Source organism: Saccopteryx leptura, chromosome 6 (genome assembly GCF_036850995.1).
Source record: "Saccopteryx leptura isolate mSacLep1 chromosome 6, mSacLep1_pri_phased_curated, whole genome shotgun sequence".
Classification (NCBI taxonomy): domain Eukaryota; kingdom Metazoa; phylum Chordata; class Mammalia; order Chiroptera; family Emballonuridae; genus Saccopteryx; species Saccopteryx leptura.
The window spans coordinates 42,310,263-42,598,620 of NC_089508.1; the positions used below are offsets into that span (position 1 = coordinate 42,310,263).

Here is a 288,358-nt window from a genome sequence, read left to right on the forward strand (position 1 = left end):
TCAGCAGTCTCAAAGAAGTCCATTTGAGACACTGAGATGAAGGGAACCAATGGCTGCTGGAGGTGTAAATGGAGGCCAACGTCTGCATTCAACCATTAGGGTGTGGAATTCATGGTCAGAGCCCAGTGGAGCCATTTGGCATTTAAGGTAGAGCTTTGTTTTGGAGAAAACAGACTGGCTATGGTTTGGAGACTGAATTAGAGGAAGGCAAACCAGTTAAAAGGCTAAGAGGAGGGTTGCCTGACCTTGGGTAGTGGCATTGAAGAATCAGAGAAAAAGACCTATTGGGAGCTATTATCAACAGGACTTGGTGATGTTTACCAGTTTCTCATTTGAAAAAATAAATATTTACAGAGATTTCCTTGAAGCATAGATAATGGGTGAGACTACAAACTTTGTTTTGGATTGGTTGAGAATGATAAGAGGACGTTGACTTGAAGTGCATTGTCAATATGATTGTACTCAACAGTGCTTCACCTGTGTGCCATCAGATTGTATGCCTTTGTGTCTTCCTGTGGATGTTGTTCAGGCTATTGTTTGGAACATTACATGGGATCCTCTTGAAGAACATCCTGAAAAAAATGTACTCAGCAGGGGCACACCAAATGACTTGTGCTACCCTTGACTGTTTTGAGGCTCTGACAAGTAGTGTTTGCAACCACGTTTCTTTTTTGGTTGGTGTCTGGGAAATCCCGTCAAATTATTGCTACTTCTACAAAGTGTATTAGCTCTGGTGGCGTTTATTGACCTCGTTCTGCTTCATTTGCTTGTTGCTATTTTTAAATTGACTTTCTTCCCACTTCTTTATTTGGTTATTATCATTTTAAATCATGCAATGTAGTGTCTTTATAAACCACTTCAATTTCTTTTTGAAATGAAATTGAGTTTAAATAAGTATGATAATATGAAAAGAACTTCTTGTATCTTTGTGCCAATTTGGAGGTTAATATTGGGGACATATTCTTATGTATTTAATTGTGAATATGAAATTTAGATTCAAGTTTTTGAAAATCTAAGGGTCTCCTTCACTTAAAAAGCAAAAACATGCATTTCTTGATTCTCTTTTCTCTGGATTGTATTTGGGGCACCACCACCTTCTGATTGAAGCTGGATACTAGTGTTTTCTGTGTTTGTAAGGAGTAACTCATCTTCACCAGTACTTCTATAATTTTTCATATTGGAGAATTTTTGAGTATTTGCAAAGATTCATTTAAAACTATAAATGTGGTTCTATTAGGTTACTGTTTTTTAAAGTCACAGAAATAACTCCCTCTCTCCTCTCTTTCAACAGTCAATCTCTGTATTATGTACTAGAAATATGGATTTAAAATATTTATTCATGTCCCAAAGAAACTAGAATCCTAATTTAGGGGGAGAGGGAGTCAACTGTATCTTCGAAGTATATAGTGTGATATGTGTCCCCACAGAGGGTAAACGCAGTGACTGCGTTGGTTGTGAACACAGCCCCGCTGAGGCAACTCACCGCATTTCCTTGTTCTGTGTCTCACTGTACCAATGTTATGTTATGCAGACCCGGTTTGGAATTACATGTCATGCTGCAGCTTCTACTCAGAGACAAAATTTTGTCATTGCAGGTAACTTTTAGTGCCAGATTTTGCTTAATAAAGTCACTTCCACATTGCTTCTGTTAACCTGTGATGGGAAGATTGTGTTGCTGATCTGGATTCAGGGAATTCTACCAAAGGATACAATCTACAGAAAGGACATTCCCATCTAGTCCCTGATAAATCTGCTTTACAACACCGGAATTGGTTTACTTTGGTGGATGTGGTAGAATTCAGAAATCGCAACTGTGTTTCGCAGCAACCCCTTCAAGAGGCAGAATCTGTTTTTCCACCCTTTGAATCCTTGAATCTGGGCTGGTCTTGTACCTTGCTTGGCCAAGGAAAGTATGGCAGAAGCAATATAGTGCCAGGTTTGAGTCTGAAACTCAAGAGACCTTGCAAACTTGACTCCCACTCTTAGGACTTTATGGCTGTTTTGATCAAGTCTGGGTCAGTCTGCTGGATGATGAGATATGTGGCCCAGTCATCCTTGTCTGCTCATGCACTAAATATGTGAAAGAGACCATCTTAGACCATTCAGTACCCAAATGATCTGTCTGCTGTCCACAGATGTATAAGTAAGCACCTCCAAGGTCAGCCAAGCCTAGATAGAGCAGTAGAACCACACAACTGAGCAGTAGGTCATGAAAAGTAAGGGATGGTTATTATTTTAAGGTAGATAGTAGGGGAACAATGTTGATGTTACTGCAGTTGTATGCAGATGCTAGTGGGCTGAAGAGCAGAGTAGAATAAAGAAAGGAAGGGAGTTAAAGGAAGAGGAAGAAGAGTAACATGCACTCACCACCTTCTGTATAATCAGTTGATTTTTTTTAACTTAATCAGTAAAGAAACAAGTAAACATGTCTCCTGAACATTATCATGGAAGATTACACATCAAGGAGGAGATTCAAACTTCCTAATTGTCCCAAAAGATTTGTCAAAATGTACCCATGTTATTTATGGCAGTGTATTTTAAAAATATCAACCATATAATATGAAAATATGTAATTTTATTTATTTACTCATAGCTAAAGAGAATACATGCCATTTGTTTATTTATTTTCAACCTCACTACCCAAAAGATGAAGGATAATGTCTCAACTCAACTGGATATCAAATCGGGCAAGTAACCAGGTCCCGATTATACCAGAAATATAAGTCATATAATCTCCAGAAAACAGACATCTCTTTGGGTTTCAATTTAATTTAACAAAGTCCTTGATGGGCATCCCTTCTGTCTGCTGAGCCCAGGGTTCAGCTAGGGGAAGATAGAAAGAAGAAGAAGAAGAAGAAGAAGAAGAAGAAGAAGAAGAAGAAGAAGAAGAAGAAGAAGAAGAAGAAGAAGAAGAAAAGTACATGATCTGATTGAGAAGGGTGAGGGGAGGAATGGAGACATTGGATAGATTTGATCTGATTGTTGTAAGGAGCAGTCAGAAAGCCATGCAAGAGAAGGTGGCATTGTACAGTGTTAGGGAAAGGATGATGTACTGAGAAAGGGAAGGGTTGTCACCAACTCATGGAGAGACCTTTGAACCATTGACTTAAGCTCTCTTGCCTCAGTTTCCCAGTTTGCACTGGGTAAGTTATTACCTTTCTGTTCCAGAGACAAGCCAACCTATCCTGAGTGAGTGCCTGTGCTTCACTCCTTCTTCAAAAAAAATTGGCCCCAGATCCTGATGAAAGGCTTTATTTATTACCATGATCCTTTCAGCCTTTTACATACTTTGATTGCCTGGTGTGCACCAGGCACTCTGGTAAGCATTGGTCACATGGTGGTGAACAAAATGCAGTCCCTGCCAGTGAAGAACTTAAGTATATAGTGTGGAAAAGACCATATGGTATGGAAAGAACTCTGTTGGGCTAAATACCTAGCCCCTCTAGAAAGGGGAGGGTGCTCAGAGAAGGCTTCCCAGGGGAGAATTCCCTTTAGAAATAACTGAAGGATGAGAAGAATTTGTTGGTTAGCAAACTGCCCTCCTTACATGGAAGGTAAGAAGAAACTGAAGAAAGAGGCAGAGAACCCCAGATTGGTAGGTGGCAGGTTTAATAAGCAAGGGAACTTTTTTACAAGGCTTGATTTGGGTGACCTCAGGTGAGTGGATCTTGGCACCTGCCCGTCAGAATCTTAAACCTTTATATGGAGAGGCCTTAACCTGGCTCAGTCACGGTTACCATCCAGATGGTCTCAACAACACTTTGCTCTTTCAAGACTGTGTTCTTGAAAATGGGTCCAGCTGTTGGAATGGTGGGCAGATCTGACATTCCAAACACAGGAACTTCTGATTACCCAGGGTCAGCACTCAGGTCCACCAGTGGTCACATCTTCTTGATGATTTCCTCCAACAGCCTTGTGACAACTATCCAAGCATGGATGATCTTATCACTTAGTTCCACTATATCAAGCCAAGTGCTACTTATGCCCAGATAACTGTGGACCTAGAGTACTTTATTAGCTTAAGAATTTGAAAATTTTAGGACTACTTTGAGATGTTACAAAACACTTATGTATTCGTTGTCATGGAATTTTGTTTTATTATTTATGCTAACAGAGAGAGCCAGAAGAATTAGAGACCTTTAGTCAGACTTCATCACACTCACTGGAAAGGAGATAATTGTAATCATGAAAGAGATTAATGTGCAGGTAGGCAGCTCTTTCCAACACATTGCACATAAAAACCTGGCCACACTGGAGAACAAAGAGCTAGCATAGGTTTTAGGGTGTGAGGTGTGTGTGTGTGTGTGTGTGTGTGTGTGTGTGTGTGTGTGTGTGTGTATTCTTATTAAGATTAGTAAAGCCATATTTCAGAAAGTTTATAAAATGAAAGGTTATTCATAATCCCATTAGTCTAACAATCACTTTTTGAATTTTGAATATCTTAATCTTTTTCTTAGCAATGCAAAGGCATGTTACTGAGCTGACTACCCTTTTGCATCAAAGTGGACTGATCTGACCAATTGCTCTGTCTTGTGGGGGAGAGGGTGCATACGTGACAGCTTTTCAGGGTAGTCTGTTCAGAATAAAATGGAGACGAGTTTGTACCCCAGCTCTGTTCTCCCATTATCATGTTTTCCCGCATTACTTTAGTCCCTTGCACGTTCAGGTTGCACATGCTTGATCCAACTAGATGAGATGCACTTTCGTGGCTCAGCATCAGCAGGGAAGCCTTGGGACAGGAGGCTGGGGGTGTGTGACATTGGCAGGAGGTGAGGTGGTCCATTTGAAGTCAGTGGGAAACTATGAAGAATTGTCCACTGCAAAGGTGAAACTAGACGAAGTAAATTAAAGCATCAAAGGTATTTGAGACAACCTTTTAGCTTCTCTCTTGAGAGATGTACTCTTTTTGGTAAGTTGGAAGCCTTCTCTAAATCATCTGGGAGCCAAAAAAAAAAAAAAAAAGACAAATATAAGACAAATATCCACTTCAGTAGTGATGGTCTGCATTATCTCACGGTATTTGAAGAGTGAGTTTTATTAAAGGGTATCACTGACACTGAAAATAATGATGAAAGAAAATCTTGTGAACATATTTCTTACAAATTAATAGTTCTTGAAGCTAAAGGCAAAGTCATTCTTGAGATTGCTTTTGGCAATAATTATACAAGAAGCAAATGTTTTGAATATATATTCTGGGCTCTCCGTCTTATTGATGTGTTTAAAATTTTCTGTCCTTTGACTTTTTTATACCACTCATAATGTTTCTTGCCAATAATTTATTTTGTCTTCAGTGTTGTTTATTGATAAATTGCTTTGGGAACTGCTGATTGTTAAATATTAGTAGTACCTCCTTGGAAAACAAAGGATAAAGAGAATAAGATTTGAAAATTAAATGTAGTGTGTATGAAAGAAATTCTAACCCAACTTTTTATTTTAATTCTTTAGTAACTTTACTTTTTATGTGTCAAAGTCATCTTGAATGTCGATGATCATCAAGCCAGAAGGTAAGAGAGAATTCCCAGTGGCATGTATTAGCTCTGGCCAGGAAAGGATAATTGTCTCTCCTTCAGGACTAGAATCAGTCACATTGCCCTCATATAACCACAAGGGGGCGGGAAGCGCCATCCTGTGGTCTGCCTAAACTGGGGGAGAAGCATTAATACAGATGATTGCCACAGCAGGTTTGGCATTTATAACAGGTAATGTTACAGAAGCCTACTATGATCGTATGCAGTAGGTTTGAGGTTGTGCGTGCATGGCATATTTATATAGATCTTTAAATTACAGAAAGTCTTATTTGCAAAATGAACATACAGCCAGTTTGAATGTATAACTAACTACCAACACAGCTGTTCAAAAAGGTTACAAAAGTCTGTATTAGCTTTATAGTACTGTAAATTTTTCTCTGAGTCCCCATCCCTCACAGGAATAGGACAAAATTCAATTTCAGTATTATTGGGACTTACTTGCTGCAAGGTTGTACAGTCAGGGGAGATCTTCGGTTCAACTCAAGCATCAGGGAGACCCTCTGATCTTTAAGTTTCTGGTCACTGCTGAGATGTGCACTAGTCAGGCCCACATTCTATGCCTCTGAGGCTGGTGGCTCTGCTGCCTCTGCGCCAACCATGGAGGCACCAGCACTCTGCTGAGGTTGGAAAGCCCAGGGCTAGTGGCTCATTCTCCCTCAGGGCACCACACTGTGATCATCTTGGGGACTCCACTTCCCTGGAACACTGTCATCAAGCAGGATCCACCTCTTTATCATGCCCAGAGACTATAAGCCTTTGTCCCATTCTCAGTTTAAAACAAACTCTCTATGTCCTCAGGTCTTCTCAAAGGATAGGAAGAACACTGACCCTAAGCTGCTTCTCTTTCCACAAAGCACCTAAATTCTGCAGCTCACCTGCTCCATCGGTCTGCCAGTGTGATTCCCAGATCTGCCTCACGTGAGTATTGCTATGGTTGAAAGATTAAAGAAGGCTTGTGAAAGCAATTACTACAGAGAGATTTCTAGTAATGTGAATAAAGTATTAATGTGAATTAACTTCAGTATTAAATAATGGTCAGGGCATGGGTGGAGTGGGTGAAGAAAATTAGTACTTATTGTGCACATACTATGTGCCAAGCCTTGATAAGATATTTTCATATGTTATCTTACCTAACCATCCCAGCAAGAAGAGAGGATGAGCTCATGCTTGGGGGTCAGCAAGCATGGAAAGAACTCACTCACTACTCAAAGGGTTAAGCAGAGAGGATGAGCCCATTTTATAGAGGAGAAAACTGAAGCTCAGAGAATTCTATGCATGCATAAAACAAAATAATATTAATAGGTAGCATTTACAATGCTTATTATATGTCAACAAGGGTTATAAACTCTCTATGAATATAAATTAATTTTTTGTATATGACAGAGAGAGAGAGAGAGAGATAGGGACATACAGACAGGAAGGGAGAGAGATGAGAAGCATTCTTCATTGCAGCATTTTAGTTGTTCATTGATTGCTTTCTCATATGTGCCTTGATGGGGAGGTGCTACAGTAGAGTGAGTGACCCCTTGCTCAAGCCAGTGACCATGGGGTTTTGTCAATGATCCTATGCTCAAGCCAAATACCTGTGCTCAAGCTGGATGAGCTCAAGCTCATGCCAGTGACCTTGGGGTCTCAAACCAGGGTCCTCTGTGTCCCAGTCCAGCTCTCTAACCACTGCACCACTGCCTGGTCAGGCTGAATATAAATTAATTTAATCTTCACAATCGCTTTATGAGGTAGGTATAATATCTACAATATTCTTATTTTACAGATGAGAAAACATTCATAGAAAGTTCAAGAGATTTATCCAAAGTCTCACAACTGGAAAATGATGAGATTTGACCCCAGGAAGACTGGCTCTCAAGTTTATGATCTAAGCCACTGTGTTATGTGACTGAGGGAGTGGGAGGAGGAGAGGAAAAGAGAGGAAGGGCGTTAGAGAGGGAGGCAGGCAGGAATGAAGAGAGAGAGAGAAAGAGAGAGACAGAGGTCATAGACCAATTTTAGAATTTAAGTGTGTTTGTTGAAATTAAGACTTTCTTGGAAGAAGCCCAATGCATTTCCAGAGTTGGGCCGGAGACACAGCACTCTCCTGAAGCCTGACACCTGAGGTCAATGGGGAGGAGATTCTGCCCTGACGTCTTAGATACTAAGTGCTGGGCTTCCAAACCTTTCCAGTCCTGCCATGAGCTGAAAAGTACATTAATAACAACACCTTCCACTGCCTAAGATTGGAATCAAAAGGCAGTGTCAGCATCCCAAATGCTGATTGCTTGGTGGTTAAATACTCAAAATAGCTTTCTTGAAAATGGTATATGAAGATCACTTTTTTTTTCTTCCAAGATGCCAGTGCTTATCACCTGGTTGGCTTTTAAACACAAACTGTGCACACTACATGGGGTTGACTCTTTGCAAATAGCACTGATGATTGTACAAGGCAAACTGGCCCTTCAGTGTTAAAGCTTAAACACTCATGACTCTCCAAGCAGCCAAGTTACTCTTAGCTCAAGGAAGAAGGTACACTATATTAGCTGCCCAGAGAAAAACATGATCAGATTCTCTTCTTTCAGCATCTTTCATTGGTAACTCTCAATAGGGGATTGAAAAGTGACTTGTTCCTGCCATGCAAAAAAACCTAATACCAGGATTTTCTTACCCCTAGATGCTAATCAAAGTAAGGAAGGTTAGATTGCATGGATCTTATTTTACTCACTCTTCCAAAGTCTAAAGGCTGATGTGATATATTAAAATTATTTTATGAAAGACTATATATCTTTGAGTAGAATTTATACCCAATGGTCATATTTATTTTCTAATGTTATTAATTGGTATAGTTATTTTAGCATCTCACACATAGACTGTAAGTGACTATCACATGAACTGTCTTACAAAGGATTTGACATTTTTTTTACAACACAAATAGCTAAATTCTGTATACTCAACTAGTATAAATACCTAATCTCATTAGAACAGATTATCAAAATAAATATGGTCCAGATATCAAAACACTCTTGGACTCATGGTCAGATGCCTTGTGTTTAATGCTTTAGAAATATTTCTGTAAAGTTGCATACAAATGAAATTTTTGTAAGTCAAATTATGATTTCTTGGAAAATTGATTTACTGTTAGACTTACTAGGGAAATTGGCTCTGTGAATCTGACTACTATGAGGAACCATTTTGTTAATCAAATAACTACCTTCAATCTTCACTTGTTTAATTATATCTTTCCTCATTTTTTCAGAATAGATTTGAGACACAGTGATAATTTACATTTTGTAAATTGAACTTTTTGTATTTGTTGAAATTGGTAGACTGAGCAAGCAAGCATATAAAAGTGTTTTAAAATATTGTCTCCTCAAAAAATTTCTATAATTTTCAGTGAAGTCTAAAATGAGAATTGAACTACTACCAGATAGATGTACTAAAGAGTGGTTATCAATAGCAGAAATTTACTTTACAAAGTATAATTGTAAAGTTTCTATTTCATTTTAAAAGACACTTTGTCCTAGTCTGACCAGGCAGTGGCGCAGTGGACAGAACGCTGACCTGGGACGCTGAGGACCCAGGTTTAAAACCCCAAGGTCGCTGGCTTGAGCACAGGCTCATCTGGCTTGAGTGCAGGCTCACCAGCTTGAGTGTGGGGTCTCTGGCTTGAGCGTGAAATCATAGACATGACCCCATGGTCACTGGCTTGAGCCCAAGGTTGCTGGTTTGAACAAGGGCTCACTGGCTCATCTGGAGCCCCCTGGTCAAGGCACATATAAGAAAGCAATCAATGAACAACGAAGGTGCCACAAGTTGATGCTTCTCATCTCTTTCTCTTCCTGTCTGTCTCCCCCTCTCTCTTTCTTGCTAAAAATAAAAATAAAAAGTTTGTCCTAGATTATAGCATCTGCTTGAACCTACTGTTTTAGTCACACTATTATAGATGATTACTAAGACATTTGTAAGTGCTTTGACATTTTAAAATTAATTTCTGGTTTGGTCTGTGAATTTTTATAATTTCTTTTAGAAACATAGACTCTTGTGGGTATAATATTTACAGTACTTAAACATATGTTGAATTTGCTATTTGTGTGAATGAGATCCAGTTAAATACATTTCCACCTACCTCTCTGGAAATTTCTGAAAGCAAAGCGAAACTAACAAGAAGACAACAACTTACCCAATAAGTATAATTTAGAATTTAGATACATTAATTATAGTAAGCTGTTATAAGCATTAATAACACGAAACCACTTGTCTTTAAAATCTGTGCATATTCACATTCCTGTTGAGTTTTTAAAATTTCTCTTATTGAATTTTTATATTAATATGACTACTGATTATTATGTTATTAATCACATTAGATGTAATATAGGCAAATTTGTTTTATAGAAACTAAATAAAAGGGACATCTTACATTAGTAGAATCAAGCCATTTTACCATATGCAATGAATACATTTTACATAAGGTTTGCCAAAGAAAGAAAAACAATAAAGTTTGCTGAAAATTGCTTCAGGTGGGGAGGACAGTGGAAATGTATAGGCATTATCTTCTCATTTTTGCTTTAAATGTTCAGCTTCCCACCACTCTACAGAGTAGCTTTTTCCTTTCATTTCATTTTGACCTTTTGCTTTCTCCCACCCTTCCATCTTTCCTAGCCCAGAAAGCAGGTGTGAGAGAAAATTGGTTTCTTTATGAACTTTCTACCAGGCACTATCATCTCAGATTCACCCCACTTTCAAGATCCTGTGCTAGGCTTTGTGCCTAGATGAAAACCCTCAACACTCTGTTAAAGTTAATACTGCATTCTAATATACTTAGACCTATTTTTTTAAAGTTCGCTTATTTCTTCCTTCTGAAGGACCTATACACTGTGGAAAAATGCTTGAAGGCAGAATGGTGTGACAGAGTCACTGAAGGTTTGGGAGGGGGCACTGAAGTCCACGTGTTTGTTTTTTTGTTTTTTTGTTTTTAATTTTTCCCTCTGCTAAACTTTAGAAATGTTGAAATCTGGCAGGGATGTCTTAAACTGGCTCTGGATAGAAGGAGGACATAATGATTTCTAGGCTGATGAGCTGACAACCCACCCCATGCCCTCACACACCTTTGAACTTCTGAGATGAAACTTTGAAAATTACTTTTCAAAAGGCTGTGACTACAAAGTATGAATACAGGAGTCATCCTAGCGCTCAATGCCTAGTCCTGTGGGTCTCTCGCCAAAGCAGTCACACGGGGGGGGTGGTGGGGGGTGGTGTGTACTTTTAACACAGCCTCAAGGACGTTCTAGACTCAGGTGGAAAGTCTTCAGACTGTAGTTAGAGGTTTCACCGGCTTAGATAATCACAGTTTGAAGGGCTTCCCCCTGATGCGTTTGACAATGAAGAAGAAAATCATTTCTCCTCAGGGCATTTGGAACGGCAACACAAACATGCTGTGCGCAGCTGCTCTCCCAAGCGTTTGATGTTTTCGTTGGGAGGATGGAGGGCCTGACCTGGACTGTCAGGCTTGGTGGCTTGATCGCTGAAGTCTTTGCGTCCATTATTACCCGGATAATCACTCCATGTACCACCTGCTGGGGCCTCATTTTTTTCCTTTCATTTCTTAAAAAAAGACTCTGTGTTCTAGGCAAGTTGCGAGAACTGATTAACGCCTGGGGGCGCTTGCACATCAGTCGACTCCAGGACCCCAAACGTAAACCAAGTCCTGGGGGCGCCCCCGAGGGGTCATCTCCCCGAACGACAGTGTGCACATCTCTCATTAACAGCCCTTAGTTCCTCTGGGCTCTCTCTCCCCCGCCCCCGCCCCCACCCCTCCTCCCTGAGGCCCTGCCCCCGCCTCATTTTCTCTTCTCCCACGCCCCCGGACCAAGCGTCCCTTCGGTCCAAGTGGGTGGGGGATGTCTACTCTTCGGAGAAGGGGTGCAAAAGGGTTAATGATGAGAGTCGGCGGCCAGGTGGGGCGCCCAAACCCGCCGCGGCGGCCGCGGTGGGCGTCGGAGGTGAGGGGGCGCTGTTCGGACAGCAGTGCGCCGGGTGGCGGGCGGGAGAGCTGCCAGGCTGACGGAGAGGCCGGCTCGAGTGGGGGCCGCTCCGCCGCCGCCGCCGCCGCCGCCGCTGTGATGCGGAGCCGGTGCTGCGCGGGGCGGTGGAGTCAGAGCCCGGGCGCGGGAGCACGAGCTGCATCAGCACCGGAGGCGGCGGCGGCGGCACCTGCACCAGCTCCCGGGCTCCGCGTTGCGCTCTCCGCCCCGCCGCGCCCGGGGTCGCCGCCCGGCACTCTCCATGGATGTCAAGGCGACCCCCAACGGGGTGGCCACCATCGAGGACCGGATCTTGCGAATCACCGGCTACTATGGCTATTACCCGGGTTATTCCAGCCAGAAAAGTAAGACGTCGCGGGGCTACCCTGTTTGAGGCGCCGGAGAGGGGTGGGATGCGGGAGGGAGCGCGGTCCGGACACCTGCAGCCTTTGCCACTGCCGCCAACGCCACGGTTCTAGCGGTGGGGACATAGGGCGAAAAGTGCGTGCGCTGTCCTCGGTGCTGAACCGTGAGAGAGGAACGGGGCCCCGGCCGCTTGCTCCGAGGAGTTTGGAAACAGTCGCAGCCTTCGGAGCGGAGGCGCAGAGGGCATCCGGTGAGCGCTGTAGACGGCCGTCAGCCTGCGCGCCCTGGCTCATCTACGAACGGAGGAGGCTACCATGGCTGTTTACTTATTGGAAAGTCAGCCCGTGGGGCTGCACTCCCCGAAAGCCCCTACTGGGTGCCAGGCTGCGGGCGGGGCGCTGGCGACACAGGCTGGCTAAGTCCCGGGGTGGGGCCAGCGGGGGCGTCCAGACTCGGGTCCGGGTGTCCGCTGGGGTCCGCCTGCTCCCTCCGGGCTGCGGAGATGTTGCCAAAGCGGGAATTACTCCTGTTAAAAAGGTCTTTGGGAGGTTCTCTAACCCGGGCATAGAAAGAACCTGCTTAGGTCTCCGAGTCCCGAGTCCCGAGTCCTGAGTCCTGAGCCCCAGACTCAGCTTGGAGCTCCGAGCCAGAGCCCCAGGCACACGACGAGGGGCGGGCTGATGGTGGAGGAGGCGCGACAAGGCCACCCGCTCGCGCTACCGCTGCACGTCGCGGCTTCCTCTGAGCCCCAGCAGGCTGTTCTGTTCCGTACCCTCTTTCTTCTGGCCAAGCGAAATCCTGTGGCGCGTTTGCGTTCACGGTTCCGGAGCAGTTTTGAGAGGAGGGCGATGGGGCGCTCTTTACTCTGGTCCTCTCCCCCAACACACGACACCCCTGTCTCTATTTACTGGGGTTCGTTCTGTCAAGCGGCCAAAGTGGAGCTTGTTGTTTTTTTTTTTTCTCTATTGGGGAAGTAAGTTGCAGTTTAATTCTCACTCCGGTAGGGTTTCACGTATCTATATCAATACATTTCTGTCGCAATGGATGGAGCTTAATTGATGTTTTTGCTGTTATTTTTAACCAGAGGTTTGGAAGCTCCTAGAAGCATTTCTGACTGGTATTTTTTTCTGTGACATTTGGGGGTGCAATCAACGTTACAGTTTCTCTGAAGCAGACAAACACTGACACATAACCAGAAAACACTTTTTTTTTTTTCTCGTGTAACTCTCTCCCCCACAATGCTTCATCTCTATTGAATAATAATTAGAGAGCTTTCTTCCCTGGACTGTCTTTACATAGATATTTTCTAGTTTAATATTTCATGTGGCTTCAGTTAAGGCCTATCGAATTTGTATGGTTTCTGTCTAGCTGTTTTTAAGATTAAAGGCTTTTATTATTCATTTTTTATACAAAAGTAATTATATAGTGTTAGAGTCTTCTGGAAAGAAAGTAACATACTGTGGAACAAGATTTGAAGACTTCGTACTACAGACTCAAAAGCTCTCTTTTCCCTCCGATATTGGTAAAGGGTTTCTTTGTTAACCTTAGACACTTAAGTGAAAGCACTTAGCATACATGTGAGGATTCCATGGATTTCACCTAGGAATATTTTAATCAGAAACTTTGTTTCCTAAGAGAATGTGGAAGCTGTTTGTAAAATTACAAGGCTCAGGATAGTATATTTTTATAACAATGGAACTTTGGTTAATAAAGAACAAACCCAAAAGAACACTGGAAAAGTGGCATTTTAAATAAAGATGTTTATATTATCTTTTCTTACTTGCTGACATAGGTGCACGTTTCATTTGCCATACAGTAACAAGACAAAAGGAGGGACGAACATTGGCCAAGACAGTAACGGAAGCTAAAAGGGATAAAGATGCATTTGGCATAGCTATTGTGGAGGCACTTACCTAACTTCAGACCACAGAGTTCAAACAGGGAAGGCAGACAAACTCGCAAGGACAGAGAATTACTTGATAGTCAAGTAACTTTCTGGGTTCTTGTGCTTTAAGAGGTAGGGAGAGATTGCCATTTTGCACAGTGAAAGACTAGGAGAGGAGAGCTGGAAGAGGGACAGGCAGCAAAGCACCAGGAAATAATCCTGCCCTTAATGAAGGCTTCAACTAGTAATTAAACAAATAAACACATTGAAGTAAACCAGTACAATATGGTCAATTGATCTAGCTGTTACATGAAATGAGCAACAGCTTGGGAGAAGTCTACAGGAATATATTTATGAAAACACTGAGGTAGGGACTATATAATATGTAAAGGCAAGGTGACTTTCCTGTTTTCCGATTGCTCATGGTATGAGGCGTTAAGGATGGGATGATCTCTTGATATTTAAGCTGTTTACCTTTTTAAAGGTAAGTGGGGACTCACCTGAGGGTATGCACCAATGATCAGTCTTGTGTTAGTGCACTCTGATGCCACCCCTGCCACTCAGGAAAATGAGTACCTTGTCCAGAACAAATTCTAGTAGTCAGGCTGATATAAATACATATATTTTATTCTGATACATATATATGGTACAGAGATAATTAAAGCATTTGTCTAGCCTGGAGTTACTTATGGTCTGCTAGGGGAAATAGATCTATTCATTCAACAGGTGTTAATTGAGCACCTCCTATGTGCCAGAAATATATCAGTGAACAATACAGATAAAAGAAGTTTCTTTTTTGGAGCTTAACTTCTAGTGGGAGGAGACAGATAAATAATAAAAAAAATAAATTATGCTAGTATATTTCAAGGCAGTAGCTGCTTTTTAAAATTTATTTATTTATTTATTTTTCTGAAGCTGGAAATGGGGAGAGATAGACTCCTGCATGCCCACCAGGGGGCGACGCTCTGCCCCTCCGGGGCATCGCTCTGTTGCGACCAGAGCCACTCTAGCGCCTGGGGCAGAGGCCAAGGAGCCATTCCCAGTGCCCGGGCCATCTTTGCTCCAATGGAGCCTCGGCTGCTGGAGGGGAAAAGAGAGACAGAGAGGAAGGAGAGGGGGAGGGGTGGAGAAGCAGATGGGTGCTTCTCCTGTGTGCCCTGGCCGGGAATCGAACCGGGGACTTCTGCACACCAGGCCGACGCTCTACCACTGAGCCAACCGGCCAGGGCAGTAGCTGCTTTTAAAAATTACAACAGGGTAAAAAAATTACAAAGGCTAAAAAATTTCTGAGGCAGGTAGTGATTGTGGCAATTTTAAATAAGGTGGTAAGATAGATCCTCACTGAGGAGGTCATAACTGAGCAAAGACCTGAAGGCTGTGAGAGGGTTAGCCACAAGGGCATCCAGGATGACATTTCAGGCAGAGGGACCAGCCAGTGCAAAGCTCCGAAGCGAAGTATACTTGGCATGCTAGAAAGAGTGCAAGGAGGCCTGCAGGGATGAAATACGTAAACAGTTGAGAAAGTGGTTGGAGATGAGCTCATAGTAGATACAAGGGCTCAGATAAAGTCGAGTCTTATGCCATTGTAAGTCGTTTGGGTTGTACTCTGAATGAAGTGAGGAGTCTTTGCAGGGTTTTGACAGAGGAGTGGTGTGATTTGACTTACCTTTCAACAGGATCAATTTGACTGCTCTATTGGGGCAGGGATGGAAGCAGAGAGACTAGTTAGTATGTTATTATTGTAGTTACCTGTGTGAAAGATGATGGTTTGAATCAGAGTGGTAGCACCAGAGGTGGTCAGATTCTGGACGTATTTGAAATTAAAGCCAATTGGGTTTCTTGATGGGTTGGATATAGCATCTGCAAGAAAGAGAGGAGTAAAAAGTGATCTAACGTTTTCTGATTGGACCAAGTTTGAGTTGCCAGTGGCTGAAGTGTGGAAAGCTTCAAGGTAGAGAAGTTTAGGGGGTCAGGGGATAAGGATAACATTTTGGAAAAAATAAATGTAATTGGAGATGTTAAATAAGCTTGGAGATGCCTAGTTGAAGATATAAAGTAGGGATTTTCCAGCATTTGGGTGTTATCTAAAGCCTAAGATTGATGAGATGTCCAAGAAGTGAATGTATGAATAAAGAGAAGAGGAGCCAGGACTGAACTGTGGGGTTCTCAGTACTCAGAAGTTGAGAGATTGAAGAGAAGAGGGGAAACCATTAAAAGATGCTAGAAAGAGCTCTCTGGGAGGTAGGAGGAAAACCAGGAGCAGTGATACCTTAAAAGCCAGAGAAGAGCTTCAGAGGGAAGGGGTTAGGTGAGTCCAGTGCTGCTGAAAAGTTAAGTAAAATGAAGACTGATAACTGACCATGAATATGGCAACAGAGTATCATTGGTGACCTTGACAATATCAAGTAAAGTAGCATAAAATGGATTAGAATGTGTTTAGAGAGAATTAGAGGAAAGAATTGGAAATGTGAGCATAGACAACTCTTCAAGGATTTTTATGCAAAGCGGAACAGAAGAAATGAGAATAGTTGTGTTTAAGTTTTTGGTTTTTTTTAAGATGTGAGAAGTAACAGCATGCTTGCATGCACATGAGAATGCTTCACTAGAGAAAGAAAAATTAGTGATTTTGGAGAGATAGGGTATCAAATTTAGTGCATATGAGAAGGAACATTGCTTTAGATAGGAGCATGGATATAGGGCAGAGTGTGTGGGTGCAGGCTCTGGAAGATGGATAATTGAGATGGTGGGAGTCTGCTGAGGTTTTCTTCTGGTTGCTTTAGCTTTCTTCAAATAGGAAGAGAGGTCATCCACTGAGTGAGGATTGGGAGGAGGTGGTAGGTTTGGAGAAGAGAGAAACTGTGAATAGTTAAATAGAAAGAGTGCATGAATTGGGGAAGCATAGTAAGCTTGCCTGGTTGCTTTAAAAAGCCTATTTAGAGTTCTTGGTCACAAATTTAAAGCGAAACCAGGCACATGGTTGTTGCATTCTTTGACACAGTGGAGACATGGAGCAAGTGAAGAGAAAGATTTAACTAGAGTTGCAGATTATCCAAAGGATATAGTAAAATAATAGCAGGAAAAAGTTGTGAAGGTATTCAATAAAAGTATTATTATAATGATTGACCATAGAATTAATTTAAAATTTTTTATGTATTAATTTTAGAAAGAGAGGAAGAGAGAGAGAGAGAAGAGAGAGAGAGAGAGAGAATGTGTATTTGTTATTTCAATTATTTATGCATTCATTGGTTGATTCTTGTATGTGCCCTGACTGAAGATCAAACCCCAACGCTGGCATATAGGGATGATGTTCTAACCAACTGAGCTACCTGTCCAGGGGTGACTGTAGAATTTAAAGCTGGTAAGTTGAGGAGAGAGGAAATCTAGATGATTGGGGAGAGTGAAAAACGGTAGGATCAATAGATTGGAAATGTCTGTGGGGTCAAAGGCTAATGGAAGTTAGCTGAAAGGTAAGGGGTGGTGGTAAAAAACATAAGAGGGTTATATACTATATGAAGTCATTTACATAATTCAAGTCAAAGGCTAAATCCATTTTTAGTATTCCATTATTTGTATTTTGGGGGTGAGCCTTCTTTCTGTGTTTATATAGGAGGCAGTATATTGATGGGTAGTGAACTAAAACCATAGTGGTTTAGAAATTGATTCTAGTCTTTAACCTGCCAGCAACTGGCTCTGACACCTGGGACACTTCTCTTTGTAGATATCAATTAGTTTCCTTGTTTGTAAAAAAGAGGGTAGGAGTCACTGTCTCAAAACAGCCATGCAGTAGGTCACTGTTGACAGCCTTCGAAACATCTCACCCTGTACAAAAGAAGCTCACTCAGTAAACTCGAATAATATGTTGCCTCTGCTCACTCCACCTTCTATCTCTGATAGTGGCCAGTTGCCTCTTTGTTCCATGTTGACCTTTTGCTTTTTCTATACCCCATAAGTGACCAGGTTCTGTGGTTGTTTTCTCTTGGCAGTTGCAAACGTAAGGCAAGACATTTCCCCCTTACCCTGATCCTATATCTGACCATTCCATGTCTAAAAGGAACTCTCATTTCTGGCTCCTCTGGTTCTCTGAATTCTCCAGTTGCCACAATGACTTAGCATTTCCCAAAGTTCTAGCCTCGGCGATCTTTTATTAGTCTTTACTTTTTGTTTTCCCTGAGTGGTTCATTCATTCCCATGGCTTCGCCATCTTCTATGTGTCTGTATTTCTAGATCCACTCTTTCTGAATCCATATTTCAAACTCCCTACCTGGATGTCCTCTAGGCATGTCACACATAAAACTAAATTCATCATCTTGTCCTTAAATGTACTTTTTCCTACTTATTATGTTTTTTAATTTCTAATATCTGTATCTAACCAATTGCCCAGAAACTGGCATTATCCTTAAACTCTCCCCTCTCCCCATACCTCATAACACTTAACATTCTATCTATCCCACTCCAAATATGGGCTTTCTATCCTTATTTTTACTGCCTTAGTTCTAGCCATCATATCTTTTGCCCAGCCTCAAATCCTTCTAATCCAGTATGCACACCTTAACATTTAATTCCCTTCAATGAAAATCTGCTTACCTCATTTTCTTGATCAATTGCATGAAATAAATCTTCCTTTTTCTGTGTAATAAAGCACGAACTCCTTAACATGCCACAATCTGAGCCCACCTTACATTGTTCTGTTTTAGTACAAATTTCCCCCCTAATTGCCAAAGTAATGCATGCTGAATGCAGAAAATCTGAAAGGCAGAGACACAAAGAGAGATTAAAACAAAATTATGTGTAATTTCATCACCCAGAGGTGATTAGTGTTAATATTTTGGTTAACACTACCCTTTGGCCTTTTTTTTTTATAACTGTATAAACACATGCAAATATTTTTTATTTCATATCAAACATTTCTCTCATTGGTCTATATATTTATAATAAGTTAAATTTAATATACGAATAGTCTTCTAAATATTTAAGCACCTTAATCATCTTAAATTGTTGGATTTTTTAGTCCAATTTTTCTTTTTTTAAATTTCACAGCCTACATGGCCTCCACAAACCTGGTCATAGTCTCAGTAAGCAGCTCCTTATTTTTATACCATGATAGTCCTCTTACTTTTCTGCTTCTCAGAACCTTTTTTTACACCTACGGATGGAGTGTCTTCCTCTCCTGTTTCCTTCCTCGCACCTTGGAAAGCTCCTATGTATCATGAAAGGCTGAATTTAAATGCACTGCCCTCTGTAAGACTACCTTGCTGGCCCAGGCTGGGCTGATCCTCCTGCTTCTGTAATACTGTGTACTCACCTAAGCTCTAGCATTTAACACATGTTCGGGACTGTTTACACCAGGCTGTCTCACCCACTGAGCAGGGGAGGGTAAAGACTTATCTCTGTTTATTGATTTTCCTCTTAGAAAAGTGACTAGTACATTCTGAGGGCTCAATAAAGTTTATTGTTCTAGTGAATGAGTAATTATAGTTGCCTCTTAAAAAATTGGAGTGTTAATTATTTTCACACAAAATAAAAAGAGTACATAATGGTAGTGTTTGGAAGAAAACAACAAAAAAAAAATTACTAGCCATGAATGAATTAAACAGATGTGCCTATTCAAAGAATGAGAATACATCAAATGGTATTTTATGATTACTTTACCTTTGTGGTTGTAACTTCCGCATTTGTGTCTTTCTTATTCTTTTCATAATATTTTCTGTTCGAGAATGAGGGAGAAGGCAATTAAAAATATACAGAGCAGTATAAAGTTACTAGAATTATAAGAAATAAAATGTGCCCTCCCCCCCTGAAGTGGTTACTATTGGTCTTCATGGTACAATATTAATATGACTCTTAAGCACCCTAACTAGAGTAAGTTATAAAAGTGTTTCTTAGTGGTAAAATGAATGCACCAAACATTTCTCTAAGTTCATATTCTGTTTATATCCTGATAATAAGCTCTATGCTTTTTGTATATATATGATAGGTAGTATTTTGTAAACAATTATAATTACCACGGGTATGTAGTATTGAGAAGTCTTTGTAACAGTGTTTTTAACTATGACATATAAGGGTTATGTTTATGCTGAATATTATTTTAGATGCTGTTAATGTTGGATAATATGGTAGCTTTTACAATGTTAATTTTGATGTGTATTTTGGTTAATTTCCTTCCAATCTTCCTACAGCATACAGGGTTTCACTTCTTGATTTATTGACAAATGTGAACTATAGTGTAGTCACAGTTCTGATATGTAGATAATTCTGTGCCCTGCTTCTTCTCCACTTAACATTTTAGGGTAAGCCTTTCTTATGTTTTTGCATTTATCTGCTTTGAGAGGTTGAAATTAGATTCTCCTTTCAAAAATCTTGGCTTAAAAATTTTGGGAAAGCCAGTTCTCAGTTATTTGACACTAAATACAAGAGAGAAACCTGGAGTGTTAGTGAGGGCCTGTTTAGTTTCTAGTCACAGGATTGCACTTGAACTGGCTTTAGTAACATGGAAGCCACTGGAAGGATCCTGGGGTCTCCCATGGGTTTTAGGCGCAGGCATAAAGATAAAGTAGGATAAGGTTGAGTAAGTTCCTGGAGGGCTGTGGTGGAAACGGGAAGCCCTCTTTCTCTGCCTCTCATCTCTTTTTCTGGCACATGGTCTCCATTCTTGTCTCTTGCTGCAGGCTGACTTTCTGTATTTTCTTGTGCAAATGGTTGAAAATAGCATCTGCCAGCAGTTCCCGTGTTTTGATGTCCTTTATTCAAGAGAGCAGGAAGATAGAGCAAGAATCTCTCACTTCTAAGTCAGGATTCCTGAGGAAAGGGACTTGGCTTAATTTGTGCCAAGTGCACACTCTTGATCTATTGACTGTGGTGGTTTTGGGCAAGGTCAAGTTAGCAATCATAGCTGCCAGAGGCTCTCTCCTGTAACCTATTGACTGTGGGGGAAGAGGAAATTTACATAGAAAAAAAGCAATTGGCTAGATGGGACAGTCAACTTAATAGCTGTTTGGTTCAGAGCTTTGCATAAAAAGTTTTTCATATCAGATTATAGGTTTCATTCAAGATTGATCTTCCCTTTCTTCTGATCCTGACAGCCCTCAGTGTATCTAAATAATATTTAGTGAAGTTATAGACACTACATTCCTACTAACTGAGAAAATCCAAATGTCTCTTTAGCGTATAAATCTCTAGGGAGTTCTGTTTAAAAATTCCCCGGCCAGTACTGTAGATTGCTTACTAAGTTTTATTGTCGTGCTACTGGTTACATCAAGTTTGGAAGAAATGTTTCTTTTTCTAGGTCAGATAGGGCAACATACCAGTTTCTTCAGACTATTGAGGATGACATTTAACACTGGTTTTTTAAAACGGGGATTGAAATTATACTGTTCTATAGTTTGTGATTTTCTCTATTTTGTCTTGGGCTAATGTTAAGATGGTACTAGTAAGGTGTCAATAATGGTTTTATGGTTTTGAAAACCAGATATACTAAGAATTATTTATCCTTTGAGAAGCTAAGATGCCTAACGGTGCTAGATCCTGTAGATTTTGGCTGCTGACATTTTGCTAAGCCCAAGGTCATGTGATCTTGGTGTCTTTCTCATATTTTTGTTTATTTCCATGTTTAATCATAAGAAAGATCCAGAATGAATGAAGTAGGAGCCATTTGGAGCACAATCTTCCCTGCTGGAGTTATGGTGGCAGGTGTTAAAGCATCCATACACATTTCTACTTCCCAGGGACTTTTTAAAGTGAACATATTAGAAGTTGAGAACTTTTAATTTCTTCTAAATTTTTGTAAAATACTGAGCACTTGAAATGGAACTTCTTATCTTGCCCTCTAGTCCTCATGCACATAGCACCCTTTGTAGTTATTTAAAAGCAATAATTGAATATAATTCCTTCTGGTTAATAACCTGAGTGACTTCCTGTGTCTCTTTGGAAAACTGCAAAACACTAAACCCAGCCTCCAAGGTCTAATATGGTTGGATTCTTCATGGGGCACACTCTTCCATGCTCTCATTCTGCTTTGCTCATACAAGCACGTGCTCCAGGCCCCTTCCTTCTTCTGGGCTGGTGAACAAGTTCCTCCCTCTTCCTGATGTTACCTGGCTGGTGCTTAGACATCTCTCAGGTCTCGTATTAAGTGCCACTGCCTCAGAGAGACCTTTCCAGCTCTACACTTCTCTCATCTCATGCACTTTTTTTTTTATAGCACTTATTACAACTGCAGTTACAATTTATGTTGCTTTGGGGGGCTGTTTAATGTCTTTCTTGCTCATTAGTCTCTTAGCTCCCTAAAAGAAGGAAGGGATCTGATTTGTTCAGCTCTATGTACCCATCACACAGAACAATGCCTATGCACTCTATAAATATCTGTTGCATGATTAAACCTTGTTAAAAATTAATTAGACTTAAAAAAATTTAATTTTATTTGGAATATTTTTAGACTTACAGAAAATCTGAAAAGATAATAGGGAGTTCCTGTATACCCCTCACCTGGTTTCTCCCATTATTATCACTTTACATTAGTGATGTACATTTGTCAGACCTAAAGACCCAATGCTGGTCCATTACCATTGATTAAAACCTAAGCTTTATTTGGATTTCACTAATTTTTCCATTAAGATTCTCTTTCCGTTCCAGGATCCCATCCAGGATTCTGCATTACACTTAGTTGTCATATCTCTTAAATAGGCTTTTAATGCATTTAATTTGAAAAGATAATTTTAATTCTATAGGAACTTCCTGCTCGATTTTTTTAGGGCTTGGATCAGATCACATTTGAAAATTTAACTGCTAGTTTTCAAGGTGACATTGGATTAAATTCATGTTTGAAATGACCTATGACTTAACATGGTAATTACATAGTATCTTAAAAGACTGTTCTACAGGATAAAGCAGTAGTTTTTAGCATTTCTGCTTTTTAACATTTTGGGTGAAATACTAATCTTTGAAAATGTAAATAAAGCTATAAAATTACCCCTCCTTCCTAAATGTATATATACATGAAACATTTTTATGCAGTTTATTTTATTACACTAGAAGTTTATGAATTCACAGGAACAGCCTATAGAAATAATAATTCCAACAAACTGCATCTATTTTATCTTATGAGAATGGCTGCAAAATGTAATGGCAATGCCTGAAAAAAATGGCAATAATTAAAATTTGTTAACTAAAATAAACATAAACTTAGTTTTAATCAAAAGTGAATTTTGGGCCCTGGCCGGTTGGCTCAGTGGTAGAGCATCGGCCTGGCATGCAGAAGTCCCGGGTTCGATTCCCGGCCAGGGCACACAGGAGAGGCGCCCATCTGGTTCTCCACCCCTCCCCCTCTCCTTCCTCTCTGTCTCTCTCTTTCCCTCCCACAGCTAAGGCTCCATTGGAGCAAAGATGGCCCGGGCGCTGGGGATGGCTCTGTGGCCTCTGCTTCAGGCGCTAAAGTGGCTCTGGTCGCAACATAGCGACTCCCAGGATGGGCAGAGCATCGCCCCCTGGTGGGCAGAGCGTCGCCCCTGGTGGGCGTGCCGGGTGGATCCCGGTCGGGCGCATGCGGGAGTCTGTCTGACTGTCTCTCCCCATTTCCAGCTTCAGAAAAATACAAAAAAAAAAAAAAAGTGAATTTTGTAAGAAAGCTTTTGCAATGTGGATTGAATAAGAAGCTGAAATTCTGGTGTGGTCTTAGGCATGGAAGTATGCTGCTCATCTTTGACATTCAGTTGACTTCAACTTGATTTAACTTTTAACACCTCCTAAAAACTTTACCTTTCAAGGATATGAGGTAGCAAAGTTAGAAATTCCATAATTTATTTTGCAGGTAAAGGGTGAATGTGTATTAAGAAACACCAGAATTCCCATGAACTCTTCAAGTTGAATTAAAGCCACATTATTTTATTTGTACTAAAGTCAATGATGTCATCTTTGAGGTGAGAGCTGTATCCTCCATCCTGTCTTTGTCAGCAGAGAAAGAATGATGAAATCATGTCTCAATATTAAGGTTATCTAAGCAGAATTAGCCTTCAAATATATCCTGCTGTGTATCCAGGTACCTCCAGAGTGTTTGTCTGTACAGACATTTTATGACACATTGTCATTCTGGATCCTTATTTTCCTGAGGAGCTGTGCTTTCATAAAAACTTGTGGTCTTCGCTGCGTGATAATAGTGACTTTAAAGTTTTCGGTGAAAAAATGTATCATGCTATATTATCTGTATAAATTAAGCAAAGTGAAGTATGAACTTCTTCTTACTGAGCTGACTGTTCTAAAGGTGGGTTTCCCTTTTCTCTCTGTAAGAATATAAAGCAAAATTCAGCTAAATAAATTTGAAGATCTAATTGGCTTTGCATTTTTTCAGCATATCATGAATCAGGCAACATCCATCTAGTAAATAGAAGGGCACTCCAAGAGGCTGTACAGAATAGAAGGTTTTTATAGGAAGAAGGGTGGGACAAAGAAACAAAAGAAAATAAGGGATTATGTTTTAGACCAAGACATCCTTTGGAGAGAGAACAGCAAGGGTTTTTTATCATTTAGATTATCTTTTCTTTCAATGGGGGATGGAGCAACCCCACATGACAGATTACTGGTGCTTGACGAGAACATTCCAGACTGAATATTAAGATTGCATTTCTGGGAGAGGTTGAAACTGCAATTAGATCAGGTATTAAATCTAGGTTTGGTATCATGGGCTTTTAGCATGAGTGATGCCATTTTGGGCCTGTAATTTTTCTCTTTTGCATCTCAAAGGTGATACAAATGTCTTCCTAAATATCTTTCAAAGATTTCCAGTCATGGTTTCTGGAAAGATATTAGCTTCCAGGAAATATAGGAGAGTGCCACGCTCTCTTCATTGGCTCTAATGAAATGGACTGTCAAGGCAATAAAAAAGGTTCCTTCTGGGATTGCTGATGATATTTTGGGTGCTACTACATGCTGGTATATAAAGCAGCAAGTTACACTGATGTGAAAAGCTGCTTTCATCACTAAAGCAGCACAACCTACTTTTCTCTCCACGTACAATTTGTTAAACATTGTAACCTTTCATACTTTCTAAAAGAAACTCACAGAGTAGGCATGCTCTGCAGATGACATTCATACACACAGAAAAGCAGGAGTTGGAAGCTGTGTGAGATTTACAGTTATTTGCTAACATAAAATAGCATAGTTGCTAAAATCTTCAATGTTTGCATCAAAATTATGGCAAATGAGTGTTTGGGGAAAAGAGTTTATTTTATAAAGGCACTGATTTCATTTTTATCTCTTGCTGCAGACCATGATCCAGTTTATCCTTTTCCAAAGCACACTGGTTCCCACAGTCTCTCTAGAATGAATTTGGCTGCAAGTAAAGGACACTCAACTTATATTGGCTTATGCATTGAGGAAATTTATTCTTTTAAATAGCAGGTAGCTGAGAGGTGGGGTGACCGACTTAAATGATTTATGCTATAATAAAGTGCCAGATTCTAATCTTTTTCCCCCGTGTTCTTCATTTCTTGGTTTGTGTGTTGTACTTTGTTGAATATTTTCTTGACTTTATTTTCAAATTCTTCTATTAAGTTCTTCCACTTAAAGTTTCATTTAAAATTGTAGTAGCTTTCTTGTTTCCTTAATATTTCTTTTAAAATTATGACATCTTAATTTTATTTTATGAATAGAGTAACTTCTTTTATTCCCTGAGGATATTACTGACATGCTTTTTTATTTTTATTTATTTTTATTTGTTTTTTGTATTTTTCTGAAATGAGAAGCGGGTAGGCAGAGAGACAGACTCCCACATGTGCCCGACCAGGATACATTTGGCATGTCCACCAGGGGGCGATGCTCTGCCCATCTGGGGTGGTTGCTTCGTTGCAACTGGAACCATTCTAGTGCCTGAGGCAGAGGCCATGGAGCCATCCTCAGCGCCTGGGCCAACTTTGCTCCAATGGAGTCTTGGCTGTGGGAGGTGAAGAGAGACAGAGAGAGAAAGGAAAGGGTGAAGGATGGAGAAGCAGATGAGCGCTTCTTCTGTGTGCGCTGGCCGGGAATTGAACCCGGGACATCCACAGTCTGGGCCAACACTCTATCTTTGAGCCAACTGGCCAGGGTCTGCTTTTTTATTTTGAATGGGCTGTTTCCTCCCAGTTACTTTTAGGAGTTTTAAAATTATTGTTAGCCAATATTCTTGGATGTTTTGTGATCTTTGTTTATCTGTTTATATCCTGGAGTATAGGACTCTAAAACTATTTGGAAGCGGTGAGACAGTTGAAGACGTCAAGAACTATGAAGGGTCTTACCCCGTTTTCAAGTTAGCCTGTTACAGTTTCATGGATGCTAGTAGAAGACATGAAATTCATGGGTCAGATACAAAGGACTTTATTATTCACAGTTAAGCAAGTAGCATGAGCTTCACACTCATAGGGGCTCCCTTTGCTCCTCAAGTTCCACAAGGACTTCCTCTCTATGTGAAAATTTTGAGTCACAGCTGAAGAATCCTGAGCTTAGAGAATCCCAGTTATTTATAATGGCCTACTACAAAACCAGCCAAGCTTTGCTCCAGACATGAGCAGAAAAACCTGCCTTCTATTCTACAGGGAGACATTATCTCTACCTTTCAAGCTGTATACTATACAGGGTCTTGAAAAAGTAGTCCAGGAAAAAGGCTCTCGGTTCCTACACGAGATGTTGAGAAATGGAAGAGAGATCTACAGAAACTTGTCAAACAGTTGGGCTGTTTCCTTGGGAACCTTCAATATCATTTTCTTAATATCTGGTCTTTGGGAACATAAAAAGCTTTTCTAATCTCTTGACTAGCTGCTAGCATTCTGGGAACCAAGTAGGAAAGAAGCCTGGGCATCTCAGTGAGCAGTGTGCATAGATTCACATGAGTCATTCATGATTTTGGTATGATTCCCCAATATTCAACCATGCCTAGTATTCCCGCAGACTCTCGTTTGAGTCTGTCCAGAGAATAAAGCTCTGGCTTTTGCCAGAGTGAAGGGAGGCAAGTCAGATGGTACACAGAGTGATGGTGGAGATTGAAAAGCCCTTTGCCCTCTTAAACAGGCTAAACCGATGATTTTAGCCCCATTGTCCTCCCTCTTATAGTGGTAGCTGGTAACTGTGGGAAATTCTGTTGTTGTAAATTGGACTAATGGCCATTTTCTGTACCCTTATAGTCTAGGTTTCAGTTTCCTTAGGCCTGACAAGTCTTTTACTACTTTCCAGCTTCTAAAATTTTGTTATTATCTTCTCTCCTGATTCTTGTGGATTAATGCCTTTAAAAACAAATTCAATAATAGTCATTTTAGCAGAATTTCCTGAATGAACAAATAAAGGTATGTGTATTCAATCAGCCATTTTTACCAGGAAGGAACATTGTACTTTTTATTTATATTTCTTGAAATCTTCCAGTGTAAACTGGATCTACTATACACCAAGGCAAATGCTTTATTTATAGTGGCAGAGGTCATTATCTTTATTTCTTCCCAGTGGGAAGCTATTTTAAATGTCCTAACATGGGGGCCAATAACATTGTGCATTATTCGTTTCTTGATCTGAATGCTCTTTTTGCAGATGTTTTTAGTTTATGAAAATACCAAGCAGTGAATTTAAGGTCTGCGTTCTTTTCTGTATGCATGTTATATTGCAATAAAAATTTTATTTTAAAAAGTGTACGTGACATGACTAGGTATTCCTAGCATCCAGTCAATTTACCCTTGATTTTAATAAAACATTGAATTGTAACTTGAAAATAGTTTTTTAACTTTTAAAGTAACATCAAATAAATAATTTCTTTTGTGTGTTCCCCGTTCACTAACCTCTAAATGCATCCCCTAATCCCTTACCGGTGTGAGAAAAGTGGTTTCTCAAATACTTTGCTGCATATTAGAAACTCCTGGGAGTTCTAAAAAAGTATCCTAAAGCCAAGACTGCATTCCATTCTAATTAAACAGAACCCAGAATCTCCAGGACTGAAACCCAGACTTCAGTACTTTTGAAAGCTCCCAGGAGCAGCCAATAAACGGCCAAGACTGTGAACACGAGTCTAGGGCAATGCTTCTCCAACTACCTGTGGTGAAGAAGCAGTTTCTCTTTTAAAACTTTTCACTCATTATGTATCAAAACTCGTACGAAATCAGTGAAAATGAACTGACAGAAAAAAGAATCCTACTCCTAAATATCACAGCAATGTCAACTTGCTATCAAGTTTTTTCCATGCTTACCCTCAATTTCTGTGTTTCTCTTGCCACAGACTGCTAACAGTTCATGGCCATTACCTGTCTGCAGAGCACCCTTTGATTAGCACCAATTACTTAAAACACTGGAATACTCTGTTTCCCAGCACAAGCTGAATACCTGGATCTTTTGTCTCTCTGGAGGCCAAGGGGGAGTTGGTCCTGGGCCCTGGCGTGTGTGTTCCCGCCATTTCCTACAGCCCCGCTGACATAGTGCATCCAGTCTGGTGATTTCTGGGCTCTGACAGCATGGGGTCAGAGCCCATAATAACTCAAGGCCTCGCTTGAGATTTTTCAAGTGTTGCTTCCCGTCAGCTATATCAATGTAGGAAATGCTCTTGACTACTAAAATCTTAGCATGGGATCTCATGTACATTTGTGGTGGATCTATTCTTTGAGCTGTATGTACAAGAGAATTTCAGAGAAAAATCCATTAAAGACTCTCAGGAACAGAGACAGATTAAGGTTGGTTGAGGCCCCGGGCACAGAAGAAAAAGTTGGGCCCCTGACATTAGAAAAAAGTGTAAAGTTGGGGTTTTGCGGGACCCTTCAGAAGTCAGGGCCCAGGGTGCGTGCCCGGTGCACCCGCTGTTAAATCTGCCTTTGCTCAGGAACAAAAAATCCACTTCACTCTTTGTGATTTTGTGCCTGAGGATAGAATACAATGAAAACTTCCCTGTTACTTGGGCTGGAAGCTCCAAGGAGATTGGTGTTTCACTCAGTTGCCTATGGGAGCTGCCTGTTGTGTTTGAGGGCTGAATGAGAGGAACTGAGCTGCTGTTATCCGCTGCCCCTCGACACTGGGCCCACGAGTGTGGAAACACAGAAGTTTACCCATGTGGAAGGAATCCCATTAGGTTAATGAAGCCTGGGATAGAGAGATTGGAATTGGTGGCACCTTTATCCTAGAGAGGAATGCGCGATGACTCAGATCGATTTTCTGATGAGGTCATCTCATCCCCTTCCCTTTGGGACATCATTTTGATTGTGATGTGATTGAATTCTGGTTGAAGCAAAAAAATTTTTTTTTCTCTCAGTACTGACTCACCTGTTTCAGAGAAGATGACACAACTCTGCTTATTAGAGAACCAAGGGCCACACCGCGTGTGATTCATTTCACTCTCAGTCTCTTCTGTGGTTTTTAATAAAGCTTAGGTTTTAGTGACCTTCTTACTTCTCGACTTCTGTTATGTTCTGATGATTTTCGCTGGAAATGTAGAATTTCAGAGCAGCTCCCCTAGGTATGCCTTAGGTCTGTCTCCCAGAGAGGAAACAAGGAGACAGAGGAGACACTCTGTGGCTCTGGACTTGAAACCTTTCTCAACTCAGATTTGGTTACTTGATAACAGATGTAAAGAGGAGGCTATTAACTTACTTGCTTATAGAGTTCTACATTCCTTAAAGTTTTACACTATGTGTAAAAACTCATGCATGTAAAACCCCTAGCACGTATAACATCTGGCACATGAAAGCTTAGTAAGGAAGAAAACCAGAAGTGGGAATCTCAGCATATGCTATGACTTAACTGGGAGTTAGTGATCCCATGGCTTTAATAGGAAATTGTACCCAAATATATACGATGTACAGCCATGGTGGGATCGTAACAAATGTAAGGCTGAAGTATGTGCTCAGTAATCTTTGAGGATTGAGTAAAGATGAAATGTTTATGAGACTCAAACACCGGGATCTTCATTTTATCATAAAACACACAGGATTCAGGCTGTGAATTCTGAATAATGCTGTTACTAGTTGTCTACTACTTGTATAGCATTATAATATAGCAAAAAGTACCAGTATTTTTACATGCTGTTAGGCAATAGCATATATGATTTCATAGAAACTCACAGCTTCTCTGAGAAGTGGGTATTATTATCACTATTTTAAAGATGAGCGAGTTGAGGCTCAAAGGGGTTACCTTGCCCAAGGGCACAGCTACCAGGTGTCATGGCTGGAATCCAAACCCAGAACTGCCTGCTTCCCAAACCCTTACTCTCCACTGAGAGAGTAACAAGAAGTCAAAACTGTGAAGTTCAGGTCCTCCAGTGATGCGGCTCCTCCACCTCCTCTGGAAGTTGAGGGAGAAGATATAGCTCCGCTTCATTTTCAGCAGTGCCCTCCATCGCAGTGAATGCACAGCTCTGGCCAAGGCTCAGCCTCAGCGTCTCAGCGGGGCCTCTCCCTCTCCTCCAAGTCTGAATTCTCCCGCCAGGGGAAGCTGTGGCTGAAGGCTCTTTTTAGAAAGGAGAGGAGAGGTTGAACAAGGTGGCCTTGAGAAGCAGGCTGTGTGTGTGTGTGTGTGTGTGTGTGTGTGTGTGTGTGTGTGTGTGTGTGTCAGAGAGAGAGAGAGAGAGATTGAGAGACAGAGAGAGTGACAGACCTTTTTGGAGGAATGAAGAAGAATGGGCAGTGAAGAGACAGGAAGAGACTGGCCCCCTCTTAAGCTCCACCTGGGCTCCAGATTTTATCTGGATACACGAGGGGCTATCTTTCTGGTGACACTGAGGAAGACTTGCTTCCCGAAGGGAGTTTTTCTTCCTGAGAAGGATTCTCTATTTCCTGCATCCATAGGTTCAAAAGAGATAAGTCTAATTAAGGGATATAAGGAATTTACCTCTTCCTGGGATGAAGTACAGATGTCTGTAGTTTTGAGTCCTTTGTACCGGGCATGGTATCTGATAACAGTATTTGTGAACTTTTAACCACACATCAGTCTTAGCTGTCAATACTTGCCCTAATATTTAATGATATTTCTCTAGTTATAACTTAAATCATTGGCATGTTGATACTGGTGTTGCTGTTGTCCTACTCAGAAAAAAAGTTCAATATTGCTCTAATACAGACTCTGTGGGTCTTATAATCTCATCCTTTATTATTTATATTACCGAGACTTCTACAAGATTTGATGCAGACCTCTATCAGTGGCCTTGAAAATGCAAGCATGGTTGTAGTGATGACGCATTCAAACTGAGATTTGAGCATCATTAGAGTCTCCCCATTGTAGGTAAACCATGCTTGCTTCCTACATTCTGTTTGAATGTCTTAAAATGGACCTTTCCAAGTTTCTCCACTGTGACATTAATAAGATCAGAGAGTTTTTTTTAAATGTTAAAGCAATCTTATTTGTGCTTAATGGGTACCCATGTACCTTTTAAGGAAAATTATTCCTACCTGTTTCTATCTTCAATAAGAATTGAACATAAAATTTCTGACTAGTTTACGGAAACCAAAAAACAAAAACTGAACTTAAGAGAAGCCAGCAGGAGGTCCCGACATCCTGCAGAGCTATGGAAGTTGTCTTGGAGTTTTAAGTCTATGCAGGAATATTGTATTCTAATTCTTTTGAGAATCTAACAAGTGAAGAGTGCAAATTCAGCTTTTAACTTTTTTTTTTTACACAGTTGAGAAAAATATTCTAAGTACATTAGGACAAAGTCCAAATGGGGAGAAACTGAGCTTCAAACCTTTTTCACTCCAGCCTTTTAGATCTTTCCTTAGTGCTCTGCTTTGGAGAGTTGCTGTTGGCATAGGAGAGATGGTCTTTTGTTTTCCACAACACCCAGAAACCAAAATCTCTCACCTTATTGAGCTGATTTAGGGGAGGGTGAGATCTGACTCTGCCCTCAGGCTGCTTGGCCAACTAGAAATAACAGACCCCCTTCCCTCAGCCGAGGACTGAAACGTTTAGACATTGACCCAAACGGCACCACCAGTGGAGGTCACACCTACTGTAGGGACGACAGTGGATAACAAGGTTCAGTGCAGGTACTGACGGGAAACTCATATACTCTTCTATTGTACAATTAGAGGAGAGTTGGGCAGGGTGTAGGGAAACCAAAAGGATTGGAAGCTTATGGCTGGTGAGCAATTCCTGAAACCTGGGGAAAGAGGGATGGCTCCGTGGAGAGGGCTGACGACAGCACCTGTGTTGCGTGGAGTGACCCTGTAACCTGTGTAACCTTTCAGGGAGGGAGCGGGAGTACAAATATCTTGATATCATTCTCCTCCCTCCCTCCCATCTCCTGCACGCAGGCGCTTTCCATCAGCTGAACAGCATGGGAGCCAAGGAACAGGGGTCTTATAGTTGGAGAGCAGGTAGCTCAGCCTCTGGGCCACAAAACAGGGAGAAGCAGCAAAGAGAGCATCTCCAGCTCTCCAGTGAGGGACATCTCCTTGTATTTTGCTCCTGTTAGGTTCAGCTGGCTAGACTATCCCCTCTGTTTTCGAATGTCCTCCTGGAGGAGACATTGCTAATTTCTCCATTTAACTACTGTGAACTCAGAGATGGGATATATGGAAATGTGAAAAAATAAGTGTTCTGTGGTTTTTACTTTTTTAATGACTAGTCTTCAGCCGTGTTAGTTATCATTTCTAGCTTGGTTATTTTTCTACCCTTTTTTACACTTTCAGAATAAACAATATATAATCCAACATTTCTGTCATAGAGAGAAATACTATAGAATATAGAATATCCTATTGTGAAGAATTTGCTATAACCAGAAAATAGATCATTATTATGCCAACATCTGAAATCAGTACAAAAATAACTTGGTATTTATAATATCTCTTTTATGTAATTTTTAAATATCAAGATACCTGACATTCAGTAGACAAAAACTTCTAATTACCTGATTTTTTAGTCTCATTTTTTATCCTTTTTGTTTTGGTAGAATCACATCCCAGAATTTTAAGATAAGAGGAGACATCTTGTGAAACACGATTACTACTTTTAGTGCTCTTTTTGACTCCTCCCCATCCTTGTAGATTTAGGAGCCCCTTAAAATCCCCACAGCTGGACTTAACCATTTTTCCTTCATCTGTAAATTTGCCTTTCACCATGGTCCCTCTTTAGGAGACTGGAGACTGGATGGAACTGAGAGGCAGTAGGCCAGTGGTTCCGGGTTCAGTGTCCTGTGAGTATTAGTCTGATATTGTGCCCATTCCAAGAATGCAGTCTTGCCTGTTTCTATTGGAGCCAACCTCTTCTATATCCCAGTGTGAGGGAGTGGATTTGGGTCTCTAATACCCCATTGCTTCAATCCTTATTATGTTGTTTTTCCTCGGACTCTAGAGACTGATGCTTTGCCTTAAACCTTGACCTCTGTGTTCTTATGGACAAGAGATCTGCCAGCAAACACAGCCCCTTTGCCTAATACCTACTACCTATTGCCAGATCTCTCACACTAAAACTGCTCACCATCTTGAGTCACCTTCCATCACTTAGAGGTCAAACTTCCCTGATCTCCTGCTCAGCTCTGCATTCCAATGGGCGTCCAGGTATTAGCCATACCTGTTCAGCTAGTCATTCATGTGCTCCTGTTAACTGATGATATGGTTTCTTATATATTTCCTTCTTTAAAACTTAGTAAAAAGTGGCCCTGGCCGGTTGGCTCAGCGGTAGAGCATCGGCCTGGTGTGCAGGGGACCCGGGTTCGATTCCCGGCCAGGGCACATAGGAGAAGCACCCATTTGCTTTTCCACCCTCCCCTCCTTCCTCTCTGTCTCTCTCTTCCCCTCCCACAGCCAAGGCTCCATTGGAGCAAAAGATGGCCTGGGGGCTGGGGATGGCTCCTTGGCCTCTGCCCCAGGTGCTAGAGTGGCTCTGGTCAAGGCAGAGCGACGCCCCAGAAGGGCAGAGCATCGCCCCCTGGTGGGCAGAGCGTCGCCCCTGGTGGGCGTGCCGGGTGGATCCTGGTCGGGTGCATGCGGGAGTCTATCTGACTGTCTCTCCCCGTTTCCAGCTTCAGAAAAATTTTAAAATATAAAAAAAAACCTTAGTAAAAAGTGATATTGCTAGACTATAGATGAGCTCCACTGCGGCCAGGAGCCCCTCTGTCTCTTGTTTATCAAGTCACCCCCAGTGCCTAAAATAACACAACTTTTTAAATTAAACAGATAAAGAATAAATGAAATAGTTGCTTAAATGAGAGATTCTTAAACTAAAGACATATGTTTTTTTCCAGAAGTATTTATAAAATTCTTTAACTACTCAGTGGCACTTGTTACCCTCCAGAGATTGAAATAATCACAGGCTTAAAATGTATAGTTAAGAAAGAAATACATGGCTTACACTTTTGAAAGCTTTCATTCTTTCAGGGCATTTGGGTATTTGGTAGCAGACTATCTATAAATATCAATACCAAATGACGCTCAGGTCATCTTCAATACTACATATAAGATTTCTCTTTGGGGATTAATAATAAGGTGATCTGATTAATAATAAGGTGACCTTCAGCTCCTGGAGATAAGTGAGGATGGGGGAGACTCAGGTTTTAAGAGCCTAAATCTGTGGGAGTCAAAGTCCAAGTCCATTTCTTCAAAGCCTCATTTAAGTGTCTTCATAATTATAGCTTATGCTTTTTATCCTTCCTTCAGAGAAACCTCATTTTCTGATAGCAAAATCTTTCCCTAATTAAGTAGCTGGGCAACAAATTTTGTTGTTCATGCTATTTCCAGCCGATTTGCAATAGTCTCTGTGACAAATGTCATCCACTGGAGCTTGAATAAATATACTGTTACTCTGGAGTGTGTGAGTATTGATTTATTCTGTATGTGACTGAGGACACAGCACTTGGCATTCAGATGGCCCCTGATCAGATAGATGTTCAGTGAACAAATGAGTATCATTAGTTTGGGGAGAAAATGTAGTGAAGTGGCTAAAAAGAACATTTATTTTGTTATCAGTGCCCTCTTGGGTGCGAGTTTTAGCTCTTTCATCTAGCTTTATGACTTTGGAAATGGGAACATTAAAAGCTCTTTCCTCTTTAGATTTTGCGAGAATTAAATCAAATAATATGTATAAAAATATTTAGCACAGTGTGTAGAGGCAGAGTAGGCAGTCAAAAAGAAAGGTAGCTATTAATGTTATTATCATTAGCATCATTATAAGATAACTAGTCTGGATTGCTCATAAGAGAGTAGAATAAGTGTGCGTGTATCGATTTCATTTAGATCTTAGGGAATAAATTTTGAGGCATGTTTTAAATTATTAAAAGTCTATCAAGTGCTGGCTGTGCATTGGTATCTCCTGTGAAATATTTGAAAGATACAGACATCTGGCTTCAGTTCAGGTCTTTGGGGCTGGCTCCAGGGCATACCCTTGGGAGGTCAGCTTAAGAACCCAACCCTTCTCCTTAAGAGCTCTGAGGATGCTAGACTGACAGCCCTGGCAGTCAGGAGCCACAATTGTCTTTTACATCTGGATAGTCCTGGACTGCCTTTGAACAAAGGAAACTTTCTAAGTCCCTATGTTCTTATCCGAGAATTGTTAGATAACTTATGGCTACCTATAAAATTTATAAGTAATAGGTGCTCAACAAGTAGTTACTGTCCTTTGTGTGTGTGTGTGTACATACCGCATCCTCAAAAGTGACCTCTTATTGGAGAAAGTCAGTGAGGGGACATGCTCACAGACTGACCTGCAGCAATTGGGCAATCAGAGGTTCCTCACTCCTTCCCTGTCCTTGAAATGCACTTCTGACCAGAGCCTTATCCAGAACACAGCCTTGAGACAGTAAGGTTTTATTGACACTGTCTGGACTGAATAAGTGACTGAACCCTGTTAAGGCTTCCATGTAAAGTTTGAAGATTTGACAGGTGGGTGCAGAGATCTACTCACCTTGTGGTCACACAAAACAAGCTTTGTAAGTAAATTCCTTTGTTTATGAAACCTGCCACCTACCAATCTGGAGTGGTCTGTGTCTTTCTCCAATCTCTTCTTGCTCTTTGTATTTGAGGGTGGTGCAATTTCCAATTTTACCCAGGAAGCTCCTGAGTTTGTAAACCAACACCCGTACTTATTTTTCTAGTTCTTTTATTCATGCTATTCTCTCACTCAAATTCTCTGTTCCAGCCAAACTGATTTACTTACTAATCCCTGAACTTGTCCTGTATTCTTCTGCCTTTCACTTAGCACCTATATATAACTCTATCTCCATAAAGTTTCCCCTGACTCATACAATGTAAAGTGACTCTTTAAAAGAATCCTCATGATATTAATTTTGGCAACTGGTCACGTGCTACTTGGGCCCTTTTTTCTATTTTTAGACTGAACAGTCAAGCCTTTTTATTATTTAACTCTCCTTGCTTTTATAGATATAACTTCTAGCTAGACTGCATTTTATTGTTTTTTCCTTTTTATTGAACTTATTGGGGTCACACTAGGTAACAAAATCATATAGGTTTCAAGTGCGCAATACATCATCTGTACACTGTGTTGTGTGTTCACCACCCCAAGTCAAGACTTAGCCCATCTCTATTGATCCCCTTATACCTTCCTCCACCTCTTCACACACCCCTTCTTCTGGTAATCACCATAGTGTTTTCCATGTCCATGAGCTTTCTCTCTTTTTTCTTTTTTGCTCAATTCCTCCATCGCGCTCCATCCCCCCACCCCCAACAGCTGTCAGCCTGCTATCTATGAGTCCATTTCTATTTTCTTGTTAGTTAATTTTGTTCATTACATTCTACATATGAGTGAAATCATATAGTACTTGTCTTTCTTTTTTTTTTTTTTTTTTGTATTTTTCTGAAGCTGGAAACGGGGAGAGACAGACAGACTCCCCCATGCGCCCGACCGGGATCCACCCGGCACGCCCACCAGGGGCGACGCTCTGCCCACCAGGGGGCGATGCTCTGCCCCTCCGGAGGGTCGCTCTGCTGCGACCAGAGCCACTCTAGCACCTGGGGCAGAGGCCAAGGAGCCATCCCCAGCGCCCGGGCCATCTTTGCTCCAATGGAGCCTTGGCTGTGGGAGGGGAAGAGAGAGACAGAGAGATATGTGCCCTGGCCGGGAATCGAACCCGGGTCCCCCACACGCCAGGCCGACGCTCTACCGCTGAGCCAACCGGCCAGGGCCGTACTTGTCTTTCTTTGACTGGCTTATTTCACTTAGCATAATGCTAAAAAAAAAAAATAGACTGCATTTTAAACAAGCATTTGACCACATAGCAAGAGTTCAGTGAAGATGTATTAATTTGGAAAAAAAGTGGTTTGACTTTATTTTCTTCTGATTCCTTTATTTTCTTGTATGGGTTTTTGATCAAGGGTTTTTTGTTGAAACTCTTAGACACATGTGTTGCTGGCCCCAAATGGAAGATAATTCAAGCACATAGTATGTTGAGGGAATAAGCTAGGTTTCAGAAACTGTAGGGGTGTAAGAGATAGAAGATGTTCTCCTTCTTTGCTTGCCTGCCTGCTGAATTCCTACTTGCTCCTCAAGCCTCACTTCTGTCCTCTTCACTCTTTCAGAACCTACCCACGGAGTTCAAGTTCTTCCTCCACCTGACTTCATAGAACCTCTATTATGGAACGTGGCTTTGTATCCCTTTGTTTATTCATTTACTTTTCCCATTGGCCTGTGAGTTGCCGAGGACATAGATTTTGGCTTAGTCATCTTGATATCACTGGCATTAAGCACAGTACCTTACCCATAGAAAGAGCTCATTAACTACTAAATCAGTAGTTAATTAGAGAAAACACCGGGGCTTATATTCAAGATGGAGAAATGGGACGTGGCAAAAAATAAATGAGTGAAAAGGTATAAATAAAAAGCATATAACACTTTTTTAATGAGTGATAAAAACAAGGAGCTGCATGAATTTAGAAAGAGGGTTTGAGGCAACTTTTGAAGAAACCTCGGACAAGGTAGAACTTGATGGAGGGGTCAGATTCGGCCTCATGTAGACTGAGGAGGTCATTCTCCGCAGAAAAAAATGGGCTAAGTCAGGAACAAGCAGGACATTCGTCAGGGCTTTGGGTTGCACGCAACAGAATCAACGCTAGCCAGTTTAAGTAAAAAGGGAATTTATTAAAGAATTTAGAGAGCTCACACAGTCTCTGCACTAGAGAGTCATGCTTAGATGCTAAGTAGCATTCCCATACCCTAATATTAAGGATTCTAGAGATAGGATTTTTCTGGCTTTTACCTTGGAAAGGTGGAAAAAATAATGAGTGAAATAATCAGGACCTAGGGTAGTACAGTATTAAACTATGTTGGACAGACATAAATGATTTGAAGCCCAGACATGTTCAGATGACGGTGACTAGGTCAGGTAACCTAAATTAGCAGAGAATTCTGGAAATATTAGGAAATGATTCTGGAAAGATCAGTGAGAGCCAGATCTGGAAGCTTCTGGAATAGTATACCCCAAGATGTGAATTTTCTCTGTGTGAAAGGAGAGCCACAAAAGATACTTGAATGTACGTGCATGAGGATGAGCGTGAGATATATTCTGGAAAATGTCATATTTTGGCATTTTTTGAAGGCTCGCTGATTTAGTCACAGGAAAGAGCACTCTTGAAGAAGGAGGATCTGGCACTTGGTGTTAAAGCCCCTTCGGGGGAAGATTGGCTTTGGAGAGGTGGAATTAGCTTGGATGACAGTGACGGTTCAAGAAATGATGGGGTGGAGTGTGAGTGCCACTTGGCTGTGAAATCGGTCACCTCATTGATTGCCTGGCTTGACCCAGCTGATCCAATTGACTAGCTGGATTTTCTTTCCTCTCCTACATTCAGGTGCACTTCCTCCCCCTGGAGCTGTGAGAATAGACCAAGGAAACCTTCTCCAATAGAGGAGGTCTATGCTTTGGTCAAGGGCATGCGAACATGTGTGTTCCTCTTCTAGGGCACTAGGAGAATTCTTCTACTAGAACCATACAAGCTCTCAAGAGGTAATGGAGTGAAATGAATAAGCAAAGGGACCCAGTAAGAGGCTGTCCTTTCCTCCTTGGTAGCTCCCTTCGGTTCTTGCTGTTGCTAGAACAATTCCCCCAGACTGAATTCTATCAAGCCCAGAATTCTTAGATGGTTCCCTATTCCCCATGGCAATCTCCCAAAGTGTGGGACAGATATCCCTGGTGAAATCACTTGGGACTAATTGTGGCTTGATACCAGCATAGGAAGGAGCCAAGGGTAACAGCAAGGTTTTAATGGTGGAATGATGGCATCTTTGACTGTCTAGGGAGGCTGCAAGGGGAAGATGTTCCTGGATAATCACTGCTAAATGAAGTTTAGCCATATTGAACTTGAGGTGTCCTCTAGGACTCCAAGATGTTGATAGCAGCAGAAACTGGGCAGGGCCATTTTTCTCCAGTCAATTTTTTAGTATTTCATAGAAAATTACGTGGGAGGACTAGTATATAATCTTTGTGCTCCCCTTTGTTTCCTGTCAGTCATATTTTGAGTATTATTTTGCTGACAGACAACAAGTCAGAGCAAAAAAAGGAGTGGGGTGAAATGCAAATTAGTCATTTGTTGCTTTTAGGAGTGTTGAGAAAGGCTGGGGCAATGGGCGAGTTAGAAACTGTTGGCTCATGTAAACTTTTCATTATTACTGAATTATAATTATACTCCCCATCTATTTGACCTGACATCAGATTGTACAGCGATAGCTGTAGTTAATGTGGCTTCACCATGGCTTGTGATCTGTGGGGGTTAACTGGAGATATCCTGCATGATCCGCCAAGACTTAATGGCCTTTTAAATAACTCGGTCTTTAAGGAAGAGCAACAATATGATTACAGCAACAGAAGGGGACTGGGGTGGGCCTTTACTCCAAACATGGATTGCCCCATGGTGGGGGGTGAATAACATTGGTTCTGTTTTTTAAGCTTCTGCAGCAAAGAAGCAGTGTTTGTATTGATCTGTTAACACTGCAACAAATCTAATTTGGTTCTTTGATAGGCAGCTCACTGTAGTAACATGCTGGATAAGAAGGATTTGATCTAATTTTAGTTGGAGTAAATACGATGCTGTCCTTCCATTGTATTTGGACTTTCTATTAATAGAACGATGGTTTAGTTATGCCATGTCTCAACTCATCTTCTTGCCTCCCCCTCCCCCCCTTTTCCTGACAGCACAGACCAGGGATTGGTTCTACTGAGATGTTTTTGCAATTGTCATCATTTTACTTTGTAGGCCAGGGGTGATGTTCTGTGGATTTGAGATTGCGGAATACATGATGACCATCTTGGGCCTCCTTCTGGGCACGGGCTTCAACGTTATTTGCGCTCTATAATTTATGACATTTTTATAGTTCACTGTTCAGCCTTGCACAAGGCAAGGGAATGAATCTGTAGAGGGAAAAGAAAAAAGGAAAATGAGCATATATCAATGTGCTGCAGTGAGGGGCAAAAATCTTGTAGTAGTTTGTTTTGTTTGAAACAGACGTCACTTTTCCGGACTCCTTTGTACTCAATTTTTACCCACTCAGTCTTTTTGGTGTTGACATTCTGTACTCTGAAAATTTAAGATGTCATGGTTGGTGACTTGTTCTTTGGTAAAGTGTTTCTTAAAATGTCAGTTGCTCTTGCCTTAGATGGATTTTGGAGTCTGCCTCTGATGTTATTTCAACGTATCAACTTTTAATGATAAATGTGTGTGTGTTTTATGTTTTACTTAAACCAGCACAAGATTTTGTAAATAGATTAAAATTCACTTAAACATATGAAAAGAGAGGGAACAAAAAGATTTTTATAGTAAAATTAAATACTTTTTCAAATTGAGTGTTTTGCTTGGTTTGTGTTCTTGTTTAATGTGCATTTTCATTATTTGGCATGAAGTGCTCATAAAGGTGATTTGTGAATACATGAAAAAATAATCAGAAATGCATCAGAGCTGTGCATACAATCTCCATGGTATATTTAAATGTACTCCACAGCTGCCCTAACGAGCAAATTTAGCATTTATCCAAATTGGAAAGCCGATAAGAGGTTAGCTGTGGGAATGGCTGGAGCCTGTCTATATATGAATTTTCATTTAATATAGATTGTTGCTCCAATGCATCCCAGTGGTGGTATGGATAGATTTATGCCTTTCAGGAGAGCATTTTTCAGTTTTTGGTATGCATTAGAACCAACTTAGGGGAGCCTTTTCACAATACAGATCTCTCAGGCCCTGAAACCCAGAAATTCTTAGTCAGTTGTTCTGGGACAGAGCCCAGGAGTCTGGGTTTTGATTCATCAGAATCACTCGGGGAGCTTTTACAATGCACTGGTGCCTAGGCTCCATCCCAGAACCCATGACTCAGATGCTCTGGAGGTACAAGGCTTGGGAAATCTGTTTTGATGTTCACAAAAGAATGAATGAAAAAAATCTTCACTTATCTAGCAGGGATGGTCCTTGACAAATGTTATTCAGGGATAGGGTTGAGGTACTTACGAAAGATCATGAGAGAAGATGAGAATTCTGTGTCTCCAGTGTGATTTCCATGAGATTGGATGGTAGGGATGATGATGATGATGATGATGATGATGATGATGATGATATACCCAACTGGCTGTAAGCTTTATATCAGTCTTGTGTCTGTTAGCTCTAAGTAGAGGATTTTTGTGCCTATACTTCTTTATGCTTTTGTGATTTTGTCTGCTTAATTAACATCACTCAAAAATACTTACTCTTGTGTTCTTAAAATATTTATCATTAACTAAATGAACAAATCCTCTAACAAATATGAGGACTTGGAAAGAATAAAATTCCACTGGGTCTGTGTTGTCTAGGCTAATAGAAACTAGCATCTGATATATTTCTTGATATTTTCTGAAGGATAAATGCCATAATATATGAAATGTCTTTATTGGTGTGCGTAATTTTATAGAATTTTTGTTGCATCCACAAAAACACTTGTTCTTACCTAATTCGAGTGTGCTGATCTCAAATCTGACATTAGTTTTTCTCTGTAAGCTACAGTTTTTTGCAATTCAAGATTTTAGGTTTTCATCTTATTGTAAAATTTTCAACATTTAGTTTAACATAATGAAGTAGAAAGTCTTCTTGGGCATCATCTTTGTGAAAATATAATAATTTATATAATGCAGTAAATACACTAATATACTAAAAGATATAATTGCATCAGAATTTGTCTACAATTTCAAAATAGAACATATTAAAACACATTTTAATCATAAAATTTGTGCAAAACTTATTTAAATTCTATTCAGGCAAAAATTTGTGTTTGTAGCTCTTGCATTTGTGTACCTGTTGAGGACAATCTCGTTTGATGCTCTAGCAATAGTCTGCTCATCACTAACAGCTCCAAGATTTTTGGGAAACTTATCAAGGTGACTGTTCAGGAAGTGAATCTTAACGCTCATGTTATACCCAATGTCGCGGAAAGCCAACAGCATCCTTTGAACCAGAAGTTCATAGTTTTCTGCTTTTCTGTTGCCAAGGAAGTTACAAAGGTAACTGCCACAAAAGACTGCCATGCTGCTTTCTCCTTCTTATTCATCTTCCTGGAAAATTCTTCATCATGTATGAGGGTTTGAATTTGAGGTCCATCGAATACACCTGCTTTTATCTTCTCAAAAGACAAGGCAGGAAAAGCAGAAATAGTATGTTGAAAGCATTCACTTTCTCTATTCAAAGCCTGAACAAACTGCTTCATTAAGCCAAGTTTGATGTGAAGTGGCAGAAAATGATCCTATCTTGATTAACTACAGGTTCATTGACAATATTTTGCATCCCTACTTCCAGAGCTTCACGTTTCAGCCACTCCTTCTGTGTCCAGTGTTTCTCCTGAGCTCGCCTGTCCCACAAACACAGAAAGCAAGGATACTTCGTGAAACCTCTCTGTTGTCCTAGCAGGAAATTTACCATTTTAAGATCCACACAAATGATCCAGTTATGCTCCTCATACTTCAGAAAGTCAAGGACAATTTTTATGTCATTATAATCTTCTCACAGATGGATTGAATAACCAATTGGAACTGCTGAAAATAGGCAATATATGCACGTGTCACAAATGATGAAATATCGCACCTTTGATATTGAACTGTGTAACAGCCACATATATAACAGAAGGTGTGAGGACTATTCTTACATTTACGCCTACTTGAAGAAGCCATGAATCAATCTTAAAACAAAATAAGAGGGTGTTTTTATCAGATAATAATTTTTACATTTAAAAACAACTATAATTATGTAAAGGTGATATTTATAAAACTATCAAAAATTATTAATTGCCTTGTGGTTATGTTCAAACCAATAGTCGTTGCCCTTTAACTCCAATTTAAAAACCATTGCATGCCATTAACTGTAACAAAAAGAAATTAAAATTGCATAAAAACTAGAGCATGCACCAAAAAACCGATTTCAGATTTGGAATCAGTGATGCAGAAAAATATAAAAACAGTTCTAAAACCTTATACAACAGAAAATGAAAAAAAAAATTGTTCCCCAGTGTTATCAATGGCCCTAATAGCATGTTTATCACCATCAGAGATGTATGGAGAATTTGAATCTCCTTTTCCTTCATCCCACTCATGAACAGAATAAGACCATGCAAAAACTGGAGCTGGTACAAGCATTGGGCTAAGAAGATCAGGACTGGAGTTCCAGAATTTTATCTGTCTATTTATTAGTTCTGTGACCGTGGACAAGCCATTTGACATTTCTGGTCTAATTTTCCTCCTGCATAAAATGATAATACTATGTCTGCAAGCAGGGGACAAGACTATTTAAACTCCTGAAGACCATTCCAGCTTCAAGTTCCTATACTGAGTCTGCAGAAGAAAGAGGAGAGACCAAGGCAAGTTCAAGTCCAGTTGGGTAGGCTGGTAGCGGGTGGGTTTCAGAGCTCAGGAAGACTATGGATCCCTCCCAGGATTGTCCTTCCAACACTGGCTGCATCTCCAATCTTGTTCTTGGTTGCTGTGGTTTTCCATGTCTCCTAGTCTGTAGACTCATGGATTTACTAAACAATGTGCGATAAAGCCTCAGTGGGACTTTCGTTTTTTGTCAGGGATTAAGGCAGTTTTACAGAATTATTTGCTGGTTTGGAGAGTTGCAGTCCTAAAAACATGCTCTTGTTAAGACATGGATATACATTTATGATGAGGAGGAATTTTAATGAAACAGTCATTACTATTTCTCCATTTCTCTAAAAAAAATAAATTCAATCGCAGTAGGGTTTTTCACTCAATTGCCTATTAGAATGCATTCCTCTGCCTGGGTAATTTAAAGAGATAGTTAATGTTTTGTTTTTTTGTGTGTGTTTTTTTCCTCCATTTTACAAAGATATTATTGGACCTACAAATATCTTCTGTTCTCTTGACAAAAAGAAACTTTAAGATTTTCACTCTTCAAATTAGTAAAGGGAAATGATAACATCATAATATCCCCACGTGCTGATTGAGAATTCCACAGAAAACAACCACATGAGATGGACTATTTACTGTGGTGTTTTGTGAAGCAGAGGTTGCTGCCATCCTGCAGATCTGCTTGTCTCTTACTAGCTGTCTGTGGGGTGAAACAGCTTTCCCCTCCAGACCTACCTTTGTCTGTCTCAACCCCCTCTGTGACCTGAGACTGAGCCATCTACCAGTGTCTTCGTCTGCTCGTCTCTGCGCAGGCTGTTATAACAAAGCACCAGAGACATCTACCTATTCTGGAGGCTGGGGCATCCCAGATCAAGGTGCCATCCATTTCCGTTTCTGGTGAACAACCTTCGTGGCTTGCAGACATTGCCTTCTTGCTGTGTCCTCACATGGTGGAAAGAGAGCACTCTGGTTTCTTCCTCCTCTTACAATGGCACTAATCCCATCATGGGACTCCACCTTCATGACATCAAAACCTGAGTACCTCTTCAAGGTCTCACCTTTTAATATCATCATGTTGAGGGTTAAGGCTTTAATGCATGGATTTGGGAAGACACAAACATTTAGTACATAGTAACCAGGTTCCACTGCCCTGCATGCTGGAGTGAGGCTATGCTGGTTTAAAGTAGACACTGGTAGACAGGGCTGGAGGAGAGGAAAGTCAGGGTGTCTTTCCGGTTCCTACCTGTTGGGCTGCCTCTATTGTTAGGCATCCTTTACTCTGTCCAGTGATTGGTCTTGTTCCATCTCCTTTCGCTTTAGACACAGGGGTGGTATAGCTCCTTTGTGCTGTCCTGCTACCCTCCTTCAAGTCTTGACCCTGCCCACTCTTTTGCAAACACTCATTTATTAAATGCTCCCCAACTCCGCATTGTAGAGCACAATCTAGTTCCTGATGGGACCCTGACTGATTCACTGTCTGAAGAGTTGATTACAAAAAATCACTTAAGAGCCTGCCTGTCACATCAGTACTCTGTTCATTGCACTTGATGTTATTACAATATTTCCTTCTTGATTTACTCAGGGGAAATGGCTACTGGAGTGATTTGGCTGAGAAGCCACAAACTTCTTTGATTCAAAAATACATCTTCCTCTATTTTCTTGTTTTAAAAATAACAGTCATTGCATGGTGGGAATGTGACAAGATGAACAGTTTGTATTTTCTGGCAAGATGATAAATTGCTATAAACTTGATGGAAAGAAATGTAGCAGTCTACAATAAGGGCCTTTGAAATATTTCACTTGCTGACCTAATAATTTTATTTCTAGCAACCCGACCCAAAGGAAGTCATTGAATTGCAACGATATGTACAAAAATAATCACAATAATATGATTATGTATAATAATTCATAATAATGCAAACAACTAAATGTTCAGCAATGTGAAAATGGTTTCATAAATTAAAGCATCTTTATATCACATACTATGCAGTCATTAAAATTAAGTTTATAAAGAATGTTATGTAACATGATTGAAAAATCACACTATAAAATTTTAAACACAAGGTGAACCCTTGTGTTTAAATATATATATATACAAATATATATATATACACATATATAGACAATCTATATATGGATGATTGTCTATGCTGTACACGTGAAACTATTACAAAATAATACTGAATGTAAACTGTATGTAAAATATTCTTCAGTGATTATTCATTGGGGAAGATTATGGATGACTTGAATCTTATTTTCTATACTCTATAATGATACATTCCTTTAGATTAAATATTGCTTTCTGTATTTAAGCACATACATTACTATAGATGAGAAAATATTTCTTTGACCTAATACTTTCAGAAAAACAAAGGATATAGAGAGTGTGACATAATCATGATGCAGAATCTTTGGAAGCAAAATGAAGGAGCTGAGAGACCAAGCCCAAGCCCTTGGGACCAGGGCAGGGCTCTAACCCTGCTGATGCTGTATTTCCTACCCCGGAGGCTACATTCTGGGGGAGGGTGGCTTTCCTAAACTTCTTTTTCTCCTTGCCAGGTGGACCTGGTTGTGTATTCTATTTGCCTATTTAATTTTTTCTTATTTTTAAAGAAGAAAATTTGGTCTGCTCTCACATCTACCTAATATGTTAGTTTTATTTTTGCTTCTCTTTAGGAAATACTTTTTTTTTCCTCATGACACACAGTCTTTTTCTCTTGCCAGGCATGGGTTTTAAAATATTCTTTCAGATCAAGTTATGGGAAATTGATTTTACTGCTCATTCTCTCTCAAAATTATGCAAACCCTGATCCGACCTCTTAGTGTTCTGTGTCCTGTAGATTTTCAGACGTGGAGTGAGAGCGCTGGATTGATGGGAGGTAGGGCTGTCCTTGTGGTGCGGCACACAGCTGGTGTGCCTGTGGCTCTCCTGTTAAGAGGAAGGTCTCAGTGGAGAGGAAAACAATGCACTATCCAGTTTTAGCACTCAATACTTTAGTAGATTTGTCATTGAAGGAATGAGCTCTTACTCTGGAAAGCAAAATGCCATGTCCAGAAGGAATGAGACACAGTTGACATTTAAGTGGAAAAGAAGAGAGAAGGACAGACTGCTGGGGTTACTCCCCCAAGCCTGGCATGAGGTCCCAGCCCTGGAGGTGACATCCAGGGAAGAAGCACCTGGAAAGGGAAATGGTGAGATGTTGAAGACAAATCCTGCCTTTTTTTATATATATATATATTGCCTAAGCATCTCCTGGTACCAGAACTCATGACCAATGAGCCACCTGAATTGGGTAATGTCTGGTTCAGTGAAAATGGCCCAAAATGGTGACAATCATCATAATAGTTTCCTTTTATGTAGCATTTGCTATGTGCTAGGCATTGTGCTGAGTATTTACTATGCACTGTATCTTTTCATCTTCTCAGCAATGCTATGAAGGAGATTTTATCATTCTTTTTTCTTAGGTGAGGAAACTGAGGCTCAGAGAAATAAAGAAACTTTCCCAAGCCGCATGGTTACTAAGTGGTTGAGCAGAGTTTTGAACGCAGAGTGTGTCCTCTGCTGACTATGAGATGGGCATCCCTAGTGGGGGTGTCCTGTGTTTAGTTCCCGCTCTGATAGCCACAGTGTGGCCTTCTGTAAGTAAGCATTGAACATCCTTAATTATCAGCTTCTTGTATTAGAATCCATAATTTTCATATCATTACATTGACTTAGATGTATTAGAGTTTGCAAAGTGCTTTCTAACAAATCTAATTTTATCCTCACACTAATTTTGAACATACCTGTTCTATAAACTTGCTTTATAATTAGGCCTATAAAAATATTTTACTTTATTGGCTTCTTAACTGAATTTTCAGTCACTTAACTCCGTAAGTATATTTTCAATTCCTTTTCATGCTAGAGTGTAAGTTTTCCCAGAGATATCTAGACTTTTTTAGGATTTCCATGACATAACATGAAATTGGGTTGTAACTCTCATATCTGGGGCTTATTGGAAGTCATTCTTGGCCTATAACAACAATTCTTCTTGCCCAAAACTAAGGAGGTCCAGACAAAAAACTTTCATTTTCTTTTCTTTTAAGGAAGAGGTGAGTTACTCCATTCTACAGATATAAAACTGTGATTTACATTTTGAATGATTTGACCAAAATCACAAAGCTGAAATCTTATGAATTTGGAACAAAGGGAAAATGCATAAAATATTACTATGGAAATATTTTGAGGCAATATTTACTAGGTTTTACTTCCACTGGTTTTTTTTTCTAGGCAGAAGAGAAAGTATTTAAAATTTTGTTGAAAAGTAGAAAACTACATGCCCTTTTCCTACTTTTCACAATTAATACTTTAGAAGAATTGACATTAATTTTGTCCTTGCTGATATACGCTCTTCTCCTTCCACTACAATTTGCATTTAATGGCCAGGTCACTCTTCTCTCTGTGTTCTTTCCATAAAGTCACTAAAACCCATTGATGCCACATTGCACAGCCTGTGATCCAACTTGCTTAGTCTGAAGAGTCTCAACATTTTTCTGTTCTATATTCACGTCATTCTCTGCAATACTAAAATTATGTATTTATTGCATGTTTGAAGGGATTGAAAATGTCAAAAACATACAAAACCAGTCCAACAGCCACTGCATGGCATTGCAGTGAGGAGTGGTCCCGCGGCGCTCCTAATGGCAGTCACTGGAGGGTGGCACCCTCCGTCTCTTGGCCATTCATGGTGCTGTGTTGAGGTTGAGCACAGTGCCAGGGCCACACTTTCCTGCTTTAGAGAAAAACTTCCCTCCGGTTCCAGAGTCACACCATCTTTGCTTGCTGCCCTTGCCTGCCCCCTTCATAGCTGCAAGCGTTAGACCTGCTTTATCTCGCCTTCCACAACTCTCTCGGCTTGGATTCTGTCATGAAGAGATGTTGCTTTCAATAACTTTCCTCAGTGGTAGCACAACTATATTTTTTACAATCATAAAATTTAGAGGCACTGAAAGCTAGTGGCTGCAGCACACCTGCTGAGAGTCACTTCCCCAGCGCACACCTCACCCATCCCCCCTGCAGGCTCTGGGCTCCTGCCATACAGCCTTTGCTCAGGGTAATCCCTACCTGGTTACCTCCTCCCTCTAAACTGCTAACTATGTCTCCAGATCTGGTCTAATATTTATTTCTGCCTGGAAGCTTTCCCAATGACTCCTGCCCTCCGTGGTCTCCTGTTCTGAACTTCTGCACCAATCTTTCTGTGTATTCCATTTGGTGCCCGCATGTCACAGGCTGTGTATGGCACCTTCCTGTTTCAACAAAATCGCATTGCCTTGAGGACCAGGCCCATGAGTTATATATATATTTTTTATCTATCATGGGGTTTGACCAACTGCTTTTGTGCATAACAGGTACCCAGAAATCTAAGTCTAACAACATTTCAAATCTATTTAAGATTTTATAGAGACTGAGCAGTGGTGGTTCAATGAATATAGGGTCTAGTCAGAAAACTGAGGTCCCCGGATTAAAACCCCAAGGTAGCCAGCTTGAATGTGGGCTCACTTGTTTGAGCACAAGATCATTGACATGATCTCAAGATTGCTGGCTAGATCCCAAAGGTCGCTGGCTTGAAGCCCAAGGTCACTGGCTTGAGCCCAAAGTTGCTGGCTTGAGCAAGGGTTCACTGGCTCAGCCTGAGCCCCCTGGTGAAGGCATGTATGAGAAGCAATCAATGAACAACTAAAGTGCTGCAACTAGGAATTGATGCTTCTCTCTCTCTGTCCTCCTTTTCTCTCCTCTCAAACCAATACAATTTTTTTAAAAAGGAAAAAGAAAGGTTATATAGAGATATTTCCCTATATGAGACATTACCAAGACAGCTGTTTAAAAACAACCAATTCTGTAATATAGCCAGAAAGTGTCCTGCGGGTGAGCTTGGGCTATGGGAAAGATTGTTGTTATGTAATATTATTCTCTTTTCAAAATGCACTGTGGAGCTCTGCTCAGCATTTTCTAAGATTGAATTACTGAATTCTACCCCACAGCACACCTAGTGCTGCCCAGAGAACTGCTGTTTTCTGGAAGAACAGCCCTATGACTGCTCCTCGGTTCTCTGGATTACCAGCAACAGGTGGAAGAGCTGTTTGGGGACAACATTGTGACATAATGGATTTCTTGTACATATTTAAGAATTTGGCAGAGAGTACAGGCTACTTAGATAGGATTTAAAAGAAAATTGCTTTTAAGGGCTTCGGGGGGATGTGTGGGAAGGATAGGTCTACTGTTGCCATAAAATGATAATCTTTAAAAATTTTAAATATGCCTATCACCTGCATTTTCTACTCCCCCACCCCCATTTTTCTATCCCATGAGAATTTGACCCGCGGTGTCTATTAAATTACCAAGTATTATCATCATTATTAGTTAGAATATATTCTTTCTGTTGGTGTTGAAATCTCTTGCTAAATAGGCTGTGCTCATATCTAGTGTGGTGGTTTCAGTCCTGGGTACAATATAATGCGCAGGGAGCATTAAAAATGTCTCTGCCCTTTCCCAGACCAATTAAATCCAAAGCTCTGGCTTTGGGTAGGGCATGGGTATTTTTTCTTTTTTAATGCCTTCACAAGACTCAAATGCACATCTCAGGTTGTGAACCACTGATCTAGGGGTCTGGCTGTGATCTTGGTGGGAGTTCGCTAGAAAGTGCTTGCTAGGTAGTGAGCAGCTATATTGATTTTTGCCTGACTTGGTAATTACTTCTGTATTTTGTTCTTTACAGAAGTTATATGAGAAGAAACTTGGGAAAAGAGATAATTAGCAGGGTTTGAGATTCATCCTAGAGCTGACCAGAACAAATAGAGATGTAGGTTATTAGCTGAAAGCCTAATGATGTCTTATGCTCAGGTTTATATTTTGTAAAAATCATTCATGCATTTAGAAAGATAGTCTATCTAAGTACCTGTTAAACAAATTGTTTATTTGCTGTTTTCTCAAAAAAATATAAATGGGAGAGGGAAGGGGCCGTCTTATAATTATAATCTAAATAAGGCAATTAACAAAAACTCACCAAAGTATGGACTTCTACTGAACCTTATTTTGGGGCATTCACATAGGACTTTCCCTCAATTACTGTCAGTGAACAACTGGGCACTACTTGCTGCAGAATTCTGTGCCCTATTGTCTTTTATTTTAATGAACACCTGGATAAATAGTTGATGATCATAGAAAATAACATCCTCAAGAGAAAAATTAGAAAACACTTTCTTATTACTGAATGTGTTCTAAAGCAGTGGTCCCCAACCCCCGGGCCGCGGACCAGTACGGGTCTGTGGGCCATTTGGTACTGGTCTGTAGAGAAAGAATAAATAACTTACATTATTTCCGTTTTATTTATATTTAAGTCTGAATGATGTTTTATTTTTAAAAAATGACCAGATTCCCTCTGTTACATCTGTCTAAGTCTCACTCTTGACGCTTGTCTCAGTCACATGATACATTTATCCGTCCCACCCTAAAGGCCAGTCCGTGAAAATATTTTCTGACATTAAACCGGTCCGTGGCTCAAAAAAGGTTGGGGACCACTGTTCTAAAGCTTATAGAATTATATTTTATTTCTTGGTGAATTGATTCTCTAAGAAGATATTTTATAGGGGTACCTAGGGAGTGTCAAGCCCCTCTGATAGCCACTTAAAGTCTCTTTTTAAAAATGCAATTAGTATCTAAACAGACCCAACTTATTCCATTTATTAATTATACTAGCACTGAAACCTGCCATTTCTTTTCATTTATTATTCACTCTACTTCCTCTGCTTTCTGTTCTCTCTCTTTTAATGAGGCCAAAAAATTATTTCTCATACATTTTTTTATTGTGATAGAATGAGTATACAAGATTATATATATTTAAGATATACAGCATTAGAGTTTGATATTTGTATACACCATATAATAATCACCACTATAAGTCTAGCTACCATTCATCACCATACAGCTGACCCCTTTCACCCACTTCTCCTCTGGTAACCACCAATATATTCTCTGTCTATAAGTGTATTTTAGTTTTGTTCATTTGTTTGATGATTCCTCATATGGATGAAGTCAGATGGTATTTTTCTTTCTCTGACTTACTTGACATAATACCTTCAAGTTCAGACTGTGTTGTTGCAAATGGCAATGTTTCTTTATTTATTCTTCTGTTGATGGACGTTTAGGTTGTTTCTATATCTTGGCTATGTAAATAATGATGCAATGAACATAGCAGTGCATGTATCTTTTCAATTTAGATTTTGTATTCTTTAGATAAATAACCAGAAAGGAATAGCTGAGTCATATGGTATTTTGCTTATTAATTTTTTTTATTTATTCATTTTAGAGAGGAAGGGGGAGAGCAGAAAGCACCAACTCCCATATGTGCCTTGACCAGACAAGTGCAGGGTTTTGAACCAGCAACCTCAGTGTTCCTAGGTCGACGCTTTATCCACTGCGCCACCAGAGGTCAGGCGCTTATTAATTTTTTAAAGAAAGCTACATACTGTTTCCCATAATGACCACTTCAGTTTACATTTCTACCATCAGTGAACGAGGGTTTTCTTTCCTAATACTTGCTGTTTCTTGTTTTTTTAATAATAACCATTCTGACAGGTGTGAGGTGGTATCTCATTGTGGTTTTGCTTTGCATTTCCTTGACATTGGACATTATTTCATGGCCCATTGATCATCTGTTTATCTTCTTTAGAAAAATGTCTATTTAGATCTTCTGCCTATTTTTTAATTGGGATTTTTGTTTTTATGTTGTTGTCTTGTGTGGGGTTTTTCTATATTTTGGGTGTTAACCCCTTATTGGATGTATGATTTACAAATTTCTTCTTCCATTCAACAGGTTGCATTTTAGTTTTGTTGATGGTCTCCTTCACAATGCAGAAACTTTTCAGTTCAATGCAGTCACATTTGTTTATTTTCACTTATGTTTCCCTTGCCTTTGGAGTCATATAAAAATAATGACTAAGACTGATGTCAAGGAGCTGCCTATGTGACCTCTGATTCACATCACCTGTCTGGCTCTCTCTCTTTCTCTGCTTTGAGGAAATTGAGGTGTAATCACACGCTTAATCTGAAAAGAGAACATAAAATGGGCTTCAGGGGGTGCCGGACATCCCTGGCACTGCTCTAGTGTGTTAAAACTTCTCAGATGGAAGATGCTCAGGAGCAGTGAAATAAACATGGCCCAAAACTCTGACACTCCTTCCATCAAATCATGGGTCTGTTGCCTTCCCCTCGAAACTGCATGGACTCTATGGCTGCATTGATAAAAGATAGCAAATGTGTGAAAGTGATGTTGGGCCAGTTTCCAGTCCTGGTCTTAAGAGATGGATAGCTTCTACTTCCTGGCTCAGGAGCCCTGGATTGCCAGGTAAGAAGTCTGATTGCCCTGTTGGAGGCACCACGTGGAGATACTCTGACATTACATAGAGGGCAAGAGGAGCCCAGCTGGGCTCAGCCTTCCGGCCTGTGAATGAAACTATCTTGAATCCTTCAGACCAGCCCAGCTGATTGCTGAATACCATTAAATGACCCCATTTGATGTCCATAGGGTAGAATTCCTAACCAAAAATGCTTGTTGTTTTGAGCTACAGAATTTTAGGGTAGGTATTGATGCAGTTATAGATAATTAGAACCCAGGGAGACCCCTTAGGCATTCAGGTCAATTGTCCTTAGGCAGAAGACTCAGGCACTTGACACAAGAACAATATCCATAAGAGATGTCTAGCTGGTCCATGACCCCTGCCCTAGGTTCTGTGTTTATTTGTTGGTACTTGAATTACTTATTTGTATAAGGTGGGGCAAAAGTAGGTTTACAGTTGTTCATATGGAGAATAATACAATAATTAATAAAGAATAATGTAAGAATAAACTGTTATGCAAACTCACAACTGTGAACCTACTTTTATTCCATTCTGTATTTGGAGCTAGAAACATGTTGACTTTTTTTTTTTTTAGCATAAAAGAGACAAAAAAAAAAAAAAAAGAAAAGAAAAAGAACTTTAAGAAACTGCTTGGCTTTTTAAATGAATGTAGAGAATAACCTAGTTTACTTAGTCTGCTTCCCATAGACCTGATATTGTCTACTAACTCCTTACACCAGTAGTCTAATCACTGATGTTGGTAATGCTGACCTTCCTTTTCTGTGCTTTGATTTTGAATCTTATTTTAGTTTTATGTGTTGCATAGGTGATAAGTGTGGGAGGACAATGAGGTAATTAATGGAAAAGTGCCAACAGTCATGGTTAAAGAATGGAAAGCTTATTTAATTGCAAAGGACACAAAAATTTTCCTCTAAGCAGGTAACCACACAAATCAGACAATGCAGCCTGCTCCTGGACAGAGAGGTGCGGGCCTTCCAGATCCCCAATTTTCCTTGGGGACTTCAGTATTAGAAAATGGTCATTTCACCCTGGGTTCAGTTAGGTTTTTGTCTCTTGTTTATGTCTTCTTGCCCAGGGCTAGGAGTAGGGTGGACGGAGTGAGGGGCCCCAGGGCACAACATTAGGCACTCACTCTGGGGGGGGCATGCAAATACAGAGTCAGTGTCAGAGCTCTGGCACCTCCTTAAATTTTATTTATTTATTTATTTATTTATTTATTTATTTATTTATTTATTTATTTATTTTTATATTTTTCTGAAGCCGGAAACAGGGAGAGACAGTCAGACAGACTCCCGCATGCGCCCGACCGGGATCCACCCGGCACGCCCACCAGGGGTGACGCTCTGCCCACCAGGGGCGACGCTCTGCCCCTCCGGGGCATCGCTCTGCCGCGACCAGAGCCACTTTAGCGCCTGGGGCAGAGGCCAAGGAGCCATCCCCAGCGCCCAGGCCATCTTTGCTCCAATGGAGCCTTGGCTGCGGGAGGGGAAGAGAGAGAAAGAGAGGAAGGAGGGGGGGGTGTGGAGAAGCAAATGGGCGCTTCTCCTATGTGCCCTGGCCGGGAATCGAACCCGGGACCTCCTTAAATTTTGCACCAGGACATCCCTCTCACCTCGCCAACATCAGCCCTTTTCCAGCCTCTTCCTACTGTCCTGGTTTCCTGTGTGACAGCCCCCTCACCAGGTTTACTGTCTGATGCAGAACAATTCTGGCATATTTCTGAGTGATAACTTGGGTACCAGGTGCAATGGAAGTGAAATTTCCAAGTACCCTTCAGTACTGAGAGCTAAACCAGGTTTTAGGCTTGCTGCAAGTCAATATCTGCACATTTATTTTCTAATATTGTAGTTGAGCAGAATATTTGGTATAGCCAACCTTTCCCAACCATGGCACAAGACAAGAATTGAGAATACTTGAGATGCTTGTGGTTGTCCACAGGTAAACTTTACTTGAATGGACAAGTTATTAAGAATTTCCCCTACTGAAAGCGGACAGAGGGAAAAGGGATGAGAGGATGGGATCAGAGAAGGGAACGAGATTGGTGAAATTATATATACATAACACAGTGTTATAGAGAGCAGAAAAGCAAATCCTGGAGGGAAAGGGGGAGGTCTTTGGGGGGTAGGAGGCAGGAGGATGTTGAGGGGAACACGGGAGTGGGGGGAATGTATACAGTGGGACACTTGAATCTATGTAAACACAATAAATTAAAATCAATAAAAAAAAGAAAAGAATTTCCCCGACTGAATTTGTTGCTCTGGGCCCTTATGGTTTTGCTTTAGTTTTAAAAAATGCCCTTATTACTTGCTGTTGTAGTTCATATGGTGCATGAATACCACCATTTTACCACTAGAAACATACAGGCTATCTAAAATTTGCTCTTTCCCAGTAGCAGACTAAGCTGTAAAGTGAATTTCTACACTTTTATAAATTATAATCACTGTTTGCTAAAAGAGCCACCTTTAGAGTCTGGAGTCTACTATAATTTTATGTGCTAGCACAAAACATCTGAAATCCAGAGAAGAAACTGAGTGTGTGACTTTGAAACTGTGACTGAAATAGCATTGTTGTAGCCATTGACTGGTGTCTGTAAGGAGCAAACCAGGTATGTAGGACTGATCAGGCAACAGTGCAATTATGAGTGAATAGTGTCCTAAAAATATGAAAAAATATATGAAGAATGCAATAGGATTAATAACATATAGTAACTAAAGGAAAATAAATGAAGTCACATTAAAAACACAGTGTTTTATAAGCTTTATGGGATAGCAAGATTTCTCTTTTTGTTGATACGCATTTCCAAGGCACTAGGTATATAAGAAATCCTAGTCCTTTCTCTACTGTAGATTTACATCTTTACCAGCTATTTTATTAATTTAAATTTGTGGGACTGATAATCTGTACAGAAGCCAGTACCATGAGACTTGACACTAAAAATAATATCCTCAGGGGCTCACTTACTTCATACTCTAAAATTCAAGGGGTTTTATATGTTACCAAAAAGGAAGTTTTCTCTTTCTATTCACACTCACTTGGCAAATACTTTCAAAGGGGAAAACCTATGAAGTAATTTAGGCTACTGTGTTACAGATACTCTGAAGAGAACAGTCAAGTTCAGAATAAAACATTAATTACTGAGATGTGGATAGCTGTTGAGTCACCTCTGATCTGGTGAGAAACACACCTTACATTGCTTATAACTTGTCTCCCCTATAGCTTGCTTTCTGTGCCATAAGGAATTAATGAACTCCAACTCTTACGTAAAGTGTACCATTTTTCTCTTACTTTCCTGCTGTCACAGTTTGCCCTCACTGCTGTCCTAAAAACTCTTCAGCCTACTCTTAATTATCTTAATTATTTAAAATGAAGGGCACAGATGATGTGAAGATGCATGTGATCATTAATAATATAAATACTAAGCATATATTGAAAGCAACACTGTGCTAGTCTTTTTTCTTTTATGATTTCTTGGTGTGTGTGTGTGGTGGGGTGGGGGCAATTATAGAAATCTTTTCTTGAGTATTTTATATTTCCTTCTAAATATTTTAAGTTTTGTTTTTCATAAGTAGGTATATAATATACCTGGAATGAACTTTGTGGATGATGTGATATAGATATCTGGGTTTGTTATTTTTTCCACATGGATAACCAGTTGTCTCAGTATATTCATTGAATTATTCATCTATATAGTCTCCAAGTGATTTGCAGTTCCACTCTTAGGTATCAGGTTTTCATATAGGCATGTGTCTATTTCTGAGTCCTTTATTCCATTGAACAATTTGCTGATCCCCTTACCAATACCACACAGTCTTAATCACTATAGGTTCATAAGAAACCTTGATATTCAGTAAGGTTAGTTCTCCTATCTTGTTCAACCTTGTTATTCTAGGCTTTTTGCTCTTCCATATATAGAATCAACTTATCAAATTTCATAAACAAACTTTGTTGGCATTTTTGTTGGAATTGCATTGATTCATGGACTAATTAAGAGATTCTCCATCCCCTTGAATATTATCTTTGTTTATTCATGTACCTTAAATTTCCTCATAATGTTTTTGTAATTTCCTCCACATAACATATCTTTCCATAACTCATTGTGAATAAAATCTTCTTTAAATTTTATTTTCTAATGCAATATAATTGGTATAAATGATGTTATTGATCTTAGAATGTGGATCATTTATTTCACAACTTGGCCAATCTTTTGATTAGTCCTTTATTTACAGATTTTCTCAGATTTTCTATACTGACAATCATATCATGTACAATAAAGGGCCATTTTATCTCTTCCTTTCCAATTCCTGTTTCTGTCAGTATTTTTCTTGACTTAATGTATTGACTAGGATGTCATCAGGCTATTAATTAGTTGTCTTAAAAGCAGGGATTGTTGTCCTGAACTTGAATTTAAAGGAGATGTTTCTAAAGTTTTACCATTGAACATGCTTGCCATCATATTTGCTTGCCATAGGCATTTAGTTAAAATCGTACAAGGTTATCAGCAAAATTGCTGCAATCCCATGAAAGGTGGAAAAGAGCAGGGCTATTTCAACAAGCTCCAGTCATAAATTTGCAACTGGGACTGAGGCTATGGTCAATGTTTATCATCACATTTCTCTTTAACAGATTCTAAAGTTCATTCATGCTTAGACAGTGTTTAAGCAGGTGTAAGTTGCTTGCCTGGTCAATGACCCAGATCTTTATACCTTAGAGATCTGAGCATTTGTCTACTTTTATTTTTATTTTTAATGCCTGTGGATCATAGTTGCTGAGATTTTTTTAAATTTAATACAATCACGGGCACAGAAATACCCCAGGAATTCCCTGATTTTTCTCTCCTTCACGCCTATTGCAGAGCATCAATCTTAGCTCTTTCTTTATCATAATCAGGGTCAATACATCCCACCTTGACAGTGATCCTTTCTTTGGTTACTAATCTACTGAAATGAGGAGCCCATGTAACTAACTGGCTGTCATAGCTTTGGGTCCACACTGCATCCTCTGGTAGAAGCTTCCCCCTCTCTGTGTATCAGAAGGTTTATAAGCAGATGCTGAGGTTGTAGAGAGAAGAAGCACACATTCAGCAAGTATGTCATTGAGAAGAATAGTGATGAAGCCCAACCCTACTTTCACCTGTTGGTTCCACACCCATGAATTCAAGTTATTTGTGACAAAGCAACTGATGGCCACTCCAGCCTTGATGCCAGGAAGATAATTATTTCTACCTCATCTCTGATGATTAAGTGCCATGATTTGGCCTCTGCCATTCTCAAATCCCAACACCAGAGATATAGTGGTGTTAAAGTCAAGAATCCAGTTCCATACATATCTCCTGCTATCAATTTTAACCTCCATAGGACACTCATTGCTTCCTGCTGAGTATGGTATGCCTCTCACCTGAGCATTCTACCTATGGGCCTTTTTGGAGAATACATTCAGGGGTAAAGATTCTCACTTAAATTCATGCTAATATTCTCACCTTCCAGGACTTTCTGACTCCAACCTCAGTACTTTGGTAGGAAAATTTCATATCTCTACCTCATTTACTGTACAGGTCATTGTCATGTTTATTCTTTAAGGGGCTATTCCAGATACATTTTTGGGCCAGTCTCAGGTGATTTTGTCAAAATATTAAGCTTCCAAATCATAAGAAGATGTTCATATAGCAATAATTTCTCCATCCCAGCTATATTTTCTGTCTCCAGTGTAAAACCTTGAAGAGCCATTCTCATGTATTTTTTCGTCCTCCAGGTTCTCACTCGCACACATTGGCAGGTTCCATAAACATGTGCCATTCCTACTGGATCAGGGACTTGACTTTATTTCTTTCCTAGAGCTGTGGTTCAATCTAATATGGAGGCAGTAAAGGCAAGTGAGAGAGCTCTTGAGTGGACAAGTTTTATCACGTGAAGCACCTGCCTTGGGTGAGGTCCTTGCTGATCTCCATGTCAGAGGTGACCTGTTCTCTTGAAAGAAGGAGGTGTTGCTTCTTCCCTTAGGCTGACACATCTTGGAAGCCTAGTGGCTCCATATAAAAAGACCTCGATAGGGAGGAGGGGAGGAAAGGGTGCAGTGTGGGCTCCAGCGGGGCCCCAGTTATATCTGTACTACAGATTGGTATTTGCTTTGGATCTTGACATGTAAAATGTCTAGCAAACATCCCACCACAGAGTCTATATTTAGGCAGTTTTAATAGGGTCGCATGGCTCCGCTGCGTTCCTATGGTCCCACCAGGGAATTCACATCAGTACTTAGCCAGGCCGAGTGCCATGGTTGCTCCCCTTGCGGGCGAATGGAACAGCAGACTTCTTTCTTCCTAAACATTCATTTCTGGGTCAAATTCACAACAACCTCAGATGCTTGACTTACTATTCTTTTAATTGGAGAACATTTACTGCAGACTGAACTCGCTGTCAGTTGCCCTTCACCTGTCTTGTGGAAGCCTCTGACAGTCACATCCCACAGCCCTATGTCTGACGAAGCTATAAGCTTCGTTTTTGTTTTGCAATGTTTGGTTTCCATAGTTCCCTCTTTCTGTGTTTCTTTTCATCACTTCTTTCAACCCCCTCCTTCTTTTATTTTAGGAAAATAAAGTACAAAAAGAACCATAAAGGTGCTTTAAAAGTTAAAGGGCTTTACAGCCTAAGGTGCCTACAGAACACTGTGTGTCTTCTGTGTCTAGGGTGGCCCTCGAAGGCGGAGAGGGGATGTGTGCTCAGTGCCTGCGAACACGCAGCCATTGCTCTAGGCCTCTTGGTGTGTATTTTATTTAGTTCTCAGAGTGACCTTGGAAGACTACTATTTCTTATACTTATTCTAAAGATGAGACAATTCGAGCTTTATGTAACTTGCTCCAAGTCACACAGCTGGTAAGTAGAGAATCTGAAAGTGACCACCTTCTGAAAACTTTGCTCCATCCACTCTAGTGTCCTCCACTTTCCCAGCTACAGTGCTCACTATGGTGGGGATTAAGAGAGAACTGTCTGACTCAAGTGATAAGTAATACACAATTGACTTTGGGAAAGCTGCTGCTTTGGTAGTAATTTCAAATCCCCAACTAAACTTCTCTGAGCCCTCTTTCCAGCTTAGCTCTGCCAGGGCCCCAGCGACCCACACTGCCCTCTACTCTGAAGTCAGGAGGTTTCTGGGAAATATCCGTTTTCTTTATTATCTCCAAAACTGGGATTTGGGACAGAAGTTTCCTTAATAAGTCAGTTTATCACCTGACAATATTAGAGTTGCCGAATACTGTGCAAATTTATGCAAAGCACCCATCTGCCTTAGAGGAGTTAAAAAGATGAAGCCACATCTTCCAGTAGAGTCTCAATGGTCACTTTCATTTTTAAACGGGGCGGGATGAGCCTCCTGAGACGTGTGCAGTTCAGAGGGCCTGGGCCCAAGCTGAGGCCTGGCCCTTTTGCACAGTGATCTCCGAAATGCAGCCTAGACTGTGAATAGACACCAACAAATGGCAAAGACAGGGCTGTTGGTTTTCAGTCGGAACAACCTTACAGCTATCAGGCATTCAGGAAGGATGGACTCGCATGAACCTGAGTGAAAGACATCAGGCTAAAATTGGGGACAGTCGATGGTGGTGGCAAGGGAAGATGTTGAGAGGCTCCCTGCCCTATAATCTACATCAACCTCCCTGAACTACTATAAACAAACAAATAAACAATTAGCATAGTGTTAAATTCATTCCACAAATATTTCTCAATTTTGCTATTCAAAGTGTGGCCATCTGAAGACCCTCAGCATCACCAGGGCACTTGGTAGGAAGCAGCCTCTCAGCCTAACCCCAGGCCCCTGAGTTGGAATCATGCCCAGGTAATTCTTATGCACCCCAAAGTTTGGGAAGCCCTGGTTTAGAGCATCTTCTCTGTCACAGTCACAGGCACTGGTGATAGTTAACAGTCGTCAATCAGATGAGGAAGCTCTCTGCTATCATGGAAAAGAGACACAATAGGGGTAAGGGTAGTGTGTGCAGAAGGACATAAAATAAGCAGGTTAAGTAGTTAGCAAGATACCAAATGAACAGGTGAAATGTTCTTATCTTGTGTTAAGGGTGAAGAGAAAAGTCTTTAGAACACTTTGGTATTTTTAATTGATCTAAATCCTATAATCTTAGTGAAAACTGAGAGTGATCACAACTTTAGCAAGAGTCTCCTAGCTTTCGCTTCCAACCAGATTGCTACCTCACGAATATGGAAGAATAGAAACGTAAACTGATGGAGCCCCCAACAGAGGTGGTCAAGAGAAAATGTAATTGTATGCTTAGAGGGAATGAAAGTGAAATAGCTGTTGACCTCCCAAATCAAGACATTTCTGTGTGTAGGAGATAATAAGCAAACCACATCAAGTGTAGACATGTTAAATAAGATGCCAGGAACCTAAAAACATACACTAACTAGAATGCTGGCTCATAAGGAAGGCCTTAATTTAACAGGGATAACAAGATTGTGAAGTTATGGCTGAGGTACCAAGATAAATAGAAAGTTCACTCCAAAAGAAATGTTAAATCGTATACAGAACTTAGAAAGGAAAGTCTGAAAACCACTTACACGATTCATTAAACCCCTCACTTCTGTGAAGGAAAAGCAAATTGAGCTTCAAAATTAAATTTTGTAAGGGGGATCTGTCTCACAAAAAGAGGAGGAAGTTGTGTTGTGATTCCAACCTAAACTAAGCGAGGGGAGGGAAGAAGTAAGGAGGTTCTCATCCCCTCATCTCAGAGCTGAGAAGGAGACGTCCACCAGATGTCCAGAGAGCTTAAAATGTGACCCTGTGGGTAAAGGGGCTTGGTAGACAGGTGACTATCACCCAGTGCCCTGTCCCCACTGAGATATCAGAGGAGCCAGAGAGATGGGACAGTAAGCTGCTGCACCCTCTGAATAATCACACCACCCTTGGATGGAATGTGGATCCCAGGGGCCAGATGTGGGACCAATGGCCTAGAAAAATTCTAACAGAATTCAGCCAGTGTGAGGAGATCATGGCAATGAAAAACTGGGAGGTGTGCACTGCTGGTGGCCAGGGGAGGAGCAGAGGGACAGAAGCTGAGGGTGCTGGGAATGGGCAGCCAAATGAAAGGCACTGATGAGTCAACAGGGTTGCCATCGGAGGGGCCCAGAAGGGAGTGTCCAGAGGACCCATAAAGATACATACAACAGAAAATGTCACTTTCAAATGTCCACCAACATTAGAAAGAGCAGCATTATTTTATTATAGCACTCATCAAGCAGGACACTTCCTGTCCTTTTACTTCTTTCCCTTCACACTTCCCTCCTGGGAAGAATACAGGTAAATAACAGTGAGTAGGCGAGGGAGGTAGAATGTATATAGAAGATATTGACCAGACCCTTCTCTGGTGAGATGAGGGAGAGCTGGAAGCTGGCTCAGAGTCAGGGAGGGGCATGTGGAAGGGAGAAGTCTCAACCGTGAATGACGATTGATCTGTTGATTACTATATCCAATTTAATGCTCTGAAATAGTAAACTGGGATTGTAATTGTGATTTAAAATGACAGAAAAAAATTTTTTTTAATCTAAGCATGACTATAAAAGTTAGGGTTAAGGGAAGGACCTGACCAGTTTTAAAGAGACAATGGGAAAAGGCAAGATTCTGTGATTGAACCCCAGGAGTCCTAAACCAGCAAGTTCCAGGGCAGTTAGCTTGAAGATGACTTGGTGTGATGCAACGTTGGGTTATTTTTGTCACATCTGGAAGCACATTTTCTATAGAATGACCACTCTGTAGGTAGGAGGAGAGTCATCACTGCTTAACAAGGAGTGGTCATTTTAAGGGATACAGGAAGGGACAATTTTCAAATACTATTAAGAGTTAAGCATTTGTGTTAATGTCTTTATCAGGATAAACTAACTGCTGTCATAAACTATCTCAAAATGAAAGTGAGTTAAGACAGTAAAAGGTTGTTTCTCACCTCACATCATACTCTGATGTTAGCTTTGTAGGGGGTGGGTTCTCTGCTCCGTAGTGGTTCAGGGACTGTGAAGTCACATGTATTCTATTCTGGGGCTTTAAGTTCCTCTAGGTCTTTCTGTTGGTTTCCTCCAGCCACAGACAGACAGAGAGGGTATTTAAGATCTTGGAAGTGGCCCAGATCACTTTCCTCACATTTTATTGGCCGGAGTTGGTCATGTGACCCCAGCTGACTGCAAGGGAGGCTGGGAAATGCAGAGTAACTGTATGACCAGGAGGTAAAGGAAAAATGGGGTGGGGAAACTTAGCCATGTCTCCTTTCATGCCTAATTTATGGAAAGGTTGGATAGCCCCTCACATCCTTGACTTCCAGATGCAGTCTCATTGCTCAGGGGAAGCTAACGTCGTGGAGCCAAGAACTGGAATTCACTTCTGGCTGACCACAAAATCATTGAAGGCAGGCTTTTGTGAAGAAGAAGGGGGTAGGGTAAGAATGTTCCCGGGAAGGACACTGAAGAACGTGGTAGGAAAAAATGTTATTATGTAAACTCAGTGGTTCAAGTCTATTCAGCCTCCGTAGATGTCGCAAAGGAGAAACAAAAAGAATGAAAGCACTCTTTTCCATCAGCATTTCTCCTTAAGTGGCTTAAAAATGAAGCCACTTAAAATGAATCTTTGCTTATTGACTTACCATCAACAGTTATTTCTGGCGTGAGAAAAAAAAATAGAATTTTCTGGAGTGCATTTTTATAAACCAATTGGTTATTACTCTTTGTATTTCATTTTCCTTTTAAAATTTAAAAGTTATTATCGACTGATTATTAACAGTTATTTCTTGGGCAAGATAATTAGAATTGTAAAGTATGAATTTTTGTTAATTAATTGGTTGTTACCGCTTTGCATTTCATTTTTACATTTATAATGTGAGACCATTGATTTCTTTTCACTGCCTTTGTTGTTATGGTCACTTTCTATATTTGAGGGGGGTCAGAGCTGACCTTGGAGCCAGGACATCTAGGACAGATCCCAATCTGCCCCTCACTGGCTGCCTGAGGTGGAGCAAATGTCTTGACCTCTCCATGCCTCAAATTTCCACCTAAAAATGCCAGCATTACAAGTACCTCTCCCTCATAAGATTATTGTAAGAATTCTATGAGTTAATATTTATAAAGCACTTAGACTGTTGGTTGGCATATACTAATTGCAATGTATGTTTTTGGTATTAATCTTTGACAAGTGGTACTTATTTTCCTTCCACACTGGTGAAGTAGTTTCTTTTTGGCATAATACTTTAAATTAAAACACAATGATCCTGTCTAACCGGTGGTGGCACAGTGGATAGAGCATTGACCCAGAATGCTGAGGTAGCCAGTTTGAAACCCGAGGTTGCCAACTTGAGTGTGGGGTTACCAGTTCGACCTGAGTCCAAGGTCACTAGTCCAGTCCCTGGTATGAGAAGCAATCAATGCCCAACTAAGTGGAGCAACAAGTTGATGCTTTCCTCTCTCTCTCTCCAACACACACACACACACACACACACACACACACACACACACACCTCAATCTTTTAGGAAGAGAAACATTAATAAATAAGAGCATGAGTCATAGAGTGCTATGGTCAGAATTGTGATGCTGGTAAGCAGATCATTCAAGTGTAAACTCACTGTCACATGTGATGATGAATGACTTTCTTATAATCAGGCTATAGACCTGGCTTGGAATTGTTGTAAATCAATAAGCAGTGAGTGAAAGCCCTTTTCTGAGAGTAAGTATAGTATTTTCCTATGGCATTATTGAACTATAACCAGCCTAAAACTTGTACTCAAAGACTCTTGATTTCTGAACAAGTTGAGTTATAAAAGTAAAAATGGGGACCAAATATCACCTGTTTAGTGCCAGAAAATGGAGGTGGTAAGGCAATGGCTTTGGTTCTACTAGTCATGTGGGTTGCTAACAAAGTCCTGAGATTGGCATCACTGCCCCACCACCCAGGTGGCACCAGGCTGGGGCTGAGTTCTCCCAGAGGAGGAAGCCTGCCCAGGGGAGACTCTGGGTTAACAGAGTGGAGAGAACACGTGTTGGCATGAACAGGCATCTCTTAGAGGAGGAAGGTGACTGAGGGAACACGTCCTTTCCTTTCACCCTGATTGTGGAGGCAGAAAAGCTGTTTCTCTCTGATAAACCCCCAAAATGTTAAGGTGCTAATTGTTTGGCCTCCTTTGTAATCTTATGAACTTATAGTGTCTGCACCACTCTCTCTAGTATTAATCGACCACCCGTGACCTCACTCACTGTCTGTTGTTATTCCATGGCTCCTGGTGAGGCTTCTGCTTCTCTACCCACAGACAACCAGGGGGAAGGTTAAGGTATTCTCTCTTTATAAGGAAGATAAAAATGTAGTGGAGCCTCATTTTTAAAAAATCAATTCACAGGTGATCTTAGTTGCTATGAAGTAACTGGTTTGTGTGTGTGTGTGTGTGTGTGTGTGTGTGTGTGTGTGTGTATAGATAGGAGGTAAGTTTTGCTGTTTCTTAGCCCTTACAGATCATAAGAAAAATTACACATTAAGGAAACTCCCAAAATTATTCCTGAGCCTTTCTAAAAATGCAGATAAATCCTTGATGTGGGACATAATAGTCTTTCATTATTAATTTTACAAAGTGCCAATAATCAATCTTCCATGCCTTTTAAAGATATGCTCATATTATTTATTATTTAATATATAAGACTATTGATTTCTAAATCATGTTTCTTGATTTTAACTGCACAAAATTATCAACTAGTAGAAGCAGTGTAATTTTCTGACCTGAAAACAGTAGCATAGAATTATTTATTAATGCTTTGTTCTGCTAAACTTATTATTACCAGGCAATGAAATAACATGTCATATTTCTGTAAATTGTTTAACAATAGTTATTAGTAGCAATTCCCCTCAAAAACAAGTGGAAAATAGTTCTAGTTTTTCAAATATTTGTTTTGGAAATGAAAACACTAAATATTGTTGTATGCAAAATTACTTTTGCAACATGGGAATTTTGATTTAAAAAAAGGAAACATTTTCTCTATTCAGCCCAGTGGTACCATATATTCTCAAGATTCTAATGACACACTCAGGAAACATTCATAACTCAGTAAGTATCTAACATAATATTTTACTTAGTGTGGCCTTAGAAAAATCACTTCACATTTCTATTTTCTACTTGTCTTTGAAGAAATAGAGATCATGATATTTTATTAAATAAATTATTTGAAGCTCATTGAAATGAAGATATGCTACCTTTTTATTCTTTTGAGATTTTATTATTTATAATTTATGAAATACAACTTTTGCCCGACCTGTGGTGGCACAGTGGATAAAGCATTGGCCTGGAATACTGAGGTTGCCTGTTGGAAAAACCCAGGGCCTGCCTGGTCAAGGCACATGCAAGAAGCAACTACTATGAGTTGATGCTTCCTGCTTCTATTCACCCCCTTTCTCTCTCTCACTGAAAAATCAATAAAATAAAAAAAGATTAACTTCAAAAAACAAAAAACAAAAGCTTTTGCATTAGTCCAGTCCATTATGTTGAAATAATTATAAATTTGGAGATATGGTTGGTGTGTCTTTGGGACATGATATTTTTATGTCTTTTGTCATGCCAAAATTTTCCTGATCTTGCAATAATAGGATGTCATTTTCATTCTTTTGTTTGTTTGTTTTGGGGGGATATTTTTTCTTCTTTTCCAAGTGAGAGCAGGGAAGATAAAGAGACAGACTCCTACATGCACCCTGACCAGGGTCCACCCAGCAACCCCATCTGGGGCCAGTGCTCTGCCCATCTGGGGCCATGAGGCAGAGGCTCCATGGAGCCATCCTCAGCAGCAGCTGGGGCCAATGTGCTAGAACCAATCAAGCCATGTCTGTGGGAGAGGGAGAGAGAGAGAGAGAGAGAGAGAGATAGAAAGGAGGGGGAGGAGAAGCAGATGATCGTTTCTCCTGTGTGCCGTTACCGAGTCAAACCTGGGACTTGCACATGTTGGGCCAACGCTCTACCACTGAGCCAAATGGTCATGGCTGGCATTTTAATTTTTAATAACCAGACTGTAAGGCACTGGCAACTCTTTTGTAGGGATTACTATTTCATTGTTCTGGTTAACATTAGGTTTTTAAAAATGCAGCTGTAATTTTAGCTGTGGGACCAAACATTTATGTTGTTGATAATTAACACAACTTCTGAAGATCAATAGAAATACATAAATTCTATTGTAATACTAATTTGCTTTTCCTCTTTTTTGGTAATATTGTGGTAGAAGACAGAACAAAGTATACCAAAAAGAAAACTACATTTTGAAAGACTAAAGTTACAATTTAGGAAAAGTAATTACATATTTTATTTGAGTAATGTATAGTCAATATGAAAACTAAGGATAATGCAGAAAAATATGAAAAAAATAAATTTAATCACAGAACTTCTTTATCACTCAAAGACAATGTGTTAACAATTCTATGAATAGTCCAAACCTTGTTTTCCAGAGCCCTTCCTTTTTACATTGTTGTGATATTACTGTAACACTACCTGGCTTATTTTTTCATTTAAATAACAGCATAATCAATTTTTAGAATACCACAACCTTTCCCCCCCCCCCATTGGCTACATAATCTATTATCAAGTAGTAAAATAATAGATATTTCATTTTTATAAGCATGATTGATACTCTGATATTCACTAAGCTTTGGGAGTTTATCCTTTCTTCCTAGTTTATTCTCTGATCCTCTCTGCTTAATCTGATAAACCAAACTAAGACATTGGTGGGTTTACTATAAAAGTCCTAAAGTTGGCTGAGTAGGATTCCTGATTTTAATAGACAGAGCAGCATAAACATCAGATGGCAACATGGTAAATATATGAGTTAATTATGGAATAGATATGTACACATTTTTCTATAAAGTTGATTTGTTCAGATTCAGTAGCTTCTGGGTCCTAAGCAAATGGAAAGATTGTCTCTTAAGAAGGTATGTGTTTCAGGCAACAAAAACTAAAATAATCAAAGGAGACTGTATGAAACCTAAGAAGAAAGGAAACAATCAATAAATTAAAAAGGCAACCCACACAATGGGAGCAAATATTCATAAAACACATGTTGATAAAAGATTAATATTAATATATAAAATATATGAAGAACTTACATGACTCAGTAGCAAAAAAAACTCCAAACAACCCAACTAAAACATGGGCAAGGAACCGGAATAGACATTTTTCTAAAAAAAGACATACAAATGGCCAACAGCTACATGAAAAGCTGTTCAAGTTCACTAATCATCAGGGAAATACAAGTCAAAGCCATAATGAGATATCACTTCACATCTGTTAGAATGGCTGTTATAGAAAAGGCAGGAGATCCAATGGCTGGTGAGGATGTGGAGAAAGGGGAGCTCATACACTGTTGATGGCACGTAAAGTGATACAGCCATTGCGGAAGTCAGAATAGCAGTTTCTCAAAAACTTTAAATAGAACTATTATATTATTCAGCAATCCTACTTCAGGGTATATATCCGAAGAAACTAAAATCAATATCTTGAAGAGATATTTAAACCCTCATGTATATTGTAGCATTATTCACAATAGCCAAGATATAGAAACAACTCAAGTGTCAATAGGTGAATGAATAAGGAGGGTGTGATATATATATATATATTATATATCAATATATATGTTGCTATATATATCAAATATTTCACTGTATATTTATGTACATAATACTATGTATATATTATAATACATATAACATTCCATTTTGTGTATGTATATGTACACACACACATATATACACATATTTGGGTATACTTGTATACACATACACATAATGGAAATTATTCAGCCATGAGAAAGAAAGAAATCCTGCCGTTTGTGACAGCATGGATGGACACTGAGGGCATTAAGTGAGATAAGTCAAAGAGAGAAGGACGAATACTGTGTGGGGCTCTTTTGGGATTCAGGATGCACGGGCAGGGACTGCATGTGGTTTATTTTCTCTACAACATTGACAGAAGCTCAGGAAGACAACCCAAAGGCACAAACACATCTTAAGTATCTGCCTATATAACTTTCAGTAATGTCCCACTGACCAAAGAATCACATGGTCAAGTGACAAGGTTAATGGTTGAGGTAGTACATTCCACACACTACCAGAATATGCCAACAACGTATAATACTACTACAGGGGAATGAGGAAATGAGACCAATACTTCTATTTGCCATACAGGATTTAACATGTTATGTCTGGGGCTTAGAAATTTTTTCTCTCTTCATTTCCATTTTTATAAGACAACTGGTCTTTTCTGTGCATTTTAAAATGTATTTCCATCATTCCTCCCCTTAAAAATAGCTTTACATAAGTTTTATTCACGTGGAATACTTCACAGCTACTCCCCTCAGAATGTTTGAGTTGGAAGGTACCTTAGAGGTTCAGTTCTATCATTTTGCAGATGAGAAAACTGCAGCCTAAAATGGTTCACTGACTGGCAGAAGAACACAGCTAGTCAGTAACAACATATTTTAATGTGCAAGGTGGGGGTCAGGACATTCTAAAGTTCCTTTCCTCTTTTGGCCCCTGTGTCCTATTTCATTTTATGCCAGTTCCCAGTGCCACTTCCCAGCAGGAGTCCCACTGGCCAGCCTACACTGGGGACACTAAGAGCAGAATAATAGACTACCTGCGCCAGAGGGGACGTGAGTGAAGCCAGCCGCCCAGCAGGCAGTGAGTGTCTGTCCTCTCCTCACATGCATGACAGAGCACAGGAGTGCTGGGCTCTGGATAAGAGCCACAGCTCCTCTGAATGCCAGGTTGACAGCCTCTTACTGAGCGTGCCTTTTGAAAACAGTTTCACGAATCCTGACAGTCTCTGGGAGGCTATAGATAGGTATATTGTGTAGAAATTTGGGCATGGTTCTGAAAGTCTTTCTATGCAGAAAAGAGTGATGGAATTAGGAAGTTTGAAGTGATTTGTCCACGTGTGAGTGCAAAAGAATGCGCTTCCATATTTTAACTCAACAGCAAGAGCCGTTAATATATCATTCATGTCACCTGCCATCTGAGATTCCCTGGGGAACTGAGTATTTCATCAACATCAGATAACATTTACTGAGCCGTGCAGTGTGTGCACGTGTCTTTGTGAGCCCTCAGCTTAATGCTTAGCTGCTTCATCGATTCCCTTCCGTCTGCCGTGGCCAGGAGCCGGCTGCATCTGCTTGTTTCATTCTGTACACATGGTGCTTTAGAATGATGCTGTTCAGTTACATCTGATAAGGGGTTCATATCCAAAATTTATCAAGAGCTCATACAACTCAACACCAAAAAGCAAACATTTCAATTAAAACTGAGCAGAAGACCTAAATAAACACTTCCCCAAGGAGAACATACAGATGGTGAATAGACATATGAAAAGATGTTTGTAGTTAATCATCAGAGAAATGCAAATTAAAACCACAATGAGATATTACCTCACACCTGTCAGAACGTCTATCATCAATAAGTCAACAAACAGTAAATACTGGAGAGGATGGAGAAAAGGGAACCCTTGTGCACTGATGGTGGGAATGCAGATTGGTGCAGCCACAGTAGAAAGCAGCATGGGGGCTTCTCAAAAAGTTAAAAATGGAACTGCAATATGACCTATGACCCAGTGATTTCACTTTTGGGAATATATTTGAAGAAACCCAAGAGACTGATTTGAAAAAAATATATGCATCCCATGTTTATTCACGGTGTTATTTACAATAACCAAGATAATGAAGCACCCCAAGTGCCATCGATAGACAAGTGGATAAAAAGTGGTGTGTATATATACTGCTCACAAAAATACGGGGATATTTCAAAGTGAATATGAAGTGATAAAATATCCCCTAATTTTTTGAGCAGTGTACATTGGAATATTACCTGGCCATAAAAAAATAATGAAATCTTGATATTTGTGTCAACATGGATGGACCTAAAGGGTATTATGCTCAGTGAAATAAATCAGAGAAAGACAAACACCATATGATTGCACTTATATATGACATCAAAGAACAAAATAAAGGAACAAAATAGAAACAGACTCATAGATACAGAGAAGAGACTGACAGTTTCCCGAGGGGAGGAGGTCGGGTGGCTGGGTGAAAAAGGTGAAGGGATTGGGAAGTACAGATTGGTAGTTACAGAATAGACACAAAGATGTGAAGTACAGCAAAGGAAATGTTGTCAGCAGTACTGTAATAACTATGTATGTAGTCAAGGGGAAACACTTTGTAAAGTATAAGATTGTTTAATCACTCTTCTGTATACCTGAAACTAATACAAAGTAATAGTGAATGTAAACTATGATTGAAAAATAAAAAAATAATAAAAGCAATGAATAAAAATGACACTATTTACTTCAAAATCAGAAAAAAAAATTTTTTTTGGAGGATAAACAAAAATTCAGTCTTGTTTTGCTATCTGAGAAGTTCCTTCTGTTACCTACTGTGTTCTTAATGCTTTTATGAGTTTTTCTACTATTTTCCATCAATGTTAATTTGAAACAGCTGTATGGATAGAAATGTGTTATCTTTATCTTACCTGATAATCCTTCTAATTGTTTCTAATTTTGACTGTAAAATGTTGTATAAAAGTTAAAATTCATAGTTCAGAATTAGCAGTAGTTTATTTTGCAGCTGAGGTGATCAACTGAAAGTTTGTGAACCTGATGAAAATAACAAGTAATGACTATTTATTAGAAATGACAACCTACAATATGAGAGTGGAGAGTTCTTACTCTGTAGAAATGAAAGTGAAATATTTTGATTATTAATTTTATGTTATTAATTTCATTGCAGAAATATTTTATACTATAACTTGTATATCCCTTTCATCCATTTAACTTTATATGGAAATCAACTTCATAGTTCCTGTGTTCCTTTATTAAAAAGATGAGATTTGGTTTTTTTCCATCTAGGGGCTTGGAATTCATTATATTTCTGGGTGATTTTTGTATAGCTCATATTTCTGACTGAATTTATCATCCTATCATCCTATCTCATGGCTGATTTGGGAATTTTTTTTATTATATTGAATCATCATGGGGCCAGATTAGTTAAATGATTTGAATGTGTTAAGTTGGCCAGAAATTCTGATGACTGCACTGTGGTCAGTTGGGTTGCTGAGAGCAAACATGGTGGCAGGCTCTCGAATCTTCTTTCCTTCCTTTACACACATGGGACCTCAGTGAATGCTTTCTAAATTAACGATGTCTTTGGGTTTCTTTTAGGCTTCTGAAGAGAAACTTGAGGGTTGAGCCCACACATGAAAGCTATAGACAAACCATAAATATTTCTTTGTCAATTTTTTTCTATGATCTGAATGAGAAAACTTGAGAACAATTTCCTTCTCTTGCTAAGTCACTTGTTCATGGCATTCCACTTCCTGACAGTGGACAGTGAGAAAGTGGCTCAAAGCATGTGCAGGACAGCATATTGCATAAGCTTTGGGTGTGTTCCTTTTTCTTCCCAGGTAGGTTTTCCTATTTCTGTGTGATTAGACACGGAGACACACAGGGATAGACAGGGATTTGAAAGGGATTAAAAAGCCAAAGATAACACATGCTGTCCAAGTGAAATTAAGTATGAGAACATACTGTGAAGCACAGATACATCTAGAAAAACACAATTTTGAAAACCTTGAACAATTTTATAAGGTGACAACCTTATAATTTTCAGGGAAACAGTGGGTAGCAGATTTTTATATACATGGAGCTAACCTTTAGCCTTCTTTCTCACGCTGATGGGAAATAGAGCCCTACTGGGTTCTGCACGTGGGTTCCTGCAGTATTTGTGCAGATCCATTACAGCTTCCTGGCATGCCTGGTCTGAAGTGAGTTGTGAGCTGGGAGGCATCTCTTCAGCCCCACTTACGGAAGGCAGAGGAATTTGGGACTGCACATTGTAAATTAGTTTCTGGACTTATTAAATGAAATGAAACTCTGGGTTTGAACATAAAGGGAGGCAAAGCAGGTAACGTGAGCTTCCCTGTCAGGTACGTTTACAATTAATAAGTGCATGGCCAGGAAAAAGAAATCTGACTTAGTATACTCAGAGATATTAAAACTAGGAGGAAAGTCATTAGACACACATGAGGTAAAACCATCCTTTCCAGAAGAATCCATCTGTGCTAGCAAAGCAGCCAGAGGCCATGAAATAACACCGGGATTGGTTGTGAGACTTGGAGGAACCTGGGAGGCATCCGCAGGGGAGAGAAAGCCTGATTTGAAATTTAAAATTGGCCAGTGGAGTTTTGAGCATGTGAAATTTTGAGCATGCCCATTTTTCACATCAAGAAATTGGAAGTGAAGAAATCTTACCCTCTGAATGTACAGGACAAAATAAAGAGATTTTAATATCAAACCATCCCATGGTTTAAATGCACCAAGAAACATGAAACAACCAGATCTCCAAAGCATGACTTACTGGATAATGCATTGCCCTGAAAGTTCCAAGCTTTTCCTAAATTACAGAACAGAACAGAATCTATATTTATTTCTGACCATGGAGAAAAGCACCGTGGCCTCAACAGTCCTTGCAAGACACATTGTGCATAAATCCCAGTTCTACTGGCTCTACCCCTGCACCAGTGATTACTCCTTCTCCCGCAGCTCAGGATGCTGGGAGAGTTCACAAGGAAGAGAGAGGCTCTGAAGCTGGAAAAATCACCCAAGAGATTAAGCCCTGTCCTTGCCCCCCTATTCTTCAGAATGTTTGATTTTATACTTTGTTTTTCTAACCTTGATCATTGTTTATGAGAAGGCCCTTATCACAATGATAACAACTAAACAGGCAATACAATATTTCTGCTTCTTAATTGCAAAAGCTAAACAAGCCATACTCAACATCCCCCACCCTCACCTCCACTGCCCTCAAAACTCTAGATGCTGCAAGTTGGCCAACACTCACATTGCACAGCAATCGAACAGACAGATGTCTTGCCATTTAGCCTTTGCTCTGCCACCACTTGTCAGATGGGAAGAGCCACCTGACCCCTGTGGTCACCCCTTTGAATTGCCCTCTGAAGTGCACTTCTGGGCCACTGATGAGAAGCCTTTTAATAGGCTGCTCACCTGGTAGTGCTGGCTTCCATTTCATTGTTCCAAATGGACCACCTGGGACCGCACTCTACTGTCTATAGAATTTATCTCTGGGTTGGTGGTTTTATAGTTTAATTTTTGTTGCTGTGGGTTTTGTTGTTGTTGCACTTTCTCTTCTAAATTCAGAACTGGGGCCCTTGACAAAGAAGGCAGATGGTGTTTTACAATGATTAATGCAAAGCATCAGTAAAATATTGAAAACACGGCTGCTCTTTTTTAAAAAAGGCTCACCCTCAAGCTATGGGAAATTGTGGTCACAATCCATTTAAAACTTGTATTACATCAATTTTGTAAAGAAAAGGGCAGAAAATTTATTTTTCTCTCTTTCAAAGCACTGTTATGGAATCTCTAAGTGGCTGTTGGCATTGTATCCAGTGTCCTTTGTCCACTTGTCCATCCTTTTCATAGGGACTCTGCAGTTGGGGGTGACACGGCCCTTCCAGCATGGACTTGGTTTTTCTGGTTGAATGCCTGACTTTGTGGTTCTGTGCAGCCTTTGTTCAGAGAGGAGCTTTCTTACTAGAATCCACAGTCACCTTCGACAATGAGAAAAGTGGGTTGCTGTTCACTAACTGTTAAAAGAAATAGGTAACGTGATGGCTATGCGACACTGCACTTGTGGCATTGTTTTAGGAAGTTTGGGCTGATGGCATCTGAGCAGATTCAGAACCCGACCTTGCATTTCTGGGGAGGGATGCTTCACATTCTGTCCTGTGCTGTCCTGTGCCGTGGCTGGGGCTCCATTTACTTGGAAGGGTCACCTTGTCTAAAGCGCTGCCTGGAATCAGAGTGGCCCTGGTGGCCCCTTGCTAATACTCCTCCCTACTTACCGGTAAGAACGGACCTGTATCAATACGGCCAGGAAGGCCCCTCCCCCACATTGTCCAGAGCGCTCTGGGCAAACAGACCTCAGCTCACCATTTAAGACCTTGGCTGACTATAATTCTCAAACTTTTAGAAACTGTTCTCAACTTCCTATCAAATACATTGGCACATATTTATTTATTTATTTTTATTTTTTGTATTTTTCTGAAGCTGGAAACGGGGAGAGACAGTCAGACAGACTCCCGCATGCACCCGACCGGGATCCACCCGGCACGCCCACCAGGGGGCGACGCTCTGCCCACCAGGAGGCATCGCTCTGTTGCGACCAGAGCCACTCTAGCGCCTGGGGCAGAGGCTAAGGAGCCATCCCCAGCACCCAGGCCATCTTTGCTCCAATGGAGCCTCGCTGCAGGAGGGGAAAAGAGAGACAGAAAGGAAGGAGAGGGGGAGGGGTGGAGAAGCAGATGGGTGCTTCTCCTGTGTGCCCTGGCCGGGAATTGAACCTGGGACTTCTGCACGCCAGGCTGACACTCTACCACTGAGCCAACCGGCCAGGGCCATTGGCACATATTTTTAACCCACATTAATTTAATAGTAGCTGTATGAAAGGATTTTGATGTTTCCTTTGGAAATTATTTGGCGATTCATTTAATTCATTGTTGAGAATGATTTCTTGGCATAATTGAGAAATTCTTGAAAAAATAAAAAGATAAGCTGACCAATTTATTATTTCCAAATGTATTGACATTTTAATGGGTATTAATTTTAACAATTAGTGGTATTTACACAATGCTACATTTCATAGACATTTAATGAAACACCAATTAATATTAATTTAGCAGTTTTCTTATTTTGGAGCCAATAAACTTTCCCTCAATTTTCAAACATTTTTATTGGCTTTTGAATTGCTTGCATCTGTGGTTCCCAATGCAGAACAGGCTTTGTGGGCGACAACCTCAGAGCCCAGGTCTGACTGACAGGACCCTGGAGGTGGGTGACCTTACCTCCCCTGTAAGGGCTGCTTTCTGAACTCCATCTCCTACCTCCGGTTTAACCCTTTTCTAGGACAGCTGACAACATGGATGTCGACTCCATTCCAGGGCATCTGCTCCCTCCTCCACACATGTGTCTTGCCCTTTAGCTTCCCAAGACATCAGATTACAGGAGGGCAACAGTCGTGCATTTCCTGTCGTTTTTCTGTCTTGACTAGGCCATATTTATTTATTTATTTATTTATTTATTTGTATTTTTCTGAAGCTGGAAACGGGGAGAGACAGACAGACTCCCGCATGCGCCTGACCGGGATCCGCCCCGCACACCCACCAGGGGGCGATGCTGTGCCCCTCCGGGGCGTCGCTCTGTTGTGACCAGAGGCACTCTAGCGCCTGGGGCAGAGGCCAAGGAGCCATCCCCAGCGCCCGGGCCATCTTTGCTCCAATGGAGCCTCGCTGCAGGAGGGAAAGAGAGAGACAGAGAGGAAGGAGGGGGGGAGGGGTTGAGAAGCAGATGGGCGCTTCTCCTGTGTGCCCTGGCCAGGAATCGAACCCGGGACTTCTGCACGCCAGGCCGACGCTCTACCACTGAGCCAACCAGCCAGGGTAGGCCATATTTAGAAAATAAGTGGTCCACTTGTAATCATAGTTTCACCACATCACAAACTCCCTGAGGTCAAGGATATATATAGCCAGTCATCAATGCCTGGAACAGTGCCCGGCACATAGTAGGCACTCAATAAATATGTGTTTTATGTTTGTACATGTTTAAATAATTGGATAATAAAAATAATTTAAAAGAGTGCCGAAAATTTCCAATCATTTTTTTCTTTAAAAGTGGCTTCAAGTTTGAGAGTCAATGCTTTACAGATAATATCTACAAAGCCATATGACTCCACTGGCCCGTGAGACAAACCTTTACATGGTTGTGCAGAACACTTAGCTCTTCCGAGTGGCAGCCTCAACCCCCTCCCCCGTTTTTAGAAAGGGGTCTTTGCAATACTCTTTCTTGCATAACTGAAGGTCCTTTGGCTTTCCTTGCTCTAAAACAAAGGTTCATCCATCTCAAAGAAAAATCAGATGTTTATACTTCCTTAAGGTGGCATAAAAATACTTGCAACTTAAATGGCACATTTCCCAGATTTTACCTGTTAGGGTTTTAAAAATTCTGGAGCTCCGTAGCAGCAGCCAGGGTCACTTTGATCAAAAGGCAATTCCTGAAGGGAGGGGAGAACTTATGTTAAGAAGGGCCTGGAAGATTTTTCATTAATTTCAAGCACTTGTGCCGCAAATGACTTCTGTAATGAGCTGTGAACGTGTAGCCTTCTCAGATCGTGTTTAAAAGGACTGATGTTTGAAACAGCTGGAATTTTAGTTTGCTTGGAACATACTGCTTTAGGTAAGTCAGCTTACAGTGAAATAAACCACTGGCTCTTGTTCTTAGAACCACATGGCAAGGAGACTAAAAGGGTGTGTGTTTTAGTTGGTCCATTGCTGCATGACAAGACATCCCGAAGCTTACTGGCTCAACATAACAATTTAAATCAATGACCTCAGTTTTCCTCTTGAAGAGGTTTACAAAAAGGAGAAAATGAATCAAAGTAAGCATATAAAAGTCAAAGCAGAGACCCAGCGATTCCACACTCCAGGGAATGTATCCTAAGAGTCCCAAAACACTAATTTGAAGGAATATGTGCAACCCTCATGTTCACTGTAACATTATTTACAATAGCCAAGATCTGGAAACAGCCCAAGTGTCTATCAGTAGGCAAGTAGATAAAAAAGCAGTGCTACATTTACACATTGGAAGACTACTCAGTCATGAAAAAGAAGAAAATCTTACCTTTTGTGAAGGCATGGATGGACCTGGAGAGTATTATGCTAAATGAAATAAGCCAATCAGAGAAAGAGGCTTGGCTTTGGTTGGAGGGGGCATGCATGACGTGGTGTACACATGGTATTGTACTGAGTTGTACACTTGAAACCTATATGGTTTCGTGAGCCAATGTCATCCCAATAAATTTAAAAAGAGAGAGAGAGAGAAAGAAACCACTGTGAAAAAAAAATGTCAGAGCAGATATCAATGACATAGAAAATGGAACAGCTGCCCAGAAAAGTTCCCTGACCATTAAGGGAAGTGGATTAGCAGAGGGCAAAGGAGAAGGCTTCCACTACTTGTATTACTTTTGAGCAGTCTGGTTATAGTGTTGAGCGGGCGTGAATGGCACGGTAGAAAGAGCAGTGGACGCGGAGTCTGGCCTGGCTTCCGGGTCTGGTTCTGCCTCCAACGGCCCCATTGACTTTGGACAAGTCACTGAACATCTCTGAGTCCCCTGCAAAATATAGATAGTGATATTTTTTTTCTACCTGCCTTGCTGGTTATTGCAAGATCATATAAGACAATGCATGTGAAAGTAATTTACATAAAACTGCTGAGAAGAATGTGAAGTACAGTTTGAGTAAGGAGAAACTGGGCATTACTAGACAGACTGAAGCTTGGGGATTGTGTGTAGGTTTTGCTTACACATATCATCTTTGTGTTATTTTATAATGGAGAATTAAAATTTTACTGTAGCACTTGATACAACATAAAATGTTGTGGGGTTATGAGCATACATGTGCAGAAGAAATTTTATTTCATTCTTTTTATTTTATTTTTTTTAAGTTTTTTTAAAAATTTTATTTATTCATTTTTAGAGAGGAGAGAGAGAGGGAGAGAGAGAAACAGAGAGAGAGAAGGGGGGAGGAGCTGGAAGCATCAACTCCCATATGTGCCTTGACCAGGAAAGCCCAGGGTTTCGAACCGGCGACCTCAGCATTTCCAGGTCAATGCTTAATCCACTGCGCCACCACAGGTCAGGCCATTCTTTTTATTTATAATCTGTCTGGGCTCCTCTTTCATCTGCAAGAGCGTGGGAAATAGTTGTGAACCTCACATTAAACTGATTAGACTGTCATTTAAAACAGGCCCTTTCGATCATGCTTGTCTCTCCTATTTCGGGGCCCTCTCATTGACGTGCTCTCTGGGTTGTGGTGGTGGGTGGGGAAGGCTTATGGGACCTTGTCATGGCAGGCTCAGGGTAGATTGGAGGGTTGCTGAACGGGGGTCCGCTGGTGACTTTTCCATCTGCCTTTCGAGGTGAGGGAGCATCTGGTTCCAATCCTCAGGGCACTGGAGCCCGCCTGGCCAGGAGAGCTGAGCATGGAGGCCCCTGTCGGCCTACTCCTCAGCTCCTAGCTAACCTTTCTGGGCCAGCCCCTTAGGTAAGGGGTAAGCTGAGTCCTCCAACATCTCTGATGAGCGCCAGCAGGTGAAGCCCTTCTTCTGGCTCCCCACGCTGCTAACACCCCTCTCCTTCTCTGGGCTTTCGTCCAGACAAAGGGGGTCAAGGAGAAATCAAGACACACTGCTGACCACTTTGCTTATCTGTGTCCCCTGCCTCCTGTTCTTTTCTTCCCGTGAGTCTTCTGGTCAGAAAATGTCGACTTTCTTTTCCTTCCATTGTCTTTTTTTTTTAATTGAATTTATTGGGATGACAGTTCACAAAACCATACAGGTATCGAGTGCACAACACGACCAAACACCATCTGCCTTTCATAGCTTCTTATCTTCATTTCAGCCCGAGGCCCTGAGGCATAGCACGTGGGACATGCTAATGCCAGCAGGGTAGCTACATAATTTGCTTGGCCCACTGCCAGATGAAAATGCAAGGCCTTGTTTCCAAAACTTATTAAGAGTTTCAGGATGGCAATGGCAGAACACTGAGCCGACAAGCTCGGGGCTCTGTGCCACTCTGCTGGGCCTGGGCCTGGAAGCTGGTCCTGCACGGGAGACAGGGATTTATTTAGCTCCTCTGGTTCCCCAGCCAAGCCCACAGGCTCACTAGTGAGGTCCTAACTCTTAACTCTTCTTTCCTTGGGAAATGAACCACACAGGAAGAAGGGCTCAAGGGACTGAATCTAAGCTAGAAACAATGAAAATGCATTGTCTTAGTAACGGCCAAAGATCAGAGGTGGAGTAAGGTAGGTTGAGGCCCCAGGCACGGAGGAAAATATTGGGCCCCTTACATTAGAAAAAAGTGTAAAGTTGGGTTTTTTGTGGGGCCCTTCAGAAGTCGGGCCCAAGGCGCACGCCCAGTGCACCCACCGTTAAATCCGCCCCTGCCAAAAAGATCTTATCTCTATGTCAAGGTTGATTAGAGGGTCTTTTCTTATTGTCTTGGTCATTTCGTTGAAACTGAGAGAGAGGGGAAATCTTTGTTGCATATGTTCTGAGTCCCATGAGTTAGTCCCATTTGGGGACAGCTTTCTGCCAAAACCACCCAGAGACACCAAGTACAGGGAATGGGCGCAGGCACTTCCTACCCAGACGATCTCAGAAGGGCTGAGTGGAGGGAGTCTAACAGGGGGGGAGGCCTGTGTTCATGGAAAATAAAAGCGATCCACCCCCCACCCCATGTCACACCTAGAAGCTAGGGACAGCAGGAGAATCACCAGAGGTTGGACAGCCCGGACCAGGGCCGCTGGCTGGAGTTCACTGAGCTGAAGGTCATAGTCCCCTCCTGCTGCTGGCCTCGGGGTGGTGTGCCTGGGAGACTTTTTTTTTAATTTTTTTAATTTATTTATTCATTTTAGAGAGGAGAGGGAGAGAAAGAGAGAGAAAGAGAGAGAGAGAGAGAGAGAGAGAGAGGAGCTGGAAGCATCAACTCCCATATGTGCCTTGACCAGGCAAGCCCAGGGTTTCGAACCGGCGACCTCAGCATTTCCAGGTCGACGCTTTATCCACTGTGCCACCACAGGCCAATGAGAGACTTTTTGGGCAGAGGTTACCATGGTTTCCCCCAAGTCTGAGAGCGTGAGGGGGAAAAGGCGACAGGTGCCTGTATCTGCTCTAGAGACATCTGAAGACTGCGTGGAGCAGCCAAGCCTGTGGGGTTTACAAAGACCAGGGCACAAGGTATCTGGGAAAAAGGAGGGTGCAAACCCTTCCCTGTCTCTGTCTCGTCAGCCCTCAGAGGATATAGAAGATTACCTCTGAGGCGCCCATGGCTTTCTGTAAGGCTAGTGGAAATGGCTAGAGAGTTGTTAGGAACGCTTGGGCTGCTCACATGCTGCGGGGCCAAGCACTGGGGGACCCAGCCGGGAGAACGAGGCTATAGCTGCTTCCACTGGGGGAGCCGTCTGTGACAGGAGGGGGGTGCTGGATGTGGCTGACACTGTCCCAGGAGGATTGCACATGCCACCACCCCTTCGTCAGGGGCTGCCAGTGCTCATCAGAAATAGTCCAAACCAGAAGGAGGCCACAGGCACACAGCCCCACCGGGAACATTGTGGCTCTGTCACATAAGCAAAATCCCTTTTCTCTCCCCTGCTGTCCACAGAGATAAAACAAAAGCCCTCAGGGCCCCAGAGGCTGAAGGGAGGGGGGAAGACAATGGCAGCAGCAATGCACAGTGCTCAGGTAGAGGGAGCCCGGGTTCCTGACCACCCCTCGCCTGAGAGCTTTTACCTGTTTCTCAAGGTCCTGTGCCCCTGTGATCCTGCTTCTGCTCTAGCTAGAGCAGGATCGTAGTACTTCCCTGAGGTATCAGTGTTTCTTAAAATAGGAGGTGGTCGGTCAGACGCTGACAGGGGAAGGCCCCATCGGGCTCCCTGCAGACCCGGGGCCTCCTATCTCAGTGCCCAGTACCCCCCTACCCCGTAGGAGCTGATGGCTGACGCCAGGTGCCCACTCCCCCCTCCGAACAGCTGAAGCTGGAGCTAGGGATGGCGGACGGGGTGGTTATAAGGTTGGGGACTCTTTGTTTGGGCAGAACAACTTTGAGTTACACTTTTAAGCCAACTCTTTAAGTCAGCAAAAAAAAAAAAAAAAAAAAAAGAGTAGTTAGAAATTAGTCTAATAAAACCAAAACCATTAACTGGAAGACATTCTCTTAAGAACCCTCCAAGGTCACCCCTCCCCAACAAACTGTCTCTCTCTCAAGAGTTGCTTTTCAGGGTTTGCACTGAGTACCTCGGCTCCATCAGGAAAGTGGGTGCGATTGGAGGAGAGTGATGAACTGTCCTGGGAGCCTGGATGGAGTAGGGGGCTCGTTAGCAATCTTGTATCCCTACCTGAACAGCTGGAAAAAGTCATAGATTGCCTGGTTGTGAAAAAAAAAAAAGTACATGCACACAAACACAGAGAGACAAGGTTTTCTTGTTGTTTTTTTTTAAGGGCTTATTTTTAGATTCTCAGTATTTGAATTCAGTGTTCCATACTGACTTATTAAAAATTTAATGAAGGCCAAATTCTATGCCTTCTGCTAATATCCACATAAATGCTATGTGATGTTTTCATTGTGAGCATAGAATTTTTAATATATCCTCCATCACTTTTGAGCACTAACATCTTTCTATTTTTATCCTATTCCTTGTAATGTAGTTCAGTCCTTTTTTTCTTTGTATCACGGCCTCATTCTGCATTCACCTGGAAGGAGTCTAAATTAAATATTAACCAAAATAAAAACACGGGCTAGAAGCTCTAGGCAACGACAAACTTTAAAGCAAAGTGATTTGTTTTGCTGTTACCTTTCTGAGATATTCAGCTCAAGTAAATCTCCATTTTGACAATGCAAGTAATGACTTTCAAACAGCAGAGTGGGCCATTTATGAATAGTCAGCACACAAGGAGAAACATAGTCTTGAGTGAGCACAGCCAGGTCATCACTGTGGGTCGTGAGAACTGGCCTGCCTTATCACTGGGTACCTGACCCTCTCTGCACCTCAGTCTACTCATCTGTAAAGTGGAGATATTTATTACCACCTACATGGAAATGTTAATAATGTTGGATATTTACTTATCTAAAGCGGTTAAGAATACAGAGTTTGAAATAAAATCTTCTTAGCCGTGTACCCAGAGAAAATAACCTTAGGCTTTCATTCTTCCTTATGAAACATTGGGTTAAGTATAGGTACTTTATGGAGTTTTTTTATGAGTCAGTGACACGGTTCTGATAAATCCTCTTGTGCCATGGTTGACACATGCCTTTTTAGTATATGAGAGCTGCTGTCATTGTGATGATGCTGACTTTCTGAATCATGTGAATTACATAAAAGGAGACGGAGAGGAGCTGAGCAGGTGAGAACAGGGCTATCAGATCTCAAATCAGAAGGCCTCCGGGCTAATAATGAAGGCCAGCCAAGGAAGGAGCCAATAGTAACCACAGAAAGGGCTCGTGGATTAACATCGGAGCTCCTATGCCGATGTCGCTGCATGTCACATGTGAGGGACCTGGGAATGAGTACTGTGTTCTGATTCCTCCTCTCCTGGGTTCTCCCAGCAAACACGCTCAACATTGACTTTTTGTGAGGAATGTGTCGTGCAGTACAGTGGGTGTTATGGTCACAATGGTCTGGGGAACCCTTGGTGTGTCACCAAGGGGACAGCTGTGGACTCTGCAGGGCTGGGAACCTCCTGAGAGGCTGGTCAGCTTATGTCCCCCTTGCACCATGAGAAGCAAAGGTGTGTCCATGAGAACTTGACAATTTTTCGTGCTTTCCAAGGACCAATTCTTTGTTCCCAATCCATCACAAACCTGCCGAATATGACCAGCTTGGGGCTTGAGTCACATGGGACTCACGTGAGTTTGGCATTCTGAACTGGCCCATATTCTCTTTAAGGACCTAGATTCACAGGTCCTTATATTATATTATATTAGATGTCATAGCAATGTCAAATCGCTATGAAAGTTTTTAAATACTTGCTCCCAATTTCTGCATTGCACTTACTTCAATGCAATCTGGAAACAGATATTTTAAGTGGTGCTGCTCTATCCACTTCCAAACAAAAAGAATAACTACAGCAGCAAAACTTAGTAAAGATAAAATTTCAACCACAAAATGGAAAATTTGGAGAGCATTCATATTGATATAACTCAACTGCCCTCTGTTTTATATCTGAATGTCTTGGCATTGTAGATAGAGTATGAATACTGATGTTAGACTTACCTGTGTTTTTAATCCCTGCTCAGCTGAGTACTAACTGGGTAACTGGTGGACAAGTCCTTGCTCTGAGCCTTTGTTTCTTCATCTGTAAAATGAAGCACAGAGTTAGGGTGAGGATTAAATACCTTGTGTTGGTAAAGTACCTAGCACAGCACCCAGGGAGGAATTAGAGAGGTATGTTTTATATTGCATGTTTGGGAATGAATTTACAGCCTAAACTTTGCAATTTTAGTTGACTCTAGATGCAGCCACATGAACTATAGACATTGCATTTCTCCCAAAAGTCCCAAATAACCTTCCCATATGAGCTCAGACTAGAATCATTACATCTAGGAGCAACAGTTCTGACTGTACCTGAGTCTGAAAGTTCCAGATCTCTTCAGGCCTGGTTCTAAGGAAAATATGCATATACTAAAGCTAGCACACAAGATATAACAAAGGTTCTCGAAACTTACTATACATAATAATTTCTTGGACAGCTTGTTAAAATGCAAATTCCCAGCCCCGGCCCACAGCCTCTCAGACTCAGCTGTCCTGAGGGATGCCCTGGGATTTGTAAGCAATGCCTGGCTCCGCCCCCAGCTGACTTTCATACAGGTGGTTCAAAGCTCAGCAACAAACAAGCAAACAATATAATTAAGAAATGGGGAGAGGACCTGCACAGACACTTGTCCCAAAAAGACATACAAATGGCCATCAGATATATGAAAAGATGCTCATCTTCACTAGCTATTCGAGAAATGCAAATCAAAAGTACATTGAGATACCACCTCACACCTCTTAGATTGGCTATTATCAACAAGACAGGTAATAACAAGTATTGGAGAGGCTGTGGAGAAAAAGGAACCCTCATTCAAAGCTGGTGGAATTGCAAATTAGTATAACCATTATGGACAAAAGTATGGTGGTTCCTCAAAAAATTAAGAATAGAACTACCATGTGACTGAACAATCCCTTTACTGGGAATTGTAAAGACACATATACCCCCATGTTCATCGCAGCATTATTCACAGTGGCCAAGACATGGAAATAACCAAAGTGTCCCTCAACAGAGGATTGGATAAAGAAAATATGGTACCTATATACAATAGAGTACTATTCAGCCATAAGAAATGATGATATAGTGACATTTACAACAACATGAATGACCTTGGGAACATTATATTGAGTGAAATAAGTAAATCAGAAAAAGCTAAGAACCATGTGCTTTCTCATACAGGTCCGATATAAAACTGAGACTCATGGACATAGATAAAAGTGAAGTGGTTACCAGGGGGAAGAGGACATGTGGGAAGGGGATGAAAGAGGGTGTGGGGTAAGGGTGTAAAGAGGGACAAATATAAGGTGATAGAAAATGATTTGACTTTGGGTGATGGGTATGCAACATAACCAACACTTCAAATGCTATAGAAATGTTTGCCTAAAACCTAAGTCCTCATATTAATTAATGTTACCCTGTTAAAGCTGATTTTCTAAATAAAATTAAAAATATATATATAGGCAGTTCCTGAATCACACCTGAAAAGACCAACATTGTATCCGTCAAAGGATAGCGTGAGGGATCCTTATAATAGAGCAATCTTATATCTCCACTGTGGTGGTGGTCATTCATATCTACACATGTGATAAAATTGTATAAAACCAATACACACACACACGCACACACACACACACACGCACACACACTCACACACACAAGATCTAGATTGTTAATGTACTGTAGAAGCAATCTCAACATTCCGATGTATTAAGTAGTTTGGGCTTCACTAATTTGTAGTCCTGATTTTTCTAACTTACCAGTGAAAAACCTCAGACAGTTTTTCCATTTAAAAACCAACAAGCTAGCCAAGTGCTGGCTCGGTCAGTCAAGCTGGGTTCATTAGATTTCTATGATCTTTTCTTGGTCAATTTGAGCCTAAAAATATCATTCTTTCAATTTTCCTGTGCAGGCATTCCATCACTCTGCGTTAAGTGGGTGGATTAAATGTGCTGTTTAAGTTCACTGGGGACAGCGAATGCTCTGAAAAGTGGATCGCTATCTTCACTGAAATAGACATTTTTTTTCTTGAAGCTTATGCTAGACACTGCTCACTATCGATAACTTAATTTTAATGGAGATTGTTTAGGGACTTGTGGTCTTTGTGGCAGCTGTCATTTTCATGTAAATGCTTTGACTTGCGTATAATTAACTTGTGTATAATTATGCAAAGAGTAGTCAGAGTTGGATATTTACTGACGTTGAAGAATCACTATAAGTGTTTTTCTATGGCCTAATAGTGTTATGGTTGGATATAAGAATATAATTGTAATCTTTTAAAAAATGCGTGCTAAAATATTTATGGATGACCTAATATAATGAAGTGGGATTTGCTTTAAAATATTCCAGGGACAGAGGAAACAGATAGGGCTATAGACGGAGCTAAATTGGCCAACGGTTGCTGATTGTTGAAACTGTGTGATGGGTACCTGAGGGTTTATTATCCCATGTTCTCTACTTTTGTATCAATCTGAACTCTTTCATATGAAATGTTAAAGAAAAAAAAGTGTTCAAAATGAGAAACAGCTTTAGTGCTGTCTGTTAGACAAAGTCCAGCCCTTTGGAAATGTGGCGTGCTTATTGGAAATGTGGACTAAACCTATAGAGACCTCACATTTTCATCCACCACCATACGACACTCCTGAATTTCTCACTGCGGAAGAAGGCATTGACTTTAGCAGGCCCCTGATGGCACGGTGTCCAATACTTCCTAGTGCAGTAAGCATTTGTCCTCCAAAGTTCTTGGCTTTACATCTTTAGTCTTTGTATTTAAGTATATCCTAAAAGCAGACCTTTGTTCCCAGATAACCATCAAGAGAGCGAGAGAAGTAGTTTAGGGGGCATTATTGCTCATGTGTTTATTTCCTTTCTGTTTTATTTCTTTCTGCAAGACTTTGACTATTCTAATGAAATGGGTAATATCTTTTTTTTTTTTCAAAGTCTCAGTATTTAGTAAAGGGGATTATCTCAAAAGCTTCCACACTTAGGATTTCTTCCAGGTTCTCTCTGTATGAGGCAGGAAATGGCAAGAGGGTGACCAACTGCTCCTACAGAGCAGCCCCTAGAAACAGGCTTGAACTCAAACACGGCTCACGCATTCCAGACACTACTTTTCTATTTTGCCTATTTGGATAATGAATGGTGTTTGCATAATATTTATCCCTTGAGTTATTTTGGAATGACACAAAGCTTTGGAAGATAAAAAACACACAACTCCACCCCTCATAAAACCCTACAAAACAAAGAAAACACTAGACTCTCTAAATCTTATTATTCTTCCAGCAAGCATTTCTTGTGGATCTCCTGTGGATAGAGTTTAGGCAGCTTAAGGGTTTCAGCATATTTACAGACAAAATATGTGTGCTATTGGAAAAACAGAAAAACATTTAAGTAACTTACCCACAGTCCTGAAATATATGGCCCAAATTATGTCAGTAAGTACTTGGAAACTGCAATATGGGACTAATAATCATGGGGTTGTTTTTTAACTCTTAAAAATATAGTTTGGAGCTTTATAAATTATTTCAGATAGGTATGAAAGTCTCACAGGAGTCAGGTTATCACTGCCTTGCATTTTAAATGAAAAATAATAGTAGCTGCCATTGGCTGAGAGCCTGCTCGATGCTAGGTACCCTGCACATATAATTTATTCCTGTTACACTGAACCTGCCAGGTTGGAATTTTTAGCTCTGATTTGTAGATGAGGAAACGTGGCCCAGCTGAGGAGCTAGTAAACGGTGTAGGCACTCGTCAAGTCCAGGGTTTCACTGAGACTGCCACCCACTGACCCCACTTTGTCTCACTCCTCAAGACATCCCTGCTGTCCCCATCTGCAATGCAGCCCACAGGGGGGCAGAGTGATCCAGAAAGGGAAGATCTTTGGATTCTGGTTTTTAGCCCAAAGTTGCTTTTTAGCCCAATCAGGCCTAGGAATTATGTGATTCCAAACAAGTAGTTCTCCAAACCAATGCTGCATTGTTTTCACTTCTACCACACAAAGAAACCTCCCAGTAGGCAAAGGAAAGGAGAGAGAGTAATTAGCAAAGGGCCAAGCCTTGATATACTATAGGTCCTTCTGTTCCCTGGGTCCCTAAGAGCGCTTGGATGGAGCTTCTCAAATGCAGGACCCTCTGGTGCGTGGTGGTGGAGTGGATCATGGAGATTTTACACCTAGAAGTTTGCATGACTTCGTGAACACCTGGAGGCATCCTGAGGACTCTGTCCCAAGGGTCTGTTTCCCAGTGCCTTCTCAGAAGCCCCACCTTCCCGTAGGGCGCATAAGCCATGGATGTTCCCAGGACGGTCTTTAAGTAAGAAGAGACACATGTCATACACACAAAGCCTGGCCACCATTTGTTTACTGATTACAAAAGAAACTTTGATTGTATTATTTTTATAAATTGCAAAGTGAGAGTGAAAGTTGTTTCTTTGTGTTTAGTCTGGAGGACATTTGTCCAGAGATTTCTTCTGAATTCCCCACCATTGCCAGGAGCTTTAAAAAAAAAAAAAATTGAAAATGAAAACATTTGTGAAACAAAGCCTGTCTATGTATACTAATAAATTTGGCTTGGAAAATCTAGTGGAATTAGGCAGACTTCCAATAATTTTGAGGAATAAAGAAAACAACAGTCAATTTAGCTGAAAACAGGTTAATTAAATCTGCCTTTTTTGGTTTTTTTAAACATCTTTGCATGCAGTAATTTACACGAGGACCCAGGAGGGCACCAGGACGTCAGAACAGTATGTGGCAGGGTGCAGCCAGGGCAGCAGAGCCAGGTCCTGGCACCAATAGAAAACCCCATCCAGGAGGGAAGTAGAACTAAAGGAAGAATCCAGTGGGGCCCTAAAGGCTGAGCGGTCAGGGTCCCGGAGGTCCATGAGGGTAGAGAGGGGTGAGCGCTAGTAGACTCGCTCGCAGGTAAGACTGTCATAGCAATGGCAGTACTGGTGACTTCTCTTCCCAGGACAGAGGTCATTTTGCCTTCTGTCCAGATTGACACTCCCTGTGATTTTGAGATGGATATGGGCCATATAAATAGGATGTCAACAAAAATTTGTGGAATCAATAAGGGAGTGCAGGTGAGGTGGTACCTACCCGTCAGGAGTCAAATAAATCCTAGAATCCTCCAGGGTAGGGATAGACCAGCATTTCTGAACTGGGGAATTAACTTCATAGATTATTGAATCTTCATTTGCACGCATAATTAGGGCACCTCTCAGAATTTTTTATGTGGAAATGAGTTATATATATTTTCCCCTTGCTCAAATTTCAGTGTGTAAAATCATTGATCCAATAGAATTTTTTTTTCTTCCAGCCCCAGTTGGTACTGGCTGATTCTTTCCCACTTAATGAGTATTGTAATCTAATAAACCTTATCTCTATTTACTTTGGACTTGAAAATTCTATTAGTTGCATTTGGGAAAGATTAATTCAACACTCTACCCTTGGAGGCAGCAAAGACCAAGCTTCCCTCCTCTGTGGTTTTATTCTCGTTGTTCTGCTACATTTTGTGGGAGTAGAGAGCATTTCATCACTCTGTGAGAAAGCCCAGTACACCCTGGCTTACAGTCATAAAATAGAATATGTCAAAATATGAGGTCTAAACTTGAGTATTCTAAAACCAGGAGCCTTTGGTCACATACCATTGTCCACATAGCATGTTTTTGTTTTTTTTTCCTTAAGTGAGAAGCGCGAGGCAGAGAGACAGACTCCTGCATACACCCAATTGGGATCCACCCAGCATGCCCACCAGGAGGCAATGCTCTGCCCATCTGGAGTGTTGCTCCATTGCAACTGGAGCCATTTTAGCATCTGACACAGAAGCCATGGAGCTGTCCTCAGCACTCAGGCCAATTTGTTCCATGGAGCCTTGGCTGTGGGAGGGGAAGAGAGAGATAGAGAGAAAAGAGAGGGAGAAGGGTGGAGAAACAGATGGTTGCTTCTCCTGTGTGCCCTGACTGGGAATCAAACTCGGGACATGCACACACTGGGCTGACACTCTACCACTGACCCAACTGGCCAGGGCCTCTCCTAGCATGTTTTTAACAGCTAATTGGGTCATTTTAACATTGCTACAACCTTGCTATTAACTCCTTTCCAATTATCTGTTCACAGTTCTGGACATCGTACATTCTTTAAGTGCCATAATTCACAGGCTACATTCAAGAAATGATGACAGAGCTTATGTCCTTTCAAAGAAATAAAATATCTCATCAGTTAACCCCAGAAAGGGAGAGAAAAGTAAACTGAGAAATCCTAGTAGGTGCAGAACAGGGAGTAGGTTGGAGGAACAGAGACCTACAGTTATGATGTATTGTCACAGGTATTTCTAACCACTGACTGTAACCAATTCAGAAGAGCAACAGCCAGTCAATACAAAAAACACTAAGCAAGTATCTGACACCTCGAAATATCTTTCATACTGTAAGGCCAGAGTATGGCTGCTGCCGTGGCCATGCATGCAGATGCAAGTTCTCATTGGATTCTGGCAGATGGTAAAGAAACAGTGGAGCCAGAAAATGGTCAGCCATTCTGTTTATTAAAGTCTTATGCCTGACCAGGCAGTGGTGCAGTGGATAAAGCATTGGACTGGGACACAGAGGACCCAGGTTTGAAACCCTGAGGTCGCCATCTTTAGCTGGGGCTCACCAGCTTGAGTGCGGGGTTGCTGGCTTGAGTGTGGGATCATAGACATGACCCCATGGTTCTGGCTTGAGCCCAAAGGTCGCTGGCTTGAGCCCAAGGTTGCTGGCTTGAGCAAGGGGTCACTAGCTCTGCTGTAGGCTCCCCTCTCAGTCAAGGCACATAGGAGAAAGCAATCAATGAACAACTAAGGAGATGCAATGAAGAATTGATGCTTCTCATCTCTCTCTCTTTCTGCCAATCTGTTTCTAGCTGTCCCTCTCTCTGTCTCTCTCTCTGTTTCTGCACCAAAAAAAAAAATGTCTTGTAATGGTTGAATAAGCAAACAGGCAGGGCTCCCAAAGCGCCAACTCATTCTCTGGACTCTCCCAGACTCACAGGTCCCCACCAGCCTCAGCAGCCTCTTTCTCTTTTTTTCTCTCACTCTCTGCAAAACAGGCCATGGAGGGGGGGGACCCTTCTCCAGCAAACAATTGCCCCTCCTAGGCAGGAAGGCAATTCGCAATTTGCAATCTGCTGCCCTGAGGCCAAGCACCCACAGCCTTCCACAGATTATACACACATGACGCTGCCCCAAAGCAAACAAGCAAACCTAAAAAACATTTGTTCTAAACTTATTTGCCCAACCTTCCACCCCTTTTGCTTGTTTCACAATCTACATCCCAGGTATCTTTGTGCAAGGAATGGGATACATTATATAAACAAACTATAGCAACAGCAGGAGTTATATATACAATTACAACAATTACAAAGTCTTCAATGTCTCCCCGAGCACTCTGTCCAAGGTGCTAACTTGAAGCCCATTTCTAGCCCTCTACCCCATGGTAGGTGGGAGGGCCTCAGGGCTGTGTCCATGGAAACCTTAGTGTCCTTGATGTGTCTCTCCAGCCAGACTAGAGTTGTTTTCTGGTGCAGGAGGGCCTCCACCCGAGCTGCCCCTGGCATCAGGGTCTCTCATAGCGGCATGTCCATCCAACAAGGGAGTCGGTGCCACCCTCTGGTTGCAGTCCAAGAGTCAGTCCACAATAGATAGCCCAACTGTCTGTGCAAATCACCAAGGTAAGGGTCCATTACAGGCAACTAGGTTCACATAGGGCCTCGGGCCTCCCCCCTCACACCTGCCGTCATGGCAGCTCTGAAGACGCTGCCCCAAGGAGGAGTGCATGGCAACAGCGGCCGGTCTGTCCACCTCTGCTCCGGTGAGCATGATGCCATCCACCTCTATGCCTACAATTGCAGCAAGCCTACCAGGGGCTCAGTAGGTACTCTTTGCTGCTGGGTTTTTACCTCCCGGAGTCTATGGATGGCAGCTTCAGCCTGAGCCTCCTCATCTTCAGAAGAAGGGCTGGCAACTCCTGCTCCCGCCAACACAGAGTCACTCTGCTGGCATAGCTCCATCTTCAGCTCCTGCGGCTGCTGGCTCTCAGCCTGAAGCTTAACCCGCAGTTAGTTGTTCCTCCAAATGCCACTGCCAACGTTCAACTTCCAGGGCAAACTGCATCTCACGAACTTGTAGATTGCTCCAGTTCCAGGCGCCGTTGGTGCTCAGCAGCTATAGAATCTGGTCAGCCTCCTTTTCCAGTGCTCACTCCAGTTCAAGCCATTGCTAGTTCCCAGCTTTTACCTGCAGTTCTCGGATCTGCAGCTCTTCGTGGAGGTTTTGATCTTGGGCAGCCTCTCACACAGAGCTCTTGGTTTCCTCTCACAGGGCTATAAAAAACAGCTAGTCAACAGTCCCCAAAAGAAGAGCCATGGGAAACCATACATGGGAGAGCAATGATCAACCCTCTACCCCACCCCTCAAGGGTGACGGTGGCTTCATATCAATCTGATCTGAATCCTGCCGGCTACGCCAAGCTGTAAAGCCAGGGGCTGCCACCATGGCCGGAAGATGCAGGTTCACATTGGATTTGGGCAGACAGATGGTAAAGGAACAGTGGAGTCAGAAATTGGTGAGCCATTCCCTTTATTAAAATCTCATAACAGCCAGACGAGCAAACAGGCAGGGAAGACCGCTTCCCTCTCACTCAGGGATCTCAAAGCCTGACTCTCTCCACTCTCCCGGACTCACAGGCCCCCACCAGCCTCAGCACCCTCTTTCTCCTCTCTCTCTGCACTCACTGCACTCTGCAAAACAGGCCGTGTGTGTGGGGGAACCCCTTCTCCAGAAAACAATAGCAAACAATCACCCCTTCGAAGCAGGAAGGCAATCCGCAATTTGTAATCTGCCGCCTTGAGGGCAAGCACCCCAGCCTTCCATAGACTATACACACATGACTCTGCCCCAATACAAGCGAGCAAACTTAAAAAACATTTGTTATAAACTTATTTGTCCAACACACACAATCTTTTTAAATGAAAGATACGAATCATTGATTTATAGAAAAAATACGTGTGGTGTTTTTCACTATAATTAAGTACAATGTCTATGGAACCAAATTTTAGCTCTCAAAGCTCGGTAATAATTTCATGGTTTTATTTTTTCCAAGTGAAATATTTTAAAACTTCAAGCAAGTTCCCATTCTCAGTGCAATCTCTTAATATGTCCCACTGATTAGCAGTAACCAAAATCGTGGAGCAAATCATACTCTGGTGTTTTATATTGTTTCTTCTCAGAGACATTTAAAATGCTGTCTGCATACCCTGTGGACAAAGAGACAGAAGAGCCAGGTTCACCGTCAGGTAACACCTGGTAGCAGTAAGAAAGGTCCGAACTCCTGGTTTCTGAGTACTAGTCCAGGTATGACCCTCCACTTGTTGCTGTTCATCGCTCTTTGCTTCTGTTGGGGCATGTTGAATGGGATAACGCTGCTGTGTCGTCATGGCAACATCAGGGGGATGCCGTGGTGTCACTCTGCCTGCCATCCCTATTACATTCTCCATCTGCAGATCTCAAAGATTTTCCTTCATAGAAAATCATGGTAGTATTGGTATTGTACATGATTGAACTTTTTCCCTACATTATTCTTTTCATTTGGGGGGAAATATATTATATATATAGTTACTGTGAGAACAAAAAACAAACACCTTTCTTATTCCTTAGGTTTCTACTTGCAGGTGAGGTTTTATCTTTTTATGGATTATTAATAAAGATTATTAATAAAAAAGAACACTGAGCAATGTGTAGCAATTCTAAGCAAAAACTTAAATTTTGAGTCTTAAATGATCCCAGCCAGGGGGATTGTACTGTGCCTGGGCTCCAGAGAAGCAAGCTTAGCTGTGAGAAAGGCAAGACTCTTAATTTTCTAGCATTGTTTAGAACCTGCTATAGCTGATTGTTTCTTCCCCAACTTTTTTGCAATGTGACTTTGCTGCTTCTCCCATTCGGAGGTAGAGTCTATTTCCCTATACTTAATTATGGGTTCACCTTACAACTTTTTTTTTAATCAACAGAATGCAATGGCAATAATGTTTTACAACTTGTAGGATATAAAACTGAGACTCATGGACATAGACAAAAGTGAAGTGGTTACCAGAGGGAGGGGAGGGGAGTAAAGAGGGACAAATATACAGGGACAGAAAATTATTTGACTTTATGTCATAAGCACAGAACACAATCAACTGTTCAGATGCTATAGAGATGTTTACCTGAAACCTATGTGTTCTTATGGACCAGTGTCACCCTATGAAATTTAACTTCTATAAAATAAAAAAAAGAAGCCTTGTACTTTTTGCTTTAGAGCACTTACGACAAGGGCACTGCCCTGAGACAGTCATGAAGAAAGGCCAGTCTGGCCTACTGGAGAATAAGAGGTGAGATGGAGAACTAAAGCATCCTGGCTGAAAACCAGCATCAACTGTTAGACATAAGTGAGGCCATCTTGAATCCTCTGGCCCCACCAACTCTCTAGCTAAGTGCAGCTGGTGAATGAGCTCAGCTACCCAGCAAAATCACGAAACAAACAGAACAAAATATTGTCTTAAGCCAACAAGTGTTGGGCTGACTTGTTATGAAGCATAAGCTAACTGAAACACTCTCAATAAATAATTTTAGGCTTTAAAAACAATCATTTTTTTTAACTTTGATGGCTATAGGACATCTGTGAAAAGAGAGAAAGCAGAGCACAATATTTAAGAAGAAAAAAATCTGCAACAAAACCACTAAAGCCTTATGCTGATTATGGGCACAAGGCTACACGAGACCTTGTTTTATACTGAAGGTTCATGGACAATGAAACCACCTGGTTTAACATATTATTACATTGAATCTGGATATGAAGTTAGTGACATAAAAGGTAGTTGAGGATTTATCTACTTTAGGATTTTTTTCGTATCCTTTTAATAGGGTTCTCTTCTGTCAAAAACTTTTCTTTCTCCAAACTTGTTATTTTCTCTATAGCATAAGAATGTGACAGAAGAAAGAAAACTGATTAAGTTCTTATTGCTATAAATCTCTGGTGTGATTTTCCCTGTGTTGTCCCAGCTTAATATTCTGATATGAAAGCACTCTAATCTTTTTTTTCATGTGGATTGTCTAGGGATAAGGCTAACCATGGGAAAAACTCTACTAATTTAATATTTCAATAATATTATCCCATATTAAGACAATAACTAAAAATTATACAGGTATGTGACTTCATTCAGTAAAATACCTTTATATCTGTGTATATTTTCTCTGTCATTATGTGCAACTTAGTTTGGGAGGAAAGGGAGACAAAAGAAAGAGGTGTCTATTTAGTATCTCTGGTGTGCTAGACATTTTATTTATGTGACCTCATTGGATTCTAATAGCAACCCTGTAGTGAAAGGGTTGACACTAAGAGGAGGCACAACTACCAACTGGCAAAGCCAACATTCAACTCAGGTCTGTTTATTTTCCCAGTACACTCTCTTCTCACCATTCCATGATACAGGCATACTTTGTTATACTGTGCTCTGCTTTATCGCACTTTAAAGATTTTGCAATTTTTACAAATCGAAGGTTTGTGTAACCTGGTGTTGAGTACAACTAAAGGTATAATTTTTTCTACAGCATTTACTCATTTCACATCTTTGTCACATTGTGGTAGTTTTTGCAGTGCTTCTAACTTCCCATTATTATTCTATTTCTTAAGGTAATTTGTGATCAGTGATCTTTGATATTACTGTTGTAATAACAACTTGCTAAAGGCACAGGTGCTAGTTAGCGTTTTTTTAGCAATAAGAATTTTTGAAATTAGGGTATGTTCATTGTTTTTTAAAGACAATGCTATTGCACACTCAATAGAATACAGTATCATGTAAACATAACTTTAATATGTACTGGGAAACGAAAGAAACTCCTGTGACTCACCTTGTTGTGACATCTGCTTCACTGTGGTGATCTGGAATGGGACCAGCAATCTCTCCATGTATTTGTGCCTGTATTCAGTGTTAGCTGAGCTCCAGTCTGTGGCTCAGCCTTGGGGTATCCACTGCTTCATAATCCCTATTTCCTAAATGTTAAATAATTCTTATTGTTTCTGGAAAGACTTTCCTTACACTGTATGAAGATCTTGGGTAAGGGGGTCTTGAATTAAGTGGGGATGTTGTTGACTAGATACTGATTTCTAAGTTCCTTTCAACTTGTTTTTTGATTTTTAAGATAGCTAGCTTAAAATAGCTAGTTAAAGAATTTGGGTGGTAGCCATAGAATGGGGTGAAGCTAAACAGTTCCTTTGAAAATAAATTAATAGCATCATCATTTATAATACACTGAGATTACTGTCCACATCGTAGGCTATATCATGCATAGACTGTGAATTGATAATCCCTGGAGCTGGTTGAATGATACTTAGAAGTCCATTATATTATCCTCTCTACTTTTATATATGCTTAAAATTTCCTATAACTAAAAGGTTAAAATTTTTTTTAAATTCAATGTTTGTATTATAATATCAAAATTTCCCCCTTAATGTTACTAATATACTAATGGGCAAGTGTTCTCGTATTTTTAAATACACATAAGTCTTGGAAATCTAAGATGTTTGTTTTTTCTAAACCAACATTTACCTCTAAGTTGAGTTTCAGTTCCTTTGTGTCTGCTGGACTGCCCCCCCCCCCCAAAGTATCCTGGATATTTTTAAATTAATTGGTTGATTGAAAATTTCTGTACTTACCTTGGGCTATACTAGCTGATTTTAATAGTAATGGACAATTTTTTTTAAAAAAATTGACACTCCCTTGTGCCAGAAATATATTTTTTAAAAAAACCATGGTTATATTTCTGTCTTGACTTCTGAATATAAAACTTTCATTTTCAAAGTACATACTTTCCAAATGAGTCAGCTAAAAAGCTGGGGTTTCTGACATCGCCTGCACAAACCTAGGACATAGCAATTGGACAGAGGCCCACGCTGAACAAGTAGCAAAGCCAGAGCAGCCCAGGGCCTGACAGCAGCAGTTTCTGGTAATAAGTTACCTATGTTTTACAAATTGGCAGACTGGATTTTTTTTTTCATATTTACATACTTATACATGAATCCATGTCCTTCCTGTCACCTTTGGTTCCGAAGCTCACTTCATATCCTTTTCTTTAAAAACATCATCACTTTTCCAACAAACGACAGATGGTGTGTTTTCAAAATACAATGTGAATTTTAAAATAAATTTTTATATTTTTTTATGCAGTCTGTGAAAATGATTTGTATGTGTTAGAAATGCACATTGGCTTTTCTTTGTGTGAATGTTCTGATATCTGATATTCTGGGGGACTCTTTTTGTAGATGGATTTTCCTAACAGCTAAGATAGAGAATCCCTTATTGCAGGGGTCCCCAAACTACGGCCCGCGGGCCACATGTGGCCCCCTGAGGCCATTTATCTGGCCCCCGCTGCACTTCTGGAAGGGGCACCTCTTTCATTGGTGGTCGGTGAGAGGAGCATAGTTCCCATTGAAATACTGGTCAGTTTGTTGATTTAAATTTACTTGTTCTTTATTTTAAATATTATATTTGTTCCCCCTTTTTTTTTTTTTTTTTTACTTTAAAATAAGATATGTGCAGTGTGCATAGGGATTTGTTCATAGTTTTTTTATAGTCCGGCCCTCCAATGGTCTGAGGGACAGTGAACTGGCCCCCTGTGTAAAAATTTTGGGAACCCCTGCCTTATTGCATTTCCATAACCTAGTTTAGCTTGGTCAGGGTTTTCTTCACCCCACCTTGTAAAACCTGTTGCCCTGAGGGAAGCCCCTTACTCTATTTGTAAGGCCATCTGCCTGGTTACTGCAGTTGGAGGGCTCAACTCCTGGTCTTCAAAGACTTGTGGGTTCAACATATTGATTTGTAAACTTTAGAATGAAGAACACGAGACAGAGCAATTGAACATTTAGCATGTCTTAATTACCCCAACTAAAAATGTTCACTTCTACAGTTTTTTGGAACTAGAAAGCTGTTTCTATCATATGAATATAAGTGTTTTTCTCATTCACATACAAATCATGACTTTACTGCCCTTGTTTATTAAACTTTAGGTTGTAAGGTCCATCTGTCAAAGAGTTTATTTATCAGAAAAATGGAATCTTCAGTTCAATCTGGAGTCTGCCACCATGCATTAGGCTTTAATCACGACCATACTAAAGGCAAAGCATCAACAGAGGTGATTTGTTTTTATTTTTGCCTGACATAGATTATTTTTCTCCCTTATTTTACCACTTTGTCTACCCACTGTTCTTTTTCACAAAATAAAACTCAAAACAGAAACATTTAATATTATGAAACTACTAAACACTGGATTTAAGTAAATACAGAAATAGATTTTAAAAATAATCATGTAGGTATGGAGAATGCCCTTCACAATAATCTTGCTATCTCTCAAATTTTAATCTAAACCTGGTTTTAGCCTCAGACCTGTATGTACTGGTTCTCCATAACTCATCTTCAAGTTTTTATCTTAGAATTGAGACTTTCTCTATTCTTTTAAAAAGCCTTTAAGGTCAATGACTATAACCCCAAGATAATATTGGTCAATGATTTTAATCCCAAGATAATACTGGTATGACATCAAAACTTTGTCAGCTGTTTATATACCCAAATCTCCACGGACTTGTAGTTTTTCCCTGCTTTTACCATATGTGGAACTATTTCCTATATCTTGCAAAGATATGGGGAAATCCTTGGATAGACGGCAGTGCTCAAAACATCATTTTAGGAAAGAGAGGTATCGTCTCAGGAGCAGGGACTGACTGCCTGTCAGTCTTGCTTAGGTCGAATGCTGGAATCCTTGGACCCAACTCTGTCTGCCCCTGGCTGCTGCTGCAGGGGCAGGGAAAACGCCTCTGGCAGGAGGAGCTCCAGAGTCGGCGGTAGCTTCCACAGCGGAGGAGCAGCTGCCTGGATTAACCCTCCTCCAAGGCCTATCTCAGTAGGTTCCACAACGGAACCAGAGGATTTTAGGAAATGTTACTTGGTGGTGAAAAAAATGAAAGATGTTCATAACAGTCATGAAGCATTTATTGGAAACCTCTGATGTTTCATCTCCGAACATTGAAGAGGTTGTGTAAGGTAGAGCGTTGACCCCTGTCTTGAAAATTCTGCTTCGTGTCTGGGATCTGCTGTGGGTCTTTGAATAGACCCAAAACTCTGTGCTGTCATCCTTCCCTCAGTAAAATGAAGAGGTTTCAGTGACTGGTGCTTACTGTCTCGTCAAGGTCTCTCCTATAAATCTAAGAGAGAATATGTCCCCTTCCCAAGAGGCATCTCCCCCTGCTACTTTAATTTCAATGCCATCCTTGCCCTTAGGAACTCCACCCCTACCTATCACCACAGCCCCTAACACAAGCTGCATTCGGAAAAATTTTGTATCTTTCACCATGCCATATGACATTTTGATTCAAAATTCTTTTGAAAGGGTGCTGGTGTCTTATTTGTATCTGTTGGCTAAACTCATAGATGCAGCTGCGGTGATTTTTGACAGATTTATGAGATAAATTTAGATACCTACTGCGGCAGAAGCATGTGGATCTAAATAACGAAACAGGGAGAAGTAAAATAATGCACACCCATATTGCTACCATTTTTCAAAGCAGCCCCTAGCTCAGACAGTGATATTTTGATTGTTCAAATTATTTGCACAGAAGAGTTCCTCATAAGGACTAACCAAAATAAAAGTCACCTCTCATATCTCCATACAACTGGTGACCTCAGTTACAATCTTTCTATTATCTTGTCTGTTATTCAGACTAAGGTTGGCCCAAAGAAATGTCATGAAAACACAGTACACAGCTAATTAATGAGATGAGCCCCTGGAGTCCTGGCACTGAAGATCACAATCCTAATCAGCCCTTGGAAAGATGGAAGGCCTGGCTGGGTAGTGCAGTGGCTAGAGTGGCCTCTTGGAGTGCCAAGGTCATTGGTTCGATCCCAGGGTCGCCAGTTCTACCTGAGGTCCAAGGCCCAGTTGGAGAAGCAATCAATGGCACAACTGAACAATGGAACAATGAGTTTATGCTTTTCTTTCTCTCTCTTTCTCCCCACTCACTTCCTCTCTTTCAAATAAATGAAGGATGGAAGGAAGGAAGGAAGGAAGGAAGGAAGGAAGGAAGGAAGGAAGGAAGGAAGGAAGGAAGGAAGGAAGGAAGGAAAAAGATGAAAGAACTTTGCTGGGTGGACAGGGCATTTTTAGTCAAGAGACTTTGCCATGTGCCCAAGGACATGTGTCACCAGGAGACAGGTGGCAAGCAAGGGGTCCAGGCAGGACCTGTTTCAATGGAACAGAATTGGGATGAACCCTTCTCCAACTCCTTTTACAGTCTCGCCCTTTCCCTCCCGAGCCAACAGATCTGGAATTCTTCCATTGTCTGCTCCCCTACTCACCCAAACTATGATTTGAGGGCAGAGGAACCCAGACAGTTTCAAATTAGTCTAAAAATGTTGAATTTGTTGACAGTTTTTCATTGAATTGAAGCATTTTGAGTTTTACCTTCTTTGTATTTGGTTATAATAATTTACTTTGAAATTTTAACAGGTGTTTTGAGAATACTTAGCATGTTGCTCATTTTCAGGAAATTCAAAACAGCCTGTGGATGGTTGTTCGTTGAGGTCTGCCCCTGTACCCCACAGACAGGAAGAGAAGAGTTGGGACAAGCTATAGTTCTTTCCCCAAATGACTTAGAAAAATTGCCATTTGAGATAGATGTGTGAGAAAGGGAAGTGACTTATAGTCACCAGTCTTTTTTCTAGCAATTGCTAAGTAATAACATAAAATAACATAGTTGACACGTTAGCCCAAAAAGGGTAAAGCAGTGAACCATTTTTGTTACAATATACCATCTCTTCAAGGTATAGACTAGGATACAGGGGGGAAAGGTATCTGACAAATCACCTAGTACCCTCAAATTTCCTATTAAGGTTGACATTTGAATTCTGCACCTTTTTTTGACCTCAGTGGGATTCACTTACCTAGAGACAGAGCTGATGGCCTTTACCCCAGTGGGACCTTTGCTGCCCTCTGCAGGCGGCATGGAAACCCTCACACAGGGGTGCTCCGCATTCCTCTCTCCCTGGGATGTGCTTCTTCTGTAGCTCATGCTATAGGGTCCTTCTATTCTTCTATATCCTACAAATGACTGCTTTCCCCTGGCTGCTATCTGATCATTACTCTTCCTCCCCCTTTTAAGAGTACATTTTTATATCGCATCTCAGGCACACATATACACCCTCTTGAACCCCTCTTCACTTCTGTCTCTCCTCTTTTGGCCAATCCCCTAATGTCTGTAGCATTGGGACCTGATTTATGGTCTCCTTTTCCATTCCAACTTCTGTCATATCCAAACACTCATTGAACATCTACTAAGTGCCAGACACTGATCTCAATGGCCTTGAGAATAACCCCTCCAATCAATTAGCTTTCTATTTCCTGGGCTACCCTAACTCCAAAGACCGCCATCTCTGCACCATCTCAGCCACTCACGCCCAAGACCACTCTCTCTCTCTCTTCTCATTGTTGGAAACCCCTAGCTTCTTAAAACACAATTCCTGCACTCTATTCTTTAGCCCTATCCCTTGAACCTTATAGATACCCACTCATTTCTGTCCAAAAGGAATCTTTTGCAGTGAAAGTGGACACTACAATAATGGGTCCTGGGCAAACAAGGATGCATGATCACACTAGTCAGCACGCACTGCTAAGTAACTTTTCTTTCTCCTCTGAGTAACCTGTAAAGAGCCATCAGAACTGACTGATTTCTCACCACCCTCCTTTCTTCCTCTTGTATTCTCCAGCTGCATGGCTCTATAAAATCCATGCATTCTGTTTGCCTCTTCCTTTCCTACAACCCTGAAGACTGGCTTACCTACAGATTTAGTCCCGTAACTGAGCCCTCAGAGCCACTATTTTATAAAATTTTATTTATTCATTTTAGAGAAGAGAGAGAGAGAGAGAGAGAGAGAGAGAGAGAGAAGGGGGAGGAGCAGTAAGCATCAACTCCCATATGTTCCTTGACTGGGCAAGCCCAGGGTTTTGAACTGGTGACCTCAGCATTCCAGGTCAATACTTTATCCGCTATGCCACCACAGGTCAAGCTTTTTTTTTTTTTTAAGATAGGAGAGAGAGAGAGAAGGGGAGAGGAGCAGAAAGCATCAATTCCCATATGTGCCTTGACTGGACAAGCCCAGGACTTCAAACCATCGACCTCAGTGTTCCAGATCGACACTTTTATCCACTGCACCACCACAGGTCAGGCCCAGAGCCACTCTTGAACAGTTTTCTTATCTTTAGTCACCTCCCTTTCCCACTTCTCTTTCCAATTTTTGCTGCTCTTAGGAGAGATCCCCCTACTTAATTCTTGACTCCTCTTTCCTGGCAAATGAATTACAAACCTCCCCTATTACGAGAACTGAGATTTGTAACTGTAGACTTTCTCATCTTCCCATTCCTCCCATCTCACTACAGATTTACTCCTAACATGCCTATTCTTGGTCCCTTAAGTCTCAAAAATGTGTGTCTGTTCTTCTGCTCAGCTCCCTGTGGGTTAGATAATCCTCTCCTGGGCTTCCACCAAAGGCTGCACATGTCTTGATCACTCATCTCCCACTTGTTTTTATCATTACTTGATTAGGCGTCGTATCCCCACTGAGCTGAGAACCTCTTGAAGGAGAGGGCTGTGAATTGTTCATCTCAGGGGCCTCAGGGCCTAGCAAGGGCTCTTTCATAGGTCACAGGTGTTTGCTAAATGAGTGAATGCACACAGACAGGCAATTTCTTTTGTATTCTTTCTTCATAGTCTTATTTATAAAGAGCAAGAAAAACAAATACTTCAGGGCAATTTATATCCATAGTTAATTAAACTAAACAGAGGCTATATGCTTTCACTTGTAGGCAAAGTCAACAAGTAAAATGGTTTCATTCTCTAAAGGGACTAGATTCACAGAGTTCCTAAGTTTAGAGTTCATTTTTAAGACTCTCAGTCAGGAAACACATTTTAGCTGATCTAGCTGAACATCTTAAAAGAATGATTAATAAGTTAAAACATTATTCAGGCCCTGGGATTTTTATTTTTGTTCTGTTTCTGATGCAAAATTCTTTTAATTTCTGGCTTAATTTGTGGATGCATTGTTGTCAGGTCTCTGACCTAAATAATTTTGGGCGAATCTCTTCTTTTGGGTTGAGCTAAAGGATAATAAAAATTTTAAAAAATAATGTAATGTTGGTATACAAAAAAGGTTATCAAGTTCCTTCTTAACGCTAAGTAGGTGATTCTCCTCTTAAATGTTAAGTTTATATCCGTACATGTCATGTCTTATAAAATGTGGTTACTGTCCTTCAGTTAGGTATATTACGGGAATTTGTTTTCTCTCTGCTGATACATATGTACCTAATCACCATCTGTAGAAATATTTGTATGATTTGGATTCAGACATTGTCTGAGAGAAGCAGATGCATTGTGGTTGGGGGTGGGGCTCAACAATTTATGAATATTGGACCACATTTTATGACTTATGTATTTGACAAATTTTCTTATGTTCTCATAAAAAAATAATCTTTACTAATTCAGTTTTTAAAAAATTAAGCAAATGCTACTTAAGAACTTATCTATCCATTTATTGAGCACATATCATAAACCAGATACCATTCTAGGCATTGTCCAAGGTAGAATGAATAAGAAATACCCTGCTTGTCCCACTAGTTTGGTCCCCAGTCAGGGCACATACAGGAAAGACCCATGTGTCTGTCTCTCTATATCAGTGGTTCTCAACCTTTCTAATGCTGTGACCCCGCAATACAGTTCCTCATGTTGTGGTGACCCCAAACCAAAAAATAATTTTGGTGGCTACTTCATAACTGTAATTTTGCTACAGTTATGATTCGGAATGTAAATACCTAATATGCATTATGTATTTTCCAATGGCTTTAGGTGACCCCGCTGGGGTTGCGACCCACAGATTGAGAACCGCTGCTCTCTATATAAAAAAAATTTAAAATAAAAATAAGTAAAACACTGTTGAACAAACAAACAAGAATGGCAGTCATGGAAACAATTATTATATAGTGTGATAAATGCAAAAACCAAGTTAGCTACTCAGTTTGGTGCTGATACAAAAGAGAAAAAAGTTAATTTGGCAAGGAAGATTCCTATGTGGAGAGAATAAAATGTCTGATGGTATAAGAGTATAAACCGGTAACCAGCATATTCAGTAACCTACAAGTAATTGGTCACAGCTGTGTTGAGAGAGGGTGTTGGGTGGGAAAGGTGAAATAAGGCTGGGGAGGAAGGAAAGAGCCATGAGACAGATGACCTGGCTCATCAAGCTAAGGACATTGAACTTCATTCTATGGCAAGGAAGAGCCATTAAGGGTTGTAGGGGGAAGAAAATGATCAGATCCGTTTGTTTAGAAAGCTCATGCTGGATGTACTATGGCTTACTTGAGTGGGAAAAATAATTTAAATGAGGGAAATAGTTGGGAGGCTCTGATGATTGTCTGGGTTATATACAATGAGGCTTAAATCAAGGTAGCAGCTTTGAAGGGGGAGCAGAGTGAAGAGATAAGAAAGATATGAAGAGGGAAAACAAGCAGAATTTGGTGGCTTGATTGAAATAGGGAAGAGAATTAGATGAAGGGGAAAGAGAGAATTCAGGATATTTTGGGGGTTTCTTGCCCAGATAGTCTCTATGACAATGTATATAGGTCATCCCCGAGAAGGTGGACATGGTAATAAATATTAAATCAAACGAAAACCAACTAAGTATTGAAAATCCCCAAAGGTGAGAAATTGCTGCTCTAACCAGTGGCAACCAACCGACCACATACACATGTCTATAAAATTTTAAAAATCACTCAACAAGGGGATTATCAATAACATTGCATTTGACAGGTATTTAGAAGCTCTTTTAACATTATGAAATATAAATATGCAGTTGTTTTCCTGCAAGAAACTAACAAATGCATAGAAATTCAAAACAATCCCTTTCTACATAAAGAATTTATCTATTTGGTAAAGCAGTTCAGAAATAAAATAAGCAAAGAAGGTAATTGTGTGTATAAATTTCCCTCTCTCCCTGCCCTGTAGGAACGAAGAATGCAGGCAGGTACCCTTACAAACCTGGTAATGAGACTTCCCATGGAATATATTGTGTCTAATTAACTCGTTCATATCAATACCTTAAAAAACTTTTGACGAATATTGCCTTGAGCTAGTAGCTAATGTTTTTGACTTGAGTCTTTTAAATGTGCAATTTTGTCTTTTACTAGCAGTATATTCCTCAGATCATTATTTAATCATGGGTAATATATTAAGACCAGCCAAAAAATAAAGTGAAGCGAACCCCTAGTTTGAAGTGACCTGCAGTATAAAGCTGCGCTCAGCGTAAACAACGTTATACTGTGTAAACACTTGATTTTGCTCCCCCAGTTAACAGTTGTGATTTTGCTTCAAGAGAAATAGACTCAGAAGCTCAGAAATAGAACCTGGAAAGGAGGCATAGTCCTTAGAAACTGCAATAAGAAATGCTAGGCCCTGGTTAATACCCTTTACTGTCCCTTATGGGGCTTTTCGCACATGAGATATGAAAGAAGAGCTTCAGCCTTTCATTCCATATGTAGTAGAGACCATTGACTGCGATCTAAGATGTAGGACGGCATCTCCGCATGCTGTGGTGTGTACCTGCTTCTCTAAGTGATCTCCAGAGCAAGAAATCTGAATTCTTGTTTAAAATTAGGAACAAACGTAACACATTTCTTGCCTGCTTTTCCTGGTGTTATGGTGAATAAGCGTGTCAGAGTTTAAAAACTCTGACCATTCGATTTTGACAATTTAATACGATTCAACCTGCAGTTTAATTCAGTGGCTCTTACCCACGTTTTTTTTCACCTAACCCAATGGGTGCTGTTCTCCTGCTCCCAGCCCTGCCTTTACCCTGCATCCTCTATCTCAAGATTGGCATCAGCATCCATCCAACTACACAAGCCGGATAACTGGGAGCGATCACAACTCTACCTTCTCCTTCATGCTCCACGTTCCACCAATTTCCAAGCCTTATTGACTCTTTTCCTTAACACTTTTTGATTCTGATTAGTTCTCCACATGATCATCACTTTCTTCGTTCACACCGGTGTCATCCTTGGCCTGAACTGAGTGCACCAGCCTCCAAACCAGTCTCCGCACATCTATCCCTGCCCTCATTGACAGAGCCTTTCTGTTGCAGCCAGAGAGATCTTCCCAGAATCTGGCATTGACCGTCTCCTTCTTAGAGCCCTTCAATAACTTCCCCTTGGCCTTAAGATAAAACCCACATTCTTAATTTGGTTATAAAGTCCTGAAATGTCCAGCCCATTTCTACAGACTCATCTTGTACTCTTCTATTATAGCCACACTGGCCTATTTCAACTCCCTGAACTTGTGATCTTCTTCCCCACCTCTTAGTCTTTGTACATGTTGCTCCATCTTTCTCACCCCTACTCATCTAACAGACGCCAATATTTCAGGGCTCAGCTTAAACTTGGCTTCTTCAGAGAAGCCTTCCTTGACTACTCAGGGTAAGTTGAATCTCCTATCATATGCTCAAATAGCATCTGAATCTCTTCTAAAAATTTTTATTTATTGATTTTAGCAAGAGAGGAAGGGAGAGAGGGAGAGAGAGAGAGAGAGAGAGAGAGAGAGAGAGAGAGAGAGGAACATCAACCTGTTCCTATATGTGCCCTGACTGGGGATCAAACCAGCAACCTCTGTACTTCAGGATGATCCTCTAAGCACCTAGTTACCCAGCCAGGGCTCAATCTCTTTTTCATGACACTCATTAATCTTATGAACTTAGTCAAAATTGCCCTTACCATTTCTGTCTTATTTACCACTGTATCCTATATACCTGGTACAGGGCCTGTCACAAGGCAGATTTCAGTGAACATGCATTAACTGAAAAAATGATACTCTCATGAACACTTTCTGCTCTTGGAATAAGGTTGAAAATCACCGTGAAAGACTATATTCAGAGGTGTGGACAGTGTTAGGGGACCAGCAAGGAATGGCGAAATATTCAGAGTCCAGTCACAGTGGGAACTGTTGTAACCGTTGGCTGGAGGAGGGAAAAGGAGGGATCATGTTACCCACAACCTGAGAGAGCTGGGATCGCGGGAGAGGGGTCTTCGGCAGGAGCTGTGGAGGAGTGGGGCTACCTCCTGCTCCTGCGTGGGCCTCCCCTGTTCAGACCGGTCAGGACTCTGTGAGTGAAGGAGCCCACACGACAAGCCAGCTCTCTGGGGTGCTAAGTAGAGCAGGGAAAGCAAGAAAAAAATGGGAGGGGGATCAAACAGAGAGCCAGTACAAGTAATATATAACTTAACTAGTGTTGGGTTTTATGAGAATAATTATAAATGCATTAAATTAGTGTTTCTCATTGTGCTCAATAATTAAGACTTACCATATCTTCTAGTTCCTGGCTTCCTTATTCAATTATTGAGTAAAGGCCTTTTTGATTCCACGTACATACTGTTGAGCTGAATTCCAATAGTTTTTCCTTTTCTTTGTAGATTAGTTTTTTTTTTTTGGCACGAATAGCTAACATTTATTAATGCCATCTCTGTGCCAGGCACTGTCCTTTATGTATATAGATTCATTTAATTCCCAGAACAATGTTATGAGCTAGGTATAATATTGCCCAATTAGTAGGCAATGCAGAACTGTACCTTCCATATTCTTTATGTTTATCCTCTGTGCTGCTGAGATACTGCTGGTAGCTTTCTGTTGTTATGACAGAGGCCACTGCTGTCCGGCCCTCACGGGAGTGAGGCACCGGAGTGAGGCCAAGGGGCACTTCATTCCTCCTCTCTGCTGCAAGCAGCCCCGCTGGGCAATCTGTTTGCAGAGGGAACTTTTGCTGTGCATTTCTAGGTAGGACATGATTACAGGGCAGGTGCTCTCTCTCTCTCTCTCTCTCTCTCTCTCTCTCTTTCTCTCTTCCCCTTTTGCCATGCATTTAACAGCAACACTAAGTGAGATGTCTTGGCTGACTTCCTAGGTGAATGTGCACAGGGCCGCAGTGTGAGTGTGTTGGTTTGTTTGTTTTCACAGAGGCCTAAGTTTATGTGTAGGGAGAGTATAACTAGCTAATGATCTAGTCATCACTTGACACCTTGGCCTTCTCATACTTCTTTTTTTTTTTTTTCTTTTTTTTTTGTATTTTCTGAACCTGGAAACGGGGAGAGACAGACAGACTCCTGCATGCGCCCGACCGGGATCCACCCGGCACGCCCACCAGGGGGGCAACGCTCTGCCCTTCCGGGGCATCACTTTGTTGCGACCAGAGCCACTCTAGCACCTGGGGCAGAGGCCAAGGAGCCATCCCCAGCGCCCGGGCCATCTTTGCTCCAATGGAGCCTCGGCTGTGGGAGGGGAATAGAGAGACAGATAGGAAGGAGAGGGGGAGGGGTGGAGAAGCAGATGGGCGCTTCTCCTGTGTGCCCTGGCCGGGAATCGAACCCGGGACTTCTGCACGCCAGGTCGATGCTCTACCACTGAGCCAACCGGCCAGGGCCTCATATTTCTTTTTCCTTAATCCATTCCATTCTTCTTTGTTTCTTGCAGCAGCAGCCAGTGGGAAGGAGACACGCTTCTTGTTGGGAGGCATGAGAACAGTAGCCGTGGCGTCCTGGGAGGGGTGGGGAGAGAGAGGCTCAGCCAGCCGTACGGTCCAGGTCATCTCTTGGCATTCGGTGCCCATCTTTGTGACATTTTCCCATTTTTTCTGAGACAACAGTCCAGCTTTAACAGAATCACTGATCTTGGCATTGACTTTTATTGTATAAATGGAAAAAAGCTAAAACCTGAAAGTCAAGGGTCCCGCCCAAATGTTCCGAAAACTGGGACTTGAATCAGGTCCTTCAACTCCTACTTCAGAGGCTTCCACACACCAGACCGTCTTCCTACCTAGCAAACCGTGGAGTGGCGGTTAAGATGCCAAACCTGCTACCAATTTCATTGTAGTCTGGGAAGTTAGTTAGAACACTCATTCAAGGTCATGTAATGAAATTTTGGATCCCTATGTTTCTTTACATAAAAAAAAAAAAAGTTTTCAACTCTCTAGTTTAAAGTCCTGCGTGCTGAAGAAAAGGTGCGGAGAAATATTCGGGATCAGGGTCTGGTCTGGGCTGCTGGTGGCGGTAGCGGAAAGTTCCAGCAGGAAACCGCAAGGATCTTTGGGATTCTGGGGTTCACTGCAGCAGCACCCACTCCCTCTCACAGAGAACAAGATACAGCCTGTCCTTTAGAAGAAGAAAATGATCCCTTTGAGGCGCTTGTTTTCAAACTGGCAAAGTATGACAGCAAAGAGTTTTGAAACAGTATGAAAATGGTTTGAGAAGAGATCTCGATAGTTGCAGCTTCTTAGAGTGATTCTCTTTGGAATAAATGGAAAAGAGTGTCCCGAGTAGTTCCGGAGGCGAATGCTAATAATAATGGGAAAAGGGGTGTGAAAATAGCTTGCCTTTACTAAGTTTAACATCCATGGGAAAGAGAAGCATATAAGGGAAGGTGATGCACAAATTCAACCAGTAATTATATGGAGCATAATTATCTGATATTGAATTAGTCCTGTCCATAACAGCTCACCTGTCCCTGTCCCGGTTGGCGCATACCACCACCATTATTAGCCCTTTGGATAGAGTAGGTAGTGACAGGGACAAGGCGATTACTTACATCTGTCTGGCCACTTGTGCAGCTTATCTGAGGACTGTGCACATCTAACTTAGCCCTATCCTGTGTTGTTTGCTCTTTCCACGTGCAAACTTACAAGTTGTCACTTGTTCAGGGTAAGCAGTCAAGGATGATGATTTAACTTAATTTGCCACCAATTGTATTCACTAATGAGATGGGGAAGGAAGAAGGGAACAGACAGTCAAGCATCTACTATGTACCAGTGACTTTACTCTATTTGCTCTGTTATCTCATTATCTCTCTGAAGATGATGTTATTAGCCCTACTTCACAGACAAGCCTCAGAGAGAGTTATATAGCTGGTAGGCGGCAAAGCCAAGATTTGAATTGATTTACTTGCCTCCAAAGTTCTAGTTTCTTTTTATTCTGCTTGCAATCTGCCTCAACAAAACAGCTGGTGTTTTGTTTTAAACCTATGTGTGTGAAGTCAGTACAAACTATAGCTTGCCATAAAAAAATGTGTGTGTGTGTGTGTGTGTGTGTGTGTGTGAGTGTGTCCCAACAATCCACAGAAAAGGTAGGATCAGGACTCAGAAAATCATTGTCCTCATTGGTTGTGGCCACTGTTCACCACCTTCATTTTATAGCTCCAGCAGGTTATGTTTGTCTTGTGTGCCCAGATGTACTCACCCACAAAATGGGGACTAGACTGAACCAGCTCATGAACACTGCAGCTAAAATGATCAATAATAGAAAAGCACTTTGAAAAGAGAAAGTGTTCAGTACGGGTTAACCGACTGAATGAATTAAATGAGTGAGCAAATGAACCAACAATGCTTCTACTTTTGTTTTTTCTCTGAGGTCAGTCTCCAACCAGTAGAATGAGAGCCTCGTGAAAGGAGGGATCAATCTTGTCTGTCTTCTTTCACGGCTGAATCCCTCAAGTCTAGAACAGTAACTACACAGAGTTAATGTTTAAATAAATAATTAGCTAATAAATAAATAGATATCGTCAGTCATCAGTTTTACTTTCTTCTGGCCGATAGTTTTAATTTCAAGGTGAAAGGGTGTGTTTAAGATGAAACACCATGCAGCCTTCTTTAAGTGAGATTATTTGCAATTTGATTCTGAGAAAAGTTGAAAAGTAAGGCCACTCCCAGATGGATGATGGAAACTGGCAACTTAACCTGTCCTACCTGCTCAAAATAATCTCACTTGAAAGAAGGCTGTACCATAAGCAACTTTCGTAAGCCTCTTTGGATCACATTATAGTCAAGATTTTTGAAAGTGATTTTAATTACATTCAGAAAAGAGGAATATGGTACAACACCTACATGGCCCTGACTTCAAGTACGAAGCCCAGAGGGGCTACCATAGTGGCCCTCCTTAAGGGATGAGCCTGTTAAAGACAAAGTTTTTGAATGAATCACTATTTTCAAATATAGATCAAAGTACAGTCAAGGATTTCTTTACAATAACATTACACTCACTAGCATTATTTTTAAAAATTCAGACAGAAAGAATTGGAGTTAGAGAAATGTCTCTTAACCCTGGGTGTACCGTGGGAGTATATTCCATATAGGAATGCCGTCTGTCTTGTGTATTACCAAAGAAAAGTAGTTGACAACCACTGGGCTAATTTAGGACTTTTCGAGTCACGTGAGAAAGTTGGTCAGATTTCTAGAGCATGTAATTGCATATCTGGGACAACCATTCTGAGGGTGATGGTATGACTCTTAAGTTTGGAGATGATGGTATAACTCAAATAAATTGTGTTGAGCCTCATTTACCTCACTCTCAACTTGTTCTCATGTTCAAAGACACAAGGATGGGAAGTCACAAAGCAATTATTAGCACTATACTCTCCTTGTCCTTTATGCCTAGAGTGAAGAAATGTGCACCTCAAAGCTGAGAGTGAATTCTGAATGCAGAGCAAGAATCTTTTAAATCCTTTGCTGATTGTTGTACCTCTCTGTAGCCTCACACGGATGACAGCTGCTCCCCAAATCATTGACTCTCAACTTTCAACTTCTCCAAAATTCTACCCAACACCCAGCCAGTGGGTCTATCTTTCTCTTTCCCCACCTCCTGAAAGCATTATCAATCAGTCTGCTTTGTCCCTTACTTAGTGGTTGAATGAATTGGGAGCACTGTTTTCCTGTCTAGACTTCAATGCTGATTGAGACAGATAATCTTTATTGTCAGGACTGTCCCTAAGTGACTGGAAGAACTTTAGTTTGTTCTGTTTTTATTTTATATTATTTTTCAACTATAAATATTTCAATATTTTTTCTGTACTTGCTAGTTTTTAAATTAGCATTTATTAATTTTACAAGAAAAACATTTTAAAATTTAAGTTTTTATATGCTTATTAGAGAAATTTTGAAAAAAGAAGAAAAATATAATCACTGAGGACACCTTGATTTTTTTAGTTCATTTTCTTCCATTCTTCTAAATAAATACACAAACATACACTCATACACACGTGCACACACACTATACTGTTCTGTATTCTTTTTTATTTGACATCATAATATGAGTATTTTCTCTATGTATTAGAATATCTTTTAAGATATTTTAATGGCTCCATTGCATTCCATTGAATGGATATATTATAATATATTCAATCACTCTCCAGTTGTTAGAAATTTTGATTGTTTCTAGTTTTTCATGACTCCATAATGAATGTTCATTAGTTTTAGCATCTATGATATTTCCTTAGAAAATGGATCACTAAAAATTAGAATTCTTGAGCCAAGTACTATAAACATTTCTTGTGATTTTATGAAAAATTTCAACTGTACCCAAATAAGAGATACCAGAATAATGCAGGATTTGTTTTTATCTAGGTAATTATTTAAAAAAAGAAAGAATAGGAATGACTTATTAATAGACCCTGATAATGAAAACCATAAAGATATCGAAAGTTTATTCTTTAGCATTGTCAATTGGCTTTAGAAAAAAAGAAGTCCTTGGCAATTTTATGTTTATAAGACTGCTTTATAAGAAAGGACAAGGAAACATCATGAAATAAAGTAGATACATTAGGATCTGTTTCATTTGCTAAGTCCTTGGGCTCGGTGTGGCTTAGAGCACCGAAGTTAGTCCTGCAAGGTGAATGCAGCTATTCAGTCATGGCTGAAAACTGCTGCTGGTTACCGAGGATCCTGGGTGTTAGTGAGCAATAAAGGGGTCCTCGGGTGCAATCACATAATAGTATTGTTTCTGGATAAAGAATGACTTTTGCTTGAAAGTATAAGATTGCTAATAGAAAAAATATACCACCTCTAATATTTGCTATGACTGTTGATCCTGCAGTTGATGTTACAAATATTGCCAGAGTCAGATTTCAGTCCTTGGTGCTGCGCTGCTTTGTTAAGGCGCAGGCTCGGGCTCAGGCTCAGGGTCGGGCTCGGGCTCAGGTTCACGTTCAGGTTCACATTCCTGGTCAGGTTCATAGTCAGGCTCACGGGCACAGTCACACTCTGGCTCCGGCTGTGGCTGTGACTCAGGCTCAAGTTCGGGTTCTTACATCTGACTTTTGACATCTAATTAAGGGTCTCAATTTCATTTTATTGGAGAGGACTTTTTTAAAGTTTTATCCCTAACTGAAACGAATGTAGAATTACTCATCAGTATCATCCTTAGTTATGCTCAGAGACCCATATAGTGCTGACACACGTACATTCAAGCTTATGATTGCACTTCATGGATTTGTAGTCATGCAAGCTTCTTCTACATGATCTCAAACATAAAGCAGTTCAGGTGCTAAAGCATAAATGATGCATTAAATCCTCCTGGGTATGATCAAGCTAACCAGAGTGGCACTGGAGCCTTGGTTTTATTGTTTAAATTTAAGAAGTCCAATCTTACTTCCAAGCGCACCTTCCTCAGTAAGTACTGAACTACAGCAATAATGGTTTAAAAAGGTTCCTTCTTTCATATTGGCCCAGTTTAATATGTGTCTATTAGTTGTTTTTTTAATTTTTTAAATGTATTTATTCATTTTAGAAAGGAGAAAAGAGAAAGAGGGAGAGAAGGAGGGAAGAGCAGGAAGCATCAATTCCCATATGTGCTTTAACCGGGCAAGCCTAGGGTTTTGAACCAGCGACCTCGGTGTTCCAGGTCAGCACTTTATCCACTGCGCCACCACAGGCCAGGCAATGTCTGTTATTCTTTATACCAGCACCAATGTCAAAAACAGAAAGGAGACTCTTATCTTTCCCATTTTATTTGGTTTTCTGTTACTTTTACTGTAACCGAACAAAATTTATAAAAATATTTGTGATTATTGTGTTAAGTAAAATTAAGGAATACTATGTAATATTTTCAATAATTTGTAAGTAGTGCTTTCTGCATTCAAAATAACAACATTATTATACATATCTCTAAAGAATGCTATAAACTCACCCAAGATTTCAAGCTATTACATGGACATAAATGTAAGTTCAAAACTAAACAGAAATTTCTCCAGACTATCAAATAATATCTTATTATTGTGAAAGTTTCAACAAGAGGTTTGTTGTGGTTTAGCTGGGCGAGGTTGCCAATTAGAACCTGTCACACACACACAAAAAGAATATGTCAGTGAGGTTTTTCAATATCTTTATTTTTAAAGTTATTGATGTGCAGTATATCATCTAATTGCTTCCCAGAAATGTACTGGGAAATGAATATTCACTTTCACCGGCACTGTGAGGCTCCCACAGTACTCTAACCAGTATTGAGTGTTTTTAATATCTAACCTTTGCTGGCTAATTTTGGTTAGCTATTTCACCAAAGTTGTCATAATCTGGCATTGCATTTCCCCGGGTCCAGTCCAAATCCTTTGAGAGTCATTACATCCCACAATGTAGTTTTCAAGATGGTCTACCTATCTTCAATTAAGCAGAGGATATCAGACTTTAACTGACAGTCCTTCAACCTCTGGAGAGTGGATGTGGCCAGCAGCTTCGTCTCAATGAGAGCATCCTTGGTGTACTCGGGGAGCCCAAACCCAACTGATCATCCCATCACTCATCAGGATTTACTGTGAGTAATGATGATTGAAGGTTGTTGGTAGCTTTTAATCTTATGCTAATGGTTTCCATCTGTCATTCTTCTTCAAGTTCTGCATTGTTGCTGAGTAGACTAAAATTTAGAATATGTAATTAAACATGGCTAATTATTTGCATGATCAATACTAGGCCCTGGCTGGGTGGCTCAGTGGGTAAAGTGTCATCCCAGAACACCAAGGTTACAGGTTCAATCCTTGGTCAGGGCACATACAAGAAGCAATCAATGAGTACACTGCTAAGTGGAACAAGTTGATGTCTCTCTCTCTCTCTCTCTCTCTTAATGGGAAAAACAAAAACTAGGTTGGTCTGTTTATATAGAAATTAAATATCTCACTGGCTTAATATATTTATTTGAAGCTAGATGTTCACAAGCGAATAATAACAATTATTCTTTTTTTTTTTTTTTGTATTTTTCTGAAGCTGGAAACGGGGAGAGACAGTCAGACATACTCCCGCATGCACCCGACCGGGTGGATCCACCTGGCACGCCCACCAGGAGCGAAGCTCTGCCCACCAGGGGGCGTCGCTCTGCCGCGACCAGAGCCACTTTAGCGCCTGGGGCAGAGGCCAAGGAGCCATCCCCAGTGCCCGGGCCATCTTTGCTCCAATGGAGCCTTGGCTGCGGGAGGGAAAGAGAGAGACAGAGAGGAAGGAGGGGGGGTGGAGAAGCAAATGGGCGCTTCTCCTATGTGCCCTGGCCGGGAATCGAACCTGGGTCCCCCGCACGCCAGGCCGATGCTCTACCGCTGAGCCAACTGGCCAGGGCCAACAATTATTCTTATATAATGTTATCATGGCTCTATGATGTACTGGAAGTATCACAAAGATAGGCGTAAATGGTCAAAGTAGAGATTTAATTCTGTTATTATCCAGTTAGGTAATGTTAGGTTAGTTTAGAAGAGAAGTTGACATGTTTTTTACTGTTTCTGTTAATGTGCACTCTTACAAAAGAGGCCCAGAACAAACATTTTGATAAACTATCATTACCAACTTGTATTAATGAGATTTTTTTATTCAACTAAATTGAAAATGTCTAAAATTTACATCAATTTTTCACATGAAGACCTGTCAGACAAGAAGGCATAAACAGTGAACCATGGTAGCAGAATATTATTTTAAATAGAGGGAAGGAAAGTGAATAGAACAAGCTCAGGTTGAATACCAGTTTTCTGTTAAGCATCCTGACTTCCAGATGGTCCACTGTCTCGTCAAGCGCACAGTTTTGTCTCTGGTAGTGAATATGTCTCCTTCACACTGCAGGGAAACTGAAGATACACTACATTAATTATTCTGTACAATTGAACCCTAATTTTACCAGAAAACTTCACAGACTCTGGAGCCAAAGAAAAGTGAACCTTGGAGTATAAATTACTTTTTAAAAGATTTGTAATTTTTTTTAAAGTTTTCTTTTTTAATGAAAAGTCTTTGTGCACCTCTTTTTTCTAGTTCTCTGGGTCTAGGTGTCTTTAAAGTAGATCAGCTTGTCCTCTATCCATTGGTTTGTTTACTGTAAAAAATATATAGAATTGCCTCAATTTTTTCTCCCAAATAGGGCTGCCCTTTTGTTCTGCTGTAGTTTTCTTGAAGTAAGATGGCTTTCCTGGAGTGATATCTCTTTTACTATGATTAAATTTAGCACCTGGCAAATCTTGATGTATGAGAATGGCTCAAGCCATTTACCTTTAAGGCTTGGTTAAATATGTAGGGATGTTAGGCCTGATTTTATCCCGCTATCCTTTTCTAGCTGAGCTCATGAGGTTCTTTGGATTTGGTCTTATTACTTGCTGACCAATTTTTTTCTCAAACATTGCCCTTCATGTTGAGAAATGGAATCTAATGTGGAAAACAGTTAAGATAAAACTTTGAAGGTCTCTCCATGCCATTCCTCATCACTTTAAACTAGGCATGGCCAACTATGGCCCACGGGACCGATCAGGCCCGGGTAATGAGTTTATGCGGCCTGCGATTAAATTTTTAATATTCTCTGCTACTTTAAAATCTCAGCTACTCAGAAGTGGAATCATCTTTGATTATTGGAAATCAAGATATTTAAGAAGATAGTGATACGCAGAAAAGAATTCCGCGTGTGTCTAGTCTAGGGTTAACGTCCAATAATTGGTTGAATGGATTCGCGATACTTCTTTACTTTTTAAAAAAATTCTATTATAAATATAAAGATTTACAACTTTTGTACTCGTCTGTACTGGATATGAACCATTTGACGTTTAGCGGCGGCGAAGTGAAACCCACATTCTTTTAGGTGGAGTTTGCCAGTGCGCACCAAGGTCAAACAATTCTTTATTTTTGTGGTCAAGTGTGCTGAATTAAGTGGCATTGTAGCGTAGACAATAGCTGCAGCTGATAACTGGAAACGTGTCCAGGCTGTTTGTTAAACAAAATAATTGTTTTATTTGTGATATAACCCCTTCAAGCTCATTCTATTAATTAAATATTGTTTCAATTGATTGTGATACAGTTTGGATAATTATATGGTATATAATTATATTTTTATTAAAATAATATTGTATATTAAAATTTTTTCACTCACTTACATTTATTCATAAACAAATTACATAATAAAATTTTGTTTACTTAAACAAATCATTTTTGTATTTAACATTTTTTTATTTTAATATTTCATCCAGCCCATGAAACAAGTTTTCTTTCTAATCTGGCCCAGGGGCAAAAACTGTTGGCCATGCCTACTCTAAACACTATCCTTTAGGATCTCAGTGTTAAAAGATGGAAGAAATTGTCCCCAAATCTTCCTTTTTTGTTCTTGTGAATCAAGTGGACTTTTCATCAAATTAGAAAGCTAAGTATTCATGGTTGCAAACATATTTCCTCTCTCTCTCTCTCTCTCTCTCTCTCTCTCTCTGTACACATAGAGAGACACACACATACACATACATATGGAGGATTGACATATATATATTTTATATATTATAGTGTATATATTTTATATATTATATATATACAGAAGTATCTATTTCTAGGCACTTTAGATGCTACTAAACATTTTCTTTTCCTAAAAGGTTTATGTGATCTACACTTACAGAAGGTGGATTTACATTTAATTTTAAAAACCCATAAATACCTAAAAGGCATTTTTTTTCAATCAGTTCATTGATTTTCCAGATTTAATTAATACAGCTTTAAAAGTTGTTCATTGAAGCAGCACATCTTCCTTTGTATTTTTGGTTGGCATCTGCTGTCATCCACTTGGACTCATTTATAAAATAATGTTCATGCTCTGAGGCTCTGGAATGAGATTCTTTCTTTGGGGAGCTCTTTAAAATGTAACCTAGTGAGATGGGTTCAAATGCTATTATCAACTCAAACAGCAACAAAAATTATTGCAGAAGATTTTGGAAAATGCTACCTAAAATAACACGTATGAACACTTTGTTACATAATGATGAGGGTAAGTAAATTAAAGCAAATGAACAAACAAAAATTAACCTTCCTTGGGACTTGGGCAAAAACATCAAAAACCTTTAAAAGTATGCCCATTCTTCAAAATAGCAATTGTGAATTTATCCTAAGAAAGAAAATGATCACTAATATGCCCTACCTGTGATCTTTATCACAGTACATTTGTAATAATAAATATTGAAAATATCCAAATGCCAATTACTAAGGTATGAGCTAAATAAAGCATAGTGCATTCTTACACTGAAACCATGACAACAAACAAGCACTTATATAATGTTAACAAGGTGCCAAATGCTGTTCTATGTAAGTTATTTGTATTAATTCAAACAATTCTCTTAACAATCCTTATGAGGTCAATGCTATTATTGTTCCATTTTATATGGGAAGAACTAAAACACAGAGAATTGAAGGACCTCACTAAAGGTCACATAGCTAAGAAATTGTGAAACCTGGATTTGTACCCAAGTAGTGTGGTTTAAGAGCTCATGCTTAACCATTATTTATGCTGTTTAAATATATAAGTATCTATATGGCATGATTCTACATTTGTAAATGTGTGTATGTCTATATATAGCACACATATATAACAACATACATGTGTGTATATGCATATATATGTGTGAATATATATAGAGAGAGATATAATAAAAGAAATTAAATAATACATATCAAACTGTTAACTATCTCTGGACAATAGATTTTTTAATTGCTATTTTTGCTTGTATAAATTTGCTTGATGCCATATTCTGACCCATTAAACAAGCTTTAACAACTTTTTTTAAAAATTGAAATCATGCTAAGAATGTTCTTTGCACATAAACAAATTAAATTTGAAATTAGTAACAGAAATATACCTGTAAAATCCCTAAATATTTGAAATTAAACAACACACTTCTAAATGATAAATGGATTAAAGAGAAATTCAAACAGGAATTTAGAAATATTTTAATAGAATAAAAATAAAAACACAACATATCAAAATTTGTGCGATGTATCCATAATCATGCTTGGGGCAATTTGTGCCATTAAATACTTGTGCTAGAAATGATAAAAGTCTCAGATCAATGATCTTTTTTCCACCTTAAGGAACTTTTAAAAAGACAAAGAGCAAATTAAACCCAAGCAAGCATTAAAGCGTAATAGTAAAAATAAGATACAAAATTAAAAACAGCAAAACAAAGGAAATCAATGAAACCAAAAACTGGGTCTCTGGAAAAATCAATAAAACTGATAAGCCAGACTGACCAAGAAAATAGAAAGAAGACACAAATTATCAATATCAGTAATGGAAGAGGAGACATCATTATAGATCCAGGAGATGTTAAATAAATAATAAGGGAGTATTATAAACAGGTTTATGTCCATAAATTTGATTAGATGAAATAGACAAATTCCTGGAAAGAAACAAACTATCAAATCTCACAGAGGAAGAATAGAAAATGTGAATTGCCTTATACATAATAAAGAAATTAAATTTATAGATAAAAACTTTCTAGGCCCAGATGACTTCACTGGTGAATTCTATCAATTATCCAAGGAATAAATAATACCAATTCTATATAATCTGCCCCAGAAGATAGAAGAGGAAGGAACATTTTCCAATTCTTTCTATAAAGTAAGCATTAGCTTGCCACCAAAATAAAAGACATTGAAAGAAAACTGTTAACCAATATCACTAGTCATTAAGGAAATACAAGTGAAAACAACCACAAGGTATCACTACATACCTATTAAGGTGGTTAAAAAACAACTGATAATACCAAATGCTGAAGGGGATGTGGAGCAACTGAAATTTTCATATATTGTTTATGGGAATACAAAATAGTTTGTCAGCTCTCCCATCTGTAAATTTATCCAAGAAATATGAAAATTAAGTTTACTCAAGACTTATATTTAAATGCTTATAGCAGCTGTAGTCATAATTTCAAAAATACTAGAAACATCCATATATCTTTTAACTGGTAAAAGGAAAAATAAACTGTAGTACCCCATACAGTGGAATATGACTCAGTAATAAAAATAAATGAACTCATGCAGCAACATGGATGAGTTTTAAATGCATTATGCTATATGAATAAAGTGAGATTCAAAAGGCTCAATGCTATGTGATTTTGTTTTTGTATGACTTTATTTAAAAAGAAAAAATTATAGGGACAGAAAGCAACTCAATGGTTCCTAAGAACTAAGGGTCAGAGGAGAGGTTTTCTACAAATGGGCACAAGGGAATTTTGGAAGATCATGAAATTGTTCTATATTTTTATTTTATTGTGCCAGAATGGTATTGATTTTTATACTTTCATCTTGTAACAAGACACTTTATTTAACTCTTATTAATTTTAATTGTTTGTAGATTCTTTGGGATATTCTATGGTGCTCAGAGATAAGGACATTTTATTTCTTCCTTTCCAATTCTTCTCATTTATTTTCCTTATCTTATTTCATTGGATAGGACCAATGTTAAAGAGTAAGAATGACAGACACCATCCTTCATTTCTAACTTTAAAGAAAATGTTTCTAAAGTTTCAGCATTAAGTTTATAATTATTGTTAGTTTTTGATACATACCTTTATGTAGTTAAAGAAGTTCCTTTTGTTCCTTGTTGGTTAAGAATTTCTAAGAAAAAACCATTACAAATGAGAAATTAATTTTAATGAATAATTTTTCTGTCTATTGAGAAGATCATTATTACATATATTAAATATATATTAAATTCTTTAAATCATTTGTCTAGATTATACTTAAAATTTTGCCTGACCAGGCAGTGGTGCAGTGGATAGAACTTTGGTCTGAGATGCAGAGGACCCAGGCTTGAAATCCTGACATCTCTGGCTTGAGCATGGGGTCACTGGCTTGAGCATGGGATCACAGATATTACCCCATGGTTGCTCTCTTGAGCCCAAAGGTTGCTGGCTTAAAGCTTAAAGTCACTGGCTTGAGCAAGGGGTCACTGGCTTGGCTGGAGTTCCCTGGTTAAGGCACATATGAGAATATGAGAAAGAAATCAATGAACAACTAAGGTGCCATAATGAAGAATTGATTCTTCTCATCTCTCTCCTTTCCTGTTTGTCCCTCTTTTTGTCTTTCTCTCTAAAAAATAAAAATAAAAACTTTTATATACATGCTTAAAAGTGATATTGGGAGATACAAGAAAAGAAACAAAGCAATAACTATAAGAAGTCATCAATTAACAAAGGTATATGCCAAAAGAGGAAGAGAGGAACAAAACAACTCTGGTAGAGCATTGGCCCAGCGTGTGGATGTTCTGGGTTCTTTTTTTTTTTTTTTTTTTTTTTGTATTTTTCTGAAGCTGGAAACGGGGAGAGACAGTCAGACAGACTCCCGCATGCGCCCGACCGGGATCCACCCGGCACGCCCACCAGGGGGCGATGCTCTGCCCCTCCGGGGGGTCGCTCTGCTGAGACCAGAGCCACTCTAGCACCTGGGGCAGAGGCCAAGGAGCCATCCCCAGCGCCCGGGCCATCTTTGCTCCAATGGAGCCTTGGCTGCGGGAGGGGAAGAGAGAGACAGAGAGGAAGGAGGGGGTGGGGGTGGAGAAGCAAATGGGCGCTTCTCCTATGTTCCCTGGCCGGGAATCAAACCCGGGTCCCCCACACGCCAGGCCAACGCTCTACCACTGAGTCAACCGGCCAGGGCCTGTTCTGGGTTCAATTCCCAGTCATGGCACATAGGAGAAGTGTTCATCTGCTTCTCCTCCCCTCCCCATTCCCCTTAGCCCTCTCTCTCTCTCTCTTCTCCTCCCACAGCCATGGCTTGATTGGTTTGAGCGCATTGGTCCTGTGTGCTGAGGATGGCTCCATGGAGCCCACACCTCAGGCACTATAAATAGCTTGGTTGTGAGCATGGCCCTCAATGGGGGTCACCAGGAGGATCCAGTTGGGGAGCATTCAGGAGTCTGTTTCTCTTTATCCCCTCCTTTCACTTGGAAAAGAAGAAAACAAAACTGTAGCACAGATGAACAGAAAACAACAAAACAAGAATAATCCTCAGCTATCAATAATTACTTTACATATATATGGATTAAATTCCCAAATCAAAAGGCATAGAGTGGCTGAATGAATAAACAAGATCTGCTGATATGCTGTCTATTAAAGACTAACTTTAAATTTAAGGACACACATAGGCTGACAGTGAAGAGATAGAAAAAGTTATTATAGGCAAATAGTAACCAAAGGAAACCATGGGTGCTACACTTATATCAGACAAAATAGTCTTTAAGTAAAATACTGTCTCTAGAAACAAAAAAGGTAATTATGTAATAATAAAAGAGCCAACCTTCCCAAAATGGATATAACAGTTATAAATAGATACATAACAAATATCAGAATACCTAAATATATAAAGTAAATATAGAGAGATCTAAAAGGAGAAATAGACAGCAATAGAATAGTAGTAGGAAATGTCAATACTCCACTTTAAATAATGGCTAGATCATCCACACAGAAAATCAATAAGGAAACAGCAGAACTGATTAACCCTAGACAAATGGACCTAACAGACATATACAGAACTTTCTACCAATTAGCAGAAAAATACACTTCTTCTCAGGTGCACATGGCACATTTTCCAGGACAGACCACAGATAGGTCACAAAGTAAATCTTGACAAACTTAAGAAATCAAAATCATCCCAAATTATCTTTTCTGACAACAGTGCAATCAAACAAGAAATCAACAGCAGTAAGAAAATGAGAAAATTCACAAACATGGTGAACCTAAATAACACACTCTTAAATAACCATTGGATAAAGGGGGAAATCAAAAGGGAATTTTAAAAAGTTATCTATAAACAAATAAAAATAAAAGTGTAACATATAAAACTATAGAATGTAGCAAAAGAAGTACTAAGAGGCTGTTTATAACAATAAATGCCTACATTAAAAAAGAAGAAATATCTAAGATAGACAACTTAATTTACACCTGAAGAAATGAGAAAAAGAACAAAACTAAACCCAAATTTAGCAGAAGGAAAAAAAGAATAAAGAAAGGAACAGCAATAAATTAGAGAATAGAAAAATAGGGAGAAATCAACAAAAATAAGACTTTCTGCAAAAACAAAATCAACAAATCTTTCACTAGCCTACTTATGAAAAATAGAGATGACTCAAATAAACAGAATCAGAAGTATAAAAGAAGGGATATTACAATGAATATCTTAAAAATAAAAAGAACCATAAGGGCTATTATGAACAATTATATGCCAAAAAATTGGATGATCTAGAAGAAATAGATAAATTTCTAGAAACAAACAACCTACCAAAGTGGAAGAACAGTCTAATAAAAATTAAGAGATTGAACCATTAATCAAAAACTTACTAACAAAGAAAAGCCAGGGAACAGATAGATGGCTTCATGGATGAATTTCACAAAAGATTTAAAGAATTAATACCAATTCTTCTCAAACTCTTTCAAAAATAGAATAAGAAGGAACACTTCGAAATGTGTTTCATACACTCAGTAGTGCAAAAAGGTCAATTCTTCCCAAACTGATGGATAGATTTTGTGAAATTCCTATTAAACTGCCACCATTATTTGTAATAGTTCCAAATGAGAAAAAACTAAATGCCTATTAACATTAGAATGGATCATTAAATGTAGTATATTCATACAATGAAAAGCTATTCTGTGATGAAAATGAATATACTGCAATTTCACAAAATGTTTATATGACTCTTACAGACATTGCATAGAATGAAAGTAGCAAGACAAAAAATACTGCCTGACCATAGTCATGGTCAGGTTCATGGTCACATTCACGTTGTGGCTCAGCTCAGGCGCAGGCTCAGGTTCTTACATTTGACATTTGATATCAAATTAAGGGTCTGTCAATTTCATTTAATGGAATAGGACTTTAAAAACTTTTATTTCAAACTCAAATGAATGTAGAATTACTCATCAGTATCATCCTTTGTTCTGCTCAGAATCCCAGTCACATGACAATAGTTAATACATGATGGTGACACGTGTACATTCTGGCTTATGATTACACTTAATGTATTTGTAGTCATGCAAACTTCTTTTACATGACTTCAAACCAAAAAGAGGTCAGTGTTTGAAACAAGTTAAAAAGTTCTGACCTAAAGGTTTTAGTCATAGGATTATTACAAACTCAAGGAGATTTCACAAAAGGTCTCTAAATGTTTGCTTTTAAGGAAGAAAAGAAAGGTTACCTTGGCAGCAAGCAAGGCAGCGTAGCGAGCTTGATCTGGTTCTCAGTGTGGTTGTAACATCAGTATCACCAGAGAACTTGTTTGAATGCAAACTCCCAGGCCCCACGCAGTCCTGAATCAGAAACCCTGGGGACAGGGCCCAGCATTCCATGTGTCATCAAGCTGTCTCCATGATTGTGAACTAAAGTTATAGAACTCCTGGGCCAGGTTGTACAGTTTTACTTTTATTCTAAGTGCAAAGGGAACCTGCTGAGGGTGTAAATTGGGGAGTGGTATGTTTTGATTTTCTTTAAAAAAATATCAAAAGCACTCTGTCTGTTGAAAGGGGAATGGACTGTAACAGAGCTAAAGAAATGGGGGCAGGGAACCAGATGAAGTGGACATTGCACAGGTCCTGGTTGGAGGTGACAGTGGTTAGAATAGGGTGGTGTAGCTGCGAGGAGAGGCAGACCACCCTGACTGACAAGAGCCTGGAGGCAGAAGCTAGGGCCATAGTCCAGAACACAGTCAAAGGCAGTGTCCTCAGAGAAGACATCCCATCCTCCCATCTTGGCCCTAGTGTATAGAAACAGATATCTGCCTGTTGAAAGAGGGAGGGAGCTTCCTCTGGTGAAGGGGGAGCAGTGATGAAGTGATGGGCTCTAAAAAGCTGAGAAAGTTGGCTGGCTTCCTGAAAGGCTTAGGGCTTGCCCCAGAGGGTGACATAGGAGTCCCCCTTACAGTACACACACACACAAACACACACACACACAGACATGTACACATGCAGAGACACATGCACACATAGGGAAACATACACACAGACACACCTGGGACACAGACACAGACGTACATACAGACACACATACATACACACAGGGACACACACACATAGAGTTCAATAAGATCTGTAGTTTCTGAAAGCAAAGGTTGTGTTTTTTTGCTCCTATCATTACTCACAAAAATCCTAAGAAAGAAGGCCTCTTGCCCGTGGATAGGCTCAGAGGGATAAAGGGCTTAGAGAAGGCAACAAGTAAGAAGCAGCAGCAGAACTCAAACTAAGGTCTTATGCCTTCTAGTCTCACATCCTCTCCGTTTTACCACAGGCTCCGACTGACACTGGAGCGGACTGGGATCAGGGCAAGGTGAGTCATGCAAGTATAGGCATGGGTCCTGTTTTAGATCGTGTCTGGGAGAGGAGATGAAGGGAGCTCCATGGGTACTCTCACTGTTCTATCTCATGATCTGGGAAGTGATTATACAATGTTGACTTGGTTATAAATTATTGAGTTTGATATCTTTAGTTTATGCTCTTTTCTAAATTATTTAATATTGGCCCTGGCCGGTTGGCCCAGCGGTAGAGCGTCGGCCTAGCGTGCGGAGGACCCGGGTTCGATTCCCGGCCAGGGCACACAGGAGAAGCGCCCATTTGCTTCTCCACCCCTCCGCCGCGCTTTCCTCTCTGTCTCTCTCTTCCCCTCCCGCAGCCAAGGCTCCATTGGAGCAGGGATGGCCTGGGCGCTGGGGATGGCTCCTTGGCCTCTGCCCCAGGCACTAGAGTGGCTCTGGTCGCAGCATGGCGACGCCCGGGATGGGCAGAGCATCGCCCCCTGGTGGGCAGAGCGTCGCCCCTGGTGGGCGTGCCGGGTGGATCCCGGTCGGGCGCATGCGGGAGTCTGTCTGTCTCTCCCTGTTTCCAGCTTCAGAAAAATGAAAAGAAAAAAAAAAATTAAAAAAATAAATTATTTAATATTCTACAATTTCTTTTTAAAAAGGGATTTTTTTTAAATGAAGGAATTGAACTAGAAGAAATTCTTTTATTTCTGAAGTTTGACTTTGGGACCTAGCATCATAAATACATCGTATTTAAAGTTCTTGGGAAAAAAATATATGTCTGGTCAATGCTCAGGTCCTTATTGAGAATATAACCAACTCTCTTGAGTGTATAAAATCTTCACAGATTGAAAAAATGTTAGGGGACATTATTGTTGGAAACACTTTCCTTACTTAAACTTAGACTTAATGCCCAACTCATTTGCTAAGTTCAGCTCTTTGAGAAGTACACATATTTTTTAAAAGAGTCAAATGAAAAAAGAAAGCTGTGAAGCTGCCTGTGTTGATTTCCCTGGAATAGTCTGTTCTTTGAGAATCAAAACCAGCTGTTGTACACGTTACTGAACAGCTTTTACATTCATAAATGTAAAAGGAATAATGAAACATATAGTATTTTCTTATTTTTGTCATGTTTGGAGTACTCCAATAGGCAGTCAACAAAAATTGGGTGACACAGTTTTGTAGATGATGGGTCTTTCTGGAAACATTTACCTCAACATTTCCAGTGACTTCCCAGCTCACTCGCTCCACCTGGAGGTGGAGCTTGGCACATAAATGATACGAAAAACAAGTAACTGCAGATTGCTACTGCTGCAGGCCAGTTATTCAACCTTTTGGGCTATAAGTGGAGGTTTTACAGTTAGATTGTGTTTCCTTGTTGGTGTTAGGTAGGAGTAAAGAGAAACTCTGACCCCTCCCTACAAGACAGGGCCAGGGAATCTCTTAAAATAAGGAGTAAATATAATTTAATACCTCAGAACAGGGGAATTTGCCAGTAAATGGTGTACCAAAATGGATTATTGACAAACCATATTTTTCAAACAATAAGTGAGAATCTGTCTTAAAATCATTTTTTAAAAGGTAATATTATAAATTAAAAAATAGACAAACAACCAGATATAGGCAATAAGTGTACAGTAGTATCTTGAGATACGAACAGACCAACATACAAATTTTTTAAGATACGAGCTGCAACTCAGTCAGTATTTTTGTTCGAGATCCAAGCGAAATTCCGAGATATGAGTCGTGATTCAGGAAGCTGCCGCTAGTTGGCACATTGGTACACAGGTCCCGTATTGGCAGTTTGATATACGAGTTGACTGACTTACGAGCTCGGTTACAGAACGAATAAGGTTCGTATCTCAAGGTACCACTGTATAAGAATTTTTAAGTGGTTCTACCATCCATATATAGCACAATTGATGACAATTCAATCTAGAGACTAAACGGCTGGATGGCACCTGCTTAGTGAAAACTAGGTTAACCACATGTATGCTGGGCCTCTGGGATCCTTCTGTGTTGGAACTTCCTTGGACCGGGGCTTTGGTCCACTAGAAGACCTAGTGGATCCAGTGTAGAGAATTCTAAATGTAACTTTTCTGGATATTGATAAAGAAGTGGACAAAATGTAAACTTCTATGTATTTGGCCATCACGGTCTCATCTTAATCCACTTTGCCATTCTTACCTCCTATTTCACCCCTTTACATATTTTATTTTTCTCTCTGACTACACTCTTCATAGTTTTATGGACACACATCCTAAAGTCCCACTTCTGAACTTTATTCACTTTAGAATGCCCTTTATTCCAACCATTTTCTTTTTTATTGTATAAAAATTGTATTTTCCAGATTTATTGAGATATAATTCACGCATAATATTGCATAAGTTTAAGGTGTACCCATGATTTGATCTCCATATATATTGTGAAATGATTCCACAATAAGGGTAGTTAACACACCCATTACTTCACATAGTTACCTTGTATGTGTGTGTGGTGAGAACATTTAAGGTGAACTCTCTTAGCAACTTTCCAGTATACAATACAGTGTAGAGTCAACATGCTGTACATTAGTTTTCCAGAACTTATTCATCTTGCATAACTGAAAATTTGTACACTTTGACCAACATCTGCCCGTTCCCCACTGCCCACCTCCTATCCCTACCTTCTGGCAACTGCTCTCCTCTGTGGAATCAGGAAGTGTGATGCCTCCAGGTTTTTTCTTGCTCAAGATTGCTTTCTTTATTTCTTTTTCAGATCATTCATTGTTAGGAGGTAGAAACACAATCAATTTTTGTATATTGATTTTGTATCCTGCAACTTTACTGAATTTGTTGATTAGTTCTTTAGGGCATTCTTTCTGTAAGGTCAAGCCATATGCAAAGAAAGATAATTTTTACTTCCCATTATATCCATTTGACCAAACCCTACCACATTCTTCAAGACTAATCTCCCATGAGACCTCCTTTGTATGGCCTGTCCCTCGTGTAGCATTGGCTATCTTTTACAAAGAATCTGTTACATTTCATATCATATTACATGAGCATTCTTTCCTCCCTTATTTTACTATAACTCCTTAAGGGAAGGGGCCTGTTCTTTAACTTTTGAATATCTCCTAGCACAGCCCAGCTAAATGTCTTTACTATGGTGGGCACTAAATCGATACTAGTTTGACAAGGAATAAACAATGGTAATCTTAAAAATGTAATGTTATGTGAGTAAAAATTATCACTGTGCTGGAAGATAAACATTAGTGGTCAGTAGATCATATAAATAACTGCAATTAATATTACCTTTACATAACCAACATAAGCTTCTGCCTTTTTTGTTATTGTTGAATATTCATGCTCTAGTATTATGATGGGTACCCGTGTTATTAACCCTTTGAGTAGTGAGTTTTTTTCATGCTCTTTGACCTTTGGGAATGAGTGTTTTTTTCTCAAAAAATAAAATTAGTTCCAGTTCCAGTCTTATTCACTTAAAATCATGTTTGTTTGATAACCAATTTATGGAAACAAGAAGAACATACACTTGCCTTTTTTAAATGTTGCCTTACACATTTTTAAAATACAAATTTTTATTATCTCATGCCTGGATGGTCAGGAGGCATTAGGACGTACATGAACATTCATACTATTCAAAGGGTTAATTTTCTTAAATAGCATGCCTGTCATTATATACGCCCTGATTTTAGTTCTGGATCTGAAACCATAACATCTATAAAATCCTTGACCAACTCTGGACTGCCACCCGTGGCTGTGGACTGCAGTTCCCTTTGACCTTTAATTATAAAAGGAAGTTAAGTATCAGTCCATCATAGTTAGAGTACATGGTCTGCTAGCGTTAGCATTTAGGCTTTCTGCCTTCAGTTTTGTATGCTACCTAGGAGCTGGTGTAGCAGAAACCAAGTGTAAGGTTTCATTTTCTCAGTCCCTTCCTTGTATCCTTCCTTCCTTCATTCTTTTTATATCCAAAACATATTGATTGCTTATTCCAAGCCAGACACTCTGCTGTGACCTCATTTACATCAATAAGATGTCATTGCTCTTCTGTGGGTTACAGGCTAGAGGACAAGGGAGACATGCAAATAAATAAAAACCTGAAAATGTGCTAAGTTGTCTCCACTTTCTCATCTCCAATATATCTGTCTTCAGTCTATCCTACTTAGATTTTTGTCCCTATATTACTGTAGATATTGCGCTTTATGTTTAACATTGGTCTCTCTCCACTAGAATATTAGATACTGAGAACATGAACCTTACTTTACCTGTGTGCTTAGCATCTAGCACACAGTAGGTGGACAGTATTTCTTGCCCAATGAATAGCTTTCAGTGAGGATTTGTACAGTGTTTGGACTGTTGACAGGATCAACTAACTCATTCTAAGAAATGCTAGCTTAACCAGGTGTAACATTCCATTTTAGGCTTAAAGCTGAGGTAGAGAAGTTTAGAATTAGAGAAAGAAAAGTACTAAAGGATAGTCTAGAACTGGGAGAGAGCACGCCTACATCATGTAGTTAACTCTTTCACAGACTGACATGAAATTTCTGGCGGACTAACACTGGTCCACAGAACAACAGTTGAAAACCACTGATCAAGAAGATGAGAAAAGTGTTTAGAGTGAGGAAGACATTTCATGTTCGGAACAGGACAAAGAACACCTTTGTTCAAAGAGTAACTATTTCATGAGGACTGATCATGGGTGGTGCCAATTCTATCTATAACATATATCTAAACAGGGCTACTTAGAGCAAGAAGTACTCAAACTGTAACTCAGATGCTATCTTGGGACCACTGCTGTCATATGATTATGAGCTTTCTTGTACCTTTTTGGTTTATGATGTGGATTTTTAACCAGTGAAACCTCCTGTTAGTTTGCTATGGTTGCCAAGACAAAGACTGCCTTAAGCAACAGAAATTTATTTTCCCACAATTTTGAACACTGGAAATCCAAGGTCAAGGTGTCAGCAGAGTTGGTTCCTTCTGAGACTTGCAGATGACAGTGTTCTTCCTGTGTCTTCCCATTGTCCTCCCTCTGTGTCTATCTCAATCTCTTCTTCTAATACTAATGTTAGTCATATTAGATTAGGGTCCACGTTAGTGACCTAATTTAACAAAATTACCCTTTTGAAGACCTTATCTCCAAGTACAGACACATTCTGAAATACTGGGATAAGGACATCAACATATAAAATTGTTGGGGGGGGGGCACAATTCTGTCCATAGCAAACTTAGACAGAAAATAACTCTTAATATATCTGAAAATATAATTAATCAAACTTTAGCAATCTTTATTTTATTATTTTCTAGGGACCCATATTTTAACACAGATAAAATGCTATCAAAATCCCTGAAGAATAAGTGAATATCCTTGACACGGGTCAGAGCAGAATGGGTCTTGTGCTGAAATGAAACTCTCCTTTTGACTTTTAAAGCCAAGATCAGCATTGTCACATAACTTTGATTCTGGGTGAGCTTCTAACTGCAGGCTTGCCTGCCTGCAGCCTGTGTCAAAAACAATTTAGAAAAATGGCTCTCTCATTGAACATTTTTGGTTCCAAGGCAGGAAGAGTGCAGGAGAGTAGGGAGCTGTTAAAAAGGCAACCAGAGTCTTTTAATGGCTTTTGGTAATCGGCCCAGCTGTACTAATTTGATTTTTTGAACTGAAAACCCCAGGATATTACCCTGAACAAGTGAGCTCATGCTGGAAATAGAATCCTGTAAAGTGTGGCTCCAGGGACAGCCTGCATATTATAAATAGCTTTAGGAACTAATTTCAAGATATGGGCCAGGTATATCTTGTTACCAGGACTGCTTGGTAACATTAAGGCATTTGCAAAGATGCACTGACTATGTTCATCACCTGATAGAATTTTAATTGAAATAATGACCTAATGATATAAAAATTCAGGCTTTGTCATGATGCCTAACTTTTATCTAGTAACTATGGTTCAACTTACTTATTTGAAACTCAGGTATCTGGCAAACTCTTCCAGCCCAAACATAGCCAAGAACCAAGAAATAACCACCAATGGTCCCTAAACAGCAAACTTTGTTGTCACATGGAGTGGAGACAATGCACTTGGTTTCTTAGAGATCTGCTCAGACCCACTCATATCAATTATTTACTCTTGGCTTTCACGTAGTTCAAATGACTGTGGTTGTCTAGTTTCCAAGCCCAAAGACCAGCCTCCTCAGATTGTAAGGGTTTCTAATGGACAGTAGATATCATGAAGAAGAGTCATCACTTTGATGACTGTGCAACATGAACCAGATTTTCAAAATGCTAAAAGAGGTGGGTTAAACCTTAATTGCAAGTAAGAGTAAGCTGTGGTATTATTAATTTTGAGCAAAGATAAAGACATTGAATCAGACCGTTAGGCCTCCTTCCAGTGTGTCTCTGGTAACATCTATTAAAGGCTTTGCCCTGCCCAGATGATTAGAAAGTCAGTCACATGGGAAATTAAGTATAAGCCGGTAGGCATTTGAGAACAAATAGGGTCTTCCCTTGACCTGACCCCCAGAGATTAGATCCAACTGGATTTTGGTGACTTTGAGGAGATTTGAAGAAGAGCAGAAAATGCACTTTGGTTAGAAATGAGCAATCATAGTAAATCTTTGGCTTCAGGTATCATTGGCAAATGGGTGACTTTCCTCAATTAGCACACATATTACCTTTCTTAGTATCAATAGTAGTTCCTTTTATTTTATTTTGTTTGGACTGAATCTTTGAAAAGAATTCATATACTGCTTTACACTTTTAAACAGACTATACTGATCACATCACAGACTCCTTAATTATCCACGGTCATTATTACAAATCCCACTTGGTGTTCTAGGATATAATATAGTGATACACACTCAAAGCCATTTGACATAACCAGACTCTTATCCTCAGACACTAAACAAGCCCCCCATTAACTTTTTTTGGAATTATTTGTTCATTAGAGATTTTTCTGAAATTTTCCCTATGATTGATGAAAATCTGGTTCATGTTGCACAGATAATCTATACTAATTCATTTATAGTCATCCAAATTTCTACAAGAAATATGCATTTCACAAGCAATAGTAAGTGGGAATTTTCACATTGCTCTGATTTACAGTTCAGTCTAGAAGCTCAAAACTAAAGATGCTAAATATCCCATGAGCCACTATGACTGGGGCTGGGCATTCCCAGTATCGTCCACCCACCCACCCACCCACCCACCCCACCGCACCCCGACCTGACCCTCTCCTCCTTAATCAGTTAACTAAGAAGCTGCAGAATCTGCCTATAAACCCTGGAGAGACCCCCTGAGAGAGAGAACAGAGGTAATGTTCTCTTCAAGTGAGACAAGTGAAGTGAGGGGCTCCTAGAGAAGAATTCTCTTTTACAAACCGAGGGTGCTTCCCAGAGGGAAGGCTGGTGTATGGTTTTTCTCTCAACCTGCAGACCCAACTCAGTGTCTCTGCCGGGAGAGTGGCCGGGGAGAGCTCTTCAGGTGCTGCTGGGGCCAGAGGGCGGGGGGCTGGTGTTGGTGGTGGTGAGGGGGAGTTAGGCAGAAGATGTGAGCACAGGGACTGTCCTTTGTTGGTTCTGGAAAGGCACACTGAACAGCCTGTGTCAGCAGAGATGTGGGGTACTAGGGTGAGGATGGTGCCAACCAGCCCTCCCCGCATCCATCTCAAAGGCTTCGCGAGGCTACGGAAGAGGGACACTCTGATTCTCGTGTCTTCCCCAGGAGGACAGGAGATCACAGAGGGAGGAGCTGGAGGGACACACAGGTGCCCCTGGAAGGGGAGAGGCTTCTTCTCTGATGAAGGAATCTGGAGAGAAGACAGCACCACCCAGAGAAAACCACACCCATCCAAACCAGATCCTCCAGGGTTCGGGTAGGAGGTGAACAGATGGGGCAGAAATCTTATAAAGGAATGGTTGGTTGACATTAGGAGTGTCTCTGGTCTCTGTTCTGGTTCACTCGGGAGCCTTCAGATGCTGGCAAGAGAGAGGGAGTCTCGGAGGCAGGCCTCTCCTCTCCCTGCAGGGAGCTCTGTGACAGGTTCAGTCTCTGATGGGGGCAGGGCTGCAGAAACTGCAGGATCCAAGGTAGACTGGCATTTCTTAACTGGAGTGGACTCATTTTAAAAAATCAAAAGTGAGTGCAGAAACTTTTCTCATTAAGTTATAGAAAAAAGGGCAAATGTAGTCAAAAGCAGCCCAGACACTTTTAGAGAAGAAAGATGTCTGTGATTCTCACCGGGAGCTCAGGTTGCCCCGCCAGGTCTGTGCCCAGCCCCGAGCCAGGGAGAAAGATGGCCTTTCAGACCTGGCACTGGTGGCAGAGCTGCTGGGACCCCAAGGGGAAAGGTGGTCTTCGAAACAGCCCAGGATGGCTCCAAGAAGCAGATGTGGCTAAAAATTTTTAAACCTGACTTTTAAAGTGTTATCTATTTCACTGTGTGTGTGTTTTTTAACTTGCCATAATGGTAGAGAAGTTTTCTGCTAAAATGATTTTGACAATTTTTATTCTGTTTTGTTTATAAAAAGAAAAAATTCAAATGTGGCTTTATGAAGATTTTTAAAAGATGCACATTCCTTTCTGCTAGTTCCAGTAGATGTTTTACTTCTTGGAAAATGACAATACCACAGTTTTATACTTGAACTCCTCAGAAAATGAATTAGCCATATATTTATCTGAAGAATACCTGAGATCTTTTTCTCACCATGTAACAGAGTCTCTTTTACAGTGATTGAGTTTATCGTTGGGACCTTGTTAATTCTGTACTCTGACTCTCCCCCCAAATCTTTGTTTTGTTTTTGTTTTAGACTAGTGCTGTATTCCCCATGCTCAGATACACTGTTGAAATGTAGTGTATTAACTTAATACTTTTTTTTTTTAACAGTATGGATGAAGAACTTGGGACAGAAGGGTTAAGTACCTTGTCCAAGGTCACTCAGTTTGTTAAGAGGAGGAGCTGAGAGTGAAGCTCATGTTGTCTGGCCGGTTAAATCAGCCTCATACCTGCACCAGTACTATATACAATTGTTTAAAAGTTCTTTGCCAATTAATAGGCAAAAATAATATCTTTCCGACATTGTAGTTTGCATCTCTTTGATTCCATCCAAAGAGAAAAGTGGTTTTCATCCTGAGTTCAGTGAATCCATGATTCAGAGCGGGGCTGTCCAGCTTCCTGCCTCCATGCTATCTGTTAAATGGACGTCGCCCCCATTCCAGTGACAAAAGTGAAATAATAAATACCCTGGAACACGGTCCCAGTTATAAAATCATAAGTACAGATGGTCCCTGACTTAACTATATAGTTCAGCTTACAATTTTTTTTTAACTTTACAATGGTGCAAAAGTGGTATGCATGCAGTGGAAACCATTCTTCCTATTTTGCATTTTGATCATTTCCCCTTTCAGTGATACATGATACGATACTGTCGCATGATGCTGGGCAGCGGCAGGGACCACAGCTCCCAGTCAGCCACGGGAGCAGGATGGTAAATAACCTATACTCTATTGTGTACAGTGTAGCCAGCATTTTGGATATTGTGCTCGGAGCATGTTTAAGGCAGGCAGGCTAAGCGACGATGTTCAGTAGTTTAGGTATATTAAATAAATTTTTGACTTATGATATTGTTAACTTACCATGGGTTTATCGGGACGTAACCCCATCGTAAGTCAAGGAGCATCTGCAATATGTTTGCTGACCGAAATGTATATGGCAGTCATTATCCATGGTTTCCCTTTCCACAATTTTAGCTACTTGTGGTCAGCCTTGGTCCAAAAATATTAAATGTAAAATTCCAGAAATAAACAATTTATAAGTTTTATATTGCATTCTGTTCTGAGAAGTGTGATGGAATTTCACACCATCCCGCACAATCCCACCCAGAGCATGAACCATCCCTTTGGCCAGTGTGTTCACGCTGTATACAGTACCCACCTGTCAGTCACTTAGTAATCATCTCAGTCAACAAACCAGCTGTCATTGTACCGCAGTGCTTGTGTTGAAGTAACCCTTATTTTACTGATTAATGGCCCCAAAGTACAAAAGTAGTGATTCTGGAAATCTGGATAGGCAAAAGAGAAGTTATAAAGTGAAAAGGTAGATATATACAGAAAAAAGCAGTACAGTCGACCCTTGAATAGGATGTGTTAACTGCTTGGATCCATTTATACATGGAATTTTTTTTTCAATAAAAGTATAAATGTATTTTCTCTTCCGGATACGGTATATAACACATAAACCAACAAAATGTTTGTTAATCAACTGTTTGTGTTATTGGGAAGGCGTCTAGTCAGCAGGAGGCTATTAGTAGTTAAGTTTTAGGGGAGTCAAAAGTTATACGTGGATGTTTGAGTGCACAGCGCAGGGTATTGGCACCCTCACCCCTGAGTTGTCCAAGAGTCAACTGTATATATAGGGTTTGGTGCTTCCTGTGGTTCCAGGCATGCATCTGAGGTCTTGGAAAGTATTCCCCACGGGTAAAGGGGACAACTGTATTCTCTGTTCATCTGTCTGCAGTAGCCACCTGGCCATCAACAGATCCTCGATTATTAGTGTCTCTCTAAGCTCAGTGTCAGACAGCACTGAACCATCCTCCTTTTCTTGTTAGTTTACAGGTTTGTCAAATATTTTATTCTGTGCAAAGCATCGTACTGCTATGAGAATTATTTTTAAACAAAAGCTGAAAATCCAAATTTTTATATAAAATCTCCCAAATATTGTATGTTGGAAACCCTCTGAAAAAAATAAAAAAAGAAAAGAAACACTCTTTGGGCGACCGAAGCCTGTGGACTGTGCAGGGCCCACAAGCGGCCAGCTTGCAACCTCTCACGTAGGGCCTGCCTCACGGCCCAGGACCTTCATATTTTCTTGTCACGGAATAAGAAGCAGCACTGACCTGTCACTCCTAACGAGTGCCTGGCAGCCTGATTCTACCAGCAGACCAATTTGTGGCAATGGTCAGGTTCTCTTTTTAGTTACCTGCAGCACTCTCCATTGCTGGAACCCCTTGGAACTAAAGGGTTAGTGTTTGTCCCAAATGTGTTACTGATAAACTGCAGAGATCAGAAAAACTGTGTTGGGATGTCAGCTGCGTGCCACTGTGTCTGGGCTCAGTAGTCCCCGTGCTGTAACGACAGGCACAGGTATACTGAATCAGACACTTTGAGAGTTTTAACAAGCTTTCCGGTGCATTCTGAAGCTCACAGATGTTTGAGACTCCCTGCTGTAGACTTTAGAGCTCTTATTTTCCTGTCACATGGGGCACAGTCTCCTCTGGGTCCGTAGTCTTAGTAATTCTTCACATCCAGTGGCTACGAGCTTGATGTTCTGGTTGAAGTCCTTCAGGGAGCTGACCTCTATTATCCGTAGTGCTGAGAACGCATTGTACTGATTTATTATCTATTGGCTTGAAATTGCATTGCCAAGAAGACCATGTTGAAAGGTCCTAACCCTAACTCAAAACCTAACCTTAACCCTATCTCTAACCTTACCCTAACCCTACTTTAAACCTAAACCTTAACCTCAAAGCTAACACTAATCCTAAATTTATTTTTTTTAGATTTTATTTATTCATTTTTAGAGAGAGAAGTGAGAGAGAAGGGGGAAGAGCAGGAAGTATCAACTCCCATATGTGCCTTGACCAGGCAAGCTTGGGGTTTCTAACTGGTGACCTCAGTGTTCCCAGGTCAACACTTTATCCACTGCACCACCACAGTTCAGGTGCTAATCTTAAATTTAACCCTAATTTGATCCTAATCATTAGCTGCATATTCCAGAGGCTCCTGATGAATTTGGAGGTGCCTGAAAGGGCAGTGACATTATGACATTGACTGGATAATTGTGGACAAGTCATTTCACTTCTGTGGACCCAGATCTGTAAAAATAAAAAGCCTGAAAAAGCAATGCTCTGTCACGATTTACATGGTGACAGTATTGGTCTGCCCAGTTTAATTTTCTGTGAAACTATTGCCTGTGACCACTTACCATGCAGAGGAAACTGAGCAGCTCAAACAGACAAGGGTCAGCCAAGGGGGTGTATTGTTTCTCTATTGCTGCCTAACAACTAATCATGCAACGTATAACAACAAATGTTTGTTGATTCACACAGTTTCTACGAGTTGGGAATCTGGGTCCTGGAAATGGCGTTATTGGGTGGTTCCGGTCCAGGTCCTCACGAGCTTTCAGTTAATATTTGATGGCTTGACTGGGCTGGAAGATCTGCTTTCGAACTTCCTTATGTTGACAGCAGGTGTGAGTTTCTTGCTACAGGGGCATCTTCTCAAAGCTGCTCATGATAAGGAGCTGGATTTCCACAAAGAGAATGAGCAACACAGGCAGCATCTCTTGTCACCTGATCTCAAAAGGAACATGCCACCATTTCTGCCATATTCTATTGGGCACACAGACCAACCCTAGTTCAGTGTAGAAGAGGGCTACATGGGGGTGTGAACACCAGGAGACAGGGACCACTGGCGAGCATCTTGGAGGCTGGTTTCCACTGTGCACAGTGGACCATGATTCCACAGTGGACCATGTAGCTGTTGATGGATTGCTTCACAAATTATGATTGGTGCAGGTGTCAGAACAGCTGTGAATTATGAAGGTAGAGCCAGCAGGAACTGGACAAGAGCCAAGCTTTTCTGATAATTGTGATGCCTTTGAATTTAGTCTCATACTGCTTTTTAATGTTTTGTTTGCACACCGCTGCACCAGCATGGACCGGATCTATGTGCACACCTATGCTTGCTGGCCCACAAACGTTCACCAGCCAAAAAGACCTTGCAAATATCATGCTTCATCGAACCTTCTTGGCCATGCTCATTCCCTCTAATTGAGCCCCATTTTTCTAAGATGCTCAAACACATCCGTTTATCCCTCACAAGCAGATGTGCAAACCAAACCAAGAAATCTCTTCTGAGCATTTACACATTAGCATAGCTGAGCAGAGTCACAAAGCTCCCCTTCCTTCCGGTGGGCCTGCCTCTTGGTGATTTGGGATTGAATCAGCAGGTACTAATTTGCCTAGCTGTGCTTACAACAAACTAGCTCACCATGTCATGCTTCGTCAGCAGGTTTCTTGGAATTGCTTTTTTATTTTCACAACCCATCTGCTCCATCATGAATGTAATTTTTTATGATTATACTACCAAACACTTTACTCTTATTTTGAGGGGGGGGGGCAGTTCATAAGTTAAGACATTAAATGTAATTTATTATTGAATTGGGTTTTTTTCCCCCTCAGATTTAAGTAAATAATGATGTTAAAGCTGAGGGAAGAAATCGTGTGGTGGCTAACTGCCTGGGCTCTGGGAAAAGACCACCCAGGATCAAATCCTGACTCTAGCATTTACCAACAGTGAGACCATAGACAAGATACTTGACTCTTCTGGGTCTCAGTCTTCTCATCTGTAAAATGGAGATACTAATAGTACATACCCCATAAACAGTATCTGGTACATAGAAAGCACTATAGAAGCACTAGCCACTGTTGTTTTACTTAATACTGCTGCTCCCTCTAAGGACTCTGGGTAGCAGAGGCAGCTCACTGTAGGAAGTTATACCTCTGACCTGCTGAGGCCCAGAAACACTTACCAGGCCTAGGCTACCAGCATCTGTTCTTTTTCTCCTTGCTGTGGGCTCCAAGGCCCCAGCCTGCTTCTTTTTCTTTAATTACTGCCACCACCCTTTTGTCCTTTGGGTTCCTTTCCACTCATGACCAGTTGGAAAGGGAGAGGCTTCTGATCCCAATCCCCTTGTTGTCCTGGAAGCCAGGCACACCGTTCCTTCCTCACTTTAAGGATTTCCCTGCTAATTACTGCAGCGAACCGGTCACACACATGGGAAAGGTAGAAATCTCTCTGACTTCTTATGACCAAAGAAGCTGCTCCATAGGCTCTCGGCTTCCCTGAGGATGATACCCAGGGTCTTTGTGGTCTTGGCGTCTCTTTCTTAAGGACGAATGTTGAACCTTCTCCTCCTCCTCCTCTTTCTCTCTGGGTCTTGCTGATCCTTTTCTGCTTGAGGGCCCTCCTTTAAATCTCCAGTCCTAAAATGTTCAAATAGGGAACGAGGGGTAGAAATGAACTCCTTTGCTTACTAGTAATAGATATTGAGTGTTTATTATGTGGTAGGCACTATCCCGGGGTTCCTCTGTTTGTCATTGCATTTGAGGCTGGGATAATAGTGACAGGTGACATCCATATCTATATGGCATTGCCTACTGAGTCAGGCTTTGTGACCCTTAGCATTTCTTCAAAGAATACCAGAGCCATACCTGGCTTTAAACTAGATCTCAGTGTACGATTGGTGTTGCAATTAGGACATCACTAAGATGTTCTCAAATTAAAAAAAAAAAAAAAAAAAAGCAAAAATATTATTATGCTCCTTGGAACCTGTTTAAGGGCTCCCCTGTTTCTGCTATTTTATTTTTACTAAATGAGCCTCTTCCTCTCAAAATGCTGAGCATCTCAAACAAATGCAGACGTGCCAAGGTTTATAGTAGACCTGACAAATACCATTGTCACCATGACAAGCACTGAATTAAAGTGGTTTCAACACTGATGTTTCCATTTGATTAAAAGGCACTTAGAATTATGAATTGGAATATTTAGAAAGCTTACAGATTTGGCCTCAGTTTTATTAATAAAGTATTAGGAGAACAAATATTTCATATTAAATCATAGCTAATTGCTCCTTTGAAAAAAATAGTATAAATTTCTCCCTTTATAGAGGGGCTTTCATCTGAAACTCTTAATACATTTAATGGATATTGAGTTATAAAACACTCTTGTCAGATAACTCTAAGTGACAGCTCTGATCTCTATTTTGAAGAAGGAAGGATAGAGTCACCAAGGAGAAAAGCAACTTGCCTGAGTTTTTATAACGTAACACCTGCTCCTCACTCAGCCTTTACTGAGTGTCAGGTACGCCATTGACATGCACTATGTGTGTGCATTCTCATTTGAGTCTCAAAAACAATCTCCATGAATGGGTACAATAATTTAGACTCAGAGAGGTTAAATAACTTCCTTAAAGTGATACAGTAACTTACTAAGTTTATACCACTGTGCTATATGTTGTAAGTTAGTGGCAAACACTGAACTAAAACTTTCTCTTTTGGGACCTCCTTAACCTTATGCTTCTTTTTTTTTTTCCTTTTTACTTTCTGAAGCTGGAAACGGGGAGAGACAGTCAGACAGACTCCCGCATGCACCCGACCGGGATCCACCCGGCACGCCCTCCAGGGGCAACGCTCTGCCCACCAGGGAGCGATGCTCCGCCCCTCCGGGGGGTCGCCCTGCCGCTACCAGAGCCACTCCAGCGCCCGGGGCAGAGGCCAAGGAGCCATCCCCAGCGGCCGGGCCATCCTTGCTCCAATGGAGCCTTGGCTGCGGGAGGGGAAGAGAGAGAGAGACAGAGAGGAAGGGGGGGGGGTGGAGAAGCAAATGGGCGCCCCTCCTATGTGCTCTGGCCGGGAATCAAACCTGGGTCCCCCGCACGCCAGGCCGACGCTCCACCGCTGAGCCAACCGGCCAGGGCCCCTTATGCTTCTTTATCTAATTATTTTAGAATGTTTAAAAACCTCAAAGTCCCCAGAATAATGAATTGTCCACCAGTATTATTCTAAATAAATCACAATGAGGGCCTGATTTCTGAGTTGAAGCTGCAGCTTATGTAGAGATCTATCCAGCCCAGTTGGTAGTATGAACTTTTCACCGCTGCACAGAACCTCCCAGGTAATGCTGTGTGTGGATGGCAGAGAAAAGCAAAGACCAGCACAAATCCTGTGTTTGGGGAGAAATGATGCACACATGATACTTTGACAAGTCTAGCAACCCTTAGCCTAGGGTGGTAGAGTAAATTATATCACACGCAAAAAACCCACAGAAACCACTAATGGCAGTATGTCCAGTTAATACAGAAAGTTCATGGAAAGAAGAAAGAGACCCATAGCATGAGAGATGGCTCTCAGTTCTGACTTAAAGCTTCAATTGCCAGATCAGATGGATCAGGGCTGCAAAGTTGTGCTTAACACATTCTATCAAAGGCAAATCCTAACCAGATCAAAGCCCAGAAAGGGATGAAAAAGCCAGCGCTGGGAGTCTCCTGGCCTTCCCCCGTTCACCACCCCAAACTGAAAAGACAGAAGGAAGAATACCCACTTGGTAGCTAGGTCCTGTGGAAATGACCTGGGCAGAGACTAAATCAAGGGAAGAAAACAAAAACCATTTAAGTCAAAGACTCAGATGATGCTTAAACTTTTGCTTTCTGATTCGTTGACAGCTTTGACATTGAGCCTTGACTAAGCACCTGCCCTCTTTAAGTCTCCGTGCTCAGTGCTTCGAGGAAACAGGCAGGTATATCCGTTACGGAGCATGCGATCTAAGAGCCAAGACCAGATGCACAAATAATGTTGTCATAATGGACTGTGAAAATTGTGCTAAGTCATTCACACTAAGAATGTCACGGAAGCACAGAAGGGAGGAGATCAATTCTTACTGGGGGAATTGCATAAAATTTGGCACATGTCATTGAGGGCAAGGAACACCAAGCAGAAAGTACAGGAAATGAAGGAACAAAAATGAAAAGTTTAAAATATGTTAAAGAAAAACAACAATCGTTTTAAAAGATGATACATTAACAAATTATACATGATCTCTATCTAGAACTGTTTGTCATTTAACTGGTTGTTACATTCCAGTCCAATTTGGCTAGAATGCAAAATGGGAAGGGAGAGCAGTAGGGATGAAGCTGGGAACACAAGTAAGAAGGGGACAGAGGAGGGCTTGCGGTAACCTGTGCAGAAGCATGATGCATTTATTCTAGTGGCCAGGGAAGCTCTTGAAAACCCTTGAGCAGGAGAGTGACAGGACCGACCCTGTGCCTTAGGAACATGCTCCTGGCAGCAGAGTACAGCGATGCCCTCTTCTTTTATTTCTTCGGGATACTCTTCCTGAGTTAAGGGACTAGAGGATCACATGCATTAGGAGTGACACTAAAGGGATAAACACACTAATCTATGAAAATGATTGTGTTTAAACGTTGGTGGTTTATTATAGATGGTAGATGAGAAGGAACGCCATTGATCACTGGCCAGGACACACAAGTATGGAATGAGAACTGTTGGTGTAAAGTGCAGGTCTGCAGGTGCTGGCAACAAGAACGGTGAACGGGTCATGGGAGCCTGGGGTGTGGGCACCAGAGGAATACAGCTGTCTGGTCCTTTCAGGGGGCTGTAACAGAATATCATAGACTGGATGGCTTACGAACAACAGAAGTGTATTTCTCATAGTTCTGGAGGCTGGAAGTACAAGACCGTGACACCGGCAGATTCAATATTTGGTGAGGGCCCATGTCCTCGTACATACATGGCTTCCCTCTTGCTGTATTCTTTTTTTTTTTAAATTATATTTATTTATTTATTTATTTTTAATGGGGTGACATCAGTAAATCAAGATACATATATTCAAAGATAACATGTCCAGGTTATCTTGTCATTCAATTATGTTGCATACCCATCACCCAAAGTCAGATTGTCCTCTGTCACCCTCTATCTAGTTCTCTTTGTGCCCTTCCCCCTCCCCCTTCCCTCTCCTTCTCCCCCCTCCCCCCGTAACCACCACACTCTTATCAATGTCTCTTGGTCTCACTTTTATGTCCCATCTACGTATGGAATAATGCAGTTCCTGGTTTTTTCTGATTTACTTATTTCACTCCGTATAATGTTGTCAAGATCCCACCATTTTGCTATAAATGATCCGATGTCATCATTTCTTATGGCTGAATAGTATTCCATAGTGTATATGTGCCACATCTTCTTTATCCAGTCATCTATTGACGGACTTTTTGGTTGTTTCCATGTCCTGGCCACTGTGAACAATGCTGTCTTGCTGTATTCTAACACGGTCAAGGAGTGAGGGAGCTCTCTGGGCTCTCTTCCACAAGAGTGTAAATCCACTCATGAGGGCTCTACCCTCATGACCTAACCCCCTCCCAACGGTTTCACCCTCAAATACCACCACATTGAGCATTAAGGTTTCAACATATGGGCTTTGGGGAGGGGACACAAACATTAGGTTTGTAGCAACAACTTTGGATGTGGTGGTACTATAAGAACTCAGAAAGTAAAGAGGGGAGGAGGGTGAGCATGGAGCCATATGGATGGTTGTACGTGGCCTAAGCTTAATAAGGTACCATTTGTGAATGACAAGCCTTAGAGTGAGGCCACACATACTCGGCCACAGCCCTAAATGCCCACCCTCCTCACCACTGTGGGTTTCACAACACTTCTGGATCTAGAAGCCCTAATCTGGGTACCTTAGGTCACTTAAATAGATATAAAACTATCCTGATGTCTTGTTCTATTTTCAGCAGCCTGCCCCCCAGTACACGATGAGGCAGACACCTGCTTCTCCTGTTCTCCTCCAGGGCTCCAGGCACCACGCTCCCAGCCTCCCCAAACACAGCAGGCACTCAGCTACCAGTCAAATGACAAATAGTTCTAGATAGAGATCATGTATAATTTGTTAATGTATCATCTTTTAAAAAAAAATAGTTAGAGTAGGGAGGTGGTTCAGGGTCAGTGCGACCTTTCTGGTACACACTGAACGACTCACTGAACCGACAAGGTGACTCTGGACAGTGGGGACAGACATTTCTAGAACAGGTCAGGTTAAACTGTAAAGAATTATAGCCCCCTTGATTTAGCAGTAAGGGCCACCAAGGAGTACAGAATCAAGGGCTGTGACAATACCTTACAACATCCTCTGGTTTGGGGGCATTTGGGCACTATCAGCAGACCTTTAAATAAGTGGCAATGCTGAAAGCTAAGAAACTGTCCCTTCTACACAGCTTCCTGTTATGGGTTGACTTACATGCCTCAAGTACTCATATGTTGAAGTTTCAGCCCCCAGTACTTCAGAAGGTGACCATATTAGGAAACAGTATTGTTGTTGAGGTATTTAGTTAAGAGGAGGTCATACTAGAGTAGGGTGGGTGCTTAATCTGATATGACCGGTGTCCTCATAAAAGGGGACATTTGGACACAGACACACACAAGGAGACTGCTATGTGAAGATGAAGGCAGATGTTGAGGTAATGTTTCTACAATTCAAAGAATGCCAAAGATAGCTGGTGAACTACCAGAAGCCAGGTGAGAAGCATAGAACAGGTTCCTCCTGGAGCCCTCAGAAGGAACCAATTCTGTCAACACCTTGATCTTGGCCTTCCAGCCTCCAGAACTGTGAAATTTCTGTTGGTTGAACCCCTCAGTCTTTGGTGTTTGTTACAGCAGGCCTAGGAAACTACCACACTGAGCCGGTGTGTCCCGAGCCCTGGTAAGGTGGTTGCCCATAGAGGGACATCTGTTCTGCATGGTGGCAGCACATGCCACCTGCTCGCTGACACGTATAATGTTAGAGCAACATTTTCAGGATATAGCCATAGTCTGGATTAGGACGCGGATAAGGAAGCTAAATAAATTTGTGTTTCCACAATTCTATTTTGTAGTGTTGAAAAAGGGAATCAAAGTCTTAATGCTGCATGCTGTTTGGACATGGAGACAACAGCTTGGCCAGCGGTCCTTGGAGGCCTCTGCTCATGCTGGCTGGCCAGTGATAGTGTGCACATTTACCTCAGGTCCAAAGTGAGTGACACTGGGGCCCACTCTGCTCTCTGTCACTCAGTTCTTTATCAGAGGGAATAGTCTTGGTTTTGCTGGGTCCTTTGAAAGAGTCCCCCTTGTGAATTTTCTTCCCCAGGGAGATCTGACTGTTCTTGTTACAATGAAATACTCTTTCATGCCTTATTTTATTGGGCCTGGCAGGATATCGTAAACACTTCAAGGCAGGAATTCTACTTTTATCTTTTCTCTAAAGCTCCAGTACACTGAACGTATAATTTATTTAGTAGTCACCACAAAAGCCTTTGAAAGTAATCCTTGTAAATGGCCTTGTGACTTCTGTAATATTGAACTCCCAAAGGAATACATACTTGAGGTTTTTTTAATATATTGAAGGCCAGTGTTTCTAACAGCCTGAAGCGGGTGCCTAAAATTTAAAGAAATTACTCAGTGGAAGGAAAAATGCCTGGAGAAAAAGAATCCAGCAGAATCTTCCATGAGGCAGCAACAGCACGAAATAAGACAGGAAATTACGCTAAATTAAAGTGTCCTGGATTAGAATTATTTGCAAGATGAACCATCAGCTTTGGTTCAATGTCACAGATCCATCCGGTCTCCTCATGCTCATACAGAGCCACAGCAGACAACAGACGTGAGTGCATTTAGTGTAAATCAGACTCTCCAACTCTCGAAATTAAGCATCCAGGTTCATCAGTTCTCTATGTTAAACTGTGGGAATGTTGCTTTTTGCTTTTAAACAAGGTAACAAAGAAGACATAGTCATTCACTTCACCAACTTGTTTTGAAGGGTGTTTTTGTTTTATTGTTGGTTTTTGTGGATCATCCAATCCAACACTCTCATCTTGAAGATGAGGAAACTGAGGCCTAGAGAGATCAGGTTCTCCTGGCAGTTCAGGTCCCTCGCCTCTCATTCTGGGCCATGTCTGCTGACTTTGGTGAGATTTTTCAGTGAAACTGGGAGTATAGTTTATCACTGCCTTATTTTTAAAATAATCTCTATTTTTAAACTTAGCATACCCATGATTGTCTTAAATAAATAATTAAGATGCCATAGGTGCTTCTGATATTAAACAGAAAAAGGCTTACATGTGTAACTAATTACCTTTGCTTCCTCTCTAAGCCTAGGTAGTACTTGTTTACAGGACCTTGTTTCTCTATAAAACTTTATTTATTTTTACTTTTGCGATAATGCCTTCTAGCAAGAAAAACATGAATTTTTAAAAAGACCAGAAAGCTATTATGTTAGTGTACAGAATCAGCTCCTATTAATCAGTTAATTCATAGCTTACATAAACGTCTATTTTCTACCATTTAAAATTCCACAGTATATCAACTGTCTGCCTTCAACCAAATCTATGTAAGTACTGTTTTTATGTTAAAATCACTTGTAAAACTTACCCAATTCCTTTTGAGTCTCAAGTGGTTTTTTTAAGGACAAAACATAATAATATTTATCTTTTCTAGGTGCCATTTTAAAAGCATTATCTATATGAACCAAACTTATGAGAAATATGTTATCTAAAATGAGATACCAGGCTCTGTGTGATTATACTTGCTGTATAACCTTAGTCATTATATTTAATTTCTCTGGGTCACAGCCTTTCCATCCATAACATAGGGATAATAATGCCTCACCACTAACAAAGCAAATAAAATATCCTCTTAATGCTCTTAAACAATATTTGGCACATGTCAAAAAAAAGGTGTTAATGAAATTTGTTGGGAATAAAGGACTAGTACCCAAATAAAACAAGAGCATTTACTCAGAACCTGGATTTAAGAGGCAGAAAATAGTTAAATCTGCAATTGGTCCAAGCCCCCTGTGTCTGTAATGTTCTCTTAGGTTGAAGCTTTCTGACATTTCTCATCCCTTTCTAAGGTTTGGAGTCATTTTGTATTTCTTTTTTTGCTTGATACTTTCTGTGATTAAGGTTTAGGTGAGTGGAAGTGAGTTCTTTATCTTTCCCATATTTACTCACTGAGATTAGTGGATTTGAGTTGCCAAAATGTTGGGAACACCATGAAGTCAAGATGTTGAAAACACATGATCTATCTGAAACAGTTACAGTTCACATCAGAAGATAAGGGAACCAGGGGAGACTCTTGGAGAGAAACTTTAACCTTCCCTCCTGTCTTGTGCTTGCCTTTCCTGATTAAGAACTCAGTGATTTATGACAAGATGTGAGCTGTTATGGTCAAAGGAAGGGATTGTATTGAGAAGAAAAGAGAAGATTTTTAACATAGAAGAAGGGGTTGACCTTTGTCAGCTTTGAGGATATGTTTGTTTTTCGAGCTGGACTTGAGATGATGCCTCAACACACCCATAATATCAATAAGCACCATGAGCCTGACCTGTGGCGCAGTGGATAAAACGTCGACCTGGACTGCTGAGGTTGCCGGTTCGAAACCCTGAGCTTGCCTGGTCAAGGCACATATGGGAATTGATGCTTTCTGCTCCTCCCCCTTCTCTCTCTTTCTCTCTCTCCTCTAAAATGAATAAATAAATAAAAATAATTTTAAAAAATAGGCACCATGAGTTGGAAGAGTTTATTAAAGTTCTTTTGGGTAAATCAGCCTGTGTCTTCCACTTATCACTGCAGAACAACATCTGGAGGCAGGAAGTTTGCTGGAAGAAGTAGTAGTAGTTGTATATACTGGTGGGTTCATGATGAGTAGACCTAGTAGACAAGTACATTTAGACCATTCTCATTTATGCAATAATTGGGAGTCAGCACCTCATCCTCTGCCATGTCCCCTAATAAATCATCAGGCCTCTGAATGAGAAGGCAGTAATGTTCCTGGAATTATTTTAATAGGCAATTATGGGAGCATCTTTTTGAGATCATATTTTAAAGTTTTATCTGACATTGATGATACAAATAAATATGTGCTTTCTTTGATGTGGTTTTGGTGAACAGTAAACTGAGGATAATCATGAACCAACATGAAATTGTATCTTAAGCAGAGGATATTGTATTAACATGGGGGTAGGGAGATGGGGATTTCTCAGTATTTCTCTCTCTTTTTTTTTTTTTCGTTTCTACACATAGATAAAAAAGGATGAGAAAATGGTTTCACAAGAGAAAATTGAGAACTAGGTTAGCTTGGATCATTAATGAGGCAGGATACACTTTGGGCAGGAAATAGACACTGGGGTGATTCAGGGGCATCTCTTGTTATCTCTTATCGGTTCAAACTCTGTAACTGACTTAGTATTTGGTCTAGCTCAGGCATGGCCAACATATGGCCCGTGAACCGGTAATGAGTTTACGTGGCCTGCGATTAAATTTTTAATATTCTTTGCTACTTTAAAATCTCGGCTACTCAGAAGCAGAAGCGTCTTTGATTATTGGAAATCAAGATATTTAAGAAGATAGTGATACACGGAAAAGAATTCCGCATGTGACTAATGTAGGGTTAACTTCCAATAATTGGTCGAATGGATTCACGATACTTCTTTATTTTTTAAAAAATTCCATTATAAAGATTTACAACTTTTGTACTTGTCTATACTCGATATGAACTGTTTGACGTTTAGCAGCAATGTGAAACCCACATTCTTTAAGGCGGAGTTTACCAGTGCGTACCAAGGTCAAACAATTCGTTATTTTTGTGGTCAAGTGTGCTGAATCAAGTGGCATTGTAGCATAGACAATAGCTGCAGTTGATAACTGAAAACATGTCCAGACTGTTTGTAAAACAAAATAATTGTTTTATTTACTATAATCCCTTCAAAATCATTCTATTAATTAAAAATTGTTTTGATTGATTGCAACACAGTTTGGATATTTATATGGTATGTAATTATATTTTAAAATATATTTTTATTAAAATAATATTGTATATTAAAATTATTTTTCACTCACATTTATTCATAAACAAATTACATAATAAAATTTTGTTTACTTAAACAAATCATTTTTGTATTTAACATTTTTTAATTTTAATATTTCGTCTGGTCCATGAAAAAAGTTTTCTTTCTCATCTGGCCCAGGGTCAAGAACTGTTGGCTACGCCTGATCTAGCTAATGAGGTTGTTTTCCAAATTGTGTTTTAAATGCTGACACCAGCTATTAGGTCAAATGTTATCAGCTTCCCTTGCTTAGGGCCATTGAAATGATCCTGACCCTTTCATTATTAAGTGAAAGGTCCCTAACTCACACTGGATTAAGAAAAACAAACAAACAAAACAAAACCAGAATGTACAGAATGTATTGGCTTATGAACTTCAAAAGTCCATGGGTGGTATTGACTTCAGGTGCCCTCTGATACAAACACCAAAACAATGAGGACCCTGTCTCTCTTTTCTTTTTCTTTCTCTTTCTTTCTTTCTTTCTTTCTTTCTTTCTTTCTTTCTTTCTTTCTTTCTTTCTTTCTTTCTTTCTTTCTTTCTTTCTTTCTCCTTCCTTCCTTCCTTCCTTCCTTCCTTCCTTCCTTCCTTCCTTTTTTTTCTCTCTTTCCCTTTCTTTTATTCTTTCTTCTTTCTCTCTCTCTCCTTCTTCTTCTTCCCTCCTCCCTCCCTCCCTTCCTCCCTCCCTTCTTTCCTTCCTCCCTTCCTTCCTTCTTCCCTTCCTTCCTTCCTTCCTTCCTTCCTTCCTTCCTTCCTTCCTTCCTTCCTTCCTTCCTTCCTTCCTTCCTTCTTTCTTTTTCTTTATATGGCAAAGAGGACCCTGATAACTCTAGGCTCTCATTCTACCAATTTAAGCAATCTCAACAATTAAAGAATACCTTTCCATTAAGGCCTAGCAAGCTAGCCCATAAGTCCTCGTCTAGCTTTTGTTGGTTTAACTTGAGTGTTGTGTGGCTGTTATGGAACAGACTGATTGGTCAGCAATGCATCATGTCAGGGACATGGGGAGGGGTATCCAGATTCACTTAAACCAGTGGTCCCCAACCCCCGGGCCGCGGACTGGTACCGGTCCATGGGCCATTTGGTACCGGTCCGCAGAGAAAGAATAAATAACTTACATTATTTCCGTTTTATTTACATTTAAGTCTGAACGATGTTTTATTTTTTAAAAATGACCAGATTCCCTCTGTTACATCTGTGTAAGACTCACTCTTGACGCTTGTCTCGGTCACGTGATACATTTATCCATCCCACCCTAAAGGCCGGTCCGTGAAAATATTTTCTGACATTAAACCGGTCCGTGGCCCAAAAAAGGTTGGGGACTACTGACTAAAACCACATAGACCTGGAGTGGGACAGACATAGTTCCTCAGGGGAAGATCATAGGCATTTATCATGGAGAAGTGGTTTGGGGCAGGCGAGAGCAGTGAGTGTTCCCTCCAGCCGCCTGCCTTTCTTGCGGCAGCCTTTCTTGTACCAGAAAGGCTGACTCTTGCTGCAGTCAACTTGACTCTGTAAAGCACCGAACCAGCTGGCTTCATGCCCTAGTCTCCTTGGGAAATGTCTGTGATAATGTTCACATTAAATTCTATTAAAATATAAATTTAGAATGTGTAAAATGATATAGTCTAATGGTATGATTCCTTTTAGAGGTGACTTTTAGCTTTTAATGCAGTAGTCCTAGCTGGAACTGTCTTTGGAAGGATCCCTTTTTATATATTCATACATTTGCATGTGTTTCCACATAATATGCATAAGACTGCAGACTTTTTTTATAGATTATAATTTTTATTATACTGCAACCCATTCAACGATTCTTTTAACATTATTTCTGTAAATGATGACCTGTTAACTAATATGTCACTACAGATAAATAGCCTGCTTGCTTAAGAATTCTAAGAACTACGTTCAAAAAAAGCAGACTCGACCTTCAGACGTTCCAACTCCAGGAGATTTGCTGACCTTCAACCAGTTATCTGAGCAGACTGTGTTAACTAGCATGTAGTCCCCTCAGCGGAAATCTCTCCACCCCCTCCTTTAAATTCCTATTCTTTTTTTATTCTTCTTCCTCCCTCCTTATAAAAATCCTGCCCATGTCCAGATAAGATGGTCTCTGCGACAAGAGTCTGCCATCTTCTCAAGGTGCCAGCTCTTGAACAAACCTGCTTTTCTTCCACTAGATCTTGTGTCTTTTTTTTTTTAATAAATTTTTATTAATGTTAATGGGATGACATTAATAAATCAGGGTACATATATTCAAAGAAAACATGTCTAGGTTATCTTGTCATTAAATTATGTTGCATACCCCTCGCCCAGAGTCAGATTGTCTTCCATCACCCTCTATCTAGTTTTCTCTGTGCCCCTCCCCCTCCCCCTAACTCTCTCCCTCATTCCCTTCTGCGTCCTCCCTCCCTCCACCCCTGGTAACCACCACACTCTTGTCCATGTCTCTTAGTCTTGTTTTTATGTTCCACCAATGTATGGAATCATGTAGTTCTTGTTTTTTTCTGATTTACTTATTTCACTCTGTATAATGTTATCAAGATCCCACCATTTTGCTGTAAATGTAGATCTTGTGTCTTGATTATTGGCTTTTGGGTGACAGGCAGCCGAACCTGGGCTTGGTATCAATACCAGTTAAGGGCAGAATTTCTTCATTTCTTACTAGATATCTACCCCTTATGAGAGAGTAGCAGAAACTTACAATCAGAGATTGTGCTCAATGTTTGAGCTCATGAAGCTCAATGTTTTTATGGAGCACTTTGCATTGTTTTGTCTTCCATCATTTCTGCTGTTTGTCAGATGAGCTCCAGACCCTTTGGGAGGAGAAGGTAGGGATATGGCTTAAATGACTTCATAGTATAGAAACATGTCTATCACATCTTGTTCTTTAGTATGTGGTGAGACAAAATCAAGAAAAAGAGAAGTTAGGGTTTTTTGTTCTTTATGACAATATCAATAGTTTTGGAAAACCTTTCATTTCATATCCTATTGACACTAGCCAAATGTAATTATAGGACAATAATGGGGTCATTTGAAGATTAAATTATATAATAGAATCAGTAGAACTTAAGATCCTGTCTTGGGAGTTAAACTTTCCCAGTTTACATTCCAGTTTCATCGCCTGTATGGACTGGGGTCGATAATTCAGTTACATGTGAGCTTGAGTTTCCTTATTCATAACACGGGATAATAATAAATAGTACTTAGTTCATAGAATTGTGCTGACAATGAACAAGAGTGCATAGAAAGCCATTCAAAGAGTTCTAAGAAATTGCCTTTTCCACAAAAACCTGTCGATAATGATGCCCTAACCCTTAGTTCAAGTTTCGCCCACTACCACTGTGTTGGAGTCATGTCACCCCTCTGGACAGTCATCTTGGGCAGGACCCTTTTAAGACCCACAAATCAGCTCCCTCACTGGTCCCTAGCACATGTCACTTTGCCCAGTGTTAGAAGAAAGGCTATTTGTTCCCAGTGCTATTCTTATACTCACACAGGGACATCTCCAGCTGCAAGATTCCATCTTTGAACTCTGTTGGGGACACTCAAGCCACAGTGTTTATGAACCCTAGATCCTGATGGACACACATCACAACTTTTGTATTGTTTTATGTCTTGGTAGCCTCATTCAAAACTGAAGAAGGAATTGTTCAATATTAAGATTCCACTTTTTTAGCAGCTATAATTGCCCTAGTCTTGTAGGAGAAAAAGCACTTGAGCTGGGAATTCACTGACTGATTTCAGAGTGCCATGACTTACTATCCACTCACAAGTAAGTTGCATGGCTTCTCTAAGCCTTGATCTCTCATCTATAAATTGGGCTTAATATCACTAACTTCGTGTAAGGTTTAATAAGATAATGTAGGCAAAACTCTTTGTAAACTAAAAAGGATTTTTATATGTAATGAATTAGGAAATAAAATGTTTCTTGGCTAGAAAAATAATTTATAATTATTTTTAATACCCCAAATTATAACTTTTTGTCTGGTTATGCTGTAGTTAATAAACATCAGTCTGTGTTTTTTCATTTTGTTGGCAGATGTAATTTTTCTGGAAAAATAAAACATTTAGAATCACTTTATATAATGTAAAAATAATGAGGGCTCTGTTGGCCTAGCTGGTTTATGAAATGTTTCTAATAACTTGTAGGATTGCCAGATTTTGCACATAAAAATACAGAATGTCCAGTTAAATGTAAATCAGGTAAACAATGAATAATTTTTAGTCTAAGTCTATCCCACATATTGTATAAAATTTTGTCAATTAACCCCACTAATAGGTAACAGTAGACTATGAGCAGAAATCATTACCTAATTTATTTTTCTATTTCCAGATCCTAGTGCAATGCCTGACTCATAGCAAGTGCTTAATACTTGATTCTGAAATAAAAGAATCATTAGAATATTTATGTGGACAGCTGCTGGCCATGCGATAAATCATTTTTAGCATCTCTTTTGAGCTTTGGTTTCCTCACCAGGTGAGCAAAGATAATAGTAAGTGCCTCACAGATTAATGGAAGTTTAGTATGAAACGAGATTAACGAGCCATCTTTACAAATTGTTAAAGCAATTTACAAAGGCGCTACAAATCTGTTATATATAAATAGCACAAGGAGTAGAGCTGCCGAGAATGGTATTTTCAGTGCAGTCTCTGTAGTAAAGAGTAGAAAGTAGTGTTCTAAATATTTCAGTAAGAGCCACATGCTTAGCAAGTTAATGCGATGTACAGAAAACAGTCCCTCTCAGGCTGTTCCGCTCCCCCCACCCTCAAACCCTACTTTGCAGAGAAGTCTGTGCTCAGAGTTTAAGTGTTTAAGCTTGGATGGGTTTCTGCAGGGAATTAAATGTTGCCTAACTCCCTACGTGCCCATCCCTGTTCCCTTCATGCCTGGGGCTGTCTAATTTGGTGATTGTGAAGCAATCATTAAGGTCTGCTGTGTAAGTTCTGGGTCATTTTCCTGGAGCATCTGTTAAAAGCATGCACAGCCTGCTTCAACAAATCAGCAACAGAAGCTGGAAGTAAAAGCTGTTTTGCTTCACCTGGTACAGCCAGGAAGCTATGAGTTAAAACTCAATGCTCCCTTGCTTTGCCAACATTTTCTCATGCAGTTGAAGTAGTGAGTGGTTTTTAGGTGCCATGTGTGTTGGCATAATTACATACACTGGCATAAATTGTTTGATGCAATTTCTCAAACATGTTTAAATTGCTTCTCAGAAATCAAAACAGCTCATTAGCTTCCAAGAATACTTTGTAATTTCTGGAAAATAATTTTGTTTGGCATTTCAAATGGAGCATATTAAGCTGCCATCCTTGGAGCCTTTCTGAATTTCAGTTTCTTTTACTGGCTCCATTTCAATGCTGGAGGTCTTGGGGCTCATGCTGTTTCCTCTGGTGGCTCTCTATCTCTCTCTCTCTCTCTCTCTCTCTCTGTGTGTGTGTGTGTGTTAGCTGATCTCACCCAGACTTATAGTGATTTTTAAAATCTCACAGCTGAAGATTCCCATCTTTCTCCAGTTTAGTGTTATCTTCTGAGCAACAGATTGTGAGACCCAGCAGCCTTCTGACACGCCCCCTTGGATGCTTCACAAACTTCTCAAACTTAACACACTTGGTCTCCCTCCCACCCCTCTCCACATCCCGATGGGTCCTCCCCTTTCCCACATTTTTTCTTTCTTTTTTATTTATTTATTTTATTTATTTATTTATTTATTTTTTGTATTTTTCTGAAGCTGGAAACGGGGAGAGACAGTCAGACAGACTCCCGCATGCGCCCGACCGGGATCCACCCGGCATGCCCACCAGGGGCAACGCTCTGCCCACCAGGGGGCAATGCTCTGCCCCTCCAGGGTGTCGCTCTGCCACGACCAGAGCCACTCTAGCGCCTGGGGCAGAGGCCAAGGAGCCATCCCCAGCGCCCGGGCTATCTTTGCTCCAATGGAGCCTTGGCTGCGGGAGGGGATGAGAGAGACAGAGAGGAAGGAGGGAGGGGGTGGAGAAGCAAATGGGTGCTTCTCCTATGTGCCCTGGCTGGGAATCGAACCCGGGTCCCCCGCACACCAGGCCAACGCTCTACCGCTGAGCCAACGGGCCAGGGCCCATTTTTTCTTTCTTCATTGCTCAGTAATATCCAGTTGCAAAAGCCAGAAATTTGGGGGTTATTTTTAAGGCTTTCCCTCCCTCATCTTCAGCCTCCTACCCCTCTTTTGGCTTGGATTGGATAATCTATCACCAAATCTTGTCAGATCTGTCTCCAAAATTGTCTCAGCTCTGCTACTTATTTTCATCTTCACTCTACCTCTCCAAACAAAGTCACCACCATCTTTCACCTGAATTCTCCACTGTATTCTAGTCCAATCTCCACACAATTAACCCACTGATCCTTTTAAGCCATAATCAAGATCAGCCAACTTCCCTTTTTAAAATCCCCTAATAGTTTTAAATTACAGTTAGGAGGGGAAAAAAAATCTGTAATTCTTTCCAGCTTTATTTCTCACCTGTATATTTCTCACTTACTATATTCCAGCCTCATGGGATTCTCAGTTTCTCCAGGGTTATATCCTGCCACAGGATCTTTGCACATGCTTCCCTTTCTGTGGAGTAGCCATCCTCTACCCACTTTACTAGTTCTTATCATTCAAATATTATAGCTCAGCATTCACTTCCACCCCATAGAATGTGAGCATCTCCAGGATAAGAATGTTGTTCATAGTGTTTATTTTATTTTTTTTATAATTTTATTTTTTTAATGGGGCGACATCAATAAATCAGGATACATATATTCAAAGATAACATGTTCAAGTTATCTTGTCATTCAATTATGTTGCATACCCATCACCCAAAGTCAGATTGTCCTCTGTCACCTTCTATCTAGTTTTCTTTGTGCCCCTCCCCCTCCCCCTTTCCCTCTCCCTCTCCCCCCTCCCTCCGTAACCACCATATTCTTATCAATGTCTTTTAGTCTCAGTTTTATGTCCCACCTACGTATGGAATAATGCAGTTCTTGGTTTTTTCTGATTTACTTATTTCACTTCCTATAATGTTATCAAGATCCCACCATTTTGTTGTAAATGATCCGATGTCATCATTTCTTATGGCTGAGTAGTATTCCATAGTGTATATGTGCCACATCTTCTTTATCCAGTCATCTATTGACGGGCTTTTTGGTTGTTTCCATGTCCTGGCCACTGTGAACAATGCTGCAATAAACATGGGGCTGCATGTGTCTTTATGTATCAAAGTTTCTGAGTTTTGGGGGTATATACCCAAGAGGGATTGCTGGGTCATAAGGTAGTTCTATTTTCAGTTTTTTGAGGAACCACCATACTTTCTTCCAAAATGGTTGTACTACTTTACATTCCCACCAACAGTGGATGAGGGTTCCTTTTTCTCCACAGCCTCTCCAACATTTGCTATTACCTGTCTTGCTAATAATAGCTAATCTAACAGGTGTGAGGAGGTATCTCATTGTAGTTTTGATTTGCATTTCTCTAATAACTAAAGAAGATGAGTATCTTTTCATATATCTGTTGGCCATTTGTATTTCTTCCTGGGAGAAGTGTCTGTTCATGTCCTCTTCCCATTTTTTTATTGGATTGTTTGTTTGTTTGTTGTTGAGTTTTATGAGTTCTTTGTATATTTTGGATATTAGGCCCTTATCTGAGCTGTTGTTTGAAAATACCATTTCCCATTTAGTTGGCTGTCTGTTTATTTTGTTATCAGTTCCTCTTGCTGAGCAAAAACTTCTTAGTCTGATATAGTCAAATTCATAAAATGCTCTTTAAAACCCAGGTCCATGAGTTTAGTACCTATGTCTTCTTCTATATACTTAATTGTTTCAGGTCTTATGTTTAGATCTTTGATCCATTTTGAGTTAATTTTAGTACAGGGGGACAAACTGTAGTCCAGTTTCATTCTTTTGCATGTGGCTTCCCAGTTTTCCCAGCACCATTTATTGAAGAGGCTTTCTTTTCTCCATTGTGTGCTGTTGGCCCCTTTATCAAAAATTATTTGACTATATATATGTGGTTTTATTTCTGGGTTTTCTATTCTGTTCCATTGGTCTGAGTGTCTATTTTTCTGCCAATACCATGCTGTTTTGATTGTCGTGGCCCTATAATATAGTTTGAAGTCAGGTATTGTAATGCCCCCAGCTTCATTCTTTTTCTTTAGGATTGCTTTGGCTATTCGGGGTTTTTTATACTTCCATATTAATCTGATGATTTTTTGCTCCATTTCTTTAAAAAATGTCATTGGAATTTTGATGAGAATTGCATTAAATTTGTATATTGCTTTGGGTAATATGGCAATCTTGATTATATTTATTTTTCCTAACCAAGAACAAGGAATATTCTTCCATCTCATTATATCTTTTTTGATTTCCCTTAACAATGGTTTGTAGTTTTTATTATATAAGTCCTTTACATTCTTTGTTATGTTTATTCCTAAGTATTTTATTTTTTTTGTTGCAATCGTGAAGGGGATTATTCTTTTGAGTTCGTTCTCAAATGTTTCATTGTTGACATATAGAAAGGCTATTGACTTCTGTATGTTAATTTTGTATCCTGCAACCTTACTGTATTGACTTATTGTTTCTAGTAGACTTTTTGTGGATTCTTTGGGGTTTTCGATGTATAGGATCATATCATCTGCAAAAAGTGATACCTTTACTTCTTCTTTTCTGATATGGATGCCTTTTATTTCTTTGTCTTGTCTGATTGCTTTGGCTAGAACCTCTAGTACCACATTAAATAAGAGTGGAGAGAGTGGACAACCCTGTCTTGTTCCTGATTTAAGGGGGAAAGCCTTCAGTTTAGTGCCATTTAATATGATGTTAGCTGATGGTTTATCATATATGGCCTTTATCATGTTGAGATATTTTCCTTCTATACCCATTTTGTTGAGAGTCTTAAACATAAAATTGTGTTGTATTTTATCAAAAGCCTTTTCTGCGTCTATTGATAAGATCATGTGGTTTTTGTTCTTTGTTTTGTTGTTATGGTGTATTACGTTAACCGTTTTACGTATGTTGAACCATCCTTGAGATTCTGGGATGAATCCCACTTGATCATGATGTATTATTTTTTAATGTGTTGTTGTATTCGATTTGCTAGTATTTTGTTTAGTATTTTAGCATCTGTATTCATTAGAGATATTGGTCTGTAGTTTTCTTTTTTTGTGCCATCCTTGCCTGGTTTTGGTATGTGGGTTATGTTGGCCTCATAAAATGTGTTTGGAAATATGGCTTCTTCTTCAATTTTTTGGAAGACTTTCATTACAATAGGAACCAAGTCTTCTTTGAATGTTTGATAAAATTCACTGGTATAGCCGTCTGGGCCTGGACTTTTATTTTTGGGAGGTTTTTAATGGTTTTTTCTATTTCTTCTCTACTGATAGGTCTGTTTAGGCTTTCTGCTTCTTCTTGACTCAGTCTAGGAAGGTTGTATTGCTCTAGGAATTTATCCATTTCTTCTAGGTTGTTGAATTTAGTGGCATAAAGTTTTTCATAGTATTCTACAATAATTCTTTGTATATCTACGGTGTCCATGGTGATTTCTCCTCTTTCATTTTGGATTTTGTTTATATGAGTTCTTTCTCTTTTTTCCTTGGTAAGTCTTGCCAAAGGTTTGTCAATTTTGTTGATATTTTCAAAGAACCAGCTCCTTGTTCTATTAATTTTTTCTATAGTTTTTCTGTTCTCTATTTCATTTATTTCTGCTCTGATTTTTATTATTTCCTTTCTTCGGCTGGTTTTGTGTTGTCTTTGTTCTTCTTTTTCTAGTTCCTTAAGGTGTGAAGTTAAGTGGTTCACTTGGGCTCTCTATTGTTTGTTCTTATATGCCTGAAGTGATATGAACTTCCCTCTTATCACTGCTTTTGCTGCATCCCATAGATTCTGATATGTCGTATTGTCATTTTCATTAGTCTGTATATATCTTTTGATCTCTGCACTTATTTCTTCTTTGACCCATTCATTTTTTAAAAGTATGTTGTTCAGTTTCCACATTTTTGTGGGATTTTTTTTCTCTCTTTTGCAGTTGAATTCTAGTTTCGAGGCTTTATGATCAGAAAATATGCTTGGTACAACTTCGATTTTTCTGAATTTGCTGATGTTGTTTTTGTGGCCCAATATATGGTCAATTCTTGAGAATGATCCATGTACACTGGAGAAAAATGTATACTCAGTCCCTTTGGGATGAAATGTCCCGTAAATGTCTATCATAGCCAGGTGCTCTAGTGTTTTGTTTAAGGCCACTATATCTTTGTTGATTCTCTGTTTGGATGACTGATCTAGAGCCGTCAGCGGTGTATTGAGGTCTCCAAGTATGATTGTATTTTTGTCCATTTTTGTTTTTAGGTCAATAAGTAGCTGTCTTATATATTTTGGTGCTCCTTGGTTTGGTGCATATATATTAAGAATTGTTATGTCTTCTTGATTCAGTGTCCCCTTAGCCATTATGAAATGGCCACTTTTGTCTCTGAGTACTTTTGCTGTCTTGTAATCAGCATCATCAGATATGAGTATTGCTATGCCTGCTTTTTTTTGGATGTTATTTGCTTGGAGTATTGTTTTCCAGCCTTTCACTTTGAATTTGTTTTTCTCCTTGTTACTTAGATGAGTTTCTTGTAGGCAACATACAGTTGGATTTTCTTTTTAAATCTATTCTGCTACTCTGTGCCGTTTTATTGGTGAGTTTAATCCGTTTACATTTAGTGTAATTATTGACACTTGTGAGTTTCCTATTGCCATTTTATAGATTGCTTTCTGTTAGTTTTGTGTCTTCTTTGATCCTTCTCTTTCATCTTTCTACCTTTTGTTTTTATTTGGTTGTGTTCCATACGTCTTTCCTCTGTTGCTATCTTTTTTATCTCATGTTCTTCTGTGGTGGTTTTTTCAATGGTGGTTACCTTTAGGTAATGAAAAGGGTTCCTACCCTGTTCATTGTAGTGCACTATTTTGTGAGTAGTTTTGCACTCCATCGTCCTTTGCTACTGTTAATCTCCATCCTCTCCCCCCCTTTCTTTTTGTTGTTTTCATAGTTTAAATTTGGTTTTATTGTGTTCTTCTTGGAGCTTTTACTTGTGGCTTTGTTTTGTTTTTTTTTTTTCTTTATATCTGATTGGAGGACCCCCTTTAGTAATCCTGGAGTGAGGGTTTTCTGATGATAAATTCCCTCATCTTTTCTGTATCTGTGAATGTTTTTATTTCTCCTTCATATTTGAAGGATAGCTTTGATGGGTATAGTATTTGTGGCTGAAAGTTCCTCTCTTTCAGGACTTTAAATATTGGGGTCCACTCTCTTCTAGCTTGTAGAGTTTCTGTTGAGAAATCAGATGATAATCTAATGGGCCTTCCTTTATATGTTGTATTCTTCTTTTCCCTGGCTGCCTTGAGAATTTTTTCTTTGCCGTTGGTTTGTACCAATTTCATTATGATGTGCCTTGGAGTAGGTTTGTTGGGGTTAAGAAAACTCGGAGTTCTGTTTGCTTCTTGAATTTGAGGCTTTAGTTCTTTCCACAGGCTTGGGAAGTTCTCATCTATTATTTGTTTGAGTATGTTCTCCATTCCATTTTCTCTCTCTTCTCCCTCTGATATACCTATTATTCTTATGTTATTCTTTTTGATGGATTCAGATAATTCCTGTAGGGCTATCTCATTTTTTAAAATTTTTTTTTCTTTCTTTTTTTTTATTTTTATTTTTCTGAAGCTGGAAACAGGGAGAGACCGTCAGACAGACTCCCGCACGTGCCCGACCGGGATCCACCCAGCACGCCCACCAGGGGCGACGCTCTGCCCACCAGGGGGCGATGATCTGCCCATCCTGGGCATCGCCTTGTTACAACCAGAGCCACTCTAGCACCTGAGGCAGAGGCCACAGAGCCATCCCCAGCGCCCGGGCCATCTTTGCTCCAATGGAGCCTTGGCTGCGGGAGGGGAAGAGAGAGACAGAGAGGAAAGCGCGGCGGAGGGGTGGAGAAGCAAATGCGCACTTCTCCTGTGTGCCCTGGCCGGGAATCGAACCCGTTTTTTTAATTTTTGAGTCTCTTTCTTCTTCTCTCTGTTGTGCCTCAAGTTGCTTGTCTTCTATTTCACTAATCCTACCTTCTATCTGGCATGTTCTATTAGCTAAGCTTGTTACCTTGTTTTTCAGCTCATGAATTGAGTTTTTCATCTCTGTTTGATTTGTTTCTATAGTTTCAATTTCCTTGGAAATATATTCTTTGTGTTCATTGAGTTGTTTTCTGAGCTCCCTAAATTGCCTTTCTGTGTTTTCTTGTATATCTCTGAGTATTTTTAGGATTTCTATTTTAAATTCTCTGTCGTTTAACTCTAAGGTTTCCAATATATTAAATTCTTTCTCCATACATTTTTCCTCATCTATCTGTGTTACCTCTTTCTTTTTTATCCATGATATTTGATATTCTCTTCCTTAATGGCATCTGAAGGTGGTTTTGTTGATAGTATTAATGAGATTTAAAAAGAATAAAAAGTTAAAAAAATAAAAAATCGAAAAGAGTTTTTTTAAAAAAATTAATAACTAAATAAAGAAAAATAAAATAAAATAAAAATTAAAAAAAAATAAAATTATTTCCCCCCCCTCCTTTTTCCCTCTCCTCTCCTCTCCCCTCTTTCTTGAGAAAATCTTGTGGTGAACTGTGAATTATATTATACTAAATAGAACAAACAATGCCTGTAATGGAGGGCCTGAATTGGGGAGAATAAATAAAGGAGCAAAAAAAACCCCAGAAAAAAAGGGGGGTGTGGACCCACAAGAAGCAAATAAGGAAAAAATTTGGGTCAAGAATAAAATGATTTGCTTTTAGATGTTGGTTGACTAAGAGTTATGATGAGAGGAATAAGAGGGAAACAGGAAAATGGGGGGACAAATTAAAAAATTACTATTGTATTTAGTGGAACAAGAACTAGATAAAATGGAGAGCCAGGGATGGGTGCACTGCTAGTGAGTTAAAAAGGTGAAGTAAAAAAAAACCCAAAATGCCACAAACATAAGTTTGAGTCCCAGATAAGATAATTTGTTCGTTATTGAGGTTTGAATGAGAGGAGACGTAAAGGAGAAAGGAAGAAACTAATATGGAGAGAGAAAAGAAAAAGAGAGAGAGAAAAAAAGAGGGAACCACTAAAAGAAGAAAAAAGGAAAAAGAGGAGAGAGAGAGAGAGTTAAGGGTTTTGGAGTGCAACCCTCATAGAGAGAAAGGAAGAGGAAAGAAAAGATAATGGGAGATATAACACTTATGGGTAGTATAGTTCAAGGAGAGGAGAGAGTAAGACCAGCAGAGAGATAAATGACCAAATTGGAGGAGGAAAAAAAATCAGAATGAAGATAAGAGAAACAAACGAACAGATATAATTAAATGAGATAGGTTATAAAGTCTGCGGATTATTCTGATTTTGAGAGGTTATCTTCTTGCTTTTTCTTTTCTCTCCCTCTTCCTGTCGGTGACTCTGTATCCCGGGTTCTGCCCCTTTGGCATGTTCAGGTAGAGGTTTGCAGTTGATAAGTCTCTATGGCGATGTCATGTATTGTGCTTCAGTCTCATTGGCAGTCGAGGTTCATTAGCATTTATAGGCTCCAACAGTGAGAGAGTCTGTGTTCCTGTAGCCTCTCTCCTAGTCTTTCCTTCCTCAATTAGTAGCCTGAGAATCCAGCTATGGGGTTGCTGCTGCCTCTGCCTGGATAGTAAGAGGCTCAAAGAGCTGGCAACTCCCCACTCTATTCCCACTCAGCACAGGGCTCTGGGTAAGGCTCAGTCAGTCAGAACTGCTAGCATAATCAGGTGGGGCTTCCGCCCACTGGCTCTGCCACTCTGTCTGGTAACACGGGTGGGTGCCCACTCCTGGGGCTCTTGGAGGAAACTCTCGCTCACTATCTGTGCGCAGACCAGGATATCAGGCCGGAAGTCTCACACTCTGAGTGAAACCCCCGCCTGCACAGAAAAATTCCAGTGTTGGAATTAGCTCTCGCTCCCTCCCCGTGCATGGCTTTTTCAGGGTGCTGGGGCAGCCTGGAGATTCCGCTTTCAGCCCACACAAAGGCCTCTGACTCTGCCTCTCTGTGGGGTAACACGAGCACCCACTGCTGAGGCACTCGGAGGAATCTCTCGCCCACTATCTGTGTGCGCCAACTAGGAGATCGGGGGAAAATGGCTGCCCCACTTATCTTTGTCTGGGTTTGGCGTGAGTGTTAGCTTGTATTGACTAGGTTGCCACAGGCACAGTTTTTCCTCGGCTTGGATCTCCGTGCCACAGACTGGTTTGGCCGTTTGTGCCACGGCCTGGATCTATTCAGCCCCTTTGCCCGCCTCAGTTTCTATATTCTCAGTTCCCAGTGAAAGCAGCCCTATTTAGGTTAGTGAGGAAGGTGGAGCATTTCTTACTCCCTATTTCCTTCGGGGTTTGATTATATATTTAGCCAATTTTTTGCTCAACCATACCTTCGGGTGTATTGCGAAACATCTGGAGGCTCCAAGGATAGGTTTTTCTGTTTCTGGTTGAAGATCTTGTTGAGTTTTGGGGGAGATTTATCGGTATCGCTTCCTACCGCGCCATTACTCTGACGTCATCTCCCATAGTGTTTATTGATGTAGCGCTATCACCATGTACAGAGCTGGCACAATTTAGGCACTCAATAGGTTTTGCATAATGATTGAAAAAATTAAAAGAAGAAAGAAATGAATGAATAAACTCAATTATACATTCTTGTAATATTCCCTTTTCTTTAGCCACACATCACAATTTATATTTAATACTGAGATTATTTGTTTGGATTCATCTTCCCACCTAGACTCATGAGAGCAGGGACTATGTCTGTTTTTGCTCTTCGTTTTATCTCCTAACATGTTCATAGTATATGGTGGGTGCTCCTTGTTGGTTGTGGTTGTCACTGCTAAATTTTCTGTCCTTCCCCACTCAGCAGCCTTTGACACAGCTGTGTACACTCTTCCTTCACTTCTGGACTCCAGCTTTCCTGTTCCCTCCTCTCTGCTGTCGCTTTTTTCACTCTCATATGTGGGCTCGTTTTCATCTCTCTATCCCTTAAAAGTTAATGTTCCAACTAGGGGAGAGTCACACTATGAGATATTGTCAAAAATGAAAAGGAACAAACTACTGACATAGCAACTGTGAGTGGGTCTGAAGTCATTAGGCTATGGGAGGCTTTGAGGACTGATCAAGCTGGTGGTGCTCAGACAAACCGATACATGTAATAACATGTTTGGTGAAGGGTTCATAGGATGCCTCTGTACAATTTTTGCAACCTCTAAATAATTTAAAGTTATTGCAAAATAAAAATATTTTTAAAAAACTTTTTTTCAGGGCAGTGCTGGAGGCCTGCTCTTCTTCCTCCCTGCAGGCTCACCCCACAGTGTCTCAGCTCCTCCCACAGTGTCTCAGCTCCTCCCACAGTGTCTCAGCTCCTCCCATGGCTGTCAGTTCTGCATTGATGCTCTCAAGCTCCGTCTCTCTTTCCTGGGCTCCCGTCTTGGCCATCCAAGTGCATGGCAACTGTATCGATCTGTCCGTACTGATCATGAGTAAGTTGATGCATAGCTAGTGGTCATTTCTCTGATCATGAAATTAGAAAATCCTATTTCTTTTATACTTGTGGAAACATTTTATAGTATTGAAGGCTCTGTACAAATGAATCACCTTTCATCAAAGTCAGAATGCAGACCTTGCTTGGCATGAATCTTCCAACGTGCTTCTCATAGTGGACTCAACATTTTTTTCATAGATTTTATAGCATTGGCTTCCTTCTGATGACACGATGAAAATATTGTGCCTCAGTTACACTTATGTGTCTATGTAATATATATTATGTGTAGATAATATAAAGATAATGCTTCAGTTCAGCAACCCTGTTGCACTTTAAGTGGAAATGATCTTGATTTTCCCTTTCATTTTTTCATAGTTGATTAAGGGAAAATTTTTAGTGGGAGATCAAACACTGTTTGAATGTGTGGCAAATGGTCTCCCAGGGAAACAGCACCCCACACTTGCAGCTTTTAGCAGCGTCTCCAGCACAACATCGACATTGAGGCACAGGTCATAGCAGAGAGTTTGCTAGAAAACAGGAGATTCAAATAGAACCCAGAGAAAACAGTGTGAGCAAGGCAAACCATTTCAAAAGGCAAAGACGCGTTCTGCGCAAGTGGTGCCTTTAGCACCCTCCTGTGTCTCTAAACGAAACTTGTCCCTTCAGGGGATAAATGCTGCTTTGCTCACAGGTATCTGCCTTTCTCCTCAGGGCTGGTTTATGCTTTGAGTACTCACTGTTCTCATCGCTGTGTTTATCCTTTGCAGAAATCCTAGAAATATAGCTGAAAAACCTGTTGTCTAATTACAGGTTTTACTTACATAACTGGCAATTTGGAGATGAAAATTGCCTTAAGGAAAATTTGTGAGATTCCACCAAAGAAGAAAACTTTTAAAAGTTACTTAGACTTGACTTAATTTAGTTATCAATCTATTTGGAGTTTCAACTCTCTATTGCATTCTTATGACAGCGGTCTCTGATTTAGTTAGCTGCTGTTCTTTTAACAGTGTAGATAAGAAAAAATATATATAAAGTAAGACTACTCTACAGAGTCTAACATTGAAAGAAATAAAGGAATACTAAAGAAATTGACTCAAATGTACATTTTCCTACATAGTTGAATTGATATACTCATTAGCCTGATATTTCATTAGACTCAACTTGGGTTGAGTCTAATTCTAAAAAATGAAAGCAAAAACAACATTAATTATTTAAGATGGAACTGTCAGTCCTTTTGACTCATAGATAGTAACTTAGTAACTAGTATTGAATTTTATAGACTAATACATAGAAAGCTGTTTTTTTCTTAAGGAAATAATTAAAATTCTCTTTATCAACACTACCTGTAATGGCCTAAATATCACATTATTTTAAGTTCTGGGTTAATAAATTGATAATGCCTTTATTTACTTAGGGACTATTTTGGAATTACTTTGACTAAAAACTGCTCCATAAATAATATATTCAAGAGTGAGTAGTAAGGCAATTTCTGTTATACTACTTAGATATTATGTTTTAGAGGCTGTATATTTCTTTCATATTTCTATGATGAATAACAATACACATTCAACTCATTAGGCAAAAAGCTCAGCTAAGCTGTTAAGTAAATGTAATAAAGTAATGTAAAAATAAAGTAAATGTAATAATGTATTAAATGTAATGAAGTAATAAAAGTAAACATTAAATGAAACAACTAAAAAAGCTTCTTTTTTTTTAAAAAAAAGCAGTTGAATTATTTCAAGTAGATACAAATCTATAAACAATTTGCTAACAAAGTTTTATCAAGACCTAATTGAAGGAATGAATACTATATTGCTAGCATATTAACTGTTGATATTTGATATGCAGGTGAATGCTTGCAAAAAGGTCTGGTAGGTTAAACATCCTTCCTCCATCTTATTTCTCTACCAGAAACTTTTTGGAAATGACAGAGCTAAACTCCAATCTGGCTTATGTTTAATTGATCACAAAGGTAAAATTCTTGAATCCCAAATAATGAAGTTTTATGTTCATCCTAAAACAAGTTATGGGAGTCTGAAGTCTTCCATTAACTTCCAGTTGGAAAAGCTGGAAAAACAAGTTCACTGCTTTTCCAACCGCTGATTTTACATGCAAAAGACAGGGTTTGGATACATTTGTTGCATTTGCCTTGGATGGGCTTGTGATCTTTGCTTGAATCTTTGCCACTGGCAGGAAAGAGAATGGAAGCATTTGAGAACTGCATTGTCACTTTGTCTATTCTCTTGCCCTTAGTCAGGAACCTCCCACCTGACATTTCGAGGAGTTTAAAAGCCTCATATTTTGCTTTAAAATTTTTCATAAAGAAAAGTTTTGGCCCTGGCTGGTTGGCTCAGCAGTAGAGCGTCGGCCTGGCGTGCGGGGGACCCGGGTTCGATTCCCGGCCAGGGCACATTGGAGAAGCGCCCATTTGCTTCTCCACCCCCCCCCCCTTCCTCTCTGTCTCTCTCTTCCCCTCCCGCAGCCAAGGCTCCATTGGAGCAAAGATGGCCCGGGCGCTGGGGATGGCTCCTTGGCCTCTGCCCCAGGCGCTAGAGTGGCTCTGGTCGCGGCAGAGCGATGCCCTGGAAAGGCAGAGCATCGCCCCCTGGTGGGCAGAGCGTCGCCCCTGGTGGGCGTGCCGGGTGGATCCCGGTCGGGCGCATGCGGGAGTCTGTCTGACTGTCTCTCCCTGTTTCCAGCTTCAGAAAAATTAAAAAAAAAAAAAAAAAAAAAGAAAAGAAAAGTTCTAAGCCCCCTTTTAGAAACAGCACTCTATTGATTATCAGTCCTTACTGTTCGGCATTCTTTCCTTAAGTTGGTGTTATATTAACCAAAATGTTTACTGCCATATTTAGAGCTGACTTCCTGCCTGGAGAACATTTCATTTTGAATATGGGTGTTAAATTCCACCCCTATTCTTTGCTCCTCAGATGGAACAATTGTGTTTGAGGATCTCCAAAGTTCTATCCAGCTCTAACCTTTCTTTCAGCACTTCCTGCCATACCTCAGGGTGGAGGTTGTTGAACTTTAGGAGACGTGAATTTTTGTTCCCTCAACCATGAGTTAGATAGAGCTCTTGATGGAGCACATACATATTTTCGTGTCTGGCTCCTGTTGTGGGTTGTAAAGAACAAAGGTGTTACTGATACTTAATGCATGCATGACTGGATTCTTCAAATGAAATATACAAGTCTTTTAACATTTTATTTGAAAATCTTGGCCAAGTCATCAATCTGTTTTACTTGTATATTAATAATCAGCTCTAAATGTCAGATAAAGCACTTAGGGCTAGTTTTAAATCCTTTCTTGGATCTCACTTGATATGGTTTTATTACTGAAATGCAAAAAGGAAATAAATCTCATCATAAGACATCATTATTTACCCTCAGGACAAGCAGACTCCACTGCATTTAGATAGCATCATCTTTAAAGTCTCTTCTGTTGCCTACCTATCAGGTAAGAGTTTATTTTCTTTTCTGGATAACAACAACATTTAATTTTTTAAAAATAAATGAGGCCTGACCTGTGGTGGCGCAGTGGATAAAGCGTCGACCTGGAAATGCTGAGGTCGCCGGTTCAAAACCCTGGGCTTGCCTGGTCAAGGCACATATGGGAGTTGATGCTTCCATCTCCTCCCCCCTGTCTCTCTCTCTCTCTCTCTGTCTCTCTCTCCTCTCTAAAATGAATAAATAAAATAAAAATTTTAAAAAAAATTAAAAAAAAAGAAAATAAAAATAAGTGAAATTATTATGCTCTGTGGATGGCATTAGTGTGTCCTAGGTTCCCCACTACACTGCCTGGCTAACTCCTCTGAGCTCCTGCTTAGATTTCACTCCCTAAGAAGGCTTGTCTGAGCCCCCAGAATGGTTAGGCACCCCTACCATGGCTCACACAGACCCATTCTCCCTTTCCTAACACACTGCTTGTCTATACTATTGCAATTGCTCACTTTCCGTCTGTATTTCCCTAAAGACATTGAACTATGTGAGGGCAGCAACAGTCTTATTCAGTTATTTTCCCAGCACTTATGATAGTGCCTAACACGGTACTGAGTAAATGTTTGTTGAGTGAACAGTTGAACAAATGCATATCACATTGTATGTAAAGGTATCTCTCATTAGTGCAATTAGAATGGTTCCTAGTTTCAGTATGAAATTTTCCTGCATGGAAGTCTGACATATAAATCAGCATAAAAAAACAGAGGCTCAAATTATTGGGTTTAATATTGACATTAGTTTTGCAAAATATGGAAGACCACGTTTTCCTAATGTGTAGTGCAATGGCTGTGGCTCTATTTAGGGATGAAAGAGAGGTAAAGAGAAGATAGTGCTTTCTAAAGTTCAAAGCCCACCACATCTGTAGTTCGGTAGGTAATAATTGCTGAAAGAACGGTTAGAGCTGGATGGAACTTTAGAGATCCTTAAACACCAGTTACTCCATTTGTGAATTAAGAAGCCAAAGTGGAACTTTATAGTCAGAGTGAATACGTTCTCCAGGTGGAAAATCCTGGCCAGCTATGGCCAGAAGAGGAGTGGAAGAGGCTGACCACCAGAGGTGCTGGATTAAAGCAAAAAGGAACCTTGTTCTCTTCTTAGATGGGAATAGGGCTGCAGGTGAGGGGTAGGGGGTCCTGGGATATGTTGGCAAGGGGAGGCAGAGAGGCAAGAATGGCCCAATGCAGCAAGCAAAGGAATTGGGTTCAAAATAAACAGAGTAGGTAGGTGAAAGCTAGAGCCTGGGAGAATCACCAGATGCATTGGCGCACAGGATGTCTCTTCTGGGAAAACACAGCCAGCCCACCTGGTTCATCAGCGTCCCTGGAAGTTTCACTAGAGTTGAACGGTGTATGTTTTCTCAGGGAATACTTGTGCTTGTTTTTGTTTTCACTGAAAGGGGCAAGAGACCTCTTGGCTTGCTTTTCAGGGAGTGGGGCTGGGTCAAGGAGGATATATATATATATCACAGAGTTCAAATGTTCACACTTTTGAGAGTAACCCAGGAGGGGAGGCTTCTAACCATCACAGCTTGATATGTAAGCCTTGTAGCACATGTGACATCAAACTAATGAGTTTGCAGTTTGCAATTCCCTTTCATGATTCTATAAACTAATTTTCTCACCACCACACTGTGGGGGTACATGGTATATAAGAACTCTATTGGTTGATGCTGTAAATGGATCAAGAGTAATGGTATTAAAATAAAAGAACAGGTACGGTTATAGTTTGGGAAGATAAAAAGGTTTTGGACACTGATGGTAGTGATGTTGAACAATAATGTGAATATACTTAATACCACTGAACTGTACACTTAAAGATGGTTAAAATGGTAAATTTCACATTATACTCAAGACCGCAATGAAGAAATTTTAAGAGGATAGCACTAAGCGCTTGATGCAAGGAAAGGGTAGTTTATTTCCAAGTTTCACAGATAGAAAATTGACAGAAAGACAAAGGGACTATCCAAGGTCAGATGCTCAGTCAGGAGGTAGCCCAGCCACTAACTCTCAGAATCTTAATTTCTGGTACAATGTTCTTTTCAGGAAAAACTCCAAATCTAGCCCTATCCCTTTTCTATATATCGTTGAGATTCTAAAACTCCACGATGTTTTGTAAAGATGATCAATTCCACAGTGTGTGCAGTGGATTTTTAAAACTATGTCTTTTAAATAAAACACCTTAACACATAAGTTCAATAAATGTGTCATGTATCCTATTGAATTTCCCTTGAAAATACACCCTTTTAAAGCATTTACCCTGCAAAGATGAGCAGTTTTTTTATTTACAAAGAAAGCCGGTTTCTGGATCTTTCTCTTTTTTTCTTTCTCATTTATATCTTTTACTCCAGGGAAAGCTCCGAATGCATTGATACTATCCAAAAATATGTCCTGCACTGCAGTGGTGAGAATCAACTGGTTTGCACCGGTTTGGCACAACCGATACCTAATTTTTGGTTGAGTTTGGTGAACCAGTTATTAAAACGGCACTTGTAATCAGGGCTCTCTCTAAGGTGGGCGCCTGGGCAGCCGCCCAATGTGGAAATCATAGACTTACGTTCCTTACTCTGTTTTAATGTTCACCTGTGCAACAGCGTATTCTAAGCTCTCATAGTAATGTTCATTCCGTCTATAGATGAAAACAATTGCAAGCGAGGATGCCAATCAAGAAGCAATATGGAAATACTTTAAATAACAGTTTTATTGGTGTTTGTCAGGTATTATTTAATAGTGTTTCATTAATATTTTAAAACTTTTATAATCTAGTTTTATGCACCTCTTTTATTGTTCTTATTCAAGTATTAAATGCATGAAATAATAAACTACCTTTCAGTGTATTGTTTTTTATATTTTAAACGGTCATTAGGGCAGAGAACCAGTTGTTAAATTATTTGAATCTCACCATTGGTGCCATGTATCTAGGTGTAATTCTAAGCATCCTTTCCTTAGAAGAAACAAAGCTATTTCTTAATTGTAGCGGCGATGCTTAGGTCACTTTTTTAGGAGGTGAAGGTGAAGAACAATATTGAGTTTTACAAGGAAAGTCGATGACTTTAACTTGTATTTAGTTGGAAACAGAGAGCTCGTTGGTATAAAGTCACAAGGTCTTCATAAAATTGAAAAATTTCACACTTAAATCTGCTCTAGAGTGTCTAGTCCCACTTGTTCATTTTACATGTGAGAACACCCAAATCTAGGACTGCGAAGTGATGTTCCAAGGTCACCCGGCCTCCTCCTTTCACGTTGCCTTGCAGCCCCTTCTCATGTACTCCATAACAGACACCAGGTTCCCAATGGCTCACACACCACCTAGAGCCATGTGGGAAACTCTCTGTTCTGAAACCTTGACCACCGCTCAGATTTCACAGAGAGTGAGAGAGAGAGAAAGAGAGAATGCTCAAATGCCATTTTACTCTGCTGTGACAGCTCACCTCTTCATTAAAACAATTGCCTGAATTAGAATTGTCACACACACATACACACCTACTTTTACCTTCTTTTACTTCCAATTTCTTTTTCAACAGGTTCTTAGAGTTACAAAAATTATTCTGTTTTTATCGCATTCATCCTTTTTATTCATTTTCTACTTCTCGGGAAATAATGACTGCACTCTTGAAATCCCATTTGGTAAGCCATTGATGCTATTGGGATACCTGTATCAAGGAAGTCTCTGATGGAAATTAAGGTTTCCATGGAAATTAGATGGACTAAAGATGCAGGGCATCAACACTGAGCCTCTGAGTAATACATAAGAGTTCTCTTGAGAGTCCCCATCAATAATTACCTACCACCTTTTCCTCTTTCTTAAACTTAATCTACTTTAACCACAAACTTCCAAGATAAATCTGTTTTTAGCCAATGACTGTGCTTTCCCACGGCAAATGTACAGTGTTTTAGCAATATGACACACTAACAGGAGTTTTAGCACCAATCTGCAGTCAAACCACAATTTATAACTTTGTTCATTTGGGAAAATGCATTTAAAGTTGGGCAAAACTCCAACTTATAAGTGAGATTCTGCCTGGAATATGAGCAAAACTTAATCAGTACATATTTTCTGACTGCCTTCCAGGTCACCAGTTTTCAACCACTGTGCCACAAGAATTTTTAAAACACGTAATACCTGACTATTTATTCAGAGGCACTGACCTCTTTTCCCTTAGATTGTCAGATAAAAAATGACAACAGCCAATGCAACAAAAGCTGTTTGGCTTAATGGAATCAAAATTATACCTTTTTTTTTTTTGTTAGATTGGCAAAAAAATAAATAAATAAAATTTTTTGTGTGTGCCACAGAATTTTAAAAATTAGCTTATGTGTCCCATGAGATAAAAAAAAAAGAAGGTTGAAAATCACTGTGTTAGGTGAAAGGCATTATTCCAGAGGATCTAATGTTCTGCAAATAAAATAACAACGTGATACATTATCTCACCTAATCCTTACAACATTCTATGAGTTAGGTATTAGCTCTCTCCTGGCCAAGGCAGAAACTAAGCTTGGAGAGGAAAGAGCGCTTGTTCCAAAGCACAACACTGGTGAGAGGCAGAGCTGACACTTGTCCCAGGTTGGCTGTCTTCCAAGTCTAGACTCTTTCAGCCCAGCTGTGGAGCAGAATTATGCTCTGAGGAGATCATGACAGATGCCAAGCTGGACCTTGGAACATCCTTGGGAGCTATGCTGTCAGCAGCTTCTGGGAAAAGATAAAAATTTGTGCTAAATCGCAGCAAAAGTTTCCTCAGACTATATTAGATTGAGACTGTAACTATATTAGAAATGTCCCTCTTAGTAAATACTATTCCAGGTTCCTGAGAGATCAAAGAGAGTCATTGGAACAGCTAAGACTCCGGAAGGGCAGGGGGCCTCTGAAGCTTGTGACTGTGTGGTCAGTTGGTGAGGACAGAAGGTCTACACAGTGGCACACCTGCCATTTTCTCAGGGAAGCGCCTGACACTCTCTGCTTTTGCCTTACAAACAAGACTTTGTAAATATCAAGCCTCAGTTCACTTCCATCTAAATCCTGATGAAGGCCGACACCTAATAAATTACATAATTATTCTATTAAGATTTGCCTAAAAGCCTGTCTTCCATGCCACTGCTGATCAGATCAACTCAACATGTCTATTAATGGTCTCCATTCAAAAGGCAGAAACAGAGACCCAAAACAGTCCTGTCCTCACCCTCCAGATCATCAGTGCAATTGCTCCTTAGAGTCAGTGCAGCCCTTGTTCACGCAAGATCAGAATCATTGCCAGCGCGGTTTCCATTTCATGCTCACATTTCAAAGGTGTAAATGTGAGGGAATTCTTAATGCATCTGGAGTTCATTGACTTTCCTGCTAATTGAGCAATTTCCCAAGTATTTATTTAATAGTGAGTATGTACCCAACATCCTTTCATAGAGGCCTAAGAGATTCAAAACAAGTAGAAATTGGTTCTTCTTAATTAAGGCATTTCTGATGTCAATTTATTAATTAAGTCATTAAGTATTTCTTGAACACGAGTGAAGATGACAAGACGTACATACATCAAATGTACTGATGATAAGATAGCATAATTAGGGACTACACTTAGTTTCTCCTTAAAGGCTGGGCAACGCAGTATGGTGTCATTAGGTGAGAACAGCACATACAGTGGTGGACAGATGCTCAAGGAATGCCCTCGAAGGCAGGTGACACTTGAACTGAGTCTTAAAACTTAAATATGAGTCCACAAAATGTAGGCTTAAGGGCTGCATGGGGAGACTGGTCAATGGCATGGCTGGGGGAAAAGGCAAGCTGTGACTTGCTTATGAAAGGCAGAAACCGTGGGCCAAACCGAAAACACGAGGCTAGCGTGTTCCAAAAGAAAAATTTATTTTAAAAGTGCCTTGGTGCAAGCAGGCCGAGTTGACCAACAAAGGATGTCAGCCCCGAGCTGCGGGAGGGAACATTAGATATAGGGGCAGATTAGCGTATCTTGGTTTATGGCCTTGGTCACTGACTTGATGAGCAGGAAAAGAATTCAGCTGCAGAAACACCTCCTCTGCAAGTTTTTTTTCTGATGTAGCACAGGCCGAATCACTGTGGTCCTATCTGGTGTCCTCAGTAAATCTTTAAGACAGCAGGGGCAAGTATTTCCCAGAAACAGCCAGATCCTGGAACCTCTGGGCCTGTGGCCAGGCGTTTACAAATAATCATTGTGATTTAAACTCTCCTAATTGTCAGGTCCCTTTCCAATGTAAGCTTTCCCTGACATTCCTGCAAAGGTAAACTTTCTGTTACATTTCAAAGTAAAGGCCAGAAAGCCCTTAAGAGAGAGAATAGCAAGCAAATTAACTATAACTTTAGGGGAGGGGGGGGGGGAGATGAGAATGTTCTGTTTCAAGACCTTCCTCCTTTTGGGGGGGCTGCATTGTTCTCAGCATGGCAGCTCAATTATCTGTCAGCTTGTAACAGCCTTAGAAGTCACAACTCCCTCCACTCCAACTGCCCCACCAATTTCAGCATCTGCAGCTCTCCCAAACTTTGATCTCTCATTTCTGTACTCAGTAATACCTCAAAGCTCTACTCTGATTCAGCTGCAGTACAAGGAGGAAGTTGTCCCCAAGCAGAAGCTGGAGCTCATGGAGCTGACCTGGTAACCTTTTTTTGAGATTGCGCCACCTGTTGATCAATGCCTGAAAATAGCCGTCTCACACGGTTTGTTCAGTTTTGTTTGCAGTGGGAGGGAGGACTAGTCCTGCACAAGTCACCTCACAGACCACAGGCTGTTTTCCTGCTGTGTTGAGTAGTTTCCCAAGAACTTATTGCCCTGTAAATGTTTTCTGATCTCTAGGATAGGATATTACAATTTCTCACACACCCCCAGGCTCAGGTTCCTGCAGATCTCATTCCCATGGAACCCAAGATTGCTCAGTATATTAATACTTCCCATGTTGGCTTATAACTCACCTGTTTTCCAGCTTCCTTGCCCCAATATGTATTGGACCAAGGCAGAGAGACTGGGTTTTTGCCTACTTTGCAGCCCCTCTATCCTAGTTCAATGTCCAGAACACTGGAGACCCCTCAGTAAATGTGTAGGAATGAAAGAATAGGGTTTGCCAAGTCTTTTCTAACCAAAACAAATAGTGGCCAGGAAAACTCGTCTCTGGGCTATGAGTACGTGGCCAAGATTAACCTGGCATTTTCTCTTTGACATCAGATAACTTCCATTTTCACATGGCAGCTCCTCTTTGTGCAATCCCGAGGACTGGGAACATGTGACAGTCAGTTATGCAAAGAAAGAGCCCGCAAGGACACAGTGTGGGGAATTGGAGGGGTAAAGATGGCAAGAGGAGATGGACTCAAGAAATGTTCAGAAGGTAATGCCAGCAGGAGCATTTGCTTATTCCAGGTCCTGCACAGTAAGTGTAAGTCATCTTCCTGACAGTGTGAATGTCAGAAGTGTCTTCCACTCCATTAGATGAAAATTAGAATTCGAGAGCAGAGCATGCCTATCGAACTGCAAGACTGCCTCTCTAGGAGAATTTTAAAGTATATTATGCTCAATTGTCAGTACCAGTGCATTAAGCATTCTATCACTTGCATAGCTGCTGTAATTTGCCTCACATGGGTGAATACAGTACTCCCAGGGGATGATTTACTCTCATTTACTTACCAAAGGAACAGAACTTTAATATATATTCCTCATCCTTGGCCAAGAAATGATGTTTATTGTGAGGATTTTGATTGAACATTTGCAACAACCATGGAGCAGGGAGGTGATTAACATGGTAATTCAGGTCCCCTGAATTCTGGGTAGGAAGATTTCAAGGAACTTAAAGAAAGTTTTACATCATCTCCTATTAAATTGCAAAGATATGCATGATTTTTATGAACCTTTTGCATAGTGAGTAACAAAACTGCCTGAATTACCTGGCTCTGCTGCTGTCTTTTCTTCCATTCATCCTGCAGATCTTCATTTGTTAGTATATAATTAGGGCTTTCGTGTTGGGCTAATATTCACTTGTTTTCAGGATCTGTATTGAGAAAACATCTCCTTTCTCTTTGCATGTAAGTGCTGTCTCCATTTCCTTTTCTCCATTTCCTGTTGTGGAGAAAAGGGGGGTTCCTTTTTCTCCACAACCTCTCCAGCATTTGTTATTACCTGTCTTGTTAATAATAGCTAATCTAACAGGTGTGAGGAGGTATCTCATTGTAGTTTTGATTTGCATTTCTCTAATAACTAATGAAGGTGAGCATCTTTTCATATATCTGTTGGCCATTTGTATTTCTTCCACAAGAGCACACTTTTGTGACATGGTCTTCTTTCTCACTCTTTTTCTTTGACTTCCATATATATGTATTTTGTTATTGAGAGAGAGAGTGAGAGAGACAGACAGGGAGAGGGAGAGAGGGTGAGAAGCATCAACTCATAGTTGCTTTTACTTTAGCTATGCATTGATTACATCTCACATGTGCCTTGGCCAGGACTGAGCCAGTGTTCCCTTGCTCAAACAGTGACCTTGAGCTTTTCACGCCAGCAACATTTGGACTCAAACTGGCAAGCTTTGGAATTGTGTGGATGATTCCCCTGTTCAAACCAATAATCCCACTGCTCTGGGTCAACACGTTAGTTATTGTGCCACCACCAGTCAGGCTGACTTTCGTATTGTTACATCCCACCTTTTTTTACTGCTTTTTTATAGGTTCATATCCTTTTTATTATTGGTTTTCTTATATCTCAGCCCTAGTTATCTGCATTTCTCGGTCAGCATTCTCTCCTTGGTTGGTCTCATTCCCTCCTGTATGAGTTTCCTCGGGCTGCAGTAATAAAGTACCACAAACTTGATGGCTTAAATAACAGAAATGTATTGTCTCACAGTTCTGGAGGCTAGAAGTCCAAGATCAAGGTGTCAGCAGGGTTGCTTCCTTCTGAGGCCTGTGAGAAGGAAGCTATTCTATGTCTCTTGCCACATGCCTAGCTCCTGGTGATTTGCTGGCAATCTTTGGCATTCTTTGGCTTGTAGAAGCATCACCACAATATCTGCCTTCATCTTCACATGGTGCTTTCCCTGTGTGTGTGTGTGTGTGTGTCCAAATTTTCCCTTTTTATAAGGACACTGGTCAGATTGAATTAGGGCCCACCCTAAATGACCTCATTTTATTTTGATTACCTCTGTAAAGATCCTGTCTCCAAATAAGGTCACATTCTGACATACAGCAGGTTAGGAGTTTGACATGTGAATTGGGGGGAGCACAATTCAACCCATAACCTCTCCTATGGCTTCAACGACTTGTCTATACACTGGTGACTTGCAAATCTGTGTTCTCATCCCAAACCTGTCTTTTCAACTCTAGACCCGTGTGCCCATCTGCCTGCTGTCAGTCTTCCTTTGGATGACTTTTATGCAGCTCAAACTCAATATGTCACCCTCCTCCTGAACTAGGTCCTCCTTCTAGCTCAGTGAATGGTGCCTTATGTGAATGGAAGTAGACCTTGGGCCCAGATATATGGGGTGAGGCCTGGAGCTGGATATTAAAAGAAGAGCAGGATCTAGGTAAGCAAGGAAGAGGCTTGTGGGACTGTGGAGCTGGGACTTCCCACTGTGGGTCCCAGTTCACAGACTGTGTGAGTCCACACCACCTGGTAGGTGAGTACACCCATAACAATTGTGAAAATGACCTGGTGCTGGTTGTTTAGCTTTCTTCATATCCCCCAAGGCAAAAACTTGCATATAGGTTCATTTAGATTGTAGCTCAAGTCAGTAATTGCTGCCTCTGCCAGCTCCTGACTTGTGCTCCTCCCGAGTGACAAATGTAAAGGCTAACAGCATTGGCCATACCCTGGCATGCACGTCCATTTACTTCCCTCTGCTCATAAACAAAGCATACATGTTTTGTGGATTGATCCACAAACTTGTGGCTTAAAAACCAATTCCCAAATGCGAAGACATCTGCGGACCACCGGCGGTGCAGTCAGTCGGCTCCTTGATCAAAGGTGGGCTTATCCACACATTTGGCATTTTGCTCTCTTCACAGAAATTACTGTGTAATTGGCTTTTTCTCTATCTAGGACTAAGAAAATGAGGACAGTCCTCACGCCTTCTTGTCTTCTTTGCACTTAGTTGAGGGCCAGTCACATAATAGTCATCAATAAATTGTTAATTAATGGGTTATCACAGAATTAGGCCAATTGCCACAGGTCTTTTGGTTTATCCTGAATTGCTTTTGAATATAATGAATTATGACCTGCCTTATTAATGGTTTGTCAAATCCATCAATCAAGATACGCATCAGGGCCATTTGGAGGGAAATGTATTCCAGGAGAGCCCTAATGGAGAGGAATTTGTGAGTAGAGAGTTTCCACAGTCAGTAGGAAATAGTGTCCAAGATCTTCAGGGCAATAGTGACATAGCAAGAGGGTGGCAGGGGCACTGCACAGTGCATATCGGGATCTTAGTGCCCACTAGGTGCACCTGTGTGTGGGGGATCAGCACCCAGTTCAAACCACAAGGAAATTAAGACTTTGAGGGCAGAAGAGACAAAGTCTTAACTAGAAGAAAGTCAGTGTAAAGGCCTAATAAAAGCAGATGGGAGGACTCAGGGAAGCAAGCTCAACATATGAAAACCAGAATTAGAATATAATTTAGAATCAGTTATTTACTTTAACAAGAAGTGATTTCTAAGCATAAACACTCCCACTGTGTACAAATATGATTTAAATATTGTTACATTACTTGTATGGGCTTTAAGAGTAGTGTAGATAGTGTTATAAAAGACAAAATAGCCAGACCAGGCGGTGGCACAGTGGATAGAGCGTTGGACTGGGATGCTGAGGACCCAGGTTCGAGACCCCAGGTCGCCAGCTTGAGTGCAGGCTCATCTGGTTTGAGCAAAAGCTCACCAGCTTGGACCCAAGGTCGCTGGCTCTAGCAAGGCGTTACTTGGTCTGCTGAAGGCCCGCAGGCAAGGCACATATGAGAAAGCAATCAATGAACAACTAAGGTATAGCAATGCTCAACGGAAAATTAATGATTGATGCTTCTCACCTCTCTGTTCCTGTCTGTCTGTTCCTGTCTATCCCTCTCTCTGACTCACTCTCTGTCTCTGTAAAAAAAAAAAAAAAGACAAAAAAGTTGTGTAGTCTTAAGGCTAATATCTTACCATTGAAGAGAAAGTGGTGTGTGTCCAAAATACCACTTCCGGAACTGCATTTACTACAGATTTATGCCCAACCAGGACAGCACTTCTAGTTTTGTTTTCTTCAGGCAGCACAGCGTTTGCTTATCAGTTTCTCTTTAGCTTTAGCTTATTGAGCCAGTCTCTTTGGGAAATGTTCTAACGTGGATCCTAAATTTCTTTGGGTTTTCCTGGGTTGAAGTGAATATTTCTGAAGCATCAGGATAGGTTTTTTTACTGTGTGGCCAATGACCCTCCACTTGCTGTAGGCATCAGGGTGACAGGAATGACACAAAGGGAAGAGAGGTTGGTGCCTCTTAGAGCTTCTCACTCTCTACCCACACCTGGAGTCAGCCGGCATTTTTCCAGGGGAAAACTCGCCCCCAGGTGTTCAGCAAAGGTAACTTGGCTAACGATGCCCCTTTAAAAATGTATGTAAAAAAAAAAGAGTATGAACAATGCTGCTATAAACACAGCAGCATTGTTCACATTAGCGAAGATCTGGAAACAGCCCAAGTGTCCGTCAGTGGACGAGTGGATTAAAAAGCTTTGGTACATATATACTATGGAATACTACTCAGCCATAAGAAATGATGACATTGGATCATTTACAACAGGGGTCCCCAAACTACGGCCCGCCCGCGAGCCGGATGCGGCCCCCTGAGGCCATTTATCTGGCCCCCACCGCACTTCTGGAAGGGGCACCTCTTTCATTGGTGGTCAGTGAGAGGAGCATAGTTCCCATTGAAATACTGGTCAGTTTGTTGATTTAAATTTACTTGTTCTTTATTTTAAATGTTATATTTGTTCCTGTTTTTTTTTTTTTTTGGTTTTTTTTTACTTTAAAATAAGATATGTACAGTGTGCATAGGGATTTGTTCATAGTTTTTTTTTTTTTATAGTCCGGCCCTCCAATGGTCTGAGGGACAGTGAACTGGCCCCCTGTGTAAAAAGTTTGGGGACCCCTGATTTACAACATGGATGGACCTTGATAACATTATACGGAGTGAAATAAGTAAATCAGAAAAAACTAAGAACTATATGAACCCATGCATAGATGGGACATAAAAATGAGACTCAGAGACATGGACAAGAATGTGATGGTAACAGGGAGTGGGGTGGAGGGGTGGGGAGGGGGCGAGGAAGGAGAGGGAGGAGTGGGGGGAGGGTAGGGGCACAAAGAAAACCAGATAGAAGGTGACGGAGGATGATTTGATTTTGAGTGTGGGGTATGCAGCATAATCAACGGTCAAAATAATCTGGAGATGTTTTCTCGGAATATATGTACCCTGATTTATCAATGTCACTGCATTAAAATTAATAAAAATAAGATAAAAAAAACTCAGAGGAAAAAAAAAGTATGTCATTGGATTCTTATAGGGAAGCTGGCAAGAATTTCAGAATATCTTCCTAAACACTCACAACAGACCCCTCTCTAAGCATAGAGATAGGCCTTTTGAGAGTTGGCTGCAATCAAAAAAGAAGTGGTGAGGTTGCCAGATGGGAGAGGTGTTGGGGGGTATGGATAAAAAATGGTGAAAGGATGAAGAAGTATAAGTTCCAGTTAAATAAACAGTCAGGGGGATGTAAAGTACAGCATAAGGAAGATAGTCAATAATATTATATTGATTGCGTATGGTGTCAGATGGATACTGGACTTACCGGGTGATCACTCCGTAAGTTATATAAATACCTAACACTATGTTGCACGCCTGAAACTAATACATTCTATGTCCACTTTAGTTGGAAAATTAAAATAAAATAAGAAAAAAAAAGTGGTAAAGAAAGACATCAGAAAGAAAGGGGAAAGGAGAAGTGAGGAGGGAGTTGTGGGTTGGGTGCATGTTAAGTCCTGGAGAGTCGGTAACAAACAGGGCTCTTAACGGGAAGCCTCAGAAGTCAGTTAACAAAAGGGAGATTTACTGAGTAGATCTAGGAGGTGAGACTCACAGAACCTTGGAAAATGTGTAGAACTGAGGACATCACAGCTGAGCAGCTGGGACAATCTGCCAGGATGCTATTATCACCGCCACTACCTGATACCATGCTGTTCATGAAATAGCAACAATTTGGCTTCCTCAAGATTTAAGGTTCTGGATAGGAGGGTCTGATTGGCTGAAACAAAGTCATGCCTGCACTCTACTGTCAGGGGCAGGGAGAGTTCTTTGGTTTCCTTTAGCTTCCAATATGGGGCATTGTTTTCCCAAATGGGAAGGGAATTGGGTGCTAGCAATTAAAAATCAGACAGGGACCAAGGTATTCACATTAAAAACATTCAGAGAGTTGTTAACTGGGCTTAAGATTTTAAAAATATATATTATTTATTTTCTTGAGACAATAGAACCCCATTTTCTATTATCTGGGAAATTACTTAAAATCAAGACAACCATTAAAACATTTTAGAGGCAATTTTGTGGTATTTCTGCTGATTGATCTAAAAGATCAGCCAAATAGACTCAATATTCTTTTTAGGTATTTTAGGAATACTTAAAAATCCATTTGTTATTTCAATGAATGTTAAGTAGAAATGATCAAGGTTAACCCATAATTTAATTCTACAGACAGCAGAAGGTATAACAGACTCAGTACTCAGAGACTGGGTATGGGCAAGATGAAAGGTAGCTGGAATTAGGAAAACAAGTTTAGATGTAATAAAACATTGGTGTGATTAGGGCCATAGTTTAGGGAAGAGGGTCATCCCTGGGCAGCTCTGAGGAAATAAAGCTTGATACTGGAGGGAGATTTAAGGTCAGAAAAGATCTAAACAAGCAAGTATTAAGGATGATCATTAATTTGGGGGAAGGGAGCCAAAATGAATTAATCTTGACCCCAACCTGTTCTTGAGAGAATACAAATCCAGACCATGCATTTAACAAGTATAAGGGATGCCCAAGCAAGAATGTCTTTATAAGAGGGCAAGGAACTATCTGATGTGATTAATGAGAGACTTCCAACCCATCACTTCTAATACAGTTCACTTTCAACATCTATAAAGTCTGGACACTGCTCACTAACTGAATTTGGAATGTCCAGGCACTCACTGTAGCATAGAATGTAGATACAATTTATTTGTGATCCTTAGCTGCATCCCTGGCGACATTCTGAATATTTATTATTGCCAGGACTGGCTTTCTATTTATTGAATGGTACAAGGCCATATAGCATGGGCAATGTCTTTATTTACAGGATTGAAGGTGACTGTTTCATGGCTCAAGCCCTGAACATGCTTCTGGGCCTGGTTTTGAAATTTAAAGCTTGCCTTTATAGAATAATGATTCAAGTATCTCCAGTGGCTCAACTACGGTTGGGTCTTTCCACAAATCAACCAGTGGGAAGCAGATGGCAGCAGGTGATGGGCTTTAAGCTATATTGCCTAAGGAAGTACTGAAGCCAGGGCATAATACGTCAGTGAAAGTGAAGAAGCAAAAGAAATTGCTAGTTTGGCTTGTAAATCCAACACTTGTTAGTTACAGATGACTTACCAACTTTTTTTTTTTTAGGTGAAAGGAGGGGAAATAGTGAGGCAGGCTCCTGCATACTCCCTGACAAAGATCCACCCAGCAACCCCATCATGGGCTGATGCTTGAGTACTAAGCTATTTTTAGCACCAGAGGTTGATGTGCTCCAAAGGAGCTATTCTCAGTGCCCAGAGCCATGCTCGAACCAACTGAGCCACTGACTGTGGGAGGAGAAGAGATAAAAGAGGGGGAGGAGAAGGGGAGAAGCAGATGCTTGCTTTTCCTGTGTGCCCTGACTGGGAATTGAACCCAGGACATCCATACACAGTGCCAATGCTCTATCCACTGAGCCATAGGCCAGGGCTGACTTACCAACGTTTTAGTAACTATGGCTAATATTTTATCTCAACACCACTTCAATATGCTATCCAACCTATTTTTGGATTTCTTCCTTTCAACCTAAAATTGCCAAATGGTCACAAAGTGAAACTTGACATTCACCTAAGAAAACATGAGATGGTACAACTCATATAAAAATAAATTACAAAAGATACTTTTAAAATAAATAAAAAATGAGTCAGAGTAGTTGAGTGTTAGTTCCTCTTGAAGAGCAGAAATAAATGCTTTCCTGAATTCTAGACAGCTTCCTTTTCATCAAAATTAAAATACGAAATGAGAAACACAGTTGTTTAAATAAAAAGCAAAAATAAATAAATAAAAGTGATTACCAAAACAAACAAAAAAGAAGGTCATTAGTGATACAGCTAGTGTAATCCAAATGAAGTTTGAAGTGTGGTTAGTAGTCATTGCCAATGTTAATATCTTAATTTTGACAAATGCACCAGGAGTATGTAAAATCCAAACACTAAAGGAACCTGGATGAAGAGCATATGGGAACTCTCTGAGTTATCTCTTCAACTTTCTGTAAATATAAAATGATTTTGAACTTGAAAGTTTACTTAAAAAGAGAGAGAGAAGAACATAATTTCTGACATCAGGAGGCTTATGCAGACAGAGAGTCAAAGCAGTCACACTGGAGAAGGTTAAGTATCGGGGCAGTTAGTGCATGACTTGTCAAATGAGCTTAGACAGTGCAAGTTCACAGAAAATACAGATGCATGTGATCTAAGAGCAAAGACTGCGTGAACCAATCAGAACAAGGATTTAAGGGTCTGGCTAGATTCCAAGTGTTCTGGGTCGAGGCTTACGAGCTATCAGCGCTGAGAGTCAAGTGTCAGAACACAGAACCAGCTTCACTGAAATGGATGGAGTATTCTGGTTGGGGTAGGGCTGACGATGTAATTTGAGGTCCCAGTGCAAAATGAAAATGTAGGACCCCTTGATCAAAAAGCAGAAAAAAATCTTTTCTTAGGCACTTTTGCTTTTTCTGTCTCTCCGTCTCTCTCTCTCCTTGTACCATGGTGTTTTTTGTTTTGTTATTTAATATGTGCTCCCTTGGACACAGGGATGCTTACTGGGTGAGTGCAGAGCCCCACAGACATTGGCAGCCCTGCCCTGAGACCCCAACACTCTGCATTCTAGCACCCATGACCCTATAATATTGCCAGGCAGGGACAAAGGTGAGACCCCAGGACTTAGGGAGATAACAGGAGACAAGACCATGTATGAGCTGAAGCTCCAAGCCGCCTGTGTATGCTCCATTACCTCATCGCAGGCCACTTACAAAAAACAGTTTATTTCCAAGTGGTGACTATGTAACACCCACCCTTGGATGTGTGTGTGGTGGTGGTGGCGGCGAGGTCCTGCTGAACACAGCGCCCTGAGTTATGACACTGCCTGCAGGCCCATGAGGCCGACCCGGCCTGGGGAGTCATGGAAGGTTAGTCCGGATAGGAAGGGGCTTAGTCTGTGGAGGATCCTGAGGTCTGGGTTTTTGTCTGTAACAGTGGACAGAGGGCAGAGGTGATTGAGAGGATGCAACAAAATTGGATTTTAGTGATTAATCTGATGGAGAGCACATCGTGGATTTGATAGAAGACACCATTGGCAGCTTTACCAGTTAGGAATTCGATAGTCAGCGTGGGAAGATAGGGAGGAAGCAAGCACAACATAACGCTTGGTCTTCCTGAGGCAAACTATTAGATGGTGTTAACAGTTCCGATTCAGAGCAGATGTAGCAACCCGAACACCATATTCTACTGTTCATTTCTAGTTGTGGGTTTATCTAAAAGATTTTAGGGACACAGATGTTACTAACATGGCATTTTCTTTTTAGGAGCCCCTTTTATAAAATTAGAAATGAGCTCGGTGAACATTCCATATGAACTGTGACGGCGGCTCCCCTGTATTTTACTGCTAAGGCATTTCAAATCTGTTTCCAATTTTTTTCCTCCAGGAATTTCTTAAACTGTTGTGAACTCTTTCTTCCCAGGTACCTCCAGAGCATCAGTCACTCGATGTAAACCAGGAGCCAACTGCCCCAGTTCACACAGTGCTATCAGTAGACAGCTGTCCCCTCTGTCTGTCACCGAAGATTCTTCTGCTCCCATTCTTGAACTTCAGAGCCGAGGAGCCTCTGGAGTCTGTGGACACAGAGTTGAGAGGCAGAACAAATCAGGTATGCATGTGACCGCCTCTTAAATAACAGTACATCCCAGGGAACCCTCTAATCAGCCATGAAAGATCTCACTGTTGTCACGGAACACAGACTGACGTGACATGAATGCTTAGGAGTGAGTGAGAGAAAGGTTTATCAAAGAGGAGAAGGAAAAAAGGAAATGTATAGATACAAGTAGTCTCTGACTTGCAATGGTTTGACTTAGGTTTTTTGACTTCATGATAGTGTGAAAACGATGTGTGTTCAGTAGAAAACTGTATATTTTCCCCCAAAATAATATTTTTATTATAAAAATACACAAGAGCTCACTTTGAATTAATCCTAATATATATTAGGAACACATCTATATGTGGATGAAAGGCTTAATTTATGAAATAGTACTATATGATATATGATTTCCATATATATCTCATTTATTTTGGTAATAACCCAACAGGGATATTATGTAACTTATCTTGCTCTTATAAAGTTTGTAAAATAGCTCTAAACCAAATCCAGGCTGAGTACAAAGGCTAGAACAGTCTTGATCTGTAAGATTTCTTCTGCTTAAAAGAAAATACCTAAACAACAGTGACAGAATATGAATATTCAATATGTATAACGTAGAAATTTGCCCTTTTTTTTTTCTTTATTGTCTTTGCTGCATTGGAAAAACTCCTTGCAATGTATTAAGATTAGTGAGAAACTGTATTTTGAACTTTGAATGTTGATGTTTTCTGGCTGGTGATATGTGTGTGGTACAAGACTCCTTCTTGATGCTGGACAGAGGCACTGACCCGGCTTTTAGTCAGCCACGCCCGCACCAGGGTGAATGACCTAGACTCTCCAATGTAGTATAAATGCATTTTAGACTTACGATATTTTCAACTAACAATGGGTTTATTGGGACGTAGCCCCACAGTAAGTCAAGGAGCATGATTTGTACAACCTCTTAGTTGTGTATAGTGTAGCAGAGAAACTGAATACCAAAACCTATCTTTCAAGGGCTTAACACATGGTTAAACAGTGACATCTAATGATGTCTAAAAGGTAACTAGTTTTCCCATCTTCAAGGTGTCAAAAGCCAGCATCTTTTATCTCAGCCCTGGGGTTCAGTAATAGCACAGTGTGCCCATTCTGCAAAGAATAGAAGTGCCAGTAAAATCACGGACTCTGCTCTTGTCCTCATCAGGACTGCCAGTCCTTGGAGCACTTATAATTTTCCCACTTCTACACCTCCTTCAGGACAGCTCCCTTGCCCCCTAGTTGGTGTTTACTACTGACCAGTCAAAACCTTTAGTTTTTCCTCTTATCTGCCTGACCACTGACCAACTCCTGAGTTACTTGAGTTACTGGCATTGCTAGATAAATCTCTTAACTGTGTCTATGAGTTTCCCAACAAATATTTATATATCATTTTAAATGCCGCCGGCTCCAGTAGGCTGCCACCCAATACTGGGTTGTTGTTATTTTTGTTGTTATTTTGTTTTTGATGGTTGTAATCCATTTTTCATTCCCAGAGAATGCTCCCAAGCCCTGAGTCCATACTCATTTCTCATCATATAACCACACTTTACCTCCCCCCCCCCCAAAAAAGCAAAAGAATTGTATGCAAACATGTCTTCTTCTCTGTCTCAAAATACCTGTTCCCTTGTTGCCTACTTTCATCATTATGAGACCAGGTCTGACTTGTGTGTTTTCTACCATTCCCATATTAACTCTCCTTCCTGTATCTGGGATCACCTCCCTCTCTATCTCTGACACTGGCATTGTCAACCTCTCCTCCGTTGGTTCCCTCAGCTTGGCCAGCAACATACTGAAATGCTCTGCATCTTTAAAAAACAATAACAACAGCAATGCCAGAAAAATACTCCATCCAAAATAAGTGGGTAGTAAAAAAAGAACAAAAACAGCAACTCCCCCATTCAGAACTTTGAGAAAACTGGCTTTAAAAAAAAAAAAGAAAGAAAGAAATGACAATTTAGGGAACGTGGTTAGGGATGGGACAATTTAAGGTATAGAGGGGGTTGGAAAACCTCTTCTAGGGTCCTCCTAATTTGAGAAGGGGTTTTCTATATATACTGCTCACAAAAATTAGGGGATATGTTATTGCTTCATATTCATTTTGAAAGGTCCCCTCATTTTTTTTGAGCAGTATATATGGAAACATGTTTTTCAAAAAGTGATAATATTTTTAATTGATATGAATCCCCAAACTAAAAACACTTTGAAAAAAGTGAGGAAATGACATCTTCAATCTTCAGAAACTTTTAATTGGCTTTAGTAAGTGACAGTAATGTTCTTGTTATCCCAGTTATCTGCAGAGCAGAATGTTCCAGTTAATTAAGTATGCCAGTTAATAAAGACTTGCCCTATCAGTCATATACAGATTACACATTTCAAAGGCTCTACCAGTGAAAATCACAGGGGACATAATTTCCTCTCTCTGTGATGTTCAGAGGCACTTGGGGCTCCAAAGGGAAAAGAGGAAAGAGAGGAATCTGAAGAGCAGCTCACCAGGTTCTCGTGAATGTTATGGGACTTAACCTCAAAACGAGTCCTATGATCTAGGTATCACCACTGTTTGACAGAAAAAGAAGCTAAGACGGGAATTAAACATATCCTCGGGGTCTTATGATGGCAAGGCCATGACTCACAAGCATGTTTCCAAATTCCAATGGCCTCTACCATAAATCTGTAGCACTCCAAAGTTGACAGAAATGAAGTTCCATTAATGATATATACAAAACTATCTATCCAAGCAGTCCTATAGAAAAGTCATGTTTAAACAGAAAAAGAAATGAACTCTGGAGACTCAATCTTTCTGTAGATGGTAAAATTAAAGAATTGGCAATGATTGAATGTAGTTAGCAGAAGAGAAATGGGCCAATACTAGGGGAGGATGTGTCCATGGTATGATGGTGGCACAGCAGGAATCTTCAAGGAAGGTGGCATTGAAGGCAGGTATCAGCTCAAAGGGATACAGTACTTAGAAACTTGGTAGAACCATTTCTCCTTTACGAGATAGTCCCTGAGTATAATGTGACCTGAAGTGTGATCTCTTAAATGTCACTTCTCTTAACCGCACACAAGACTGTTATTCCTGCCAGGAAACAGAGCTTCTCCTTCAAATCAGTTCTGACTCTTCTAGTGCCGGAACAGAGAGATCAAACCTGAATCCTAGACAGAATGAATGTTCAGAATAAAGAGCGTGCACCCTCAGGATATACTGACTTGGATTCAGCCTTGGATAACCTTAAACCGAGTCTCCGTTTTTTCATCTATAAAATGGGAATGATAATACCTACTTTATGGGTAGGTTTGTGTCCCCTTCCCACTCTCCCAATACAAGCGTCTCTAATTCTACTCTCTTATTCATCTTGAGTTCTTCCTCTTTGCTGTCCACATTGGCCACATGATTATTGCAGGAATTTGCAGAACTGTTTTCAAGAGCAGGTACTGACTGCACAAGGTTAAGGGAGCCGCCTAACTCATACTTCCAGACTCCTCTCTAGGTCACTGCGGCATGAATTTTTCTACTGACCATTCCCCACACCACTCCATAGCAGTGCTTCTCCTCTGCCTCCATAGCACCTTATCTCTGCCATAGTTGGTCCTTATCACACTGTATTGGATATGTTTCTGGCTTCCCACAAAGCTATGAACTCAGTCTTTCATCTTTGAATCCCTGAGACCCAACTAGCTAACTAGATCCTAGTAGTTTCCACAGGATTTGGTTGCATGAATAAAGAATACCAGTTTTCATCTTCCAGAGGCCTAGGTCCTGAGAATTCAGTATTATTTGTAAGACTTGGAAGTCATGTAGTAATTCCTGTGTTCATCCTTCTTTGGTTTATATCTCTCGATGAAGAATTCACTTTCCACACTTGCTAACCCCTCTCTCCAAATAATTATATCAGAAAGCCTTAGCTGGGTGAAAGTTTTTAGCCCAGAGGGGCAGTCACAGCTGGCTTATTAGGCCATAGGAACATATTCAGCAAGAGAGCCAGCAGGTTCTGGAGAGGTAAAGTGAGACACCCATCGACTGCCACTTGCCATCTGTGGACTGCACCTCACTCTTCACCAGGATAAACCTGTGCTTAAGGGTGGCGCCTGGGACACAAGAGAATCTTGCAGATAATTCTGCCTCTCTTCCTCAGGATTGTACCATCCAAGTTCTCAACACGGGGACTCAGGGTGACTTCTTCTCCCATTTAACTTCCTGATAGGTACATAAGTTGTGTTGAACTTGTTTTTCCAGTTATGGGTGAAATCCTTTATGATTATTACTTTCTGGGAGCTTTGTGTATTTTAGTATGAAAATATATGCTACTAAATATTTTTAGTAGCCCTGGCCGGTTGGCTCAGTGGTAGAGCGTCGGCCTGGCGTGCGGAAGTCCTGGGTTCGATTCCCGGCCAGGGCACACAGGAGAAGCGCCCATCTGCTTCTCCACCCCTCCCCCTCTCCTTCCAATCTGTCTCTCTCTTCCCCTCCCACAGCCATGGCTCCATTGGAGCAAAGTTGGCCCATGAGCTGGGGATGGCTCTATGGCCTCTGCCTCAGGTGCTAGGATGGCCCTGGTCACAACAGAGTGACGCCCGGGAGGGGCAGAGCATCGCCCCCTGGTGGGCGTGCCGGGTGGATCCCGGTCGGGCGCATGTGGGAGTCTGTCTGACTGCCTCCCCGTTTCCAACTTCAGAAAAATACAAAAAAAAAAAAAAAAGAAAGAAAAAACCTCAGTGGAATATAACAAGAAATATTTATTTTTTTACTCACTTTCATGTCAGCAGATATAAGGTGCTTTGGCTAGGTTCTGTTCATTCTCTCACATAGATCAGAAGAGCAGCAACTATTTGGGATTTACCATTCTGGTGACAGAGAAGAAATGCAAGAAAGCTGGTGGGACCTTGAGATGCCTCTTAAAGTTCTCTGGGAGATGGCATTCTTACATCTTCTCATTTTGACAAGACAAGGGAGTTATGGGGCCTAGGCCACAGTCTTTGGGGCTGAGATGTGTACTGTTCTTATAAGAAAGTGGGTAGAGTACACTGGGGAACAGCGCAGCATCCATCAAGTTCATGAATGGAACTTGCGGCAGAATTGTCATAGCCTGAATGGAAATCCAGATACATAGTGGACCTTACAGACCAGAGATTCTGGAGAGAAAGTGAACCAGAGGTATCAATCTCTCCAAATGATGGTAGAAGAGAATCCACTGATGACTCTGCTGCCTGCCTCTTTGATTGCTGTTTCATGACGCGATTCCCACACATGTGTATTCCTTTTCTGTTTTCAGGGGAGGATGGAACACAGACCCATCCTGAGAACAGCAGCCAAGAGAACAGAGTCAAGGCTCGCTGCCTGTCCTGCACGTCCATGGTTCTGAAGGCCGTCTGGGGACTCTTGATCATCTTGTCAGTGTCATCGTCTTGGGTTGGAACTACACAGATTGCAAAAATTACTTTTAAGAACTTCTACTGTCCATTTTTCATGACTTGGTTTTCAACAAACTGGAACATTATGTTTTTCCCAGTCTATTATTCTGGTCATCTGGCCACCGCTCAAGAAAAGCAATCACCAATGAAAAAATTCAGGTAGGTTTTGGGTTAAATGGCCGATAAGAAGTGTTCTACAATAACTTCATGCAAGGATGTATATTGTCATCTCTTTGAAATATGAGCTGAGTTGACTTGAGGAGTGTGGAGAGTGAGGATCTAAGACCAGTAAGAAATACTGGGAAACAGAATAATTCTCCCCTAATAGAAAATCATTGAGTGTCTACAACATGCCAGACACTCTACTGGTGCTTTTTTATACTTATCTTATTTAATCATCATTGGTGGTAACATCTACCTTTTACTGTGATGTTATTATCCCCATTTTAATACAAGTGGAAACAGAGTTAGTGAGGTTAAATGACGTGTCCAAGGTCGCACACTTATATACATAATGGAACCCAGATCAGTATCCAGGCCTGTTTATCTCAGAAAGTCATGTTTTAAAAGACCACCCAGTATCTCAAGCCCAGAAGAAAAAAACCAACTGTATTAATAAGATTCATTGTTACAAAAACATTTGCTTGATTTTCTGGACACTGTGGTACTTAAGTAGATGAAATCACCTGGTTCTACGCAAAGGCAAGTGTGGCCCTGTAATACTTTGGAAAAGGCTGTTGTTTGCTGGCTAGCAGCATATGGGGACTTGTCTGCAGGTTTGCAGGCCATGAACTTGATGACACCATGGCTCTAGAGGTGGCTCTGTGCTAAGCCTGGCTTCTGCAGCCGTACCTTGGAGAGCTCAGGAAGCCAGCAGGGCCAGTGGCATCCAGCCCTGTAGAGCACTCAAGGGGGCGGAAGCAGTTGTTGGTTCAAAGTCCCTTTGCTAAGGGACAGCTTCTCAGAAAGAAAGAGCCCAGAGCCAAGGAATAGCTTTAAGACAGTCACTTTGTTCACCAAGAGAAAACAGCCGTCAAGACCTCTGTGGATGGCCATGGGACAGAGACAGTTCTCCACATTAGCTTATTGGTTGTCGGCCAAATGACAACCAATTTGCCATGCAGGAGCCAAACAATCTTTCTTTCTTGCCCCTGTCCCTAATGAAAAGAAGAAATGACTATCATAATTTGTGCAGTATAAGATTATTCTTAAAAACTTAACAAATTGTAGCCTGACCAAGCAGTGGTACAGTGGATAGAGCATCGAACTGGGATGTGAAGGACCCAGGTTCAAAACCCCAAGGTTGCCAACTTGAGCGTGATTTCGTGTGGCTTGAGCACAGGCTCATCAGTTTGAGCGCAGGATCACTGGCTTGAGCGTAAAATCATAGACATGAGCCCATGGTTGCTGGCTTGAGCCCAAAGGTCACTGGCTTGAAGCCCAAGGTAGCTGGCTTGAGCAAGGGGTCACTCGCTCTGCTGCAGCTCTCCCCCACCCCCACCCCGGTCAAAGCACATATGAGAAAGCAATCAATGAAAGAGACTAAGGAGTCACAACGAAGAACTGATGCTTCTCATCTCTCTCCCTTCCTGTCTGTCTGATCCTATCTGTCCCTCTCTCTGTCTCTCTGTCTTTGTCACAAAAAAGTAACAAATTATAAAGGGTATATCTTCAACTTCTGTTTTCCATCACCAGAGTGGAAGTGCCTGGGAATGTCAAAGTCACACTGTGAGCTCATTTTCCACATGTGTCTGTGAAAATTTAATTACAATATAAAAAAAAAAATTAAAAATAAATATGTTCTGGTCTGAAAAAAATAAAAAGCCCTTATACCTGTTTGTGATGGTTAAAAATTTCTATTTGATTCCCATCAAAATAGACATGATCTGGGCATAAGGTTTTTTTTTTTAATTATAATATTTTATAAATGATTGCAGAGGATATGATTACCAGACTACAATTCTCCATGTTTGAAAATACTTGCATGTACCCATGGCAGGTGTGTGCTACTGGAATGCTCTCACGGTTTAGACAGATGCTGATACAAACAACAGAAGTTTAGTGTGGGCAGCAGGACCTCCGGACACCCCGGAGCAAGCCAAGGTGGCTTCATTTCAAGTAACACATTCACAAGAGGCTGCTGCTGATGTAAGTGGTTTGCCAATAAGCTTCATCATCACCACATCTCTCGTGTCAGACTAGCTCTGAATTTACGAGATCTGTGATTCGACAAGACACCTCTGCCTGTTCATACAGGTAGAGTGAAGTTGATCGTTTCTAAAACCAAATCAAAGAGCTTTTTTTTTGTCAAGTAGGAAAGACTGGCTTTGAAGAGAATATTCTTCAGGGCCCCCTCCCCGTAAGAGGTAAACAGTCAGTCCTGAGATCCTTGATCATGTTCTCCCTTTAGACTCATTAACATCATCTGCCAATAAGGCACTTCTGAAAGCTCGCGGGGCAGAAGAGCAGAAAATAGAGTTAGTGTGTGAGGCTGCAAACAGAGCTTGTTTCATAGTGTCAGATCCTCTGACTAGTTTCTTCTCTTCTCTTGAATGGTATGAAAGTATTTCTAGGTTTTTTCTTATCGCTGACATCAAAAGAATTTGAAATAAAGCTATCAAATCTAGATAGTAATGATTGTCCATTTAGAAGTGGTATTTATATTTCAATCATTCCATTTATCAAGAAAATGCAATTATGAATTTGAAATTTAAGAAGAAAATAATTATATACTAGTTTGAACAGGGATGTTTCTTCAGGGAAAAAGAAATTCTGGAAAGCATGAAACTAGAGCCTAAGATATATTTGTCTATGTCAGGCAATTTTGAAATGTACTTAAGATGTCACCTGATATACAAAGAAGATTCAACAACTAGCACCCGCTGTAACAAGGATGACTGTAATTAAATGATCAGTGTCTCCCAACTTCTTCACTCCAAGGTTTTCCACCTGTCAATGACGCTAGTCTAGAAATTCTGATCCCGTTGTCCTAAGGAGAGACCCACTGTTTTTTGCTTCTCCATAGGAATTGATTTTTCTTGGCCCTGGCCCGTTGGCTCAGTGGTAGAGCATTGGCCCAGCATGTGGCCCAGGAATCAAACCTGGGGCATCCACATGCTGGGCCAATGCTCTACCAAATTCCTAATCAGGGCACACAGGAGAAGCAGCCGTATGCTCCTCTACCCCTTCCCTTCCCCTTTCTCTCTCTCTTCCTCTCTCTTCCCCTCCTGCAGTCATGGCTCGGTTGGAGCAAGTTGGTTCCCATTGCTAAGGATGGCTCCATGGCCTCACTTCAGGTGCTAAAATTGCTCTGTTGCCGAGCAACGAAGCAACGGCCCCAAATGGGCAGAGCATCACCCTATAGAAGGCTTGCCAGGTGGATCCTGGTCAGGGCACATGGAGAATGTCTGTCTCTGCCTCCCGCTTCTCACTTGAGAAAAAAAAAATTAAGAAAAAAAAAAGGAAAAGAAAAGAAATGGATTCTTCTTTGAAATTTTGCATTTCTTAGCACTTTCATGCTTTAAAAGCATAAGGTTCTACCCAGGTAAACTGGTGTTTGAATGAGGAGCGTTTTTAATTCCTGCAACAGCAGAGACAAATGAAAGAAGGTTGGCAGTGAGAGAAAAAGGGAAAAATAGGGGAACGATGAGGTAGGTAACCAATCCCTGGGGGTCAGGGTAAGCCAGGTGGAAAGAACAGTCTCTGCAGGGAAGGGTGGGGGGCCTCCCTCAGCAGCATTTTGCGTGGGGCCCTCCCTGTCATTATGTTTTCACTGGTCATCGTTGCTGGTCTTCCCCATGAGGTCAGACCTTGGCTTGCGTGCATACAGAGTCTTTGCTTGAGAGCACTCAACCCAACATGATGGAGGGCTCTGGGAAGGAAGAGCCATCACTGGCCTGATTGAAAAATAAAGAAAATTTTAAATCAGAAACAGGTTTGTTATGTTTCTCTACAAATGTATACTTAAAAGGCATTTAGTAGTTGTAGATGTCAGGATTAACCGAGAACTCTCAACTCTAGCTACCCCCGGCAGACTCTCACGGAGCGGAACCCTTTGAAAACAGAATACAAACCATGTGCCCAGGATGTTCTGCGGAAACGGCTGCTTGTTCTGTGTGTGGCTCTGGTTCCAAATATCTCTGTGGTTGTAGAGTTTGAGAGAGGCCATTTATTTTCCTGTATGTGCAAGCACGTATAATTTCTGTTTTCTTTGCAAAGCCTTTGCCTTTGGGTTACTTAGTTCCTCTGCCAAACTTTTGTCTCTTTCAAGTTAAAATTTATCTTTGGGAAATCACATTTTCATTTTATGAAAAGCCTTTCTCTTTGGTTGTCTCATGCCTGAAAGTAAACCACTACACATTTTCTATGTGTGCAAATTGCATTTGTAATCTTCCTGGAATCTCTAGCTTGCAATTCCCAGCATTCTCAGCAGCACTTCCTATGAGAGTTGATATTGAAGGCCACATCCCTGTGCTTAGAGCCTCACCACTTTGTCACTGCCCCCTCCATGAAGCCCTCCTGCTTCATGCATGTGAGGCAATCATTGCTAAATATTGCTATGGTTTGCAATACTGAGAGGCACAATTGTTGCTCTTCAGAAAATGCTAGAAGAGAAACTAGTACTGTTTAGAACCACATAAATATATTTCATTAGACATGTGCAAACATTAGTAACCTGTTGCTTTGAACAAGATATTTATATTATTCTTGAAAATACAATTCCAAGCACATGACAGTTGCCTGATAAATGCTTGACTATTCATGAACAACTGAGTGAAAAAAATAAAGCTGAACCCTCCTGGCGGAAGCTTGTTCTCAGTGTGTAGTCAAATAAGCAGTTATTCTATCATTTCCCCTATTGTCTGTCTGTATCACTAGCTTGGACATTGTGATTAAGATGGCCTCTCGGGCTAAATAATCAATTTGGTCAGAAATCAAACAGATCAAAGATTTAACTGAAGTGACTATTTTTATACAATGAAGCCAGATAATTCTTTCAAAATGGTCAAATGTTTGTATATAACAAAATTGAGTTATATCTTGTTGAGTTTTGTTTTTATTTTTACTTTCTTTGTTTCTTTTCTACCTTAAAATGCTACAGAGAAAAGAAATTAATCAATTGGGCAGCTATATTAGAAAGAGGCATAAGTATCTTAGGAATCACAGAATCCCAAACTGTGTGTGGCTTTACATGATACATGAGGCTGCAAGTCGTCTGTAGACTGTTCACATGGTAGCAGCCATCTTGATCCTGCTGCACTCGCTACTGGGAAAGAAAATTCTCACCCTTTCAATAGAGACCAATTCCAGCAACCACACATTTCTGATACTGGCTGCCCAGTAATCTTGAGACAATGTAGGTAGGAGAGGTCTAGCTCTGTGACTGGAGAGACGTGGGCTATTTTCCATCAAACCCTTTGTGGCCTGTAGGTGGCAGGACTGGTTTCAGTCTGTTCCACAGGTTACTCACGAGTCTTGAGTGTTTTGTGCCTTTGCCTGGAAATGGGTCAGAATTAGACAACACTAGATATGTCAGAAGTAGTACCTGACTATTATCCTCTTTTTCTCTCCTAGGGAATGCAGTCGGATTTTTGGGGAAGATGGTCTGACGTTGAAGCTTTTTCTTAAAAGAACAGCTCCCTTTTCTATTCTATGGACTTTGACTAACTACCTGTATTTACTGGCTTTAAAGAAGCTGACAGCCACGGATGTCTCTGCCCTGTTCTGTTGTCACAAAGCCTTTGTCTTCTTGCTGTCATGGATCGTGCTGAAAGACAGGTTCATGGGAGTGAGGGTAATGGCACAATTGATTCAATGTGGGAGGCAGCCCTTAACTCCTTGGCTTCAGGAAAGCTGCTTTGTTTCTTGGAGTTTCTGTAAAGCTTTCCTATGGGTTCTGAGTACAAAATGGAATTTGAAGATGGATTAGGATACCCAGGCAGTTACAACATCATGAAAGGATAAAAAGATTTCCATTGGGCAGTCAGCCGATTTCAAGAGGAGGCACTGAAATAGACAGAAAAAAAAATAAGTTTTTTGTTTGTTTATTTGTTTTAGAATTAATGGTGTGTCCTCAGGAAAGAAGGGTCTGAGAAAATTAGCCACAGTAAGGATTATGATTTTTTTTCAGTCAACATATATTGGGACAACTCCCTCACATTGTTTTCCCCAGAGATGGATTTAATGAACATTGGTGTAAGTAAAGGACAAGATAAGCAAAACAGTAATTAAAGTCACTGGTAATGGCACAGTGCTATTAGAAGTGGCTATATGTCCATGTGACTAGTCTAGAAATGGAACTACAAGCAACAGCTTGTACTTTGGGGTTCAAATGAACTGAACTGCATTAAACTCGACCAACCACTTCAGTTCTGAGTTTATTCCTTTCAGACCTAACATGGATTTTTTTAAATGTTTTTTGTATGCTTTAGTCTATGTTAGATTGATTGAAAGGCACACAAATTTAAGGAGTCAGGTCTTATTTATATAGTCTTCCATGCCACCATGGTGAAAATATTGAGGAAATAATTCTTTAGAAAGAGGTCTAAATGAATAGCTTTTCCCCAGAAAGGAATAGTCTTTCCACATAATTATTATTCTCTGAAAGCAGTGTCCAAGATTGGATTCAAAACATATTTTGCTACCAAAATGTTGTTCTTGTTGCAATTATTCCAGGGCCCTTTATGCCCTAACTGTTGAAATTAATGTCTATGCTAGAAAGTTTATGATAGCCATAACCCTGAAAGCTTTTTAAATAGCCAATTAGCAAATTCTGATTGTATCTTGGGAGATGCTGCTCAGAAATTCGGGACCAGAGATTGACATGAACAAGAAATAACTCGAAAGCTGTGGTAGAAGACAAGATGAGAAACTCTGAATCAGTCCATGATGTAATTAGACTTTATCCACACTGTCTACTAGCTAATCTTAAATGTGACACCCCGAGGGCTTAGCACTGTTTTATATGTAGAGCACTGGGCATTGGCTTTCACCATCAGGTACCCAGACAACTGCTCTAGAGCAGGGACCTTCCTTATACTGCTAACTGCTTCATTCAGGATGACCTCATGATTTGTGGGGCCCAATGCAAAATAAAAATGCAAAGCTCTTGTTAAGAAATTATTAATCATTTCAAGATGACAACAGCAAAGCATTAAACCAAGAATGTAGTCCTTCTAATCATGGGTTTCTAGGCACACGTACAAGTCATATGCCATGAATCCAGCTCTGCCTTTATCTCTAACACCTGGAATAATTCAGGGGTCAAAGTTGGGGCTCAGTAGATATTTGAGGATATAGTAAATGAACTCATGTTTATGAGATCTTTCTCTTTTCCATGTACCTCCACCATGGATGACCCATGAGAATTTGGAGGGCCTTGCCCAAAGAGGGGGAAATAAAAGATATTTAAGACTTTTCTGCTCTTTCAGTTGCATCTGAATAGTAAAGGAAATCAATACATTGGCTATTAGATTTACCAATGAGAATATCAATCGCATCAGAGTGAATGAATGCATATAACTATGGAACATACTGAAGCAAGAGGTCATATCAAAAGAGGTTTCATGTTTATTTGAGGTCTTTTAAGAAAAAAATGCAACTGTGTAGCTTATATTTAAATCACAGATTTAGGAATTCACCTAGAGCAGGAGTAGTTAACCTTTTTATACCTACCGCCCACTTTTCTATCTCTGTTTTCTAACCACCCACTGGTTCCACGGTAATGGTGATTTATAAAGTAGGGAAGTAACTTTACTTTATAAAATTTATAAAGCAGAGTTACAGCAATTTAAAGCATACAATAATAATTACTTACCAAGTACTTTATGTCAGATTTTCGCTAAGTTTGGCAGAATAAATCTTCATAAAACAACTTACTATAGTTAAATCTATCTTTTTATTTATACTTTGGTTGCTCCGCTACCACCCACTATGAAAACTGGAACACCCACTAGTGGGCAGTAGGAACCAGGTTGACTACCACTAATAGAGGATAGAAACCACAGCTATTTTAAAAGTGATATCTGTAGTGGGTTGAATGACAGCACTCAATAAGATGTCCATGTCCCCATCCTAGGAACCTGTGACTATGACCTTATTTGGAAAAATGGTTTTTGCAGACATAATTAATTTAAAGATTTACAAAGAGGAGACTGTCATGCATTATCTGGGTGGCCCCTAAATCCAACAACAAGTATCTTTATAAGAGACACACATGGGAGAAATACACAGAAGAGGAAGAGGCAATGTGACCATAGAGACTGAGATAGGAGTGATGTGACCACAAGCCCAGGAAAATCAGGGTGGCACCAGAACCTGGAAGAGGCAAAAAATGTATTCTCTTCTCAAGCTGCTGCTGGGACTATGGCTCTCCTGGATTTAAACTCTGGCCTCCAGAACTGTGAAAGAATACATCACTGTTGTTTTAAGTCACCAAATTTGTGGTAATTTGTTATGGTAGCCTCAGAAAACGAATACAGCTTCTGTAAGTAATAAGATCTGATAGAAAAAAATGTTCAGGCCCTGGCAGGTTGGCTCAGTGGTAGAGCGTCGACCTGGCATGCAGGAGTTCCAGGTTCGATTCCTGGCCAGGGCACACAGGAGAAGTGCCCATCTGCTTCTCCACCCCTCCCCCTCTCCTTCCTCTCTGTCTCTCTCTTCTCCTCCTACAGCCGAGGCTCCATTGGAGCAAAGATGGCCCGGGCTCTGAGGATGGCTCTGTGGCCTCTGCCTCAGGTGCTGGAATGGCTCTGGATGCAACAGAGCGACGCCCCAGAGGGGCAGAGCATCGCCCCCTGGTGGGCATGCTGGGTGGATCCCGGTAGGGCGCATGTGGGAGTCTGTCTGACTGCCTCCCCGTTTCCAGCTTCGGAAAAATGCAAAAAGAAAAAAAAGAAAAAAATGTTCAGTAGCCAATAAGTATATGTTATAAGTACGTACATAAAGTAAGACATCATAGATAGCAAAATAGTAAGCATTAATGTCAGGCATGCTGGTAGATGTCAGATACTTTTCTTTCTTTTTTTACCGAGACAGAGAGAGTCAGAGATTGGAACAGACAGACAGGAGCGGAGAGAGATGAGAAGCATCAATCATCAGTTTTTTGTTGTGACCTTAGTTGTTCATTGATTGCTTTCTCATATGTGCCTTGACAAGGGGGCCACAGCAGATGGAGTAACCCTTTGCTCGAGCCAGAGACCTTGGGTCCAAGCTGGTGAGCTTTTGCTCAAACCAGATGAGCCTCAAGCTGGCGACCTCGGGGTCTCAAACTTGGGTCCTTCTGCATCCCAGGCCGATGCTCTATCCACTGCACCACCACTTGGTCAGGCATACTTTTCTTTCTAAATGACAAGAAATGCTTCACTTCTCACTGTGAAACATAAGGGAGTGTTTAATGCCATGTTTCAGAAGAATGTCAAGGTGTAATTTTAATGATGCCCATAATCAGGCCATGGAATACGTCAAGCCCTGGAATGTATTCGGCATTTTGTCTTTTGGCTGAATCAGCAATTCTTGCCTCCTGAGACATATGACAACATGTGTAATTAGGCCATTTGAGAAATTAAAGGAGGGCAAACAGAATAGTGAGAAGATAAATGCAGCTTTTATGGGCTACATCCAAGAGTTATCTAAAGCACAGACTGTAAATGCTACCTCCCGTGGACCTTTCTCTTTTTAAGTAAAGGGGTGCTTTCAGTCATCTGATTAAAATTAATATTTCTGACTGAATCAAAGGCTTCAGTAGTTTAGAAACAGATTATAATTCCATTTTTTTGACCCCAAGAATGATCACACTTATGATAAAATATACAGCCTTCCTTCCTTTTATTTTTTATGTCAAAATAACACCATGGACAGAATGAAGGATGCCTTAAGTTATAGTATCAGTAAATATGGGTTTAACTGGTGTACCGGCTGGCCAGAATTATCAATGCTTACCTACAAACTAATTCTGTATTATGAATAACTTGTTAATAGTTTGTTTCTTTGGGCTATTGATTGAATTACAGACAGAAAAGTAATCTGTTATACACTTAGCCCTCTGTTATGAAATCATTTCAACCAATTTTTCAGTTAACTTTGGTGTGTTAGGAAACACTTTTATAATTAGTTGTTTGTAGCTGATTATATGATCATCCCATGGAAGTTAGTGAACTTCTTTAAAAGATTATTTTTTAAAGGCCATATATGATAAACCATCAGCCAACATCATTTTAAACGGCATAAAACTGAGGACTTTCTACCTTAAATCAGGAACAAGACAGGGTTGTCCACTCTCTCCACTCTTATTTAACGTGGTGCTAGAAGTTCTGGCCAGAGCAATCAGACAAGACAAAGAAATAAAAGGCATCCATATCGGAAAAGAAGAAGTAAAGGTATCACTTTTTGCTGATGATATGATCCTATACATCGAAAACCCGAAGGACTCCACAAAAAGATTATTAGAAACAATAAACCAATACAGTAAGGTCGCAGGATACAAAATTAACATACAGAAGTCCATAGCCTTTCTCTATGCCAACAATGAAATATTAGAAAACGAACTCAAAAAAATAATCCCCTTCACGATTGCAACAAAAAAAATAAAATACCTAGGAATAAACATAACAAAGAATGTAAAAGACCTATATAATGAAAATTACAAAGCATTGTTAAGGGAAATCGAAAAAGATACAATGAGATGGAAAAATACTCCTTGTTCTTGGATAGGAAGAATAAATATAATCAAAATGGCCATATTACCCAAAGCAATATACAAATTTAATGCAATTCCCATCAAAATCCCTATGAGATTTTTTAAAGAAATGGAACAAAAAATCATCAGATTTATATGGAAGTATAAAAAACCCCAAATAGCCAAAACAATCCTAAGGAAAAAGAATGAAGCTGGGGGCATTACAATACCTGACTTTAAACTATATTATAGGGCCACGATAATCAAAACAGCATGGTATTGGCAGAAAAATAGACACTCAGACCAATGGAACAGAATAGAAAGCCCAGAAATAAAACCACATATATATGGTCAAATAACCTTTGATAAAGGGGCCAACAACACACAATGGAGAAAAGAAAGCCTCTTCAACAAATGGTGTTGGGAAAACTGGAAAGCCACATGCAAAAGAATGAAACTCGACTACAGCCTGTCCCCGTGTACTAAAATTAATTCAAAATGGATCAAAGACCTAAATATAAGACCTGAAACAATAAAGTACATAGAAGAAGACATAGGTACTAAAATCATGGACCTGGGTTTTAAAGAACATTTTATGAACTTGACTCCAATGGCAAGAGAAGTGAAGGCAAAAATAAATGAATGGGACTACATCAGAATAAAAAGTTTCTGCTCAGCAAGAGAAACTGATATAAAAATAAACAGACAGCCAACTAAATGGGAAATGATATTTTCAAACAACAGCTCAGATAAGGGCCTAATTTCCAAAATTTACAAAGAACTCATAAAACTCAACAACAAACAAACAAACAATCCAATAAAAAAATGGGAAGAGGACATGAATAGACACTTCTCCCAGGAAGAGATACAAATGGCCAACAGATATATGAAAAGATGCTCAGCTTCATTAGTTATTAGGGAAATGCAAATCAAAACTACAATGAGATACCACCTCACCCCTGTTAGATTAGCTATTATCAACAAGACGGGTAATAGCAAATGTTGGAGAGGCTGTGGAGAAAAAGGAACCCTCATTCACTGTTGGTGGGACTGTAAAGTAGTACAACCATTATGGAGGAAAGTATGGTGGTTCCTCAAAAAACTGCAAATAGAACTACCTTATGACCCAGCAATCCCTCTACTGGGTATATACCCCAAAACCTCAGAAACATTGATACGTGAAGACACATGTAGCCCCATGTTCATTGCAGCACTGTTCACAGTGGCCAAGACATGGAAACAACCAAAAAGCCCTTCAATAGAAGACTGGATAAAGAAGATGTGGCACATATACACTATGGAATACTACTCAGCCATAAGAAATGATGACATCAGATCATTTACAGCAAAATGGTGGGATCTTGATAACATTATAAGGAGTGAAATAAGTAAATCAGAAAAAAACAAGAACTACATGATTCCATACATTGGTGGAACATAAAAATGAGACTAAGAGACATGGACAAGAGTGTGGTGGTTACCAGGGGTGGGGGGAGGGAGGACAGGGGGAGAGTTAGGGGGAGGGGGAGGGGCACAGAGAACTAGATAGAGGGTGGCGAAGGACAATCTGACTTTGGGCGAGGGGTATGCAACATAATTTAATGACAAAATAACCTAGACATGTTTTCTTTGAATATATGTACCCTGATTTATTAATGTCATCCCATTACCATTAATAAAAATTTATTTTAAAAAATAAAATAAAATAAAAAATAAAAGATTATTATTTTTTTTTATTGCAAGGATGCTGGTGAGAATCTAGTTCTTGCAGCTTTGAAAATGGGTATTTTCCCATCTCCAAGATCTTGTCTTGTGAAGCTAGAGTTCTTAAATTCATGAGAAGCAGAGGCATCACCTTAAAAAAAAAAGTTTTTCCTCAAAGAAAATGAGCCACAGGCTGGGGTTTCTTTCTCTATTTCACTCTAGTGAAAAGTCATTGTCAGATAGAAAGTTAAAACCTTTACTTTCAGATCTTGTACTTCCCTTATTTTTTTATATTATTAATTGAAAAAAAATGTTTTAAGTTTTTTAAATTTCCTATGAAGAAAACCAGTGGGTTCAGCAGATCCCAGTTTTCTTAGTAGATTCAAGAAGTCACTTCACGTCCTTCTAGCTTGGTATCCACATATTTTCTGTCTATAATTGTGTCTCTCTGCAGTTAACTTCCCAAACTGTGGCTCTTTTGGAGACTTTCCTACATCCACTAAGAACCAACTGGAGTATGTCAGAGCGAATCTTTCGTTGCTTAAACTGCGTTTCTCTGAATTCATATTGGGCTCCAGAGTGCTCTAATCAGGACCCTGGAGCTGAGCTGCTGCTGATTTGCGCCAGTATCACACATTTGATTAAATTCAAGATAACCTTTTGTTTCCATCCTGCCTTTGGTTGACATTTATACAGTAACCGTTCATTCAGGGTAGTACAGAATCCTCTATCCAGAACACTGAGGTTCCTGAAGGGGGCAGTACAGGATGTGCAGTGAGACTCGTCCTTTTCAGCCCCCGCTTGGCAGGAGATTGATTTATGCATACAAGGGGAGAAATCTGAGTTGTAATGGCTCTGATTTTACACCCACAAGGAGTCCATACCCCCTTCACCAAGGTGGCATCAACAGGTCCACTCTATACACTCTACACACTCTTTAGTCTTTCCTTCTGGTATTTCTTTTCCTCTTTTGCATCTTAGTCTCCCATTGAGATAATATTCCGAGTGGTTTTATCCACATAAAAATAGATGTATATGTGTGGCAGGAGATAAGGAGGTGGGAATCTGGGTTTGAGGCTCTGCACCCTTGGGTTTGACCAGTTCTAGGGATTCACTTTCCACCCCTCACACACTCACAATATCTGGGCAGCTATAGACTTCCCACCTCTTTCATCTCTCTCGATTTAAATCCTGACCAATTTCATTAGTTCTGAATAGAACAGATGGTTCTTCTTCATGAAACCTTAAATGTAACATGTAAACAGGTTTTAGGATTTTGTATAGCCACGGTTCCTTGAAAATGGACTCTATCTAAATATACTCACAGAGAATAGGATGGTCATCGGAGAAAGTCTCACTGGCCAACCCATTAATGCGTATCCCACCTTCAGCTGCTGACCTATCTTTAGTCTTGAACTTGAGTACTGCCCTGCTGGCAGTGTAGCTTTGAGGCTTTCTGCTTTAGGGGCGGCTGTAGGCTTGGGACTCAAGGATCCATTGTGAGCCAGGAAAGTTCCCTCATGCCCCACCCAGCTCAGAAGCAGAGTTGACCACAAGGCAAATTTAGGAAAGACAGATTACAAATACATAGAAACAATTACAGGTTTATTTCAGTACCCTGAACCCTAAATGAGCTGATGTTGTTATGCAAATAGTCATCCTAGAAACCATTTGTCAAGGGGAAACACAGTGACCATATGAGTTTGAAAACCCTCATGGAGATCCTGAAGGGCTGGACCTGGCGTGATTTTTGAGGGCTTGAGCCAAAAGGAGGGGGGAGATAAAGATACGAGAAAACAAAAACAGCCAAAAGATAGGGCTTCTCTAGCCTTTATCTGTACAAACTAATTCTTTGACAGGTGAAAGAAGCCTAGCTTTCATAGAGGGTCACAAGTGTTCGAAGCACAGTGGAATCACCAAACGTTCACCTTTCTGGCCTTCTTTGGGCTTCAGGAATAGGCTCTGAACAGCCTCATGATCCCTCCAATTGGCCCGGGAAGTTGATGCAGAGACTCTCAGAGGGGGTTGAGCCCGAAGAGGAAGGTAGCTATCTCAGGAGGTGATGTTGTTCAATATCTGGCACGCTGGGATGATGGGCTCACCCTGACCTGAGAGGAGACGAAGAGGGTCAGAAAGTTAGGAAGGAGGCATTGTCAGTTTCATGGTTACTGTGGTTACTGACCTTATCACCCCAAACAGATTTGAGTAATGGTAATGGTGGGATTTCCATCTCATTTAGACACCTCTGGTTGGTTACAAGGATAGGACTAGAACAGACTGTGAGGAGAGCCACGGTTTTCTGAAGCCGAGCAGGTGGCACCATGAGATGGTACATTTGCAGCACAGGACTCTTCTTGTGCACACTGATGTGCTAGGAAGAATGCCCATGGTTTCACCAAGTAGATGTGCACAGACGAGCACTTTTGACACCATATCTGAGGCATTGGTTTCCTGCAGGTACATTTCCAGTGTCCTGAGCCCAAGAAGAGTAGTTTTGTGTTGCTTTGTTAAAAAGAACAAGCCATTAATCCTTTCTTTTTTTTTTATAATTTTATTTTTTTAATGGGGTGACATCAATAAATCAGGATACATATATTCAAAGAAAACATGTCCAGGTTATCTTGTCGTTCAATTATGTTGCATACCCACCACCCAAAGTCAGATTGTCCTCTGTCACCTTCTATCTTGTTTTCTTTGTACCCCTCCCCCCCCATCTTAACGATTGATTAATTCTGAGAATGCATGTGACTCAGATCTGTGGTTCGGTTGTTTGTTCTCTGGAAATTTGAAGAGTATTGACTCTGCAATGAACCAGTGGAATCAAGCAGCACCAGTCGGGGATCATCCATATGCCTACTGCACAGGGGACTTCCACCCGACATTTATCTGCATTTTCTAGATTTGCTGAGACCTCTTCCTTTAATTCCAACTGTGTAGATAAGAAAGATGTTGAAAAGTTCTTAAAATGTGGCCACAGAGAACTTATTCTATCAGACAGTGTGAAATTTAAATAAAAACATGGAAAATAATGTAACTTATCTTTCTCGCCAGGAACCGTATATAACCTATAAATTATTAACCTATAAACCATTGTTCAGACCATAGGGAAGAATTTTTCTAGCAGCTCAAATATTCAGATTTTTAATGCTTTTAGAACTTAACTAACAGCATTATCTCACCCCCTGAAGTGAAAAATACTTCTCTCCATGAAAGCAATTGAAAGAGACACTGTTGTAATTGATATGTCAATATAAGTGGTCCAGGCTAATGTTTTCACAAGCATTTGAATGTAAAATGTAATGGAGATTTTTAAAGAGGCTCACCATCATTTTAACTTTGAATTGCTATAAAATTGTATAATCTTTGTCCATATCTAATTCCTAACTTGAGGAAACTTATAATAGAAATATTATGCATATAAATTTTTACTAATGAATAACTCAGAAAAAGAACAGTTCCCAACTAGGATAAGATCTTGGGTATAATAGTATTAAATATCATCCTTTTCTAGAGAGTGATTTTGTTTTTTGCTTTGTTGTTGTTTATTTGTATGGGCTGTTTGTTTTCATAATCCCCTAAACTCAGAATTTTATGTTATAGACTACTTTTAATAATTTTAAATATGAAAAGGCACATTATGTTAAAGTCATTAGGATTAATATTATGATTTTTAAAAAAAAAAACTTTTTTTTTTTTACTTGACCAAGAAAATACAACTGATGCTTGGCCAAAACCAAAAACAATACCCAAATATAAATTCAAATTTATCATCTTACAAGTTCAATCTTATGAGGGACATTTATGTACATACCTGAATACTTTAACATTATTTTAATACAAAACAAATCAGAAAATGCCAGTGTCTAATATGCCTTTTCATTCTCTGAAATCATGCTGCCCAAAAGATTGTTGTAAATCCCTGGCTGAACTATAAATCCACAAACCAAAGAAAATGATAGCCCTCACAGAATTTCCAGATCTAGATAACCCCCTCACCATGTTTATTTATAAGCTTATCGTTTCTTGTTTGGAAAATTTCCTTGACATCTCATGATATGTGTATTAAATTCTATTCCCTATAGTTTGAGGCTACAGAACACATGCCAGGCAGCTTCAGAGACTATGCTATTCACTCAGCAAGGGAAACACCACCCACCCCGCAGCCTCCCAGATAATGCTTTATGAAGACAGTTTTTCACTGCTGACATGACCTCCTCTGTTCTCAAGTCCTCCTGCTGTTTTTCATAAAGGACCTTTTAATATGGAACTGGCTCTGAAACCAACTGGGTGCTTGCTTTTGGTGGTCATAAACACAAAGAACTGCTTTAGCAGCATCTAAATTATATGTCATCATTATTGTACATTGCACTAGCCTTGAGCATATCTACTGGTTACATGTTAAAGATTGACATTCTGCTGTAATAAATAATTCACTAATAAAGTTCAAAAGGGGGGAAAAATTACGGTACATGTGGAAAAGCTATCCACAGAGGAATTGATTTACTTGGGAATGCTCAGAACTGAAGTTAACAAAATTAATCACCACGTTTAACTTTCTCACAAAGTTTCGTCTTGGTTTTAAAGTTGGTGAGACAACTTTAAAATATCTGAACTGCTCAAGCTCAAGACAATGAAAGAAACAGATGAAAACCAGCAGTCATTTCACAAAGGGGCAGACTCCTGTTTTAAATATACCAAGCATCATATCAATTTACAGTAAACCATTCTGATTGCAATGAAATTATGGTAATTTCACTTGTGCAGTTAGAGCTTTAGAATAATTAAGTAAAATTATCTTTCTGTGGTTTAATTTGCATGAAGAAAAGGAAGAACTGGCCTCCATTTGACATTCCAAGTGACAGTACAAGCTTGTTCCTTATAATTTATTGTAAGATTACTCATTTTCCTTTTTCCCCTTGCCTTAAAATTTGTCTCTTAGCTGCATCAATATAATGTCTCCCTAATCAAGTTCTGGTTGTGTGGAGGACTTCAGAAACATACATTGATCCAAGAAGCAGACTAAAATGCTTGAAGAAAAAGAATACAGTGCAGATGAAAGGCTTAGAGCTGATTTCTTATTAACTTTATTTCACCAATATGGATATAAATTTCTAGGAAGATGACCTAAAAAATTAAACTAACATTACTAGTCCTTGATTTTAATGTGAACAACTTTTATAGTCTCTCTGCCTGGATGTCTCATGAGTATACTGGTTTCTTGTTAATACTGATTCTTCCACAATTAAACAGCGAAGTACAGGAGGTAATTGGGTTTGAGGAAGCATTTAGCAGCTTTCATGAAGTTTTCAATTGCTTGCTCAGGGATATGGAGTCTTCAGTTTTGGGGATGTGTTTTTTTTTTGTTTTGTTTTAATGTCTTCACATTCTAATTGACAGATAGTTGCTGCAATAATGGCAATTACAGGCATTGTCATGATGGCGTATGCAGATAATTTTCATGCTGACTCAATTATAGGAGTGGCATTCGCAGTGGGCTCAGCCTCTACATCTGCATTATATAAGGTATGTTGTGCACTTTCTTATGTAGCCAATTTTCATTTGTAGCTTAGACTTAAATAATAAATTAAGAAAAAACAATGAAAATCTTGGCTAGAAAAAAAAATTAAGATGGTTTAATGTTAGGTACCATTTACTAAGTACTTGCTACCTGCTGGGCACTCATCAGAAAATTTCACGTGTGTTAATGTACCCTAAGGAGGCATAGGTGCTTATTTCCAATTTCAATGAGGGAATTGGGTTTGAGGAAGCATTTAGCAACTTCCACAAGTTCTTCAATTGCTTGCTCTGGAATATGGAGGTATCAAAAATTTTGCATTTGGTGTGTTAATATTGTTTGAATGACAGATGAGGAAACTGAGGCTTTGAAACATTACATAACTTTCACAAGGTCATACGAGGAGGAAGGGATAGAACCCAGATTTTAACATGGACTGACCAACTCCAAAGCCCTTGCTCCAGGACCCCACCTCTCCCAAGTCATCAGCCAGTTGTAGCAGGGGCTGAGAAAGACCTCTCTCTTCTTTACATTTCTTTAATTGAACTATCTCTGGTCATTATTTTAACTCCAACTGAGGTGTTAAAAATAATAAGCAAGCTGTCATTTGAGAGGTTACCTTGAGCTACCTATTAACTCTGTGCCACAGAAGTTCACATTATTAGCAAAATGAAGAGTCTCTTTTCCTTTCTGAAGGGTACTGTAGGTCTGCACTATGTACTCACCATTTTTTCTGCCCTGGAGCTGCCTGTCTTCAATGAAAATTCTATCCAGAGTCGTGGCCCTCGCCTTCAGAAGTGAGGACTGAGAGAGCAGATCTGAAAGGTTACTCCTCAAAGTGCCGCCTTCTGGATGTAGCTAAAGGACTGTTCAACTTTCATCTCTCTTGGTGTTTCAATGAGAAAATTCTTTCTGAAAGGCAGCGAGTATGCTTTGCATCTCTCCTGGATGCCTGTTGCTGATTATTCACCAGCACTGCGACTCAGAGGACACTGAGACTATTTCCATACTGACATTTCCTGGCCCACTGACTGTCTGACAAGCTTGACAAGCATTTACTCAACCACCATTAGTGTCTCACTTGCCCCCAACTGAGACTCCACTGAGATGTCTGATGTGACCAGAGACTAGCATGTGATCAAGGTCTTTTGACTTTTGATTAAGTCTCTCAAAACAAAAATAATAAGTTTGATCGAAATTAAAAGCAATATCTGTCTGGCATTGTTATGTGACCAGGGTGGTTATCTGATGGATAGGATTCTTCTAACCATATTACAGACGGATTCATTCTGGAAGTGGTAATATTTGCCGACATGCACAAAATCATAAGTGTACCATAGAAAAGATCTGCTCCGTTTTTCATTGTTTGAGGATTAATATAGGAAGCAGAAGGTGTTAAAACGCCCAAAATATGGACTAGAATCTGAACCTGATGTGTGACTTTAGGTTAACCATTCATACCTCCTTGCCACCTTTCTCTGTACACAGATTTACACCTAGGCAAAAAAGGAATTTTTAATCTAGAGAATAAACACAGTACAGTATTTGTGAAAATATTTTAAGCTCCAAGAGAAAAGTACTTATAAATCCAAGGCTTCATTATTATTTCTCTCAACACATAATGACAAGTTATCTCTGTCCAATATGACTGTCAGTATCTGTCAAAATAAGAGTGAAGAGAAGAATTGATGGCCTCTCAATCTAGAAGACTTCTCTGAGTTTCTCTGCTTTTATTTATTATTCACACTATACCCATTACTGATTGTGGTGCTCAACAGTGTACTGTATCCCGGCAGTTTCCAACACCCTAAGGAATTTGTCTTACAACACTTGCTGTTTCAGATGAAAGCCATAGAGCATTTTAATTCTTTATCTCAACAATCTGCTAGATGTCATGGAGATGGGAAGTAAGAAGACATGGAGGATAAACACTGGACCAGTTAGTTCACTGTGTAGATCAGGTGTCCCCAAACTATGGCCCACGGGTCGCATGCGGCCCCCTGAGGCCATTTATCCAGCCCCCGCTGCACTTCCAGAAGGGGCACCTCTTTCACTGGTGGTCAGTGAGAGGAGCATAGTTCCCATTGAAATACTGGTCAGTTTTTTAATTTAAATTTACTTGTTCTTTATTTTAAATATTGTATTTCTTCCCGTTTTTTTTTTACTTTAAAATAAGATATGTGCAGTGTGCATAGGGATTTGTTCATAATTTTTTTTTATAGTCTAGCCCTCCAACAGTCTGAAGGACAGTGAACTGGCCCCCTGTGTAAAAAGCTTGGGGACCCCTGGTGTAGATGAATAGAACTTGTCTTTCTGATGCAGCAAAGTCTCCAGCTCTGTGGCTCAAGAGTTTCTTTCTCATTCCAGGTCTTGTTCAAGATGTTTCTTGGAAGTGCCAACTTTGGCGAAGCAGCACACTTTGTCTCCACGTTGGGTTTCTTCAATTTAATCTTCATCTCCTTCACCCCAGTCATCCTGTATTTCACCAAGGTGGAGCACTGGTCTTCCTTTGCAGCTCTGCCCTGGGGCTGTCTCTGTGGGATGGCAGGGCTGTGGCTGGGTAAGTAACCCCAGATTTTGCCCTCTATTCCTTATGTCACTTGTCTTTTCTTTGGAAAGTTAAATTATCACATTAGATTATTCCCTTGGGTACCTCTGTCCTCTAAAGTTGGTTCATGTTATGGAATGTTTAGAGGGTTCTTTGCAGGCTATTGCTTGATTAGGTCAGGGCTCTCCAGCTGGTATGCCTCCCATGGGTTAAAGTGTGAGCTGGAAGTCCAGGACACTCTGCCCATTCTTCATGATGTGCTGTATGATGTCATTGGGTTCCAAGTGTGCCATGGTGGGTCAGGCACAGAGAGAGTGGGATACTGTTGTGCAAGGAATTCAATGGTTAGACCACTGAGCATAGGAGGAATGGGGAGGGGAGGGAAGGAGATAACATTCGGGAAGGAAGCCAGTCACAAAGGACCAGCAGGGAGGTGACAGGCTCATCTCTGTAATGTAAACAGCCCACTCTAGCTGCGTGTAGATAATGAATCTGAGATAGCAAGCAAGCCCTCATGAAGCAAAGCAAGAAGGCAGAGCTGGCATTGGTGACTTGGCTCAGTAGGTTGTACCCAGATGATGACCAAGAAAAAGTCACTAGGACGCTTTTTAATATTCTTTCTCCCAACTCCCTATGAATCTGGGGCTACCTGCTTCACCTGAGCCTCTGGGGTTCCCACTTTCAAGCTGTGCTCCTGCTGTAACTTGGACAAGAGGAACATGAAAAATAACAAGCCTGCTCTTCTCCGGCCAAGCAATTAAACACCCTCCACCCAATGACCTGTGTCTCTTTAATCAGAATCAAATCCTTTCATTCTGCTCCTCTTTCCTCACACCACCGGAGACAGCCCCTTCCACCTTCTCCATGTTTATCCACAGACTTCACTTGCAAGACATCTGCCAACCCTCACTTTTCCTCTTTATCCAGGCGACATAATCTGAAACATAATCTGAAGCAGTACTGCAATTCTTAGAAGAAAAAAAGCCTTTATTTTCTTCCCCCATAGGCACTGAGTCATCTTTTTCTACTTTGGCCCAGGCCTCTAAAGGGGTGGAGGGGGTGGTGGTTCTTAAGCAAGACAGGAAACGTTTCAAGAGAATAATCAAACACTAATTCTTGGTTTTTTGAATTCTACTTTTGAAGGCCAAAAATAAGTGGTTACAACCCATCATAACCTCTGCTAAGTTAAGTAGAAATCAGTCGTAGTGTATCTGTAAGAACAAACATCCTAATGAAAAGTGCTTAGATAATTTTCTGGCAAAAACAAATCTAATTGGGGACAATCATAACCAAAATTTCACCAACTCGTTGTTCTATCTGTGTACACATGATCTCCAGCTTGCTGCAAAGTATCCCTCTTCCAGTGTGCATCTTAGACATGTCTAATACATGCTCCTGAGCGAGCCTGCTCAGGCTGGGGGCCACCTATGCTGGCCGGACCCTGTGGCTCTCCACCAAGCAGCATGGTCTCCACAGGGTGTAGTATCACAGGGCAATGAACTGATTACTTCACCTCTTTGCATTTGCTCTATACAACCTTTGCCAGCCAATTGGCAAAAGACCAAGCAGCCAGAGTGGCAGTGGAGAAAGAGAGAATAAGACTACTTCAGGTGATATATACATGCGTCTGTCTCCAAAATGAGAGGATTAATGGACCCAAGATGCAGAGTTTAAAAGACATGTTTAGCACAGATGTGCATTCTTTTATGTTAAGAAGGAAAGCACCCAGCATATCAATCCCCCTTTCTCTTCCACTATCCTCAGTTTCCTCCTTTACTTTACAGTCTTCAACATCCTGGTGAACGTCGGCGTGGTGCTGACATACCCAATCCTAATCTCCATTGGGACACTGCTGAGCGTTCCTGGAAATGCAGGTACTGGTACGATTTGACATCTGCACAGTAAGTCTCCTCTTCGTGTTTGTTTTACTTCCTAAGTTGTTTCTTTGAGCCATTGTGAATGATGTCCCTTTCCTGGGGAAGATGCTTTTATTTTATTTTATTTTATTTTATTTTATTTTATTTTATTTTATTTTATTTTAGGAAGATGTTTTTAAATATCATGTAGGAGGCAGACAACAGAAAACTACACAACAGATTTAAAATTTGCAGCTACAAACAGTTTTCACTTGGTTGTGCTTTTAGAATTCAATACCAAATGTATCATTTGGTTTCATGTAATCTCCCTGACAACCTAATATTTTGGTGTTTTTAGAGGAAGGCCTTTGGGAGCAAAAGGCATCCAGCATAGCACGCTCACAGAAACGTCACTAGTAAAAGTGGTGGAAAAGCACAGGGTGTAGGCTCCCCATCACACTGCCCACAGGGAGCTGCAGGAGCTTCCCCTGGGGCATGGCAGGTGGCCTTCTGGAATAGCTATAGGAAATAAGCTATTTGATTCACTTCAGGGACAAGAGGAGAAGCTATTTTTCCAGGATATTCTTTCTAATGAAACCTGTCTGTGGAACAAGTAATGGAAGTGGTTTATCTGGATGACTGTACAGTCCTTACTAACTTCAAAATTCGATGCTTCCAAGCCTCAGGTAGCCATCTTTCTTGGCCTCAGGACAATCAGACAATATTTATTGAGTACTTATTATGTGATTAGGACCGTGGAAGAGACAGGGAACAAATGATGTTGTTGTTCCCTTAAGAAGCTTACCCCTGAATTTGGAAAATAAGACCATCATACATGAAATAACTTAGAACTTTATAGAACAATTTATGATTAAATGCTAAATTATGTAACAGACTCCAAGGACTGTAAGATATTCAGAAGAAAATGAATATCAAGGTTGAGTGGAGTTGTCAAGAAAGTTTATTCATTCATCCATGGATTCAGTCATTCAATAAATAATTTCTGAGCACTTAGTGTATGCCAGGAACTGTGATAAAACTGACTGGTGAGAGATCCTGAATAAGGCACAGTCCCTGATTTCAGGACTATGTATTATAGAGAGGGAGACAAAAAAGACTGAGCAAATATAATGTAGAGAGAGAATTGCTTTGACAGAGGTATATACTGAATGCTTTGACAACTCACAGGCGGAGCAACCTGCCAGAAGCCTAAACGGAGAGCTAAACAGAGAGCTCTAATGGAAGGTTTAGCTGATGCAGTGGATATGAGGGGGGAAGACCATTCCATAGGGGGAGTACAGCATGTGTATGACCAACGATTCCACCACTACATACATACCTCCCAAACTGAAAACAGGGACTCAGAAATATCATTGTACATGAATCTAAATAGCAGTACTATTCACAATGGCCCAACACCCAAATATTTATCAACAGGTGAAGGGATAAACAAATTATGATGCATACCATGGGATATTATTCAGCCATTAAAAGGAAAAAAAGTATGAATATATGCTACAACATGGATGAACCTTAAAAACATCAGGCTAAGTGAAAGAAGCCAGACATAAAAGATCACCTCTAGCGTGACTGCATTTATATGAAATAGCCACCATAAGTAAATCCATAGAAACAAACAAGAGATTGGCAGTTGCCACGGTCTGGGGGGTGGGGATAGGGGACTGCTTAACAGATACAAGGTTTTAGTTTATAGTGATAGAGATGTTTTGGAAGCAGATAGAGGTGATGATTGTATTAAATGCCAGTAAAAATGGTTAATTTTATGTTCTATGAATTTTACCTCAGTCGAAAACGTTGAAAAGAACAGCATGTGCAAAGACCCAGACATTAACAGACTTGGCTCATTTGAAAAAATAAGATAAAATTAAAAAGTCTTCAGTGGCCCTGTGACACTGAAGTATGGCAGGCTGCAGGGGAACAGCTCTGGGCAGCAAATGAGCAGTTAAACTGCTGAGACGGTTGAGTCAGAGCCCAGGGGCCTCGAAGGGGAAGTCTGAGTGAGGCGAGGAATGAAAACCAGTGACGGGAATGCCATGGATGACGGTACAGAAAACAGAAAGATGAGAACAAGGAAGACCTTTGGGAATCTCTAGAAAAAGCATCAACTTTGTTCGCCCATTTTCAAAAAAGTTTAGAAACTTTTTGTTAGAAAGTCGTAGACGGTGACTGACCTCATGTTTCTTCCTTAGCTGTGGATCTCCTGAAGCAGGAGGTGATATTCAACGTCGTGCGCCTGGCTGCCACCATCGTCATCTGCATCGGGTTCCTGCTGATGCTCTTGCCGGAGGAGTGGGATGAGATCACCCTGAGGTTCATCAAAAGCCTGAAGGAAAAGAAGAGTGAGGAGCACGTGGATGACCTCACAGACTCCAGCGCATACCTGCGAAGCAGAAGCAGGGTCAATGGGACAGTGTCTTTACCCCTGGCTTAAGGACGGGCACATTTTGAATGCACGTGTATGTATATTCTGTGAATATAATAAAATTTCCTCACTACCTGCATACTCACGTGACGGTATTAACTCTGAATTTGGATAAGTCATATGTGAAATAATGCCAACAGTAAGTTTACATTTATATGCTTATCAAAGAACTGGTGTAAATAATCATAATAAACTTTTTTTATTAAAACATACTCTTCCTTGTTCTATTGTTTTGGGGGGGGAGGTTCTTTCTCCCTAACTCATGAAATTTCCTGAAAACATGCAATTCTATGAAATTATGGGCTTGTCAATTCCTTTTTTCCATATGGAATTGAAACCTTTTTAATCAGAGAAAATTGCATAAGAGAGATACACATGAAAAGAATATACACTTAATATTTATTTATTTATTTATTTATTTATTTATTTATTTATTTATTTTTCTTTCATTTTTCCAAAGCTGGAAACGGGGAGGCAGTCACACAGACTCCCGCATGCGCCCAACCGGGACCCACCCGGCAAGCCCACCAGGGGGCGATGTTCTGTTGCATCCAGAGCCATTCTAGCGCCTGAGGCAGAGGCCACAGAGCCATCCTCAGCGCCCGGGCCATCTTTGCTCCAATGGAGCCTCGGCTGCAGGAGGGGAAGAGAGAGACAGAGAGGAAGGTGAGGGGGAGGGGTGGAGAAGCAGATGGGCACTTCTCCTGTGTGCCCTGGCCAGGAATCGAACCCGGGACTCCTGCACGCCAGGCCGACGCTCTACCGCTGAGCCAACCGGCCAGGGCCACTTAATATTTAAGTCCAATAAGAGCCTTAATCTGAAAGCTAGAAAGTAATTAAGCATATCAACAGAGCACCTTCTTTCTATGTGCAAGACCTACACTAAGAACTAAGGAGATGCAAAGATAAAGAAGACCCCCATCTGGCCCTGGCCGGTTGGCTCAGCGGTAGAGCGTCGGCCTGGCGTGCAGGAGTCCCGGGTTCAATTCCTGGCCAGAGCACACAGGAGAAGCGCCCATCTGCTTCTCCACCCCTCCCCCTCTCCTTCCTCTCTGTCTCTCTCTTCCCCTCCCGCAGCCAAGGCTCCATTGGAGCAAAGTTTGCCCGGGTGCTGAGGATGGCTCTGTGGCCTCTGCCTCAGGCGCTAGAATGGCTCTGATTGCGGCAGAGGGATGCCCCTGATGGGCAGAGCATCGCCCCCGGTGGGCGTGCCGGGTGGATCCCGGTCGGGCGCATTTGGCGCATGCGGGAGTCTGTCTGACTGCCTCCCCCTTTCTGGCTTCGGAAAAATACAATAAATAAATAAATAAATAAATAAATAAATAAATAAATAGAAGAAGAAGACCCCCATCTATAGTTTCAATGTGCTTTGAGTAGTACAGAGCATAAGGGGGGTTACACATATCTCTAATAGGAGGTTGGCATTTGAAAATCAGAGGTGATGAAGACATCTCTCATCAGCCATCTCTAAAGTCCTCTATCAAGTGTATTAAAAGGGTCACTTATATTTTCTGTCACTTCTTCAACTCCCATTCCCTCTTCAGCGCACTGCAATTTACCTTTTGCCCTCATCATTTCCAGGAAGTTCATTCGCCAAAGTCACTGATGACCTCTGTCTTGAAAAACCATGTTGACACCATTCAACCCTTACATTAATGTCCTCTGCAGCATCTGACATGATGACACTCCCTTTCTCCTGAGAAAGTCTCTTCTAGATCCCGCTATAAGCCGGTTCCCTTTCTCCCCCTCGGGCTGCCCCTCTGAGCTCCTCTTCTCAGACTGATCTCATCACTGTCAGTGCTCAGTCCTTGCCCTTCTTAGCATCTCACTCCACTTTTTCCATGCTTCAAATGTCTTCCAGGTGGTGGTGGCTTCAAAATCTTTATCTCCTTCCCAGATTGGTCTCCTGAGCTTTGGGTTAGACTATCCAAATCCTTCTGCAGACTCACTTGGATGCCATAGAGTTCACCTCAGATTCAAGAACAATGTGGACTTTTATCATCTCTCCTCCCCAGACATATTCCTTCCTCTCCTTTATTCCCTGTCTAGGTTAATGGTACCACCAATCATTAGCTGTCCAAGCCAGGGATTAACCTTAACTCCTGCCTTCCTTACCCTCTACTTCTAAATCATAAATCTCGTTGCTTCTCTTTCCCAGGTAAGTGAAAGATGCTTTTTACACTGGTCTCTCCAGCTTGAAGTCTTGCCTCTCTTATTCTTTTTGTGACTTTTCTAATAGACAAATTTGATCATTCTACTCCACTGTGTAAATTACTTCAGTGGCATCTCTTTGCCTTCAGAATAAGGCCTATATACCTTTTCATGTCATTCAAAATTTACTGAATGACCCCTGCCAATCTCTAGAGAAGTACCATCCAATAGAACTTTCTATGATGATGGAACATTTTAGGACTGCACTGTCCAACACAGTAGCCACAAATGACTATTGCACTCTTTAGGTACCGGTAATGCAATTAAGAGGCTGCATTGCCAATTTTATTTGCTTTTAATTAATTTGCAATTAAATTTAAATAACCATATGTGACTACTGGCTACCATATGGGATGACATGGCTCCAGAGCTTCCTTCCCCTACACTACTCTTTGTGGTCCCCTGGAATCTCTATGCTTTAGTGACTCTTCACAGCTTACCATTTAATCAAGACATGCTCTCTTGCCTGACCAGTGGTGGTGCAGTAGATGGGGCATCTACCTAGAATGCAGTCCCAGGTGTGAAACTCTGAAGTTGCTGGTTTGAGCCCAAGGTCACTGACTTGAGCAAGGGATCACTGGCTTGGCTTGAGCGCCCCAGTTAAGGCGTGTATGAGAAAGCAATCAATGAACAACTAAAGTGAAGCAACTACAGGTTGATGCTTCTCACTCTCTTTTTCCTCTCTCTCTCTCTCTCTCTCTCTCTCTCTTTCTCTCTTTCCTGTCTCTCCCTTCACCCACCCCATCTCAATAAATAAATAAATAAATAAATAAATAAATAAATAAAGACATGACTTCTTTCTTGAATAACCCTTACCTAAACTTCATGAAAGAATTTTAATCTTATTTTCCTGTGAAGTCTTTTCTCATCCCCCATGCTGAGCAATGTGGCTTCTATAGAAGCCTCTGTTATCCCCATTATAGCACTGGTCATCCTCTGTGGTAATTGTCAGTCTGCTCATCTATAAACCATGAGCTCCTTGGGATCAGGGACCGTGGGGCACTGGTCATTGTGTTTCTAGCACAGTGCCTGGCACTTATAGACATTCAAAATATCAGCGAATGGTTGTTTTATCCTGGAGCTATGGCTCTTGCACAAACTATATTAGATCAGTCTTAGTTAAGAGCAAGCAGTCTCATAGATGAGGTTAAAGACCAAAAAGGGTTAAATGTGCCATGGCCTTCATTGCGTTTCCACAAAATGCCAATTTACTAAACTGATAAAAGGAATTTCTTCCCTAACAATCTAGTTAGGGAAGCTAGCAACTGAAGATAATCTACACTTTCTGGGAAACTTAGTGCAAGAAGCCAAGCCTTTCTGGTATCTGTTTTGCCATTTTTTAAATTTAAATGTCCCTAAAAGTGTAGGTAAGACAATCACAGGACAAGCAGAGGGGACTTAGGATACCATACCCACTGAGCATCATAGTAAAGTAAAACTGTAATATTTTTTCATTTCTCTCTCATTTTTTAAAAAAGGCAATGCCATTCCCCTGGCATAGATACCTAATAAGACACTAACTAAATAATCACCATGATACACTCTGAGCTTCATGAAAAATGATACAAAATAAATGAAGTAAATTGTTAATAAATGAGTTAATTCATAATCTGAGTTGGTTTTGACTATTTAAATGCCATATTGGTACAGACATTGGTCTTGTTTTGCTTAAAATTACTGAAAAATAGCAGTGATTACTAACTGCTTCCGCATCTTGCTATTACTCAGCACATTCAAAATCACATTTTGATATGTTTATGAAATGAATTGTTTTGCTCTTTTTGACCATTCATTTTGAAAAACAGAATCAACTACCCCGGCAAGCACTAATTCAACCTATGACTAATCACTGTAATTAGCTCAGTCTATATTAAGAAAACACTTCCATTATGGTATTCATTTAGTCATTCAAAAGATTTCAAGTTCCACTTCCGGCTCAGAAGTAGGATATTATGTTAGATGGTCACCAACTGGCGTCTGATTCCCTCTAGAACAGCACTGTCTGATAGAGCTTTCTGTCATCATAGAAGTGTCTTCTCTCTGTTCTGTCAAGAAGGGGACATAAAATGTATAGGAAATGGTCCCTGCTTCTGGGAACTTCAGTCTCCATAGGTAAGTTGTTACCACAACAATTAAAACTACAACAACTCAAAAATTTGTTTAAATCACTTTGGGAATGTGAGATACCCCCTTTAATTTCAGCAAAGTAATCATAAATAAGGATAACAATACCTTTCCTTGCTAGCTGTCACGGTCATTGTGAGAGTCAGGTGGGACAATGTATTTCAGTCGCTGAACGAATGTGGCTGTGCCTCCTGTGTGCCTATGATGCACTTTCAATGAGTCAAATTCATTGGGTTTGGAGGATACTGATAAAGTCCCTGTCCTCGCGGTGGAAGTGCCTTGTTGAGGTTACTGTTGTCTTGTGTCTTCATCCAAATATGGTCCCTCCCAAGTCGTGGAGGCAATGGTTCTGGGGGTACCTGAATGAGCAACACAGTTCAGGGATTCAGAGTACCCATGTTGCCACCCCAACTGCCCTTCTGAAAAGTATAACTTTGGCTAATTACTAACTTCTCTGCCCCTTGATTGCATCATAAGTAAAATGAGGATATTCATACCTGTCATTTGAGGTTGTTTGTATATTAAATAAAATCACGTGTAGAAGAGCTTAACTCATTTCCAGACAATCTAGAAGTATTTCCTCTATCTGTTTACCTTCCTCCAAGTCCTTATCCAGAGCACTAATCTACAGCACCATGCTCAGCAAAGACACAGAGCCTGGTGCAGAGCAGAGAATTTCACCCAAAATAAACCAGAGAGACAAAAGAACCTGGCATGAGAAACGCTTGGCAAAAATGAAAAGGGTGCCCGGTTTCCATCCGCCCGGTTCCCCTCCACATTTTGCACCCAGGCACTCTGGCCCAGCCAGTGGAACTAATTGCCTGACAAAAAAAAACAAACAGACTGGTGACTCGGGCTCTGAAATTAAAATCACTTCAAACACGTTCTAATTGCTTCACAAACAAATTACAAGCAAATCGGTTTTGCTCATCTAGGCTTTGCACACCTGTTCATGTTCTGCATGTGCTTTGTCAAGATGCACCGGAGGACGAACGATTTGGAGAAGGACAATGCAAGCAATTCAAGTGAACAGTATAACCGGCCAACCATGGGAATGTTTCTGATATTTAAGTACCAGTCCTTTTTCTTACCCATAAACCCTTGTCACAAATACAAACAAGATCTTGTACAAGACATGCTGGTTTATCTGGCAGGCTAGAACAGAAGTCTTTATTAATTCTAATTCTTTTTATTTCTCCCCCACCCCCCGCCCCATACCCCTGTAGCAACTAAGGTGAAGTCAGAAGAATATAGGAAGTGATGGTGTGGTGCTAGTATCAAGAAACCAAGGACAGAAAGAGCAGAAGCCCTGTGTTTTAAAGCTCCAATAAGCCAGTGTGCCCCCACATGAATGCCACAAAAGCAAAGACTACTTGTCATTGTTTGCTGGAGACAGGAACACTAGATCCTTTGGAGGCTATGTGAACCTTAAGAGCAAGAATTTTAACCTGGATTCCAGGAATGGGCTTCAGCGGTTGTTCCCAACTTTCCTGATCGAGTTTTCAAAATAGTGTTAACTTAGCTACTTTATTCCAGGAAAATAAATTCAGAGAATTCAGAGGTTCTAAGACCATACTGTCCGATACATGAGTCACTAGCTCCTGAAGCTGTTGGAATACAGTGAGTCCAAATTGAGATGTGCTGTGTGAAGTGCACCAGATTTTGAGGACTTATCACGAAAAAAGAAAAAGAATCTAGGTTAGTTCATTAATAGCTTTATATTTATTATATATTCAAATGGGAATAGTTTGGATATGCTGAGTTAAATAAAAATATTATCAAATTCATTTCACCTGTTTCTTTTTACTTTTTAAATGTAGCTATTAGAAATTTAAAATTTTTTCAAATTTCCATCTGTGGTTCACATTATAGATTGCCCAGCAATCTAGTTTTAAAGCTCTGCTTGAGATTAACCAAGCACAGGCACACATGATGTAATTGCCACGCATGTTAAAATTTAAGAACCACTAGACTAATGACTACTGGACTATGAATAGAAAATGTATTCATTGATATCATAAACTGAACTGTCATGTGGACCAAAACTCACATTAGTAAGGCTAGTGCAATCTTTCTCTACAAGGCAAATCTGGACTCCTGTAACTAGTCACCAGTTACAGAATGGACTAAACCTCAGTGGTGATTTGAAATCAAGTTAAAATGTCTCCAGAAGTGGCTCTCCCCATTCATATCTAGTGTGGTCTGTAATAAACAAGTGGGACTGGATGCTACACAGTGTTTGAGGACAACTGACTTGAAATCTGGCTGCACATCATTGACTCCTGGACCCAACTGTGACCAGTTTAAACTGCACATACCATATGCTGGAGAAACATTAAAATGGGACATCATTTTCAGTGCCCAATACAGAGCTGGCCTTGATTTTATCTTTGGACAAGGTGCTGAATTCCTGCCAGACCCCTCAGCTCTGCGTAACTTTGCCTCCTGGCATCTTGACTGTGTCCCCTTTCTTGAGGTGAAGGAATTTATGCAACAATATCACCAATTTCAATGCAGCTGTCTCCACGAGAGCTTCCTTCTTATGGCTAAATACCAGACATCACTACAAGAGCCGCAATATAGAGAGAACATGGAAATTTATGCGGGAGGGGAAAAAATGGACTGTTGAATTTTCAGCTCCTTTCCTTTTGAAGTTGCTGGTAGATTTCAGTAATATTCCCACATACCTTCTCAAGGATGTAAACAAGGACCCTGGAGAAGATGCGGCCCTCCTTTCTGTCAGTTTTGAGGACATCAAAGCCACTCAAATGTACCCCAAGCTGTACTTGTCACCCCTAATTGAAGGTGCACTTGGAGGGTCTTCAGCTTTTCATAATCCAGCTTTTCCAGGAGGAAGATGTCTTACTGACTGCGCTTCTCAAGTATGCCACCTGCTTGTCAGCGAGGTGCAGTACGTGACTCAAGGATAGCACAAAAGAGAGTGCATTGCTGCTTTCCTCAGACCCTTTGGCACCCATGTCGTGGAATATGATGCAGAAGGTTTTACAAAACTCACTTCGCTGCTGATACGGAGAGAGTTCTGTTTTCTTGTACACATTGACCTGCGCCTGTTCTTCCTCAAGACCAGTTGGCTCTCCATGTCAGTCCATCTATCACTTTACCAAGAGTGGACAGCTTTATTCCCAGGCCCCTCAAAATTATCCACACAGCCCCAGATGGGATGGAAATAAAATGGCCAAAAGAGCACAGGCTTATTTCCAAACCTTTGTCTCTCAATTTTGGGAGGCAGCGCTTGCCAATGGAAAGCTCTAGGAAACACCAGTCTTGACAGCTGGCCAGCCAGCCTGCTCGGTCCACATGTGTGTCAGCACATATGGCCGCTTCCTGGAAGACACGTGGAATGTTTTCATGGCAAGGTGTTGTTCACACAGCAGCTTTGCAAGCCCCATCTGAAACCCAAACTTGAGAGGGCTGGTCATCCCCTGTCCTCAAGCCCCCTACCTCTGGTGGCTCACTCTCTGCTTTCTTCGGTATAGTTCTTAGTTGGAAGAAATAATGTCACAAAAATCATGACAATATTTTTCCAGGGAAAGTAAGACATCATAAATGCACACATCCTTATTCTTTGTCTCTAAGACCTCTTTTGAGTTTTAAGATTAAACCCTCCTTTGCTTAAAAAAGAAAAAAATAGGCCCCGGCCGGTTGGCTTAGCAGTAGAGCGTCGGCCTGGCGTGCGGGGGACCCGGGTTTAATTCCTGGCCAGGGCACACAGGAGAGGCGCCCATCTGCTTCTCCACCCCTCCCCCTCTCCTTTCTCTCCGTCTCTCTCTTCCCCTCCCCCAGCGAGGCTCCATTGGAGCAAAGATGGCCCGGGCGCTGGGGATGGCTCCTTGGCCTCTGCCCCAGGCACTAGAGTGGCTCTGGTCGCGACAGTGACGCCCCGGAGGAGCAGAGCATCGCCCCCTGGTGGGTAGAGCGTCGCCCCCTGGTGGGCGTGCCGGGTGGATCCCGGTCGGGCACATGCGGGAGTCTGTCTGACTGCCTCTCCGTTTCCAGTTTCGGAAAAATGAAAAAAAAAAGGAAAAGGAAAAAATAAAGGGGCAAATATGAGCATTAATGAAAAGGTTGCTTGGTGAGCCTGAAATCAAAGCCAGGAGAGTCAGATGTGTGATTCAAGCTCTTCCCTTCTGTTGTTGATTTTCATTTCAACTCCCCCTCCCTTGTGAAGATAAGCTCATCTTGCTGCACTAGAGCAGGTGGTAAATAAAGGACTCTGAAGAACTGGCTGATACCACCTCCCATCCCAAGCCATTTACACAGTCCCCTGGCAGAATATCTTCTACCAAATCCCAATTTGAGAGTCCTTTCGGTTAGTGATATTAGCAAGTAGACATCATAGATTTGCTAACACTTCATTTCTAGACACCCATTATGACCAAAATAGTCAATACAGGTACACATGGCACCCAGGAGTGTCCAGCAGATAAACCTTTTTTCTTATTCTTTGCTACACAAATTACTACTTACTCTTCTTCTCTTAGGGGAAAAAGCTAACAAGTCCAGAGTTAATCCTTCCCCGATTACTTCCCTTACATACGGATTTTCTTCTTATAATATAATTAGGATGTCCTTGGCTTAAAGCCAATGTTTTTCAACCACTGGTCCATGGACCAGTCTGCCAGAAATTTGTGCTGGTTCACAAAACCCTGATATTGTATGAAGATTATAGACCCAGGGATCTTAGTCGAATTTGCTTATGCTCAGGGTGATTTCTGCCTTAGAGTTTCCTAAAATAATTCTCCTATTTTACCATCCCCCAAGTGTATAAAGATTGAACACTACTGACTTCAACTTCTCTTAAAGTCCCAAGAAGGTAGAAACAAGGCACTTTCCATCTTTTATATCTTATTGGTTATTTGATGAATCTAGACACATTCAGCAAAATGTCCATATTGTTATATATTTTTTATTTGCTGTAACTCATCTTAATGTCAAAATATTTCCAGTTTTTCATCTTCTTTCATACAGTCTTCTATGAAACCCAAGTTTGACTTGTAATTTTTAACTTTACTTATATTTTTATCTGTAATAATTTTACTTTTGTCAGCTAACACTGGTTTAATTTCTCCTTTTACACACAACTTTCCCCTTTCCTTTAATAAGCCCTGCACAGAACCCTGTATGCCTCATCAGCACTGTTTAATTTCTCCTCTTACACACAACTTTCCCCTTTCCTTTAATAAGCCTGCACAGAACCCTGTATGCCTCATCAGCACTGAACAGACAGGGCAATATTTTCTGTTTTGTGTGGGCCAACTACTTCTGATTGATAAGGTTTTTTTCCCTTGAAAATGTTAATATTGTCTATTATATTTGAGCTATACTCTAAAGCGCTTCCTACCCTTGACCTTGAAAGAGTACTATTTTCAAAATACCATGGCTAAGACCAAATCTCGAAAACTTTTATCATTTAATTCTCAGTTTTCCAAGAGCTTCTCTGGCACACCTACATCTCTTTTTTGTCCCTATCCTCTCTCTTTACATCTACAGTAATGTAAAAGTCCACATTCAGCCCTGACTGGTGAGTTCAGTGGTAGAGCATCAGCCTGGTGTGTAAATGTCCTAGATTTGATATCTGCTCAGGGCACACAGGAGAAGTGACCATCTGCTTCTCCATCCTTCCCCTTCCCCATTCTCTCTCTCTCTCTTCCCCCCCACCCCAGCTATGGCTTGATTGGTTCCAGTGAGTTGGTCCTGGGCACTGAGGATGGCTCAGCGGAGCCTCCACCTTGGGCACTAAAAATATTTCAGTTGCCGAACAACGGCCCAAGATGGGCAGAGTATCCCCACATAGGGGGCTTGCTGGGTGGATCCCTGTCAGGGCACGTGTGAGAGTCTGTCTCTCTGTCTCCCCTCCTCTCACTTAAAAAAGTCCTCAATCATAATGTTGATCTTTTGGTTCTACATGTTCTAAAGTGTTCTCCAGATTTCTGTCTATAAAATTAGAAAACAAACAAACAAACATACAGTTCCTTATGTGTAGATTGCACCTTCTCCAGGGAAGTGAAAAGAAACAACAATTAACTTCACACTTGTTAAATACATACTAAAATGTTGGAGCGTGAAAATGAGGAGCCCTGAACTTCAGCTGCATTAACATCGTAGGAAATCTACTTTTATATCTCAGAAAGAAATGACAAGATTGTAACGGTGGCCTGCCCAAGATTGCACATTAGCTTGTGGTAGATCACTGGCCTAAACCACACTAACTGCTGGTTCACTGATTTCTTTCACTAGAGTAAACTTTCCACCTCATGAGGGCATTAGTTTTCACAAAAGTAGCAGCATTTGTTTTCTCTTCTCAAGTTAGTGAATCACATTTGCCATTGAATTTCAAGGCCACAGCCTATAAAAAAAAGGCAATTGATAAGCAGATATTTTTAGTTTTTCTCCCCCTCTAACAAGTGTCTCTCCATTGTCCTTGTTCTTATTTGGATGAGAAAGGAGAACAAGACTCTGCTATTACAGACAACTCAGGGGAGTGTGGTGCCCAGCAGAGCACCATGGAAATAAAGCACCGTTTTCTTAAAACAGCACACCACTTACAACATTCAAATCTAGAAGAGTTGAAAATTAAGCTAGAACCCAGAGCGTCATTGTAAAGTACTCACATGCACAGTAGTGAATTTTAAAACCTGGCAGTTTGTGAAATGCATTTTTTCTTCAATGTAAATGTCCTGCCTCATGAAATATTCTAATTTAATGCTACTGTTGACTATCTTTTAACCCAGGTGCATGCTTAACTGAGGGATCAATTGGTCAAATAATAGCTGACTAGCTAAAAAGTTACTCTGAGGCCTGGCAGATGGAAAATGAGCGGTTGCATTCTTCCCTCTGTGTGTTAAGTGCAACACAAATTATTCATGAGACTGCTGGGAGATACTGTGCATTCATAACTCATAAAGATGGCTCAATGTTAGTTGCTCATACCCATGAAATCGGACTCACTGCAGTTGATGGCGGAGCTGGAGAGAATCAAGAGGACTTGACATCAGAAGCAGTGTGATTCAATCAGCATCGTCCAGCTCTGTGGCTATGTTTACTCTGGCACATGCTGTTTCTTTTTCCACTGTAGCCCTGCCGCTATGCTCTTTACTGCAAAAGGAGGGGTGGTTAAAACCAAAAGCAAAATGGTCTTACTTTCAGGCAGTGAAGCACTTACACAATCCTAGAGAGCATTCAGCCAGTCTTTGCTTCTGGTCCAGTGAAAAATTCCTAACCATGTCAAGGCCACGGGTGACATCTCTAGGCTGTTCAGTGTGTCTACAAGTGTTCTCTCCTTGGCATTAGAATTTGGTCTAGTCTCTTGAGCAGAACCTCCCAGTTAACCTCCCATCAAAAGATTCCCCTTAGTCCCTCCTCCTTCTATCTCTCCCACCACCCCCATGTCCTCAGTCCTTTTCACCCCTAACCTTTTCCCTCCTCAAGGTCCTGACTTTCCTGGGTCTTACTTTCATTGTGAGTTATAGGTTATGTTGCATGCCTGAATAGATAGAATGGGCAGGGCTCGATTGACAGCTACATTGTAGTAAAGGAGAGGAGAGTCGACCTCAGGTAAAGGATCTGAGAGTCAACTAGCGCTTTTCAGTTATAACGATTAGACCCCAGCCACCTCATCTTCTGCAATGTGTCTTGTTAAGAATATCTTCCTCCTTTCTAGCACTGCATTATATCCTAAGGGTTCACTCATCTCCATGGCCTTTGTAAGTCTCCATTTGGGGACAAACAGAAGAGATAAAAATATATCTCCCTCTTCTTCCCTCCTCTTCCTTTCTTCTCCTTCCCCTCCTTTTTCCTTCTCTCTATCACTCTCTCTCTATCTCTCTTCTTGAAACCTCAGTTCCATCTTTAAGACTTTCCAACTTCATAGTCCTTCTACCTTAATCACACACCCTCCATAGCTCTTCCCACACATACTCTCCAGATTTCTGTCTTATAAATGGGGGGAAATCAGGCAGTTCTTTATGGGTATATTGCACCTTTTTATGGGAGATAAGAACTACTTCATGCTTGTTAAATACGTACTAAAATATTAGAGCATGCCAGTGAGGGGCCCTGAACTTCAGATTCATTAGCATCATAGAAAATCTACCAGTACACCTCAGAAAAACAAGCAAACAAACAAAAACGTGGATGCAAACAGTTGCTGCTTCTTTTGAAAGGAACATGGAACTTTGACAATTTTAAGAAAACATATTTTCTTATATCTGGGGGAAGGCAGAAGCAAGGGCAGCCACTGTAACAATTTGAAAAGTATACATAATTTTCAAGCCAGGAGGGAGAGAATAAAGAAAACTCAATTGATTCCATCTGTTTAGGTGGTAAAGCAGAATGAGTCAGCATAGATCGTTCACTGATTCATACATTTGCTCACACAGTAGATTTTTACTAATATCAGTTAGATGCCAGACACTATGTCCCTGTTTACATTCATAGCAGAATATCAGCAGTACCTGTCTCCCAAATCCAGGAAAATTTAGAAATAATTTTCTCCTAATTTCTAAGTCTCTCCATCTATTTTGCAGTCTATGAAGTGAACACTATTTTTAATAGTTGACCTATTCTATAAGAACACAGGCTATTCTGGCTCTCTCCTTCCCCAAACTCTCATTTGTACCGAGATTTGGCTGCACAAAATAAAAACGAGCCACAGGACCCACGCTCAATAGCTGCCAGGAGGCAATATATTTCTGCAACTCAAGCATAACTTGCCAGGCATGTCTCTCAGGAATCACTGATGGCTTCTCCTTCTCCTTCTCCTTCTCTTTCTCCTTCTCCTTCTCCTTCTCCTTCTCCTTCTCCTTCTCCTTCTCCTTCTCCTTCTCCTTCTCCTTCTCCTTCTCCTTCTCCTTCTCCTTCTCCTTCTCCTTCTCCTTCTCCTTCTCCTTCTCCTTCTCCTTTCTTCTTCTTCTTCTTCTTCTTCTTCTTCTTCTAATTCTTTTTTTTTTTTTTTTTTTTTTTTCCATTTTTCTGAAGCTGGAAACGGGGAGAGACAGTCAGACAGACTCCCGCATGCGCCCGACCGGGATCCACCCGGCACGCCCACCATGGGGCGACGCTCTGCCCACCAGGGGGCGATGCTCTGCCCATCCTGGGCATCGCCATATTGCGACCAGAGCCACTCTAGCGCCTGGGGCAGAGGCCACAGAGCCATCCCCAGCGCCCGGGCCATCTTTGCTCCAATGGAGCCTTGGCTGCGGGAGGGGAAGAGAGAGACAGAGAGGAAAGTGCGGCGGAGGGGTGGAGAAGCAAATGGGCGCTTCTCCTGTGTGCCCTGGCCGGGAATCGAACCCGGGTCCTCCGCACGCTAGGCCATTCTTCTTCTTCTTCTTCTTCTTCTTCTTCTTCTCCTCCTCCTCCTCCTCCTCCTCCTCCTCCTCCTCCTCCTCTTTTTTCTTCTCCTTCTCCTTCTCCTTCTTCTTCTTTTCTTTTAGGAGGAGAGTTTTAAATATCAAAATTCAGACAATGGAAACTGAGACAGAAATAGAATATTGTTGACTGAAGTGTTTTTTTTCCATTTCCCAAACCAATATAACATGAAAAAATCACAGAATTTTTAACCTGGAAAGAACACAAGTTTGTCTTCTCTAACGTCATTTTAGAGACGCAAGAAGTAAGGCCCAGCAGGGTTTGCACAAGATTAACAGAGCACTTAGCAGAGGCCAGCCCGATAACCAGTCTCTATTTATCCATGAAGAAAGCAAAGAATTCCCACTTAAAGAGCCCCCCGCAAAGTATATTCACTCAGCCTTTTAACTACGTATTGAGCACCTACTATTTTCTGCTCATTGTTCTAGATGCTAAGCCAGTGAATGACCTGAGCTCTACTCTCTCTCTAGGAGTCTGAAATGTATGATGAAAGACACGGCCGGTCGGCCGTGTTCCCACAAAGCAATATTGCTCATTTGAGTTTCACATTTGCTTTCATTGTTTGCTTTGAGATGCCAAGAGAAGTGATTCATGGGACATGTAAACAACTTCACTGCTCAGGGTTTTTCAAGGACACCACAGGAAGTCAGCTCTGTACTTTGGGAGGGGCCAGGTGATCCCACAGAATCCCAAGAAAATGCTGGCCTAACCTGAGGAACAGCAAACCCTCCTCCTTCCTCAGGCCCCAGGCCAATCCCACATGCAGTACTAAAAACTATACTTGCCCTGGCCGGTTGGCTCAGCGGTAGAGCGTCGGCCTAGCGTGCGGAGGACCCGGGTTCGATTCCCGGCCAGGGCACACAGGAGAAGCGCCCATTTGCTTCTCCACCCCTCCGCCGCGCTTTCCTCTCTGTCTCTCTCTTCCCCTCCGGCAGCCAAGGCTCCATTGGAGCAAAGATGGCCCGGGCGCTGGGGATGGCTCTGTGGCCTCTGCCTCAGGCGCTAGAGTGGCTCTGGTCGCAATATGGCGACCCCCAGGATGGGCAGAGCATCGCCCCCTGGTGGGCAGAGCGTCGCCCCTGGTGGGCGTGCCAGGTGGATCCCGGTCGGGCGCATGCGGGAGTCTGTCTGACTGTCTCTCCCCGTTTCCAGCTTGAGAAAAATAAAGAAAAAAAAAAACTATACTTAAAGGCAGGGGTCCCCAAACTTTTTACACAGGGGGCCAGTTCACTGTCCCTCAGACCATTGGAGGGCCAGACTATAAAAAAAACTATGAACAAATCCCTATGCACACTGCACAGATCTTATTTTAAAGTAAAAAAAAAAACAAAATGGGAACAAATACAATATTTAAAATAAAGAACAAGTAAATTTAAATCAACCAACTGACCAGTATTTCAATGGGAACTATGCTCCTCTCACTGACCACCAATGAAAGAGGTGCCCCTTCTGGAAGTGCAGCGGGGGCTGGATAAATGGCCTGAGGGGGCCGCATGTGGCCCGCAGGCCATAGTTTGGGGAACCCTGCTTAAAGGGAAACCTAGAGACCCAGGCGGTAGGCCTTTTCTTTACACCCAAAACATTGGTTTTTCCCATCTATGAACTCTCCCACGGGCTTTTAAAAGAATGAAAAAAGATAATAAAAGAGAAAGCAGAGGCTGGGTGATTTTTGTTTTGTTTTGTTTTATAAGGAAAAATCAATCATCTCACCGCTCTGGGCCTTGTTTCCCTCACCAGTAAGTTGGGGCTGTTAGACGAGTCGATCAAGGCTGCGGGCATGCGCGCCCTCGGAGGGCTGGTGGATAACAGAAACTAGTGAAAAAGGAGAAGCTTTGTGGAAAACAATAGTTTGTTGGGGCCTATGGCACAGTTGGGGAATGCAAGCCTATAAGAACACACACACACACACACACACACACACACACACACACACACCCTGAGACAATCAAACTGAGGTCCCCAAATCACAGTCTCCAAAGATCCATAAAAGGTACAGCCTTGAGGGTGTATGTGCCCATGAATTTAAGTTGCAGATGAAGAGGACGCCCCACCAGACACCTCCCTCCCCAGAAAACTCAAGGACAGCAGCCCCCCTTGTCCTCAGTGGGTATGTCACAAGGCCCCCAGTGGATGCCTGAAACCCCAGATACGACTGACCCCTGATCAATTTCTGCAGCTCTGCCGGAAGTGCGGGGGCAGCTTCCTCAACAGATACAGCCTCTCCAGCTAGTATTTAATTTTATTTATCATTTGTTTGTTTTGTTCTAACTTTGAAATTATAAATGGTACAAACTTACAGAAGACATCAGTCCAAACCTATTCCTGAATCTGTGTGACCATTCCTCACTTGCAGTAAGTGGCTTGAGGCCCCTTGGGTTGGGGATCCCTTGCTGAAGACTCCATGTGGGCTCAGTGCTCTCTGGAGCAACACATTCTCATCACTCGGAACACGTGTTCTGTTCATGTCTTCCACTCACAGATTTAGTGCCTTGTTTGTCTTACATAAGCATTTACCACTCATTGTAGCTGTAAGATCTACAGTTTGAGGTTCAACAGTAAAACTAGCATGAATTTTGTTTTCCTTCTGCACAATGTCACAGATAGAAGATTTTTTTGTTTTTTTTTACAGCAACAGAGAGAGAGAGTCAGAGAGAGGGATAGACAGACAGGAACAGAGAAAGATGAGAAGTATCAATCATCAGTTTTTTGTTGCGACACCTTATGTGTTCATTGATTGCTTTCTCATATGTGCCTTGACCGCGGGCTTTCAGCAGACTGAGTAACTTCTTGCTTGAGTCAGCGACCTTGGGTCCAAGCTGGTGAGCTTTTTGCTCAAACCAGATGAGCCAGCACTGGCGACCTCAGGGTCTAGAACCTGGGTCCTTCCACATCCCAGTCCGATGCTTTATCCACTGTGTCACCGCCTGGTCGGGCAGAAGATTCATTCTTATTGGAGGTTTTAGCAGCCTCAGCATATAATTTTTTTTTTCCTTACCCAGTCAAGAACTTTCACCTTTTCACTTAAAAGGAGCACTTTCTGGCTTCCCTTTCACATACGCAAATTGCCAGCATCACTACTTTCTACTTTGGGACCATCACTAAGTAAAGTAAGGGTGACTGGAACACAAGCACTGCAATGCTGGGACAGCCGATCTGATAACCGAGATGACTGTCAAGTGACTAACAAGTGGGTTGTGTATACAGCATGACGTGCTGGATAAAGGGGTGATTTATCCTGCGGGCAGGACAGAGTGGGACAGCGTGAAATTTCATTGTGCTACTCAGAAGGGCTTGTCATTTAAAACTCATGAATTGTTTATTTCTGTAACTTTCCATCTAACAGTTTCAGATCATCACATTAGAATTATAAACAAATACCCAGGCAAAATTAGTCCCTCAGAAAAGAATGATTGATTGACAAATACTTTGCAGTCCATTAGGCAAAATGCAGTGTGCTCCGGTGTAGTGACCACAGGCTCTGGGGGGCAGAGTATCCGGGTCTAAGTCCTGAAGCTTCCACGTATTTCCTGTGTAACATCTTTAGCCTATTTCTCATTTGTGAAGCACGCCCAGGGCTGTAAACACGAACGTGCTTTACAACTGCTAAAAGCACTCTGCAGATCTAATAGGAGCTATTAATAGGAAAGCAGCCTGTACTTGGGACTTGACACTGATCCCTTAAACTCCCATGGGGAATTTCCTGAGAGTTGACTTTGGAGTTGAAATTTGCCTCCACTGTGAAGACCAGACTAGAGATGACTGAAAGGAAAGCTTGAGCCTGGCTACCTCACCTAGGAACCCTTTCCTAGACTCCAAGAGCACCTGGCATGACTGCTGAGGACTGACTGGGCTGGCAGAGGTGGGCAGTCAGTAAGGCCTGAGCCAGCTCTGCATGCCACCCCATTTCATGCTGGTGTGCTCACGAGTCAGGATGGCCCCTCAGTACCCTGAGTAATGAGGTTGGACAAGATCCAGAGCATGATTCCAGGCTGCAGGGCACAGTTTCCAAGGCGTCCGACCACATGCTCCTCTAGACCTTGCAAGTACCCCTATGCAGAATACCTATCACTCACTCCCTTGGGCTCTTAGATATAAGAAGTGTGGTTGCTAATCATGTGTTCAGAAACCCTGACAGAGCTTGCCCTGTTCTAGGCCCTGGGAAACACTAATATCTCTAGAAAACAGTGTTTAGCTGGACCTTGATAATTACCCTTTCTTCCCAATCCTGTTAGGGGTAGGGGATAAGACCTAATACTTTTTTCAAGGGGAAATGCGTGGCCTCAGCTTGCAAATTAATGTCCTTCCCTTACCCAGTATCTTTTGGGCAGCTAGCTATTCTTACTTGTGCTTTTCAACTGTGGACATTCTTGGTGCCACAGCAACCTGGCAATTTTTTTTTTTTTTTTTTTTTTTGCCAAATGAAATGTTGCTTCACTTTGCTCACCCATGGAAAATGTAAATGTACAAGTCAGGATCAGAAGCAATGCCTGTACTGTCAGTGTTGTGTGTGAGTGAGAGAGGTGAGAGGGGTCTGGCGGCAGGAGGAGATGTGCCAGGGACCTATGGGGTTGAATGTCTAGCTTCACGATACATCACAGCCCAGAACCAAAGGGTAAAGGGAATCAAGGAGCAAAGGGCGTGGCTCCCACAGAAACTGCTGTGGGAGTGGGATGCTTAATTTTCAGGAAAGACAATGCTTGTTGAGAGAAGAGGAACAAAGAACTCACTTGATAGAAAGATGGGGTTAGTGTTAGGGAGCAGCAAAAAACAAGTATGCAAGACGAGGTTAGGCAAGACTGTGGGAGGCTATCAAGGCCAGATGTAGAAACACCCAATTAGGGTGATTTGGGTCCCAAGATTCTTAGTTTTCATTTCAATAACCCCTCCCTTCATCTTTCAACCTGTTATAGCAAATGAGTGGCTTAGTGTATCTTTCCTTATTAGAATGAAAGCTCCATGAGGCATGGATCTCCTGCCTATTTAGTTGAGGAATATATCTCCAGTACCTAAGAACTATTTGTTGAATGAATGAACAGATTCAAGAATGTAGCAGGTTGAAAGGGAAAAGACGACAATGGCCTTTTTATCTCAGTGATAGAGTCTTTACCTTTGCTGTGTAAACTAACTGAAGAGCAACAAAATTCAATTTCCTCTAGCTGATAGATTTGGAATGAAGAATGTTTTTGGACAATAGATATAACTTGCTGTAAAATCTGGAAAGTGTGCTGTCTTAGGAGGCACTACCATTCCCAGATCTTCACTTTCATATCTCTTCCCATCATAATGCTAGTTCTAATTCTAATAAATTCTTTGTCCTATCATTCTTGTAGGGACTCTGTTCTGCCAAAGTTTCCATCAAACCTTGATAGAAAAACTTACTGATACCAGAAGTGGTCTCAGGAGAACAGAATAATGAAGATGGGAATCTGGAACTGGCTCTCTGATTGGCTAGATTTAAAGGCATTATTGGCCATGTTTCTGTTGGCAGCAACTACACAGACAAACAGTTCATGGTGTAGAGTGACAAAAAAGTTACCTATAGTACTGTTTGCACTACCTAGAGTCAAATTTCTATAGAAGGTAAAGGCTTTGGATGATCAAGTAGTTGCAGCTATAGAACATTTTAGTGAGAATATAGTACAAGGAATATAGGGTTGGTTGATTGCTTGTTTCTAAGTGAACTGCAAAGATTGGAGGAAAAAACTGATGAGCTTAGAGTTTTGCATTTCCAGTTAAATATCCACATAAGTTATCAGAAAGCATCTATGACTGCTCTGAAAGAAACCATATCTCCATAGCCACAGAGTAAAGCCTAATTCTGCAGATGGTGTGCAAGACAGAATAAATGCAATAAATGAGAGGCAAATAATCACAGTGCCATCTCCTCATAGGTTGAATGCTCGTGTCTGAGAAGCAAGGGTTGAAAGTGGGAATGTCTCCTCTCAGTATTAGATTTAATAACCCGCCTAAGGAGTTCTGGCTCCTTATGTTGGTGCTGCAACCTTGTGTTTAATAGTTCTGTAATGTATCCTGCCCAAAAGAGAGGTGGTTCTACCAGTAAACATAGTCTGTGCTCCATTAAATTAGAGGCTGAGATTTTCCTCTACTCAATCTGGGTTCTTTGATCCAATGAACAAACAGACAGCTCTGAGAGCATGAGTTTTATTGACTATGTTAGTTGGTCTTCCTTACCATCTGGCTTTCAGTTGAGTTTGGATAATGGGAAGCACTGGAAGAAGACTCAAAGGATGGGAAGAGAGAGGTTTGAAGTATTTATTCACCAGACTACCTCTTGCTAAGTCATGGGTTGACGGTGTCTATATTCCTCTACCAAGGACCACAGCTCCCATCAAGTGGACTTCTCATATAGCAATAAGTCTCTCTAAGTTCTAGAAATTGCATCTTTCATTTGACCCTTCAAGCCTAGGCTCTTATGTGTCTTCCTCCTGCTATTAGACACTGAGTGCTTAACCCCACCCACACCTATGCAATCTCTTCAGGATCCTTTTTTGAACTCATTGGCCATCCTGCCTGCTCCCTGACTAATACAAGAACATTGTGATCTGCATGCTATTCTGGTCACCTTATTTAATTTTCTCATTAACTCCCATAATTGTTAAGTTGATTGCCTTGGACTCTCTAAGTATGTAATCATAACATCTATAAATAATTTATTTTGATCAGTAAAAGATTTTGTTTTTGAAAAAAAATAGCAAAAACAAGCAAAGATCTCTCAGAATACCAAAAAGCAAAAATCATAAACAAATTTGAAAGCTTAGATTTTACTGAAGTTTAAAAACTGCTGCTTTACAAAAGATACTCTTAAGAAAATAGAAAGACAAACCTAGTCTGGGAGAAACTATTTGCAAAGTATGTATCAAATAAAATATTTTTGTATGTGTGTGTGTGACATAGACAGAGAGAGAGAGACTGAGAGAGGGACAGATAGAGACAGACAGAGAGGAAGGGAGAGAGATGAGAAGCATCAATTCTTTGTTGCATCACCTTAGTTGTTCATTGATTGCTTTCTCATACGTGCCTTGACCATGGGGCTGCAGCAGACTGAATAACTTCTTGCTCGAGCCAACAACCTTGGGTTCAAGCTGGTGAGCTGTGCTTAAACCAGAGGAGCCCGCACTCAAGCTGGCAACCTCAGGGTTTTGAACCTAGGTTCTCTGCATCCCAGTCTGATGCTCTATTCACTGAATCACCACCTGGTTAAGTCAAATAAAATACTTTTATTTGGAATACATAAAGAGAACACTTAGAACTCAAGAATAAGAAGCTCCTCCTCAAATTTTAATGGACAAAAACAAAGATTTTAAGTAGGCAAAAGATTTGACCAGATATTTAATCAAAGAAGATAGACAGATTAGAAGTAAATGGAAATCCAAATTAAAATTACAGTGAGACACCATTATATATACCCCCTAGAATGCCTAAAAATTTAAATGACTGAAAATACCAAATGTTGCCAAGAATGTAGAATAGCTGAAACTCTCATATATTGTTAATGAGATTGTAAAATGGTACATCACTTTGAAAAACCAGTTTTGTAAGAAGTTAAATATACATTCAACATAACTTAGCAACTCTACTTTTACACATTTACCCAAGAGAAATAAAACTTCTCTGGTGTGTTCACATGAAGACTTGTACACAAATGTTCATAGCAGCTCTGGTCATAACAGGCAATGATTGGAAACAACTCTGAACAATCCCATTAACAGATAAATGGATAAATAAGTTGTGGTATATTCATACAATAGAATATAACTTAAAATCGAAATGAAATAAACTGCACATACATACAACAACAAGAATGAATCTCAATATCTTTATGCTGAGCTATAGAAGTTGAACACAAAAGAATATTGTAGCCTGACCAGGCAGTGGCGCAGTGGATAGAGCGTCGGACTGGGATGCGGAGGACCCAGGTTCGAGACCCCGAGGTCGCCAGCTTGAGCGTGGGCTCATCTGGTTTGAGCAAAAAGCCCACCAGCTTAAACCCTAGGTCGCTGGCTCCAGCAAGGGGTTACTCGGTCTGCTGAAGGCCCACGGTCAAGGCACACATGAGAAAGCAATCAATGAACAACTAAGGTGTTGCAATGCGCAATGAAAAACTAATGATTGATGCTTCTCATCTCTCTCCATTCCTGTCTGTCCCTGTCTATCCCTCTCTCTGACTCACTCTGTCTCTGTAAAAAATAAAAAATAAAAAAATAAAAAGAATATTGTACCATATGATTCTATTTACATGAAACTCTAGAAAGAGCAGATCTAATCTATTGGGACAAAAGCAGATCATCAGTTGCCCGAGGCTAAGGGTGTGGAAACTAGAGAAAAGAATGACTAGGCTGGGGCACAAGGTAACTCTTGGGGTGATGGAAATATTCTGCACATTGATAGAGTTGGTAGTTAGAGAGATATATACATTTGTCTAAACTTATCAAAGGATACACTTAAAATTTATGCATTTTATTGTTTGTAAACTAGACATTGGTAATAATGTTGATCGAGAAGAAAAAGAAACAGGATAAATTGCTGTAATATCAGCATGCTCAGACACTTTCCACAAATCATCTGCGGTCTGTAACCACAGTTGTTAAGAGCAGCCTCTGAAACCGGATTACAGCCAGTAAACGTGCTCCCAGACGGAGGAACATCAGTCATGATGAAGAGATCATATTTCAACTCTTGTTTGGGAAATCCGATATATTGCCTGACCTTCAATAGGCTACTGCATTCTATAGATAAAAGAACTGGAGACTGATCTATATCTTACTCTTTCATACAGTTTAACATTAGTACTTTTTCTCTTGTTATCAGACAAAATTCAAGACTGGAGGAAGGCTATGCAGAGTGAAGATTACAAATTAGGACATGTATCCAGATTTGAAGATGACTAGTTACCTCCGAGACAAGAGACAATCTTCAGATTCCAGGAAAAGCAGCTATAACTCAAGCACTGTCTCTAACTAAACTTCACCAACACATGCAAGAAAAAACTTACCAGTTCTCAAGGCAAATCAATTGCAGAAACTCCCTACTTTCTCCTAGCTACACCCTGCGAACAAGCATCACCTTGAGCCAACAATTTGTCTTTGACTAAACAAGCTTTATTTTTTAGTTATTAACATCTTCTCTTCAGGGATGAAGTGATGAAGCAAAGTTTCTGCTAAATAGATCATGAAGTTTGTCAGTAGGGCAAGAATTAGATAGACCAGCAACCCAGACAACATTATCTGGGGCTTTTAAAAAATTTACATGGGGCTTTGCTTAGGGCCAAGGAAATGATATTAAATTGGCACAGACTGAGGCCATGCGGCAGATGGCATTTAAGAGAAGAGGGTTGGCAGAGAGGCTGATTATAGGCATAGTATAAACTTATTTCCCTGGAATTTAAAGACCTGAAAATTCAAATAACAGAATTTGTTTTGCTATATTGTTCAAGAGTATTTGATGTTTATACTAAAAAAAATGTCAAAGGGGCCTGACCTGTGGTGGCATAGTGTATAAAGTGTTGGCCTGGAATGCTGGGTTGTTGGTTCAAAGCCCTGGGCTTGCCCGGTCAAGGCACATATGGGAGTTGACGCTTCCTGCTTCTCCCCATCTTCTCTCTCTCTCTCTTTCTCTCTCTCTCCTCTACAAAATAAATAAATAAAATGTTTTTAAAAAGTCAAAGATATTTCAAGAATGTAAAATGATGTCTGAATCAAATAAAAGCTTAGATTTAGTATAATTTAACATTAAATGTATTTATTATACTCCAATTCTTTGGAAAAATAGTGATTTATGATAATAATTCTCAATGAACTAGGATATTCAATTTATTATTCTAGGAGATTTTTATAAACTGCAATATATAACTTTTATTTTATCCCAATACATAGCAGGGTGCCAAGCACAAAATGTGCATTCAATAAATGTTAATTGAAGTCAAATAAAAATATGCAATATGGTTCAGTTTTTTAAAGGATAAAAATGCACATATATGTTCATATATTCATATGAACATGAAAAAATATAACAAGCTTCACATCAAATTTTAATCAAAAAATACCTCACAGGTTTGATGCATGAGGGCAAATTTAACACTTCCTTTAATACATAGGACAATGATCAAACTTATAGGCTCAGGAGTCAGACTAGGTTCAAATCTCAGCCCTACATCTTCTTATATGTGTCATAGGGCAAGATATTAACCTTGTGTGCCCTCGTTCTCTTTCTCTAAATGGAGATGTTAAGAGTGCCAACCTCACGGGGTTAAGATGAAAATTGAGATAATCAATATAAAGCACTTCAGGGTGCTTGACACTTAGCAAGCACTTGATTAATGTTCACTATTATTAGTATTTTGTTTGATTTCTTATGGTGATAAAACAGTACTTTTAAAATTAAGGAAAAATATTTCATGCCAAAATTTTTTTGTTTTGTTTTTAAGTGAGAGGAGGGGAGATAAACAGATTTCCACATGCACCCTAACGAGGATCCACCTAGCGACCCTCATCTGGGGCTGATGCTCTGTCCATCTGGGGCCATGCTTGCAACTGAGCTATTTCTAGTACCTAAGGCAGAGGCTCCATGGAGTCATCCTCAGTGGCTAGGGCCGATGTGTTCAAACCAGTCAAGCCATGGCTGTGGGAGGGGAAGAGAGAGAGACAGAGAAGGGAGAGGAGGAAGGGAGAAGCAGATGGTCATTTCTCCTGTGTGCCCTGACTGGAATCCAACTCGGGAATTCCACACACCAGGTCGACGCTCAACCACTGAGCTAACCTGTCAGGGCCATCCTTAAAAAAAAAAAAAGCATCTGTGGTCTTGTTTCATGGATGGAAAATACTCTCTCCAATTTTTGAGATTATTAATAGAAGATTGTTGATTTTTTTTTTCTCCAGTTTCCTCCTCCCTGCATGGTCTCTGTTTTTTCCAATTTGTTCTTTTGTTTGTTTGTTTTAGTTTTTTTCTTTCATATGAAAGGCTTTCTTCACATGTCTGGCAATCCCTCTTTGTCCATATTTAGAAATGGGGCACTATCCATTTGATTGGGTGTGCTTGTTGTTTACGGAGAAGAAGGAAAACTGGCAAAAAGACACAGTTGCTGTCCCCTCAGAGAAAGTCAGGAACCAAATGACTCACAATGAGAACCTCCTAAGCCAGGGGTCTCCAAACTACTGCCCACGGGCTGCATGTGGCCCCCTGAGGCCATTTATCCAGCCCCCACCGCACTTCCGGAAGGGGCACCTCTTTCATTGGTGGTCGGTGAGAGGAGCATAGTTCCCATTGAAATACTGGTCAGTTTGTTGATTTAAATTTACTTGTTCTTTATTTTAAATATTGTATTTGTTCTCATTTTGTTTTTTTACTTTAAAATAAGATATGTGCAGTGTGCATAGGAATTTGTTCATAGTTTTTTTTATAGTCTGGCCCTCCAACGGTCTGAGGGACAGTGAACTGGCCCCCTGTGTAAAAAGTTTGGGGACCCCTGTCCTAAGCTTAAGGGCCACATGGGCCACACGTTAAACCCATTTCAAGGGGTGTTCCAAGTTCTTCTATTCTACTGCCATTGGGGTAAGTCAAGCATTACTTAACACAAAGGGATTGTAAATAACCATGAGTCTGTGGGGCGTTTTACAGCCGTAAACATAATTGATTACTCACTGATTGTAAGGGAAAAGAAGCAGTAATGTGTGTTATTCACATCAGATATTCCCCATGTAGCGCCCATCACAGTGGGCCATCTCCACTCCAACTTCTACTAGACAGCGGCTTCCACACCCTACTTCCCACCAAGAGTGACAGGCAAGGAAGCTGGAATGATGCCCAGAACACTTGGTTACCCAGAGCTGACACATTGTGGCCACCATGGCTGCAAACAAGTACATAGAAATCCACTGCTTTCTGCTTGGAGTTGTCTGAAGTCTAAGAGTAAAATCCTGGGGAGGGCATTATGCTAGTTACAAGCAGGAAACATCTAGAAGGGATGAAGGTCTGAGGGAGCATCTGGCTGCTTGTGAGTTCAGTGCCAAGGGATCTTCCTTCCATAGGATACTCAGGACAGCCCTAGAAAATCCTATGCAAAGCTGCACAGCTCTAATAAAGAGAACCCTTTGCCCCCTGCCTTGCGTCAGTGGCAGTGCCCATGAACGTGCCGACAGAACCCAGGATAAGCCATAGCAAAGCAATAAGGTCAGGCAGCTAGCCAAACCATTAGCATTACTTTGTGCACTGCTCTTGGAACAACTTCAGAAAGAATATGGGTCCAGATGGGTATTATGATGAAAGACCCTTGGGAAAATCTTCCCAGTAGAACCTGAGACCCCCCTGACACTCTGGGCAACATTTTCCCCTTCTTATGAGAAGCAGATGAAATTGACTGAGCCTATTGTTCTATTATTTTTTTTTTGTTCTAAAGCCTCCAAGATCTGTGTTCTTTACTAAGCTACAAATTGGTAGCCAGGAAGCCATTTTAATATTAGCAAAATCCTTTGACTCTCTTTGTTTAGCAATCATGCTGATTTGCTTTCTGTTCGTATTGGAAGGCGGGCGGGAGGGAGGGAGGGAAGGAATGAGAAAGGAAGGAAGGAATGAGGAAAGAAGAAAGGAAGGAAGGAAGGAAGGAAGGAAGGAAGGAAGGAAGGAAGGAAGGAAGGAAGGAAGGAAGGAAGGAAATGATAAGAAAAGCACAAAGTTGCCCCATAGAGTCCCAAAAGAGATCAAAGTTAAAATTAAGTGTCATCACAGACACATAAATTCTGCCCAGAAGGAAAGTGATAAACAAGGGCAGCGTGGTCACCTGACTGCACTGGCCAGAGCTCAGCAGCAGGTAACAGGAGGCCTCTGTCCTCACTGCGTAGCCAAGTGACCTGAGCCAGATCAGGGTTCCTGGGCCACCGGGACAAACGAAGGCCGAGGGCCAGAGTAGTGAGGGTGGTATCTCGGTGTTGCTTGGCATTACATTTGATGGAAAATAAAAGGAATAAGAGAAGGAAAGAAGGGAAAGGAAAATCTTTGGGGAATATCTCTTTATTTAGGGTCCTCTAAAGTTCATCTCAAAACAATTTTTAAAAAATCAAAAACTTTCCCAGGATTAGAGAGACATAATGATTGGGGCAGACCCCAGAGTGGATGCAGTTTATATCTGCTGACAGCTGAGATTTCTGAGCTCAGGCACCAGCACTGGCCAGGCTGGCATTTAGGTCAAGGACACCAGCGGAAGCTTTCCCCGTGGCCACTCTGGCCCACCTTGAGCCAAGGACGGCCCCCCTTGAGCTTTGGGGTATCTGGCTCACTATACTCATCTCTATCTGTTCTTCTGCTGCCTTAACATTGAGAAGTTTGCATCTTCACCTCTGGGTCCACAATTAAATTTCTAAAAAAAAGCAACACAGAAGGACTCAAAATTGGGTTTCAGCAAGTGTCAGTAAAAGTAGGTCTTTTGCCTTAGGAAAAAGTGTGCATTACTTGCTTTCGGCCTATATCCTGAATGATTATTTAGACTAGAGAGGAAGCATGTATTAAAGCAGGGGTCCCCAAACTACGGCCCGCGGGCCACATGCGGCCCCCTGAGGCCATTTATCCGGCCCCCACTGCACTTCTGGAAGGGGCACCTCTTTCATTGGTGGTCAGTGAGAGGAGCATAGTTCCCATTGAAATATTGGTCAGTTTGTTGATTTAAATTTACTTGTTCTTTATTTTAAATATTGTATTTGTTCCCGTTTTGTTTTTTTACTTTAAAATAAGATATGTGCAGTGTGCATAGGAATTTGTTTATAGTTTTTTTATAGTCCGGCCCTCCAATGGTCTGAGGGACAGTGAACTGGCCCCCTGTGTAAAAAGTTTGGGAATCCCTGTATTAAAGTGTAAATTCTTGAGACAAATATCTACAGACAACAGTTAAAAAGGAAGGAAGAAGGACAGAAAAGAGGGAGGGAGGGAATAAAGAAAGAAAAAAAGGAAGGAGAAAAGGAAGAGAAGAAGGAAGGAGGAAAGGAAGAAAGGAACGAAGAGGAAAAAAAGAAAGGAAGAGAGGGAGGGAGGGAGGGAGGCCCTGTGGCCCTGTCAGACGAGGGTCAGAGCAGTGAGAGTGGCATTATATTTGATGGGAAATAAATGGAATAAAAGAGAATGGAGGGAAAGGAAACCTTTGGTCATTATAACCAAAGGCTGATGTTCTCCCAATAAGAAATAAAATATACAAAAATTCTTTGGCCTAAATTAAACCCATTAGCAACTCATTTTAAGAAAGTCATGCACTGGCTATCTTCAGAGTAGCAAGGTTTGATTTTAGCATTTAATTCAATGATGCACTTGCAGACTGCATTTAAAGCGTAAAGATATACATTTGAGTCAACTGATCTCATTTAACAGTTTATACAAGAAGCTTCCATTCACATTTTTTCCATCTGTTTTGTGTTAGCAATTCCAAACCAAGGAGGTCTGATTGCACTGGTCACCCTCCCACCCAATGTATGGATAAGCATGGAGGGAAATAATCACTGGGAGGAAAATCAAGATCTGGTCATACATCGATTTTGCTTAACTGGCATCCAAACACATGATTCACATTGCTCACAAGCCTCCACTGGTGGCTTATCCATTACAGAACAATTAAGAAAAGGCTGCAACTTTATTAGAAGCATAAATTAAGAATCCTGCAAACATTTAGGACTGAAACCCCACTTTCTGAATGGTCAATGCATAGTAATTAACTCACATTTGAAATTAAATGCAACCCAATGAATATTTATACACATGTTGTTTTCAATTCTTTCTGAACCCTTTCTAAGAAAACAGTATGCTGAAGGATCAAAAGGCAATTTAACCAGCCTGACTCTAGAGCACCCTCATCCTATCCTAAAGGATCACCTTAGTGTTCAGCCCTGGCCGGTTGTCTCGGTTGGTCTGAGCATAGGCCTCAGTCACTGAGGATAGCTCAGTTGATGCAAGCATCAGCCCCAGATGGGGGTTGCCAGGTGGATCCTGGTCAGGGTGCCTGTGGGAGTCTGTCTCTCTATCTCCCCTTCTCTCATTTAGAAAAAAAAATCACCTTAGCATTCATCACCTGCCTCCTAAGTCTAAGTCCATTTAAAATTTTTCTCTAATATTAAGTTGTTTAAAATTTTTTAATTTGCTATGCTAAACGTACATAGCCATTGAGCATTTGTGTTGTCTTACATTGCCTGTAGATGCTTAGAACCTACTCCTACTGCTGCTGTCACCATTCATTACCAGCTTTTTTGTTTGTTTGTTGTGACAGAGACAGAGACACATGAGGGACAGACAGGGACAGACAGACAGGAAGTAAGAGATGAGAAGCATCAGCTCTTCGATGGGCATCTTAGTTGTTTGTTGATTGCTTTCTCATACGTGCCCCGACCAGGGAGCTACAGCAGAGCGAATGACTCCTTGCTCAAGCCAGCAACCTTGGGCTTCAAGCCAGCGAGCTTCGGGCTCAAGCCAGCTATCATAAGGTCATGTCTATGATCCCAAGCTCAAGCCAGCGACCCCACGCTCAAGCCGACAACTTTGGGATCCCAAGCCTGGGTCCCCTGCATTGCAGTCCTACGCTCCATTCACTGTGCCACTGCCTGGCCAGGCTCGTTACCTGTTTGATCCACATAGTACCTGGAGAGCGACCTGCAGAAAAATCTACCTTTCTTCCCCCTGGCTCCTTATCTCCAAGAGCTCTTTTATCCAGAGCGTGGGTGAACCTGCGAAGTCCATCAAAACTAAGGCAAGAGCTATCAAATCGCAATGCGGGGGTGGGGGAGGAAATAGCTTCGGTCCTGCTGGCTCTGACAAGCCAGTATAGTGTGACTCAGGCTGTAAAGTTTGTAAGGAAGTGTAAAGGGCACCTCACCACTCTCTGATATCAAACGTATGCTTAAAGCCCTCTACCATTCTACAGATGATGTGCACTGAAAGGGTCAAGTTTAAGACTCCTCTAAGCCTCATTCTCCACCTCTGTTAATGGCCTTCCTGGTGTTAGAGATTTGTTTAATGATCAATAGAGGTTTCTAGACCCACCACTGAGTCTTTTATAACCAAGTCAATGTTTAACTGGATTCTTTGGGTCTGAAATGGCAAAATGGGAGTGAAGGGAAGTCTCCATGGAAACCAGCCTCCCAGAAAGTGGCCAGAGGGGTTAGTGTGGGTGAAGTAGACCTACCAAGACGTCAGGAAGGAAACACCTGCTTTGTAAAGCAGGCTAAACTTCTGGAATACCTTGATGAAAACCAGCTACGTTAACAGGCCCACACCACTTCCCTCATGGTTTGTTTTCTTTTGACCGTCTTTTCTGTAAAATGGGCCTGAGTCACTCTAAGGCCTACCCTAGAGTGACCAAAGTAGCCCCTTTGCAAGACAAAGAGGAAGAGAGGCCCTCGGCTGGTCCTGTGGATTTTGCACTCAATCAGAACCTGGAAGAAAAGAGTGCATACTCATTGGCAAGACTGCAGGACCAGAACAGAGCTTTGGAAGGACAGCTGCCACCTCTCCGAGAGACCTGGTGTGGAAGATGCTCCTCAGGTAAACATAAAACGCAGCATGAGCTTTGGGCATTTGTGCCAAAGAGAGCTACTGATACATTTACCTGTCTAGCCCCATAATCTCAGAAAGTTATTAAATTACTGAGATATAAGGAAACATTGATTGATAGGAGACTGAGTAAATTGTAAGTATTCTGGGTACATAAGAATGGGTGTGTAAACTGCAAAAAGGGCTTTTCACCATTCTGTGTGAGAAGAAAAAATGTTGTTTCAACTTAGCGTATAGTGCTTTCAATGTTTATGCTTGGCGTTGCCAGTGAAAATTATGTAGATAAAGGTGTGATAATTATGATGATCGTATGTTTTAGTCAGATTCTAAATTTAAACCATTCTCTCCGGTACTGTTTAATGCATCAGGCTTTGTTGTTTTGAAAGCGGCACTGTGGGAGTTCATTCTAATGTGAATTTGGAAACTGCCCCAAACAGAATTGATTTATTGCAGTACAGATGAGTGGATGAGTCACCTTCTTCTCCCAGCCGCAGATTTTTCATGGTCATCTGCCAAACTAAGAATTTTTTCCCATTATCATAAGAAGTCCTGAACCTGAAGTGGCTATCAATTATCCTGTCATATTTTACAAGACATGTAAAATGTTTATAACAACCACAATGATAATTAAACAGACGTTCTAACTTGGGAAGAGAAGTATACATAAGCAGTGTAAACATACACAGAATGTATGTAATTTTCTCTTTTCTACACATTCTGGATCAATAATACAAATAAGCTCCCATTATTGATCAACCTGGGCAGAAAGCCTTATATTCTATTTCGGAACTAGTAAATCTTACCTAGATTGATTTTCATGCTTACTTTCTATAACTGACAACCTTTGACTGATTCTATGTGACCAGTGCTTTTATTTCTTCAGCTTTCAGAGAACATAAGCGGGAATTTTCCTCTTAATTTTATTGAGGAATTCCTGAGGAATTTTTTAAAATCTAACCCTTTTTCCAGAGTTTTAAGATTTTGGCATCTGCACAGTAAAAGCTGATTCTGATGGTTTAGAGTCCCAACTGGGAAATGTTCTGATTTTTGAGATGGCAAAATCATCGTAAAAATAAACAACTAGGGAACGGTGAGCATTTTTACCACTGTTTTCAAGGGGCCCATATTCTAATCCCAGCCCTACCAAATACAGATACCAAAGAGCATGATTTAGGACAAGGCTCTTTCTCACTTTTCTTCAACAACAAATCAGGGGCAGAAATAACTACCTGACACTGCCTATGCCATTTCAGAAGAATCAAATTAAATAATGGGGTGATAGCACTCAAATCATGGTATACAATTATAGACTGGTCAGGCTACTGAGGAAAACCTTGCTGAAAATATGTAGATTTTAAGTCCCACATGTTTTTCATTGCCATTGCTGTTGTGTCCGTCTTGCTCACTAAGCTGCCATCTCTTGAAAGAAAATAAGGACACAGCAACCTTCTTCAGGTGGTCATTCAAATGTCTTAAGGATAGAAACACATAATTACCCAGGAATTTTTCTATTTAAAATGCAAAGTGAAACTGTAGGATAGTCTACACAGAGTCTAGAGGTCAGAATGCTTCCATCTTGTTAAGAGAAAAGGACAAAAACTTCATTCATACTATGTTGGTCATGGCAGCAGTCCGAAGGGACCAGGATAATCAAGCTAAAAAATCATATTCATAGTGAATCTCTTGAGCCTCTCAGTTTTCTAACACGGCTTAGCCCTGGGGTTTTTTGTTTTTGTTTTTTAAATCGGGAAAGAATACTGACATGTTGTATTATAGTGGCAACTTGTGGAAATATCTTTCCCTAGTTAGGGAAATTATTTGGTTAGGAATATACAAGGCTCAGCATTGCCTACTCCTACTACACACTCATGCTCCATTTCTTTATCACTTCTCTATCTAATGTCTATCTACCTATTTATCTATCTCATCTAAAAAGAGAATTTATTTTCTTTTTTGTGTGACAGAGACAGAGACAGAGAGACAGAGAGAAGGACAGATAGGGACAGACAGACAGGAAGGGAGAGAGATAAGAAGCATTAGTTCTTCGCTGTGGCACCTTAGTTATTCATTGATTGTTTTCCCATATGTGCCATGACCAGGGGGCTACAGCAGACCAAGTGACCCCTTGCTCAAGCCAGTGACCTTGGGGTCAAGCTGGTGAGCTGTGCTCAAACTAGACGAGCTCGCACTCAAGCTGCTGACCTCGGGGTTTTGAACCTGGGTCCTCTACGTCTCAGTCCTATCCTCTATCCACTGCGCCACTGCCTGGTCAGGCTATTTTCATTACTTAAAGATATATTTTCCCCTGACTTCCTATATTATCTTGAGGAGGTGTCATGAAATTAAAATAAATCAATGTTTTCTATTTTTCATGCCAAATTATATATTTGAACATCTATCAGCAATACTTTTTAATTATGCAGATCTTCCTCTAAATATCAATCTGAGGAGGAAACGAAGAACGCAGAAATTAAACCCTGGGTCTAAGCTAATATTATTTATTTGCATTCTTGTAGGGCTCTTGCTTGATATTTTTCATCTCCATATTCAACCCATAGATTAGACATGTATGACAAAGAAGGTACACAATTGTGTTAATGAAGTCTAAGAACTAATGACCCACCTAACAGTTTTTTCTAATGGCTTTTTTTCTTGATTTTCCTCCAATCCTTCAAGTGCCCAGAGCCATGTATTTTGACATCCCACTGGAACAGAGAGAAACAAGCATTATTAAAAGGCATCCACCCCGAAGACTCCAAGTAAGATGAATTTAAAAGGCTTCATAAGGAATTTAATGGTAACATCCGTTTTTAACTATAATCATAAAGAGGGAAATTGATAAGGACCAAGCAAATGAGAATGACAACAATGTTAAAGAGAATGTTGTCAATCTTCTTTAGATTTCAGTTTGTAATTATTTCACTTTTAAGGTTACCATCAAAAGAAGGAAATATAGTACCAAAGATATAGCCATGATGAGACTCACAGGACCTGAAGCTTATACTGATTAGTTGGTTGACTATGAGAAATCACTAGTAATAAGCAAAATACCAAACAATAACAGCAGCTACTACTATTTAATTACCACCTGCTACAAGTCAGACACACTCTAGACTGTGGGTGGAGCACAGAGTACATTCCTAGCAGCTGTGGCTGATGCAATGCTGTGAGAATACTCCAGCTCCCAGAAGCCTCCTGGGCATACCCAGGAAGGAAGCTCGCCCGCTATAAGGAAGTGACTTAGCGCCAACCATGCAACTCCCTGATCTTTTCAGCCATTGGCTTTGAGGAACACACTGTAACACCCTATAGGCTGAACCTGTGTATATAAGCTAGCTTACTTCCTGAATAAAGTGGATCTGCGTCACTGAACCTGGTCCCCGGAGCCGGGTCTTTGTGTCTCTGTCGTCCTCACCCCCGGCAGGACTTGTCCACACTAGACAACTTGATCTATGCCATTCATCTAATCCTCATACTCCTCTATAAGGATTATCTTGGTATTATCTTTGCCTTATACTCATGGTTCAGAGTTATCAAGGACAACAAAGGCCTGATATCAACCAGGTCCCCGAAACCCATGATCTTCCCTGGGCATAGATGATCTCTATAGCCCTGCTGTCCCTAACCTTTTATTGTTCTAAGTGTTAAGTGGTTGTTAAAATTGAGGACATTTGGTTCCAAGGCAGCAAAACAAGAGTTTGAAATGTACTCACATTAATAAATATTTAATGAATTTTCCCTAGAGAACTGTAAATTCTAAGTAAGACCTCTTGTCCTAGAAGGGTAAGGAGATATGAGTGGGTCCTTGAAAATAAGCATCAGCTAAAAGGAGGGCTGAGGGCTCTCTTGTGAGCTGGATCTATCACTGACATTTGAAAAATAATTGGAGCCAAATCCCACCAGCTACACAATTCACCCCGATGCCTGGACCAGTCTCAGATGTATTTGAGCATTATTTCTGTTTCCATTGGTTTTTATTTATCTGTTTTCTCCAGAAGCACAATCATTATTATGATTATATCCTTTGGTCACCAAAAAAAAAAAAAAAAAAAGCATCTTTTTCCAAAATGTTAGACTCCTAAAAACATTATTTAATAAAAAGTAAAGTAATTTAAAATTTTTGAGCCTATCTCTAGCTAAATTGAACAAATTTTAAAAGTTATATTTTATTCCTAAATCAAATACATCCTTTCAAAGGAGTGTGTTTAAAATATGTTCCTGTGGAGGCTCTCAGCTGAATGTCTCAAATAGAAGGCACTACTATCACCAGTGGAAGGTAACTGTATAGCGGTCTATAGTCCACAAAGTACTTTTTGTATGTATCAACCCCTAAATAACATAAAAGGGTTCATGAAGTCAATCAAGCTCAAAAAGAGAACTCTAATATTTCAAAGACTACACCCCCACATCCTAACCAACCGCCTTAAAAAACAAGAATCAAGACAAATGAATCATTTGAGTGCAAAGACTGTCTTAATCAGTCTTATGTCTTCAGTCACTAACACTTAATATGTACCCCACACAATGTTGTGAATGAATGAACAGATGAATGAATAAGAATGAGACCCATTATCCCTGCTAGGAAAAAAAAAAATCTAAGTGCACTCCCTACTTCAGACCTGTAGCATAACTATATAGGAAGCCCAATTGACTAGCCAAAACAGCCAGTGTGATGAATTATATGGACAGAGGAGTGTTCAATTGAACCCAAGAGCTGAGAGGCACCTGGAGTTCAGGGAAGAGCTGTGCCCTGGAACCCAAAGGCAGAACTCTCTCATTGTCTCCCCTAAGCTCTTCTCCATGCTATTGCTTTACTCTCCCTGCAAAGTGACTTTCTCTGCTCCTCAAGACCACTGATCAAATATGAACATTAATTTGCATGTTATAGTTCCAGTCCAACAGAGCGGCCTGACCCTGTTGGCTCCAATTCCAAATTCCTAGGAGGAAAGATTTTTATTGGCTCAGCTTTGCTCACGATTCCAGTTTTGGTCCAATGAGCTATGACCAAAGAATATGCTCATGCAGTAGAAATGTGGGCAGAAACGCCCCCCACCTTCGTTTCTGAAGGCAGCTCCCTGAGAAGAGGGTTATCACTGCGAACTTGGCAGACACCATGAAAGATATCAACTCTAATTATCTTCACAAATGAGGCTCAGCACATTTTCCATTGCAAATGGGTTTTTGAAAGAATAATAAATGCTGGGTTCCCATGACACGCTAATTAATAGCCTAATCTCTGCCAGAGAAAATTCCAAAACGAATTTTCAATTATTAAACCAAGTAATTGCACCTTAAATAATTTGAGTTGCATATTTGGCACTCTACTTTCTGAATATCTACTCCTCAAGTAAAGAGCAGGTCAGGAGCTAAGATTCTTTCCATTTTGGAGCGGCTAAGATCTGAGAGCCTTTGCCAGAGAACTCTGAAGCAAACGTGCCTGTCCCGTGTTGAAGACTTAGTCATCACTGTCCCTTCTGACCTGATTCACCTTCTCACCTAGCCATCTCAGGACCAGCCTAAGGTGGAGATGTTCCCCCTACACTATAGTGCTTCCTCAGGTGATCTCAGATGACTCCCTCATCTCCAAAGATTTACTCTAATCTCACCTTCTCCGGAAGGCTTATCTTGACAACTGCAACCTTCACTATCTTTGACAGATTCTTCACTATCTTAATTTTCCCTCAGAACACTTATTTTCATCTAACACACCAAGCAATTTACTTATCTATTATGTTCATTGTGTACTTTCTTCATAACCTCCCTGCCCTCTTCCCAGCTGCAATGCTATTATTAATTTTCACAGAAGCAGGGCTCTCTGTCCGTTTCCTTCAATAATGTATGCAAGTGTCTATAACAGTGCATGGCACATAACTGGTGATCAGTAAGTGAGCGTTGAATAAATGTTAAATGAATGAATGGATGGATGAATGGATGGATGGATGGGTGGATGAATGAATGGAGAGGAGAGAAAGACAAATATAACGTCTGCTGAGGAAAGATAAGAAGGATGGTTCTGATCTGCATGGTTTCACTATGTTGGTTTTGGTATTAGACAATTTGTCACAAACTTATTCCTTTCTTTTACCTTTTCTAGTCCTTTGCCCATTTTCTATTATCTTTTTCTTTGTAATTCATAGAGTTCTTTATATATTTTAGACTTGGTTCTTTGTTAGTTATATGTGTTGTAAATCTCTTCATCTATGGTTTGCTTTTGGCATATGTATGTGTGTGTGTGTGTGTGTGTACACAAATTTCCAGTTTTAATGTCAAATTTCTCAATCTTAATCTTTATTTTTTGTATTTCTTGTATTTTTATTAATTAATTTCTATCTTCCCCAAGTTCATAAAAATATTTTTTATTTCTTAATCCATCTGGAATTCTTTTGTATGCAGGTGTGAGGTTGAAATCTAATTTTACTTTTTTTCCTTTTGATTAATGTATTATTTCAGCATTCTTTATGGAGACATCCATTCTTTGACCATTGGTGAAATGTTACTTCTATCAAATATCCAATTTACAGAGCTTCATGAATCTGTTTCCAGACTTTCTCTTCTGTTGCATTGGTTGACTTGGTATCTGCACAGGAATTCCACACTGTCTTAACTATAACTTTAAACTGAGTTTTTCAATTTTTTATGGAATTTATTGGGGTGACATTAGTCAATAAAATTATATAGGTTTCAGGTATACAATTCTATACATCATCCGTATATTGTATTGTGTGTTCACACACCAAGTCAAGTCTCCTTCCGTCACCATTTATCCCCCTTTACACTCTTCTACCTCCCCAACCTCCCTTTCCCTCTGGTAATCACCATACTGTTGTCTGTGTCTATGAGGTTTTGTTTTAATATCCAATATGGAAACTTCCTTCCCTTCAGAATTGTCTTTGCTATTCATAGTTCTTTGCTTTCCCATGTGAGATTGGGATCTCTTGGCAAGCTATGAAAAACCTTGTCATTATTCTGATTGGAATGTGTTAATAGATTAACCAAGTTTACAATATTGAGTCTTCTAAACCGTGAACATGGCATAAATCTCCATTTACTCATATTTTCTTTTAGATCTTTCAATGTTTCATAATTTTCCACAGCGATCTTGTGTCATTTTTTAGGTTTATTTCTCAGTACCTCTATTAGTCAGGGTTCAACCAGAGAGACAGAACCAGCAGACGGGATACACATTAAAAGACTTACTACAGGAAATTGGCTTCCACGATTGTGGAAGCTGGCAAGGCAAGTCTGAAATCCATAGGGCAGGCCATCAGGAAGGGCAGGCTGGAACTGTTGGACATGAGTTGAACCCACTGCCCATAAATAGTTTCCTCTTCTTCATGGATGCCTCTATTTAAGTCCTTTCAACCGATTGAATCAGGCTCACCCAGATTATTTAAAATAATTTTCCTTACTTAAAGTCAATGGATTATGAATTTTAACTACATGTACAAAAGAATTTCACAGCGACACCCAAATAAGTGCTGGGATACCTGGAGACTGTAGCTCTGCCAACTTGACACTTACAACTGACCATCAATATATCTTATAGGGTTTTTTTTATCCTATTATGAATCAGATATTTTTCCCATTTAATTTTCTAAATAATTATTATTGGCAAATAAGATAATGAACAATTTTTGTACATTGAGTTTTGTATTCCTCAACTTTATTGGAATACCTTTCTATGTAGACAATAGCTTTTATAAATAAGAATTATTTTTCTCTTTCTTCCCAACTCTTGTTCCTTGTACTGGTTTTCTTTCTTCTGCATGGAACAGAACTTCCCTTGCAACATTGAATTCAAGGACAATGGGCATTCTTGTCCTAACTAATACATTAATGGGACTGGTTCTAAAACAAACTATATTTGTGATGGGGTTTTGATAGATGCTGGTCAGAGTCCTAAAAGAAAACAGATGACACACTCAAATTAGGATAATTAAAAGCAGTTTTCTTTACAGCTAACTTTATACAGGTTTGGATTAGGGAAATCAGAGAGGATATTACAATAACCACTAATGACATCTGAGGAGTAACTACTTTCAGGTCGAGGGACTAGGAAAGACACAGACTTCTGGAACCCGGAAGGAGAGAGTCAGGTAGAGGAAGCAAGCTGCTTTAAGAGGAGCAATGGGACACAAACAACCCAATCCGACCATCTAGGGAGAATACCAGGGGAAGAAACACCCTGATCTCACTCTATTCCTTCTCCCAGATCTCCTCCCAGGGCTTCTCAGCAGCTGAACCTAATAGGAAGCCAGAAGGCAGGAGAAACTGCTTAGTGCTCACAGACAGAGAAACGGGTAGAGAAATGTAGCAAATGGATCTGGAGAAACAAATAGAAGATATCTGGCACAATGTCATTTATTAAATTATTGTTATTTCCTTATTCCTAGTGTGCTAAAAGTTTTCTCATAGATGAATGATAAATTTTATTGGTCCCCCCACTATCAAATAATCTATTGAAATAATCTTATAGATTTTCTTTTTAACCAGGTGAGACAATGTATCTCACTGATAGATTTAACTCTGTTGAACCATGCTTGCATTCCTGGCATAAATCCTACTTGGTAATGAAATACACATATAAATATATAACTGAATTTATAAGCCTAGGCTTTTTGTATCAATTTTCATAGGTGAAGTTGTTCTATAATGTCCTTATACTTCTTTTCCCAGTTTTGATTTCAAAATTGTACTAGTCTTATAAAATGAGTTGACTACTTTTTTCTCTTTTCTATTCTCTAAAACATTTGATACAAAATTATTGTTATCTGTTCCTTAAAATTTTGGTAAAACAGGCCTGTGACACCACCTTTGGCCACCTTAACTTTTTGGGGGGTGAGACTTTTTTTTATGGTTCTTAGTTGATTTAGGTATCTGATTTCTTCCTGATTTAGTCTTGCTAATTTATATTTTCCCCAAAATTATCCACCTATCTAAGCTTTCAAATTTATTATTATAAAGGCTTTGCTTACTCATAGTCAGCTTTTATAATTCCTGCCAAACAAATCTTCCAGTTTACATTTTGATGCAGCTCTTTTTTACCAAGGAAAGACGTAAAGAACAACTCAGCCCCTGAGTTAAAACTATGAGCCTGGCTCTAGCTTCCCATCTTATAAGGAGCATTTTTCGGTCCCATGTAACCTATAGAAATAACTCACAGCCATCAGGAACCCTTAATGCCTTATATATAAGCCTCTCCCACATCTTCTGGTCCATGGAGATATATATCATACATAAAAGTCTGACCATGTTGTTTTGGTGTTATGTTTTATTTTTCATTGTTATATGTTTGGAGCAAAGAATGTTATTAAAATGTGAACTCACAGCCTGACCTGTGGTGGTGCAGTGGATAAAGCGTCGACCTGGAAATGCTGAGGTTGCCGGTTCGAAACCCTGGGCTTGCCTGGTCAGGGCACGTATGGGAGTTGATGCTTCCTGCTCCTCCCCCCTTCTCTCTCTCTCTCTCTCTCTCTCTCCTTTCTAAAATAAAAAAAAAAAAAAAGTGAACTCACAGTGGTAGAGCATCGGCCCAGTGTGTGGAAGTCCTGGGTTCGATTCCCAGTCAGGGCACACAGGAGAAGCGCCCATCTGCTTCTCCACCCCTCCCCCTCTCCTTCCTCTCTGTCTCTCTCTTCCCCTCCTGCAGCCAAGGCTCCACTGGAGCAAAGTTGGCCCCAGCGCTGAGGATGGCTCCATGGCTTCCGCTTCAGGTGCTAGAATGGCTCCAATTGCAGCAGAGCAACGCCCCAGAGGGGCCAAGCATCACCCCTTGGTGGGCATGCCGGGTGGACTCCATGGTCAGGCACATGCGGGAGTCTGTCTGTCTCCCTGCTTCTAACTTCCAGGGGGAAAAAAAAGTGAACTCATAGCAATAACTTAACCAGAAATTCCTCCTTGGCTTTGTGATTTCTTCCTCCAAGGCCATCTGGGACATCTTTACCTTCCTCAAGTAATCTCAGAGGACACATTTTTAAGGCATAGTGCCAAACAAATTGTACACTCTCTTCAAGTTGCTCCTGCTCACAATTCTCCTCTCCTAGAAAACAAAAGCAACCCTCTCAGGTTAGTCCTTGTCACCGAGGCCAGTGACCAGTGCTCCATTCAATCTCCTTTCCTAAATCTCCTATGTGACACTTCAGCTGATTTTCCTGAGAACTTGTTTTATTTGAGAAGCTAAATAATCCAGAAATTTGTTTAGACAAATCATCATTTTTGTGTGCCATGAAACGAAATAAGTTATCACTCTACCAATTCTCTTGCCATTGGTATTCTTTCTGAAGCTGCTGAATGGAGGCATCTGGTTTCCCAGGCAGGGGAAGGGAATGCTAATATGAAACCAGAATCCCAAGGCAATTTCATTTGACTAGTTTGTTTACAGAAGCCAATTTTCCAACAATGTTTTTCTGCAGTACTTCTCAGGCCAAGTGCGAATGATTTAACAGCGGGATTCTATTTGCAGTGTCAGTTGCTGCCATCTAGTGTCTCTGTGGAGAACACTAGTGTGCTCTGTTGCGTTCTTTTCAATGGCCCAGAAACCAGAAAATGCCTGGAGAGAGGACTTGAAGACACCTACTACTTAACCCTTGACCAGTTGGCTCAGCGGTAGAGCGTTGGCCCGGTGTATGAGAATCCCCGGTTTGATTCCCGGCCAGGGCACACAGAAGAAGCGCCCATCTGCTTCTCCACCCCTCCCCCTCTCCTTCCTCTCTGTCTCTCTCTTCCCCTCCCGCAGCCGAGGTTCCATTGGAGCACCTGGGCTCTGAGGACGGCTCCACGGCTACCACCTCAGGTGCTAAAATGGCTCTGCTGGATAGATTGCTGAAATATTTAAGTAGCTGGTTTCTTTAGATTCAATTTTTTTTCTTTTTTTCTTCTGGTCCAAGAGAGAGGAGGGAAGACAAAGAGACAGACTCCGCATGCACCTCAACAGGGATCCACCTGGCAACCGTATCTGGGCAGATGCTCGCAACTGAGCTCTTTTTAGCGCCTGAGGTGGAGGCTCCATGGAGCCATCCTCAGCACCTGGGGCCAGCGTGCTTGAATCAATTGAGCCATGGCTGCAGGAGGAAAAGAGAAAGAGAAGGAAGAAAGGAAAGGGGGAGAAGCAAATGGTTGTTTCTCCTGTGTGCCCTGACCGGGAATCAAACCCAGGACATTCATCCACACTCTGGGCTAATGCTCTACCACTGATCCAGACAGCCAGGGCCTAGACTCAATGTTTTAATAATGCTCCACAAACAGATCCTCTGTGGTCTATTTTGATGTAGCTCCTTTATTCAGTTCAGAGTGTATGGAGGCCAGTAGACCCCACCCTAGGATATCATCAGCATACCCTGGAGAGCTTTGAAAAATACTTATTCCAAAGGAACAATTGATAAGCTGGACTTCATTGAAAATTAAAAATTTAACATTCTGTGAAACACAGTGTCAAGAGAATGAGAGGAAAAGATATACTGGCAACTAAGCATGTGAAAAGATGTCCAACATGATATGCCAGAGAACTGCAAATTAAAACAATGGTGCTTGACCAGGCGGTGGCGCAGTGGATAGAGCATCGGACTGGGATGCGAAGGACTGAGGTTCAAAACCCCAAGGTTGCCAGCTTGAGCATGGGCTCATCTGGTTTGAGCAAGGTTCACCAGCTTGAGCCCAAAGTCGCTGGCTTGAACAAGGGGTCACTTGTTCTGCTGTAGCCCCCCCCCCATTCCCACCCAGTCAAGGCACATATGAGAAAGCAATCAATGAACAACTAATGTGCCTTAATGAAGAATTTATGCTTCTCATCTCTCTCCCTTCCTGTCTGTCTGTCCTTATCTGTCCCTCTCTCTGTCTCTGTCACAAAAACAAACAAACAAACAAAAAACATAGTGAAATGCTACTACCCACATACTAGAATGGCGAAAGTCTGAATACCAGCAACACCAAATGTTGATGATGTGGAAGACCAGGAACTCTCATGCATTGCTGGTGGGAATGCAAAATGGTGCAGCCACTTTGGAAGATTTTTTACAGAACTAAGCATAGTGTTAGCATATAATCTAGAAATCTCACTTCTTGGTATTTATCCAAATGAACTTAAATCTCACATCCATACAAAAATCTACACATGAATGTTTATAGCAGTTTCATTCATAATTGCTAAAACTTGGAAGGGTCCAAGATGTCCTTCAGTAGGTGAATACATAAATAAATTGTAATATATCCAGACAATGGAATATTATTCAGCATTAAAAGGAAATGTGTCTATCAAGCCATGGAAAGACATGGAGGAAACTAAAATGCATATTACTAAGTAAAAGAAACCAATATGAATAGACTTCAGACTATATGATTCCAACTCTATGACATTCTGGAAAATGTAAAACTGTAGTCACAGTAATAATGTTGTGGTTGCCAGGAGTTAGGGGGAAAAGAGGGATGAATAAATGGGCAGAGCAGAGGATTTGGGGGATAATATAACTATTTTATATGACACTACCATGGTAGATACATGTCATTATACATTTCTCCAAACCCATTAGAATGTAACCACCAAGAGCGATCCCTAATGTGAAAGATTTTGGGTGATTATGATTTGTCAATGTAAGTTTATCAATTGTAATAAATGAAACACTCTGGTAAGAGATGTTGATAATGGGGAGGTTGTGTGCAGAAGGTATATAAGAACTCTATATTTTCTGCTTACTTTTGCTATGACTCTAAATCTACTGTAAAAATTAAAGTTTATTAATTAAATATACATACAAATATCAATACATATGTATTTTTTTCAAGACATAGCCCAAACCTGTTATATCTCAATAGCCAATGAATAGCTCAGAATTCTTTTTTTAATTTCAGGAGTGTCTAATGATGAACCAAATTTAGGAACAAGAAATGGAGGAAAAAAATCTTGAAATCTGGCACTGGACTGATCTGAGTTTGAATCCTGGAATTGCCACTTACTAGCTATGTAACTTTGGACATATTATTAACCTCTGTGAGATGGGGAATCATCTTAATCGTTTACAGGGTTCCCATGACAACTGAATGAGAGTCATACTGTGACCCTGAGCATGATGGATAGCAGTGGCTGCAAAGGCATTCGGGCCTAATCACCAGAAAGAACCGAATCCCGAAACAAGTCAGGGGATGGCATAAACACTGCCTTGTTCTTTCTTACCCCTAACCACCCCCACCCCACCCCCCAACATTGCTGATTCTCCCTCCCAGAGGGGCCTGGATATCCCTCCACCCTCGGCCTCCCTCCCCTCAGGGTTCTGACTTCCTGTGCCAGCAGGTCCAATTGGCCCTGCATATTTCTGTTCTGCAGAGCCAGACAAACCTCTCTCTTACAATTTTTTTTTTTTTTACAGAGACAGAGAGAGTCAGAGAGAGGGATAGATGGGGACAGACAGACAGGAATGGAGAGAGATGAGAAGCATCAATCATCAGTTTTTCATTGCAACACCTTAGTTGTTCATTGATTGCTTTCTCATATGTGCCTTGACCGCGGGGCTACAGCGGACCGAGTAGCCCCTTGCTTGAGCCAGCGACCTTGGGTCCAAACTGGTGAGCTTTGCTCAAACCAGATGAGCCCATGCTCAAGCTGGCAACCTCGGGGTCTCGAACCTGGGTCCTATGCATCCCAGTTCGATGCTCCATTCACTGCACCATCGCCTGGTCAGGCTCTCTTACGGATATTGATCACCTCTCACTATCTCCTTGCTCAGTCATTATGTTAAAACAAAACAACACAAAAAAGCCCACTTCTTCACGTTAGGCCACTCTAGCAGAAAGAAGGAAATGTTGGCTACCCTCTGAGGACAGCTCAGGCCCGGGCTCAGGGACCAGGACACTGTTCTCTGGGGGGTGGCAGGACACACACATCACGCTTCCCCTGTGAGCTCAGCATTCATTTCTCATGGTCTATTCCTCTCTTTTTTCACCCTTGAAAGCCTCCCTGGCTTCCAAAACTACCCATCAATAATGCAACAAATTAGACTACAGTGAAAAGGGATTTCAAAATGTTTTTGAATTTGCCTGTCGTGTTGGACTCAGGGACTTGTGCTCACACTGTTCACATGGTGTCCTGGTGTCTTCTTGATTCCTGAGCCATCACTTCCCAGTCTCCTCGGCCGTCTCGTCCCGTCCACCAGCCTCTCGGTGTTGGCTTCTCGAGCCTGCAGTCCTTGGCTCTGCTCTCCTCACTCTTGACCTCGCCATGACTGTGGTTCCAGCTCTCCACACCCAGGAACGATCCCAAAGACGCACCTCCAGCACAGACCTGTCCTCTGAGCTCCTTGCCTGTGCACTCAATTAGCCGCTCAACATCTGCACCGGTATGGCTCAAAAGCTTCTCAAATGCCACCTGCTCTAAACTGAATTTTTATCTTCCTGCTATATTCCACCCAAACCTGGTCCTCTTCCCCACCTCAGAGGCTGATAACACTGTCCCGTATATTTGAATGTCATCTAGACACATCACTCTCCCTCATCAACCATTCTGAATCCTGTTTGGTCAGTTTTAAATATTTGTAGAGCTCATCAGTGTCCTTCCATGAGCCCCCAGACCATCATCTTTGTCCCCCTAACTTCTCTCTTTAGTTCAGTTTCCACACTGCAGCTACAGTGATCATTTTTAAAAAGCAGATGTAATCATGTCACTACTTTGCTTAACAGATGCCATGGCTGCTTGTGGTCTTAAGGAAGCTAACATGAGATCCTTCCCCATCAGGCCCACATGAGCTGGCCCCTGCCTCCCTCTCCGGCTTCGTTTGAACTGCTCTTCCTCTCACTCTGAACTGCAGCCAACTGACTCCTTGCAGTTTCTTCAATAGCCCATGCACTGCCCCACCTCGGGGCTGTTGTTCATGGTGTTCCCTCTGCCTGAAACATCTTAGTCCCCTTAAAACTCCAAACCATTCAACTTCAGGAAATTATTTCAGGATACTTTCTTGGACTGCCTTGTTATCCCTCTCTCTCTTCTGTTACTTTTCTAAGGCAAAGTATAACAAATTGTGTGGCTTAAAATAACAGAAATGTATTGGCTCACAGTTCTGGAAGTCTGAAGTCTGACATCAAGGTGTGGGTGGGGGACAGGGTTGGTTCCTTCCAAGGCAGTGAGGAAGACTTTGTCCCAGGCCTTTCTCTGAGCTTCTGGTGACTTGCTGGCAGTCTTTGGCATTCCTGATCTTATAGAAGCATCACCCTGACATCTGCCTTTATCCTCACCTGTTGTTCTCTTTGTGTGTGTGTGTGTCTGTGTCCAAATTTCCTATTTTTATGGGGACACCGACATATTGAATTAAGGTTCACCTTATTGCAGTATGACCTTATCTGCTTAATTAATTATATCTTCAAGGACCCTACTCTGCAATAACATCACATTCTGAGATCCTGGAAGTTAGAATTTCAACATATAAATTTGGTGAAGGAACATAATTCAACCATTAACACCTGCCCTTCATTTCTGAGGTGGAGTCCTCCAGGTATATATTGTCAGAGTCCTGCTCTGTTGACTTTTTCTTCAAAGTACTGATTAGTTTGTCATTCTTAATCAAATCATCACACAAGCAAAAATGAATTTGTGCCCCACATAGATTGTAACCTCCATGAGGGACCATGCCCATTTTAGTTGACTCCTCTACCCCATACCTGGCATGTAGCAGTTGCTCAATAAGTACTCACTGAGTGAAGAAATAAACTCTGTGACCCTGCAGGTTTTTGACGGCTGTCCCCGTGAACAGAGCAGCCTTTCTGTCCCAAGTCACTTCCCAGTGCTCTAGTTTCTGGAGCATTCAGTCATCTGAGGCAAGTAGGGCCAGAGGCAGGTCCACTGGTTTGTCAGTTGCTACTCAGTCTTAGCCTTGGAAACTCCAGCATCACCTCCTGCTTAAAGCCCCTGCTAGAAAAAGTTACGTCTAAAATTTGTTAGCACACTGCACTTTCATTTCCCATGTGCCTCAGAGGCACCACTGACTGTCACTGAGGAGGCGAAGTGAACTTCTCTGGAGATCTTAAAAATAAAACCAGAAGAGTTCATTCCTTAACCAAGGGATGAATAAAATAAAGGAACTTCTTGGTGCTTCTTTCATCTTGAACACTAGTCTAAGAGCCTCATTGTTTGAGAACTTTGGATGTGGTCCCTCAATGCAGATAGAAAAGGATTCTCTGTCTTTTAACTCCCTGGTCAATATTTAGATCAGTAAGTCACTGACAAGAGTGCAATTGAACAAAGAACCCAGAGAGGCTGAAAAGCCTTTGGCACAGACCCGACCGCAATGCCGTTGAAATCGCCTTCTCTGTGGGCTCTCAGGAGTACATGCTGCTTCTGCAGAGTGTTAAGATAGTTTAATGCCTGGCTTTTATGTTTTATCATCTCATGACACGAGGGACGCTGAATGTTCTAACTGTTGGACTTTTAGAAGCTTGAACCCATTGATCTGCCACGAGTAATTCCATCTGGAAGGATCCCGCTCCTGCAAGAAACCAGGACAACTCACAAAGCTAAGGTGAACTGCAGTGGTAATCGGAGGGGGTGGGTAGAACTGGGGGGTGGGCTGGCCTTTTCATGGACTCCCTGCACAGAAAGCTTAAAAGTAAATCGATCTTCAGAGTTACACGTTTCCGAAGCCACCCATCTCCTCCGGAGCCTGCCTCCTGCTGGCTGGCATCGGCTCCTCCCGCTCAGGTGAGCCCAAGGCCAGCAGGGGGGAGAGGGTACAGAGGAATTTTCCTTAGAAATTGGTGATTCTAGAAGTGTTCACTTTGGTGGAAAAGTCTAGCATAACTCTTCCCTTTCATTTCTTCCCCTTGGATTAAAACCATCTATTTGTTCTCAGTTTTCAGGATAAAACTTATCTATGAGCTGTTCCTGATCAGTTTAGCACAAAGGCACCAAAAAGTAATCCTGGAAAGGGTCTGTAGGGTTCTTTCCTTTTATAAACTCATCGCACTCTGCTGAGAAAACGCCCCTCACACAGAAATGCAGAATGGGAGGTAGAAGCAGAGTTTCAATATATTCCACTCCTAACCCTTTGAGTAGTGAGTTTTTCTCATGCTCGCTGACCCCCAGGGGTGAATTTTTTTTTTAAAAATGAAATTAGTTCCAGTTACAATTTTATTAACTTAAAATCATGTTTGTTTGATAATCAATTTATGGAAACAAGAAGGACACACATTTGCCTGTTTTGAATGTTGCCTTACACATGTGCAATCGTACTCTGGATGGTCAGGAGGCACGAGGACGTACATGAACATTCATACTACTCAGAGGACTAACTCGTTTTGGAGCCACCTAGACACTGCTGTGCATTGGCTCATTTCGTAGAAGAGGTCAGGGTACTTCTGAATCCTCAAGGCCAGGTTTGTGATGCTGACAGCTCCAGGAGATGGGCCCTCCCTGGGGCTCGCATCAGTGAACACAGTTGCTGTCCACAGGGAAACATAAAGCATCACTGAGCACATTCAATGGGGAAGAAAGGTGTATTCATTCCTGGTTGCCCTCAGTAACTGTCTGCCATATCCCACTGGAGTTTATGATGCACCAGGTGAAGAGCACCGAAGTCACAAATAAGCAACTTCAAGTTCTTTCCTAATCTGCCATCACCATGGCTTATATTCCTATATGGGGAACACTCTAGCAGTAAGTTCTATTTAACCACTCAGTTGCTCCCCTCTAATTTCACAGCCAGACAATTAGTCAGTTGTAGAAGAGACAGGGAGAGAGGTGCAGCTCTCATCAAACCAGAACATATTTCTGAGAAGACAGTAATAACCATTTGTTGACAGGGAAAATGACATCTTGTCAAAATGAGATGTGAAAAGATGGGTCCATTCAAGGTCTGCAAAACTCTACAGGAACCTTAAAAACTACATTACCCACATTGCAAACTGCCCCTTGACTCACTGATAGCTACACAAAGGACTTGTCAGGGAACTGCAATGGTCTGCCTTTGATATCACAAGAGATCTCTATGGATTGCGATTGAAGATTGATCTGGTTCTATTCCAAAAAGGATTTCAAGTTGTAGACTGCAGAGTCAGTAACTAATTACCTCATACTAATGAATGTGTCATCTTTTATAGCAGGAATTGGAAAAGCAGATGCAAATTCCAATGTATACTTCTGGGAAAAGACAATATTTACATAAGATGCAAATGCTGGAAATGAACCGTAAAAGACAAGAGGTAAATATAAGAAGAGAGGAGAGTGTCACATTTACCAAATTCACTCTATATAATTACTGACCTGGCACATGAGTATAGTTAAGCATTCATCTCCAGTCTTTACTTAGCATTTTAAGTTTAGTCATTGGATCCAAAGATTTAACTACTGGATTTGGGAAAAAACAGCAAGATCCCTTCTGCTACCAACCGAGTCTTTCCTCTGTTTTAAGTCCTCACAGGGTGTATCTGTGCCTCAAGTCTCTCTTTTTAAGCTGTTGCTTCTATGACATTCTGGCTCCAGCAGAAAAATGGGTTATAGTATTTTTCTTGGGTTAGTAAAAGGGAGGTGGGTGAGTTGGTCTTTGATTCCAAGACTCTCTAAAATTTATGCCATACAATTGTCTTACAAGAAAGATCTTTTCTGTCCTGGCTGGATAGCTCAGTTGGTGGTTGCTGGTTGGATCCCCAGTCAGGACACATACAGGACCAGACCAATGTTCCTGTCTCTCTCTCTCTCTCTCTCTCTCTCCCTTCCTCTCACTCAAAATCAATAAATAAACATTTAAAATATTTTTTAAAAAAGGAAATAAAGATCTTTTGTAGCTGACTGGTGGTGGCACAGTGGATAAAGTGTCAACATGGGATGCTGAGGTCCCGGGTTCAAGACCCTGAGATCACCAGCTTGAGCACTGGATCATTGTCATGATCCCAAGGTCACTGGCTTGAGCCCAAAGACTGCTGGCTTAAAGCCCAAGGTCTCTGGCTTGAGTCAAAGGTCACTGGCTTGAGCAAGAAATCACTGACTTAGCTTGAGCCCCTCGGTCAAGGCATGTATAAGAAGCAATCAATGAACAACCACAAGTTGATGCTTCTCATCTCTCTCCCTTCCCATCTCTCTCTCTCACACATGCACATGTGCATGCTAAGAAATAAATGGAAAAAAGGAAGACAGAAAGAAAGAAAGAAAAAAAAAAGAAAGAAAAAAAGAAAGAAAGAAAGAAAGAAAAAGAAAGATCTCAAGATCTCTTGTATAACAAACCTCTTCACAGTAATGGCTTCTCTAACTCTCATATTCCAAATTTCTCACTCTAACGAATAAGCCTAACGCTACTGTCTTGTGCTATTCCAAATGTATCACCTAGCCTACAGAGAAATGCTTTTACAAAGTTCCTCACCCTTTTGAGACTGGGCATCCTCTTCCTTCTTCTAACGAACCTGTGCATAAAGAAATTCTCTGTACCTCTGCTAGAAAAAAGAGAATCATGTTCTGGGGACCACAGATGTCTATAGATAAGTATACAACTTGTGAAGTGGCTGATCCACTGACCCGTTCTGAGGAAAGTATCTGGGGGCAGAAGTGGCGGGAGAACTTCAACCATTTCTAACTGATCATTTTCAGGCCCAAATGGAGTTGAAGAAAAGTCTTCACACGGAAGCAAGGATTAATAAAGAGAAACTGACAGACCATAAAGCCAAGAAAATCCCTCACAGCAACCCAAGAAATGAGGATGGTGATTTTCTAACCTCAATGCCTGATGAAACCTTAAACCCAAGTCCAGGTGAGTCATGTAATTTTTTTAGTAAAATCATCAAGTAAGCTTGGGGGGGAGGGTGGTCAGCAAATAGCCTCGGGCCCCTGATGATATTTTACTTCCCAGAGTATAGTGGGCATGTTATCACATAATTTTGGATGACGTGGAACAAAAGACAGAAGTTTCAGCACTGTAAGAAGATGTTTCTTTCTTGTTCGAGTTTACTGTCCTTTATATGCATTACTAGCAATCTTAGCTCCATCCCTAGGAGGGAGAAAAAGCACAAGAGCTTCATCTTGTGAAAGAGAATTTAGCACGTAGAGAAACATTAAGTTGGTTCATCAGCAAGTATGGGGCCACGTGCAAACACTCCGCCCCACCCACTCTTCCTCTACAGCAGTGGTCCCCAACCCCCGGGCCACGGACCGGTACCGGTCTGTGAGCCATTTGGTACCGGTCCACAGAGAAAGAACAAATAACTTACATTATTTCCATTTTATTTATATTTAAGTCTGAACGATGTTTTATTTTTTTAAAATGACCAGATTCCGCCCTGGCCGGTTGGCTCAGTGGTAGAGTGTAAGCCTGGTGTGCAGGAGTCCTGGGTTCGATTCCCGGCCAGGGCACACAGGAGAAGCGCCCATTTGCTTCTCCACCCCTCCCCCTCTCCTTCCTCTCTGTCTCTCTCTTCCCCTCCCACAGCCAAGGCTCCATTGGAGCAAAGTTGGCCCCGGCACTGAGGATGGCTCTGTGGCCTCTGCCTCAGGCACTAGAATGGCTCTGATTGTGACAGAGTGATGCCCCAATATGGGCAGAGCATCGCCCCCTGGTGGGCGTGCCGGGTGGATCCCGGTGGGGCGCATGCGGGAGTCTGTCTCTCTGCCTCTCCACTTCTCACTTCAGAAAAATACAAAAACAAAAACAAAAATAAACAAAAAAGAAAGAAAGGACTAATTGAAAGGGCTAAACTGGGGGCATCTATTTCACCAATACTCCAGAGTCCCAGGATGAAATAGGCTGTGTAGTCACATAGAGAAACAACTTTTACAGTTAAACAAGTATTGGCCAAACAACCAAGAAAATTGCCTCAGCAATCTCAGTAGACATTTAGATTTGCAGGGACACAGGAAAGACTGTGACACGTGGCAAAGGGGTTAACCTCTACTCTCCTCATGCTTTTTAGAGCTGCTTTGTTTTGTTTCAGCAAAGGTTTATTGAGTGCATACTATAAGCCAGACACTATGGTCTGCCCTTAAATGCATTATTGAATTCAATCCTGACACAATCTGTAAGGTAGGAGTTACTATTATCCCTACATGACAGTGCCCAGATTCATGGCCAGGTCCTTCTGAGTCCCACCCACTTGTACAGCCTCATCAGGACTCCGGGGATGGGAGCTCCAACCAGGACAACCTTGGGAAAGTCTGCACAAGTAGAGGTTGTAACTCCTTAATCTTATCTTTCAAGAGAAGGCTGCACTTTGAAAAGCCTGCAGATTTCACCACTGCAGGAAGCATATGCTGGAGCAATGATTTCTTTTATTTATTCCCAAATAGCATCTTTGATTTCTACCCCTGTCTTCTAAAAGGAGTTCATTTTGCTTTCTCCTAAAAGTGGGGTGTAGCCAAGATCAGACTTAACATGAGCACTTTACTAGGCAGATTCTGGTCATTAAGATTCTTCTGTACCCATCTCTTTTTATGTGATGTTATTTTTGCCTGTTCTTGTTCCCTCTTTTGGAAGATGGGGTTCAGTTCTCTTGTGAGATAAAAGTCAGTCTTTGAATTCTGCTGCTTCTTTAAAATAAAATTGCCCATGCTTTACATATATTTATATAATAAATTATATAATTTATATATATATATATATATATGATACATAACTTAAACGAAGTGAACATCACACTTTTGGGCCTATAATTCTATGAGTTTTAACATGTATATTTGTCTCCTTCCCTCCAGAAGCCATGAATTCAATATAGTGGGTAGAAAAAGCCATGGACATGAAATCAAAGTATTTCATTTGAGCCCCAACAGTACATTTACTAAATGTAAGCTCCATGGAAGCAGAAACCTTCTCTTTTTTCTAGAACAGTGCCTGGTACATAGTATCCTCTCAATGAATATTAGCTAGATTTTGTCTATGTGGGTTTATTATATATATATAAAGAGATTGTAGCTAAATTCTAGTTGTTTAACCTCTGCAAACCCCTATACACTTCAGGGGAAGTGTCACCTTATATACATCATTTGAATGTCACTTTCACAATTCTGGACTTATCAGTACACCTGTACCATTATTTACTTTGCAGTTTTCTTTAAGCTATCTCTTAAGAACAAGGGAAACTTTTCTACATAACCACAATACAATTATTACACTTAGAAAGTTTTAATATCAATACATACTATTTTCCAATATATGGTCCACATATAAATATCCACAGCTGTCCCTGGAGTGTCCTTTATGGCTGCTTTTTGTTTCCCTGTTTATGCTTTCTTTTTTAGATCCAGGATCCAATCCGGGGTTGTATGTTGCATTTTATTTTCTTGTCTTTCAGTTTCCTTTCGTTCAAAAATAACCCCCGTCCTTTTCTTCTTTCTGCTTTTCTCCTTCCTGCCCTTGTTCTTAGATTTGTGACGATGTATGTTGGGGGGAAGCGACTCTGCAACTAACTCTTAAATGGTTTGACTAGAAAGTACATATATACACATATACTGCTCACAGAAAATAGGGGATATTTCAAAATAAATATGAAGTAATAAAATACCCCCTAATTTTTGTGAGTAGTATATATACACATACAGCAACATGTATATAAATATTCATATATACATGTGTATATATATGGTAACAAAATGTTGTTGATGTGTTGGCATATACAGGTATGTATTATACTATTCTTGTGGCTTTCAAAAGATTTAAATTTAAAAAAAATTGGTGCTTTCCCAGTTGGAATATATATATATATATATATATATATATATATATATATATTTTTTTTTTTTTTTTTTTAATGCCAAACAGATTATTCTGTGTTTGTAAAAACATATGCACTTAAATAAATACACCATTACCAGGGATAAAATTAAATTAGATGAACTTTTGGTTTTTTGTAGGAAATTCACAGAATGCAGAATTTTTAGGACATCAAGCAAGGAAGCACTATTATCCACGGAAAATTGGCAAAATGGAAACATGGCTCCATGAACAAGAGGCCCAGGGACAGTTTGTCTGGGACAGTTCTAGCTCAGATTCGGATGAGCTGGGTATAGTCAAGAAGAAACCACGAGCCCTGGTGAGGACCAGGACAGAGAGAATCCCACTTTTTGATGAGTTTTTTGATCGAGAATAAGAATGATATTCACTAACCTAGATACTCAGTGCATTGAATGCTTATTTTCCTAAAAAAAAAAAAAAAACTCTTCAAGTTAGTATATGAGTTATTCTGAGGAAATCAACTCACTTTCTTTTTATTTGGAGTCTTATGATTAATAGATGTGACATATTTTGCTAATTATGCTGCATAACTAACTGCCTCAAAACTTAGGGGCTTAAACAACAGCCATGTATTGTTTCACTTTTCTGTGGATGGCTAGGCTCAGTTGGGTGGTTCTTCTGCTGGTGTCTTTTGAAGTCTTTTGTGTAGAGGAAGTCAGCAAGCAGCTAGGACTTGACCAAGACACTGAGACAGCTGGAACTCATTCCCTTTCCGTACAGTTTCAGAGCCTTTTTACATGGTTTCTACAACTGGTCTCTGCAGCAGGTTAGTGAATTAGGAACCCAAGGCTCTAAAAAGCAAATGTTCCAATAGGAGGAAGCAAAAGCTGCCAGCATGTAAAGGGTAGTCATGGAACGGGCTATACATCACTCCTACCACATTCTGTTGGTTGAAGCAAATCATTGGCCAGATAATGGTCAATGAAAAAGAGCATGAATTACCAAGAGTGGTCCAATGAGACTTGCCCCCACACCATATTTTTAAAAAGCAAATTAGATTGTATAAAACAAAGAGATTAAAGAGTATATTTGATACAATAAAAATAAGTTTTTAAAGAACAGTCACAATAATGCTACATGAGAGACTAAGCTCACTTAAGTCACTTTCTTGTGAGTTAGCAGTTTATTATCTCCTAACAGAGAGGCTACAGGAAAGAGGTGGAGTAACATCTAGTGTGACAGGTCATTGTGAATTAAAATTCAAGATTAAATAAAAATCTCTTAGAATCTGAGGTAGATCTTAGAACTTTTTAAAACTAAAAGGAACCTTAGAAATGTTCAGTACAAAAGTTATTCCATTTATAAAAATGAGATTTTTAGGTAATTTAAGAAGTGTCTTTTGTATAAAATTAAGCTCTACTTTAGCATACTCTAAAAATACTTTTATGCCATCCAGAAGCTTCTAAGATATTAGTGAAGCTTTAAAACAAAGCAAAACAAAAACATCCTTTAAGCCTTATTTAGAACCCCCCCCCCAACAAAAATAGAGGGAAACATTTTCTGAATTTTGATGTTTAGTGCGTTCAGATCAGTCACTAAGAACATAAAAAGACTGCAGTATCAGGGGGACAAGCATTCATGTTTCCTCCAAGGACAAAAAGCCATTACATCATCACCGGGCATTGTTACTCCCAGTTCTTTGCAAGAAGTATTCTTACTTTTTCTGTGATAGGTAAAAAAGCATATTTCTTACAAAGGAATACATAATGGTTTGATCAGTCAGCCTTCTTGAACAAGTAAAATCTTTGAGAGGAGAAATGAGTCCAATTTATTCATAATGCATGTGGTTTATCTGGAAGGCTTAAAACAAAGTGGGGTGGTTGACTCCCAACATTGAAGATAGTAGAACTTAAGCAGGTCTTCATCACACTGGTCTATGTCTTGAAAGTAGATGATGCCTCCTTCTAGAAGCTCGCCAGGCTATGAGCTAGCTACCAGAGGGCATGGAGCTTCCTCCCTCCTGTGGTATCCCCGTGTTCTAGCACAACATCTGGCACAGAGTTTGTTATGCAATGTGTGTTGAATTCATTAATTTATGCATTGAGTTAGCTAGTTAATTAGAGAGACAACTGTTTCCCTCCAGCTGTGCAGGTGCCACTCTCATTTCCCTCATTTCCCAAGAGTCTGAAATGTACAAGGTTGATTATACAGTCAAGAAAGGAAATTTCTTTTCAAAAACTCTTGGAATGTATACATTTAAACAAATGGCCTGAATTAGACACTGCCTTGGGATACAGGAGCTAGGTATGTACACCAAAGAGGATGCCATAGCTCAAAATGGTTTTTTGAATCTCTGTTAGAGTGTGTTAGCAAAGGAAAACCAATCATAATGATAAAAACTATAAATTTCAGCCTAGAGACAAAGTTGTCAATTTCCTTCAACTGAAAATCTCCTTAGCTTTGGAAAGAAAAAAAAATGCCTGTCAATGGACAAACTTTCCCTTGAGTAAATATTTTCCTTTCTTGCTCTGATTTTTTCATAAGAAAGAGAAATTCTGTTTTGGCATACTTTTGGAAATGTGACTTTCTCAACTGTTTTTGTCAGGCAGAGAGCCATTTATTCTTATCTCTCTATTTTGATGACCATTCTGAATGAGGTTGCCTGGGTTTAACTAAAAAGGACTCTTGCAGGAGTCATCTGTGAAAAGTCTTGCTTGCACAGAGCCTTTATTTTTTTTATTTTTATTTTTTTATATTGGTCTTTTATTTTATTTTATTTTTTTATTAATTTTAGAGAGGAGAGGGAGAGACAGAGAGAGAGGGAGAAGGGGGGGAGGAGATGGAAGCATCAACTCCCATATGTGCCTTGACCAGGCAAGCCCAGGGTTTCGAACCGGTGACCTCAGCATTTCCAGGTCGACGCTTTATCCACTGCGCCATCACAGGTCAGACCTGCACAGAGCCTTTAAACACAGAAAACAGAACACCAGTTGTCCAGTCCATTCCCCTTTTTACCAGGAAAGCATATGGATCATCAAATCATAATATCAACTATTCCCTGCCTCAAATGAACAACAGAAGCTTATCTCCATATATCATTTATTTAGAATACTGTAAGGAGGGCTTAGTGGGAAAGACTAGATTAAGAAAGTTCTGACCATTAAAAATCTAAATGCCTTCTCATTTTTAAAGCAATACTATTTTATTCCAATACAGAATAAACAAAACACATTTAAAAACAAAGTCAATAGTTAAGGTTTATTTTGAAATGTATACTTCATAATAAGTCTGCAACTCATTCGTTCATCCGTTTAATCAGGCATTCAACAAAGAGATTCTGAATCTCTACACACCAAGCACTGTTTCATATGCTGAGAATATAGCCCTAAACAAGACATAGTCCCTGCACGCCTGGTTACACTGCAGTGAGCAGAGAATTGAATACAAGATACAATTTCAGATACTATGTAGAAAGCATAATGAAGAAAAATAAGCAGGTAAGAAGACAGGTGCAGATGGCTGGACTAATCAGGCAGGATGCTCAGAGAGGGACTCTCTGAGGGAGACATTGGGATAAAGAGAAGGCATGAGTCATGAGAAGACCTAGGAAAAATGTTTCCAGACATCGGAAGAGCAAGTACAAAGGCCCTGAGGTGCTATAAGTTTATAATATCTGAGGGCCAACAAGAAGGCCTGGATGGCAAAGCAAGTAAAGGGAAGACTGACAGGAGAACGTACATCAGAAAGGTCATCAGGACCCAAAAGGTGAGGAGCCCAGAGGACCGCAGTATAAATATAGGTTTTAAGTGTAACAGAATTTCAGAGACAGAAGGGCTGGTCCTAGTCTAGACAGATATCTCCAATATGATCATGAACCGAGTCAAACAGACCCACTAAAGTCACATGGCCACAGCTGACTGACTTGGCCCTGCATCTTGACCTAACTGAGCCGGTCGGAGAAGACCTCAGTTTCTGCTGGGGGCAGGAACCTCAGGGAGAACATCCCGGAGCAGTGGGTAGTGTTCTGTCTGTGGGCCAGAGATGCAAGGACCCTGACCTGCAGGAAACAGAGAATTAAAGACCAGGGACCCACAGAGGCCCCAGCATATCCGCTCCTCACTCCCCACCCCCCACTAAGGCCCTCCTCCCCTTCGTGCTGAGACATTTTCCTCATAGTAAACACCTTCTGTTTGGGTCAGTTCTGGCTGATTTCTATTTCTTAAAAACAAATAATCTCAACTAATAGCTATCTTAAACACCACCACCCCCTTCCCTTCTGGTGCAATGCTACAGGCCATGGTGTGCTGGAACTGGGGAGAGGAATTATGGGGCTCTCCCTCAAACTAATGCTTGTGATACCATATCAACCCACGGTGGGAATATTTACACCACAGAAACTGACAAATGTGGCAAACCAAGGCTTATTTTCAGAGAGCTGGATGTTAAACACTTACCAGCACACCTGTCTAGAGGTAAAAACCAACAGGCTCTAAAGTCGGTCCATATCCCAGCTCTGCTGCTTCCTGTCTCAGGTGAGTTGTTCAGCCTCTCGGGCCACAGCTTCCTCACTGTAAAGTGGCGTTGGCAGTAGGGCCCACCTTACAATGCTGTCACGGTGAAATAAGGTCACACAGGCAGAGCGTTGAAACAGTGCCATCACGACCGCGCGATACATGTTGTTAACTATAAAATAGTTAGAAATAAAATACATTTTGGGGGGGTTCTAGAAGTCTGATCTATTCAACAAAACACAAAACAAAAGCCAGAAGGATGTAACTATGGAACCGTTTATGGAAACAAATTTACATGATTCACCAGTGATGTGATGATGGGCCTAGACCACTCAACACATCCATTGAAAACCTTTTAGAATTAATAATGGAATTAAATATGTACCTGGATCAAAGAGAGATATTTTAAAAAACAACAGCTTTTGCAAGCCATTTCAGAATTTATCCAATTGAGAATAAATACACAGCACTGTGTAAAGACAAATGTTCAAGCATAAATAGTGAACTCACTATAAAATACTGCTTGAAGATAGATTGTGATATGCTAAGGAAATATATTTATAAACCCCTACAGCAACCACACACACAAACACAGAGGAATAGCTAATAAGCCACAGAGGAGATCAAATCAAGTCATGAAAATTAGTCAATCCAAAAATAGGCAGAAAAAGAGGAAAACTGAGGACAAGAGAGAAGCAGCAAAAACTAGATCCAAATACCAAGGTGACAAATATAACTCACAATTTAAACACTGGGCCGGTCGGATTAAACGGAGGAGCAAGAACCAATCTGTGCTATCTACAAGAAACAAATGTTAAATACAATAACACAAACGGGTTAACAGTAAAAGGACAAACAAGGTGTAGCATGCCAACACTAATCCAAAGAAAGCTTCCTGTCCATATTACCATGCAATAAAGCAGAATTCAGAGCATGTAAGAGGCATCATCACAGAGGGAAAGGGGTTGGGGGCTGGGTGGGAAAAGCTGAAGGGGTTAGGAGTACAGGTGGGAAGGTACCAAAGAGCCCTGGGACGTCCAGGGCAGCAGAGGGAGCACAGTCAATACCACTGGAATAACTGTGGACGGCACCAGGTGGGCACTGGAAATATTAGGGGGCCACTTTGGAAAGTATATGATTGTCTAACCCAGGGGTCCCCAAACTTTTTACACAGGGGGCCAGTTCACTGTCCCTCAGATTGTTGGAGAACCGGGCTATAAAAATACTATGAACAAATCTCTATGCACACTGCACATATCTTATTTTAAAGTAAACAAACAAAATGGGAATAAATACAATATTTAAAATAAAGGACAAGTAAATTTAAATCAACAAACTGGCCAGTATTTCAATGGGAACTATGGACCTGCTTTTGGCTAATGAGATGGTCAATGTACTCCTCTCACTGACCACCAATGAAAGAGGTGCTCCTTCCGGAAGTGCAGCAGGGGCCGAATAAATGGCCTCAGGGGACCGCCTGGGCCGTAGTTTGGGGACCCCTGGTCTAACCACTACTCTATACAGCTAAAAAATAATTTTTAAAATAACATTGAAGGTAAACTGAAATGGAAAAAATAAAATTTTAAAAAAGAAAGAAAAACAGCTAAGAGCAAAAAAAAATGACTAAGTAACAGTGATCCTTTAAGTCTGGTAAAGAAATTGCAGAAAGATTCCATTTCTTTGAATGAGATCTACCCATTCCAGGCCTTCTTTAACCTAAGGGTTGTAGAAGTTTGCCATCTACTGACCTTTTGCTGAAGTACCTTGTTTTCCTCAAAATAGTGCTAACAATTATAATTCAACGTTGGCAACATACATTGAATGTATGCGACTATTTCTCAAAAGAACATAAAAGATTAAAAAATGTATTTTTATTTGTTTTTTATATGAAAAAGAACCCAAAGGGATCCCACACAAATATTAAACAGTATTCCGTGTTCATCTGCAGGCCCTCTGCTGACCATTCTCATTACACGGAATGCTTAGTTTAAAAAAAGGTCATCACAAAGCACCGGAATCAGTGAAGACATTTTTCTGACATCTCAGCTCACTCAAGCATTTCTTTCTCTGCCGGCTTTTCTCCCTGGGGTCTGGGTCAGCTGTCCACCATTCCTTATGACCCTTTCCTGGAAAACAGGGTCAGCGGCTCTGGCCCTGACCTTCTGCCATCTTCTGAGCTAGCTTCAGTTTTTTCCATGATTCTCTGCAAAATTTCTGTTATCTAGCTTATGGCATTTTTCCTGATTTAGTATTTCGGGGGTGGTCCTAAAAGTAACCTATAAAGGGAATACCAAGGTTTTAAATGAGGTCTAATTACTAATCGGCTAGAGCTCTTAGAGGCAGACACAGAAAGCCACCCCCAGTTATTACGTCGGGATCCCCTGCAGACCAGGCTGGGAATGTCTCGGGTCAAGAGGCATCAGCCACCCAATTCTGAGGGCAGAGTCTGTTCCACTCACTACTTGTTCTCCCTTCCACGCTCCCCTTTTCAATCTTTTCCTCGTCCCTATTTCCCCTGCAGGATCTGTCAGGCTACCCTGCATCTCTTCCCTTTACTCTGCAGGCTAGGATCTTCCCTGTAAATATGGAAAGATGAAATCCTGTCCATTTGTCTGAGGGTGGAGGGAAGCTGGCCCAGAGGAGTTCTGAAATCCCTTGTAGTCATCTAATTCTATGATGGTAGGTCCATCTACTGTCAAGTTTGTTTAAAACACCTTAGCGTAGATATAAATGAACTGTAAGGAGACAGCGCCTGGTTGGAGAAATGACTGATTTCAGTAAGCCGTGTGAATGTACAAGATAATTGTGGGTCACTTTGTTGTTCATGAAAGCAAGAAAATTATCAGTTATGGCCCTGGCTGGTTGGCTCAGTGGTAGAGCATCGGCCTGGCGTGCAGAAGTCCCAGGTTTGATTCCCGGCCAGAGCACACAGGAGAAGCGCCCATCTGCTTCTCCACCCCTCTCCCTCTTCTTCCTCTCTGTCTCTCTCTTCCCCTCCCGCAGCCAAGGCTGGGAATGTCTCCTTGGCCTCTGCCCCAGGCGCTAGAGTGGCTCTGGTAGCAACAGAGCGACGACCCGGAGGGGCAGAGCATCACCCCCTGGTGGGCAGAGCATCGCCCCTGGTGGGCGTGCCAGGTGGATCCCGGTTGGGCGCATGTGGGAGTCTGTCTGACTGTCTCTCCCCGTTTCCAGCTTCAGAAAAATACAAAAAAAAAAATTATCAGTTACTATTGTGATCATTAAAGTTGACAGTAGCCATCTGAAGGGGTTACAATTTATCAAAGAAGGGACAATTTGAGCATGAAAAACAATAGCTACAATGAATTGAAATATAAAATATATAACATCTCATTAGTTCCTAATGACATTCAAAAGATGAATATACTGATTACTTTGGACATTTCTACCACACCCACTCATTTTTCTTAAAATGGTTAAATAACAAACAGGAAAGAACTAACAATCCTGACTTTCCTATATAAACTGAATTTCAGCATAATCAAATAGTTGATAAAAGAAAATTATTCTTTGTAGAAACAGTCCTACTAATAAATGCAAACAGAATGGTAGTATTAGCAGGACACCAGTTTGCAACTTCTAATCGAATAATGGCTCTCAGCAATAAACATCAATTGATGCTAAAGTCTTTAAGTGAAAAGCTAATGGCAGTTTTGTAATGGAGCGATCAGGCTGACATCACTGGAGCCCACTGACTAATCCTTTTATTGTTTATTGAAGTCTGTATCAAGAGCTGTGAAGGGTCTGAGATTTTATTCTATATATTTGTAAGCTAACACATTAACCTACCACAATTTCATGGAAGCTGATAGAGATTCTGGGTCAGAGATTGTGATGGTTAATTTTATGTGTCAACTTGACTGGGCCACAGAGAGCCCAGACACTTTGGTTAAACATTTCTGGATGGGTCTGTGATGGTGTTTCTGGATGAGATTAACATTTGAATCAGTAGACGGAATACAGCAGATGGCCTGCCCCAATGTGGGTGGGCCTCACCCAATCTGTCAAAAGTCCTGTAAAGAATAAAAAGCGGAGTAAGAAAGAATTCTTTCTCTGCATCTGACTATCTTCGAGCTGGGATACTGGTCTTCTCTTGCCTTCAGACTTGGACTCAGACTGAAACTTACACTATCAGCTCCCCTGCTTCTCAGGCATTTGGACTTGGGCTGGAAGGTACACCATTGGTTCTCCTGGGTCTCCAGCTTGCTGACTGCTCTGATCTTGGCCTGCTCAGCTTCCACAATCACGTGAGCCAATTCCTTACACTAAAGCTCTCTCTTTCTCCATTCTCTGTCTTTCTGTATATGTGTGTGTTACCTGGAGAATTCTGACTAATACAGAGCACAAGGGCTACTGCTACAGAGTATCATCACTTTTACACCGGCTCCCTGAGCTTCAGCTCTAACAAAGAGGGTCAGATCAGATGACCCTGAACACACAGTGGGCTGCTTTAGAGGAAATGAACCCGGAGCTTAGAGAATTCTGATCTTTTATACTATCCAGTAACTTGTCCACCCTTTGCTCCAGTGGGAAACACTATCTCTTTCTTCTAAGACTGCTTCACTGTACAAACACCCTTGAACAGATAATGCAGGCCAAGGGCAGTTAAAGTCTCTTCTTGCAAAACATAGGAAATTGTCACCCAACAGCCTAATCAGCTGATCAATCTTAACATCACTAAAAATGGGACATAATATGTCTCCTGATGAGGTGTAATAAAAAATACAAAGCACTACCTAGGACTTATTCTTGCCAAAGGAAGTTTATTTGAATTTAATCAAGCCTGAAGATCTTGCTACCAGTCTGCAGGAAATACAGGGAATAAAAAAAAATAAAAAATAAAAAAGCCAAGTCAGGAACAAGTTGGACAAGGAGGCAATCAGGCAAATCTAGAAGATAGAAAAGAGTACGCAATAAATGACCCGGTTTCTCCAACCAACAAATAAAATTTAAAAAGGTGGAAGGAGTAGAAGCAATTATAGATGAAAAGAGACTTAGGAAATAATGCAGTGTGTAAAACTTGCTCGATTAGAAACTGAACAAACCAATTGCAAGACAATGTGTAGACAACAGGGAACATTTGAGCATGGGGGAATTAGATATTATTGAAGTTAGATCACAGTTATTGTTAGGGATGATGATGGTATTGGTGTTATGTCTTTTAAAAGCCTTGTACGTTAGTTAGAGTTAGTTACAGAGCTATTTATGGGTAAAACGATCTAACAGCAGCATTTGCTTTAAATCACTTCCCCAATACCACCGACAAAAAAAGAAGGGGAAAGATGAAACAAGGTTGGCAAAATGTTATTAATTGTTAAAGCTAGGTGATAGTACATGAGAGTTCATAATCCTATTTTCTTGTATGTAATTTTGAAATTTTATATTAAAAATTTTAATAAATAAAACTGTGGAAGAATGAAAATACAGAACCCCCAAAAGTGAGGTAAATTAACTATAAACATAAAAGGGTGTAGAGGGCAGAGTTGCTTTAACTTAGGCTTCAGCGGAACATCTCAGATCTTTGGAAGCCTGCCCGACAAGAGAATAAATTCCATTTTTCCTTTTCAATGTGGAATATTTCATACCCTTTTTTAGTGCAAAGATAGACTTTCTATGGAAAAGTGAGGTAGGAAGGGGCAGTGAGTAGGGAGAAATAGAGAATGGAAGGGAGAGAGGCTACTACAGATGTAGCCCCTTCTCATGGGTTTTATAGTCTAGTAGAGGAGACATCCATTAGTCTAATAGTCACACAGATTGAGTATTTCCTTATAAGCAGAGATAAATGCCATGAAGTGAAAGAAAAAATTTCTCTAAGAGCAAATAACACAAGAACCTGGGAGGTAGAATCAGTCTCCCTAAGGAAGTGACCCTCGCCAGTGCTGAGATCTGAAGGATGAGTGGATGTTAATTAGACAGAAGGGGTTGGGGAGGGCTGTTCTAGGACAGTACAGCAAGGAGGCCCCAGCCTCAGGGTGCAGACAGAAGAAGGATGAGTGGATGTTAATTAGACAGAAGGGGTCGGGGAGGGCTATTCTAGGACAGTACAGCAAGGAGGCCCCAGCCTCAGGGTGCAGAGAGAAGAAGGATGAGTGGATGTTAATTAGACAGAAGGGGTTGGGGAGGGCTGTTCTAGGACAGTACAGCAAGGAGGCCCCAGCCTCAGGGTGCAGAGAGAAGAAGGATGAGTGGATGTTAATTAGACAGAAGGGGTCGGGGAGGGCTGTTCTAGGACAGTACAGCAAGGAGGCCCCAACCTCGGGGTGCAGAGAGAAGAAGGATGAGTGGATGTTAATTAGACAGAAGGGGTCGGGGAGGGCTGTTCTAGGACAGTACAGCAAGGAGGCCCCAACCTCGGGGTGCAGAGAGAAGAATGAATTGAAGGGGGTGTGGGAGTATGCAAAGAGAGGAGACAAGGAGATTCTTTCAGTGGCCCCACCAGAGATAATGATGGTTACACTAGAATGGTGGCAATGGAGACAAAAAGAATTGGATCCATTCAAGAAATATTTAGGAAGGAAAATTAATTGAACTTGATGATAAATTAGGTCTGATGCTAGGTATGCATATTTCATATTGTGTCCTTAGTATTATTTCTGTACTAGTGTTGGAAGAGGACATGACTGCCAGCTGACCCACGAGCTGGACCCAGACAGTCAGAGGCTCTCTACACTTTTTCCTGTCCTGGGAAGGTCTGTCCTACTCAATGTTCCCACCATGGGAGCCAGTTCAAGGACATAGTCTCAAGAAAGTACAGTGTTGTTAAAATCATCTGGACTGAAAAAAAAAAAAATCATCTGGACTGAATATGTGGCCGAACCCAGTCAAGACCTCTATATAAACATTTAAGATTCTGGCTGGTGAATGCAGGTATCTATTCATCTTACGGTCACCCAACGCAATCCTCATATGCGAGCCCCCACGCTTATTAAACCTGCCCACCTACCAATCTGGAGTCACCTGCCTCTTTCTTCAGTCTCACCTTGCCCCTCGTGTTTCAGGTTTCACCAAGGAAGCTCCCAAGGTTGCAGAACAACAAGTATCCACCTAAAGCACTGAGTTAAGGAAACATTTTTTTAAAATTTGTCTTTGGTTTTAGAGAGAGAGGAAGGGAGAGAGAGAGAGACAGAAATATCAATCTGTTCCTGTATGTGCCCTGACTGGTGATCGAACCCACAACCTCTGCTTATCAAGACAATACTCCAACCAACTGAACTATCCAGCCAGGGCTAGAGACTGCATTTGGAGTGTTGCTATGCCAGTGTACCACTGGATAACTTCAGCTGTAGGGTTCCAGGAAAAGAGACTGGGAGCTGGTCTCGAAGAACTGATCTAAGTATTTTATTTTTTATTTTTATTTATTTATTATATTTTTTTCTGAAGTGAGAAAGAGGCAGAGAGAGACTCCCACATGCCCCCGACCAGTATTTACCTGGCACGCCCACCAGGAGGCGATGCTCTGTCCATCTGGGGCGTTGCTCTGTTGCAACCGGAGCCATTCTAGTGCCTTAGGAGGATGTCATGGAGCCATCCTCAGCGCCTGGGCCAACTTTGCTCCCATGGAGCCTTGGCTGTGGGAGGGGAAGAGAGAGAAAGGAGAAGGGGAAGGGTGGAGAAGCAAATGGGCACTTCTCCTGTGTGCCTTGTCTGGGAATCAAACCCAGGACATCCACATGCCAGGCTGATGCTCTACCACCAAGACAACCAGCCAGAGCCCTAAGTATTTTATTTTCAGCTTGGGGAAACTATTAGGAGAAAACTAGGGCTCTTATCTAGCCTCTCAACACTGCTCCCTACTATATTCACACACACTCACACCCACTTCCCAGGCTCTGAGGGAAAAGGAATAGACTAAAATCAGGAGATCTGGTTTGAGTGCTGGTTGTGGCTCTTACAAGCTGAAAGACATTGGTCAATGCAAGTTTCTGGTTCAAGGCACTCAAGGGCTGCCATTGAGGCCTATGGACCAAGGGGCCCTTGACTCCTGTAATGGGCACCTGAGCTGAAATCTTGATGAAAAGAAGCTGGGGGAGAGGTAGGCATCACAAGTAGCAATTTAGATCGGGAAGCAATGAGCCCTACAGTAATACTTTGGGGGAGGACTGGTCCTTTCTTCTTGGGAAATCACCCAAATAGTCCTTTTTATTGTATAAGTGTAAAGAAAAGAAACTCTGAAATATTTCCGTTTCAGAGGAGGATCTTTGCTTTTTAATTTACATAACCAAAACCTGGAGCAGTGAAGGTAAACTCCAGGATACATCTGAATTTACATTTGATAGATTATAAAAAGAAGAGTAAAATCATTTAACAAAACATGTATCTCATATAAAGGACCAGTAAAACCAGCAAGTAGACAGCAGAACACAGGGAAAAAATACTCTGCTCTGGTCACCATGTACATCCTCATTTTAAAAGACTGCTTGCCTCTGAAAGACCCTAACCTCAGGTGAAATAAACCAATCTGACCACTTTATTTGTTCCCAGAGTACATTAAACACAGAGATGCTAATTGTCTGAGAAATTGTGTTCACATTTATCACTGAACCCTATTTCTAATTCTGCTTTAACATTCACAGTCTGCGAGTATGAAAGCTCCCAGTATACATGAGTCCTGCTGTTTCGATGACTTTCATTACTGACAGCGTCTCTGTTTTTCTGAATAACATCCCTCTGGGAAGGGAAAGCAAAGTCCAAATGCAAGAGGTTCAATACAGTGTGTATTGTACGAATCCCTGGATTTAAAGACAAAAGGCCAACAGCTAAAATTCTTCACGGCTACTTACTAGCTGCGTGATCATGTGCGAAGTCCACACTCCCTGCATCCATCTCCTTTTCCTCATCTATGGAACCGGGATAATCAAGTCACCTACCCACCAGGTGGTTTATGATGATTGAATGCAACAACACTCTTTGTGAAGGCACTCAGCATCAATAAGTGCTGGGTGACAGCTTGCTGGCTTTCTGCTAATTTTTTCCAGTCATCTGTCCTTGTTACACGAGGAAAACTAAAGAAAGGAAACAGACTTTGACCAGGGCTTGTGGAGCACATGCACTCAGTCTGTCTCCAGTCACTTCTCAGTCTTAATTAATGAAAATGGCAGCCAGCCGAACCCAAGGCCCGAAGGCCTGGCTGTCATGTTGGCGTCGTGGAGGTGGTGGGGCTGTTGCTGGGACTCTACCTTGTCCCACCAGGGTTCTGGCTTTGATGTCACCCCTCTCAGACACACTAGCACAGCCTTGACACATGAACTGAAAACAACTGACACATTTGTCCTGTGATTGCAGGTGTTGGCAGCCAAGTTTCAACACACTGAATTGCTTGTTGATTATGAAAGTTTTGACTGACAGGGCCTAATGACCAATTCAACCTTGTATATGACCAGGAAAAATGGACTGCAGCTTCTAAACCAGAACTCTCCTGGTCTTGAGTAAAAACATGCCAATCCAATGTTTCTCGAGGCCCTAGGTCATCTACTCCTGAACGTGCTGGGGACTTCATTAAAATGTAGACGTTCCAGAGCTACGGAATCAAAATCTCTGGGTGCGGACCTAGGTATCAGCATTTTTAACCAGCCCCACAGGAAGTTTGAATGTTCATTAAAGTTTGGAAATTGGTTAAGCAAACCCAGGCTATTGGTCAAACTATTGTACTAAGGCTATGTAATAGATAATACTTGAAGCTAGAACAACAGTTATGTATATTAAAATGCTGAATTTCAATGATAAAAATGAGGGTAATCTGAGAAGTTTGAATAGGTGACAAAATCTGACTTTGGGGATTTTACCTACATTAATCAAGCACACTGGTTACACTAAAATGGGCAGATCTGTCCATTATGCAATAAAATGATTGACTTTAATGGCTTCGGGGGGGTGTTACATCATTTTCTGATCATGAGAATAAGCACAGTAGATAATCACTTGCCAAGTCAGTCATCAACTGTAACAATTGAATGTGAACTTTCACTTTAGATTTTTACTTGTCTCTTTTGAACATAGAATTGGATTGAAGTAGAAAACACACATTATACTGAGTAGCAGAACTTCTACTGTAGGCTTTGTTAAAGAGAAAGTATACCATCTCTTTCCCTTCCATTTCCCTTAGTCAAGGTCAAGAACTTGGCTGACTTAGCTAGCATAGACAGGCGTCCCCAAATTACGGCCCTGCGGGCTGCATGCAGCCCCCTGAGGCCATTTATCCGGCCCTCCCAGCACTTCCGGAAGGGGCACCTCTTTCAATGATGGTCAGTGAGAGGAGCACTGTATGTGGCGGCCCTCCAACGGTCTGAGGGACAGTGAACTGGCCCCCTGTGTAAAAAGTTTGGGGACCCCTGGCATAGGCAGTGGGGCTCAGGCCAAAGAGGCAGCCTGGATGGTTAGGACACTGGTTACACACAGGAGAAATGACAAGCTTTTCAGTGCAGGAGAAGACTATTATAAATAGGTAAAAGAGGGAAGGATAAATGCTGTGGTGTTGGACTGGAATTGAAAGCGTCAGTGTAAATACATGGTATTTCAATATAGACAGATTACAGATAATGGGTGCATGTATATATGTGAGGGGGTATGTGTGTACATACATATTTCCTAGTCTACTGAGAAAAATTAAAAGTTATGACACCCCAATATCATGGAGCATCAAGATCATGGTTTCTAAATTACACTCTCCCTTTAAAAAGAACCATTACTCTTTGCAGAAATAAGTGATTCCAGGGCTGTGATAAGGAAGTGGCAGAGGAGCCTGGACCATCATGCTACCGCAGGAAGGAAGGGAATGCTTTAGAGAAGGATGGGGACACAATAAAAAGACAGAGGGGTCAGTGTAAGGGGGCTAAGATGTAATCATAGTAACAGGTGACAACAGAGCAAACAAAATCAAAGTGCATATTTATATAAATAAATATATAAATAAATAAGTATATATAAATCAATTAGGGGAAGGGAAAAGCACTACCTTATAAGAGAATGCCAAATAAAAATATAGAGGTGTTAATGACATTAGAAAATCACCATTTGGCAACTATCGTGATAATTGAGATAATCATGAATCATCAACAGATGATACAATAAATGGATGAAAATTTGATGAGGGGCAAAATATTTACATAATCTCAATGCAGCTCTCCCCCAAATACTTATCCATTGTTTATTAATAAAGAAGTACATACAATAGTTAGTTGGTAAGTTTATAATGGAGTAGCCAGGCAGATACCATCTTAACCGAATGATAAAAATTAATATCAAGAGTAATAGGACACATAGCTATCACGTGCCTCCTGATATTACACACTGAGAAGAAGATAGCATTACTTCTGTAGAATTCCTGCCTGAGATGAATAATATGAATCTAATTGTAAAGAAACATCAGATACACCCAACTTGAGGAACATTTTACAGTGTAAATCTTAATAACTGTCAATATCATAAAAAGTAAGGAAAGACTGGGAAACTGTTCTTGGTTGAGGGAGACTAAAAGTAACGATAACTAAATGTAACACATGATCCCAGATCAAAACCTGGACCTACGGAGGATACTACCAGGTAATGACTGGGACAATAGGCAAATTTTTAGTGCGGTCTAGGGATTAGATGATAGTGTTGTAGGAAATACACACTGCAGTATTAAAGGGCAATGGGATGTTATGTCTATAATTTTCAAATGGTTTAGAAAAAATTAATAAATATATATAGAGAGAGGGAATGATAAGGCAGAAAAGACAAAATGTTCATGTAAGGGAGGAAACACTTATCCTCTATCCTCTTATGTTATTTATTTACCTGAGGCCTGCTAATTAAACTGACAGAAGACATTATCAGGGGATAAAAAAGGTTTATTCACACACACATGGGAGCGTGCTAAAGAAGCAGTTGTCTCTTTAAATGGTTTAAGTTAAAGGCTTACATACCTAACTTCGTAGGGGAAAAGGAGAGAAAAGGCTTTCCTGGGAAGAATAAATAGGCTTCTCTAGGGAAGACAAATGGGTTTTTAAGATAACAATCGAGATAAAAAAGCAGATAATGTTTGTCTACACAGAAACTGGCCCCCAGAGAAACTGGGGGTAGGTTTTATTTATGTCCTTCTTTGTGGGCATAGATCTGCCCACAGAAATTTATTGGAGCCTTATTTTCCAAAGATTGTTGCTTTTAGATAAGAAAAGCTCCAAGAAGACGTCTTTCCATCTGTTGAGTCTCAAATGTCTTGGGCTTAAAATAATATTTATACCAACTCTGGAGTTCTGAGTGGGCCCCTACATTAAATATTGGGAAACGTTGGGATATATACAAGACCTCTGTGTACTATTTTTTTTTTCAAATTTTATGTAAATTCAAAATTATTTTGAAATAAGTTTTAGAAGTACATATGCCCCATTCTCACAAATGGAGAATTTAATTTTTAAAAATACTGCTAGCCCATGTATTCTATTAAAGGAGTGCCCGCTCTGAAGGGTAGATTAAATGTAATAGAAAAGATTTAATTTCCATAAATAAGTGAGCAGTAAGTGTCTATCCTTGAGGAAGAGGGCCCTGTAAGGAACATTAGTAACTCAATCCAGGTGGAACACGGTATTAGCTAGGATCCTCAGAGCTCTTCCAGAAGAAATGCAGCCCTTCCTGTCAGACGGCAGATCCCAGGCTGAGTATAAGATAACCACGTAGCTGAAGGCTCTGTTTTCTGGGTTATAACCTATGGCTAAGATGACCTGTGTCCACAGTTTGATTTTCTTGCCAAATTCCTTAGAAACTAGCATAATGTTCAGATCTTCACGTTAAAATAACAGGTCCTTACTTTCCTATTTTGCAAAAGAAAAGTCCTCATATTTTCCACTACTAATAATACAAACAACTCACATGTACTAAATACTTGGGTCAGGCCCTCTCCTAATAAGTATGTGCACTGTTTTTGCTTAACTGTCTCCATTTCCCTATGAGATGAGAACCACTGTTGCTCTCTTCATTTTACAGACAAGGAAATCAAGTGCTCTGAATAATTGAACTCTTCAGATCACAAAACTGTAAGTGGCAGTATCAGAGTTGGAACCCAAGTTTTCTAATATCAAAGCCCATATAATTAACCACTCTATAAAGATGCTGTGCCATGCCTCAACATTCTGGGGTCCCCTCTAGACTCCATCTTATAACTTAGGGTCAAAGCCTGGTGACAAGTATACCATCTCAATTTAAAAAAAATCTGAGATGCCCAAATGGGAAAATGATGTAGGTAACCATCTTGATACAAACCCAAGAATGAAACTCTGCAAAAGAAGTGCTATCTTATCCCGTGGCTGACTCACATTATACTGTTTAAGGCCTCCGGGTGCCTCACCGCTGTGGCAAACAAGTAAGTGTTTAGCTGTCTTTAATTGCTTTGGTTAAAGGGCAGGAGGGAGAGGCTGTTCATAAAAGATAATGAAAAATACTCAACTCCAATTTTAATTAATTTCATTTTGTTTATTCTTTATTAGAAATTGGACGCAATCATCATTCTTTCTTCCTTTTTTTTTGTATTTTTCTGAAGCTGGAAACGGGGAGAGATAGTCAGACAGACTCCCGCATGCGCCGGACCGGGATCCACCCAGCACACCCACCGGGGGCAATGCTCTGCCCCCTCCGGGGTGTCGCTCTGTCGTGACCAGAGCCACTCCAGCGCCTGGGGCAGAGGCCAAGGAGCCATCCCCAGCGCCCCGGGCCATCTCTGCTCCAATGGAGCCTCCCTGCGAGAGGGGAAGAGAGAGACAGAGAGGAAGGAGAGGGGGAGGGGTGGAGAAGCAAATGGGCGCTTCTCCTGTGTGCTCTGGCCGGGAATCGAACCCGGGGCCTCTGCACGCCAGGCCGACGCTCTACCACTGAGCCAACCGGCCAGGGCTCATTCTTTCTTCCTTAGTTAAACTTTAAATATGTCAAATAGTTCTTCCTAAAGAGTATCTACTAAAATAGAATGGGAGCATCCAAGAGCCAGGACCAAACTAGAAGAAAATCATGATCCCACCTCTTAGTTCAGTCCTATGAGCCCTCAGACTTCTCTCTGATCAATACACAATAGTCAAAATGTGCCATGCCCTGACACATTTTGTGGAGGATCAGCTGGAAGCCTATTTATTTCTCTTTCATGCAAGAAAGACTATCAGAATCAAGCGAACTCAAGTGACATTCTAGGATGCCGCTGATTCTAATTTATGAAAAAGAATACTATTTGAAAACCTTTTTGTGTCACCTATTATCAGTAATAAGTCACAGTAGTAGCTGTATGATATATACCATTGGTATATATGCTAGGTTGTTTCATTGTTGTTACCTTTTAGGGCTATCACATTTTCCTCCTCTTCTGTTGTCACTATGTCATTTTACCTAGATCCCTGCCACAGCAGAAAAATGACAGAAGCAGAGAAGTGGAGAGATCTGTTAGAAATTGCTCTGGCCCAAGAATTCATACTTATCAAGTCTAGACCTGTCTGCCCTTCATTAGCTGGGAGACAGGATGGTGAGGACTGGATGTGGAGAGCAGGCCTAAGGAATATTTCTCAGCTTTACTGAGGTATCATTGACAAAGAAAAATAATATATATTTAAGGTCTACAACTTGATGTTTTCACATACACATACATTGTGAAATGATCAATGCAATCAAGCCAATTAACATATCCGTCACCTCATATACCTATTTTATTTTATAATGTGGTGAGAACACTTAAGATCTACCCTCTTAGCAAATTCCAACTATACAATATTATTAACTATTTCCATTAGTGGGCAAAAGAAGGTCTACACTCTGTACCCAGAGGAATACAGCAAGTAGACTACAGAAATGTGTCAACATTGAAGGCCAAAAAGGAACAACTGTGAACCTACTCTTGCCCACCCTGTATTAGCTCTCCAGAACTCATTCATCCTGTGTAACTGAAAATTAGTACCCCTTGAGCAACATTTTCCATTTCCTCCACACGCACACACACCCGCCCAGACTCTGGCAACCTCCATTCAACTCTGCTGCTATGAGTTCAACTATTTTTGTTTCCACGTGTGAGCTCATGCAGTATTTGTTTTTCTATGTCATTCTCACATACAGGGTACCTCCGGTTGTAAAACATTATCATCCATACCCTGGTGGCCTGACTTTGAACCACAAGGTGACGGAAATCAAGGTCCAACAGGATGAAAGGGTGGGTTGGTTCCTCAGCTCGCATGGCGGCCACTATTAGTGTAATCCTGTATTTGGATTCCAGCCCTGTATTCCCATACCCAGGAAGCCGGACAAGTTGATGCCTCTCCAAGTGCCATCTCCAAGCTCTGCCCTTGGTCTCCCTGTGTGAACTAGGCTCTAAACACTTTAAATAATAATGATAATGAAAATAAATTTGAGTACATTGTTACAGTGACTGGTATTTAAGCATCACCATAAACAAATAAAGTAACTTTTATTACTTTTTTCCAGGTGAGAAAATTGAGGTTTATAGTATGTAAACAACTCATCCAAAGTCAAACAGAGATGTGATTTTGAACCCAAATCTCTCTGACTCCCAGGCAATGCTTTTAACTCCAATACCGTTTGATCAGGCTGAGCCCTTTCCTTGTCCTTCTCCTAAACCTAGAGCTCTGGTTTACCCGCCACAGCCTTCCAGTATCCCATCAGTCCTTGATGGTGAGAAACACAAAGCTGGCTAGTATTTATTTATGTAAGGAGCCGAAGTCTCTCTACAAGTCTCTGACCCCTTCTAGGCAAGCTATGTTTGCATGTGGGTCCCTTGCTGAGCAGACCTTCAGATGGAGAGCAGCACGCAGGAAGTTCATCAGGAAGCACTCCTAGGAAG

At 40.8% G+C, this 288,358-nt stretch overlaps 2 protein-coding genes and 1 pseudogene across 4 annotated transcripts; all 3 read left to right on the forward strand.

The window, feature by feature from the left end:
- Positions 1-11,699: 11,699 nt before the first annotated feature.
- On the forward strand, positions 11,700-215,306 carry SLC35F4 (solute carrier family 35 member F4). Its single transcript, XM_066341971.1, has 8 exons — positions 11,700-11,901; positions 184,803-184,988; positions 190,265-190,562; positions 195,978-196,197; positions 208,180-208,305; positions 210,665-210,857; positions 212,630-212,719; positions 214,912-215,306. The coding sequence occupies exons 1-8, from the start codon at positions 11,799-11,801 to the stop codon at positions 215,151-215,153; spliced, it is 1,458 nt and encodes a 485-aa protein (XP_066198068.1). The 5' UTR covers positions 11,700-11,798; the 3' UTR covers positions 215,154-215,306.
- Positions 215,307-220,455: 5,149 nt separating this feature from the next.
- On the forward strand, positions 220,456-222,752 carry LOC136377048 (BRISC and BRCA1-A complex member 2-like; annotated as a pseudogene).
- A 22,216-nt stretch (positions 222,753-244,968) lies between these two features.
- CCDC198 (coiled-coil domain containing 198) lies at positions 244,969-270,724 on the forward strand. 3 transcript variants are annotated; one of them, XM_066341719.1, is made up of 6 exons: positions 244,969-245,396; positions 248,082-248,164; positions 261,815-261,901; positions 263,478-263,579; positions 264,958-265,117; positions 268,207-270,724. In XM_066341719.1, the coding sequence occupies exons 1-6, from the start codon at positions 245,174-245,176 to the stop codon at positions 268,440-268,442; spliced, it is 891 nt and encodes a 296-aa protein (XP_066197816.1). In that variant the 5' UTR covers positions 244,969-245,173; the 3' UTR covers positions 268,443-270,724. The 3 variants fall into 3 exon arrangements, with proteins under 3 accessions (XP_066197816.1, XP_066197817.1, XP_066197818.1); XM_066341720.1 differs by having other exon boundaries at positions 263,481-263,579; XM_066341721.1 differs by having other exon boundaries at positions 245,332-245,396; positions 248,082-248,202; positions 263,481-263,579.
- The last annotated feature ends 17,634 nt before the right edge of the window (positions 270,725-288,358 follow it).

Bases quoted from the DNA above. Each gene is read 5' to 3' on its own strand.
- CCDC198 (XM_066341719.1), top strand. From the start codon at position 245,174: ATGGGCCTGAGTCACTCTAAGGCCTACCCTAGAGTGACCAAAGTAGCC. The intron at 261,902-263,477 runs GTGAACTGCAGT...CATCTTTTATAG, and splicing joins GGACAACTCACAAAGCTAAG to CAGGAATTGGAAAAGCAGAT. The intron at 265,118-268,206 runs GTGAGTCATGTA...GGTTTTTTGTAG, and splicing joins AACCTTAAACCCAAGTCCAG to GAAATTCACAGAATGCAGAA.
- SLC35F4 (XM_066341971.1), top strand. From the start codon at position 11,799: ATGGATGTCAAGGCGACCCCCAACGGGGTGGCCACCATCGAGGACCGG. The intron at 196,198-208,179 runs GTAATGGCACAA...TCTAATTGACAG, and splicing joins ACAGGTTCATGGGAGTGAGG to ATAGTTGCTGCAATAATGGC. The intron at 212,720-214,911 runs GTACTGGTACGA...TTTCTTCCTTAG, and splicing joins GAGCGTTCCTGGAAATGCAG to CTGTGGATCTCCTGAAGCAG.